The sequence below is a fragment of the Schistocerca piceifrons genome, chromosome 2, assembly GCF_021461385.2.
Source record: "Schistocerca piceifrons isolate TAMUIC-IGC-003096 chromosome 2, iqSchPice1.1, whole genome shotgun sequence".
In the NCBI taxonomy this organism is placed as follows: domain Eukaryota; kingdom Metazoa; phylum Arthropoda; class Insecta; order Orthoptera; family Acrididae; genus Schistocerca; species Schistocerca piceifrons.
The window spans coordinates 76,242,503-76,507,222 of record NC_060139.1 but is presented as its reverse complement, the minus strand read 5'-3'; the positions used below and the strand labels follow the sequence as shown (position 1 = coordinate 76,507,222).

At 42.7% G+C, this 264,720-nt stretch overlaps 1 protein-coding gene and 1 non-coding gene across 7 annotated transcripts; both read right to left on the bottom strand.

Moving 5' to 3' along the window:
- Nucleotides 1-40,078: 40,078 nt before the first annotated feature.
- On the bottom strand, nt 40,079-248,919 carry LOC124776206 (leukocyte elastase inhibitor-like). Of its 6 annotated transcripts, none has more exons than XM_047251050.1 (8): nt 248,846-248,919; nt 224,648-224,734; nt 217,317-217,496; nt 201,263-201,470; nt 199,033-199,247; nt 185,198-185,383; nt 178,207-178,348; nt 40,079-40,365 (listed from the first exon to the last, which is right to left on the bottom strand). In XM_047251050.1, the coding sequence occupies exons 2-8, from the start codon at nt 224,720-224,722 to the stop codon at nt 40,211-40,213; spliced, it is 1,161 nt and encodes a 386-aa protein (XP_047107006.1). In that variant the 5' UTR covers nt 224,723-224,734; nt 248,846-248,919; the 3' UTR covers nt 40,079-40,210. The 6 variants fall into 6 exon arrangements, with proteins under 6 accessions (XP_047107006.1, XP_047107003.1, XP_047107008.1 ...); XM_047251047.1 differs by lacking the exon at nt 40,079-40,365 and adding an exon at nt 78,525-78,825; XM_047251052.1 differs by lacking the exon at nt 40,079-40,365 and adding an exon at nt 110,370-110,539.
- Trnar-ucu lies at nt 83,232-83,306 on the bottom strand. The gene has a single exon. It is a non-coding gene; the product is annotated as a tRNA-Arg (tRNA).
- Nucleotides 248,920-264,720: the final 15,801 nt, after the last annotated feature.

Below are 264,720 nucleotides of genomic sequence, written 5' to 3'. Positions count from 1 at the left end.
GAGGGGCGTGGGGTGAGTACACCGCTCTCCCGGTCGTTATAATGGTGTTCTTGACCGAAGCCGCTACTATTAGGTCGAGTAGCTCCTCAATTAGCATCACGAGGCTGAGTGCACCCCGAAAAATGGCAACTGCGCATGGCGGCCTCGATGGACACCCACCCAAGTGCCGACCACGCCCGACAGAGCTTAACTTCGGTGATCTCACGGGAACCGGTGTATCGGAAAATTTCGGTTTATACGAGAGCCGTTCAGTAAATAATGTACCACAATTTTTTTCAATAGGACCTATTTATTCATAAAAGGTATAGCTTGGTGTAGTCTTTCGCCCCTTTTGTTCAATCTGTACATCGAAGAAGTAATGACGGAAATAAAAGAAAGGTTCAGGAGCGGACTTAAAATTCAAGCTGAAAGAATACCAATGATGTGGTTCGCTGTTGACATTACTATCCTAAGTGAAAGTGAAGAAGAATTACATGATCTGCTAAATGGAATGAACAGTCTAATGAGCAAAGAATATGGATCGAGAGTAAATCTAAGAAAGACGAAACTAATGAGAAGTGGTAAAAATGAGAACAGCGAGGAACTTAACATAAGGATTTATCGTCACAAAGTAGATGAAGTTAAGGAATTCTGCTATCTAGGCAGCAAGATAAGCAATGGCGTACGGAGCGAGGAGGACATCAAAAGCAGACCAGCACTGCAAAACAGGGCGTTCCTGGAAAAGAGAAGTTTACTAGTATCAAACACAGGCCTTAATTTGAAAAAGAAATTTCTGAAAATGTACGTTCCGAGGACAGCACTGTATGGTAGTGAAACATGCACTGTGGGAAAACCAGAACAGATGAGAATCGAAGCATCTGAGACAGGGTGCTGCAGACGAATGTTGAAAACTAGGTGGACTAGTAAGGTAAGGTATGAAGAGGTTCTGCCCACAATCGGAGAGGAAAGGAATATGCGGAGAAAAATAATAAGAAGAATGGACAGGATAACATCTGTTACGACATCAGGGAATGACTTTCATGAAACTAGAGGGAGCTGTAGAGGGAAAATACTGCAGAGGAAGGCATAGATTGGAATACATCCAGCAAATCACTGAGGACGTAGGTTGCAAGTGCTACTCTGAGATGAAGAGGTTGGCACAGGAGAGGAATTCTTGGCGGGCCGTATCAAACCAGTCAGAAGACTGATGACAAAAAAGAAAATATTGGTGGCAGTATTAATCAACATTTCTTTCACATGTGCATTTATTCGCTATCACGTTCTGCGGTCTTACGTCAGCGTCGCGTAAGAGCGTGTATTCGATGCTGATAAAAGCTCTTTGCCATCGCACATAGCGCCGGCCGGAGTGGCCGAGCGGTTCTAGGTGCTACAGTCTGGAACCGCATGACCGCTACGGTCGCAGGTTCGAATCCTGCCTCGGGCATGGATGTGTGTGATGTCCTTAGGTTAGTTAGGTTTAAGTAGTTATAAGTTCTAGGGGACTGATGACCTCAGAAGTTAAGTCCCATAGTGCTCAGAGCCATTTGAACCATTTTGAACCACTGCACATAGCCATGTTTCCACTGGGGGACTTATGTTCTCATTAACTTCAAAGTGTGTCCCATCTACAAAATCCTGAAGTGGCCGAAGCAGAGGACAGTCCACAGGCGCCACGTCTGGGCATCCAACCCAGTTAGGCGGTGCGTTCTGAGACTTACGCGTGGACTTCCTTCGTCCTTTTGGAACCAGATTTCTTTTAGGTCCTGTTCAGATCGAACACACAGAAACGGTTCTCAAGTTTGGCTGGCTCTCAGCGCTATGGGACTTAACTTCTAAGGTCATCAGTCCCCTAGAACTTATAACTACTTAAACCTAACTAACCTAAGGACATCACACACATCCATCCCCGAGGCAGGATTCGAACCTGCGACCGTTGCGGTCGCGCGGTTCCACACTGTAGCGCCTAGAACCGCTCGGCCACCGCGGCCGGCTTCTCAAGTTTGTTCAGAGTCTTTCCATAGGCCTCTGAATTAATAGTTGTCCTTTTTGGCAACAAATCCACGAAAATGACACCAACATTACATTTACATGAATATTTACATCTACATCTACAGCTGCGTGTCTACTCTGCAATACACAATTAAGTATCTACTAAAGAGCTCATCGAACCATCCTCAAACTACTTCACTACCGTTGCACTCTCGAACAGTGCGCGGGGGAAACGAACACTTAAATCTTTCCGTGCGAGCTCTGATTTCTCGTAATTCATTACAATCAACACAATCAACATTTCTCCGTATACAGGCTGGTAACAGTTTAATATTTTCGCATTCGGAGGGGAAGTTGGGGACTGAAATTTCGTGAAAAGGGTCTGCCGCAATGAAAAAGCGCCTTTGTTGCAATTATAGCCATCCCAGCTTACAGATCATATTGGTGACCCCCTCTTTATTCCTACTTGGTATAGATACCATGACGCACAGCAGTACTCTAGCACAGGACGGACAAAGGTAGTGTTGGCAGTCTCTTTAGCAGACCTGCTGCATTGTCTAAGTGTTCAGCCAATAACCTGCAGTCTTTGCTTTGTTTTCCCCACAACATTATCTACGTGATCGTTCCAACTTAATTATCCGTAATTGTAATCCGTAAGCATTTAGTTGAATTTACGGCGTTTAGAGTAGTGTAACCGAAATTTCGTGGATTCGTTTTAGTACTCTTGTGGATGACTTCACACTATCATTACTGAGAGTCAATTTGCACTTTTCGCACCAAAAGATATCTTGTCTAAATCATTTTGCAGTTGATTTTAATCATCTATTGACTTTACGAACAATCTCAGATGGTCCAAAAATGGTTCAAATGGCTCTGAGCACTATGGGACTTGACATCGGAGGTCATTAGTCCCCTAGACTTACAACTACTTAAACCTAACTAACCTAAGGACATCACACACATCCATGCCCGATGCAGGATTCGAACCTGCGAGCTTAGCAGCAGCGCGGTTCCGGACTGAAGTGCCTAGAACCGTTCGGCCACGGCGGCCAGCATCACAGATGGCTGCTCGTATTGCCTCCTAAATCATTTAAGTAGATCAGATGCAGCAGAGGACCCTAATACTTCCTTCGGAAAACCTACATTTGACTCTATTTTACTAGATTGCACTCCGTCCGCTATAACGAACTGTGGCCTTTGTGAGAGGAAATCACGAAACCGATCATATAATTGAGATGATACTCTGTAGGCATGCAATCTGATTAGTAGTTGCCTGTGACGAATGGTGTCAAAAGCCTTCCGGAAGCCTAGAAATACTGAATCAATCTGAGATCTTCTGTCTATAGCTCTTACTACTGTATCTGAATAAAGAGCTAGTTGTTTTTTGCTGGAACGATATTTTCTGAGTCTCTGTGACTGTTTGTCAATAAATCATTTCCCTTGAGGTAATTCATAATACTCGGAGACTGTACAAGTTCAAAATCCTACTGCAAACTGAAGCCAGTGATTGGGGTCTGCCATTCAGCAGATTACCCCTATTTCCTTTCTTTTGCAATTGTGTGATTTATGCAGCTCTCCAGTTCTTAGGAACGGATCTTTCGTCATGAGAGCCGTTGTATATAATCGCTAAGTGTGGAGCTATTACATCACTATAGTCTGAAAGCAACCTAGTTGCTATACAATCTGAACCAGAGGACTTGTCTTTTAAATGATTTAAGCTGCTTCACAACACCTAGGTCATCTACTCCTAAGTTACTCGTGTTGGCAGCAGTTCTTGGTTCAAACTGTGCATTCACTTTGCCTTCTTCGGTGAACAAATTTTGGAAAATTTCGCTTTAGTGGCATTGTCGGCAGTATCACCCGATTGCTGTGGTGGAGCAAAGGTACTGATTATGTCTTGCCGCTGGTGTACTTTTATATAAAGATAATTTTTTTGGATTTGCTACCAGATTTTGAGACAAAGTTTTGTCATGGAAACTGTTAAAAACTTTAATCCCAAAAGACTGTCATCATGGCTTCGTCAGTGGAGTAACTGCAGAGGGTGCCTGTCCAGTGACTGCTTTTTTACTTCCGACTTAGAGTAACGCACTAAGGTGACAGAAACGCCTCTCATTTGGCCTCATACTGTTCCAACATTACATATAAAGTGGCTTTACTTTGAAATTTGTTGCGTGGTAGTGAACACTCATGAAACCCATCTCGAGCACACTTTCGAGTATTCATGAGTCTCAGTCAGTGCACACGCAATCCCAATGCTCACAGATAACTTTAGGAGTCGATCGGCGAGCTATGCGCCGGGCTGTACGAAAAATAGTATCTGCGCGAATCACAATATTGGGAGCAGTGAATGACAGCACATTCGGAACGTGGCAGATCATTGAACTCGGATTCTATAATTCCTGGCGCTTTAATTCTGTGTACCATCGTCCAACAATACTATCAACTGCATAATTACTAAAATCTGCACACAAACGTTTGCGGATTTTAACCACTGTTTCTTTTTACACATTGCTTATAACAAGTTTCTTTTGTAGACGCCAGTTTGATGACTCACTACAACAGATGACCTAAATCGTGACATGTTATACACCTGTATCGCAACCGAATACTGGGAATCCCTGAATTTTAACCCCACTCTTGAACCATTCTTTTATTTCAGTCTTCGATGTATAGATCGAGCAGTAGGAGTGGAAGACTACATCCCTGTCTTACACCGTTTTTAACCCGAGCACTGCGTTCTTTGTCTTCCAGTGTCATTTTTTCCGTCTGGTTGTTTACATATTGTACTTTACCCGCCTTTCCCTATAGCTTACCACTATTTTTCTTTTTGTTGTTGTTCTTGCGGTCTTCAGTCCTGAGACTGGTTTGATGCAGCTCTCCATGCTACTCTATCCTGTGCAAGCTGCTTCATCTCCCAGTACCTACTGCAACCTACATCCTTCTGAATCTGCTTAGTGTATTCATCTCTTGGTCTCCCTCCACAATTTTTACCCTTCACGCTGCCCTCCAATGCTAAATTTGTGATCCCTTGATGCCTCAAAACATGTCCTACCAACCGATCCCTTCTTCTAGTCAAGTTGTGCCACAAACTTCTCTTCTCCCCAATCCTATTCAATACCTCCTCATTAGTTACGTGATCTACCCACCTTATCTTCAGCATTCTTCTGTAGCACCAAATTTCGAAAGATTCTATTCTCTTCTTGTCCAAACTGGTTATCGTCCATGTTTCACTTCCATACATGGCTACACTCCATACAAATACTTTCAGAAACGACTTCCTGACACTTAAATCTATACTCGATGTTAACAAATTTCTCTTCTTCAGAAACGATTTCCTTGCCATTGCCAGTCTACATTTTATATCCTCTCTACTTCGACCATCATCAGTCATTTTGCTCCCTAAATAGCAAAACTCCTTTACTACTTTAAGTGTCTCATTTCCTAATCTAATTCCCTCAGCATCACCCGACTTCATACGACTACATTCCATGATCCTCGTTTTGCTTTTGTTGGTGTTCATCTTATATCCTCCTTTCAAGACACTGTCCATTCCATTCAACTACTCTTCCAAGTCCTTTGCTGTCTCTGACAGAATTACAATGTCATCGGCGAACCTCAAAGTTTTTATTTCTTCTCCATGGATTTTAATACCTACTCCGAATTTTTCTTTTGATCCTTTACTGCTTGCTCAATATACAGATTGAATAACATCGGGGAGAGGCTACAACCCTGTCTTACTCCCTTCCCAACCACTGCTTTCCTTTCATGTCCCTCGACTCTTATAACTGCCATCTGGTTTCTGTACAAATTATAAATAGCCTTTCGCTCCCTGTATTTTACCCCTGCCACCTTTAGAATTTGAAAGAGAGTATTCCAGTCAACATTGTCAAAATCTTTCTCTAAGTCTACAAATGCTAGAAACATACGTTTGCCTTTCCTCAATCTTTCTTCTAAGGTAAGTCGTAAGGTCAGTATTGCCTCACGTGTTCCAGTATTTCTACGGAATCCAAACTGATCTTCCCCGAGGTCGGCTTCTACTAGTTTTTCCATTCGTCTGTAAAGAATTCGTGTTAGTATTACTATTTTTCTTAGAATTTCGAAAATCTAGTACCATTTTGCTCGCCGAAGTTAAGCGCTGTCAGGCTGGACTAGCACTTGTATGGGTGACCATCCGGTCTGTCGACCGCTATTGGCAAGTGGGGTGCACTCAGCCCCTGTGAGGCGAACTGAGGAGCTACTTGATTCAGAAGTAGCGGTTTCGGTCTCGTAAACAACATACGTCAGGGAGAGCGGTGTGCTGACCACATGCCTCTCCATATCCGCATCCAGTGACGCCTGTCGGCTGAGGATGACAGGTTTGCCGGTCGGTACCGTTTGGCCTTACAAGTGAAACATCCCATTAGAAAAATTTTATAAATGACAGTGCTGGAAAACCTCTACGTTATTCGATTTTCAAACAGCTGAGGAAAACTGAACGTACTCAGACTTTCACTAAACTGACACACAATATTTTTAGCGCAACGCAGTCTGACTTTCAGTAATCCCTACAAAAGAATGGCCCTGACTAACAATAGTCTATACCTTTCATGAATCACTTACCTCACAAAAATCTTCTTTACTCAAACTACTGCAATACAGCGAGCGCCAATACTGCCAGATAAATAAAAGATTCTAACTACTGAAGTCACTAACTACTGATGGACACACGTCCAGATCATCCGCTCTCAAAACTGCCCAACACTACAATAGCGAATATTACAACAACGCTAGCCAGCCACAGACTGCACACAGCACAGTCAGTGATTTTCATACAGAGCGCCACGTGGCGTTGCCAACATAAAAACCTAAACAGCCTACTTACACAAGGTCTGTTCGGCCGGAGTTTAGTTTAGTACCATTTTACATTGACGAACCCTTTTTTCCATGTCGACAAATCTACCGTAAGTGTCTCAATATTCCTTCAGTCTTGCTTTCGTCATCAAGCCAACGTCAGAATTGTCTCTGTGGTGCCTTTGCCTTTCCTAAAGCCAAACTGATCGTCACGTAATAGATCTTCAGTTTTTATTTCCTTTCTTCTGTATATTAGTCATGTCAGCAACTTGAATGCAGGACCCGTTAAGCTGATTTTGCGATAATTCTTGCACTTCTCTGTTCTTCCTATCTTCGGAATTGTGTGGATAATTTCTGAAAGTATGATTGTATGTCGCCAGTCTCATACATTCTTCACACCAACATGAATAGATGATTTCTTTTGCCACTTCCCTCAGTGACATTATAAATTCCAATGGGATGTTATCTATCCCTTCTGCCTTATTTGATCTTAAGCCTTCCATAGCTCTGATTCTACTACTTCCCTGTCGACACCTGTTTCTTGTTCTATTACGTCATCAGTCAAATCTTCTCCCTCTCAGAGGACTTCGTAATATTCTTTCCTCCTACTCTGTCTCTCTCTCCTGAACTTAACAATGAAATCCTCTTTACACTTTTAATGTAATTGCGCATGCTTTTAATTTAACCGAAGCTTGTTTTGACTTTTCTATTTGCTGGGTCTGTCCTTCTGATGACCATTTTTTTTTCGATATCTACATATTTTTCATGCAGCGGCTTCCCCTTACCATTCCAACACTTCCCATCTGTTTCATTCCTAAGTGATTTGTATGTCTGTATTCTTGAGTGTCCCTGTCGTCGATCAACTGAAGTATTTCTTCCGTTACCCCTGGTTTCTTCGCAGATACCTCCCTTCCACCTAAGTTTTTCTCTCCAAAGTCTGTAATGCCCTGTTTAGAGATGTCTGATCCTCTTCAACTGGACTCAGAGAACTTCAAGCGTGTCTCTTCATTCAGTAGTACTTCCGTATCCCTCTTCTTTGCGCATTGATTCTTCCTGACTAGTCACTTAAACGCCAGCCTACTCTTCGTCATTACGAAATTGTGATTTGAGTCTGTATCTTCTCCTGGGTACGTCTTACAATCCAGTATCACGTTTCGGAGTCTCTGCCTGACCATGATGTAATCTAACTGAAACCGGCCTTTTCCAAGTATGCCTCTGCCTCTTATGATTCTTCAACAGAGTGTTCGCTATTACTAGCTGAAATGTACTGCAGAACTGCGTTGGCCTGTTACTTCTCTCGTTGCTACTACCAAGACCATATTCTCCCGTAAATCTTTATTCTACTCCCTCCCCTACAACAGCATTCCAATCCCCCCCGAGTAGTAGATTTTCATCTCCCCTTACCTTCTGAAGTATCTGTTAAATATCCTCATATACTTTCTCTATCATTTCGTCCTCTGCTTACGACATTGGCCTCTATACCTGAACTATTGTTGTCAGAATTTGCAGTCGATTCTAATGAGAACAACCCTATCACTGCTTTCACAGTAAATCACTCTCTGCCATAACTTCCTATTCATAACGGATCCTACTCCCGTTACGCTATTTTCTACTGATATTGATATTACCCTAGGCTAGTCTGAGCAGAAATCCTTGTCTTCTTTCCATTTCACTTGACTGACTCTACGTTGAGTTTTAGCATTTTCCTCTTCAGATTTTCTGATTTCCCTATCACTTTCAAGCTTCAGATATCCCAAGCCCCGACTAGTAGAACGTTACTCTTTCGTTGCTTATTAAATCTTTTTCTCATGGTCACTTCTCTCTTGGCAGTCCCCTCCCGGAAATCCGAATTGGGGTTAGTCCGGAATCTCTTGCTACTGGGACGTCATCATGACATTTTTTCAATTATAGACCATATGTCCTACGGATACACACTATGTATTGGTTCCCTGTTCTTCCACCTTTTAGGGGCATTTTCCCAGCCCAAGGGCAAGAAAATGCCCTGAACTTCTGTCCGCTCCTTCGCCCTCTTTGAGAGGGCCGTTGGAAGGACGAGGGTGATTTATTATGCCATAAGTATTCGGTAGCCATTGATAATTATGTTCATTCACAATATCGTTAGTGGATAGTTTGGAACCCGGGACCAAAGACGTTTTGATTACTAACAAAAACACTCCCACCAGACCACAAGTCTCTGAGCACTGTGGGACTTAACTGATGTGGTCATCATTCGCCTAGAACTTAGAACTACTTAAACCCAACTAACCTAAGGACATCGCACATATCCATGCCCGAGGCAGGATTCGAACCTGCGACCGTAGCGGTCACGCGGTTCCAGACTGTAGCGCCTAGAACCGCACGGCCACTCCGGCCGGCTAGACCACAAGTCTAATACGATTTTACTGTCAGCTGAAACACTGGTATCCATTCGAATGCTTCGTTCTACCCGAAGGTGGCGCTCATGGTAGGTGTATGTTTGTTTACCAACAGGTCAGTGACGACCTTTTGAACAGAACAGTATCAGTCACAATAGCAACACATCTGGATGACATATTGGAGTGATGCAGCACCTCCATTATGTCGAATGAGGGTTTTACATCTAAATTATAGTTTCTTAAGAAATGACAGTAATTGTGGGTGATAAATAGTAATAGAACGGTATTAATGGGAACAAAATATAACTGAATTTTACTTAATGATACTTTGTATAACACTACTAAGAACATATATATAACGTTAATACTGATAAAAGTGATAGTGACACAAAATATATTTGTAGGTGTTCGAAAGTTATTTTTAGCAGCATATAGAATTCTGAAAGAGAGGAATTTAGTTGTAGTGCGCCGGCTAAGAGCTTTGGGCTAAAATGGATGATCAGTTGTAATGATACTTAGTAACGGGGTAATGAGTGCAAACAGGAGGAAACGCAAACTTACTGCGGCTTTAGTAGATACGTCATTAACTGTCTTTTGAAGCTCTCAGATACTATGGAGCAGGTCATTCCAGTCGAGTTCCTGTTACTGAGAACCACACTGAGGGGCAATTTAAGGCAATTTTCATCGACCACCGCTTTCCGGAAAACTTTTAACATCTCGCCGCTGTTAAGGAAGGGTAAAGGGCTTTTCTGTTCGGTTGAAGTGCCGGACGGGGATTTTAAACTGTAGCAGATTATAAAGTGAGCTCAGTACAAGACTTTAGATTGTCTAATGTTCCTGATCCTCAGAGGTGGCAATAAGGCATTCTACGTACACTATTGGCCATTAAAATTGCTACACCAAGAAGAAATGCAGATGATAAACGGTTATTCATTGGACAAATATATTATACTAGAACTGACATGTGATTACATTTTCACACAATTTGGGTGCCTAGATCCTGAGAAATCACTACCCAGAACTACCACCTCTGGCCGTAATAACGGCATTAATACGCCTGGGCATTCAGTCAAACAGAGCTTGGATGGCGTGTACAGGTACAGCTGCCCGTGCAGCTTCAACACGATACCACAGTTCATAAAGAGTAGTGACAGCCGTATTGTGACGAGCTAGTTGCTCGGCCACCATTGACCAGACGTTTTCAGTTGGTAAGAGATTTGTAGAATGTGCTGGCCAGGGCAGCAGTCTAACATTTTCTGTATCCAGAAAGTCCCGTACAGGACCTGCAAAATGCGGTTGTGCATTATCCTGCTGAAATATAGGGTTTAGCAGGGATCGAATGAAGGATAGAGCCACGGGTCGTAACATATCTGAAATGTAACGTCCACTGTTCAAAGTGCCGTCAATGCGAACAAGAGATGACCGAGACGTGTAACCAGTGGCACCTCATACCATCATGCCGGATGATACGCCAGTATCGCGATGACGAATACACGCTTCCAATGTGCGTTCACCGCGATGTCGCCAAACACGGATGCGACCATTATGATGCTGGAACCATAACCTGGATTCATCCGAAAAAATGACGTTTTGCCATTCGTGCACCCAGGTTCGTCTTTGAGTACACCATCGAAAGCGCTCCTGTCTATGATGCACCGTCAAGGGTAACCAAGGCCATGGTCTCCGAGCTGATAGTCCATGCTGCTGCAAACGTCGTCTAACTGTTCGTGCAGATTGTTGTCGTCTTGCAAACGGGCCCATCTGTTGACTCAGGGATCGAGACGTGGCTGCACGATCCGTTACAGCCTTGCGGATAAGATGCCCGTCATCTCGACTGCTAGTGATACGAGGCCGTTGGGATCCAGCACGGCGTTCCGTATTACCCTCCTGAACCCACCGATTCCATATTCTGCTAACAGTCATTGGATCTCGACCAACGCGAGCCTCAATGTCGCCATACCATAAACTGCAATCGCGATAGGCTACAGTCCGACCTTTATCAAAGTCGGAAACGTGATGGTACGCATTTCTCCTCCTTACACGAGGCATCACAACAACTTTTCACCAGGCTACGCCGGTCAACTGCTGTTTGTATATGAGAAATCGGTTGGAAACTTTCCTCATGTCAGCACGTTGTAGGTGTCGCCACCGGCGCCAATCTTGTGTGAATGCTTTGAAAAGCTAATCATTTGCATATCACAGCATCTTCTTCCTGTCTGTTAAATTTCGCGTCTGTAGCACGTCATCTTCGTAGTGTAGCAATTTTAATGGCCAGTAGTGTACGTTTTGCGTTTACAGAAAAGTTGAAGTTAACTACCTCGTGCATTTAATGAAAATGGAGGACTATGATTAGGTCAATGTGCTGTTGCAAGTGCAAAGACACCTGGAGCAGGAGAGGAGCGTTCTGCAGGTATTCAGCGGTCATGCTCTGCGTCCCCTTGCAGCAAGCAGCTCGTGACGTATCAACAGCAGGGATTCTCAGGACTCGCCTCAGCGGCACGGATTCCCAGGACTCGCGTCAGTAGCAGGGATTCCCAGTACTCGGTTGCGATACAGACATATAACATGTCACTACTGAGGTCATCTGTTACTTCCAGGAAAATAAATAAAATATCTGGTGCGCACGTAGAGCGTTACATACCTACCCGTCCAGCCAAAATGATGACACCAACGGCTAACGAGTGCCCACCACATCAGTTATGCCTGATGTTCTATTCTTGTAATTAAGACTGGAGGGATACGGCGACATTATTGGCCTTCGCCAAATGCCTGGAAGTTCAACATTTGCAGTTATGTCAATCAGCAGCAGCCTCTAGGAAAACAAGAGGCCCCTTCGCAGGCGTTTAAATACTTCTCAGCACTGCAGTCGAACTGCAGCTGAGCTTGCGTTGCAGCACCGACGAAGCACTACAAGTGCACGTGCCGAGTACATGGTCCACGGACAAGGTGCCGAATGAATAGAGCGTGTCGTAGCACACCGTCGATATGTGCAAATATGTGCAGGAATGTTGTAAGTGGGTTTTTGAAAGCAGCTTATCTACCGCGAGCAAATAACTTGCAACGTAGTTAACTAGAAAGCTCAGCTGAAAACACGCTAGAGGTTTAACTCCTGCGCCTTGTTTGCTAGAGCAATGAGCGTATCCCAACCGAGGTTTCATCAGAATAATAATTATCCTGTAATGTACTCCTTAATATTTCTATTTTGTATCTTTTATTCGCTAATCATAAAAACGGATGGGATATTGTGACTAATAGCATTTTTAGGAAAGCGTTTCTGAAGAAGAGAAATTTGTTAACGTCCAGTATTGATTTAAGTGTCAGGAAGTCATTTCTGAAAGTATTCGTATGGAGTGTAGCCATGTATGGAAGTGAAACATGGACGATAAATAGTTTGGACAAGAAGAGAATAGAAGCTTTCGAAATGTGGTGCTACAGAAGAATGCTGAAGATTAGATGGGTAGATCACATAACTAATGAGGAAGTATTGAATAGGATTGTGGAGAAGAGACATTTGTGGCACAACTTGACCAGAAGAAGGGATCGGTTGGTAGGACATGTTCTGAGGCATCAAGGGATCACCAATTTAGTTCAAATGGTTCAAATGGCTCTGAGCACTATGGGACTTAACATCTATGGTCATCAGTCCCCTAGAACTTAGAACTACTTAAACCTAACTAACCTAAGGACATCACACAACACCCAGCCATCACGAGGCAGAGAAAATCCCTGACCCCGCCGGGAATCGAACCCGGGAACCCGGGCGTGGGAACCGAGAACGCTACCGCACGACCACGAGATGCGGGCACCAATTTAGTATTGGAGGGCAGCGTGGAGGGTAAAAATCGTAGAGGGAGACCAAGAGATGAATACACTAAGCAGATTCAGAAGGATGTAGGTTGCAGTAGGTACTGGGAGATGAAAAAGCTTGCACAGGATAGAGTAGCATGGAGAGCTGCATCAAACCAGTCTCAGGACTGAAGACCACAACAACAACAACAACAACAGCATTTTTAGTTCGCAAGTCATTGTCTATATTTAATAACCTAATGAAATTCAGCTACATTTACAAACTCAAACATTTTCTGTAACGGCGCAAACCATCAATAATATGTACAAATTTTCATATGCACTGATACTCGTGCTCACTATGTGTCGAAAGTTTATTAGAAATACAGCCAGAGGTTGAAAATACCGCTCCAGTTGTAAAGTTCTTTTATTATTACACGACCGGTTTCGGGCTCTCGTAAGCCCATCCTCAGGTGTCGTAATTTGGTGCTGCGGCCCCCGACCGACGTGTACTAGACGCGGTGTGCTACCTGTCAGCGCTCATGGGTAGCCTAGTACACGTCCACCGCCGCGCTCGGGGGCCGCAGCACCAAATTACGACTCATGAAGATGGGCTTATAACAGCCCGAAACCGGTCGTGTGATAATAAAAGAACTTTGCAACTGGAGCGGTATTTTCAACCTCTGGTAGAATGCTCAGTTGCGGATGTGCCACCAACAGGATTGTTTGTGGAACCTGAAAAATAACAGTGCACTCCTATTAAAAGAATTGTTTCTTTACGCTGTGACGTATTTCTGAATGAAAACATTTTGAAAGAATCCGCTCTGGTTTCGAACGATACTTCTGTTTCAGTATCTATTCCGTCATTTATTCAGAGTAGAAGTGTTTATCCAGTTTTTAGTACAGAATGGGACTAGGTGCGAAAAATAGTTACAACCCTGAATTTTTGAACTGGTGATGCTTTGTATAATACCTGTTAGCCCATATCTATCATTATGTATAAAATTTTTGTGTCACAGTGTTAGTTGCAACCATACTACTCCGAAACAGCTAGATCGATTCTGACGAAATTTCACATGTATATTCGGTACGTCTGAGAATCGGTCGTAATCTACTTTTCGTACCCGTAAGTGATAGGGGTGGTCCACCCCAATTTTTTTCTTATTTTTTAGACAGAACTTTTTATATTAATTTTTTTATGATGTGGCATTACAAAATACACGCAACCCTAAATTTTCACCCTCCTACCACCAACCCCTATTTTGTAATAGCGATTTTAGTAATTCAATAATTTGCAACCCCGGTCGATAAATGATCAATTATCACTTGATCAGTTATCCCCGCCAGGTGTCTACCGGTGATAGTCTTCCACCATTAGATAGATAGGTAATTGAAGAGAACGTACCAAAAGCAAAGATTCGAATATCCCTCTCTCAATCGACGTAACTAGACCGAGAAGTTTAACTAGGTAGCACGCGTCATTCGCCAAACCGACATTTAGGCCTAGCGCACACACATCCATTTTTATCGTACGGAAATGTATCGTACGATCAAATTCTTTTAGTGGAACACAGAAGTTCCTACACTCTCCTTTGCTCCTCTAAACCAATTTAATCGTACAATATTTTTACGTACGATAAAAATCGATGCATGTGCGCTTGGCCTTATCCATAATGCTGGCAAAAACGTTTCGACACGAAATTGGCGCTATGTTTGTATGCTCATGGACGAGCCGTGTATCGCCTCCAATTGTTAAATCCGCGCGATCTACCGCAGAAACGCTAGAACTAATAGTGGCCGATATTGCCAGACTTCCCCCTAAGCCTTTTCTCACTCCTTACCCAGTTTTCGGCCATTATTATTGTTTGTACCACGAGCTCCCGCCAACAACGGCTATTGTGTTAAACGTATACATTGTGTTACACGTTTACATTATTCTTATAGACTAGAGATAATTTATATGGCAAAACAACGTTTTCCGGTTCAGCTATAACATATAAAGATTTTCAGATGCGGAACTAAGTTCGCCGGGTATAGCTATTATGCTTATAAAAATCATTGTCTGTATGTATGTTCGTTCCATATCTCTCCTAAACCAGTAGACCGACTTCAACCAAGCTTGGTGCACATATCGCTTAGTGTCTGGGAAGAAACACTGGTATGTAAAGAGACACATTCCTCCTACAATCGGTGAGAGTGTTGGGTGGAAAGGGAGTGACATAGAAGTATAGCTCACGAACGTCTCGGACAGTTTCCACCAAGTTTTTTGTATTATTTATATAATTATTTTCATAAAAATTCCTCTGGGGTAATAATCATCTACTATCTCAAGGCGTCAGGGCTGGGATCTGTTCACCGTTTCAGCTGTGCGTGTGCTGCTGAGAATGTTAAAAACTTTTCAGTTATAAATATATTAGCCTGTGGTTGGAAGTATGTTTTGTACTTTCTTCAATGTGTAATCGATTTCGGGACTGTCGATATAATTTACACATACACCCTGAAATATACCTCTGACCGATGTTACATATTTTTTCCGGTATCACAGATAGCTGTCATCACCGACCGCCTAACGTGCAAGAATCACGTCCACGACTCCACACAAAATAAAACATCAGCAGTCGACAGTGGCATACACACACATTTCTGGAGAAGGGCTGTCAGTCCCGAAATCGAACATGCTTTAAAGAAATTAAAAAACACATTTGCAGCCAGAAAATAATTTATTTATAATTGCAGATCATCATACGGCTGGGTTCGCGGCGTCCACTGCCATGGAATTCACTAAAAGTGGTGCTCAGTATTCTGATGAAAATTTTTACATCGTTCATTGGTGGCTATATCTCTTTTAGCGATATCATTACTGTTGTGCTAGAGAGACGTGTGGTATTGTGCTTGGGAGACTCTGAGCGTTGATTCAACCGCCTAATCAGGAAGAGTTTTCTTCATCGGCGCGAATTGGTCCGCTTACGTGCTGTGTGTGGGTTGTGTCTGAAGTGTATCTGTTAAGTGTGACTGTCACTGATGAGTGCACAGTGTGCTGTGATGTTTGTTTGGTATAGTGATGAGGGTGAATCCCAGCGCTGGTACATATTCCCCATCCGACGATCGGGTCACCACGGACAGTAGCAGATGCCTTCACTCCACGAGAGACTGTGGAGAGGTTTGAAATTCAATTCAGGTCATTGGTGCAACGTCTGGTGGTCAGGAACGTTACGCCATCATATGACCTCACCTTCCTGGTCAGATACTGGTGGTTAAAATTTCCTCAACCACAGACATTCTATACGTCTTTCTGAGAGTTAAGCTATATGGGTGGGTTAAAGGCCTCTGCCGCGGAAGTGGGAACGGTCCTTCATTTCCATGGCTGACATTCCGTTTTCCTCTCTTGGCACAGACGCGACAGTTTCTAGTTTTCCTCACAAAGCATTTCGAATAGATTGCAGTTCTTACAATAACCTTTCCGTATGCAGATAACAGTCAAAATGATGGATGGAGGGGCTAACGTTGTGCTGTAGAAGACATATCAAGCAAACTCTTTGTTTACTTTCAACATCTACTAGGTAATTTTTTGTGAAACCAAAAGATGTTTTACGACATCTACTAAACAATATATTTGTGTAGTCACTGAGGAAATAAATTCATCAAAAGATTCAAGATTTTATTTATTTCTTTTTATTTACACCTCTAATTCCGTAGGACCAAATTGAGGAGCAAATCTCCAAGGTCATGGAACGTGTCATTACATGAAATTACAGCATAAATGAAATAACAGATAATATAAAATGTTTATGTACACAAAAACTCAAGCCGTAAGTTTAAATAAATGTAGTCAACAATATAACATACGGATTAGCTTAATTTTTCAAAGAACTCAACAGAATAGAAGGAGTGACCCATGAGGAAACTCTTCAGTTTCGATTTGAAAGCGCGTGGATTACTGCTAAGATTTTCGAATTCTTGTGCTAGTTTATTGAAAATGGATGCAGCAGTCTACTGTACACCTTTCTGCACAAGCGCTAAGGAAGTGCGATACAAACTGCAGAGTATTAACTGAGTGAAAGCTGCTAATTCTTGGGAATAAGCTGATATTGTTAACAAGAAACGACAGTAAAGAATGAATACGTATATATTGAGAGGGCAATGTCAAAATATCCAGACTAATGAACAGGGTTCGACAACAGTTTCGCGAACTTACACCATTTATTGCCCGAACTGCCCGTTTCTGAGCCAAAAATATCCTTTTAGAATGGGAACAGTTACCCCAAAATATAATACCATATGACATAAGCGAATGAAAATAAGCAATGTAGACGAATTTTCGATTTCAACGATCACTTACTTCAGATACCGTTCGAATAGTAAAAACGGCAGCATTAAGTCTTTGAACAAGATCCTGAACGTGGGCTTTCCACAACAGTTTACTGTCTACCTGAACACCTACAAATTTGAACTGTTCAGTTTCACTAATCATATGCCCATTCTGTGAAATTAAAACGTCGAGTTTTGTTGAATTGTGAGTTAGAAACTGTAAAACCTGAGTCTTACTGTGACTTAGCGTTAGTTTATTTTCTATAAGCCATGAACTTATGTCATGAAGTGCACTATTTGAAACGGAGCCAATGTTGCGCAGTACATCCTTTACTGCCAAGCTAGTGTCATCAGCAAACAGAAATATTTTAATTCTGTCACCAGTCATTGGTCATCCACTGATGGAAAAAGTCTCCTCTAGACTTTTTCATGAACTACGTTCTTTAGCTACATGCATCCAAGTTGCTCCAGCACATTTTCCGTTAGGCAGTACTCTGGTTCTTTTAATGTAGGTTAATTCTTACAAAGAAGAAAACAGCAACCACCCACTATTAACACTGCTATTTATTTAAGTAAATAGCGCCGTCACCGGTTTCGAACTGGCAAGTTCATCATCAGACGGCCGTTTACATGATTTTCAAGATACACTTTACATTATCGTCCGTTTCCGATTTTTATTATTCCACTGTGACGAAGTATTTTTGGTGTGTTGTTGCCCTACGGTAGAAAAACAGTGTTAGAAGCGCCCTATGTGAAAATAACTAATCTCCAAATGATGAAATACAGCGTAAATAAATATGTGAGGTTAAGTGGTTATGGTACTTACGTCGAAAATTCAACGCGATTTTGTTGCGAAGTTGCAGGATTGTATTTTTCGCATATTCCTAAATTAGCTTAACGGTTTAATTTTTGTTGGAGTTCCTTGACAGAATAGAAGGAATGAGCCATGAGGAAAATCTTCATTTTAAACTTCAAAGTACTAAGGTTTTTGGAATCTTGTGACAGCTAACTGAAAATGGGTGTTGCAGAATACTGCACGCCTTTCTGCACAAGAGTCAAGGAGGTTTGTTCCAAATGTAAATTGGATTTCTGGCTAGTACTAACTGAGTGAAAGCAACTAATTCTTGGGAATAACCTGATATTGTTAACAACAAACGACGTTAAAGAAAACGTGTATTGAGAGGCTAATATCAATATTCCCAGGGTAAAGGAAAGGGATCCACACGAGGTTTCTGAACTTACACCACATAGTTAGTTAGTTAGTCAATTAGTTACGTGTTCTATTGATCAATCTCACGGTAACCGCTATGATGTGGAACCTATCAAGTGTATAACAAATGCACGCATGAATTTCACATTTTTATTACCTGCCCCATTCCCTTAAATGGCACAAAATGCATATGTTATACCTATAGATTTATTTATTTCTGTTCAAGAACTCATCTGTGGTATAGAAGGAGTTGTAAGGGAGATATTATTTCATATTTTTGAAAGTATTACTGCTGTCTGTCAGACATTGTATTTCATCTGGTAATTTATCGATAAGATTTACAGCAGCATATTTTACCCCTTTCCTTGCCGGAGACAGGTTAAGTGGAGGATAGTGTAAGTCTTCCTTTCTTCTGGTATTATAATCATGAATGTCAGGGCTGTTTTTGAAATGGTTCGTGTTGCTGAGAACAAATTTCAGTACTGTATAAACGTATTGTGAGGCTGTTGTTAGAATTCCCAACCTCTTAAGAAGATGCCTACAAGATGTGCGACTATGAGCCCACACTTTATTTTAACCACTTTCTTTTGAGCGAATACTAAGTGATGAGTTACCCCAAAGTATTATTCCGTATGACATCAGAGAGTGAAACTATGCAAAGATTGTTTACCTTACCAATTTCTGTATCCTCTTAAATGGCAATTATTCTGATTACAAAAGTTGCTGAACCTAGTCGCTTTAGGAGATCCGAAGTATGAACCTTCCAACTACGGTTCTCGTCAATATGTACACCCAAAAACTAAGTACCCTCTACCCTGGCTACTGATTTCTGTTGATGTGTTATATTTATTGAAGGAACTGTACTCCTTGCAGCAAAAAATTGGATATACTGTGTTTTTCCAAAGTTCAGAAGAAGTCCATGCACAGAAAACCAATTAATAATATTTCCAAAGACATTATTTGTATCTTTTCTATTGGAGTCTCTGTTACTGGATTAGCAAAGATGCTTGTACCATCAGCAAACAGTGTCAATTTAGTTTCCTGTTTCAGATAAAAAGGGAGGTCATTCACATATACAAAGGACAGAAGGGAACCTATGATAGAACCCTGGGGAACACCTAATGTAACTTCACTGCAATTAGAAGAAGTTGCAAACTATCCTAAATCATTTAAACCACATAAAAAACATTTTGCTTCCGTTTCTGTAGATATGACAAAACATTCAAATGCTGTTCCATTTACACCATAGAATAGTAATTTCTGCAACATAATGTCATGGTTCACACAATCAAATGCTTTGGATAATCGCAGAAAATTACTATCGGTGACATTTTACTATTTAAAGACTCTATTATACGGGCAGTGAAATTGTATATTGCTCTCTTAGTGGAACAGCGGTTTTGAAGTCTGAACTGTGATTTACTAAGTATTCCATTACTGTTGATATGGCTAACCACTCTTCAGCAAATTACTTTCTCCACGATTTTTGAAAATTCTGTAAGCAGGGATACTGAACCGTAATTATTGACATCTGGATGTCCCCTTTTTTGTAGAAAGGCTTGATAATTGCCTATTTTAACCTGTCTGGGAAAATACCTTGAGTTGGTGATGCATTACATGTGTGACTAAGAAAATCAGCTGTAAGTGTTCCATATTGTCTCACTATCTTGCTAGAGATGTCGTCTACTCCAACAGAACGCATATTTCTCAAAGATTTAATGATTTCCCTTGTTTCACAAGAGGTTGTTAGGTGAAAATTAATCTAAGATTTCTCAAAACTGACTCTTCCATGTACTTCTTGGCTTTTTCTTTTGAAGTATTCTCATCAGTTTTTTCACTTACATTTAAGGAATGGTTGTTGAATACATTAGCTACCTGTGTGCTGTTGGTTAGGATGGACTCATTCTCTGCAATAGTAATACTACTTACCCCAGTGATTACTTTTCCTGTTTCCCTCCTATCAAGATTCCGTATTGATTTGATTTTATTGCCCAAGTTGTTAATTTCACCTCTAACATACATATTTCTTGATTTTCTGACAACTTTTCTGAGTATGTTACAGTAAATTTTTCAGTGTAAAATTACTTACGGGTTTTTAGTATTTCTTGCTGTCTCACACAGCTTTCTTTTTCTTTCTGAAGACACTTTAATACCTGCAGCAATCCAAGGTCTCTATGAAACCTTTTTGTTGTTATATTTAGTAATTTTTTTGGCAACAATGTTCAAAAATGGATATTAATTTATCATAAAATATGTTGCATCCATCAGTAGCATTTGCCTCATTATATGCATATCCTGAATTAACGATTCTGATACTTTCTCTGAAGTACTCTATCGATACAAAGTTGAGCAACCTTACACTTCTATGTAATGGTTTCTGAACTGTACGCCCTGCAGTGTTTTACAAGTTAACCAGTGGTGCATCATGGTCTGATAATCCATTTATCACAGGGAAAGCATATGTTAGTTTTTCATCCTCTTGCTGGACAAATACATTATCTGTCTTGAGATATACATGTAGGGAAATGGATCACTGATTCTAAATTACATTCTATTAATAACACTTCTAGTTCACTTACCCTATCAAAATTTACTTAGAAAGTGTACATTGAAATCACCACATATTAATAATATCTTCTTTTTGCCTGACAGACAGAACAATCTCATAATAGGGACCTGCACACTACATTATCTGGATGCAGTTCACATGCACAAACTTCAAAGTGCTGATTGACATAAAATTTGTTTATTTCTACAGTTTCTTATTTATACCCTTGTTTTGTGTGAATGGCAACTTCTCCTTTATCCCCACTAGATCTTCAGGATGCTAAATTACACCCATTTACACCAACACTATCCACCCTCACAGTTACATAGTGTTCACTAAGACAAAGGACACCAATCTCATTTTTATTTTTGAGATCATCTAAACACACTAATAGCTAATCTACTTTACTTTTTATTCCCCTCATATTTTGATAAAGTAAGTTGATACTGTTCTTAGCTTTATCACTATTTACTGCACATGAAACTTCTTTATTCTATTTGTCTTGATTGTTGTCTATCTTGACTTTGGCTATAACCTAAAAAGCCTGTCTGTCTAGTCCCTTGTATGACAGTGGTCCCCCTTACAGTATCTTCTAATACAGAAGCTAACTTATCTTTCCCTTTAATATTTAGGTGCAGGCCATATGTAGTGTATCCCCACCTACCAATAGAATCAACTGTAACAACACTTATGTGAGATTTGGGCAGTGCCTGGAGCATCCTATTTAGTTCAGTGTTAACATGCCTTACATCGTTTCGTATTTTTACATTTAGTATGGGAATTTTATTAGTCTGAATACTTCTTTAGATAGTTCATATTTTTTGCATATATGTTTTGTGTTTCTGATTAATTTTACACAAACGCTATGTGAGCCTACTTCATCCACAGTTTTCTCATGTGGTGATTCCAATTTTCTGATTTTGTAACACACACTATTTAAGTTTTCGTTAATAACATCTATAGATGCGTGTAAGTTCATTGCTGTTTGAAACACAAGTCAGCTAGTCTCTAAGAATTAGTTACAGAAGCATGACTTTTTTAACTACATAATGTTGCACACTGTTGATGTTTGGAAACAGTTGTAACTTACATTTAGATGTAGCAATATGTATCGATAAATGTAACATTTACTTAGATATAGTAAGATATTTAGATATTTCATATATTTTTATATGAAAGTATGCATTTATAGTTTTAACTTGATGTCACTGTTTTTTGACAGTTTAATGTCTTGTGGTGTGAATGTTTGTTATTACGTGTATATAGGTATAGTAATGACTCGATAAATGTAACATCTGCTTAAGTGCAGTACGACTCTGGTTTGTTTTTAACTCTCTTCCATCCAAAAAAAATGTATAATTTTGTTTTTCAATAATGACTCTTTGATTTTTGAAAGTACAAAATGTGGTTGTGCACTGTCATGAACATTTATTGAAAACGATTATTTTATAAAAATGGATGCACGGACTGTATGTCGAACAAAGAAAATACATCTATAACATGCAACTAATGCTGTCTGTATTCTTATTTTGCTCACAGTTATCGTGTGTGTGTGTGTGTGTGTGTATGGAAACGCTGAACACTTTTGTACAGGTATGTATGTACACGCAAAAAGAAAGCAGTGCATTATATTCACTTTGCACGTTTTAAAATATGCTGTGTTAAACCACCAAGCTACACTTATTATCCAGCATTACACGTAAATTCCTTCCACTTTTATGTGGGTGCTAAAGAAGCACACATACACTGAAACAGTTTTTCTTTTCCCAGTAAGGTTACTTTGTTGGAGCCTCATATTTTCTGTATATTTATTTTTACAGTGGTTACAATAACACTACGAGATTTTTTTATATACAGTTGCTGCAGTATATGTGTCTTTCTCCTGGTAATAAAGTGATGAAGTAGTCGTATTAGTGAGTAACAAGTTTACAAAGCTCATGTTATAAAATACGTATACATATACACTCAGTGTTTCATAATTTAAGTCAGAACACTTTCATGCAGCTCTCTCAAACCGTAACGATATGGAGTTACAGCTCTTGTAATACATGAAAACATAGTAATAGCCATGTTTGGAAATTAAACACGTATCGTAAGTTTTTAAAAGCAATACTAATTTTATCACATCTTATATACTATGCGTAACTGCAACATTTTGCTATTTTAAACATAGGCAACACGTAGTCCTTTGATATAGTATTTTCAGTGCTGTATGACCAAACAGGTCTAGTGTTTGCGGTGGTAACACGACTGCTGCTGATGCAGGTGACGCTATTGCTACTGGAAGAAAAGCTGATATTGACCACGGGTGGGTTCCATTCTGCGTTGAGTTGATTCTAAATCTCTGAGAGATTTTTGCAGAAGTGTCTCCACTCTATCTTACCAAACTGAATATTTCTGTGTTGCTGTACATCCTCTAGTTCCACTATGGTGGCAAACTCGACATTTGGTGCTATTCCAATGCTGATGCATTTCGAGTTGCAACCAGTCAATATGAAACTTGCTTATGGTAAGGAGCATAATCCTGAAAACTTTCTAGATTCATGAACGAAATGCTGAGATTATATCCATATGTAAAACCATCCTCAGGTTACGATAATCTATATCAGTCTGGAGTGGTAGGGGGAAACTAGTTTTGAATTTTCGACCAGTTTTTGATTTTCCGGGATGTAAGTAATGTACCAGGAATAAATATTTCATGGGCTAAAAATAGAATGCTCCAGAAAAAAATACACCAGATTCCTAGGGAAAAGCAGGTCATGGGCTAAAATAGAATGTCCTTTAACTAACTGGTCATAAGTTAAAAATAGAATGTCTCAGGAAAACGTAGGTCATTTGCTAAAAATAGATTTGAAATTAGGCCGGGTGATACAGTCCCAGGAGCGGCAGTTGTCTACTATTGACTTTTAGCGCCCTCAGCGATTAGCTTTTAATCTTATCCAAGTTTGGGAAACGACAGCCCTTTAAGGTTTTATACACTTTGTGAAGAGAAAAAGTCATACAGGACCAGGTCAGCCTACTATGGAGGATAGGGCATAATTACAATATTGTGTTTGACCAAAACTTACCGATGAAGCAACGAAATACAATTTAGATGCATTGTACTGGTACAGAAGCCAGGAATTATTCCGGTACAAATCCTCACTGTTTTATGAAAATTGCTTTATGCAATGGAGTTAAATTCTTAAGCAGTATTCCTTATTGGCCCTCTATGTCATGAATGTGCTAGCATAGTTACCCTTCCCCTTGCCATCACTTGCAACTCTCAGACATATCTACTTGTCATCCCGTAGTTGCCACTGAAAGCTTTGCACGGTACTTGCTTGACTTGATGCTGATGTGTGTACTCATGTTGAGAGTGATTCCATGACGCTATCTGTACGACAGCTGTATAGCTATACAGGGTGAGTCACTAACTATTGCCACCTGGAATAACTCCAAAAGTATGATAGTAGCTGAAAATTTTGTGGGACAGATGCTGCATGGGATAACGGATGCCATAATAGACGTTGGTTTATTGTTGCTAGGTCGGGTCGCGTGGGAGATATGATCAACTTTATTTTTTTCTTTAATGGGATGCTGTAGTTTGGTACTTATTTTCTGATAGCAGCTATCGAGACGAATCCGACGATGTGTTACAGTAAGGTCTTTGAAGGTCAATGGAGGTCAAAATGGTGGCATCAATGTCCATTTACAGAAAGTGTCGGAAGTGATGACCATTGATACCACTTGTGAGGTAATGGGCGACTTGTGGCGCCCTGGAAACATTCTATGTTCGGAGTTCGGGCAATCGCACAGGACGCTCGTCAAAGCCGCAGCTCGTTAGCAACCGCATGATGCCGCTCAGTAGCCGGACCACGTGGTTGCTAGCCGACTGTGTGGCTGGGAATTCCTTGGTGACGCTGTGTCGATGAAAGAGACTTGTATGCCGAGAGTGCCAAAGGTGGCGGACTTTGTGAAACCTTAATGGCAGACATATCATAGTTTGTACAGAAATTAATAGTAGCCAGATGAATCATGATACCTCAAAAAGAAACATGTGCATTACCATTATTTGCACAATGATTCTGATGGTGTAATCAGATTTTCAGTACCTGTATTAGTTTAAAGTTTAGTATCTGACGATACATTATACAAGTAACACCCAGCAACGAATTTCCACAATCTAAACGGTTCATCCAATTTTGTCGACCGATATGTCTTTAGGAAGCTATTAGTGTAAACCTAACTTGGTATAAATTGCAGGCATGTAACTTGAATAGTACATGAGTTATTGGAGGTCAAAGTGGCCGATTACTATCGATCGCGTCAGGCCATAAGTACCCCACAGTTACACGAAAAAAGGCTGGCAGCATGCTTATAAATATATTTCGTCGTCTATGTCTTTTGTTTATATCCGATATATACTCTTCATGAAGCAATTGGTCAAATATTTACTGTGTTTTAGAAAGCGCAGAGACATTAGGCTACTGGCCTACCTTTTGTTGCTATTCCTTTGACATATGTTTATTTAATTTGTTTATGTATTTCATAATGTGTGTTAGAGCATGTTTGATGTTAACAAATTTCTCTTCTTCAGAAACGCTTTCCTTGCCATTGCCAGTCTACATTTGTTATCCTCTCTACTTCGACCATCATCAGTTATTTTGATTCCCAAATAGCAAAACTCCTTTACTACTTTAAGTGTCTCATTCTAATTGCCTCAGCATCACCCGACTTAATTCGACTACATTCCATTATCCTCGTTTTTTAAGTGTCAGGAAGTCGTTTCTGAAAGTATTTGTATGGAGCGTAGCCATATATGGAAGTGAAACATGGACGATAAATAGTTTGGACAATTTAACTAATGAGGAGGTATTGAATAGGATTGGGTAGAAGAGATGTTTGTGGCACAACTTGACTAGAAGAAGGGATCGGCTGGTAGGACATGTTCTGAGGCATCAAGGGATCACCAATTTAGTATTGGAGGGCAGCATGGAGGGCAAAAATCGTAGAGGGAGACCAAGAGATGAATACACTAAACAGATTCAGAAGGATGTAGGTTGCAGTAGGTACTGGGAGATGAAGAAGCTTGCACAGGATATAGTAGCATGGAGAGCTGCATCAAACCAGTCTCAGGACTGAAGACCACAACAACAACAGAGCATGTTTATGGTCCGGCCATTGGATTATTTACTTAATTTCAAGTTATTTAAATGCAAATCCAGTATTTCGAATGTGTTTGTGAGTGTGTGTTGGCTTGAAGACATAGGGAGAGCGCTCTAGCCAATCACAGCGCTCGTGAATGGGGAGACTGGATGGAAGTGGGGCTTCTGACAGGGCGGTGCGAGGGACAGTCGCACAGGACTCGGAGAGTCCTGGGCAGTACGGCGCGACGGACGCACAGTCGCGGGAAAGACTTGGAGAGTGGAGCAGTTTGCGCGTGGTCGCGAGAGATAGAAATATTTCGTAGTGCCGACTTGTGCACTTGTGAGATTTCAGTGGCTTCTGCAGTGTAGACGTAGAATGCGTTTAGAAGTGAATATCTTGCGAGCTATGTTGTTGTTCATAACTAATTACGTGAAGTACGAATCTATTGTTTCCCTGTTATTCAACTTATATTTTATTTACTTGCTGGACCATCGAAACCGATAAGTGTTTTACGGTAATAAAGGGCATTCCTAAAGGTACTTCTGCTATCACACTCGTCATTTAAAGTCGTTAAAATAGTACCTGCAAATTTTATTTAATTGCAATCTTTCATTTATAAATTTCCTTATAACATTCAAAATTCGTAATTGCCGAGTGATAGGAACCTTCGACCATTCCATTCATGTGTATATTCATATTGTATACTGTAGACACAGCAGTATTTGGCTTGTAATGCGGCAACTATGCATCCCAGACCCTAGGCAAAGAAACGAGCCGAAACTTTTTAATATTTCAACTCTGAGTCGGAGGGTACGTAACTGAGTGCCATTTCATTTTCTATTTGAAAGCTCGCACAGTGCAGTTCTGCAATCTTTTTATCATGGATTGAGTAGTATTCCTTGTCACTTCGGCATTTATCGTAGCACATGCTCTGACAATTCTCTCTCGAATATAGTGTAAATAGTACAAATTCGCCGAATACGGCGTATCCATATAATTTGCCATTGACATGTAAACACCATTCGACGGTTTCGCAATACAACAATAATAGGAACGGTAAGACTAGTATCGTCGAATCAAGCGAATGTGAATGATATATTCCTTCGAAGAACAAGTCGATATGCTTCTCATTTGTGGAGAATGCCAACGAAAACTTATACTCTGGAAGATACCCTCATCGTACTCACCCTACACGTCGTTCATTTAAATATGTGCATGATAAATTGAGAACAACTTGATCTTAAAAGCATTGGAAACATCTCTAGCAAAGGGAAGTTACTAATGAGGAAACGGAAATCGGTACTCTTGCCAGTGTGGTTCGAGATCCTTGTGTTAGTTCGCTTCAAATTGCAAGGGAATCTGGCATGAGCCAGAGTAGTGTTGTTCCGGTTCCGCATCGCCATAAATATCATCCTTACCATATCAGTGTCCACCAGGAATTAACTAGTACGGATTGTATGCGTCGCACTGAATTCTGCTGATGGGCTCAACTTCAGATTCAGAGGGATGACACATTTATTAATTTGATTTTATTTGCTGGCGAGGGCTACATTCACGAATCGTCGAAATAATAATTTGCATAATATGCATTATTGGGCAACTGAAAATCAGTGTTGGCTGCGGCAAGTTTCACACAGAAAACCGTGGTCTTTGAATGTTTGGTGTGGGATTCTGGAGGACAGAATTATGGGCCCCTATTTCATCGCAAGAAATCTTATGGGTAGGAAGGCCGCCACATTCCTGCAAGAAACATTAGGTCTGTTATTGGAAAAAAATACGTTTAGGAACAAGGAACAGAATGTGGTATCAACACGATGGGTGTCCGTCACATTTTTCGCTGATGGCTAGAAATAAGTTGCAGAGACAATTCCCATATCGTTGGATTGGAAGCGGAGGAGATGTGTCGTGGCCGGCTCGTTTGCCAGACTTGACACATTGGATTTTTTCTTGTGGGAATTCGTAAGGGACTTTGTTTATAAAGACGTTCCAACTACATCTGAAGATATGCGACAGAGAATTGTCAGGGCATGTGCTTCGATAAGTGCCGATGTGATAGGGAATACCATTCAATCGATGATAAGAAGATTGCAGCACTGCGCTGATACCAATGGTCATCATTTCGAACACATTCTGTAAATGGACGTTCATGCCACCTTTGTGACCTTCGTGACCCTTAAAAAACCTTACTTTTACACATCACTGGATTCGTCTCGATAACCGCTATCAGAAAATAAGTACAAAATTATAGAATCCCATCAAAAGAAAAACAAAGTTGACCTTCATATTTCTGAAGCGCCCCCACCTAGCAACAAAAAGCCAACGTCATATTATGGCCCCCGTTGTCCCATGCAACTTTTGTTCCACAAACTTTTCAGCTCCTTTCATACTTTCGGAGATATTCTTGGCGGCAACAGTTAGTGTCTCACCCTGTATAATGAGGAAGCATTCTAGCCCGAGAAAAATGAAGACCGTGCACGCATCAGTGATGGTCCAAGATGGTCTAATGCAGCGACACATTGGTGTACAGGAGAGACAGATGTGTCGTGAGATTTTTAGTGTCTTATAATAATCCGTAGATAAAATATCTAGAATATAAAAGAAATTACCGCCAAATAGTTTCCTGGAGGAGACGAAAATGCAAGAAACCGCCCATCTTTATACGCTACTATAGGCATAATAATAAAAATAATGTATTGCATGTAGTCTGGTGTTTGCTTTTTTGCATCTAGGAAGAAAATTACATGTAGAGGTCTTGCGAAAGCTTGAAACTTACTTTGGTGTGCCCCAAAGAGAAAAAAAGAGGTTGAGAAATATGGGCCTAGATAGCAGAACGAGATTATTCTTCTGCAATAGCCTGCTTCTGGACCAGCTATCCACCCAATGAAAAAAGTAAAACATATTGGTGGATAATTAGTCTAATTTGCAAAAAAAAAAAGAAAGATGGAGATTATCTTTGGACTGTAAGGCAACATTACTGAGAGACTGAAAATGCGAGACTTATTACCCACCTTACAGGCTACCTTCCACTTACAGGAAAGTTCATCAGTGAAATCGAAGTTTCAAACTTACCTGCAAATTTCTGCCTGTTTGTCTGCTGCAATATCTTGGTGTGAAGTCAGCAGCATCCAGATACAACAATGAAACTTAATGGTTCAAATGGCTCTGAGTCCTATGGGACTTCACATCTGTGGTCATCAGTCCCCTAGAACTTAGAACTACTTAAACCTAACTAATCTAAGGACATCACACAACACCCAGTCATCACGAGGCAAAGAAAATCCCTGACCCGGCCGGGAATCGAACCCGGGCGTGGGAAGCGAGAACGTTACCGCACGACCACGAGCTGCGGACCTGAAACTTAATAAGGTACTCATTATGGCGGGAAGATTAAAATTAGTACAAAGATCAAAGGGAACATAAATTACAATAGGAGACTCATATGGCTTATAATCACTATAAAACATAAGCCGGCGACTCGTACATAATATGCAGAACCAACTTGTTATTTAAGTAAATATTCAAGAAATCGAATCAAGCAGTTTAAATCACTTAATAAAGGAAGGCCTTTGGTCCAGATTGTAGACCTGTTACTTTCCTTTCAGAGTATGCAGATACAACAGCTCCGTACTTAGTAATACAGCTGGTTGGTTGTCGAAAGACCCATATCGAACGACGGGAAAGTTGCACAGGTCACACCAGTACTCAAGAAAGGGATCCGCTGAATTGCAGACCCTTATCGCTAACGTCAAATTAGAACAAAGGTGTGTTTCGTTGCGGCAGGATCTTAAAACATCTAAGCGGGTCTAATGCGTCCATCTATCCGTCGCTGAACAGTCTGGTGTGGCAGTCAAAGATAGCAAAACGAAAGCCGAGGTTTTAAATTTCAAGTTCAAGAAATCGTTAACACAGGAGAACCGTACAAACATACCGTCATTTGACCGTCGTGCAGAGTCTCGCAGGAACGACATAGTAATAAGCATTTCTGGCGTAGAAAAACAATTAAAAGATTAGAATGCAAATAAATTACCAGGTCTGGATGGAATCCCAGTTCAGTTTTACAAAGGGTACTCTACGACACTACTGACTAATACACTACTGACCATTAAAATTGCTACACCAAGAAGAAGTGCAGATGATAAACGGGTATTCATTGGACAAATATAATATACTACAACTGACATGTGATTACATTTTCACGCAATTTGGATGCATATATCCTGAGAAATCAGTACCCAGAACAACCACCTCTGGCCGTAATAACGCCCTTGATACGCCTGGGCATTGAGTCAAACAGAGCTTTGATGGAGTGTACATGTACAGCTGCCCGTGCAGCTTCAACATGATACCACAGTTCATCAAGAGTAGTGACTGCCGTATTGTGACGAGCCAGTTGCTCGGCCTCCATTGAGCAGACGTTTTCAAATGGTGAGAGATCTGGAGAATGTGCTGGCCAGGCCAGCAGTCGAACATTTTCTGTATCCAGAAAGGCCCGTACAGGACCTGCAACACGCGGTCGTGCATTATCCTGCTGAAATGTAGGGTTTCGCAGGGATCGAATGAAGGGTAGAGCCACGGGTCGTAACACATCTGAAATGTAACGTCCACTGTTCAAATTGCCGTCAATGAGAACAAGAGGTGACCGAGATGTGTAACCAATGGCACCCCATACCATCACGCCGGGTGATACGCCAGTATGGCGATGACGAATACACGCTTCCAATGTGCGTTCACCGCGATGTCGCCAAACACGGATGCGACCATCATGATACTGTAAACAGAACCTGGATTCGTCCAAAAAATGACGTTTTGCCATTCGTGCACGCAGGTTCGTCGTTGAGTACACCATCGCAGGCGCTCCTGTCTGTGATGCAGCGTCAAGGGTAGCCGCAGCCATGATCTCCGAGCTGATAGTCCATGCTACTGCAAACGTCGTCGAAGTGTTCGTGCAGTTGGTTGTTTTCTTGCAAACGTCCCCATCTGTTGACTCAGGGATCGTGACGTGGCTGCACGATCCGTTTCAGCCATGCGGATAAGATGCCTGTCATCTCTAGTGATACGAGGCCGTTGAGATCCAGCATGGCGTTCCGTATTACCCTCCTGAACCCACCGATTCCATATTCTGCTAACAGTCATTGAATCTCGACTAGCGCGAGCAGCAATGTCGCGATGCAATAAACCGCAATCGCGATAGGCTACAATCCACCCTTATCAAAGTCGGAAACGTGATGGTGCGCATTTCTCCTCCTTACACGAGGCATCACAACAAAGCTTCACCAGGCAACGTCGGTCAACTGCTGTTTGTGTATGAGAAATCAGTTGGAAACTTTCCTCATGTCAGCACGTTGTACGTGTCGCCACCGGCGCCAACCTTGTGTGAATGCTCTGAAAAGCTAATCACTTGCGTATCACAGCATCTTCTTCCTGGCGGTTAAATTTCGCGTCTGTAGCACGTCATCTTCGTGGTGTAGCAACTTTAATGGCCAGTAGTGTATATCGCCCAGCACAAAGTCCCAAGTGACTGAAAAAAAGTGCAGATGACTCCAGTATATAAGAAGGGTAAGAGAACGGACCAGCAAAATTACAGACCTATGTCCCTAAATTCGCTTTGCTGCAGAATCTTCGAACATGTTCTAGGTTCGAAAATATTAAACTTCCTTGGGAATGAATTGTTTACGTCCACGAATGAGCATGGTTTTAGAAAGCATAAATAGTGCGAAACTCAGCTTTCCCTTACCTCACATGTTACTCACCCAACTATGAATGAATGGCAACAGGCTGATTTCATTTTCTAGATTTCCAACAAACATTTGACACGGTGTTCCACTGCCGGCTATTGAAGAAAGTACGACTGTATGGAATAAGTTCACAGATATTTGAGTGGCTCGAAGACTTCTTGAGTAATAGAACCAAATATGTTGTACTCGACGGCGAGTGTTCATCAGAGACAAGGATATCGTCAAGGTGTGCCACGAAGTGTGATGGGCGCGCTGTTGTTCTCTATATGCATAAATGCTTTGGCGGATAGGGTGGGCAACAATCCGTGGTTGTTTGCTGATGATGTTGTGGTGTACGGCAAGGTGTCGAAGCTAAATGACTGTAGGAAGATACAAGATGACTTAGACAAGATTTCCAGTTGGTGGCTAGCTCTAAATGAGGAAAAATGTAAGTTGATGCAGATGAATAGGAAGAACAGACCTGTAATGTTAGGATACAGTATTACTAATGTTCTGCTTGACACAGTCAAGTAGCTTAAATACTGGGCGTAACGGTGCAAAGCGATATGTAACGAAACGAGCGTGGGAGAACTGTGCTAGGGAAGGAGAATGATCGACTTCGGTTTATTGCAAGAATTTTAGGAAAGAGTGGTTCACCTGTAAAAGAGACCGCATATAGGATGCTGGTGCGAACTAGTCTTGAGTACTGCTAGAGTTTTTGGGTTCCGTACCAGGCAGGACTGAAGGAAGACATCAAAGCAAGTCAGAGGCAGGCTGCTAGATTTGCTACTGGCAGATTCGAACAAAAAGTGTTATGGATATGCTTTGGTAACTCAAATGTGAATTCCTGGAGAGAAGGCGGTGTTCTTTCCGAGAAACTCATATAGCATATAGACGATCTTTTTTTCTCGCTCTGTTTGCGAGTGGAACAGGAAAGGAAACAACTGGTAGTCATGCACCTTACTGTGGGTTGCGGAGTGTCTATGTAGATGCAGATGAAACTTCAATCATCAACTTTCTTCTCAGAATACAATATTATTTTTGGCTCCCACATACATAGAGCGAAATGATCATTGTAATAAAAATAGAGAAATCAGAGCTCTCACGGAAAGTTTTTCCCGCCTACTGTTCGCAAGTGGAGGTGGTTCGATGAACCCTTAGCCAGGCACTTAACCATGAATTTCAGAGTAGTCATGTAGATGTACGCGTAAGTGTAGACGTAGATGCAGATGCATTTTATACAGTGCTAGCAATTCTGAAAATATTACCACAGCCTTCGTGTAATCAGTTTGGAAACCGCTATGATTGTCTTTAACTTCTAGTCAGAATGTTAAATACACCCAGTTATAATATCTTCTACTCCACAACCACAATAAAGCTGAGAATGAAGGAACTGTATGTGGGCGTAGTTATATAGTGCTCAGTTATTGAACCACAGTGGCCTTTCCCGGCCTTCACTATCATCTAGGCTACACATTCATCTAGCACGAGGCCTACAATTATTTTGAATTTCTACTACAGGTCATTGACCACGTTCTGTAGTGTCTAATTACATGTCTTCGGTTAAGAAAGAGACGCAGGCATTCGTTTAATTTTCTTTGATCTGGTTCAAATGTCTCTGAGCACTATGGGACTTTGATCTGGTTCAAATAGGTCTAAGCACTATGGGACTTAACGTCTGAGGTCATCAGTCCCCTAGAACTTAGAACTACCTAAACCTAACTAACCTAAGGACATCACACACATCCATGTCCGAGACATGATTCGAACCTGTGACCGCAGCAGTCGCGCGATTCCGGACTGAAGCGCCTAGAACCGCTCGGCCACCATGGCCAGCTTTCTTTGATCTGTATTCATTCCTTCATAAAAGGTGTACTGGATACTTTGATAACAATTTTCAACTCTTTTCCAGAACATTGTATATGTTCTGTAACTCAGAACTGAATGCCGACTACGAGTATAACCCAAAAATTAGATTAGATTAGTACTTGTTCCATAGACCATGAATAAGACACTTCGTAATGATGTGGAACGTGTCAGGTTAATAAAAGGTGTCTATACAAGAGATTACATTACACAAAATATTACATGACACTCAATATCTTTTTTTTTAATTTTTTTTTTGTGGGGGTTGGGGAAATTACCCAATTACTATATTCAAAAATTCACCTAATGAATAGAAGGAGTTGCCATTAAGAAATTATTTTAATTTCCTTTTAAATGCTTTATGGCTATCTGTCAAACTTTTGATGCCATTAGGTAAGTGACCAAAGACTTTTGTGGCAGCATAATTTACCCTCTTCTGACCCAAAGTTAGATTTAACCTTGATTAGTGAAGATCATCCTTTCTCCTAGTGTTGTAGCCATGTACACTGCTATTACAATTCGTTCAGCTTTTTAATAACAAATTTAATTTGTTGTTGTTGTGGTCTTCAGTCCTGAGACTGGTTTGAAGCAGCTCTCCATGCTACTCTATCCTGTGCAAGCTTCTTCATCTCCCAGTACCTACTGCAACCTACATCCTTGTGAATCTGCTTAGTGTGTTCATCTCGTGGTCTCCCTCTACGATTTTTACCCTCCACGCTGCCCTCCAATGCTAAATTTGTGATCCCTTGATGCCTCAAAACATGTCCTACCAACCGATCCCTTCTTATAGTCAAGTTGTACCACAAACGTCTCTTCTCCCCAGTCCTATTCAATACCTCCTCATTAGTTACGTGATCTACCCACCTTATTTTCAGCATTCTTCTGTAGCACCACATTTCGAAAGCTTCTATTCTCCTCTTGTCCATACTAGTTATCGTCCATGTTTCACTTCCATACATGGCTACACTCCATACAAATACTTTCAGAAACGACTTCCTGATACTTAAATCTATACTCGATGTTAACAAATTTCTCTTCTTCAGAAACGCTTTCCTTGCCATTGCCAGTCTACATTTTATATCCTCTCTACTTCGACCATCATCAGTTATTTTACTCCCTAAATAGCAAAACAAATTTCATAAGTGAATATATATATCGTGAGGCTACAGTGAAGATCTCTAGCTCTTTAAATAAGTATCTGAAGGATGATCTTGGATGAACTCCAGCAATTATTCTGATTACACGCTTTTGTGCAATGAACACTCTTTTACTCAATGATGAGTTACCCCAGAATATGATGCCATACGAAAGCAGAGAATGAAAATAGGCGTGGTAAGCTCATTTACTGAGACGTATATTGCTGAACTCAAACGTTTCAGCAGATCCTCAGTGTGTTTTTTCCAGTTGAACCCCTCATCAATACATGCAGCTAGAAATTTTGGATATTGTGCCTTAGCTACCGATTTCTGATCGAAGTCTATATTTATTAATGGTTTCATTCCATTTACTGTGTGGAACTGTATATACTGTGTTTTGTCAAAGTTGAATGAGAGCCCATTTGCAGAGAACCACTTAATGATTTTCTGAAAAACATTGTTTACAATTTCACCAGTTAATTCTTGTCTGTTGGGTGTGATAGCTATACTTGTATCATCGGCAAAAAGTACCAGCTTTGCATCTTCTTGAATATAGAATGGCAAGTCATTGGTATATATTAAGAACAGCAGAGGACCCAAGACCGAACCTTGCGGCACCCCATTCTTGATTGTTCCCTAGTTTGAGAAATCAACAGTTTTTTTGCATATTATGTGAACTGCTTATTTCAACTTTCTGCACTCTTCCAGTTTGGAGTGATTTAAACCATATGAGCGCTGTCCCATTCATACCACAGTACTTGAGCTTATCTAGAAGTATTCCATGATTTACACAATCAAAAGCCTTTGATAGATCACAAAAAATCCCAACGGGTGACTTCTGGTTACTCAGAGCATTTAATATTTCATTAGTGAAAGTATATATAGCATTTTCCGTTGAAAAACCCTTCTGGAAACCAAACTGACATTTTGTTAAAACTTTATTTTTTCAAAGGTGTGAAGCTACTCTACAATACATTATTTTTTCAGGAATTTTGGGTAAGGCAGTCAGAAGAGAGACTGGGCGGTAGTTGTTGACATCGGATGTATCCCCTTTTTCATGCAGTGGTATAACAATGGCATACTTCAGTCTATCTGGGAAAATACCCTGCTTCAGAGAGCTATTACATATGTGGCTAAGAATCCCACTTATTTCTTGGCAACAAGCTATTATTAGCCTGCTGGAAATGCCATCAATTCCATGTGAGCTTTTATTCTTGAGAGAGTTTATTATCTTCCTAATTTCAGAAGGAGAGGTGGGTGGAATTTCAATTGTATCAAATGGTGTGGGTAAGGCCTCTTCCATTAACTGCCTTGCTTCTTTTAACGAACGTTTGGATCCTGTTTTCTTTACAACATTTAAAAAATGATTATTCAAAATATTTTCGACTTCCGGCTTGTTGTTGGTCAAGTTTCCATTCTCTTTGATGGTGATGCCGTCATCCTGTACTTTTGGTTGCCCTGTCTCCCTTGTAATAGTATTCCAAATTGTTTTGATTTTGTTATCCGAGGTATTAATCTCAGACATGATGCATATGCTTCTGGACTACATACTGCAGTAGTGTAGCGACTGAGCTATCTCAGAAACTAATTCACTGATCGATTCTAGTTACTGTAACGTCCTTGAGGTTACGGTTGTGCCGAACTCTGAATTGTATCCTTACGTCACACGTGTTTGTCACTTTCGTGAGAGAATTTGTACAATTTAGAGATGTGGAAGCGACAAGACGGAAAATTTGTGGTAAGGACCAAACTGCTGAGGTCGTGAGTCCCCACCCTTACACACTACGTAAGCTAACTTAAACTGTCTTACGTTATGAACCACACACACACCCAGGTCCGAGGGAGGACTCGAACCTCCGACTGGGGAGCCGCGCGAATCGTGGCAAGGCGCCTCAGACCGCGTGGCTACCCCGCTTGGCAACGACAAGAAGAAGAGGTACTTGTTCGGAAGTCGTGCTCATACACACATCAAAAAATGTTTAGCATCACCTCGGTTCCCAGAGTTCCAGAACCTGTACAGAAAATTGGAATAGAAATCAACACGAACATAATTTCCGCCCTCCTTGTTGCTTATGAAAACCACACATTGCATGTTGTACCACCATACAGCGAGACCTTCAAAGGCGGTGGTCCAAATTGCTGTACTCTCCGGTACCTCTAATACCCAGTAGCACGTCCTCTTGCAATGAAGCATGCCTGCATTCGTCGTGGTTTACTATCCAAAAGTTCATCAAGGCACTGTTGGTCCATATTGTCCCACTCCTCAACGGCGATTCGGTGTAGATCCCTCAGAGTGTTTGGTGGGTCACATTGTCCAGAAACAGCCCTTTTAAACCTATCCCAGGCATGTTCGATAGGGTCTACGCCTGGAGAACATGCCAAAACTCTAGTCAAGCGATGTCGTTATCTGAAGGAAGTTACTGATAAGATGTGCACAATGGGGGCACGAATGAAGACGAATGCCTCGCCATTATGCTGCCGATATGGTTGCACTATCGGTCAGAGGATGGCGTTCACGTATCGTGCTGTTGTTACGGCACCTTCCAAGACCACCAGCGGCGTACGTCGGCCCCACATAATGCCACTCCAAAACTGCAGGGAACCTCCAACTCGCTGCACTCGCTGGACGGTGTGTCTAAGGCGTTCAGCCTGACTTGGTTGCCTCCAAACACGTCTCCGACGATTGTCTGGCTGAAGGCTTATGCGACACTCATCGTTGAGAGAACTTGATGCCAATCTTGAGCGATCCATTTGGCATGTTGTTGGACCCATTTGTACCGCGCTGCATGATTGACGTGGTTGCAAAGATGGACCTCGCCATGGACGTCGGGAGTGAAGTTGCGCATCATGCAGCCTACTGCCCACAGTTTGAGTCGTAACACGAGGTCCTGTGGCTGCACGAAAAGCATTATTCGACATAGTGGCAATGCTGTCATGGTTCCTCCTAGCCATAATCTGTAGGTAGTGTTCCTTCGGCGGCCTGAGCGAAGCATGTCATCGACAGTTCCTGTCTCTCTGTATCTCCTCCGTGTCCGAACAACATCGCTTTGGTTCACTCCCAGACACCTAGACACTTCCCTTGTTGAGAGCCCTTCCTGGCACAAAGTAACAGTGGAAACGCGATGGAACCGCGGTACTGACCATCTAGGTACTGTTGAACTACAGACAACACGAGCCGTGCACCTCCTTCCTGGAGGAATGACTGGAACAGATCGACTGTCGCCTGCTCATGCATGGTTGTTCATATCGTTGGGCGGTTTTCGTGACATCTTTGAACAGTCAAAAGGACTGTGTCTGTGATACAATACCCACAGCCAACGTCCATCTTCAGGAGTTCTGGGAACCGGGGTGATGCAAAACTGCTTTTGATGTGCGTATATAGGTGAAATGAGCCATCAGCACGCCTAACTACCATGCATCAGGCATGGGTTCGATTCCCGACGGGGTCGGGGAATTTCCTCCCTTCTCGGAATGGATATTAGGTTTTCCTCATCATCATCTCGTCACAATCGACACGCAAGGTGCTCAGTGTCGCGTGTCAACTGAAAAGGCTTTTAGCGTGGCAGCCACACTTCCCCACGTGGGGGCTCCAGGTAATCTGTTCCATACAATCGTTTCTTTTTATTTCATTTCGCTCTGGGGGCAGTGTGTTGTGAAATTCACTGACCTGGATTACATCTATAGTTCGCGTTTGTTGTTGTCACAAGTAGTTATTTTTAAATATTCATTTAAAAATATATTACTTGCGATCTTTTGTCTCTAATAAACCTCGTAAAAATGAGGAATTATCTGAAACAAAAATGGCTGAACATAACCTCAAAAGAAAAGAATCAAATTTGTTTTGATATCATCAGGTCACAGTTTTAGCAAGTTGTTACTCTTGGATTTTGTCAGTCTTCTTGTGCCGCCTCGCATTTTTGTAATTTTTCGCAGTTAAAAGTTTTATTGCATTTTTTTTAAATTATAGTTTTTAGCATCATTGCTTTTTCTTATTTGTAGTTCGTGCACTTCACGTATGAGTTGCTGTTTTACGCAATATGGTATGCGCTAGATTCGATCCTTTACACTGATGCAATTGTTTCAATGGAATATATGACGACTCAGTTATTAGCGTCCAGATAGGTTATTAGTGATTCTGTCTTAAGTTCTGAGGTTACTGACTCTAATTTGACGCTGCCTAATTTTGATTGAAGTGAATTGAAGTGTGTGAAATGAATTTTAGCCATAATACTTCCTGACCCACTGAGAAATCAGTTCCGTTGGTTCCCTCTTGCCGGTTTTATTCGTTTGCGCTACGCAGTATATTTGATTGTTTAAAATCTATTTACTCTTGTTTACTATTATCCATGTGTATAAATATTTTATCTGCTGTTTTAAGTAAGATCTTTTACGTGACTTTACTGTTTGTCATGTTCCTCTTGGTGATTACTTCTGGAAACCTAATAGCTTCACGACTCATCGCCTACATGCTCCCTCTGCTGTCGGCTGCGTATCCTAGCTGCAACTCCGCCTGCTACGTATTTACAGTGTTATTTATCTATGCTGGCTCAATCCCGTTTTAGTGGATGTGGATGGCGCCGCAAATCGGACAAGGTAATCTGGTGTCTATTTATACACATTCTTGTGAGACTAAGCCGGTTATTTGGTTTTGGATACTTCTTGGCCATTCTCGAGGTGATGTGTTTTATAGGACCTCGCACGAGGCCTAAAAAAAAGTCAAGGGCTGTTACATGTTGGCTCTTTCACATGTTTAGGCTCGGTTTCCCCTTGCATTCAACATCTTCTCTACCAGTACATTGTTTTTATATGTTTTTAATTCTAGTTCGACTGTGTTTTGGGCTTGTAGTGCACTAGACAATTAATTGGCTTCTGAAATTGTATTAAACGGCACTTCAGTGTTTTTTAAATTCTGACCACGGCAGTTTCGTGCTGGGATATTTGTGTGCGCGTCATCCTGTATGCTTGACAGCATATTTTGCCAGTAAGTTCTTTATTTTGCTAGACGAATTTTGCTAAATCGCAATCATGCCATTTGTATGATAGGTTGTATTTTTTTTCCCGTTGCCCAACCTGATCAAGCGAAATGCATTATTGGCGGCTAAGTAAAATAGAAAATCCAGTTTTGCAACCAAGACAGTTTGTTCTTGCATATTTAGGGTAAGGTTGTTATCAATGACAGTTGTGAGGTAATAAAGAATGCACTGTAGTACTATGATATGCTACATCTTTTTTATAACTAACACATTTTTGTAATTTATACATGTGATGAACTGAGACTGGACATTTACTAGATATGCGGAAACATGTTATAGTCTCAACCAGCAAACAGGTTGATTACATCACGATTGAGATGGGAGGTCCGAGAAACGTCCCATAAACAGCACTGTTTTGGTCTGCTGGTCCAGTATGAGGAACACGAAAGGATGATCCGCCTTGAAGATGATGGGACGGGATGGCTTAGAACCATCAAAGGATGTAATGCCGATTATCACCGCTGAAAAAGAACATAACATATAATGTCAACATTATCATTTAAAACATGGAAAGCATTACCTATAGTTCAAATAAAAACAATGTCTAACTTATTTTCTTCAGTAAACGAAAAGACTAATGAAAGTAAATACTTATGATTCATTACGCTGGAAGAAGTGAGTAATGTTCGTGAGTATGTAAGCCTCATATAGAGGCGATGGTACCGATAAGGAGCATCAAGGCACGCATGAGAAAAAATTCGCGTGATGGGAGTCGGAGAAAGCCCAGTATCTATGGCAGTACTGGACGCGTCACTATGTGTAAACTGCTTCCACAGAAGGGAAGATATTGGGGTATCATGTATATTGTTGCTGAACGGTTTATTTTTGTCGGTACGTCATATCTCCCGCACCCTTAAACAAAAATTAATGATCAGAACGTCATTTTCAACATTTCGTTCGCCATTAATGACAATAAATACACAGATACGGTAGTTTAAGTTTACGTTATCATCAAATGACTATTTTTGAAAACAGTTTTATAAAAATAATCTAGAATGTGCCATTTGTGGACAATCTGTTTAACTAACACGTAAGACAGCTGTTGCAGTCGTTTACATTCTTTATGCAACCGCAGTCAATTACGCGATTTCGGTGACACACGTCGATGTAAAAAATTTAGAAGTCGCCATCTATTGACAATCTAGTTTTACTATTATGGGCAACACATGTTGGAACTATCTGCTTCCTTTAAGCAAGCACTATGTACTGCGCGAATGGGCTGAATTACATCAACGTTCATCATACCAGTTAAGTACCGTTTGTTTTTATATCTTAATTTATTTAACTTTTAATTTATAGCGAGTTCAACGTTACGTTATACTTCCACAAATCTCAGTACCATTAACTTGCATTGGCAGCAAAGATAAAAACAAAGAAAAACATGTCCTACCGGAAATATTTATTTCATACTAATTTTTCTTAACAAATGAATAATTACAAAAACCAAAATCTGTTAACTGTCTGCTATCGTCTACTCTGCATTTCTGGTTTCCACATTCCACAGGGAGCAACATGCAGACCAAGAGGGCGTTGCACACCACTGAAAAGTGTCTCACACCGCAGAAGCAGAAATGCTAAACAAAGTGACGAACTTTGTGGAAGAGCTTCAAAACCTCAGAGAACAGAATAATGACAATACTAAGAACTACCAAGAAAATATAAGACAGTTTAATGTTGCCCTGGAATTTGCTTCAGTTCATTTTAAGTAGTTTAACTCGTCTGATATTTCTGGTAGTGGTCGATTTAGTTTGAAATACAGGGACAAGTGTATCAAACGTCACGAAGTTTGCAGCCTCCTGCAGGAGTTGCACTGACATAAGCTGGCCTCTTAATTATAGAGTTTCATAGTGAATTACAACATTGTATAAAGCGAAACATTGAAAAGGCCGTGTGATACGCGAAGATTTGTTAGACTACATAATGGTCAGACAGAGATTCAGAAATCAGATACTGGATTGTAAGGTGTACCCAGGAGTAGATATACACCCAGATCAAAATCTAGCTAGATTAGATTAGTACTTGTTCCATAGATCATGAATATGACACTTCGTAATAATATGGAACGTGTCAGGTTAATAAAAGGTGTCTATCCAAGATATTACATTACACAAAATATTACATGACATTTAACAGAATATGATGCCATACGAAAGCAGGGAATGAAAATTGGCGTGTAAACTAATTTACTGAGATGTATATTGCCAAAATTTACTATGACCCTAATAGCATAAGTAGCTGAACTCAAACGTTTCAGCAGATCTTCAGTGTGTTTTTTCCACTTCAACCCCTCATCAATGCATACAGCTAGAAATTTTGAATATTCTACCTGAGCTACCGATTTCTGAACGAACTCTATATTTATTAATGGTGTCATTCCATTTACTGTGTGGAACTGTATATACTGTGTTTTGTCAAAGTTTAATGAGAGCCCATTTGCAGAGAACCACTTAATGGTTTTCTGAAAAACATCATTTACAATGTCGTCAGTTAATTCTTGTCTGTTGGATGTGATAGCTGTACTTGTATCATCGGCAAAAAGTACCACCTTTGCATCTTCGTGAATATAGAATGAAAAGTCATTAATATATATTAAGAACAGCAGAGGACCCAAGACCGAAACTTGTGGCACCCCATTCTTGATTGTTCCCTAGTTTGAGAAATCACCAGTTTTTTGCATATTATGTGAACTGCTTATTTCAACTTTCTGCACTCTTCCAGTTAAGTATGATTTAAACCATTTGACCGCTGTGCCATTCTTACCACAGTACTTGAGCTTATCGAGAACTATTCCATGATTTACACAATCAAAATCCTTTGAGAGAGCACAAAAAATCCCAACGGGTGACTTCCGGTTACTCAGATCATTTAATATTTCATTTGTAAAAGTACATATAGCATTTTCTGTTGAAAAACCTTTCTGGAAACCAAACTGACGTTTTGTTAAAACTTTATTTTTACAAAGGTGTGAAGCTACTGAGCAATACATTACCTTTTGAAGAATTTTGGATAAAGCAGTAAGAAGAGAGATTGGGTGATAGTTGTTGACATCAGATGTATCCCCTTTTTTATGCAGAGCTTTAACAATGGTATACTTCAGTCTGTCTGGGAAAATTCCCCGCTTCAGAGAGCTATTACATATGTGGCTAAGAATCCCACTTATCTCTTGGGAACAAGCTTTTACTATCCTGCTGGAAATGCCATCAATTCCATGTGAGCTTTTATTCTTGAAAGAATTTATTAGCTTCCTAATTTCAGAAGGAGAGGTGGGTGGAATTTCAATTGTATCAAATTAAATGGGTAAGGCCTCTTCCATTAACTGCCTTGCTTCTTCTAATGAACATTGAGATCCTATTTTCTCTACAACATTTAAAAAATGGTTATTCAAAATGTTTTTCACTTCCGGCTTATTGTTTGTCAAGTTTCCATTCACTTTGATGGCAATGCCGTCATCCTGTACTCTTGGTTGCCCTGTCTCCCTTGGAATAATATTCCAAATTGTTTTGATTTTGTTATCAGAGGTATTAATCTCAGACTTGATGCACATTCTTCTGGACTTTTTAATAACCTTTCTTAATGTAGCACAGTAGTTTTTGTAATATTTGGCTGTTTCTGGGTCATTACTCTTTCTAGTTGTTAGATACAATTCCCTTTTGTGGTTATAAGATATTTTTATTCCTTTAGTAAGGCAAGAGTTTTTGCATGGTTTCTTATAATAAGATTTAACTACTTTCTTGGGGAAACACTTTTCAAATTCTCTTACATGCGTCTCATGAAATAAGTTGTATTTTAAATTAGTGTTGGGTTCCTTGTACACCTCAGCCCCCCCTAACTGCTGTAGATTTTCCCTGAAATTTCTAATTGTTGAGTCATTAATTGAATGCACAACTTTGGAGGGTAGTTTTGGATTACTGAATGGAGCTATGTCATATACTGTAGCTAGCTGAGCACCATGACCAGAAACGCCATTCTGAACAGGACAAGAATTCATACTTTTAAACTCATCTTGGTCTATAAAAGTGTTATAATATCAATGTGCTGCTGTTCTTTACTTCTCGAGTAGGAAAATCAATGGCAGATGTCAAATTGAAAGAACTGAGCAAGACTTCCAGGTCATTCTTCCTATTACACTCTTCCAGTGAATCAACATTGAAGTCCCCACAAGTAATAATTTACTTTCCCCTATCTGACAGATAGTACAACAAGGCATCTAAGTTTTCCAGGAATAAATGAATGTTTCCTGAAGGGGACCTATGTACTGTTACAATTATAAATGAGCCTCCTTCAGTTTATTTTGACAGGCACGTGCCTATATGTGTTGCTCTAGACAAAACTTCATCACTAGTAGCGATGAATGTAGGCTGAAATTGAAGAGGTTAGTTAGGAAGAATCAATACAGAAAGAAGTGAGACACAGAAGTACAGAGGAATAACGAGATATGCTTGAAGTTCTCTAAGGCTAGAGATCAATAAGAAATAGCTCAACAGGTAGTACAATACACCTGAAGAGAGTGTAGGTCTCTGAAAAGAGCAATTACATATGTTCGAAAGAAAAACATAGGTACAAAGAAGGTAACTGCGTAGATACCATAAGTAACAGAATACATACTGCAGCTGATGGCTAAAGAAGGGAGTAGAAAAATGTGCAGGGAAATTCAGAAAAACAGAAATACAAGTCGCTGAGGAATGAAATAAACAAGAAATGCAGGGAAGCTAAGACGAAATGGCTGCATGAAAAATGTGATGAAGTTGAAAAAGAGATGATTGTCGGAAGGACTGACTCAGCATATAGGAAAGTCAAAACCGGTGAAATTAAAAGCGAGGTTGCTAACATTAAGAAAGCAGCGGGAGTTCCACTGTTAAATGCAGAGGAGAGACCGGATAGGTGGAAAGAGTATATTGAAGGCCTCTATAAAGGGGAAGATTTGTCTGATGCGATAGAAGAAGAAACAGGAGTAGAGTAAAAAGAGGTAGGGGATCCTGTATTAGAATAAAAATTTAAGAGAGCTTTGGAGGACTTAAGCTAAATAATATACGAGGGCAGTTCAATAAGTAATGCAACACATTTTTTTTCTCGGCCAATTTTGGTTGAAAAAACCGGAAATTTCTTGTGGAACATTTTCAAACATTCTCGCTTCGTCTCGTATAGTTTCATTGACTTCCGACAGGTGGCAGCGCTGTACGGAGCTGTTAAAATGGCGTCTGTAACGGATGTGCGTTGCAAACAACGGGCAGTGATCGAGTTTCTTTTGGCGGAAAACCAGGGCATGTCGGATATTCATAGGCGCTTGCAGAATGTCTACGGTGATCTGGCAGTGGACAAAAGCACGGTGAGTCGTTGGGCAAAGCGTGTGTCATCATCGCCGCAAGGTCAAGCAAGACAGTCTGATCTCCCGCGTGCGGGCCGGCCGTGCACAGCTGTGACTCCTGCAATGGCGGAGCGTGCGAACACACTCGTTCGAGATGATCGACGGATCACCATCAAACAACTCAGTGCTCAACTTGACATCTCTGTTGGTAGTGCTGTCACAATTGTTCACCAGTTGGGATATTCAAAGGTTTGTTCCCGCTGGGTCCCTCGTTGTCTAACCGAACACCATAAAGAGCAAAGGAGAACCATCTGTGCGGAATTGCTTGCTCGTCATGTGGCTGAGGGTGACAATTTCTTGTCAAAGATTGTTACAGGCGATGAAACATGGGTTCATCACTTCGAACCTGAAACAAAACGGCAATCAATGGAGTGGCGCCACACCCACTCCCCTACCAAGAAAAAGTTTAAAGCCATACCCTCAGCCGGTAAAGTCATGGTTACAGTCTTCTGGGACGCTGAAGGGGTTTTTCTGTTCGATGTCCTTCCCCATGGTCAAACGATCAACTCTGAAGTGTATTGTGCTACTCTTCAGAAATTGAAGAAACGACTTCAGCGTGTTCGTAGGCACAAAAATCTGAACGAACTTCTTCTTCTTCATGACAACGCAAGACCTCACACAAGTCTTCGCACCCGAGAGGAGCTCACAAAACTTCAGTGGACTGTTCTTCCTCATGCACCCTACAGCCCCGATCTCGCACCGTCGGATTTCCATATGTTTGGCCCAATGAAGGACGCAATCCGTGGGAGGCATTACGCGGATAATGAAGAAGTTATTGATGCAGTACGACGTTGGCTCCGACATCGACCAGTGGAATGGTACCGTGCAGGCATACAGGCCCTCATTTCAAGGTGGCGTAAGGCCGTAGCATTGAATGGAGATTACGTTGAAAAATAGTGTTGTGTAGCTAAAAGATTGGGGAATAACCTGGTGTATTTCAATGCTGAATAAAACAACCCCTGTTTCAGAAAAAAAATGTGTTGCATTACTTATTGAACTGCCCTCGTAGATAGGATAGATAACATTCCATCAGAATTTCTAAATTCATTGGGGAAGGTGGCAACAAAAGGATTATTCACGTTGGTGTGTAGACTGTATGAATCTGGTGACTATATCATACGACTTTCGGAAAAAAAACATCGTCCACACAATGTCGTAGACTTCAAGAGCTGACAAGTGCGAGAATTTGCGCAAAATGAGCTTAACAGCTCATGCATCCAAGTTGCTGACAAGAATAATATACTGAAGAATGGAAAAGAAAATTCAGGCTGTGTTAGATGACGATCATTTTGGCTTTAGGAACGGTAAAGGCACCAGAGAGACAATTCTGACGCTGCGGTTGATAATGGAAGCAAGACTAAAGAAAAATCAAGACGCATTCGTAGGATCTGTCGACCTGGAAAGAGCGTTCATTAGTGTAAATTGTTGCAAGATATTCGAAATTCTGAGAAAAATAGGCGTAAGTTATAGGAAGAGACAGGTAATATACAATATGTACAAGAGTGAAGTGGACGTCCAAGAACGAGTTCTCGGATTGAAAATGATGTGAGACAGGTAAGTTGTCTTCCACCCCTACTGTTCAATCTGTACATCGAAGAAGCAATGCTGGAAGTAAAAGAAAATCCAAACTGAAAGCATATCAAAATTCGCTGACGACATGGATATCCTGAGTGAAAGTGAAGAAGAAATACATGATTTGCTAATGGAACGAACAGTCTAATGCGTACAGATATGGATTGAGAGTTAACTGGAGAAAGACGAAAGTAATGAGAAGTCGCAGAAATGAGAACAGCGAGAAACTTAACATCAGGACTGATGCACATGAAGTAAATGAAGTTAAGGAATTCTGCCACTTAGGCAGCAAAAAACCTATGGCGGACACAGGAAGGAGGATACCAAAAGCAGATTAGAACTGGCAAAAAGGGCATTCCTGACCAAGAGAAGTCTGCTAGTATCAAACATAGATCTTAATTTGAAGAAGAAATTTCTGAGGATGTGCGTTTGGAGACAGCATTGTATGATAGTGAAACATGGGCTGATGGAAAATCAGAACAGAATAGATATTAGATTAGATTAGATTCAGCTGTCGTGCCATAGACCCAAAAATGAGATGATTCTCGTGGGTGTTGAACAAGTCAGAGAATATAACATAAAAAAATAAAACATATGAATATAATACTTACTACCCAGATTATTTGTCAGGAGAGTGTCGGAATAGGTGATTACAATGAGGTAAACTGAGACAGGTAATATTCACAGAATTAACACGCTGTCAGAATGAAACATTGTTATACACTATTAATAAATTTATTATAAACAAAATACCTAATCTTGACTGTTGTGACCAAGTGCTGTCAAAACTGAAATCTGATAGACATTTTTACTTACGCTGGCTTAACAATCTGTTAAGATACTCATCTATAGAGGAAGCTGCCTATCAAAAAGTCTTCCACACACTGTTTAAACTGTGCATTACCTGAATGGTTGCTGGCAATTGCATGAAAATGTGTGCTCCTGAATATTGGACCCCTTTTTCGACCAAGGTAAGTGATTTGAGGTCTTTATGTACATTGTGCTTGTACATAGTATTGATACTATGTCTTGAGCTATTGGTTGGAAATAGAGATATATACTTGCAAACAATTTCATTAAGAAATAAATATACTGAGAAGCAGTGGTTAGAATACGAAGCTCTCTGAACAGGTTTCTACATAATGTTCTTGAATTTACACCACAAATGATTCTTATCACACACTTTTTCCCCTAAAAATTTTTTCTCGCTTTGATGACTTACCCCAGAATATGATCCCATATCGCCTACATCAGACATCATTCTCACTGCAAATACAGACTTGTTTAGGCGCTAAAGGAATTCTGTAGTATGCCCTTCCCAACTGAATTTATTATCGAGTTGCAATCCCAGAAATTATAGATTGTCAAGCTCTTCGATCGGCATGTCTTCATTTGTTATACACATGCTGTAAGGAAATCTCTTACAGGTTCTGAACTGCATGTAGTGGGTCTTCTCAAAGCTTAATGATAGTGTATTCACTTTAAATCATTTATTAATGTCAGTGAAAATTTGATTAGCAACTATTTCTAAATCTGTACTTGACTTGCTACTTATTGTAATGTTTGTACATCTGCAAACAAAACAAACTTAGCATCTGACAATGTAAAGATGAGAGGTCATTAATGTACACAAGAAAAAGCAATGGACCCAAGATGGAACCTTCAGTAACACCACATGAAATTGAAACTTCCTGGCAGATTAAAACTGTGTGCCGGACTGAGACTCGAACTCGGGACCTTTGCCTTTCGCTGGTAAGTGCACTTGCCCGCGAAAGGCAAAGGTCCCGAGTTCGAGTCTCGGTCCGGCACACAGCAGGAAGTTTCATATCAGCGCACACTCCGCTGCAGAGTGAAAATCTCATTCGGGAAACATCCCCCAGGCTGTGGCCAAGCCATGTCTCCGCAATATCCTTTCTTTCAGGAGTGCTAGTTCTGCAAGGTTCGCAGGAGAGCTTCTGTAAAGTTTGGAAAGTAGGAGACGAGATACTGGCAGTAGTAAAGCTGTGAGGACGGGGTGTGAGTCGTGCTCGGGTAGCTCAGTTGGCAGAGCACTTGCCGCGAAAGGCAAAGGTCCCGAGTTCGAGTCTCGGTCCGGCACACAGTTTTAATCTGCCAGGAAGTTTCATATCAGCGCACACTCCGCTGAAGAGTGAAAATTTCATTCTGGAAACATCCCCCAGGCTGTGGTCAAGCCATGTCTCCGCAATATCCTTTCTTTCAGGAGTGCTAGTTCTGCAAGGTTCGCAGGAGAGCTTGCGTAAAGTTTGGAAAGTAGGAGACGAGGTACTGGCAGAAGTAAAGCTGTGAGGACGGGGCGTGAGTCGCGCTCGGGTAGCTCAGTTGGTAGAGCACTTGCCCGCGAAAGGCAAAGGTCCCGAGTTCGAGTCTCGGTCCGGCACACAGTTTTAATCTGCCAGGAAGTTTCATATCAGCGCACACTCCGCTGCAGAGTGAAAATCTTATTCTGGACCACGTCTAATTAATTCTCAGTCAGATGAAGACTGACTGCTTACTGCACAGCTACTTTGCAACGACACCCTTTGTCTCCTTTTAGATTTCGCAGCATTGCCAGCGACACCATAATATTTTAATTTACTTAATGGAATGCTGTGGTCCACACAGTCAAAGGCTTTTGACAGGTCACAGAAAATGCCAGTAGCCTTTAATTAATTATCTAATGAATTAAGTACATTCTCACTGTATGTGTAAATAGCTTTCTCTGCGTCACAACCCTTAAGAAATCCAAATGGTGACTAGGACAATATATTATTTTCAGATGCTTAAGGAGACACTTAAACACAACCTTTTCAAATATTTTTGAGAAAGCCGGCAAAAGTGAAACAGGTTGATAGTTTGATGGTACCTCCTTATCCCTCTTCTTGTAAAGAGGCTTAGCTTCAGCATATTTTAGCCAGTCTGGAAATGTTCCACTGGTAAGAGATTGATAACACAAATAGAAGCTTTTGAGATGTAATGCTACAAACGAATGTTGAAAATTAGGTGGATTCATAAAGAAAGGAGTGAAGAGGTTCTACGCAGAATCGGAGAGCAAAGGTGTATGTGATAAACACTGACCAGGAGAAGGGACAGGATGACAGGACATCTGTTAAGACATCAGGGAATGACTTCCATGGTACTAGAGGGAGCGGTGGAGAGCGAAAACTATAGAGGAAGACAGAGATTGGAATACATCCAGCAAATAATTGGGGACGTAGGCTGGAGGTGCTACTGTGAGATGCTGGCACAGGAGCCGAATTCGTGGCTGGCTGCATCAAAACAGTGGCTGGCTGCATCAAAACAATCAGATAACTGAAGACTTAAAACAAAGAAAAAGCGAATGAAGTTAATAACCCCGTTGCAGGGAAATGAATTGCAAGTAATACTTGACACACATAATCCTTAAACACAGTTCTCTAAATGCATAAACGATGTTGCTCACAACATACGTGATACCTATTTTTTATAATGAGACTAATATGCGTTACTACTGTTCAAAATATAACAGCTTTTATTACTAAATCCTTGCTTTTACTTGTTTCTCCATTACTACAAATGTATTACCTATCGGTGACTGATGAGGGCAGAGTGGGAATTATTTGCACGGCCCAGCTAATATTCATATATCAATAATTATGTTACGAGAGAAGCCAGCCGCGTCGTGAAGATTTATGGGTGAGTTTTGACTAAAAGGAGACATTCCGAGCAGTGCTTTTTCTTTTGATTTATCATATGGTTTCACAAGTACACAAAAATACAACAACCAATTCTAAATTAAATTTTCTGTACTTCACGTCACGCAACTGTAAATTCCCAAATGTCACAAGCAGCTCAGAGCACTCAGAAGTGGTGTAGAGTCCTCAGATCACTATCAAATGCTCGAAGGGGCTACAGGTGTTTCTATTAGGCATCTGTCACTGCAGCAACGGACGTCTCCTTGTAGCGTACTGATATCCAGAACACGAAAGCTATTGTAGAGCATGCCATCCCCCCCCCCCCCCTACACTTCCGTCCTGCTCTTCCCCCCCCCCCCCCCCCCCCCACACACACACACACTACTCCCTCTCCCGACAGCTTACAAGCAGAAGATCGTGAGCAGATTATGAAAATAAACGACACTGAAATCAGTTTCAGTCATCCGTAGGTAACGGACAGCTCAACGTTTGAAGACTGGCCAGTTTGTAAGGGAAGGCATCTGGGTGAATTAACGTGGTAGTTGTGGCTTATCCACTCCCATGCACTTACAGGTTTCTTTGTTAGTGGTGGATGGTGCCTAAAGGTGCGCTTCATCTGAGGTCCTGTCACATCATTAAGCTGATCTAACAGATTTTCCACTCCATGGCACGCTGATACAGCAACCGCTATGTAGAATAAGACGAAGAAAACGGTTTTGGTTGTGATGTTGAAATTACTGTTTATTCATTCATGAGTGACGCACCTTTCATTTAATTCAAGTCATCTTCAGACTAACCTACATTAAAATCCAATCGAATTCTACATCTACATCGATACTCTACAAATCATATTTAAGTGCCAAACCACCTTCACAATAATTCTCTATTATTCCAATTTCGTACAGCGCGCGGAAGAGGCAAAAATCTATATTTTTCCGTGCGGGCTCTGATTTCCCTTATTTTATTATGATGATCGTTTCTCCCTATATAGATCGGCCTCAACAAAATATTTTCGCATTCGGAGGAGAAAGTTGGTGATCGAAAGTGCGTGGGAAAATTGCGCTGCAACGAAATACGCCTTTGTTTTAATGATTTCCACCCCTAATCGTGTACCATTTCAGTCATACTTTCTCCCCTATTTAGTTAGAAAACATGCTGCCTTTCTTTGAACGTTTTCGATGCAGTCCGTCAATCCTATCTGGTAAGGATCCCACACCGCGCAGCAGTATTCTAGAAGAGGACGGACAAGCTTAGTGTAGGCAGTCTCTTTAATAGATCTGTTACATTTTCTAAGTGTCCTGCCAATAAAACACAGTCTTTGTTTAGCTTTCCCCACAACGTTTTCTATATGTTCCTTCCAATTTAAGTTGTTCGTGATTGCAATTCCTAGGTATTTAGTTGAATTTACGGCCTTTAGATTTGACTGATTTATCGCGTAATCCAAGTTTAACGGGTTCGTTTTAGCACTCATGTGGATGACCTCAGACTTTTCGTTATTTAGAGTCAACTGCCAATTATTTCACAATACAGATATCTTTTCTAAGTCGTTTTGCAATTTGTTTTGATCTTCTGATGATTTTACTAGTCGATAAAAGATAGTAAACAACCTAAGACAGATGGTCAGATTGTCTCCTAAATCGTTTATATAGACAAGGAACAGCAAAGGGCCTATAACGCTACCTTGGTGAACTCCAGAAATCACTTCTGTCGATGGCTATACGTGAATTACTACGAATTGTGACCTCTCCGACAGGAAATCACGAATCTAATCACATAACTGAGACGATATTCCATAAGCACGCAATTTCGCTACAAGCCGCTTTTGTGGCACAGTGTGAAAAGCCTTCTGGAAATCCAGAAATACGGAATCAATTTGAAATCCCTTGTCAATACCCCTCAACACTTTGTGTGAGTAAAGAGCTAGTTGTGTTTCACAAGAACGATGTTTTCTAAATCCGTGTTGACTGTGTGTCAATAGACAGTCTCTTTGAGTAATTAGTAATGTTCGAACGCAATATATGTTCCAGAAGCCTGCTGTATTTCGACGTTAATGATATTTAGTGAATTACTCCTACTACCGTTCTTGAATATTGGTGTGATCTGTGCAACTTTCCAGTCTTGGATACCGAAGCTTGACGCTGCCTTGGGTTTGGACGAAATTAGCAAATTAAAAAATTGGAATTACCCTGTCGATAGTTATTAGCTCGCCTATCTTTGTTCAGGTCATGGCCGGGGAAGGCGAGTTAAGCGGCTCCGCCTGCGAGGACAGAGAAGTTACCCACTGCAGTGACTATGGACAGCTTTCCTTGTGGCTGCTGGCTGGCCTTAGCACAAGAAATTGGTTTCGTCGGTAATTGTGGGTGACGCCGCGCGGTCGACTCATATCTGCATTGCTGTTTCTTTTCAAGCGGCGCAGGTTGTGTGGAATTGTCTTGTAATGCTACCACCGATCACATTGAACGGCAATCGATGCTAGCGTTATACATCTGCGCGGAATTTTTGAGGTGTGACCGTGAGATAACATAATGGGCACAGAGCAATCAAACTGGGATTCGTTTACGAAACACTCCAGCAGAGTATAAACAATAGTAAACGGTGGCCTGGAACAAGCAAGCTCTAACATTACATATTAAAATAGGTCTCTACCCTAATTAGGCATTGTTGTGTCAAGCAAAATGATTAAGCAGAAGGCTACTAAACTCTTTCCTACATCTGTTCATACCACAACACAGTACCCTAATCGCCGCACGGGATTAGCCGAGCGGTCTATGGACTATGCAGTCATGGACTGTGCGGCTGGTCCCGGCGGAGGTTCGAGTCCTCCCTCAGGCATCGGTGTGTGTGTGTGTTTGTCCTTAGGTTAATTTACGTTAAGTAGTGTGTAAGCTTTGGGACGGATGACCTTAGCAGTTAAGTCCCATAAGATTTCACACATATCTGAGTAACCTAATCTTGCAGGTAAACGTGCTACTAACTAGTAAGTCAGATAAGCAAATGGCCAATGAGCCAGGAAGCAACAACATATGCCTCTCAACAACATGTATCTTAAATTAACTAGGTGCAACAGTTTATATAACCAAATACCGACTCACATGAAAGCAGTAGCAATACTCCGCAGGCACAAGCTTGAAATAATTCTGAATTTAAATCAGGGGCTCTACTAATGATCATAATCCGTAACTTCGTTGCGTAATTCAGGGTCTCCAAGCCTGTGCATTAACCAACTTGCGTTATAATAGATAACACAGTCAACAGTTCTTTCATAAACTCGGTTTGACGCGACTAAACAGACTGCAAATCTAACTACAGTGGCTACGAAAGAGCCTTTGCATTGCTTCATTAAATAACACGGCTTGTACATGAGGAATCTTAAATTTTCATGGGTTGAAGAACCATGCTCAAAATGGTTCAGCCGGCCGGGGTGGCCGAGCGGTTCTAGGCGCTACAGTCAGGAACCACGCGACCGCTACGGTCGCAGATTCGAATCCTGCCTCGGGCATGGATGTGTGTGATGTCCTTAGTTTAGTTAGGTTTAAATAGTTCTAAGTTCTAGAGGACTGATCACCTCAGGTTAAGTCCCACAGTGCTCAGAGTCAAAATGGTTCAAATGGCTCTGAGCACTGAGGTCATCAGTACCCTAGACTTAGAACTACTTAAACCTAACCAACCTAACGACATCACACACATCCATGCCCGAGGCAGGATTCGAACCTGCGACCGTATCAGCAGCGCGGTTCCGGACTGAATCGCTCGTCCAAAGCGGCCGGCAGGACCATGCTCATTAATAAAACTACACCAGCATGTATGAGAAAAGGTAAGTAGTCTTATCACTAATTGTTAGTTAAGTAAAGCACAACGAACTACAGGGCTATTACAAATGATTGAAGCGATTTCATAAATTCACTGTAGCTCCATTCATTGACATATGGTCACGACACACTACAGATACGTAGAAAAACTCATAACGTTTTGTTCGGCTGAAGCCGCACTTCAGGTTTCTGCCGCCAGAGCGCTCGAGAGCGCAGTGAGACAAAATGGCGACAAGTGCCGGGAAAGCGTATGTCATGCTTGAAATGCACTCACATCAGTCAGTCATAACAGTGCAACGACACTTCAGGACGAAGTTCAACAAAGATCCACCAACTGCTAACTCCATTCGGCGATGGTATGCGCAGTTTAAAACTTCTGGATGCCTCTTTACAAAGATCCACCAACTGCTAACTCCATTCGGCGATGGTATGCGCAGTTTAAAGCTTCTGGATGCCTCTGTAAGGGGAAATCAACGGGTCGGCCTGCAGTGAGCGAAGAAACGGTTGAACGCGTGCGTGCAAGTTTCACGCGTAGCCCGCGGACATGCTGGAAAATTGGCTCATGTCACAACTGGAGACCGACAGCGCCGACTTCATCTTTCAACAGGATGGTGCTCCACCGCACCTCCATCATGATGTTCGGCATTTCTTAAACAGGAGATTGGAAAACCGATGGATCGGTCGTGGTGGAGATCATGATCAGCAATTCATGTCATGGCCTCCATGCTCTCCCGACTTAACCTCATGCGATTTCTTTCTGTGGGGTTATGTGAAATATTCAGTGTTTAAACCTCCTCTACCAAGAAACGTGCCAGAACTGCGAGCTCGCATCAACGATGCTTTCGAACTCATTGATGGGGACATGCTGCGCCAAGTGTGGGAGGAACTTGATTATCGGCTTGATGTCTGCCGAATCACTAAAGGGGCACATATCGAACATTTGTGAATGCCTAAAAAAACTTTTTGAGTTTTTGTATGTGTGTGCAAAGCATTGTGAAAATATCTCAAATAATAAAGTCATTGTAGAGCCGTGAAATCGCTTCAATCATTTGTAATAACCTTGTATAACTCTTTAAATAACAAAAAAATGGCTCTGAGCACTATGGGACTTAACTGCTGTGGTCATCAGTCCCCTAGAACTTAGAGCTACTTAAACCTAACTAACCTAAGGACATCACACACATCCATGCACGAGGCAGGATTCGAACCTGCGACCGTAGCGGTCGCGCGGTTCCAGACTGAAGCACCTAGAACCACTCGGCCACTCCAGCCGGCTTTAAATAACATATGTGCTTTCATAAGCAGTCTTTTAACTCACTCAAAATTATAATTGGCTGTGCAAGTGACAACATAACGTTAAATTCCAGTTCAGCCACTTTCTCATAATCAGTTAGGACACTCGGAACTATATTCACTACGATAGGAATTCTGTCCAAGTTTGTGATTTGGGGTCATCATGGGCGTAAGTTTTTAGTAACACCACGAGTATTATTAATATTAAGCAAATTTCACAAATACCTGGTCCATTTACAGAATGCCAAATACAAAACAATTTAGTAGAAGGCTGGTGGCACTGACGGCACAATTTTCAGTGGCTGTTAACCTGCAGTCATGACAGAACTGTTGGCCTCGTCCTATTACTGATCTTCTTGGCATTGAAATAATATTTTTATAGGACCAAAAACCATGCCCTGATAATGATATCACCAAATTCAGCATCCGAGGCTCATAAATACTGCCGTTGGGCTCATCTGACCTCAAAACTCCAGGAATATGAGCCACTATGATCCGCTTCCCATTCCCCCACCCATCCACCCACCCACCCACCCACGAACCATGGACATAGCGGTTTGTGGGGAGGCTTGCGTGCCTCAGCGATACAGACAGCCGTACCGTAGGTGCAACCACAACGGAGGGGTATCTGTTGAGAGGCCAGACAAACGTGTGGTTCCTGAAGAGGGGCAGCAGCCTTTTCAGTAGCTGCAGGGGCAACAGTCTGGATTATTGACTGGTCTGGCCTTGTAACACTAACCAAAACAGCCTCGCTGTGCTGGTACTGCGAACGGCTGAAAGCGAGGGGAAACTGCAGCAGTAATTTCTCCCGAGGGCATGCAGCTTTACTGTATGGTTAAATAATGATGGCGTCCTCCTGGGTGAAATATTCCGGAGGTAAAATAGTCCCCCATTCGGATCTCCGAGCGGGGACTACTTAGGAGGACGTCGTTATCAGGGGAAACCAAATTGGCGTTCTACTGGCGTGGAATGTCAGATCCCGTAATCGGGCAGATAGGGGGAAGGGAAATGGATACGTTAAAGTTATGTACAATGGGAGATAGTGAAGTTCGGTGCCAGGAGGAACAAGACTTTTGGTCAGGTGGATACAGGGATACAAATACACAATCAAATGAGGTAACGCAGAAGTAGCTTTAATAATGAATAAAAAAATAGGAGGGCGGGTAAGCTACTACGAACAGCTTAGTGAACGCATTATCGTAGCCAAGAATGGCACGAAGTCCACGCCTACCACAGAAGTACAAGTTTGTATGCCAACTAGCTCTGCAGATGACGAAGAGATTGAACAAATGTATGATAAGATAAAAGAAATCCAGCGAGGGGAGACAAAAATTTAATAGTCATGGGGGCCTGTAATTCGATAGTAGGAAAAGGAAGAGAAGCAAAAGTAGTAGGAGAATATGAGATGGGGGCAAGGAATGAAAGAGGAAGCCGCCTGGTAGAATTTTGCAAAGAGCGTAACTTAATCACAGCTAACACTTGGCTTAAGAATAATGAAAGAACGTTGTATACGTGGAAGAGGCCTGGAGACACTGGAAGGTTTCAGATTATAATGGTAAGACAGAGACTTAGCAACCAGATTTTAAACTGTAAGACATTTCTAGGGGCAGATGTGGACTCTGACCACAATTTATTGGTTATGAACTATAGAGTAAAACTGAAGTAACTGTAAAAAGGTAGGAACTTAAGGAGATGGGATCTGGATAAACTGAAAGAACCAGATGTTTTAGAGAGTTTCAGGGAGAGTATTAGGGAACGATTGACAAGAACGGGGCAAGAAATACAGCAGAAGAAGAATGGATAGCTTTGAGAGAGGAAATAGTGAAGGCAGCAGAGAATCAAGTAGGTAAAAAGACGAGGACTAATATAAATCCTTGGGTAACAGAAGAGATACTGAATGTAATTGATGAAAGGAGAAAATACAAAAATGCAGTAAATGAAGCAGACAGAAAGGAATACAAACGTCTCAAAAATTAGATCGACAGGAAGTGCAAAATGGCTAAGCAGGGATGGCTAGAGGACAAATGTAAGGATGGAGAGGCATGCATCACTAAGGGCAAGATAGATACTGGCTACAGGATAATTAAAGAGGCCTTTGCAGAAAAGAGAACCACTTACATTAATATCAAAAGCTCAGGTGGAAACCCAGTTCTAAGCAAAGAAGGGAAAGCAGAAAGGTGGAAGGAGTAGATAGAGGGTCTATACAAGGGCGATCTTCTTGAGGACAATATTATGGAAATGGAAGAGGAGGTAGCTGAGGATGAAATGGGAGATAGGATACTGCGTGAAGAGTTTGACAGAGCACTGAAAGACCTAAGTCAAAACAAGGCCCCGGAAGTAGACAACATTCCATTAGAGCTACTGACAGCCTTGGGAGAGCCAGCCCTGACAAAACTCTACCATCTGGTGAGCAAGATGTATGAGACAGGCGAAATACCCTCAGACTTCAAGAAGAATATATAATTCCAATCCCAAAGAAAGCAGGTGTTCAGAGTAATGAAAATTAGCGAACTATCAGTTTAATAATTCACGGCTGCAAAATACTAACACGAATTCTTTACAGACGAATGGAAAAATTGGTAGAAGCCGACCTCGGGGAAGATCAGTTTAGATTCCGTAGAATTGTTGGAACACGTGAGGTAATACTGCCCCTACGACCTATCTTAGAAGATAGATTAAGGAAAGGCAAGCCTACGTCTCTAACTTTTGTAGATTTTGAGAAAACTTTTGAGAAAACTTTCAAATTCTGAAGGTGGTAGGGAAAGGCTACTTACAATTTGTACAGAAACCAGATGGCAGTTATAAGAGTCGAGGGACATGAAAGGGAAGCAGTGACTTAGGAGGCAGTGAGACAGGGTTGTAGGCTATCCCAAGTGTTATTCAATCTGTATATTGAGCAAGCAGTAAAGGAATCGAAAGAAGAATTTGGAGTAGGAAATAAAATCCACGGGGAAGAAATAAAAACTTTGAGGTTTGCCTATGAAGTAATTCTGTCAGAGACAGCAAAGGACCTGGAAGAGCAGTTGAACAGAATGAACAGCGTCTTGAAAGGAGGATATAAGATGAACGACAACAAAAGCAAAACGAGGATAATGGAATGTAGTCGAATTAATTCCGGTGATGCTGAGGGATTAGATTAGGAAATGAGGCACTTAAAGTAGTAATGAGTTTTGCAATTTGGAGGTAGAGAAGTTATAAAATGTAGACTGGAGATGGCAAGAGAAGCGATTCTGAGCAAGAGAAATTTGTTAACATCGAGTATAGATTTAAGTGTCAGGAAGTCTTTTCTGAAAGTATTTTTATGGAGGGTAGCCATGTATGGGGCATGAAAGATGATACTAGAGGCTTTCGAAACGTGGTGTTTCAGAAGAATGCTTAAGATTAGGTGAATAGATCACGTAACTAATGAGGAGGTACTGAACAGAATTGGGGAGAAGAGGAATTTGTGTCACAACTGGACTAGAAGAAAGATTTGATTGGTAGGACATGTTGTGAGGCATGAAGGGATCACCAATTTAGTATTTGAAGGCAGCGTGGAGGGTAAAAATCGTAGATGGAGACCAAATGATGAATATACCAAGCAGTTTCAGAAGCATGCAGGTTTCAGTAGGTACTGGGAGATGAAGAAACTTGCACAGGACAGGGTAGCATGGAGAGCTGCATCAAACCAGTCTCAGGACTGAAGACCGCAACAACAAACAACATGATCCGCTGCTGCTAGCGGTGTGTTAACCACAGCACTCCTTACTCTTCACAAAGGACGAGCTGCCACTCGCGCCAGTCACACCTTTTTCACTCCGCCAGTCTACTTCCAGAGTTGGGGGGCTTCCCCATATATTTTATATTTAACCTTGCGCTCCCTAATTATGGACCAAGTCATTTATAGTAGATTACATAACAATCATTTCAGTAGTTATTTCAATTCACAAGCATAATTTAAACAATATCATTCAAAAATTTACATAACTGAAACATTTCTACATAGTCTAAGAATTTCCATGACAGATACAACATCATACATAAGCAATACTACAGACTGATATAGCAATATAGTTACAGATACTAAATAAGTCAAAAATTGGTGTTACAGTCTCTCAGAAAAAAAGGCAGCCTGGACTAACAAATGCTGGTCAACTTCTGTAACGAATGTGGATAGATTGTCACAGTGAAAATATTGCATGGTAAGCTATGTTGTAAACCTTATCCTCCCTTTCATGTCGAAGGTGGTTAACGAGGTGATTTTTAATGTTCGGCGTGAAAGAGATTTAAAATTGCCCTCACCACAATAGTAAGTAGTTGCATCACCTTCAGTATCGAACAGATAAATTCTTAAGGCAAAAAGTTATACTGCAGTTGGGCTATATTGGTCGCGCAATTTCCTTTTGAGTTAAGTTAATAAGCCTTACTGTACTCGTACTAACTGGATACATGTGCTTCCTCCGTTTTGCCGTGTCAGTTCTACAGAGTTTAATACTAGATATTTTAGGCGTGTATCTAATTGTGAGTTTTATCTGTTGTAGTACTGGTCACTGTCGTGTAGCCTGTAATAGCTGCTTTTTTGAGGGCTTTGCTGGTCGGCCATTCAACTGCAGTTAATCAGATGTTACTAGAGCGGGTAAGTTCTTGAAAGCCTATTGGCTGAATGTCAGGTAGTTCACTATAAACTCTAGATTGCCACAATAAGCGGAAGCAATCTATGATGATTGGATTTTGTACATCCTTGAAGTTGAAATAAAATTAATTTTCTTCAACGACAAAACTGCCATTCTTCATGTAAGGCATTAAAGACCCAGTTCGCTGAAAACTTGGCGTACGCCAGCTTTGGAATTCATGTTTTATTTCTTACATGGTATTTATAATTTCTTAACGCTGTAAGCTGCCTCGAGTGCTCTCGCATTTTGACAAAATCGAATTGCCTCTATATTTCTTTCAAAATAATAATCCTTGTACGACTATAGTCGAATAAAAGAGCCATCTATTTAATAAAGAGCATTCAACTGGTCAGTCCTTGTGTTCCCCTTTAATTTTCTTGCTTGTTTCTTAAATTATTTTGCTGCAATGGCTGTATTTTGACTAAAATTTTTATAAGTGTGTTAGTCTCTAAATATAATAAGTCTCCCTCTGTGCAATCTTGCCAAACAATGATCGTATTGCACTGTCTTCTCGTTCCTGATCGCCTTCCGCAAATTCTTTTATGGTACGAATTTTCTTCAATGATTTTTAAACAGTTATACAGGGATCATTTGATTCAAAGAAATTTTTATAGCTGTGTTTTAAAACGCCTTCTTGGTTACCTGTTATCATTTTGGAATTTTATCCACTAATTTTTAAAGGTTAACTATTGATCTGTCGGTTAAAAATTTTTCCAAACAAATTTTTGCTAAACAGTTATCAATAAGACCTTGTGCGGTATTCCTGACGAACATATTTAACGCTGTCAATTTCTATTCCTCTATTTCTCCCACCCCCCACTCCTTTATCAGATATTGATTGTAAAACTTCCACAAAAATAAACCTCCTTCGTCATGAGAAAGAAAAATAGTAGAGCCAATTATATGCACCGGTTATACGTTAAAACCACACCATCCGATAATCTTGAAATATACGGAATGAATTAAAAAAACAAAAACTACAACTTGTCATTTTCGTGAATGTTATAGATGTGAAATTGTTACATTGCTGGGGCGCTTAACGTGATCCACTGAATACAAGGCAGGATCTGACCTGAAAAATCTGTCAAATGGTAAACATGCTGTAAGCGTCGTTCTACAATCTGCTACCACATACACACTACTGAACGCCGTGGCACATCAGGCCTGTGGCAAGTGTGCATTGACCACGGTAGATGGCATTAGTTCACCGTGAGATATAAAGTTTTATTTTTAAGAATGTTATTTAGAAGGTTTTATAAATAACTAAACACATTTTGTAGAAACAATGAGTCTGGATAACGTACATTATCTACGGCAAGAGTTTTCTTAGCAAAAATGTATCAAAGCTGAAATATAATAAGTTAAAATTGTGTGAAGTTAACTAAGGACGTAAAGTCATAGGGAGTTTGTTATTAAAAAACGAAAAATAAACAAAAACAGAAGACAAGTACCAGGTGCAAATGGTCTCATAAGTCGAAGCAGGTCCTCCGGTGAAATAACAGTGCCGATGCAAGGGCACGTAAATCGAAGTCCTGAGTAAATTTATGTTAAAAATGAACAATTACGTAATAAATTAATGAAATTACGTGTCGTAGCCTAGAGACATGTCTCTCACAGATTCTTTCCCTGTTAAAGTAACAAAAGAATAGACACAGAGTACAGTTACAGTTGTGTACAGGAGTAGACACAAGGCAGAAATTAATCCAGGATAAAACTATTTAACTACTCGATAATTAGCTATACAGACACCGGGGCGTATAGATTTAGTTATACATTCATAGACTGACTTGTAACGCCGATACGGAGTCCCACAAACTAAATTCTGGATAACGCTGAAACAGTATAAGAGGTGCTAGTGGTCCGAGAGTGCAAAACACAGGACTGACAAGACTTTTATAATACAGTATGAGAGTATAAAATAAATAAAATAAAAAATAAAATATTAATTATTAATTATGTATGATAGTGATTGGATGTAATTAATATTTGCTTATCTGGAACGTGGATGTTTAATTATTCGGTATCAGACGCTTGACAATGGCTTTTTCGTAAATGTAATGTTATTCGTAGTTGAACGTGAAATAAGACTCAAATAATCGGACTTCGTATTTAAATTGTTTCCAAAGACTGCTGCGGTAGATGCGGACTCAAAATCTAAATCTCAATATTAGAATAATTTGCCAGCCATGTCAATGCGTCGTACAGAGGTGACTGTCTTCTAAACATAAAAAGTTCACACAGTTAGTTAAATCAGATATATTCAACGAATAAGCCTACAGTTAAATAATTCTACTTACTTTCATAAATATAAATTCTTTACAGAATCGAGTGCCTAGTAAGATTGCAACTCGCAGTGTTCTTATATAACATCAAATATTGGCGGTGTGCCAGTCAATGAAATATACGTGCTTCCCGCACCACTTGTCCAAGACCTCTCCTTCTTAATGAAACATAAGAGTATCGTAATTGTGTTTTTGTTTTATCAGCGACACTGCGCTGCAGTTCTGTGCCATAGGGTTTATTTATTTGTCACAGATTAATTATTTAATTAAGATTTCGCGTTCCCGAGGAAACTCACGCACGGCATGCAAATGTGCCTTTATAAGAGGATGAGAATTAGTCAAAGAAGTAAAGGGGTAATTACTATTGAACTGAAAAGTGATGAACACTGAGTAAGCTAACAATGCTATTTTGGGGCGATTAGCGTTTCTCTGCTAGTAGAAGGCAATGCTATCGGGGAGCCTGGCGTCATCAATTTTGCTACATATTATTAAGCAAGAATCATACTACATCAGATTACACTTGGGTTTTATTAGCCAGCTGATCGTTTAGGAGGCCCTCCTTTCTTTCTCATGTATGCTCTGAAACCTCCATTTCCTCGAGGGTATTTAACTTCTTCCCTTTCTGTGCATAATCCGGTGTTTTCAAATTCTATGGAGCTGGAGAACGGTGAGTAATTGTCTTTAAATGCACCCGATTAGACAGAAAAACAAGGATGTGCTAGCAGACTGCATTTTCCAATGTAAGCGGAAAATCACCGTGAGTACAAATCAACACATTCTTAACGAACAGTTTTTCGATCTAAAAGCAAGTAAAAATGTAAATAACTTAATTACAGAGCACTGATGATGCGTTATATCAATAAAGCGAAACGCCTCTGGTGAAAAAAATTATACATTTTTGTAGTTGCAACGGCAAAGCAAATATGCCCTCAAGAATTGTAAAGCAACTACGGACAATATGGCTACACAAATGAAGAATTTAATGTCACTTTGTCACTGTTTGATCTTGGTGTCCTGTTGGCAAGTTCCCCAGTCCCATAGATACCTTTCAACTCGTGCAACACACTTGTGCCACATGATTGTGGACAGAGCGGGTCACGTGACAGATTCGAGAGATGCTTCAGCAGAGCTCAGGAGAGGCGCAAGTGGGAGCAGACAGCTAGTTACAAAGATCATAACTATAGCGACCGTCACGAAAATAGGTTCAAATGGTTCAAATGGCTCTGAGCGCTATGGGACTTAACTGCTGAGGTCATCAGTCCCCTAGAACTTAGAACTACTTAAACCCAACTAATCTAAGGACGTCACACACATCCATGCCCGACGCAGGATTTGAACCTGCGACCGCAGCGACGAAAAGAGGCACCTCAAGGTCATCTCACTGTCTTACAGCATTGCCAGTTAGTGATAGTTTCAAGTATTAGTAAAAATTCCTAAAAAATGTTAGACATCTCTATTTTTAATCTATTCGGTGGGGTGCTTTTCAAAATAAAGTTCTCCTCAGCTGATACGAACAAAAATTAAAACTAATTTTGCAACAAATCTTGAAGGAAAATGATTTTTTTATTTGAACATGTGGAAAAAGCAGAACCACTTGCATATTTGGATTGAAAAAAAAGGTAGGAACGTTCTCAAAGTTTATAGACGTATGTGACACCTACTTAATCATAAAAACGTAAAACCATCCCGAGATAAAGAAAAAACACCGTAAGAAGTATGAAACTGTTCCACCTGTCTAACGTAAATTGTCATCGCTGATTAATTTGCGTTCAGTTGGACCCTGCAGAAACTTCGAGCGAAAAAGTTCTTAAAAAATCTTTATTATTAATTTTGGCAACATATGAGACATCATTATTTTATCGTACCACTCATGAACGCGTTTGATTTATGCGACGGCACTTGAGTAATTTTATGCCGGGGCCAGGTCTACTTCCAACGGCTCGCACTAATACGACCGAGAATATACTCTGCCTCCCGATTTTTTATTTATTTGCAGGCGTTATATACCCTTTCTTACCCTACCCATCACCCAAATCACCGATAAACGCTGTAGGAAAGTAATAGCAGGTATTTTCAGCCCACTATTTCCTTTGAAGTCGAGCCAAATATATTTATTCGTGCGGTTTTGTGAAACCCAAGTTTTATCAAAGTCCACTACAAAACTATAGTCCTCAGCACGCAATACGTGCATTGTACACAAAAACGTTGCTCTTGTCTCTGCGTTCCATTAAGAATTTTCGTCTGTCATTACACTTTCTGAGCCAAAAGGCAAGTAGGCAGAGAAGATACCCGAGCCAGACTAATTAACTATTTCACGGAGATCCTCCGGTATTTTTCTGGTCGTCCGGTCCCCTCCTCTCCCGTACTAACCAGGTACAGTTTTTGTTAAAAATCAACAAATTCCGTAGATTTCCATTTCGTTGGTATCCCTTCCTTTGAGGATTAAAGCGAGTGCTCACATCTGGTGATTCTGCCGATGTTGTTGCATTGTTCATATGGAATACAGTTGGTTCGGAAATACCACAAACATCTGTTACCATTTTATGAACTTGGCCAAAATTTACATTATTCCTGGTTTCTTCACTGTCGGCCGGATCAGAGAAAAACTTCAGTACGTTTGATATGAGCATCTCAGTTTATCTTCGAATGTCTTGTCGCCCTTTGTGCCCAGCGACCTGGTGTGACCTCTGCTCATCCGTTAGCCTCACTGCAAAACACAAGTCAACGCACCTTTCAGCAGAAGACTGAACACATCATAGCACATGATATCACGTGAACACGTGATAACATTCGCGAACACTCATAATTTTGCTGGCAGCATCGTTGCTGCAGTGTGTATATGGCAACAAGCTGTGAAGCGGACAAATCAGAGCGGTTCGTGCCTGACGACGTCACCAAGCGGGCATGATACTGAGGTACCTATGGTGACGGCCACTCTTGCCACATCTCCCGGAAGGCAGTGCTGTAACCGTGTTCGGCGAGGGGCGGATACGGCTGTGTCAGTGGCCGAGACTTGCGGCTCGGGCTGAGACTGGAGACTGGTAGCGAACGAAGTCTGGGGCTGAAGAGACGCTAACGTGATCAGCTGCTGGAGTGACAGGAAGTGGAGAGCCTTGGATGGTGCCAAGTCTGAGGGACCTCAAGAACTGGTACCGGGCGAGGTGGCGTAGAGGTAAGCACTGGACTCGCATTTGGGTGGACGACGGTTCAGATCAGCGTCGACCATCCAGATGTAGATTTTCCGTGATTTCGCTATATCGCTCAAGCTAAGTGACAGGATGATTCCTTTGATGGTGCACGGACGATTTCCTTCCCCATCCCTGAAACCGAGCTTGTGCTGCGTCTCAAATGACCTCGTTGTCGAAAGGAAATTAAACAAAAATCTTCCTTCGTTCCTACCTCAGCGACTGGTGTGTGTAGGACGGTTGCCGGACGTGTCGACGTGCAGGATGACGGGGCCGCAATGTGGACAATAACGGGGGAGCTGCTTTCTTTACCTGGTCAGGTGAAAGAATGGCTCCCGATGGTCATAAGAAATAGTACCAGAGTGCTATCGCCTGGTGACTTTGTGATTCAAGTGGCGCAGCATGTCGTGTACTAACGTTCTTTGCCTGTAGCGACTTGTAACGTAACTTTCTGGACAGAGATACATTTCCTGAACGAAAGTTTGCGATTGATCTTTAACGACTAGTATGTATGTAAAATATCGTAGAAGACGATAACTTTGGCTTTGGGGAAGGTAAAGGCATCAGAGAGGCAATTTTGACATTGCCGTTCATAATGGGAGCGAGAATGAAGAGAAATAAAGACACGTTCATGGCATTTGTCAACCTGCAAAAAGCATTCCACAATGTTCGAAATTTTGAGAAAAATGGGGCTGTGGGGAAAGACAGGTAATGTATAATATGCGCAAGAATCAATAGGGAAAAATAAGACGAGAAGACCAAGAACTAAGTGTTCAGGTTAAAAGGGATGTAAGACAAAGATGTAGTCTTTCGTCCTTCCTGTTCGATCTATACATCGAAGAAGCAGTGATATAAATAAAAGGGAGGCTCCAGGGCGGGACTAAAATTCAAGATGAAAGGATATCAGTCATAAGATTCGCTGATAAAACTGCTGTCCTCAGTGAAAGTGAAAAAAGAATTACAGGTTCTGTTGAATAGAATGAGTAGTCTAATGAGCTCAGGATATGGATTGAGAGTAAATCGGAAAAAAAAACGAAAGAGAAGCAGCGGAAATGTGAAAAGCGAACAACTTAACATCTGAACTGGTGATCACGAAATAGATGAAGTTAAGGAATTGTGTAACCTAGACATCAACATAAACCACGACGGGCAGAACAAGGAGGACATAAAAAGCAGACTAGCACTGGGAAAAAGAGCATGCCTGGCCAAAAGAAATCTATCAGCATCATACACAGGCCTTAGGTTGAGGAATACATTTCTGAGAATGTACGTTTGAAGCGTGGACTATGGGAAAATCGGAACAGAAGAGAGTCGAAAATTAAGTGGGCTGATAAGGGAAGGCATGAGGAGGGTCATCACGGAGTCGGCGATGAAAGCAATATATGGAAGACACTGACAAGAACAAGGGACAGGATGATAGGTCATATGTTAAGACACCAAGAAATGATTGCCGTGGTGGCAGAGGGAGCTGCAGAGGGAAAAATCTGTAGAGGATTAGAGGATGACAGAGGTAGGAATACATCCAGCAAATAACTGAGGTCGTAGGTTGCAAGTGCTGCTCTGAGGTGAAGAGGTTGGCACAGGAAAGGAATTAGTGGCGGGCCGCATCAAACCAGATAGAAGACTGATGACTCAAAAAAATGTATGTATGGTATTTGGGGTGTGCAGTGGAGTATATTGTGATAACAAAGCAGGTGTAATTGTGTCAGTGCACACCGTGGGAGTGATTAAGCAAACTAAACCGAAGCCGATTGTGTTCACCACGAAGCTGAATCAGTTGCTTATTCCGTTTTTTTAAGATTTGATTCTGTATTGAATTCTTGTGATTCAATCGGTGGTTCACATCCGTGCATTAAGATGTTGTTGATACTGCCTTATGTGAATGAACTGTCATATCTGTAATGATTTGTCAATATGTATTGTAAAGAAAGGTAGCTAGGTAATGTTGTCGGTAGCTTAGTTCTCGATAGACGGTAGTAATAGTAGAGCAAGATGTAGTTAGATTCTGTATTACTGATCGTAAATAAATTATATAGTATTTAGTGTTGTTAGTTTTTTCCTGTCGTTCGTTGTTGTGTCAGAGTACCAAGCATTTTAAGCTGCACATAACTGCCTGGTAACTCGGTATATGATTCGACTGAATTTGTTGTGTATTTGATCTTGTGCCGTTGTTGTCAGAAGGATATTTTACGCTTTATCTCGTATTTTAGAAGTATTTAAGTTCTTTTTGGCTGCAAAGAATTATATTTATTTTATTGTACGTGTTAACAGTTCTGTTAGTTGAAAATTTTCATGGTAAATAAATTAATTCTTAAATTGAACCCCACGTCTTCACAACCCCCAGTCCGAACCCCACTCCATCTAAATCCCAAATGGTTCAAATGGCTCTGAGCACTATGGGACTCAACTGCTGAGGTCATTAGTCCCCTAGAACTTAGAACTAGTTAAACCTAACTAACCTAAGGACATCACAAACATCCATGCCCGAGGCAGGATTCGAACCTGCGACCGTAGCGGTCTTGCGGTTCCAGACTGCAGCGCCTTTAACCGCACGGCCACTTCGGCCGGCTCTAAATCCCAAGCTACATCAACCTTCTCTCACATGATGGCCAGAATGCCACAGATCAACCACTCTCTTAGATTCTATATATCTTACACGTAAAAACTATTTGATTCAGTAGCACTCCAACGTTTATTACTGAAAGTACGGTCACACATTTATGTATATATTATCATCAGTCATCTTAGAGGAGCACTTGCAACCAACGTCCTCAATTACATGCAGTATGCAACCCATTCTCTGACTTCCTCTACAGCTCTTACCTTCTGCAGCTCGCTCTCATATCATGGAAATCATTCCCTGACCTCTTAGTAAATGTCCTACATACGTGTCCTTCTCCCTACTAACGTTTTCCACATGTTCCGCTCGTCGCCTTGTCTGCAGGGACCCTCATAACTTGTGACATTACCAGTCCACCTCATTTTTAACCTCTTTCTGTATCAATATATCTCAAACACTTCGATTATCTTCTTTAGTAGTCTTCACTAAGTCCATGTTTCACTTCCAGAAATTTTCATCCGCAAATTAGGGTCAATATTTTATACTAGGAGATCCCTTTTCATCAAGAAAGCCCTCTTCGCATAGACTAATTTTTTGTCCTGGTTCCTTCGTCCGTTATATGTTATCCAGTTTCAATCCATATCATGTGCTCATTACGTTGGCCATTTCATTCAATAGGACCTGCAGTTTGTAACGCCGGAAATGAATATCCTCCTATTTCCATCTATTGTATTATAAATTTTTTCCTTATTTTGTTACATGAAGATATGACATTTCTGTGTCTTTATATATTGTAATTGTTTTACTATTTGTGTATATGCATTTATGTCGATGTATAACTGGTTTGTTTTGTAAATATTATTTGTATTTTTACGCTGGGTCTGGCCTAGGGAAAACTATGCTATCGAACGATTACATCTACATCTACATCTACATCTACATTGATACTCCGCAAGCCACCCAACGGTGTGTGGCGGAGGGCACTTTACGTGCCACTGTCATTACCTCCCTTTCCTGTTCCAGTCGCGTATGGTTCGCGGGAAGAACGACTGTCTGAAAGCCTCCGTGCGCGCTCTAATCTCTCTGATTTTACATTCGTGATCTCCTCGGGAGGTATAAGTAGGGGGAAGCAATATATTCGTTACCTCATCCAGAAACGCACCCTCTCGAAACCTGGCGAGCAAGCTACACCGCGATGCAGAGCGCCTCTCTTGCAGAGTCTGCCACTTGAGTTTATTAAACATCTCCGTAACGCTATCACGGTTACCAAATAACCCTGTGACGAAACGCGCCGCTCTTCTTTGGATCTTCTCTATCTCCTCCGTCAGACCGATCTGGTACGGATCCCACACTGATGAGCAATACTCAAGTATAGGTCGAACGAGTGTTTTGTAAGCCACCTCCTTTGTTGATGGACTACATTTTCTAAGCACTCTCCCAATGAATCTCAACCTGGTACCCGCCTTACCAACAATTAATTTTATATGATCATTCCACTTCAAATCGTTCCGCACGCATACTCCCAGATATTTTACAGAAGTAACTGCTACCAGTGTTTGTTCCGCTATCATATAGTCATACAATAAAGGATCCTTCTTTCTATGTATTCGCAATACATTACATTTGTCTATGTTAAGGGTCAGTTGCCACTCCCTGCACCAAGTGCCTATCCGCTGCAGATCTTCCTGCATTTCGCTACAATTTTCTAATGCTGCAACTTCTCTGTATACTACAGCATCATCCGCGAAAAGCCGCATAGAACTTCCGACACTATCTACTAGGTCATTTATATATATTGTGAAAAGCAATGGTCCCATAACACTCCCCTGTGGCACGCCAGAGGTTACTTTAACGTCTGTAGACGTCTCTCCATTGATAACAACATGCTGTGTTCTGTTTGCTAAAAACTCTTCAATCCAGCCACACAGTTGGTCTGATATTCCGTAGGCTCTTACTTTGTTTATCAGGCGACAGTGCGGAACTGTATCGAACGCCTTCCGGAAGTCAAGAAAAATAGCATCTACCTGGGAGCCTGTATCTAATATTTTCTGGGTCTCATGAACAAATAAAGCGATAGGTCGGGTTGAAAACCAAAGTGTTTAGGATCTTTGGTAGTGCAAACTCTGCCGCACGGAGCGCGGGCAGAGAGTCTGGCTGGAGTAGGGCGGTGGAGCAGGTGTGTTGTGTGACGCTCCCGCGAGTTGCCGCGTTTTCGGGGTTTGGCAGCATGTAATTGCGCTCGACTTGCTATGATAGTTTCTGACACGGTGTCACGGACGGAAAGCATAAGTTGGTGCACATCAAGAGCCCGTTTCGCCTGGTGACCGTGTCGAGAAGAAGGCTCGCCAACATCCAGCTTCTGCAACAACGACGGCCGACAATGAGTGACTGTCGCCACCTCCTCGACCGACGACTTCAAACCTTCAATCAACCAACAAGGAAGACTGGAAGCACGTAAAGTTTTAGAACTGTATGGCAGGCCTCAGCTTTTAAAATTGTCCCATTTGCCTCTCAAAATTACAGCAACTTAGCATGAACCTTTGTTGCTCATTGTCCCAATTGCATTACCATGCGGTGTCCCTTCCTTTTCCGGAATGAACCTGAGTGTCGTTGAAATTCAAACGCCAGCACTGAAGTGATATCATTCCATTTCAGTGCTTTAATTTCCGAGTTCAGTTGAAGTATTCATAGCTGGCTACAATCTTTAGATTACACAAGCACAAATTAAGAGTGCGACTTATGTTACCATATTTTAGCTTACCTGTGACTGCACCTCAGCTTGGTACGTACTAAATTTTACTATTGTTAATTGTTCATAATCATTTAATTCAAGTTCAAAGTTAAATCTCTTATTTCTAAATCGGGTAGATTCAAGTATCTTTTGAAATGATTGTTGAGGTAGCCCAAGACTAACCTTATTTTATTGAATTTCGTAGCGCTTCAGAAACAAAGTTCGCCATTAATTTCAGTCACTAAATTAACTTTCAATTTTCCGGTTTTATTAATTCTTTTGCTAAATTAAGTCAGAGTGTAGCGAAATTTATTACTTCTGACAAACATTCAGTTTTCACACAACACGTGTCAACCTTCAGTTGCCACGCTTTTAGTGCTAATTATATGTGCATTAATCTTTCATTTTCAGTTATTATAGTAATTGCCCATAGGACTGGCGACCGTAATTTTCCCCAAATCTCAAATATCTAATTACCGCCAATTAACTGTTAACATAACGACCGCACATTTACTTTCTTTATTAATTTTACCCTTTTATAAAAATTAATATCCACCAATTTCATTAGAATTTTTCCTTTCATTTAGATCTAACCCTTTCCTCCCTCTTTACCGACAAATTAACTTCGGCGACGTTTGCTTTTCCCAAATTTCCATTAGGTGCACGCAGTTTAATTTTTCACTGCCATTAAGGTCGATAAGTGAGGGGGAGGTTACAAGTTCTTCTCCACTTGAGGATACCAATGTCGCCAGTGAATATTATCATTGATGTCCTTTCATCCAGAATTTTAAACTCCTGGTCTTTTGTTCCATTTCCATCATTGCTTCTTCGTTGAGCAACACGGGCGAAAGCTTGTCTTACACCGTTTTCAATCCGAGAACTTCGTTCTTGGTCTTCCATTCTTATTGTTCCCTCTTGGCTCTTGCACATATTGTGTACTACACCCTTTTCCCAATACGTTTAATCTACTTTCCTTACAACTTTGAATATTTTCCAGCATTTTACATGGTCGAATACTATTTATAGTTCCACCAATCCTATGAATGTGTCTCGTTTTTCCTCAAGTGTTGCACTTCGTCAGGACTTCCGCCTTGGTGCTTTAACTTTCCTAGAGTCATATCGAATATCATCAGACAAATCTAATGCTTTCTGTTCCTGTCTTCTAGGTATTATTCTTGTCAGAAACCTGGATGTATTAGCAGATAAACTCAATGTGCGACAGCTCATACACTTACTTTTGTCTTAGGGATTCCGCGTGTTTCATTTTTCCGAAAGTCTGGTGATATAGAACCAAACTCATCGATATTACTAACAAAAGTCAACAGTCGTCTGGTTCTCACTTTCCCGAACGATTTCACAAATTACGAAGGAATGTTGGCTATGATTTCCGCCTTGTCTGATCGCTAGTCTTCCAAAGTTCTGCTAAACTATGCCTCTAATACTACATCACTTGCGTCTTTTATATCGATTTCCAATGCATCTTCTATCACTTCGGACATTTCCTTCCCTTCGTTGAAATCTTCATTCTACTCTTTCCATCTATCCGCTCTCTCCTTAACAGTGGGATTCCTGATGCTGTCTGTTGATCTATTCCGCTTTTAATTTCAAGAAAGCTTCCGCTTTTAATTTCAAGAAAGCTTGTCTTGACTTTTCTGCATGCTGAATCAGGTCTTCCGACGACTATTTCCATTTCGATTTCTTCGCATTTTTCAGCAGCCACTTCACTTTCGAATTCCTGCTGTTCCTATTTATTTCATATGGGGTATGAAACGAAATTTTTAACTGCTTTGCGAATTTCTTGATGGAAAGGACACAGCATGGACAGTCATCGACCAATGATGAAGCAGCTTTATGTAAGCCCCAGAGAAAATTATTGGGATCCTTGATTTTCTTATTGGATAGTAATCCAATCTTTTTTGGTTAATCCAGTTTTCTGTAATGATGTACAACCTGATAAGGTTGTACTTATAACCGCCCATCTGGAGCAGCTTGTAAATATGAAAGAAAACATAAAACCGGAAATATTTCGAAGTATAAAATTGTGCTGGTAAGTTTATGGAAGAAACTTTTCAGTTCTGAAGGCTTTGATATCTGCTAAACTGAAAAAATGTTTTTTACCGATTTATAATTCCAGTTAAAGCATATGGCTGTGAGACATAGAGATAAATGAGTTCTTTATTAGAAAACTAATAGTAACTCACAGAGGAATGGAAGGATTGATGTTGGACTACGTGAAGAAAAATCATGTATCAGACGGCTCAAAGAGGAATGGGAGGATTGGTGTTGGACTACGTGAAGAAAAATCGGGTATCAGACGTACAACAGAGGTCAGCGACATAATGGAGGGAGTGAATATCTTGAAATGGGAGTGGTCTTTTCAAGTCACTTGAGGAAAAGATAACAGATGGTCAAAACAAGTACTAGATATGACCCAATTTTGCCAAAATGGTCCAGAAAGAAGACAATCAGTCAGGTGGGAGAGTGACTTAATGAAGACAACTGAATTAAATTGGCAACAGGAATCTCAAGATTGGCAAAAATGGAAGAACCTGCTTGGGATTCTATGTTCCATGCTGACTCAAAAAATGGTTCAAATGGCTCTGAGCTCTATGGGAATTAACTTCTAAGGTCATCAGTCCCCTAGAACTTAGAACTACTTAAACCTAACTAACCTAAGGACATCACACACATCCATGCCCGAGGCAGGATTCGAACCTACGACCGTAGCGGTCGCGCAGCTCCAGACTGTTGCGCCTAGAACCGCTCGGCCACCCCGCCCGGCAGGCCACAACACCAGGTGATGGAACTGTCTGGTGATTATGGTGATTATATTCAGTCTGATCTTGATACTGTTTCAAAGTGATGAAACAGTTGGAAAGCTGCTTTAAATATTCAGAAATTCAAAAACCGTACACTTTGCAACACGTAGACACACAGTATCCTACGACTACAATATCACAACTGGAATCAGACAAGTCGTAAAATTACGTGGGTTCAAAAAAGTCGTACAATTACCTGGGTTCAACAATCTGTGATGGTATGAAATAGTATCATCACGTAAGCTCAGCAGCAGGTAGAGAAGGTGGTAGATTTCTGTTCATTGGTAGGATACAGGAAACGTGCAGTCATCTGCAGTGGATATTGCTTACACAACACTCGTGTGACTGATCGCAGAATACTGATGTTGTGTGTGACACCAGTAGCCAATTGGACTAACAGTGAATATTGATCGAACACGAAGACGGGCATGTAAGGGATAGTTAGTATCGCAGAAGAGCGTCCCGGAGATACTGAAACATCTTAACTTGCAGACACTTGGAAACCGACGGCAACTACGCCGGGGGAGCGTCCTTACAAAGTTTCAAGATCCAATAATAAATAGGTATCTATCTACACTACAGCCCCCAGAAAATCGTTCCCATAGCAAAGCCGAACTCGGGACCTTTGCATTTCGCAGGCAAGTGTTCTATCCAAGCACGACTCACGACCCGTCCTCACAGCTTCAGCTGTGGTAATACCTCGTCTCCTACCTTCCAAACTTCACAGACGCTCCTCTGCGAACATTTCAGAACTAGCACTCCTGGAAGATAGGATATAGCGGAGACATGGCTTACCCACAGCCTGGGGGATGTTTACGGAATGAGATTTTCACTCTGAAAAAGTGTGTGGGCTGATATGAAACCACCAGGCAGATTAAAACTGTGTGATGGACCGAGACTCGAACTCGGGACATTTGCCATTCGCAGGCAATTGCTCTAGCAACTGAACTACCCTATCACGACTCGCGACGCGTACTCACAGCGTCAGGTCTGCCAGTACCTCCTCTCCTACCTTCCAAACTTCGCAGAAGCTCTTCTGCGAACATTGCAAAAGTGGCTAAGCCATGTCTCTGCAGTATTCTTTCTTCCAGGAGTGCTAGTTCTGCAAGGTTTGCAGAAGAGCTTCTGTGAAGTCTGAATGGTAGGAGACGAGATACTGGCAGAAGTAAAGGTGTGAGGACCGGGCGTGAGTCGTGCTTGGGTAGCTCAGATGGTAGAGCACTTGCCCGCGAAAGGCAAAGGTCCCGAGTTTGAGTCTCGATCCGGCACACAGTTTTAATCTGCAAGGAAGGTACGTATCAGCGCACACTCAGCTGCAGAGTAAAAATCTCATTCTAGTTAACTGTTCACTCTTTCATTATTTATACGATGTGGAAATAGTATTAGAGCTATGTACCTCAATCGGTGAAAACGGATCCCTTATAAGATAACTATGTTGTCCGCATGTCAATCCGACTGTTAAAAACGCTTTTTCTCAGGAGCATTTAGACACATCAAGTTGAAATTTATATCACATACTGAGGTCTATGTTCCCTTGGCCTTCTAAAATGTTGAAACTCCTAAGTCAATGCAGTCACAAGATAAGGCCATTTATGCTACATATTTTAATAATCGAAAATTCACTCATCGAAACCTATAGGGTACTTCCCGCTGACAAAGAGTCATGAACTTTTGCAAGAAGCAAGCTTTCACAGTAAAAGCACAGGAAAAAAACCCGAAAGTCGTTTTCTTTTTATTATGTCACATGAAAAAATATGTCTTTTGTTATTTCTTATCCGATGTAAAACTTTCAATTAAAACGATCAGTATTTCCGCATTCACACTCGCTGGGTCGCAATGGTAAATGTCAAACGTCAGGTAACGAATGACGTTAATGCTCATATCACGGGTTTCGGCACTTATCCTCCACGAGATATCCAGGAGCGATCACTACACGTTTACTACGTGTTTCAAGTTGAGTTCAAATGGTTCAAATGGCTCTGAGCACTATCGGACATAACATCTGTGGTCATCAGTCCCCTAGAACGTAGAACTACTTAAACCTAACTAACCTAAGGACATCACACACATCCATGCCCGAGGCAGGATTCGAACCTGCGACCGTAGCAGTCGCGCGGCTCCGGACTGAGCGCCTAGAACCGCTAGACCACCGCGGCCGGCTCAAGTTGAGTGAAACAAATATTAGCAACCGCAGTAAAGTCATTCCTCGCCTGTTGTTTGACTTTTACCACTACAACCCATTCAGCCTGAATGACGAACTACTGGTGATTATAATAATGGTCGCCTGTCTCCTGCCTGACTTTATGTAACGTTTACATTGACGAGCCAAAGGCACTGGTACACCTGCCTAATATCGTGTAGAGACCCGGTGAGCACGCATAAGTGCCGCAACACGACGAGGCATGGACTCAACTAATGATGTATTGCTGGAGGGAACCGACACCATGAATCCTGCACGGCTGTCCATAAACCCGTAAGAGTACGAGGGGGCGGATATCTCTTCTAAACAGCACGTTGCAAGGCATCCCAAATATGCTCAATAATGTTCATGTCAGGGGAATTTGGTGGCAGGCGAAAGAGCTTAAGGTCAGAAGAGTGTTCCTGGAGCCACTTTGTAGCAATTCGGGACGTGTGGGGTGTCGCATTGTGCTGCTGGAATTGCCCACGTCTGTCGAAATGCACCACGGACATGAATGGATGCAGGTGATCAGACAGGATGCTTACGAACGTTGTCAGCTGTCAGAGTCGTATCTCTTACTGCATACGCCCCACGTCTCGCATTCGGGAGGACGACGGTTCAATCCCGTCTCCAGCCATCCTGATTTAGGTTTTCCGTGATTTCCCTAAAGCGTTTCAGGCAAATGCCGGGATGGTTCCTTTGAAAGGGCACAGCCGATTTCCTTCCCAATCCTTTCCTAACCCGAGCTTGCGCTCCGTCTCTAATGACCTCGTTGTCGACGGGACGTTAAACACTAACCACCACCATACGCCCCACGCCATTCCAGAGCCTCCACCAACTTGAGCAGTCCCCTGCTGACATGCAGGGTCCATGGATTCACGAGGCTCTCTCCCCACCCGCACACCTCCATCCGCTCGGTACAATTTGAAACGAGACTCGTCCGACCAGGCAACATGTATCCAGTCATCAACAGTCCAATGTCGGTGTTGATGGGCCCAGGCGACGCATGAAGCTTTGTGTCGTGCAGTCATCAAGGGTACACGAGTGTTCCCTCGGCTCCGAAAGCCCATGTCGATGATGTTTCGTTGAATGGTTCACACGCTGGTACTTATTGATGGCCCAACACTGAAATCTGCAGGAATTTGCGGAAGGGTTGCACTTCTGTCACGTTGAACAGTTTCCTTCAGTCGTAGTTGGTTCCGTTCTTGCAAGATCTTTTTCCCGCCGCAGCGATGTCAGACATTTGATGTATTACCGGATTCCTGATATTCACAGTATGCTCGTGAAATGGTCGTACGCGAAAGTCCCCACTTCATCGCTGCCTCGGAGAAGCAGCGTCCCATCGCTCGTGCGCCGACTATAACACCATGTTCAAACTCACTTAATTCTTGATAACCAGCTACTGTAGCAGCAGTAACAGATCTACCAACTGCCCTGGACACTTGTTATCTTATATGTAGGCGTTGCCGACCGCAGCGCGGTATTATGCCTATTGACATATATCTGTATTTGAATGCGCATGCCTATACCACTTTTTTTGGCGCTTCAGTGTACATTATTGAAGTTAAGATATTCTCGAAAGTAAATTAAGCTATTCTCGATAATCTTGGAATACCTGGTACCGATATCTTGCCAGTATGAATGTCGATACCAGGCGAAAATTGCCGAGATTCTCGATTCCGGGAGTGGATGAACTGTCTACATACGTAATTAAGTTTGCTCGTAGCCCTCAGTGTGCGAGTGCTCTGCGCCCCTGGATAGTTATTTAACGCTGGGCTGAGATCCACAATGCACAGCCCAGGATAGTCGAGGACAATGAATGGTACATGCGGTCACTCGAGGAAAGACAGCTGTGTCCGATACAAACATAGCTGCCGTTATTGTGTAAATGGGAAGAGACAGAATCGAATACGATTCGTAGAAGCTTTTGTGTGAATGATATGTATTTGAAACGATCGCATTTATGTCACATCTTATCGACACAGGAGAATGTATTTCGACTTCGCACGCAAAGACAAAGACTGCTGTACAGGTTTTCTACTGGTCGTTCACAGTTAGCTGGCTTTGCGTACAACGTGACAGTCAACGTATTTTCGTTTGACGAGAATCTATAATCTCACATTCGTAATGTGTAAGCATTCAGAGGAAGAATCATCATCCATTTCTGGCGTTGAACGTTGTCGTGTGGACACATAGAGTCCCTCTTCGTGTTTCAGTGGGAAGCTGCACGGCAAAGGTGACTAAGGAAGAAATATTGAATGAATAGAGCTTCTATTCTTCTCAAATCGTCATATTTCTAATCCCCTGAAAGATACAGTCACTGCCCAGACGTATGCACATTTGAACGTAAATGGCGTAATGAAATAGACTGAAATGTATCTGAACATGACATTAAATGGGAAATGTCCTCTGTAGATGGACGTAATACATTACTGTTAAGTATGTGGCAAAATGATGTTCTTGGCTGCTGTTGGTAAGGTAATAAATAACGAAATGTAATGATTTCATATTAAGTTTCCGTTTATTTTTTGTCCTTCAGAAGAGAGGGCGTGTGATAAATATATGACCGGACAATGTATGTGGTACACATTTTACATCAAATGGGAAAACATGCAGCTGTTGGACCCCAAGGCAAGTGATTCACTTCAAGATTCAGCGGGAGGGTTCGAGTAGCGTCCCACGAAGAGCACAGTTTTCGTCTGCTGGTCCAGTATGAGGAACACGAAAGGGTGATCCGCTTTGAAGATGATGGGGCTTGGTGGCTCGTTATAATCAATGGACTCAATAGCGGCCACCAGTACAGCTGAAAAAAGAAACGCAATACTGAATATTTAAATGAAACTTTATTCCACACAAAAGAGCTTACTATTCACAAAAAGTAAAATCTAAAGTATAGATTTCTAAGAAACCGAATGATGAATGAAGAAGGAAGTTGGCTATAAATAATGGCACCGGAAGAAGTGAACTCTTTTGGATAAATTATGTTAAATTAACAGAGAAAATGGAAAGAAAATGTCCGTGAGCGCAATCCATTACATGTGCTGCAAATACAGGGCTATTACAAATGATTGAAGCGATTTCATAAATTCACTGTAACTCCATTCATTGACATATAGTCACGACACACTACAGATACGTAGAAAAACTCATAAAGTTTTGTTCGGCTGAAGCCGCACTTCAGGTTTCTGCCGCCAGAGCGCTCGAGAGCGCAGTGAGACAAAATGGCGACAGGAGCCGAGAAAGCGTGTGTCGTGCTTGAAATGCACTCACATCAGTCAGTCATAACACTGCAACGACACTTCAGGACGAAGTTCAACAAAGCTCCACCAACTGCTAACTCCATTCGGCGATGGTATGCGCAGTTTAAAGCTTCTGGATGCCTGTGTAAGGGGAAATCAACGGGTCGGTCTGCAGTGAGCGAAGAAACGGTTGAACGCGTGCGGGAAAGTTTCACGCGTAGCCCGCAGAAGTTGACGAATAAAGCAAGCAGGGAGCTAAACGTACCACAGCCGACGGTTTGGAAAATCTTACGGAAAAGGCTAAAGCAGAAGCCTTACCGTTTACAATTGCTACAAGCCCTGACACCCGATGACAAAGTCAAACGCTTTGAATTTTCGGCGCGGTTGCAACAGCTCATGGAAGAGGATGCGTTCAGTGCGAAACTTGTTTTCAGGGATGAAGCAACATTTTTTCTTAATGGTGAAGTGAACAGACACAATGTGAGAATCTGGGCGGTAGAGAATCCTCACGCATTCGTGCAGCAAATTCGCAATTCACCAAAAGTTAACGTGTTTTGTGCAATCTCACGGTTTAAAGTTTACGGCCCTTTTTTCTTCTGCGAAAAAAACGTTACAGGACACGTGTATCTGGACATGCTGGAAAATTGGCTCATGCCACAACTGGAGACCGACAGCGCCGACTTCATCTTTCAACAGGATGGTGCTCCACCGCACTTCCATCATGACGTTCGGCATTTCTTAAACAGGAGATTGGAAAACCGATGGATTGGTCGTGGTGGAGATCACGATCAGCAATTCATGTCATGGCCTCCACGCTCTCCTGACTGAACCCCATGTGATTTCTTTCTGTGGGGTTATGTGAAAGATTCAGTGTTTAAACCTCCTCTACCAAGAAACGTGCCAGAACTGCGAGCTCGCATCAACGATGCTTTCGAACTCATTGATGGGGACATGCTGCGCCGAGTGATTATCGGCTTGATGTCTGCCGAATCACTAAAGGGGCACATATCGAACATTTGTGAATGCCTAAAAACTTTGAGTTTTTGTATGTGTGTGCAAACCATTGTGAAAATATCTCAAATAATAAAGTTATTGTAGAGCCGTGAAATCGCTTCAATCATTTGTAATAACCCTGTATAATTATAAAAACAGTATCAGAGTCAGTGGGCAACCCACTGTTATGTACATTGGCAAGGGACGTACACTAAAGGCTAACTGGGGAGCACTGCAATCGTGGATCATGTTGTCGTGTGCTTGCCACGACTTCACACGCGACGTGAAAGTAGTGTGCTTGGTGAGCGCTCAGAAACACATAGACGTGCCCGCCAACATCGCTCTTTAGTGGCAACACCACTTAGATCTTGTTCCCGAAAATGGAGACACGTGAAATGACAGTGATAACTTTCTTAGTGATTCTCAATGATATTCAGAGCACATTCGGGAAAAAAAAACTGTGGCGGTATAATCCGGCTCAAATGCGCTTACGAGGAGAACACGGAAGTGTCGTAACCTGATTTCTCAGAAACTTCGCTCAGTGAAAGAGGAGCCAAAATAAGCGAAAACGTTTGTCAACTTATCTGTAGGTACTTGACCGTTTCCAAGAAAAAGACCGTCAAAGTCTTCGAGTCACTTTAAATGTCTTTTAGCGGGCGTTAAGCTCAACGGAATTAGTGGTACAAAAGATAGCGTCTCGGAATGTCACTTTTGCGCCCCTTGTTCGAAACCTGGTTACTGTTTTTCTTTTACTTTCTTATTTTCATTTATCTACTCATGTCCGTAGAAGGCTACTACACGAACATTTATCAAGTTAGGGGATAGAAGGGCGTTATATTAATTGTACAATTACGACTGGGTCCCACAATAAGTGATATACATTTATTACTTGTTTGTACAGGATATTTTCAGCGGCACAATCTTTCTAAATTCTCATATGCCTATATTTAATTTTTACATCAGTTCTTAATGCTTGTATTTTATTCTTACGTTCATTGTTGAGGAAGACTTGGTGCATTTTCTTGGGTGACACTGACTGTGGGAACATTCGAGGCGTAGAAATTCCGAACACCACGAGCATCGGCGAAGGCAAATTTGTCAAAGTGACCATTTATTCCTACGAATATCCTTCGGGAAAGAAACGTCGTTAACACTGTCGAATATTTCACGCTTTGGCAATAATTTCGCGGCAAACCACACGCAGCAGATCACTTTTCCGGAAACTGACGCTTGCTACTGATTGTGAATCGAGATTCACCATAGGAATTCCACCAGACACAATTTAAAACAATTTTTCCAATTTTTTAAATTCATTCACCAGACATGCCATTTGCAGACAAATAAGGACAACATTATTTCAGTACACATCGCAAAACGTTTGTCTAGTAATCATCTATGGACATATATAAATGAAAAATTAAAATAGAAATGATAAACGGGTTTCGAACACGGGGCGCAAAAATGAGAGGCAGAGACGCTAGCCACCGTGCAGTCACTTCGACTGACATGATTACACGCTAAAAGCCACAAAACGTTTTTGCAATATTTCAGAAATGCATTTTAACTGTGTTAATATGTTTCACACGGTATGTAACTTTATAAAATGCAGTCGAAATTTTATTAGTAGATGTTGCTTTATATCTCGTAACTACTACGAGAATTTACTTGGCTATTCTTCATTGCTTACCGCCTTTTGTTTTGTCGTAATGCAAGAACACTTTTATGGCTTTTAGTGAATGCGCTTAGTACAATACCTAGGCACAGTTCAAAAAGTGTCTTGACAGATTTGTTACGGAGTGGTAAATTTGTCAGAAAGAAACATGGTAGGAACAATACAGATTCTGTAAGAAAACTATGTTCCTCATACTTCGGACGTAAAATTCGTGATCGGAGTGCTGGGTGGTAAAAAAAAAAAGCCTGTTCCAAGTACCGGGTGGTTATAACTAAACTTTCTCTATTTAAAACGTTATAACACGGAAACTAATTACCATACGACTAACAGACTTGATAGCATTAATGACCAGAGTTTGAGGTGCACGAATTCCATGCCTCACAGCACCACCGTCCAATTGCAACTATGGCCATCTGGTGCCGCGGTCAGCCATCGTGATTCATAGTCTCACACACCTGACCAGTCACAGTGCACTTGGTGACGTATCAACATGAGCTTGGACAAATGGCGCAGGACATTATTGGTGAAGGTCTGTTAACAGAACAATAGTAATGCTGCAGCTGCACTCCCAGAATATCGCCGGCTGAAAGGATTACGGAAGGATAATCTTCCTCTATCTGCTGTGCGGAGCTTGATGAAAAAAATGAAATGACCGTATGGTATTGTTGGCCGGGATGTCCCAGTCGGTTTCGTCCGCCAAGATCAAGTATTACTTCAGCCGGCGCCACAACGGGCGACTTGCGGCCGGTGAATGAGGATGAAATGATGATGAGGACAACACAACACCCAGTCTCCGAGCGGGGAAAATCTCCAACCTGGCCGGGAATCGAGCTCAGACCCAGTGCATGGAAGGCCAGCAGGTTACTACCCAGCTAAGCAGGCGGACGGAGCAGGATGAAGAAGTTCGAATCAACTAGAGAACTGGGAAGAGGCCAACAACCGCTTCCACCACAAATGATTGTTGAAATCGCTATTGCTATGATAGGCAACGCTGTGCGCAGTTCCCGATCGCCAGGCATTGCGCGTGATGTGCCACTACAGTTGAACATCCCGTGATCCACTGTACGGAAGGTGCTTCGAACCATTCTCGAATTGTACCTGTACAAGATCCATATCGTACAGTAGGTTGCACCGCAACACGCACAGTGATGTGTTGACTTCGCTCTCCACGTCCTCGCAAGGACTAGGGCTGGCCCCGGACCATGCTATGGACAGACGAATCTTATTTTTGACATTAGAATTATATTAATACCTTCAGCTCCTGACGGGAGTTGATGTGTATCAACGGGGACAGGTGAAATTGTGTGCCCCGACCGGGACTCGAACCCGGGATCTCCTGCTTAGATGGCAGACGCTCTATCCATCTGAGCCACCGAGGGCACGGAGGATAGTGCGACTGCAGGGACTATCTCGCGCACGCATCCCGCGAGGCCCACATATCCATATAAATCTTATTTTTGTCTCACAGATGAGGTGAACAAACAGAATTGCCTATTGCGGGCATCTTCACCTCCAGCCACTGTGTACGAAGCTCCTCTGAATGGTGAACCTGTCACCGTATGGTGAGGCTGCACGGCTACGTTCATCATTGGCCCATTCCGATCAATGACCAAAGACGTGCAGGGTGACTGGCTAGAGTTACTGCGTAATGCTTCGCCAGCATGTCATTCCCGCCCTACAGGGGAGAGAAGCATTGCACTCAACACTTTTCATGCAATATGTGGCCCGAACTTGCTTCTCAGAAACATATTTGGAAACGATTGAATTATCGGCCAATCGTTTTCATATGCTTGGCCGGCACGATCAGCTGGTCTCACTCCCTGTGATTTCTGGTTGTGGGGCTACTTGAAGGACAGAGTTTACCGGGGGGAACGTTCACACATGTGCTGATCTGTTGCGCAGCATATCAAGAGAGGTAGACTGCATACCTACGGACATGCTACGTTCTGCTGTACAGAATGCAATCCTGCGCTTTCAGGCATTTCTGGACCCTAATACTGAGCCTCTTTTGTAACAGTAATGGTACCGGTATGATATGATGTACCGTAGCAGCACATTAAAATTGTTTCCACGGTATTGAAAAAATGGTTCTGAGCACTATGGGACTTAACTTCTAAGGTCATCAGTCCCCTAGAACTTTGAACTGCTTAAACCTAACTAACCTGAAGACATCACACACATCCATGCCCGAGGCAGGATTCGAACCTGCGACCGTAACGGTCGCACGGTTCCAGACTGTAGCGCTTTGAGCCACTGTATTGATTCTGCATTATTTCTCTTCTCCACGACCTTAACATTAATGCTACCAAGTTAGGTACTCGTGTTATTTTTCGTGTTATAGCGTGTTAAGTAGGGAAGTTCAGTTATAACCACATGGTAAATGGAAAGAGCCATTCTAGTGACTGTTCATTTTGTTGTGTTCATATTACTGGTTACAGTTTTTCTTCTTGTTGTTGTTGTTGTTCTTCTTCTTCTTCCCGCTCAAACACAAAAAAAAATTCGCAAAACAAAAAGTAATAAGATACACGTACCAGCCGTCTATATAAAAGTTCCTGGTAGATTTAAACTGTGTGCCGGACCGAGACACGAACTCGGGACCTTTGGTTTTCGCTAGCAAGTATACTACCAACTTTTTTTACTTACTTACAGGATTAAATCGACATTACTGAAATAACTGAATTACTGTTGGCAAATTTACAGTAGTTACATGTTCACAATCTTGACATTTTTTTCACTGTTGCACAAGGGAGTCTTTACAAAAGAAGCAATATAAGGAAATTCATAGAGGTTCTCTCTAGAAACTTGTGGGACTAGCACTTCTGGAAGAAAGGATATTCCGGAGACATGGTTTAGCCACAGCCAGAGGTTTTTCCAGAGTGAAATTTTCAGTCTGCAGCCTTATGTGTGCTGACATGAAATTTCCTGACGGATCAAAACTGTATGCTGCGAGCACGGTTCATAAATCGTTCTTGGATAGCTCGGTTGGTAGAGTACTTGCGCATAAAATGCGAAGATACCAAGTTCGAGTCTCAGTGTGATGCACAGTTTTAATCTGCCAGGAAGTTTCATATCAGCGCACATTTCGCTGCAAAGTGAAAATTTTACTATGGGAGGTTCGTCTGCATTTTGGCCTTTGGTATGTGACCCATAATGTCCTGGTCCTAAGCCATCAATAGTCTTTGCTGACAGGAATTTAATTGATGAAAGGAGAAGATGTAAAAATGCGGCAAATAAACGAGGCAAAAGGGAATACAGACTACAGACATATGGCTAGAGGATAGATGCAAGGTTGTGATAGCATGCACAACTCGGGAAAAGATAATGCCACCTAGAGGAAACTTAGACCTTCGAGGAAAAGAGAATCAACTGTATATCAAGAGCTCAGGTGGAAAACTTGCAGTTAGATAAGAAAGCTGAAGGGTGGTTGGAAAATATATATAAGAAACAACCTCGAGGACAATACTGTAGAAAGGAAAGCTGAAGTGAAGGAACATAAGATTGGAGATATGACACTATCAGAAAAATTTGACAAAGCACTGGAAGACCCAACTCGAAACAAGGTCCCAGGCATAGACGACGACATTACTCGGACTTGCAGAGGGTCTACGGAGAGCCAGCCATTTCAAAAATACTTAATCTGGTGTGTAAAATATATGAGACAGACGAGATAAGTCCGGAACCACGCGGCTGCTACGCTCGCGGGTTCGATGTGTGTAATGTCCTTAGGTTAGTTAGGTTTAAGTAGTTCTACGTCTAGGGGACTGATGATCTCAGATGTTAAGCCCCACAGTGATTAGAGCAATTTGAACCATCTGAACGGACGAAATACCATCAGACTTAAGGAAGACTGTAATATTCTAATTCCAAAGAAGACAGATCCTGATAGATATGAATATCACTGAATCATCAGTGAAGTCACGGTTCCAAACTTCTGACACGAATCTTTAATAGAGGAATGGAAAAACTGGTAGAAGACAACTTCGGGGAAGATTGGGGTACCTAGAAATGTAGGAACACGCAAGCAATAGTGATACTACAACTGATGTTAGGTTTAAAAAGGCAAACCTACGTTTATAGGAAATGTGGCTTTGAAGAAAGCTTCTGAAGAAGTTAACTGGAATACATTTTCCGGAAATCTGAAGATAGTACCTATAAAACAATGGGAGCGATAGGTTATACACATCTTGTACAGAAACCAAATTGCAGTTTATAGTAGTCAAAGGACATGAAAGGGAAGCTGTGTTTGAGAAGGGAGTGACACCTTTCTAGCCTGTTACCAATGTTATTCAGTTCGTACGTTAAGCTAGTAAGGGAAGACAAGAACAAATTTCGAAAGCGAATCAGACTTCAGGGGGAGGAAACAAAACGTTAAGGTTTCATAACAACATAATCATTCTATCAGTGACTATAAAAGAATTGGATGAGCAGTTGAAGCGTATTGAAAGCGTCTTGAAAATAAGTTATAACGTGAATACCAACAATAGTAAAACTAAAGTAATGCAATGTTGTCAAACTCAGCTCTATCAGGCTTCAGGCTTCTCTGGGTAAGATAGGAAGGGCGGGGGGGGGGAGAGGGGCGGGGGGGGGGGGGCAGGGGGGGGTAACGTAGGAAAGTATGTTTATGCCACTCAGTGGGCTATGATTCATCATGTCATATAGAACTCCTTATGCTACTGTTTCTGTGCAAGCCGGTAGAAAAGACAGGGCACCTTGTCCAAAAGTAACAGATGGTCATGTCATATGGACCGGGACCTATGGGAAAGTGATGCGGTAGGCTAATCTGTCCTTGAGAGACGACAGATAGTAGCAAAGCCCGCATTAATTTTGGCGCCAAGGAGAGTAAGGTACAGTGCTAATATTTAATGCCTAACAGATTAGGAAACCGACGTGGCAATATTGAAAACTTTACACCTATCGATGTCTATTATTATTATTATTGTTATTATTATCATTCGAATTTGACAGCTCGAGACCATCTGAAACAGTTGATTTATAGCATCGTTTTCTTTTCTTTCTTTGGAGGGGTTACCAACACTTTTGCATTCCATTTTTTTAAGTGTTTGTATATTTTCTCTGATTTTCTGCATGTTTTCTATGTCTTCGTCTGATATTAGCAACTTTGGTAGATCTTTATTCTGTAGACCATCAAATTTGGGTTTTTGTCAAAGAAGTTGATTTTTTGACACTTTCTTCTTGTCTTTCCATTTAAGTGACCATAAAATATAATCCTCCACTTTTTCATTGTGTCTTCTATATTCCTTGTTTTTTTTCAGATTCCAAATCCCATTTACGTACTTTAGATCCACAATTTTCCGAAATACTCTACTTTATTTTTCTACAAATTATTTAACTGTTTAGCTGTGTCAATGGCGAGACGATCTGACATATAAAGACACCCGATTTTAATCGCAACGTCGTAATGTCTCAGTTTTTTTATAATAGAAAAGGACTTTTTACTATTTGTCTTTGTTAAGTGTAATGCCATTCATATTATTGTGGCTCTATTTACGTTACCTGCTTCGTTCAAAGCATTTGGCTGTTTTTTTTTTCTCCATGATTTAAATTCTGAAACTTCCTTTATTTTTTCAAGATTCTCTCGCTTTTCTCAAGTTTCGCTTTATTTGCTCCGTCTTCTTGATGTTTATATAATTACTGTTCCAATAGTTAATAATTAAGCCACATCAGTTAACTAAAGAATTAATTTAATGTTACGAACTATGGCGGATATTGCTGACCTATTACGAAAGTGCACAATGCGCAAGTAGTCAGGAATTAGTAGGACACTGTGCCATTGAGACTAGCTATGCCCTTCATGATGTTAACACATATTAATCACAAGTGCATCATTTTAATTAAGAAAGCGATTTATAGTTCAATTTTGACGAATGAAACAGTAGTCTGAAGTGACGAAATATGGAAACAGATCCTCTGCATTATTCTGTGGATACTGTGGCGATTAAAGTGTTTCAATCATCTTCTGTGATCGTTATTGTGATTACTGAAATTAGACTGGCTGTCATATAGTACTGACTGTGATAAATAAGTTTTTTCGTCATTTTTATTTGGGCTAATAAATGAATTGGCATCCAATGTACCAGACATTATTGTAGCACTATAGCATCCACTCCAAACTTCACTGGTTTAAATAGCATGTTAGAAACTATGGACTACAAAGACGAACTTTAATGCAGACATTGAAACAACTTTAAAAGATATGCGATAAACGGGCCTCTTCTTTGTGGCCTAGGTGAAAATCGAGTGCAGTTTGCTATAACTCACTTTAGTAGTGCATTCTAGATAGCTCTCCCCATGCACCTGTCCCCAAACTACATCTTGCACAGTTAGTATATGCAGTGCAGTAATGCGTCATAGCAGGAACTTCTCCTCTTTCTCAATGTAAAATTTTTTTAGGAGAGGAATGGCTACGCTTGGCACCCCTTGGGAGAAATCTGTGTTTAGGCAGTGATTATTTTGTAATTTAAAAAATATTTTGACCAGTGATTAGTTCGTCTTAAAACTATGTGTCTGAAGTGGGAAAACATAATTTGGCTAGCAAAGAGAACTCTTTTGTATAAAGGGTATTACATGTGGCAAAGATTTATGTTGAACAGTGAATATTTGCATAGAAGGTTGATTTTGAAATTGTCAACCACTGTCAAATATTTCCAGAATGAGATTTTCACTCTGCAGCAGAGTGTGCGCTGATATGAAACTTCCTGGCAGATTAAAACAGTGTGCCCGACCGAGACTCTAACTCGGGACTTTTGCCTTTCGCGTGCAAGTGCTCTACCCTCTGAGCTACCAAAGCACGACTCACGCCCAGTACTCACAGCTTTACTTCTGCCAGTATCTCGTCTCCTACCTTCCAGACTTTACAGAAGCTCTCCTGCGAACCTTGCAGATCTAGCACTCCTGAAAGAAAGGATATTGCGGAGACATGGCTTAGCCACAGCCTGGGGGATGTTTCCAGAATGAGATTTTCACTCTGCAGCGGAGTGTGCACTGATATGAAACTTCCTGGCAGATCAAAACTGTGTGCCCGACCGAGACTCGAACTCGGGACCTTTGCCTTTCGCGGGCAACTGCACTGCCATCTGAGCTACCGAAGCACGACTCACGCCCACTACTCACAGCTTTACTTCTGCCAGTATCTCGTCTCCTACCTTCCAAACTTTACAGAAGCTCTCCTGTGACCCTTGCAGAACTAGCACTCCTGAAAGAAAGGATATTGCGGAGACATAGCTTAACCACAGCCTGGGGGATGTTTCCAGAATGAGATTTTCACTCTGCAGCGGGGTGTGCGCTGATATGAAACTTCCTGGCAGATTAAAACTGTGTGCCCGACCGAGACTCGAAATCAGGACCTTTGCCTTTCGCGGGCAAATGCTCTACCATCTTAGCTACCGAAGCACGACTCACGCTCAGTACTCACAGCTTTACTTCTGCCAGTATCTCGTCTCCTACCTTCCAAACTTTACAGAAGCTCTCCTGCGAACCTTGCAGAACTAGCACTCCTGAAAGAAAGGATATTGCGGAGACATGGCTGAGCCACAGCCTGGGGGATGTTTCCAGAATGAGATTTTCACTCTGCAGCGGGGTGTGCGCTGATATGAAACTTCCTGGCAGATTAAAACTGTGTGCCCGACCGAGACTCGAAATCAGGACCTTTGCCTTTCGCGGGCAAGTGCTCTACCATCTTAGCTACCGAAGCACGACTCACGCCCAGTACTCACAGCTTTACTTCTGCCAGTATCTCGTCTCCTATCTTCCAGACTTTACAGAAGCTCTCCTGCGAACCTTGCAGAACTAGCACTCCTGAAAGTAAGGATACTGCGGAGACATGGCTTAGCCACAGCCTAGGGGATGTTTCCATAATGAGATTTTCACTCTGCAGCGGAGTGTGCGCTGATATGAAACTTAGTGACAGATTAAAACTCTGTGCCCGGCAGAGACTCGAACTCGGGAACTTTGCCTTTCGCGGGCAAGTGCTCTACCATCTGAGCTACCAAAGCACGACTCACGCCCAGTACTCACAGCTTTACTTCTGCCAGTATCTCGTCTCCTACTTTCCAGACTTCACAGAAGCTCTCCTGCGAAACTTATAGAACTAGCACTCCTGAGAAAAAGGATATTGCGGAGACATGGCTTAGCCACAGCCTGGGGAATGATTCCAGAATGAGATTTTCACTCTGCAGCGGAGTGGGCGCTGATATGAAACTTCCTGGCAGATTAAAACTGTGTGCCCGACCGAGACTCGAACTCGGGACCTTTGCCTTTCGCGGGCAATTGCTCTACCATCTTTTTTTTTATGATGTGGGGTTCGAACCCGCGCTCCCTTACGGGAACCAGAGCTTAAATCTGGCGCCTTTTTTTTTAACATATGCGCCAGTTTGTAATAAGAATAGAATGAACAAAGTGTATATCATTGCTAGGCTGCCGTAGCGCAATATAAGAAATGAAAAGTCTTCGTGAGGTTTTTTTTTTCTTTTTTTTTCTTTTTCTTCTTTTTTTTTTTTTTTTACCATATGCGCCAATTTGTTATAAGAATAGAATGAACAAAGTGTATATTATGGCGAGGCTGCCGTAACGCAATATAAGAAATGAAATATCTTCTTGAGTTTTTTTTTTTTTTTTTTTTTTTTTATGGTGCACAAAAGACTATCACTTCATAATTGAAGGAAGGTTGCTCCGCTCGCTCTGCGAGAGAAGGGAAATGTGAAAGCGAAAATGGGAAAGAAAAAATGCCTTCTGCATTGGTGAGCATCTGAATAGTATCGTAAAATTCCGACAAGTACTAAAGTCCCAGGAAGCAAATGGGATTCATACATACAGGTCACTGGCAACCTCTGCGATCCGAAAGATTGTATTTGAAGCATTTAACCGTTAATTATGATGTTCAGCATATTTCCAAATATCCTCCTGTAGTCACAGTGTTGTCTCATTTTAAAGTGTTCAATTTCTATGTAAGAATAATAGTCGAGGAAAGTAGCATGCCTATTCTGCATAATAAACGATGCTGTGTGGCCCATGATCCACGTTGCAGCGTTGTTTTTTTGCTCGTGGATATCTCAGTTTTTGTGGCTGAATGATCTCTAAAAGATCTACACCACAGGGCGTCGTACGGTCTATCACCGACAATCGTTGACGAAGAAATGTAGTAATTTCTTCTGCATGTCCGCACGTGAACCTATGAAGAAGCGTATCGACCCTTCCGCATGTGTCACAGTTGGGCGTTGGATGAAGGCCAATTTTATGTAGCTTTTCATTCGTTGCTACTTTATCGTTGACTGTTAGATACCAGTCGGCTATGACGCGTGACGGTAACACGTCGCTGTGCACATTCCGCCATACTATACTCCAATGTGTATGTGGATGTTTTTCTTCGAGACGATTCCTGTGGTTTGTTGTCGTGAGAAGGCCATAAAGCTTCCTGTTCGTCAGGCTTCCGTTATCGACGATGTTGTGTCGAATGTAGCTCATTTCCATGTAGTACAGTCGCACATGTCGGTAAGAAAGTGGAATGCCGGCGATATTAACGGGTGGGTCAAGGCTATGAGGCTTCCGCCGCTGAATGAGGTTTGTGATGATACTGGTCCTCCGGGTACAGAACTCCTTCCTGATGCGATTTAGGAGCAGGGTGACACATTTTTTGTGTACTTTAATGAGGTTAAGGCCACCTTTGAACGAAGGTAAGGTTAAGGTATCGAATTGAACTTTGAAAATGTGCCCCCTAAAAAGAAACCAACATAACGCTTGTTGTATACTCTTGGCTAGATGGTCGGAGAATGGAAGAATTTGCGCCAAATAAGTCATCTTGCTCGTAATGGCGATCTCGATGGTCTTAACTTTCTGTAGTATGTTCAAGTCACGGTCGGAGTGAAGTATCAAAGCAGCACGTAATTTATTAAGCATGTGTGACCAGTTCTTCGTCAGGAATTTGTCTGGTTTGGCCTCAAAAGTAACACCGAGGGTTGTGTGAGAATTCTTGACCTTGCACCAGGTAACATGGGATATGTCTCCGATACCGCCACCGATCTGCAAAGCTGTGGTTTTAGTTCTATTGAGTATTGCTCCTGAAGGAAACGTGAATGTTTGTAAAAGAGTTTCCGCTGACAGAAGTTGTTGCGATGATGACACAGTGACGCATACATCGTCAGCATACGCAATGCATGGGATAGTGACAGACTCGACGCTAAGTCCGATCCCGCTATGCGCCAAGTTGTTCAGTAGCGGCTCCACTGCAATGGCGTACAAAATCATTGACAGAGGACATCCTTGGCGGACGGACTGTTCAATGGAAACTTCTTTTGTAAAATGGCCATTAATGAGAATCCGTGAAGAGGCGTTTGTAGTAAGTTTGGGAATTAATTCTATGAGATGAAGTCCAAAACCTAGTTTCTTCATGCTTTTAAAGAGGAAGTCATGACGTACACGGTCATAAGCCTTCTCAAAATCTAGAAAGATCAGAGCGCCCTGTCCTTTGGTTTCAGCATACGAACAGATGATGTCCCTCAAATCGCAGGCTGCTGAGATTGCACTTCGGCCTTGCACTGCACTGTACTGGTAACTGCCCAAAACCTTGTACATAACAGTTTGCATCCTTAGCTTAATCGATCTGGTGATGATTTTGAAATCGGCATTCAGGAGTGTGATGGGTCGCATATTTTCGACCTTCCTGCTGTTCCCTTTTTTCGGTATGGGCAGGATGATACCTTCCGTAAATGCCTTGGGTATAGCTTCCAGGTGCCAGAGTTCATTCGCTATCTCGAGGAGTGTCGGACCGAGGAGGTTCCAGTAACGCTGGTAAAACTCAGCGCTGAGACCGTCGGGTCCTGGTGACTTCCCTTTCTTTGCACTGTGGACCGCCAGTCGGATTTCGTCCTCTGTGAAAAGAGATTCCAGATTTGCAGTATCCTGTTGCGACAAGCGACAGCTCAAGGTCCTAAGAAAATCGTCGCAGGAGTGTTCATCAACGGCTTGCTTCTTGTAAAGTTGACTATAATAGTCGTAGACGTGCGAGATGATGTCACGTTGCTTCGTGATGGCATTCTCAGCGTCATCAACGACGGCTTCAATCAACATGGCTTTACACCGTTTCGTCGTTCTCAGGATGTGGTACAGAGAGGCCCGTTCTTCGGCGGCAACGTCCTTGGGGTGGGCTCGCACGATGATGCCTTGCATTCGTTGGCGTTGTATCGCCGTGATTTTCGCTTTATATCGTTTGATCTTTATGTCGATATCGCCAGAAGGATTGTTAGCGCGACTGTACAGTTCTCTCAAACAGCGATAATAAAACTCAATAGTCTGTTCCTGCCAAAAGCTTTTTTGTCGGGCGTAACTCATGAGGGTGAGGCGTAATTTAGGCTCAGCACACTGAATACACTACTGGAGAGCGCTATCGTAACGACGTCGTTGCCGCTGGAGCTGTTGCCATGTTATGTTTACCTCCTCTTCAAGTTGGGCATCCTGCAGAAGGCCGACGTTCAATTTCCAGTAGCCTTTCCCGTTATATGTGCTGGCGGCGTAGGTTAAGGTAACACTGATACGCACATTGGTCGGAGATGTTGACAGGAGCTATGTCACAGTTCACAGCGTGTCGCTGGAGGGCCTCGGACACATAGATCCTATCCAGCCGACTGGCAGAATGACTGGTTACGAAGGTGTACGCTACCCGTTCACCGTGCAGTTGTTGCCATGTATCGTGAAGACGCATGCCATGAATTAAATGTTCAAGTTCGATACATCTGTTCGTGTTAGGAGTTTGGTCTCTGTCGTTAAGCACACAATTGAAGTCACCACCGAGGATGAGATGTGCACGATAAGCGCTAAGAAGAATGGGAACCTCGTTTTTATAAAATGTTGAGCGATCTCTCTTATGAGTGCTACCTGAGGGAGCGTACACGTTAACAATCTGCTCACCATTCACTCGAAGAGAAATGCCACGACCACTAGGCAGCCGCTGCACATCCGTAAATGGTATACCGTCGCGCAGAAGTATGGCAGTGCCTACAGCATCCTGGAGGTTGATGTTATCAATGAGAACGTAACTGGGCACTTCTAAGACTGTGAATACCTCCTGTAGGAGGGCAATGTCAACGCTGGTACCATACATGAAATCAGTTTAGCGAACGGAGTTTCACCGCACTTTGAATTCTATTGACGTTAAGTGTGGTAACGTTGTAGGTTTGGCTATCGCACATGATGGTTCAGAGGACAATGAGCTCTGTGTTGGGTCGTTCTTCTCGACGTCTTTGAATCAAACTCGTTGGGAACGTCTGGAGTACTCAGAGAGTGGAAATGTCGCAGCGCGATGATCATGCGCGAGAGCAGCTACTGCTGCATCTCCTCGTCCTGCTGCCACCACGGCTCATTGCTGTCGGGGTGCTTCGCGGTGCGCGCGCCGCCCTGCCCGCCACCGCCGGCTGAGTCTGTCAACGTGGTCGCATCCGCCTGACCACCACGCGGGGCTGCGACTGACGTCATCGAGTTCCTGCGGGAGCGCTGCTGCAGCTGCTCGCTGCTCTGCTCGCTCTTCCTCTTAGCCGTTACGGTGCTCTGTTCCCTCTCAGCGCTCAGTAGTGCCTTCAGGTGTTTGGTCTGTTCACGAATGCGTTCTTGCCTCGCGGTGTCCTCGCAGCGCACGGAGCAAGAAGATTGAGGTTCAGTCTCGCTGCCACTTTCTGACATGTGTACGGGTCTCAAATCATCCGACTTTTCCTCTTTGCTACTATTCCCTTTGCTTCTCCTTCGGCGGTCTTTCTTCGTTTCTGCTGCAGTCTCTACCGATAGGGGCGGTTCAGGCAAACTGATCTGCACCCGCTCCGGTATCTCACACGGCTTAGTTTCAGAGGTGGCTGGCGCATCGTTGTTATCCAGCGGTAACTGCCCCGGTGAGGATGACGGTGCCGGATCGACGTCCGTCCTACCGCAAATGTCTTTGGCACTGCATTCCACCTGAACTGGCATCTCCGCCTCGCTAACACGTTCCGGCTGCCGAGGTGGTGGTACCGTCCCCGCGACTACCTCACTCAATAGCGGAACAAGCTTTTCACTACCGTCTGCAGGACGTTCCCGTGGAAGTTGAAATGGACGTCGACGTGTACAGTTCATCCGCAGATGTTCTGTTGAATGGCAGATCGAACAGGTAAGGGGTTGTCCAATGTAACTTACCTGTGCACGACAGCCGCCAATGGCAACATACGAAGGTATATGCTTTTTTAAGTCCACACGTACACTTCGCACCCCGCTGTTAACTTGGTAGTGATATGCACTCGACCATTTTTCATTGGTAACCGACAAAACAACGCCGTACAGTGAGAGAGAACGCGCTATCAGGTCATTAGGGCACTCAGGTGGCACATTAAATACCCTGACGGTTCTCACTCCGTATCCCGAAGGCACGATTTGGACATTGCTAATACTGCCATCATTATGACGAAATGGTCTCACACCAGCATGCTCCTCAACGAATTTCTCATAAGTGTCACTCGAAATAAATTTGATAAATAACGAGTACTGCACAAAGTCCAACTGGAACGTGTCGACTATATCTTCCGGCAATTTCAGATCCTCAAAAATCCACTCATGGATTTCGAAAGCCGTCGGTCGCAAGGCAGCACGATCGAAAACACACTGAACGCTGTTCGCTCTGTTAATTGTCGACATCTTACTTACAACAGTGGTACAGAAACAAACGTTAACAGCGCCCGCACACGCTGCGCAGCTCTCCACCGCAGCACTGCTCGCGACGTAAACACTGGCCCGCGCTACCGCCCGTCACCGCGCGATGTGCACTGGCCGAGTGCCTGAGCACGACTGTACCATCTGAGCTACCGAAGCACGACTCACGCCCAGTACTCACAGCTTTCCTTCTGTCAGTATCTCGTCTCCTACATTCCAAACTTTACAGAAGCTCTCCTGAGAAACTTGCGGAACTAGCACTCCTCAAAGAAAGGATATTGCGGAGACTTGGGTTAGCCACAGACTGGGGGATGTTTCCAGAATGAGAATTTCACTCTGCAGCGGAGTGTTCGCTGATATGAAACTTCCTGGCAGATTAAAACTGTGTGCCCGACCGAGACTCGAACTCGGGACCTTTGCCTTTCGCGGGCAAGTGCTCCACCATCTGAGCTACCAAAGCACGACTCACGCCCAGTACTCACAATTTACTTCTGCCAGTATCTCGTCTCCTACCTTCCAAACCTTACAGAAGCTCTCCTGCGAACCTTGCAGAACTAGCACTCCTGAAAGAAAGGATATTGCGGAGACATGGCTTAGCCACAGCCTGGGGGATGTTTCCAGAATGAGATTTTCACTCTGCAGCGGAGTGTGCGCTGATATGATACTTCCTGGCAGATTAAAACTGTGTTCCCGAACGAGACTCGAACTCGGGACCTTTGCCTTTCGCGGGCAAGTGCTCTACCCTCTGAGCTACCAAAGCACGACTCACGCCCAGTACTCACAGCTTTACTTCTTCCAGTATCTCGTCTCCTACCTTCCAGACTTTACAGAAGCTCTCCTGCGAACCTTGGAGAACTAGCACTCCTGAGAGAAAGGATATTGCGGAGACATGGCTTAGCCACAGCCTGGGGGATGTTTCCAGAATAAGATTTTCACTCTGCAGCGGGGTGTGCGCTGATATGAAACTTCCTGGTAGATTGAAACTGTGTGCCCGGCCGTGACTCGAACTCGGGGCCTTTGCCTTTCGTGGACAAGTGCTCTACCACCTGAGCTACCGAAGCACGACTCTCGCCCAGTACTCACAGCTTTACTTCTGCCAGTATCTCGTCTCCTAATTTCCAAAACTTTACAGAAGCTCTCCTGCGAACCTTGCAGAACTAGCACTCCTGAAAGAAAGGATATTGCGGAGACATGGCTTAGCCAAAGCCTGGGGAATGTTTCCAGAATGAGATTTTCACTCTGCAGCGGAGTGTGCGCTGATATGAAACTTCCTGGCAGATTAAAAACTGTGTGTCTGACAGAGACTCGAACTCGGGACCTTAGCCTTTTGCGGGAAAGTGCTCTACCATCTGAGCTACCGAAGCACGACTCACGCCCATTACTCACAGCTTTACTTCTGCCAGTATCTCGTCTCCTACCTTCCAAAACTTTACAGAAGCTCTCCTGCGAACCTTGCAGAACTAGCTTAAACGCATGCCTTTCGGCTTCCTCTCATAGTGGCTTGGCTGTCTTGCCAAGTCACAACAACTTCGTAGTAGGAAGTACTTTGCTTACTGATGTGAAGTAAAAGACCATAGCCCTTCGGAACTGTCTCCTTATGGCACACCAAAGGAGGAGACTGTGCATAAAGAAATTAAATGTCTGTTGTAATGGGGTATAAAGGAGAGAAGCTAGTATTGTAGACCACTTGTTGTCGCAATTGAACTGGATGGATCCATGTGAATAACTTAAGATGCAAAAGCCAATAAATAAAATAATAATTCCAGTAATGGATAGACCAGAAAAATTAGACAAACTTATTACATAATCTAAGGTGTACAGGTTATGGCTTGTACTGATTTAACAGCTAGATTTTTGGCAACTGCCGCTAGTAAGAAAGCAGAAGGCACACCACATTCATTTACATGAGCTAGTTTTATCACTTCAGAGTGGCACCATTTGATTTAAATGTCTCTTTCAGCATTTATGTACACTCCTGGAAATGGAAAAAAGAACACATTGACACCGGTGTGTCAGACCCACCATACTTGCTCCGGACACTGCGAGAGGGCTGTACAAGCAATGATCACACGCACGGCACAGCGGACACACCAGGAACCGCGGTGTTGGCCGTCGAATGGCGCTAGCTGCGCAGCATTTGTGCACCGCCGCCGTCAGTGTCAGCCAGTTTGCCGTGGCATACGGAGCTCCATCGCAGTCTTTAACACTGGTAGCATGCCGCGACAGCGTGGACGTGAACCGTATGTGCAGTTGACGGACTTTGAGCGAGGGCGTATAGTGGGCATGCGGGAGGCCGGGTGGACGTACCGCCGAATTGCTCAACACGTGGGGCGTGAGGTCTCCACAGTACATCGATGTTGTCGCCAGTGGTCGGCGGAAGGTGCAGGTGCCCGTCGACCTGGGACCGGACCGCAGCGACGCACGGATGCACGCCAAGACCGTAGGATCCTACGCAGTGCCGTAGGGGACCGCACCGCCACTTCCCAGCAAATTAGGGACACTGTTGCTGCTGGGGTATCGGCGAGGACCATTCGCAACCGTCTCCATGAAGCTGGGCTACGGTCCCACACACCGTTAGGCCGTCTTCCGCTCACGCCCCAACATCGTGCAGCCCGCCTCCAGTGGTGTCGCGACAGGCGTGAATGGAGGGACGAATGGAGACGTGTCGTCTTCAGCGATGAGAGTCGCTTCTGCCTTGGTGCCAATGATGGTCGTATGCGTGTTTGGCGCCGTGCAGGTGAGCGCCACAATCAGGACTGCATACGACCGAGGCACACACGGCCAACACCCGGCATCATGGTGTGGGGAGCGATCTCCTACACTGGCCGTACACCACTGGTGATCGTCGAGGGGACACTGAATAGTGCACCGTACATCCAAACCGTCATCGAACCCATCTTTCTACCATTCCTAGACCGGCAAGGGAACTTGCTGTTCCAACAGGACAATGCACGTCCGCATGTATCCCGTGCCACCCAACGTGCTCTAGAAGGTGTAAGTCAACTACCCTGGCCAGCAAGATCTCCGGATCTGTCCCCCATTGAGCATGTTTGGGACTGGATGAAGCGTCGTCTCACGCGGTCTGCACGTCCAGCACGAACGCTGGTCCAACTGAGGCGCCAGGTGGAAATGGCATGGCAAGCCGTTCCACAGGACTACATCCAGCATCTCTACGATCGTCTCCATGGGAGAATAGCAGCCTGCATTGCTGCGAAAGGTGGATATACACTGTACTAGTGCCGACATTGTGCATGCTCTGTTGCCTGTGTCTATGTGCCTGTGGTTCTGTCAGTGTGATCATGTGATGTATCTGACCCCAGGAATGTGTCAATAAAGTTTCCCCTTCCTGGGACAATGAATTCACGGTGTTCTTATTTCAATTTCCAGGAGTGTATATGTTGAGATGGGTATTAGGAGAGTAAGCGTTGTCAAAAACTACATGTTACATGCGTGATGTATTAACTCCAGCTAATAACTGGAATGTACACAGTGCACTAGCTGATGATTTAATAATATGGAAAAGAAAGTGAGGCAAGTATTGGAGAAAGTGGAGTATTTTAAAAGAGAAAAGCATCGAATCAACAGATGAATGGGCTCACGTACAGCATTACCCCAAGATAGTCTGAGGAATACACTGCTGACAGAAAAGCGCAGCACCAAGAAGGACTTATGCAACATAAACGAAAGTTGTTAGGCGTGTTTCTACATCTGTCGATGCTGTCTGTTCAGATTTCGCCACAGTGGCTTAAGCGTGGCGCTAGTAACGTCACAATGAGGATGTAAATCAGGTTTGCTTAACGCTGTAAAGGTCGTGGTGACCTGGTGTCAGTCAAGAATGCCTTTAAGGAGGCAAAGATGCCACAATCAATACCTCACTGAGTTTGAATAAGGGCTACGAGAAGCCGCATGTACCTGCTGCGATACTGCAGGCAGACGTGGCAGGAATGTAGCCACTGTACATGACTGCTGGCAGAAGCTGTCAGGTCAATGTAAAGTCGCAAAAAGACCAGGTTCCAGATGGCCACGTGGCACTACCGAGAGGGAAGACTATCGTGTTTTGCGTGTGGCTCTGGCGCGTTGCATTGAATCTGCAGCAGTAATCTGAGCAGCAGTTAACACCACAGTGGCACAACGATCTGTTACAGATCGTTTACTTCAAGGAGAGCTCCGGACCAGACGCCCTGTAGCGTGCATTCCAATAACCCAAACCACCGCCATTTGTGAGAGCTCGTTGGAGGGCAGAGTGGAAGTATGTTGTAGTGTTTGATGAACGCTGTTTCTAGCTCGGTGCCAGTGACGGTCATGTGTTAGGAAGAAGCCAGTTGAGGGCCTGCAATCAACCTGCTTATGTGGTAGACACACTGGTCCTATACCTGGAGTGGCGCTATGGAGTGCGATTTCGTATGAGAGCAGGAACGCTCTCGTGGTTAACCCACGCACCCTGACTGCGAATTTGTTCGTCGGTCTGGTGATTTGACCTGCTGCGCTGTCACTCATGAACAGCATTCTAGGAGGTGGTTTCCAACATACCGCATTTGGAACCCAACAGGCTCTACATGTTGACATGTTGTCTTGGCATGCTCAATCACCAGATCTGCCCCCAATTGAGCACATGTGGGGTATCATTAGGCAACTCCAGCATCGTTCAGAAACAGCATTAATCACCCCTGTTTTGATCGACCAAGTGCAACGGGCATAGACTCCACCCCACGAACTGACATTGAACACCTGTACAACACAATGAATTCACATTTGCATGCTGACATTCAACATAACGATGATTACACTGGTTATTAATGTAACAACATTTCACATTTCGCAATTACACTAACCTGTGATCTTCCAACGTTAATCATTTGAATATGTTACCTACACAAATGTATTTCTGAAATTTCATTATTCTAAATTATTTTATGGTGTTGAGATTTCTTTTTCTATTAGTCTAGTTGCAGTATACTTGCATGGGCCACTACCTGCAACCAAATGAGGATTTAACTCGGCAATCCACGCTTCGATTGGCACGACTGTTACACATTTGCTACCACTTTGATGTCAGGTAAAACTATATCCCTTGTCGAAAAATACTAGTAATGTCATAACACATAATACGAAGAAAGATTACGTGAAAATTATTGGTTAGTTGCAAAAAGATCTTATTAATAATGGTTCGCTGTTTATCGGAAAAGTAGGCCACAACTTATTAAGGGAAACATAAGCAGTACCAGTTTATATATCTAAAATACTTTCCATCATACAGTCCTGCAGGCTAAGTGATGAGAGACAGCTAGACTGTGCTAAAACACTCAGTGTGGCAAAAGAACTTCAAGACATTTGAACAAATAATGAATGAGTTACTACACTCAGTGATAGAATTATCATCACATGAAGTAATACTTGGTTGAAGTCTTTAAATATTTATGAGTAAGTTGCTACATTTTCTTTTAAAAGGAAGATTTCGTAAGATGAAAACCCAAAAAAAGAAAATGGTGAAAGTGACAAATGTACACTCATGGGGCAATGGCAGAATTTTTCCTGACAGGAGATTTAGTCTTGGTGAAAGTGAGGACTAGTTTATCAAAAAATAAGTTCCTGTAATTAAGAAATTCCATGAAATCTATGAGGATCTATACTGGATTATACCGGGTGGTTATAATTAAACTTTCCCTATTTAACACATTATAACACAGAAACTAATTACCATACGTGTACCAAACATGGTATCATTAATGTCAAGGACATGGAGAAAAGAAATAATGCAGACTCAGTTCAACTGAAACACTTTCAATGTATTGCTACGATGCATCTTACCATCCGTGTCCAGAAGAGTCTGAAAGAGCAGGATTGTAGTCTACGCAGCGGGACGAAGCATGTTCGTATGTATGCTGGCTACCTCTCTTGATATGCTCCCCTTCAGATCAGCAAATGTGTGAACGATCCCCTGGTAAACCCTGTCCTTCAGGTAACCCCAAAACCAGAAATTACAGGGAGGGAGATCAGACGATCGATACCGGCCAAGCATTTGGTAACGATCGGCTGCCAATTCGATCGCTTCCCAATGTGTTTCGGAGAGGCAGTAAAACTTCACGAGGGATTTGCGGTGGGGCCCCATCTTGCATGAAAACTGTTGAGTTCAATGCGTCTCTCTCCTTTAGGATGAGTATGACATGCTGGCAAAGTATATCGCAGTAGTGCTGGCCAGTTACAATGCGCGTCTTTGGTCCTTGAGCTCCAACCTGTTCAAGAAAGAATGGGCCAATGATGAACGTAGCAGTGGAAGTCACACCAGACTATGACACATTCACTACATAGAGGAACTTCATGTACAGTACTGGAGGTGAAGATCTCCACATTCGGTAGTTCTGTGTGTTCACCTCAAACGTCAGAGAAAAAGGAGCCTCGTCTGTCCATAGGATGGTCGAGGGCCAGCCCTCGTCAACCTCAATCCTTGTGAGAAAGTGGAGAGCGAAGTCAACACGTCGTTTTGCATCCTGTGGTGCAAGCTGCAGCACGATATGTATCTTGTACGGATACCATTTGAGAATGGTTCGAAGCACTTTCCGTACAGTTGACCAGGGGATGTTCAACTGTCGTGATACAGCAAGCGCATTGCCTGACAATCGGGAACTGCGCGCAGCGTTAGTCTGCCATTGCAACAGCCATTTTATCAACCACCTGTGGTGCAACAGGTCGTCGGCATTTTCCCGGAGCGACGCCGAGTTCTCCGGTGGATTCGAACTTCTTCGTCATGCTCTTCACAGCAGAGAAAGAGGACCCTTCCGTGATCCTTTCAGCCAGCGATATTTTTGAAGTGCAGCCGCAGCATTACTGTTGTTTTGATAACAGAGCTTCACCAGTAATGTCCTGCTCCTTTTGTCCAAGCTCATGTTGACACACCAACAAGTGCACTGTGCTAGTCAGATATGTGAGACTATCAATCAAGATGACTGATCACGGCACCTGGTGGCCATCTACATCTACATCTACATTTATACTCCGCAAGCCACCCAACGGTGTGTGGCGGAGGGCACTTTACGTGCCACTGTCATTACCTTCCTTTCCTGTTCCAGTCGCGTATGGTTCGCGGGAAGAACGACTGTCTGAAAGCCTCCGTGCGCGCTCGAATCTCTCTAATTTTACATTCGTGATCTCCTCGGGAGGTATAAGTAGGGGGAAGCAATATATTCGATACCTCATCCAGAAACGCACCCTCTCGAAACCTGGCGAGCAAGCTACACCGCGATGCAGAGCGCCTCTCTTGCAGAGTCTGCCACTTGAGTTTATTAAACATCTCCGTAACGCTATCACGGTTACCAAATAACCCTGTGACGAAACGCGCCGCTCTTCTTTGGATCTTCTCTATCTCCTCCGTCAGACCGATCTGGTACGGATCCCACACTGATGAGCAATACTCAAGTATAGGTCGAACGAGTGTTTTGTAAGCCACCTCCTTTGTTGATGGACTACATTTTCTAAGCACTCTCCCAATGAATCTCAACCTGGTACCCGCCTTACCTGGTTGAGATTCATTGGGAGAGTGCCATAGTTGGGACTGGACGTTGCCGCTGTGATGCATGGAAATCTATGCACCCCATGCTCTGGACATTAATGCCACCAAGTTTTGTACTCGTACGGTAATTAGTTTCCTTGTTATAACGTGTTAAATAGGGAATGTGTAGTTATAACCACCCGTTATGTATAGCAGGTTCTAATGCTGTGGAACTGGCAACAGCTGTAACAAATATGTCGAAACATATCTGTAACAGTGTAGACGTTACACCCTACTGTGTATAAAAATTTAGATGTGTTTTTATTACACTGCAAAACAAGACATTCCTTTCAATGAAAATTAAGATCTAATCATATAAGTAAGTACTATGTTCAGTAATTAATTATATTACGCTATGTCAATTCTAATTTAATTAATGTTTGTTTAATGCTTCTATAATGATCTATGGCACCAGCCACTAACGTTTTACATTTCGTGGATAATATGAAGTACATAAAAGATCAGAGTGCACTGCGTTAGTGCGACGGCTGTAAAAATAGCTGAGTGTATCCAGAACCACCAGAGGACTGATGTGAGTTACAAGGCTTGTGAGTCAAAAGGCAGTGAACTGCGTGGTGATGGCAGTGTAATCAAGGACACATCAGCGTCCAGCTAAAGGAAAACAAGGGTCGCAATGCTGTTTGATGTGTAATAGCTGTCATAAGTTTCCATGCTTCCTTAAAAATACACAAAGCGATTATTTGCTCACTGAATAGATCGTAATTAGTGTGTCACTTGTATTGATGTATGTTTATTTAGATGATTTCGTTACTGCTCTAAGTATTATTAATATATGATGACTTTATTTCAGGTTGATAATATTTTTATATGCACGTAATATATTCCTTTTTGATATTTACTTCATGTAAGACTGTATTCAAGAAAAGCAAAGAGGAGATGCCAAAACTGAATTCAACAACCAGACCATGAATCAATGGCTGATTTTGCACAACCAACAAGAACATGCATATGAGAAATTTACACTATTAACCAGTAGCATGGCTCTATTGTTAGTACTGGGTACAAATGAGCAGAGAGTCGTTACCAAATGAATGACAATCAGAAATATTAAATCATATTATATTGTATTGCTATATTTGTAAAATTAATTTTCACCTATGGTAGTTGAAAACATATAGTACACCCAGATAATTGATAGTGATAGTAACAATGTTTTCGTTGTTTGCAATATCTTTCTGACAGTACATATGAACATCTTAGGATTTCTATGATTAAATGCAATTTCAGAATTTGTTCAACCAAAATAGCAGTGTATTATCATTGTAATGGTGTGAATAAACCCCCAGTCCAAGTAGGTTTGGACCTTGTTTTAACTCTTTTTTTTTTTAATTTCAGTATCTAATAAAAATAGAAAATATTAAGAAAGAATTTGTTCAGGGGTTGTGTGGCACAAGTGCTACTTTGCACGTTATGATTTATCATATTTTACGGAGTAAAATACGCTGTTGTTGCCATGCATGCCACTGGAAAAGGCAGGTCACCTGCTCCACTAGCGACAGAAGTTCATGTAACATTGTTAGCGAATATGTGGAAGTAGATGTGAGTAGACTAAGCTATATTTGAGAGATGACAGATAGTAGGAAATCTTGCATCAAGCTTTGGCGCCAAGATACTTAATGTCCAGTATTAATATTTTATATTTAATTGCTTAGGAAACAAATTTGACAATACTAAATACTTTTCCCATTTAGATGTCGATGTTTATTACTATTATTCGAATTCAGCATTTCACAACCCTGCTGATTTATGACATCACATTATTTTACTTCTTTTGGCTACCCAATACTTCATTCTTGGACTTGTTGTTCTCTCCTCTCTTCTGTCCATGTCCCTCCTTTCTTCTTCTGTGTTTTATTCTGAAAATTCTGACCTGTTTGTATATTTCTCCGATTTCATGTCGTTCTCTGTTATCCACAACTCTTGTACATCATTTCAAACTCTTGCAAACCATGAAATTTGGGTTACTGAACTTTTGTCAAAGAATTTGAATACTTTTTGTCAGCATATTGTTATCCATTCTTTTATGTTGCCACGAAACGTAATCCTCCGTTTCCTCATTGTATCTACTACATTCTCAGCTTTCTCATACACCTGTTTGTCGCTCCTCAAATTCCAAATCCTATTTTCTTTCCTTGGACTTATATTTTTCGAATTATTCTTCCTTAATTTTCTCCAAATTACTTAACTGTTTAGCTGTGTTTATGGCGAAACATCCTGAGACATAAAGGCACCCAGTTATAATCACCAAACTGTCACACCTCAATTTTGTATTAATAAAAAAACTAAACTCTGCCCGAACAGGCCATGAAGACCCATCGGTACGGAGCGGCCGCCGTGTCATCCTCAGTCCACAGGCGTCACTGGATGCGACTTTGGAGGGGCACGTGGTCAACACAACGCTCTCCCGAATGTACGTCACTTTACGAGACTGGAGCCGCTGCTTCTCAGTGAAGTAGCTCCTCATTTTGCCTCACAAAGTTTGAGTGCATCCCGCTTGCCAACAGCGCTCGCCAGACCGGATGGTTATCCATACAAGTGCTAGCCCAGTCCGACAGCGCTTAAATTCGGTGATCTGACGGGAACCGGTGTTACCACTGCGGCAAGGCCGTTGGCAATTTTGCCTGAATAAATAAGGATTTTTTATTGAGTCTGTTCTTTGTTGAGTGGAATGCCATTCACATTTTTGTGACTCTGTTTACATTTTTGTGACTCTGTTTACATTTTTGTGACTCTGTTTATGATTGCAGAGTATTTGGCTGGATTGTTTCTCCGAAGTATTTAAATTTTTATATTTCGAAACATATGATATAATTAAAAATGTGTTACTGAGACTGAAGAATGAATGAGAGTTGTTTTAAATAACATTATAATTGCTGAATCTCTCGTTACTAATATTTTGGCTATAGTGACAATCATAGATTTTTATTTTAATGTCTGCTGAACTGTTTGATTCAGACGCCAGCAAATTCCTCTCCTGTATCAAAATATTCATCTCAGACTTGCGTTTTCGCCTATAATCAATTATTTATTCAGTATTTAAATCTCTGTCTTCCTCTACAGTTCCTACCTACTACCTATCCCTCGAGTACCATGGAAGCAATTCCATGATATCTTTACCCATGTCCTATCATCCTGTCCTTTCTCTTGTTAATGTTTTCCGTATGCTCTGCTCCTCGCCAAATCTGCGGACAACTTCCTCACTTCTCATTTTACCAGTTCATCTAATTTTTTACATCTTTCTGTAACACTATCTCTCAAACGCTTCGATTATCTTATTTTCCAGTTCTCGACTAGTGCATGATTCACTTCCATGTAGTGCTGTGTTTCAAATGTACATTCTCCGAAATTTCTTCCACTAATTAAGGTCGATGTTTGATATTATTACGGTAGCCTTCTTTAAGCCAAGACTACCCTCTTCATGTGTGCTAGTCGGCTATTTTTGCCCTCCTCGCTTTGTCCATCGTGTTTTATCCCATCTGAAACCATAGTGCATGCTCATTACATGATGGTTCCTGCAAATTTTCAACGCAGAGTAGAAAAGTTATCAACTAATAATATATCGATAATATTTCACATGGAATTTTAATCCCACTCTTGAACCATTCTTTTATTTCCTTTATTCCTTCTTCGATATATGGCTTTAACTACACGGCAAAAGCCCGCATCCTCCTCTTAAGCCATTTGTAATACAAGCTCTTTGTTCTCGGTCTTCCATTCTTATTGTTCCATCTCGGCTCCTGTACATATTGTACACTCCTGGAAATGGAAAAAAGAACACATTGACACCGGTGTGTCAGACCCACCATACTTGCTCCGGACACTGCGAGAGGGCTGTACAAGCAATGATCACACGCACGGCACAGCGGACACACCAGGAACCGCGGTGTTGGCCGTCGAATGGCGCTAGCTGCGCAGCATTTGTGCACCGCCGCCGTCAGTGTCAGCCAGTTTGCCGTGGCATACGGAGCTCCATCGCAGTCTTTAACACTGGTAGCATGCCGCGACAGCGTGGACGTGAACCGTATGTGCAGTTGACGGACTTTGAGCGAGGGCGTATAGTGGGCATGCGGGAGGCCGGGTGGACGTACCGCCGAATTGCTCAACACGTGGGGCGTGAGGTCTCCACAGTACATCGATGTTGTCGCCAGTGGTCGGCGGAAGGTGCAGGTGCCCGTCGACCTGGGACCGGACCGCAGCGACGCACGGATGCACGCCAAGACCGTAGGATCCTACGCAGTGCCGTAGGGGACCACACCACCACTTCCCAGCAAATTAGGGACACTGTTGCTCCTGGGGTATCGGCGAGGACCATTCGCAACCGTCTCCATGAAGCTGGGCTACGGTCCTGCACACCGTTAGGCCGTCTTCCGCTCACGCCCCAACATCGTGCAGCCCGCCTCCAGTGGTGTCGCGACAGGCGTGAATGGAGGGACGAATGGAGACGTGTCGTCTTCAGCGATGAGAGTCGCTTCTGCCTTGGTGCCAATGATGGTCGTATGCGTGTTTGGCGCCGTGCAGGTGAGCACCACAATCAGGACTGTATACGACCGAGGCACACAGGGCCACACCCGGCATCATGGCGTGGGGAGCGATCTCCTACACTGGCCGTACACCGCTGGTGATCGTCGAGGGGACACTGAATAGTGCACGGTACATCCAAACCGTCATCGAACCCATCGTTCTACCATTCCTAGACCGGCAAGGGAACTTGCTGTTCCAACAGGACAATGCACGTCCGCATGTATCCCGTGCCACCCAACGTGCTCTAGAAGGTGTAAGTCAACTACCCTGGCCAGCAAGATCTCCGGATCTGTCCCCCATTGAGCATGTTTGGGACTGGATGAAGCGTCGTCTCACGCGGTCTGCACGTCCAGCACGAACGCTGGTCCAACTGAGGCGCCAGGTGGAAATGGCATGGTAAGCCGTTCCACAGGACTACATCCAGCATCTCTACGATCGTCTCCATGGGAGAATAGCAGCCTGCATTGCTGCGAAAGGTGGATATACACTGTACTAGTGCCGACATTGTGCATGCTCTGTTGCCTGTGTCTATGTGCCTGTGGTTCTGTCAGTGTGATCATGTGATGTATCTGACCCCAGGAATGTGTCAATAAAGTTTCCCCTTCCTGGGACAATTAATTCACGGTGTTCTTATTTCAATTTCCAGGAGTGTATATCACCTGTACTGTCTAATACTTTACACCCATTTTACTTAGAATTTCGAACATCTTTCACCATTGTACGAAGTCGATGATTTTTCGAGGTCACAAATTCCATAAACGTGTCTCATTTTTTCTGAAACCTTGCTTCCATTATCAAGCACAACTTCAGAACAGAATCTCTGATGCCGTTGACTTTCCTGAAGCCATACTGAATTTGGTGTTGTCGGAAGAGCGAGGTGTCAAGGTAAGTGAGGTAACCTCGCAACGGAAGCACAAGTAAACATAGTCGATACAAGTACCGACGAATGAGGGACGGTGGCGTAGACACTCGCAGAAGAGTTTCCCTACGCCATTGCATCAGCTCGCTTATTTACATCTGAGCGCAGCATCACTCAGTTTAGTCGTCAATCGTCGCTGAAGACAACAGCATCACGCTGTAAACACTCAAATAACGTCTTAACATCAATAGCAAACGTTATAACACAAACGTTTACATTTACATCGTAAATGAAGGGTAGAATCAAGTGCGTCGGTTTTTCATTGCAAAAACAGGCACACTTGATATTTGTCGATCATCGCGCCATCTACGACGAACGGGGAACACTGGTTTGAGTAAATCGTACGTATTTTTTGGTGTAGAATGCAAGTATTTAATTAAAATGGTGAGTTCCAATTTCAAAATGCAAAGCTGTCCCCACCCATGGACGAGGTACGGTTAGGAAATGGCCAGTTGCAGGGCAGACAGATGTCTTCTTTCTTAAATAACTTTTCATCTACAACTTCTTTTTTCGTATTAAGCGTCGTTTTCGAGATATTTGGTTGTCCTAAATTAAAACAAAGGTACAATATATAAACGTATCTCGACCTTATGAGCCAAATTGAAACAAAAAAAAAAAAAAAAAATGGTTCAAATGGCTCTGACCACTATGGGACTTAACTTCTCAGGTCATCAGTCCGCTAGAACTTAGAACTACTTAAACCTAACTAACCCAAGGACATCACACACACCCATGACCGAGGTAGGACTCGAACCTGCGACCGTAGCGGTCGCGTGGTTCCAGACTGTAGCGCCTAGAACCGCTCAGCCACCCCGGCCGGCCAAATTGAAACAGGTGATAGTGGGCCTGCAGTCGGTTAAATTGAGATAGGGAACGAATGGCCGTAAACGCATACTTATTGTGTTATGGACATACACATCGTACACAGCATAGCTACACCGTAGCTCATCGTAACTGTTCAAAGGTCTTCATCCGTTTCTACGGATGTTTCATACTCCAGCATCTTGACGTAATCCTAGAGGAAAAAATCCAACGGTCTGAGACAGGGCGATTGCGCTGGCCATGAGACAAGACCTCCTCTTCCAAACAACAATTGGGGTACGTATTGTTCAGGTGCTCGCGAACATTAAGTTGGAAGTGAGCTGGTGCACCATCACCTTGAAACCATATGCTTTATCTGACAACAAGGATTCAGCCGACATGAACTGTGGCAGCACATCTCGCATAACAGGTAACGTACACCACTCAAACATGGAATGCATCAGAGAAGGTCCTCTTAGGCGATTTTGGACAACGATCGCCCATACGTTGACAGAGAATCGTTGTTGGTGGCCACCGATGTGGGAGGCGTGGGGATTGTCCTCACTCTCGACAATACACTATCATCACTGTGAACAGTTACTATCAACTACGGTATGCGCTGTTATGTCCGTAACACAGTAAATACGCATTTCCAGCCACTGGCTCCGTAATCTCAATATAATCAGTTGTGGATCCACTGTCACCTACTTAAATTTCACCCAAAAGGTTTCTCACACCCTGTATATGCACATAATTCACAAGAATTCAGGTTTTTTTGGCAGTTGCATTTGGTGGAGTAAATATAGCTCAGTGTAGTGGTTTGATATTCAGTTTCCGATTACTTTTAAGACGTGTTGTTCTTCCGAAGAAAATATACGTGGTAAATTATGACCTCACAACGTAAATAATGCAAAATTTACATCAAATGAGAAAATAGTCAGCAGTCTGAACCTCAGGTAAGTCGTTCACTTCAGTATTCAGCGGGAGGGTCCGAGTAACGTCCCGCGAAGAGCACAATTTTCGTCTGCTGGTCCAGTATGAGGAACACAAATGGGTGATCCGCTCTGAAGACGGTGGGGCTTGGCGGCTCAGGTTCAAAAAGGGAATCAACAGCGACGTCCACTACTGCTGAAAAATAACGAGGTCTTAAAAAATTCCATTTCCACTAGGAGACAAAAACACATTTTTAGTGAAAGTGACCTGTTCTTGTGGTATTTAGTGTGGTAAGACAAACATCGTATGACCCTTTTTGTATTAACACTCAGTATTTCAAAACTACAAATTCTCGGTCCTCTGGAGAAGTACAACGGCCACTAGAGTGCGTTATTATTGTTCGTGTTGAATTTCTTACCAGGCGCCAGCCGCCTTGACCTAGCGGTTCCAGGCCCTTCAGTCCGGAATCGCGCTGCTGCTAGGGTCGCAGAATCGAATCCTGCCTCGGGCACGGATGTGTGTGATGTCCTTAGGTTCGTTAGGTTTAAGTAGTTTTAAATCTATGGGACTTATGACCTCAGATGTTAAGTCGCATAGTGCTTATAGCCATTTGAACCATTCTTACCAGGCCTGGTGGGGCATGTAAGGGAGAGAGCAGCATCAGATGTTGAGTGACAACCATGTAGGACACTGGGATGCCGCATACGTATGCGAGACAGCGTTAACAGCACCTGATGGAGTTTAAAAGGAGCCTAGTTGTGGGTCTCCGTTGGTGTGCTGGAGCGTTCTTGCAATACCCAGATTTGTGGGCCATTCGGACGTTACAGTCGCCCGGTGTTTAGCTGCACACGGAGGCATACCTATCGCCAGAGGTTTCAATCAACCACACCTGATCAGCACAAGGGAGGCTGCCGTATTGTGCACCGAGCACATCCGCGCCTGCCATCCGAGAACAAGTACTGGACTCCCTCCTACTTTCTAATACAAGCAGCACCATTGGTCAGAGACATGCTCAAAAATGGCACTATGGGACTTAACATATGAGGTCATCAGTCCCACAGAACTTACAACTACTTAAACCTAAGTAACCTAAGGACGTCACACACATCCATGACCGAGGCAGGATTCGAACCTGCGACTGTAGCGGCCACAACGGCCGGTGGTCAGAGAGATGCAGCAGGAATATGGAATTACAGTCCCATGCATATGCTGCCGTTAACATCACAATGGCTGAGGTCGGAGTGGTGGCGTGAGCAAAGATCATATACTCCTAATGAATGACGTCGTATTGTGCTCAGCGTTGAACTTCTGTTTTTGCACTGCGTCGGATGACCGTCATCGGCGAGGATGGCGGCGACGTTGGGGAGAGGTCCCATTCTTCCAACGTGTTGGAGAGGCTCAGCCGTGTTAGTACTGACGTCATTGCGTGGGGGGCTTCAGGAACTCTGACAGCACAACGGAACGTCACTGACATCCTGCCAGCTAGTCTGTCATCTCTCACGTCACAGTAACGTGGTGACATTTTTCAACAGGATAATGCTCCTCCACACAAGGCACGTGTGTCTGTGAAGTGGCTGCGTGATGTTGAAGCAGTACCGTGACCAGAAAGATCCACAGATCTCTCCCAGATATAATTTGTGTGGGACCAGCTCGGGTGTCAACTATATCCCAGTGCCACTGTCTACAACGTGAAGCACAAGTTACCACAGTTGTAAGCCAGCTTACTCTGAAGGGGATACAACACCTTGCCAAAGGAATCTGTGCATGCATCCAGACCACAAGAGATGCATCACCATCCTAACAAGTGGGATAATACTGCCAAGTTCTTGGTAAATTTTACTACTTCTTCCGCTAACAGAAATCACATCACTTACAGTACACTCTCTACGAGTGACGTTTTATGTCGTTTCCTCATCCCGTTGAGGGTGCCTCAATGTCTTTTTGTCAAGCAGTGTACATCTCATATTACCTAGAGTTTAAATTTATAATATGATTTGAAGTTTTCGTGGCAGATGTTGCAGTACAAGTCGTAACTACTATGACAACTTCTTTGACTCCTTTTCATTATTTACGGCAGTTCATTCTGTTGCAACGCAGCCACACTTTTCTGTTTTTAGAGCGTTCGGTTCTAAAAACTGTCCTGACAGTTTCTGTTACATTTATGGTAAGTTTGTGGGCAAAAAGCATCAAAGGAACTTTAGAGACATAGTTAGTAAAATGTACGTCTCATACTTCGGACCTAAAATTGGTTACCAGGGTCTCATAAAATTTAAAAAAAAATAAGCCTTTGGATTTTCTATACCAATTACAATGGAGGAACCATTCTAATGATTAGTAGTGTACATGTCACTGCCTACAACTCACACGCTACAAAAATAATTAGGTACCTAACCGTAAGTCTGCAATTTAGCTAGTGGATGATGGTTCAGAATTTCATGCTCCTAAGCCATCAAAAGCTTTTCATTACTTTATCCGAGATACTGACTAAAGGAGCGAATATAAAAATGTAGCAAATGAAGCAGACGAAAGAGAATAAGGACATTTAAAATAGATAAGCAGGAATGCCTGCAGGACAAATGCAAGGCTGTAGAAGCATGCGTAACTAGGGGACATAAAAGCTGAAATGTGGGAGGGCTGTGTAACGGAAATAAACTTGAGGACAGCAAAATAGAAGGAGAAGAGAAAGTAACGGAAGATAAGATGGGAGTTAAAAGACGCAACTCGAACTAATAGCGCTGGAGCAGACGGCATTCCCTTGGAATTAGTGAGAGCCCAGGAAGAGTCAGCCATGCAAAATATGAGACAGACGAATACCCTTAGAACTCAAGAAGAGTGTAATAAATTCAGTTCCAAAGAAGGGAATTTCTGATGGGCGTGAATATTACCGAATAATGAATATCACCGAATAATTAGTTTGATATATCATGTTTGCAAAGTTAGGAAACGAATTAATTACAGAAGAATGGAAAAACGTATAGAAGCCGACCTCAGGGAAGATCAGTCTCGCTTCCGGAAGAATGTAGAACCTGTAAGCCAATACTGACTCTAAGTCTTGTATTAGATGTTAGGTAAAAGAAAGACAAACCGTTTACAACATTTGTGGATTTAGAGAAAGCTTTTGACACTTACTGGAATACACTCCTTGAAGGTACCTGTGATAAAATAGCGGGAGTGGAAGATTATTCATAACTATTACAGAAACGAAACTGTGTTATAGGAGTCGAAGAACATGGAAGAGGTGATTGTGATGAAGGGAGTGAAACAAAGTTGTAGCCTATGCCCAATGTTAATCAAAGTGTATATTGAGCAAACAGTAAAGGAACCCAAGGAAAAACTTGAGGAGCGGGAGTTTCAGGGAGAAGAAATATAAACTTCGAGGTTTGCCGGTGGCAAAAGGAAATAGATGAGCAATCGAACGAAATGGATAGTGCCTTTAAGACGGTTTGTAACATGAATATGAACAAAAGCAAAACATGAGTCAGACGAGGCTGATGAATATGAAATAAAGTAGTCGATGAGTTTCGCTATTTGGCCAGCAAAGAAATAATGGTGGTCTAATTGAGGACAATGCAAAATGCAGACTAACCATCGCAATAGAAGTATTATGAAAAAGGTGAATTTGTTAAGATCTAAGATACATTTAAATGTTATGAAGTCTTTTCTCAAAGTATTTATATGGAGTGTAACCTTTTACGGAAGTGAAACGTGAACGATAAACAGTTCAGGCAAGAAGAGAATAGAAACTTCCGAAATGAGACAGCAAAAAAGGATTCCGAAGATTCGATGTGTAGTCGAGTAACTAATGAGCGGGTACTGAATACAAATGGGGAAAAACGAATTTAGGACACAAGTTGACTAAAAGAAGGCCACAACATGAAGCACCAATAAATAGTTAGTTTGGTAATCGAGCGAAGTGTGGGTGGTGAAAATTGTAGTTGGAGATACAGAGACAAATACAGTCAGCAGATTCAGTTGGATTAAGGTTGTTGCAGTTAGAGATGAAAAGGTTTACTGAAGCTAGGCTAGAGTGCAGAGCTGCATCAAACAAGTCTTGGGAGAGAGACCACAACACCACCCTGGACATTTGTAGTGATGCCCAGTGCAATGCACATGGACAATATCATGATGAGTTTTATTGTGCATTGCACTTCCGACTTTTTAGTACCAATCCCGTTCACATAAACCGCACTAAATGGTGTAATAATTTGGATCACCATTCGTCCAGAAGAAACAGGCCTACAAGAATAGTTTTGAAGACTAAAGAACATTTAGTGTAAGTACTTCATGAATCCGAAAGGATTTCGCACCAAATCTACACATTTCGTTGACCCAAATGGAAAACTTCGTGAAAGCCTTAGCCAAATATATACAATATTTTGTTCTCTGCGATAAGATTTCTCATATACAGAAGCGAAATCGAAAGAAGTCACGTTCGTTGGATTTGGTACTCGGAAAAATTATGTTCGATTCCAACTTTGAACTAAAAATCCCCGTAATTGAGAGAGGAGTTTTGATAGCCAGATTAAATTTGTCTTTGCAGCAGAGTGTAGGAAGCTATGAAACTTCCTGGCGAACTATGTGCCGGTGCAGGACTTGAACGTGAGACATTTGCATTCGTGGACAAGTGCAGTACCGAGTAAGATATCCTATCATCACTCACGACGTGCCCTGACAGGGTTCCACCAGTACATCATTTTCTACCCTGAAAATTTCACAGTTCTTCCACATTTCTTTTGGGACCAGCACTCCTGGAAGAAATGATACAGCTAGAACGGGACTTAGCCACAGACTAGTTTGGAAAGTGGAAGATGTAGTCCTGGTGGAATTAGGGCTGTCGTGGCCGTTTCTGAGTCGTAACTGGTTAGCTCAGTTAGTGGAGCACTTGCCTGCGAAAGACGAATGTCTGCTGTTCGAGTTCTGGTCCGTCACACAGATTAATCTGACAGGAAGTTTCGGTTTGGGTTTCATTCAAGAAGGTTTTTACTGAGTCCTTAGGCAACAAAAGGCTGTGCGTTATGCAGGGTGACAACAAAACATTTCCAAAAATCATGACTCAGAAAAGATTAGATACAGAGCATCGTGGATTGTTGTACAAAATTAGCAACCCTCGAAGTTTCTTTTCCGTTATGCCAGTGTGACCAACGTGTCACCCATAGAACATCAAGGCGATATTCGAATTCTGCCCATGTATGGGTCTGTATTGTAGCATCAATAGTTCTGAATGCTTCATTGATTCATACACGAAGGGTTAACAATGGTATTGACAGGTGGTGCGTACACGAGATTCCTGGAGCATGCAACAAGTGCGATTTCATACTGCAGAGGAAATCGGTTGGCTGCAGTGCATTTGTACTTCGTAGACAAAAAGGCCTAACCACTTTTGTAGCACTTCAGGGACAGCTAACCTTCCTTCCTGCATTTCGCTTGATGACAAGGAACTGACTTCTGTGGGCTGCGCTGAAATGCAACTTGAACACGGTTCAAATGGTTCAAATGGCTCTGAGCACTATGGGACTTAACATCTATGGTCATCAGTCCCCTAGAACTTAGAACTACTTAAACCTAACTAACCTAAGTCATCACGAGGCAGAGAAAATCCCTGACCCCGCCGGGAATCGAACCCGGGAACACTTGAACACGGTCAACAGGTGTTTGAGACTCTGGGGAACGTCCACTTCGATGAAGGTCTCTGACACTCTAAAGATTTTGAACCACCCAATTACGTTTGTTTTCGCCGGTGGTGCCATCCCATTTGCAACAATGTACAAAGCGAAAACAAACTCTAAGAGCTACTGAACATTTTGTAACAAATCACGGTAATAGTTTCCAAGTCATTTTTTGAGATGAAATGGAACTTCATGGGCACCCTGCATTTCTTCTGTAGGCAAAATTTTGGAAAATTCAGAACTTTAGGCTGTTTGATGTACTTCAATAGTCACTTGTTGAGCATTTGCCTTGATTTTTTCGTCGCCTGAATATCCATTGATGGGAGACCACTTTTCGTCAGCTCTACAAGACGTGTAGCACGCACTTCATTGGAGAAAAAAATGTATTAGGTGCTTCAACGGGGAGGAAAGATATAAAAGGCCGTGGACACGCAGTTCCAATGTAATAAAGAGCTTTTTCATGATTATGCTTCAATGACATGTTCACGTTGAAAAACTAAGCTGCTTCACTTATATCTTTTATTCTTGTTTTGTAGTAGTATTGTGAGACAACTGCACATGACACAAAAAACTGACATGAAAAAAAATACTAAGGCCTGATATGGACCCAGTCCCCAAACAACCATGACGTAACAAACACTACTGAACAAAATACATTTTCGTTGGCCTGCGTTATGTTTGAGAACATATTTGAACAATAAAACCAAGTTTGTAACAGACATTAGACTCCTGCACAGATCTTCTGCTTCAGACTTCAATTGAATGAAAAATGTGAGAAGACATGAATGTCATGAAAGTTTGAATTTCCGACATTTTCCTGTCAATACGTAAACACAGCTGTAAAACTAAATACTGATTTCTGTATAATCAGTGGAGATACGCACTGACACTGGTCTAGAAAAGGATATACTACACTACAGCATTAAAATTCGTGACAGTATTTTTCACTATCGACGTGCTATTTACCGATATTTTATTATAGCAAAGTGTTAGAGACATATTGAACTTTTTGTATATATCTTTAATGTGCTGGTGCCTTGAAACAATATTTTATACACTGACGGAGAAGAAAATCGTAACGCCAAGAAACAGGTAATGTTTATCTAAGTTACATGTCAAAAGTGATTATCGTTTCAGGATCACAGCTTGACGTAAGCGCGAGATAAGCCACCGCAAATGTGAAAAATGCTGGTACATTAATAACAGGTGTATCTGCCAAAATTTTGACAGTAAACATGCAAACAAGCATGCATTGTGTGGTAGAGGTGCCGGATGTCAGTTTGTGGGATAGAGATCCATGTCTGTTGGACTCGATTGGTCAATACAGGAATGATTGATGCTGGTTGTGGATAACGCTGAAGTTGTCGTCCAATGATCTCGCTTACACGCTCGGTTGGAGACGTATCTGGTGATACAACAGGCCAAGGCAACATGACGACGATCTGTACAGCATGCTAGGTTACAACAACAGTATGTGGACGAGCGTTATCCTGTTGGAAAACACCCCCTGGAATGCGGTACATGTATGGCAACACAAGATGTCGGATCACCACACTGACGTACAATTTTGCAGTCAAGCTACGTGGGGTAACCACAGGAGTGCTCCTGCTGTCATTCGAAATAGCAGCTGAGGCCATTGAGCCGTAGCGTCGCATAACGATCCTGCCTTGGAGGCGGTTAAGTGGGAGATGGGTCTCAAAGCTGGATAGTGACAGATGGTGACGCGAGACCGGACGCGCACGTAGTTTATGTATCAGCCGATAGAGGACAGTATAGGATAGGGTGACTGTGATTTTAGTTTCGATTGTGCCTACTAGAGTGCACTAAAGTTATAGAATGTTTTTCATAAACTGTTCTAGTATTTTCATAAAGTGTTATTATGTCTTTTTGTGTATGTAAAATGTTATAAATGTGTTTTAGCAGTATGGATGATGCGTGCCTGTGGTTTAAGGTTAATATGAAGATAATTGTTTAACGAGTTATGTAGTAGAATTTAGTGTGGATATGAACAAAGGGGATTTTTGTAGAATAGTTTTGTAAAGTAAGTTTACGGTAAAGGGAAAGTTAATTCAGGTATAAATAACAATAGTAAATAACTTTATGCATAAGCAAAACTTCAACATATTAAATAATTACGTCGGTAAAATGTGCAGTCGTTAGGTTTACTATTTTGCCATTGGTTATTGATGAAAAGCGCGGATTGACGCGGGAGATTGTTGTTTTGCTATTGGCTGTTGAGTAAACTGACCAATAGTAAAGCAGCATTCTTCGCGCGCCTTTCTCTGCTGGGAGAGAAGACGTACAGTATTCTAGAGAAGAGTCGAAGCCTAGCCATGAAAGAGATGGAAATGATAAGTTCCGGATTTAGCAGTGTTTTATACATCAAAAGTGTTGAAAAGTGACAGCATAATTATTCCGATGGGCGTGTAGAAATCTCGGAATTTTTGAGTGAATCTTGTGACGAGGAAAGACACATATTCCGCGTGGCGTATTGAGCAGGTCGGTGGCTAAAAAACTGTGATTGCATTTGGTACTGACAGACTTAATATTTGGCGAGGATTCTCAATCAAAAACAATCAGTATTTTTGTAGCTATTACGTTTTCGGGAAATGCAACACCATTAACTGGCTAACGTGAGTGAAAGGGATTGTGAGTGACTGTGTTAAGACTAGCACGGGCTTGGCAGTGATACTTGTTCACCTAAGTTTCGGAATATCTTAATTGAGGACAAAATTTCCAAACTTTCATTTGTGCGAAAACTTTCTCCCGAAACGTAGATTAGCGATTTAAATTGCAGCCTGGTTCACGTCGAAGTACAGTAGTTTTCACTCGGCTTCCTTACTGATGATATGCTGAGACAATGTTCACAGGTAGGTGCAGGTCCGTCGTAAAGGGACGGAAAGAACCGTGCCGCCGCACCATAACTCCAGGTGTAGGTCCAGCGTGTACAGCACGCAAAAAGGTTGGTTGCAGGCCCTGGACTGGCCTCCTTCTATCCAACACACGGCCAATCCTGACAACAAAGCAGAATCAGCTCTAACCAGAAAAAACCAAAGATCTTCACTCTGGCCTCCATTGAGCTGTCCCTTGGCACCCGTAAAGTCGCAAATGGCGGTGGTTTGGGGTCGGTGGAACGTACCCTACAGGTCGTCTGGCGCGGTGTTGTACTTGAAGTAAGCGACTTTTTAACAGTTCGTTGTGTCACTGTAGTGCCAACTGGTGCTCAAAACGCAGCTACATATACAGTAGGATGTGCCACAGCCACACGCCGAACACGGTGTCTTCCTTCTTCTTAGTGCCACGTGGCAGTCCGAAGCCCGCTCTTCTTGCGACCACACATTCCCCTGACCACCTCTGCCAGCAATTACGTACACTGGCTGCATTCCTGCAATCAGGGGCGCCCGCAGTAGGGGCAGGGGGGGGGGGGGGGAGGGGACAGAGGGGGCAGATGCCCCTAATGAGAATTCATTCAGTTTACGAATATAAAAGATATCTCTAGCTTTAGGGCTCAGTAGTGTATGATTTAAAATACCTGTAAAATTACCACTAAAATAACCGGAAAATATCGATAAAATGACGTAAAAATGATATGTAACATATGTAAACAGAAATACAGAATGAACTAGAGCAATGAAAAACTTTAAAGGAGAATCGAACTAAAATTAAAAAATGATGATAAATTTAAAAATTGTGTGTTTTTCTTTACGAAATCTCGTTCGTTGAAGATGTGCAAAATTGTTGTATATTCGTCTTACAGCTATTGCCTACGAAGTATCTATATTTTTATTTCTACACCCACACGTGGTAGAAATTAACAACAGCATGTGAGGCAACAATGGGAATAATCAGATGAGCCAGCAGTTGATTGTTAACTTTTACAAATGCATTCTTGAGCAACATTTAAGCGTTTTTCCTGAAGGCACGCCCATTGTTCGTTCTTTACATATTAAAAGAATCAGTTGTGTCATAAAGGGACATTAATCACAAACGTAAAAAATGATATCTTCCTTGAAAAATAATCTACGATACTGTATCCATACGACGAAAAATACAAAATTAAAGATAGATATCTATAGCCGGAATATTCGAGATTTTAGTAACTGTAAACAATGCATATCTGATAAGGAAAGACCGTTTACATGTCAACAAACTCTGGGCATTAGTAATAAGCTATAATAAAATAAAGCGAATCTGCCGATCGACAAATTACTACATGTGTACGTGGTCCCATTAAGAATGGTACCCATGGTCAGAGTTCCATCTCGAAAATGTTGACTTATAGGGTACTAAAATGTCACCCTCTCTGTTCCCACCTTGCCGGCCGCGGTGGTGTAGCGGTTCTAGGCGCTCAGTCCGGAACCGCGCGACTGCTACGGTCGCAGGTTCGAATCCTGCCTCGGGCATGGATGTGTGTGATGTCCTTAGGTTAGTTAGGTTTAAGTAGTTCTAAGTTCTAGGGGCCTGATGACCACAGATGTTAAGTCCTATAGTGCTCAGAGCCATTTGAACCATTTGAATCTGTTCCCACCTCACTAGGTACAAACCCCTTCATAAACCTCAACTGGCAACACAATACAGTTGCACAACAAAACAGACTCGGCAAAATTTCAAATAATGGTTAACAATTGTCAGACGCTAATTTAAATTAGCGTATTGTATTATGTTCTTTTCGTTTGATGAAGAAGTGTTCGAGGGTACTGTGTGGCCACAAATATCGCTAGTTGTCTGTAGAAGTAGGCAATATCCGTCATTGGAACTACTGTCAACGAACGTGATCTAGCAGGGTGTGGCGTGAGCTACCTTCATTTTCGGAACGTTCTAGATGAGCCTTGCTATGTTCTATTAGGAACATGTCGCATAAATATTTCCACATCCATCGCAAGAAATAATTATTAGTGGTTAGAAAACAATTTATTGGCAGAATACGGTTCAGAAACATAAAATCTGAGTGTATATATATATATATATATATATATATATATATATATATATATATATATATATATATATATATATATATATAGTCCAGAAGCATGTGCATCATGTCTGAGATTAATACCTCTGATAACAAAATCAAAACAATTTGGAATATTGTTACAAGGGAGACATGGCAACCAAGAGTACAGGATGACGGCATGACCATCAAAGCGAATGGAAACTTGATAAACAACAAGCCGGAAGTCGAAAACATTTCGAATAATCATTTTTTAAATGTTGTAGAGAAAATAGGATCTAAATGTTCATTAGAAGAAGCAAGGCAGTTAATGGAAGAGGCCTTACCCACACCATTTGATACAATTAAAACTCCACACACCTCTCCTTCTGAAATTAGGAAGATAATAAACTCTCTCAAGAATAAAAGCTCACATGGAATTGATGGCATTTCCAGCAGGATAATAAAAGCTTGTTCCCAAGAAATAAGTGTGATTTTTAGCCACATATGTAATAGCTCTCTGGAGCAGGGTATTTTCCCAGATACACTGAAGTATGTCATTGTTAAACAACTGCATAAAAAAGGGGATACGTCTGATGTCAACAACAAAAAATGGTTCAAATGGCTCTGAGCATTATGCGACTTAACTTCTGAGGTCATCAGTCGCCTAGAACTTAGAACTAATTAAACCTAACTAACCTAAGGACATCACACACATCCATTCCCGAGGCAGGATTGGAACCTACGACCATAGCGGTCACGCGGTTTCAGACTGAAGCGCCCAGAACCGCACAGCCACACCGGCTGGCTTGGTGTCAACAACTACCGCCCAATCTCTCTTCTGACTGCCTTATCCAAAATTCCTGAAAAAGTAATGTATTGTAGAGTAGCTTCACACCTTTGTAAAATAAAGTTTTAACAAAATGTCAGTTTGGTTTCCAGAAGGGTTTTTAAATGGAAAATGCTATATATACTTTCACTAATGAAATATTAAATGCTCTGAGTAACCAGAAGTCACCCGTTGGGATTTTTTGTGATCTATCAAAGGCTTTTGATTGTGTAAATCATGGAATACTTCTAGATAAGCTCAAGTTCTGTGGTATGAAGCCGCGCGGGATTAGCCGAGATGTCTACGGCGCTGCAGTCATGGACAGTTCAGCTGGTTCCGGCAGAGGTTTGAGTCCTCCCTCGGGCATGGGTGTGTCCTTAGGATAATTTAGGTTAAGTAGTGTGTCAGCTTAGGGACTGATGACCTTAGCAGTTAAGTCCCATACGATTTCACACATATTTGAACATTTTTTGTGGTATGAATGAGACAGTGCTCAAATGGTTTAAATCATACCTAACTGGAAGAGTGCAGAAAGCTGAAGTAAGCACTTCACATAATATGCAAATAACTGGTGATTTCTCAAACTGGGGAACAATCAAGAATGGGGTGCTGCAAGGTTCGGTCTTGGGTCCTCTGTTGTTCTTAATACATATTAATGACTTGCCATTCTATATTCACGAAGCTGCAAAGCTGGTACTTTTTGCCGATGATACAAGTATAGCTGTCACACCCAACAGACAAGAATTAACTGGTGAAATTGTAAACGATGTTTTTCAGAAAATCAATAAGTGGTTCTCTGCAAATGGGCTCTGATTAAACTTTGACAAAACACAGTATATACAGTTCCACACAGTAAATGGAATGACACCATTAATAAATATAGACTTTGATCAGTAATTGGTAGCTAAGGTAGAATATTCAAAATTTCTAGACGTATGCACTGATGAGGGGTTGAACTGGAAAAACACACTGGGGATCTGCTGAAACGTTTGAGTTCAGCTACTTACGCTATAAGTGTCATTGCAAATTTTGACGATATACATCTGAGTAAGCTTTTGTATGGCATCATATACTGGGGTAACTCATCATTGAGTAAAAGAGTGTTCATTGCACAAAAGCGTGTGATCAGAATAATGGCAGGAGCTCATCCAAGATCATCCTGCAGACACTTATTTAAAGAGCTAGAAATCTTCACTGTAGCCTCACAATATATATATTCACTTGTGAAATTTGTTATTAACAATCTGAACGAATTCAAAAGTAATAGCAGTGTACAGGGCTACAACACTAGGAGAAAGGATGATCTTCACTACTCAAGGTTAAACCTAACTTTGGCTCAGAATGGGGCAAATTATGCTGCCACAAAAGTCTTTGGTCACTTACCTAATAGCATCAAAAGTCTGACAGATAGCCATATAGCATTTAAAAGGAAATTAAAGAATTTCTTAATGGCAACTCCATCAAGTCGGTAATTTCCTGACCCCACAAAAAAATTAAAATATTGTCATATAATATTTTGTGCAATGTAATATCTTGTATAGACACCTTTTATTAACCTGACGCGTTCCACATCATTACGAAGTGTCGTATTCATGATCTATGGAACAAGTACTAATCTAATCTAATCTATTCTAATGTGTAGACTACGGTAGGTTTGCTACCAGCCTTCTTCACTTAAGATCGTAGCTGCACAACTTGTACGTTACGTGTGTTGCATCCCTAGTGGGCGGTACCTCATTGTGATTGCTGTGTTGGTACATGCAAACAGTGTTTTACTAGGATCCCCTAGAAACTAGAAGAGGTGAACCACCTAGAAAGTCAAGGAGAATGTAGAAAGGGCTCTGTAAGCTAATGTGTTTGCTCTACATAGTTATCCTATCAGTTACTTAAAAATAAACAGCATTTATAACAAAACTGAAAATGTCAAAGTTCATTTCGGATTTTATTCAAAAATTGTTGATTTTTAACGTACCTAAAAGGAAAGAATGCTGCAGAAAAAATGTAGAGATGTAAAATGCAGTTTCGTCAGAAAAGGGTAGAATACCAAAAACGCAAAACAAAAACCCATCAAAAATCACTTCAGTTCTGCGTCGATCTTATATAAAACATGTTTCTGCTATTCATAAACAACTTTCATGCTTATCAGTAATAACAGAAAACTCTTTTCTCTGATAGTAATGAAGAACGTTCCAATGATTACAAATTACAACAATAATTACATACAACTTTTTATTTTCGTGCATCAAAACTAATTGCTGGTTACATAAAAGCGCAGAAGATAATGATCAAATAAAATGTAAATGTCGTGTGACTAGGGCCTCCCGTCGCGTAGACAGTTCTCCGGGTGCAAGTCTTTCGATTTGGCCCCACTTCGGCGGCTTGCGCGTCGATGCAATTCATAATTTCAATTACTTGACGGAGACACGCATCCATGGTAACGGTAGGCGACCATTCAGATTTGGCTGAACTTTCAAATATAGAAAGGTACTGATCGCTCAGTTCTTTATTGAGAATGCGTTTGAAAATCTCATCAACGGACTGTATCTGTGGAACGAAGGGTACAAGAAAATTAAAGACCGCAAATACGTACGTAAGTATGCATCTAAGTGTTCCAGTATACAGAAATTTCAATTAGTATCGTTCTTACTTATGGGCAACCATTATATCTGAGTATACGTTGCTATCTTCCACCCTGTTAGATGGTGCCACCATTTTCATGGACCATCTGACGCAGCTGTCTTGGGAACCTTCCTGTATAGATTCAGTCGACTCAAACAGATGGAGCCACTGTTCTCCCAGGCAGCTACCACGTTGTACCTGCCTCGCTGAGAAGCTCCTTTAGTTACAGACGATGCGTAGTGCATCGATACTTCGCATCTTCATGCTTTTCATTTGACTTACTTTACAGTTTTGTCACAACACGCTCATGCTCCCTCCCCATGTGTTCCACATTATGGGAAAAGTAAATTTAACTTCCCGTATCGAATATAGTTATATTACCTGTATATTACATTGTAGTTAACCGTACATAAGATGAATCCCATCCTACCTACTCCTCGAAATGTAAGGTGAAACCTCCTTCTGTCACCCCTGAGCTCACAGTCCCTGTCAATTCCGTCGATGACCCCATCCACTCCAACAACTCGCTCCACCCTCTCCTTACTGCTGAGGACATCATCCACTTCATCACCATTGTCATCACATCCACCCCTTCCAATGCTCCGACACTCTTTCCCAAATCGCCCACTCTGCCCATTCCATCTTCCATCTTACCACCTATGCCACCTACTCCCACAACCAGGCCCCCTTCACCTTCACCCCCATCACCACTCTCGTCTAAATCTCCCCTCCCATTGCACGACACCATTACAGTATTCTGTACCATAATATCCACTCAGTGCCCACCCACAAACTCGTCTTCCTTCACACCCTCCATCAGCACCACGTGGATACCTTCATTCTAAATGAAACCTTCCTTCAACCCCCTATCTCTGTCTCCACAGCTCCCTACACTCTTCACCTGCACCGAAAACCCCTTCCCTCTGGTGCATGGCGGGGTTGCTATCGGCCACCCCAAGCACCTCCCTGTTCGGCCCCAACCTCTCCTCAACAATCCTGCTGAGCATCTCACCCTCAGCCTCTTCTTCCCCACTCTTACCGTAACATGTACCACCATTTATGTCCGCCCTTGTACCCTCGTCTCAAAAGATTTCCTGGCCCACATTGACCGCACCTTCTCCACCTATGTGATTGCCACTGACCTCAATATCCACACACGTGCTCCTGGCGATCTCCACCAGTGGCATCAGTTTATCACCACCCTCCAGGGAGACCTGGTTCCCCTCCCCCAACACACCTGACCCGAATCGAACACCACTCCTGATGTGATCCTAGCCACTCCCAACATCCTTGGGCGTGCCACCACAGATGTCCTTGACCTCATTGGTAGTGGCCATGCTCCAGTCCTCCTCACTCTCTTCTCTGATGGTCGCCGTCCCTGCCCCACTTCACCCCTGAAGTTCCTCCTAAACTTGTCCGTGATTACTCCCGTGACAACTGGGGTGCCTACTGGGACTCCATACACACCCAGGTCGAATGCCACGACCTTACTCTCCAGTCTCCTGATGACATCTACCACACTGCTGCCTTCCTCCACTAGACCTTGTCTGATGCCGTAGCCACCCTACCAAAGCCATCCACTCTCACTGCCCAGCTCTGCCCCCACGGGCCATCCTTCTCCTTCGTGAATCCTGTCGCCTCTACCGATCTTTTTACCACACTCATGACCAGGACACACTCACCTGCAGTCAGCAATTACAACGACACATCTGCAACATGCTTACTGCAAAGAAACGCTGTGCCTGGTGACAGACATGGACACAATTCAATGCCACACTCCCAATAAACTCTTCCAAGTATTCGTCTGCTTTCCACCGCCTTTCTGGGAACTGCCCTACCCCACAGAACCCTCTCCTCCTTGATGACCATCCCTTTCCTGACCACCTCAGTAAGGCCAACCACTTTGCCTCCACCTATCTGATGTCTTTTCCATTCCAGATGATCCCAAATTTGATTATTCCCTCTTCCTCGATGTCATCGAATGTACAGATACCTCTGTTCCTCCCCTTGCTTCTAGCTCCCAATATTTGGGCCACACACCACCATCTGAACTTAACACTTCCATCACTACAAGGACATCAGCCTCACACTCCGCACTAAACACTGCTCCCAGCCACGACTGCATTACCTACCGCTATCTAAAACACTTCCCTCCCTCTTTCCTAACAGTCCTTGCCACCCTCTACAACGTAATCCTTGCCACCAACTTCTACCCTGACCTGTGGAAAACCACCCTCGAAATCCTCAAGTGCACTCCACCTCGCCTTCTGTATATGCCTCCCATCCCCCACGTGGATCCTTTACGACCTGATTCCTTCCCCCCATCTGCTCCTTTTCCTAGAGCATATCTGCATCCTCTACACCTCCCGCCGCCTAGATCCCCCTCATCCCATGGTTGCTCCTCTCCTCTCCCACCCACCACGCCTTCACCATTGGCCAGCCGGAGTGGCCGTGCGGTTCTAGGCACTACAGTCTGGAGCCGCTATGGTCGCAGGTTCGAATCCTGCCTCAGGCATGGATGTGTGTGATGTCCTTAGGATAGTTAGGTTTAATTAGTTCTAAGTCCTAGGCGACTGATGACCTCAGAAGTTAAGTCGCATAGTGCTCACAGCCATTTGAACCATTTGAGCCTTCACCATTGTGTCCCCCCTACCCTCCACCTTTACACCCTTCATCTCATTTCCTGAGGTGGCTTCCACCAACTCCCCCCCGCCGGATGATGCTCTCTCTCCCTCCATCTATCCCTCCTATCAACTCTGCTCCTCACCTCCCCCTCCCTCCCTCTGTCCATTTCCTGGGCTCCCTCTCCCTGTCTTCCATCCTGTTTTTCCCTGCCTATCCTCTCTTTGATTCCCTTCTCTCCCCAAGTCCTTTTGCTTTCCCCTCCACTGCCTTCCCCACTCCTTTGCTCTCCCCCCTTTTTCTATGTCCTCTTCCCCCATCGGCCCTCCGCTTTTTTCTTTTCCACTCCTCCCCGCTTTTTCCCCCCTCATCGGTCAGGGCCCTCCCCCTGCCCCCATCTGCTGCCGTGTCGCCTATAGTGCTGTTTCCAGTGAATGTTCAGTGTTGTGTGTCCCCTGTCAGTGTTGCAAACAGCCACCATACTATCGCTCATTGTGTTTTCTATCTCGCGCGAACAGACGCCAGACTGTCGCCATGTTTTTTGATTGCGCCTGTCTGTTTACTGTGTGTCTTCATCTGTATCGTCAACGCCGTGTTTTCATATTTTAAATGACGCAACTTTCCGCCATTTTAGTGTTTTTAACAAAGTCACCGTTTTATCACCATTTTTATATTGTTTGTTACCTTACCATTGTTTCTTAACTCTTATCTCGGCTGTAGAGCAATGTATTAAGCTGCTGTCCGCCCCGCCCCCCTCATCTGGGAGGGGGGGGGGGGAAGGGGGGAATCGAAAATTAATTAAAGGAAGAAAAACGTAGAACGTTTGGGTTACGATAGCTGTTCAACGATCTTTTTTTTTAATTAATACCTTTACACATTCGAAATGCATTCCATATTTTCTTAAGTCCAAACGAAGTCGATTAATTCCTAAATAATATGACCACTATTTCACATTACGATTGGCTAGGTATCAGTTTTTTGTCAACCAATGATCATAGCTTTGCATCCTCAACCACAGTATGCTAGGACATTTTTGGATGTCCTCACGCATCTGCTTCAATCTGATCTCATATACATTTCTGATATTATACCTTTACGTTTTTAATATAAAATAAAAGAAAAAATTGTCATACATTTTTTCAAATAGTTGCCACTCCTCTAGAGTTACCTAAATGGTTATATTGTATGTCATCTATTGTTTGTTCGACTAGTGTAATGATTACAGTTGGCCATACTCATGTAACATTTTTTTGTGATGGTTGTAAACTGTTAACAGCTGGACTGTTATAATATCTAACACTAACCTAAAAAATTAAAAAAGTCCCCCTTTTACTGTATGATAGTTCTTTTCATTTCAAGTTGTTGCCACTAATCTGGGCTTCATCTAAGTGATTCTGTTATATTATTTATTACATGTTCGTCTCTTATAGTATGGCTGCATTTGGGGAAACTTCTGAAAAATTATATTTGGTGATGGCTGTAAACTTTTTCCCTCCCATCTTATAAGTTATGTATTACCTGTATCGGTTTTATGTTTATATTGTTCCACACAAGTCATTGGTTGCTATTGTCTTCTGTTCTGATTATTAGCTGGAGACTGTCTCTGTAACATTGTTCAGTGTTACCTAACGACGCACATTTCATGCTGTTAGTATATGAGCTTCTCTTCCATAAAAGTAACATAAATGTATTTTTGTCAAGTTGCTCACATGTACTTAGCCCCCCGTCGGAGGTTCGAGTATTCCATCGGGCATGAATGTGTGTGGTGTCCTTAGCGTAAGTTAGATTAAGCAGTGTAGGGACCGACGACTTCAGCAGTTTGGTCCCATAGGAACTTACCACCAAAATCACCACCACCATATACTTAATTGCAATTCATAGAAGTTTGTTAAATACCTCTTTGAAATGCTTTCTATAGTTAATGCTACCGCCACCCACTGGCTTTCGTTTACGTCTTTGACAGCTTAATCGTCACATTCAGTTTGGCACTGGTTCTATTCGAATAGATTTCGACACTGTCATATATGCATACCTAAGATGAGATTTGTATTGTATTCACTCTACGTGCTCATTTTCGTGAGCTTTGTTCTGAGTTTTATTCTAATGCAAGTGTGATACTAACTGAAATTTCTGTATACTGGAATACTTAGATTCATACTTATGTACATATCTGCTATCGTTGATTTTCTTGTACACCCCCACAGCTTCAGTCTGATGATGAGATTTTGAAACGCGTAACGCTTAATAAAGAATCGTGCTATCAAGACTTTTCTGTATTTCAGAATTGTGCCAGTTTATATTTTGCAGAGATATAAAATATACAACGGACTAACACTGAACGTCATGCTTTTCTAATTACGCGCAAAACAAAAAGCAAACATAAAATAAGAAGAGGTCGCCGGCTCCCGGTTTGTCTGTCGCAGATTCATTTGTGTTTCTTTCCCTGCCAACGCTACCGATACTACCGCTAATCCCATCATTTACTACGTCATTTATATATTGTACGTAACTTACCAAACTGTAGTTTTGGTACAGCACAACTCTACACAGAAAACATTTTATCCGCTTCATAGACAGATCGACGCACGACGTGCTCCTAGATTTATATGAATCTTGCAGCTCCCGAAGAATGAAGTTACAATGAAATCCAGACCTGAAACTGCTTACAGGCGTCGATAAATATTAACAGGGACAGTTGAAAATGTGTGCCCCGACCGGGACGCGAACATGGGATCGGCCGGCCGTTGTGGCCGTGCGGTTCTAGGCGCTTCAGTCCGGAACCGCGTGACCGCTACGGTCGCAGGTTCGAATCCTGCCTCGGGCAGGGACGTGTGTGATGTCCTTAGGTTAGTTAGGTTTAATTAGTTCTAAGTTTTAGGGGGCTGATGACCACAGATGTTAAGTCCCATAGTGCTCAGAGCCATTTGAACCATTTGAACATGGGATCTGCTGCTAACAAGGGAACCTCCCCATCGCACCCCCCTCAGAATTAGTTATAAGTTGGTACAGTGGATAGGCCTTGAAAAACTGAACACAGATCAATCGAGAAAACAGGAAGAAGTTGTGTGCAACTATGAAAAAATAAGCAAAATATACAAACTGAGTAGTCCATGTATGAGATAGGCAACAACCAGGTAATGCAAACCCCATGAGTGCCGTGGTCCCGTGGTTAGCGAATGCAGCTGCGGAGCGATAGGTCCTCGGTTAAAGTCTTCGCTCGGGAGAAAATTTTAATTTTTTATTTCCAGACAATTATCAAAGTTCAGGCACTCACATATAATCAACTTCGCTCTCCAAAATTCCAGGACATGTTCAATTTTGCTTGGACATATGCAGAATTTGACGGTCTACACACGGAAAAATTTGAAAACGTTAAAAACATTGTTTTTGACAGAGCACAGACAAAACTGTGCGACTGTGAAACTGTTGCATTCATTTGTTGCAGTTTATGTGACAAACTCTTATGCTTTCACACTTTTTTGGTAGTGATTATCACATTCACAAGAAAACCTAAATTGGGCAAGGTAGAAGAATCTTTTTACCCATTCACCAAGTGTACAAGTTAGGTGGGTTGACAACATATTCCTCTCATGTGACGCACATGCTGTCACCAGTGTCGTATAGAATATATCAGACGTGTTTTCCTGTGGAGGAATCGGTTGACCTATGACCTTGCAATCAAATGTTTTCGGTTTCCATTGGACGGGCACGTCCTTTCGGCTACTAATCGCACGGTTTTGCGGTGCAGTCGAAAAATACAGACACTAAACTTATTACACTGAACAGAGACGTGAATGAACGAACGGACAGATCATAACTTTGCAAAAATAATGGAAGTAAATTTTTCACTCTAGGGAAGATTTGAACCAAGAACCTCTCGTTCGGCAGTTGCTCACGCTAACCACGGGACCACGGCGCTCCTAAATTCGTGCTCTCCTAGATGTTGCCCGTCTTGCACATGGACTATTCAGTTAGTATATTTTGCTTAGTTTTTTCATAGCTCCACACAACTTCATCCTGTTTTCTCGATTGATCTGTGTTCAGTTTTCCAAGGCCTATCCACTGTGCCAACTTATAACTAAATCTGAGGGGGGTGCGATGGGGAGGTTCCCTTGTAAGATGGCAGACACTCTATCCGTTTTTTCCTTTTTTTTCGGCGGTGCGGATGTCCCATGACACCCGTTAAAGTTCAGTGTTGAGCCGTTGACTCAGTTTTTTTTTTTTTTTTTTTTTTTTTTTTTTTTTTTTTTTTTTTTTTTTTTTTTTTTTATTTACAGAAGGCAGTTACCCTCTGACCGAACACGCTGAGCTACCGTGCCGGCGCCCGTTGAGCCACCGAGGACACAGAGCAGAGCGCGCCTGCAGGGACTAATCTCTGCCATGCTCCCCGTAAGACCCATATTCCCAACTTAAACTGTCCACACACTACATTTGTAGTGCCCTTGACCACTATACTCATTACTCGCGGCAGTCAATCTACCGCTTCCCGTAAGAGTTCGGGCATCGTGGGTTCACCCGCACTGAAGAAGATCATTGGCCGGTAAGCCTTATCTACATGAAGAAGGTACCTTCATGATCGAAAAAACAGATAACATCTTCACATGGATAAGGCTTACTGGCGAATGATCTTCTTCAGTGCGGGTGCACCCACATTGCCCGAACTCTTACGGGAATCGGTAGATTTGACTGCCGCGAGTAATGACTGTAGAGGGCAGGGGCACTACAAATGTAGTGTGTGGACAGTAAGTTGGGAATATGGGTCTTATGGGGAGCATGGCAGAGGTAAGTCCCTGCAATCGCACTGTTCTCCCTGTCCTCGCTGGCTCAGACGGATAGCGCGACTGCCATGTAGGCAAGAGATCAAAAATGGCTCTGAGCACTATGGGACTTAACATCTATGGTCATCAGTCCCCTAGAACTTAGAACTACTTAAACCTAACTAACCTAAGGAAATCACACAACACCCAGCCATCACGAGGCAAAGAAAATCCCTGACCCCGCCGGGAATCGAACCCGGGAACCCGGGCGTGGGAAGCGAGAACGCTACCGCACGACCACGAGATGCGGGCGTAGGCAAGAGATCCCGGGCTCTAGTTCACTGGAGGCACACTTTCCAACTGTCCCCGTTGATATTTATCAACGCCTTTAGGCAGCTACAGCTCTGAATTTAATTGTAATTTCACGCTCCTAGAGTAGTTTATCGGATGGCTGTGTTGGCACGAATATCATATGGCCGCAAAGCTACGTTAAATGTCAGATCATGTGACTGTCGACTCCACCATAAGTGGGACTAGTGTTACAAGGACAGAAAGTGTACCATGATTTTGAATTAAAGTAACTTTAATGCAAAAAAATTACACAGAAGTACTCGTAATTTATATTTATTTTGAGGATAGACCTGTCTTTCAAAAAAGATTCATACAGTAAAGAGCGAGAGTTTTGTAAAGCAGTTTTCTTCAAGTGGGTGTGGCACGGTGCATATCTCCCGCGTGCTGCTCGCTTTACGCTAGGCAACGCGTTCATATCAGGATGTAGACGGAGGCTCCGAGTAACGTCCCGCGAACAGCACAGTTTTCGTCTGCTGGTCCAGTATGAGGAACAGGAAGGGGTGATCCGCTTTGAAGATGATGGGTGGTGGCGGCCCAAATCCGACGGAGGTAGGGTAGCCAACAATCACAGCTGCAAAAGAATGCATCACGTGATGTTTTCGTGCATCACACCATAATCTGCATCATATCAGAAGACTGAAAGTTAATGTGTTCTTAGCTGACATTTTTATGCTTTTCTTGTTTTAGCTCTACAACATTCATTTTCCTCACAATGCTGTAAATTTTATTTTATTTTTAGTTATAGTTATTTCATTAAGACAGCAAACTGGGTACACGAATATGCCCCGCCATGTATGAGATTACAGCCGCCTGGCATTGCAAAGCGCTGGAGTGTGAACATTTGACCAGGTCGGAGTCATTTTACGCCTGGGACTAACAACATGTTGCGTGAACGACTTGCACATGTAACACCTACAACGCCTCTCCGTGTTAATAAACCAAAATAGCTCCCAAATTAGCTCCTATGCCCTCGAAATATAAATTCAGAAAATGTCCAAAGCCCCTCCATAAGCAGTACATTACGAAATAGAAATAAGAGACAAATAGTGGGAAATCTATAGTAGAAAAATACACTCCTGGAAATTGAAATAAGAACACCGTGACTTCATTGTCCCAGGAAGGGGAAACTTTATTGACACATTCCTAGGGTCAGATACATCACATGATCACACTGACAGAACCACAGGCACATAGACACAGGCAACAGAGCATGCACAATGTCGGCACTAGTACAGTGTATATCCACCTTTCGCAGCAATGCAGGCTGCTATTCCCCCATGGAGACGATCGTAGAGATGCTGGATGTAGTCCTGTGGAACGGCTTGCCATGACATTTCCACCTGGCGCCTCAGTTGGACCAGCGTTCGTGCTGGACGTGCAGACCGCGTGAGACGACGCTTCATCCAGTCCCAAACATGCTCAATGGGGGACAGATCCCGAGACCTTGCTGGCCAGGGTAGTTGACTTACACCTTCTACAGCACGTTGGGTGGCACGGGATACATGCGGACGTGCATTGTCCTGTTGGAACAGCAAGTTCCCTTGCCGGTCTAGGAATGGTAGAACGATGGGTTCGATGACGGTTTGGATGTACCGTGCACTATTCAGTGTCCCCTCGACGATCACCAGTGGTGTACGGCCAGTGTAGGAGATCGCTCCCCACACCATGATGCCAGGTGTTGGCCCTGTGTGCCTCGGTCGTATGCAGTCCTGATTGTGGCGCTCACCTGCACGGCGCCAAACACGCATACGACCATCATTGGCACCAAGGCAGAAGCGACTCTCATCGCTGAAGACGACACGTCTCCGTTCGTCCCTCCATTCACGCCTGTCGCGACACCACTGGAGGCGGGCTGCACGATGTTGGGACGTGAGCGGAAGACGGCCTAACGGTGTGCGGGACCGTAGCCCAGCTTCATGGAGACGGTTGCGAATGGTCCTCGCCGATACCCCAGGAGCAACAGTGTCCCTAATTTGCTGGGAAGTGGTGGTGCGGTCCCCTACGGCACTGCGTAGGATCCTACGGTCTTGGCGTGCATCCGTGCGTCGCTGCGGTCCGGTCCCAGGTCGACGGGCACGTGCACCTTCCGCCGACCACTGGCGACAACATCGATGTACTGTGGAGACCTCACGCCCCACGTGTTGAGCAATTCGGCGGTACGTCCACCCGGCCTCCCGCATGCCCACTATACGCCCTCGCTCAAAGTCCGTCAACTGCACATACGGTTCACGTCCACGCTGTCGCGGCATGCTACCAGTGTTAAAGACTGCGATGGAGCTCCGTATGCCACGGCAAACTGGCTGACACTGACGGCGGCGGTGCACAAATGCTGCGCAGCTAGCGCCATTCGACGGCCAACACCGCGGTTCCTGGTGTGTCCGCTGTGCCGTGCGTGTGATCATTGCCTGTACAGCCCTCTCGCAGTGTCCGGAGCAAGTATGGTGGGTCTGACACACCGGTGTCAATGTGTTCTTTTTTCCATTTCCAGGAGTGTAATTGAAAAAGAAAAGAATTTTAATCACAAATTTTGGAAGCATGGGAGGGGGGAAAAACGATAGAAATGGTTAAATTATTAGTTATTCTTATCTATGAGAAAATCAATATTACAGTCACAGAACGTAGGTCTTGAACACCAAAGATAGCGTTTACTAAAGTATAAATAGACATACAATGCAACTATGATACTCCAGTCTCTATCCTCTGGTCTGTTCGAAGTCAATTAGGACGTACAGCTTTAGGAAGCAACAATAGGAGCTTTATTAAACCAGGGCGCAAGAATAAATCGCGACGAGATTGTTTTTAGGGAAGCATTAATTTCAGATCAGAATTAGAACTCTTGTCATATTAGAGGAACGGGGAGGTGATCAATAATCTCTCTGACTTTAACGTCACTTCGTGTGAAGATTTAAATATTTTAGGGAATTAACGATTTTTGGACATATTCGGACTTTGTGTTGTGATAGTGGAAAAGCTTTCTTCACGCGACTAGTAATCATAGTTCGTGACAGTTGTTTATGGATATTAAACGGGAACAATATTTTTATCGAAAGTGACAGAACATTGTTTAGTATCTATGATATTTACGGGATTCCTGATTAGATACTTATTCAAAGAACCCCTTTGAATGCGATAGTATGAAAGAATTGATTTATTAATAATTATTGTTAAATAAAATAACGTGTTAATTTGAAACTGACTATTCGTCTTGAAATTTACTTCGATTTAGGTTCATAAATAATTAGGTTACGTGATTTTCACTAAGAATAAACTGCAGACTAGTAACTGAAACAAGTGAACGAGAATCTATTGAAAACACCAGTATTAATTTACTTATGGTTTTTTTTTCCTTCAGAACTGGGAGGACAATACGTGTAGTGATTCACTGGGGTTAATTTAAGAACTAGCCGGGATAAAACAAAACCCCTCAATACCAGTCAATGTATAGATAAATTAACATTCCTACTTTCATGCAAGATACGGAAGCCGGGATAGAAAAAAGGGTCACTACACACACCACACAATATTCTAGCGCGCAAAACTTAAGGACATTCCGCGGAATATTCCGTCGTTCCGATAGCTCTTCTACTTGCGCTGTCCGACGTGGCCGACTGATGTCATCCATAAAGCTCATGTCAGAGCAGAATGTACTTCTGAAAAGGTGTACGTGGGCAAGGTGTACAGCGCCACAATGACGTTGAACAGTGAATGTGAAGTGTACAAAGACTTGGAAGTCAACGAGTCCATGCAACATTATGCCTTCTTACACCGCATATAGAGGGTCTATACAACGGCGATGTACTTGAGGACAATATTATGGAAATGGAAGAGGATGTAGATGTAGATGAAATGGGAGATATGATACTGCGTAAAGAGTTTGACGGAGCACTGAAAGACCTGAGTCGAAACAAGACCCCGGGAGTAGACAACATTCCATTAGAACTGCTGACAGCCTTGGGAGAGCCAGTCCTGACAAATCTCTACCATCTGATGAGCAGAATGTATGAGACAGGTGAAATACCCTCAGACTTCTAGAAGTATATAATAATTCCAATCCCAAAGAAAGAACGTGTTGACAGATGTGAAAATTACCGACCTATCAGTTTAATAAGTCACAGCTGCAAAATACTAAGGCGAATTCTTTACAGACTGGTAGAAGCCGACCTCGGGGAAGATCAGTTTGGATTTAGTAGAAATGTTGGAACACGTGAGGCAATACTGACCCTACGGCTTATCTTAGAAGCTAGATTAAGGAAAGGCAAACCTTCGTTTCTAGCATTTGTAGACATAGAGAAAGCTTTTGACAATGTTGACTGGAATACTCTCTTTCAAATTCTGAAGGTGGTAGGGGTAAAACACAGGGAGCGAAAGGCTATTTACAATTTGTACAGAAACCAGATGGCAGTTATAAGAGTCGAGGGGCATGAAAGGGAAGCAGTGGTTGGGAAAGGAGTGAGACAGGGGTGTAGCCTCTCCCCGATGTTATTCAATCTGTATAATGAGCAAGTAATGAAGGAAACAAAAGAAAAATTCGGAGTAGGTGTCAAAATCCATGGAGAAGAAATAAAAACTTTGAGGTTCGCCGATGACATTGTAGTTCTGTCAGAGACAGCAAAGGACCTGGAAGAGCAGTTGAACAGAATGGACAGTGTCTTGAAAGGAGGATATAAGATGAACATCAACAAAAGCAAAACGAGGATAATGGAATGTGGTCAAATTAAATCGGGTGATGCTGAGGGAGTTAGATTAGGAAATGAGACACTTAAGGTAGTAAATGAGTTTTGCTATTTGGGGAGCAAAATAACTGATGATGGTCGAAGTAGAGAGGATATAAAACGTAGGCTGGCAATGGCAAGGAAAGCGTTTCTGAAGAAGAGAAATTTGTTAACATCGAGTATTGATTTAAGTGTCAGGAAGTCGTTTCTGAAAGTGTTTGTGTGGAGTGTAGCCATGTACGGAAGTGAAACATGGACGACAAATAGTTTGGTTAAGAAGACAATATAAGCTTTTGAAATGTGGTGCTACAGAAGAATGCTGAAGATTAGATGGGCAGATCACATAACTAATGAGGAGGTATTAAATACGATTGGGGAGAAGAGAAATTTGTGGCACAACTTGACTAGAAGGAGGGATCGGTTGGTAGGACATGTTCTAAGGCATCAAGGGTTCACCAATTTAGTATTGGAGGGCAGCATGGAGGGTAAAAATCGTAGAGGGAGACCAAGAGATGAGTACCCCAAGCAAATTCGAAAGGATGTAGGTTGCAGTAGGTACTAGGAGATGAAGAAGCTTGTACAGGATAGAGTAGCATGGAGAGTTGCATCAAACAGTCTCAGGACTAAAGACCACAACAACAACAACAATACAACGCAACGCTTGGGCCATCACAACGACCATGTTCTCCAACACTGGACGTTCCCTCATATGGCGAGACGCACCGTGGAACATTGTCGACCAGGATCGTTTCGGTGCTCCAGGTGCTACGGTGTGGGAAGGCAAAATGTTGCACGGGCGTATTGACCTCCAAAACTTTGATCACGCACAAGGTACACTCACGCGTCAATGTTATTGTGACACCACTCTCTTTCTTCACGTCCGCATTTTAAGAGGTTCATCCGTCTGTGACTTCATTTTCATTGATGCGTGGCCGAATCAAACAGCGCAGGTGAATGGATTGGTCTTCCTGTTCCCCAGACTTAAATCCCATCGAGCTTGAATGGTATGCACTGGAGGGACGTATTACAAATACGCACACATCCCACGCATGCATTAATGTCCGTCCAGCAGTTGTCGGCCATGTTGGTGGAGGACTGCCCTACCAAAGGAACTCCTCTCCAACCTGGTGGCCACGGGAGCACAAAAATGGCTCTGAGCGCTATGGGACTCAACTTCTGAGGTCATCAGTCCCCAAGAGCTTAGAACTACTTAAACCTAACTAACCTAAGGACATCATACACATCCATGCTCGAGGCAGGATTCGAACCTGCGACCGTAGCAGTCTCGCGGTTCCGGACTGTAGCGCCCAGAACAGCTCGGCCACCCCGGCCGGCACGGGAGCACACTGTACAGCGTCCACTGCCGTCTGCTGTGATCACATACACTATTAAGAAACAAGTCACACCTTTTGTAAAGTAAAACACAGGGAGCGAAAGGCTATTTACAATTTGTGCAGAAACCAGATGGCAGTTATAAGAGTCGAGGGGCATGAAAGGGAAGCAGCTGCTGGGAAGGGAGTGAGACAGGGTTGTAGCCTATTCCCAACGTTATTCAGTCTGTATAATGAGCAGGTAATGAAGGAAACAAAAGAAAAATTCGGAGTAGGTGTTAAAATCCATGGAGAAGAAATAAAAACTTTGAGGTTCGCCGTTGACATTGTAGTTCTGTCAGAGACAGCAAAGGACCTGGAAGAGCAGTTGAACAGAATGGACAGTGTCTTGAAAGGAGGATATAAGATGAATAGGGGACCATCACGAATAGCGGGGACTCCAGTGTAATTATTGCCTTTGAATAAAATTGTCATTTTTGTTCGTTTTAGAGCGCCTTTCTTTCAGTTACCTTCTGTTCCCATACTGTAGCCGTTCTTCCTAATCAGGGCCAAGTTTTATTGAGGTATGTCACGTGACTGTGGCCCAAGATGCCAAATTTGTTTTCGTCCTTACGTTTTGCACACCAGTGTACAAGGGCTCCACTGCTACACATCGAACCCAGTGCTATGAATCATTTCTTCATGAGATGGAGTCTGCTTTAAAACATGTCTGTGAAGTATCACTTCGTCAGGAAAACAGCATTAAAAGGTGGAATTTCCATTAGTCTTCAAATTCACAAACTGAGGAGGGACCACGAATTCTATAGTACAAAGAATGTTACAGAAAAAGATGCACTGACTGCCTCGAAATCTCTTGCTAGTGAGTAATAAACATAAAATTTTGAAAAACATTTCGGTAAGCTTCAAGAAGCTAGGTTGTAAGGTGACAAGTACCGTTTCTACACTCACATATTGACTACTTCCATGAATGTTCTGGGACGTTACAGTGAACAGCAAGGTGAACACTTCCATCAGGACATTACCGGGACGGAGAAGATGTATTAGGTGAGATGGACTGAAAGTATGATGTTGGAGACGTAAAGTAAAGCTGAAGGTTCTTTGAGGGAAACAAAAAAGAGAAAGTTCTAAAATTAAATGTAACGGATTTTTACAACGTTGCTAAAACAACACTGCCGGCCGCGGTGGTCTAGCGGTTCTAGGCGCGCAGTCCGGAACCGCGTGACTGATACGGTCGCAGGTTCGAATCCTGCCTCGGGCATGGATGTGTGTGATGTCCTTAGGTTAGTTCGCTTTAAGTAGTTCTAAGTTCTAGGGGACTGATGACCACAGTAGTTAAGTCCCATAGTGCTCAGAGCCATTTGAACCATTTTAAAACAACACTTTGCAGTATTTGTAGTGTACACCTAAAACAGTAATTATAAAAATAATAACCTTGATTTAAATTCTGTTTAAATATTTGTGTTTCATTTACTTATGTATTTAAAATATGAGCTACTGTTTTATGAAAAATCTTGATGTGATAGAGCAATGCGAAAGTAATTTTGAGAATCACTGTCATAAATTGAATCTAGAACAGTTATTATTGACAATTTACCGGGAATGAATGCTCACTGTCGTTATTCATTAAAAAAGGCGAAGGACTGCTTCAATCTCACTCTTTATAGGTTTGGCACCAATGTAGGTGCAGTGAATCAGCAATTTTTGTCATCACGTGCGGCACATAATGCATCGCTGGTAATGATCTATGGGACAGTTTCAAGTACCGCACAATTTTGAGAAATCCCAAGCAGGGCAATGTCTAACGTCGTACATTTGTACGTGAAGCGGGGAGCTATACGGAGCTGCGCAATTTTCTTAGTGAATGAGGTTATCTATTTCTATACTCAAAATATCCACGGGTGTACTGCCGGTCTACAGTGTCCAACGGGCACAATATTTCGGCGATCTTACATGTCGCCATCATCAGGTGAACTGACGGACTGAACTCCTGTGAACATGCCGGCACGGAGATCCGTACGCTATGGCTGCTCAGGAGGATCTAGGTTCGGTCGCGGCGGCGGCCGATTTAAATACCCTCCGCCCGCGGCGTGCTCACTCCGCCGTCCGCGCCCCCCGCCGCGGTCGCGCCGTGGAACAGATTGCGACGGCGTCTGAGGTGACGTCGGTGTGATGGCTCTGTCCGCCGTGGTCGTCACAACCATACGTTTGCTCGATTTACTCTTGATTAACCCAATCGCTGGTTCCCAAGCCTTGCTAAGATTATAGCCACAGTCACGGTTTATGAGGTCGTCATTGGTGCGAATTTCGATGGCCTCTCTAACAACGCTGTCCCAGTATCTCGACGTCTGTACCAGAATCCTCGTGCGTTCATACTCCATAGCGTGATTTTCCGACAAACAATGTTCAGCGACCGCCGACTTGCTCGGATATATCAGTCGAGTGTGCCTCGTGTTCACGGCATCGATCCTCGACGGTACGCATCGTCTGACCAATATACGACTTGCCACATTGACACGGAATCTGGTACACGCCAGCCTTCCTCAAACCGAGGTCATATTTGCCGCTCCCCACCAGTGCACGAGTTTTATTCGGAGGACAAAACACAGTTCCGACCCGGTGTTTCTTCAAAATGAGGGCGATTTTCCCCGAGAGTGCGCATGTATATGGAATAAACGCTGTGCCTACCTCCTCCCTCGTGATTTCATCCGCCTCCACAGGTTGTGCTGTAGTGGTTGGGCGGAGAGCACGTTGAATCTGCCACTCTGAGTACCCATTTTTTCGAAATACAGTTCTCAGATGTTCCAATTCCTGGGGTAGACTCTCTGCGTCAGAGGTAGTGCGCGCCCTATGTACTAGAGTTTTAAGTACCCCATTCCTCTGTGAAGGGTGGTGGCAGCTGTCTGCGTGCAAATACAGATCAGTGCGCGTTGTCTTCCGATACACCCCATGACCTAGGGTGCCGTCAGCCCTTTTCTTGACCAAAACGTCAAGGAAAGGTAATTTACCCTCCGTTTCAGTCTCCATAGTGAATTGGGGTGTATGGAGTTTAGATGTGTAAGGAAGTCAAGGACTTTATCCATACCATGTGGCTCCTTAGTGAATTGGGGTGTATGGAGTTTAGATGTGTAAGGAAGTCAAGGAGTTTATCCATACCATGTGGCTCCTTAGTGAATTGGGGTGTATGGAGTTTAGATGTGTAAGGAAGTCAAGGAGTTTATCCATACCATGTGGCCAGATGACGAACGTGTCGTCCACGTAGCGCAAAAAGCAAGAAGGTTTCCATTCGGATGACGACAGGGCTTCCTCCTCAAAGTTCTCCATGTACAAATTCGCTACCACCGGTGAGAGTGGGCTACCCATGGCGACTCCCTCCGTTTGTTCATAGTATTCTCCATTAAAAAGAAAATACGTGGAAGTCAAGACATGCCTAAAAAGTTCAGTGGTTTTCTCGTCAAACTTCTGACTAATCAATTCTAGTGACTCTCGCAGGGGTACCCTCATGAACAAGAAAATGACGTCAAAACTCACCATGATATCTGACTCATCCAACCTGAAGTTATCAAGGCGTTTAACAAAATCCACGGAATTACATATGTGATGAGGGCATTTACCCACATAAGGACTTAATATTCCCGTCAGGTATTTGGCCAACAAATATGTAGGTGCCCTCATGTTGCTGACAATGGAGCCTGATGGTACCCCCTCTTTGTGAACCTTCCGGAGTCCATATAGTCTAGGCGGTACTGGACCGAACCGGACAAGCGCACTCTCGGGGAAAAGCGCCCGCATTTTGAAGAAACACCGGGTCGGAACTGTGTTTTGTCCTCCGAATAAGACGCGTGCACTGGTGGAGAGCGCCAAAGATGACCTCGGTTTGAGGAAGGCCGGCGTGTACCAGATTCCGTGTCAATGTGGCAAGTCGTATATTGGTCAGACGATGCGTACCGTCGAGGATCGATGCCGTGAACACGAGGCACACTCGACTGATATATCCGAGCAAGTCGGCGGTCGCTGAACATTGTTTGTCGGAAAATCACGCTATGGAGTATGAACGCACGAGGATTCTGGTACAGACGTCGAGATACTGGGACAGCGTTGTTAGAGAGGCCATCGAAATTCGCACCAATGACGACCTCATAAACCGTGACTGTGGCTATAATCTTAGCAAGGCTTGGGAACCAGCGATTGGGTTAATCAAGAGTAAATCGAGCAAACGTATGGTTGTGACGACCACGGCGGACAGAGCCATCACACCGACGTCATCTCAGACGCCTTCGCAATCTTTTCCACCGCGTGACCTTGGCGGCGGGCGCGGACGGCGGAGTGAGCGCGCCGCGGGCGGAGGGTATTTAAATCGGCCGCCGCCGCGACAGAACCCAGTTCCCCCTGAGCAGCCATAGCGTACGGATCTCCGTGCCGGCACGTTCACAGGAGCTCAATCCGTCAGTTCACCTGATGATGGCGACATGTATGATCGCCGAAATATTGTGCCCGTTGGACACTGTAGGCCTGCAGTACACCCGTGGGTATTTTGATTATCAAACACGTCGGAAGAAATTCAAGAATTATTTCTATACTGTTTAATGAAGGTCCTGTAATATATCAAAAGAGTGAAATATGTTTTTCCGGTGGACGTCACATCCCTCAGTTTCATCGTCTGTTATACACTACTGGCCATTAAAATTGCTACACCACGAAGATGACGTGCTACAGACGTGAAATTTAACCAGCAGGAAGAAAACGCTGTGGTATGCAAATGATTAGCTTTTCAGAGCATTCACACAAGGTTGGCGCAGGTGGCGACACCTACAACGTGCTGACATGAGGAAAGTTTCCAACCGATTTCTCATACACAAACAGCAGCTGACCGGCGTTGCCTGCGGAAATGTTGTTGTGATGCCTCGTGTAAGGAGGAGAAATGTGTACCATCACATTTCCGACTTTGATAAAGATCGGATTGTAGCCTATCGCGATTGCGGTTTACCGTATCGCGACATTGCTGCTCGCGTTGGTCGAGATCCAATGACTGTTGGCGGAATATGGAATCAGTGGGTTATGGAGAGTAATACGGAACGCTGTGCTGGATCCCAACGGCCTCGTATCACTAGCAGTCGAGATGACAGGCATCTTATCCGCATGGCTGTAACGGATCATGCAGCCACGTCTCTATCCCTGAATCAACAGATGGGGACGTTCGCAAGACAACAACCAACTGCACGAACAGTTCGACGACGTTTGCAGCAGCATGGACTATCAGCTCGGAGACCATGGCTGCGGTTACCCGTGATGTTGCATCACAAACAGGAGCGCCTGCGATGGTGTACTCAACGACGAACCTGAGTGCAAGAATGGCAAAACGTCATTTTTTGGATGAATCCAGGTTCTGTTTACAGCACCATGATGGTCGCATCCGTGTTTGGCGACATCGCGGTGAACACACATTCGTGTATTCGTCATCGCCATACTGGCGTATCACCCGGCGTGATGGTATGGGGTGTCATTGGCTACACGTTTCGGTCACCTTTTGTTCCCACTGACGGCACTTTGAACAATGGACGTTACATTTCAGATGTGTTACGACCCGTGGCTCTTCCCTTCATTCGATCCCTGCGAAAACCCACATTTCAGCAGGATAACGCACGACTGCATGTTGCAGGTCCTGTACGGGCCTTTCTGGATACAGAAAATGTTCGACTGCTGCCCTGGCCAGCACATTCTCCAGATCTCTCACCAATTGAAAACGTCTTGTCAATGGTAGCCGAGCAACTGGCTCGTCACAATACGCCAGTCACTACTCTTGATGAACTCTGGTATCGTGTTGAAACTGCATGGGCAGCTGTACCTGTACACGCCATCCAAGCTCTGTTTGACTCAATGCCCAGGCGTATCAAGACCGTTATTACGGCCAGAGGTGGTTGTTCTAGGTACTGATTTCTCAGTATATTTGCACCCAAATTGCGTGAAAATGTAATCACATGTCAGTTCTAGTATAATATATTCGTCCAATGAATACCCGTTTATCATCTTCATTTCTTCTTGGTGTAGCAATTTTAATGGCCAGTATTGTATTTCTGTGTTTGTACCGAGCTAAAATTTCCTGTCTGTAATGTGCGACTACCCCCTTTTTCATCGATACAAGCTTTCGCTGTCCTGTCGTGCTCAGTTGAGTGTAATATTATATTAATCATTACCACCTTGTGTCCGTCTAACTACTGTATTCAAAAAGCCATTGGAGGGAACGAACCGGTGATAAACGACCAGGCACAAAGTCTGCTAAACGTAATAAAATAAGTGATAATATAAAAAGTACGTCAGTACCTTGTCTTGCCCGCGTATGTATTTATTCCAGTCTTCTATTAGTCCATCTCCTCCTCCATCCACTCTCTCTGTCCACACCTCCTCTTTCCGTTCTCTGCCCACCTCCTCCCCTGCCTCTGTCTCTATCTCTGTCCATCTCATCCTCCCCCCTTCCCTCTCAACGTTACCATCCATACTTCAACAAGAGGGTTGTGGTTCTTACCCACACAGTATTTTTTCAGATTGTAACTAATAATTGTAACAAATTCGGTTGAAATCGTTGCAGGGGTATAGGATGAGCTATTTACCCGTATCTTTGTCCGCGTACGTAATTTCCAAATATATTTCACACATATTCAACATATTTTGCACGTATTTGTACGCGCGTTTCACCTGATCTCTAGCGAATATCGTCCAACAGTTTCATTTCCACGCAGCAAAGTTTTTATGACGTTGTATCTCCTGATTTATGTGTCGTACAATTATATAATTTTGCACATACGTCCAGTAGTAGAGGGGGCTACTGTCTGTGAAATGTGTTGTGAATAGAATTACTATTAAAGAAGTAACTGATTAAAACATCATGCATGATGCGACAATCTTTCAAGCATCTCAGTGTTTACTACGGTATATCTCGTGAAGTATGTGTCGTACATTGACATATTTTTCTAGGTACATTCAGTGGTATATGTGGATAGTGTCTGAGAGTGTGTTGTGAATGGAATTAGTAGAAAAGAAGCAGTTAATTAAATCGTCATACATGAGGCGACAATTTTTCTCACTTCTCAGAGTTATTACCTCACATCTCCTGAATTACGTATCGCACGCCGGTATATTTTCTAGGTACGTCAATGACACTGTCTACGAAATGTGTTACGAATAGAGTTAGTACTAAAGAAGTAATACATTACAACATCGTGCATGACGATGCAGTTTTTCTCGTTTCTCATTATTTGACGTCACACCTCCTGAGCTAATTGTTGTACAATGATATAATTTTGCTAATACTTTCAGTGGCGCAAAATATGTCGCGAATACAGTTTGTACTGAAGATGTAATAAATTAAAGCCTCATGCCTCATGTGGTAGTTTTAATGCATGAAGAGCGAAAACGTAGTAAGCCATAAACATTTTTTTCTTGCTTCTTTTTATGGGGGTTGTCAGCGAGAAACAGCTTCGTAAAAGTTCGAATTTATGTGTATAGTTTGTTGCAAATTACTTATTGCTCTCGTTCCCAACTACTGAATGAATAAATGATCGGTATTCGTGCGTCGTGATCTGCACTGCCTTTTCACACCCACCCGTTTGACAGGTATGTGGCTTTTACCCCCACAGTGATTCTTTCCAATGTGACAGGTGTACCAAGTTTGGACGGAATCGGGCCAGTGGTTTAGGAAGCCATGTGTAACTTACACACTTATGTAGGTACATACATATATACATTCACTTTTATAATATGTACGGCTACTAAACGAAATGTGAAAGTCACGCATACACAAACACACACACACACACACACACACACACACACACACACACACAGGAATGCAAGAGAGATCACAAACTCACATTCGACAGTTGGCAACAACATTCAACTGTCGGCAACAACATCCAAAACACAAAATGAGAATAATGTTTTGTTATGGGAAGTAATTTAAAAATAAATTGTTAACTAATGCATACCGCAATTTAACCATAACATTGGAGACACTGGTTTAATATGCGCTCTAGATAAAGAGCCCTCTGCTGGCATTAGTCTCTTTTACAAATACCAGACGCAGTCTGAGTATTACCAGCACGCACCATGTACTCACGTGTAACTTGACGATGATTTACATCAGATATTTTAATCGTATGTATGGCAGCTATACGTGCCTATAAACATTTTATAATTTTATATTTTACCTATCACTAAGACTTGTTAGATTTAGCGTTAACTTATTGAACCTGTCGCTTACACAATATTTATCTCTGTAATAAATCTGAGGATGGCAGTTTGCCGGAACCGGTAATAAAGTATAAGAAAACTGTGTGATCAAGTTGGACGTGTGAAAATAAAAGGCAATTTCGTCAAAAAAAGGTAGAATAGAAAAACCCAAAACAAAAACATATCAAAAATCGCTTCAACTCTTCATCTATCTTATATAAAACATTTTTCTGCTATTCATAAACAACTTTCAAGCTTATCAGTACCAACAGAAAACTTTTGTCTTTGATAGTGTTGAAGAACGTGCCATTGATTACAGAATTACAATAATAACATAAAACTTCTTATGTTTGTGCAAGTAAACTACACTTACATCTAAAGTAATAGCTGGTTACATAAAAGCGCAGACGATACGTGATCAAGTAACTTTTCTTACTTATAAATTGAGGAGCGCCGGAACAAAAACCGATAAATCCCCATTTGCTGTTAATACAGAAAGTAACAAATAGTGATCTCTAAATGGCTCCACAAGCTATAAAAAGAAGAAACACACCATAAAACACTTGATGTCGCGTTGTGCTGAAAATTATATTGTGGCAGCATGTATTATTACTCCCATATCTCCCCCTGCAGCTCAAACACGCGAATACAGCAAAAGTGGATATATCGGGTTTTGTTCCGGCGCTCCTCAATTGTAATGTATATTATCCATTACTTGATGGAGAAATACAGACATCAGATAATGTTATACATCACCCCGTTTCCCAGAGCTCCTGAAGATTGACGTTGATTGCGGATATTGACTGTTCGGAGATGTCACTAAACCCACACAACCATGCATAAGCAGCGCCTGTTAGACGAGGGAGTCCGACAGCCGTCAGTTCCAGTCATTCCACCAGGAAGGGGGTACACAGCTCGTGTTGTCCATCCATGCCTAGACTGTCAATACCGCGGTTCGAGCGCGTCCGCATTGTTACTTTGTGCCAGGAAGGGCTCTCAACAAGGAAGTGTCCAGGCATCTCGGAGTGAACCAAAGCGATGTTGTTTGGCCATGGAGGAGAGACAGGAACTGTCGATGACATGCCTCGCTCAGGCCGCCCAAGTTCTACTACTGCAGTGGATGACCGTTACTTCCGATTATGGCTCGGAGGAACCCTGACAGCAACGCCACCATGTTGAATAATCTACATCTACATTTACACTCCGCAAGCCACCCAACGGTATGTGGCGGGGGGCACTTTACGTGCGACTGTCATTATCTCCCTTTCCTATTCCAGTCGCGTATGGTCCGCGGGAAGAATGACTGCCGGAAAGCCTCCGTGCGCGCTCGAATATCTCTAATTTTACATTCGTGATATCCTCGGGAGGTATAAGTAGGGGGAAGCAATATACTCGATACCTCATCCAGAAACGCACCCTCTCGAAACCTGGACAGCAAGCTACACCGTGATGCAGAGCGCCTCTCTTGCAGAGTCTACCACTTGAGTTTGCTAAACATCTCCGTAATGGTATCACGCTTACCAGATAAGCCTGTGGCGAAACGCGCCGCTCTTCTTTGGATCATCTGTATCTCCTCTGTCAACCCAACCTCGTACGGATCCCACACTGATGAGCAATACTCAAGTATAGGTCGAACGTGTGTTTTGTAAGCCACCTCCTTTCTTGATGGACTACATTTTCTAAGGACTCTCCCAATGAATCTCAACCTGGCACCCGCCTTACCAACAATTAATTTTATATGACCATTCCACTTCAAATCTTTCCGTACCCATACTCCCAGATATTTTACAGAAGTAACTGCTACCAGTGTTTGTTCGGCTATCATATAATCATACAATAAAGTATCCTTCTTTCTATGTATTCGCAATACATTACATTTGTCGATGTTAAGGGTCAGTTGCCACTCCCTGCACCAAGTACCTATCCGCTGCAGATCTTCCTGCATTTCACTGCAATTTTCTACTGCTACAACTTCTCTGTATACTACAGCAGCATCCGCGAAAAGCCGGATGGAACTTCCGACACTATCTACTAGGTCATTTAAATATATTGTGAAAAGCAATGGTCCAATAACACTCCCCTGTGGCACGCCAGAGGTTAATTTAACGTCTGTAGACTTCTCTCCATTGAGAACAACATGCTGTGTTCTGTTTGTCAAAAACTCTTCAATCCAGCCACACAGCTGGTCTGATATTCCGTAGGCTCTTACTTTGTTTATCAGGCGACAGTGTGGAAATGTATCAAACGCTTTCCGGAAGTCAAGAAAAATAGCATCTACCTGGGAGCCTGTATCTAATATTTTCTGGGTCTCATGAACAAATAAAGCGAGTTGGGTCTCACACGATCGCTTTTTCCGGTATCCATATTGATTCCTACAGAGTAGGTTCTGGGTTTCCAGAAATAACATGATACGCGAGCAAAAAACATGTTCTAAGATTCTACAACAGATCGATGTCAGAGATATAGGCCTATAGTTTTACGCATCTGCTTGACGACCCTTCTTGAAAACTGGAACTATCTGTGATCTTTTCCAATCATTTGGAACCTTCCGTTCCTATAGAGACTTGCGGTACACGGCTGTTAGAAGGGGGGCAAGTTCTTTCGCGTACTCTGTGTAAAATCGAATTGGTATCCCGTCAGGTCCAGTGGACTTTCCTCTGTTGAGTGATTTCAGTGGCTTTTCTATTCCTTGGACACTTATTTCGATATCAGCCATTTTGTCGTTTGCGCGATGATTTAGAGAAGGAACTGCAGTGCGGTCCTCCTCTGTGAAACAGCTTAGGAAAAAGGTGTTTAGTATTTCAGCTTACGCGTGTCATGCTCTGTTTCAATGCCATCATCATCCCAGAGCGTCTGGATATGCTGTTTCGATCCACTTACTGATTTAACGTACGACCAGAATTTCCTAGGATTTTCTGTCAAGTCGGTACATAGAATTTCACTTTCGAATTCACTGAACGCTTCACGCATAGCCCTCCTTACGCTAACTTTGACATCGTTTAGCTTCTGTTTGTCTGAGAGGTGTTGGCTGCGTTTAAACTTGCTGTGAAGCTCTCTTTGGTTTCGCAGTAGTTTCCTAACTTCGTTGTTGCTGATAAGCTTGAAAGTTGTTTATGAATAGCAGAAACATGTTTTATAGAAGATAGACGAAGAATTGAAGCGATTTAGATATGTTTTTGTTTTGTGTTTTTTTATTCTACCTTTTTTTGACGAAATTGCCTTTTATTTTCACACGTCCGTCTTGATCACACAGTTTTCTTACACTTTATTACCGGTTCCGGCAAACTGCCATCCTCAGATCTGTTACAGAGTGTGGTCCCTGCCGCCGTTGGATTAGAAGCTGCCAGCAGTAAGTCATATACTCTTAGCTCTCTTACTTGTTACATAGTTTAATTCTTAATTTCTTTGAGTGTTTTTGGGTACTTGCATTGTTTAATTCACAAATTTCGGGAGTATTATAGTATTTGAGAGTTGTAGCATCGCGTTTTAGTACCTGAATAGTGTAAAATTGCGTAGTCTCCTTCTGCCGCCGAGCAGTGTGTCAGCAGTGCGCAAGTAGCAGCATTACTGCATTTACTAGGCAATCTTGTATTTTAATAACCGTTTAAATTTTGTCGATTTGTTTGCGCTCTCTGTAGATTAGTTCAGACGTTCTTTGCACAACAGTTTTTAGCATGGATAGGGACTGCGACTGCTGTGTTCGGATGCGGGCTGAGTTGGCATCCCTTCGCTCCCAGCTCCAGGCAGTGTTGGTTTTGGTCACACAGCTTGAAGCTGTTGCCAGTGGGCATCACTGTGGGGGTCCGGATGGGGGTTTGTCGGGGTCGGCCAGCTCGTCCCACGCATCACGCGATCGGACTATGGCTGTTTCTGCCCATGATACTGCCCACATTGAGGCTGACCCCTCACCTGTGGTAAAGTGGGAGGTCGTCTCGAGGTGTGGCAGGGGGCGAAAGACATTCCGGAGGGCTGAAAGGAAGGCCTCTTCAGTTTGTCTGACGAACCGGTTTCAGGCTCTGTCTCCAGCGGATACTGATCTTCGGCCAAACATGGCAGCTTGTCCTGTTCCAGAGGTTGCCCCTCAGTCTGCAAGATCCGGGCGGTCGAAGAGGGTGGGCTTACTGGTAGTTGGGAGCTCCAACGTCAGGCGCGTAATGGGGCCACTTAGGGATATGGCAGCAAGAAAGGGGAAGAAAACCAATGTGCACTCCGTGTGCATACCGGGGGGAGTCATTCCAGATGTGGAAAGGGTCCTTCCGGATGCCATGAAGGGCACAGGGTGCACCCATTTGCAGGTGCTCGCTCATGTCGGCACAATGATGTGTGTCGCTATGGATCGGAGGAAATCCTCTCTGGCTTCCGGCGGCTATCTGATTTGGTGAAGACTGCCAGTCTCGCTAGCGGGATGCGAGCAGAGCTCACCATCTGCAGCATCGTCGACAGGACTGACTGTGGACCTTTGGTACAGAGCCGAGTGGAGGGTCTGAATCAGAGGCTGAGACGGTTCTGCAACCGTGTGGGCTGCAGATTCCTCGACTTGCGCCATAGGGTTGTGGGGTTTCGGGTTCCACTGGATAGTTCAGGAGTCCACTACACACAGCAGGCGGCTACACGGGTAGCAGGGGTTGTGTGGCGTGGACTGGGCGTTTTTTTTAGATTAGATGGCCTTGGGAAAGTACAGAAAGGGCAACAGCCTCAAAGGGGGCGGGGCAAAGTCAGGACATGCGGGGACCAAGCAGCAATCGGTATTGTAATTGTAAACTGTCGAAGGTGCGTTGGTAAAGTACCGGAACTTCAAGCGCTGATAGAAAGCACCGAAGCTGAAATCGTTATAGGTGCGGAAAGCTGGCTGAAGCCAGAGATAAATTCTGCCGAAATTTCTACAAAGGCACAGACGGTGTTTAGAAATGATAAATTGCATGTAGCCGGAGGTGGCGTGTTTGTCGCTTTTAGTAGTAGTTCATCCTGTAGTGAAGTAGAAGTGGATAGTTCTTGTGAATTATTATAGGTGGAGGTTACACTCAACAACCGAGCTAGTTTAATAATTGGCTCCTTTTACCGACCTCCCGACTCAGCAGCATTAGTGGCAGAACAACTGAGAGAAAATCTGGAATACATTTCCCATACATTTCCTCATCATGTTATAGTCTTAGGTGGAGATTTCAATTTACCAGATATAGATTGGGACACTCAGATGTTTAGGACGGGTGGTAGGGACAGAGCATCGTGTGACATTACACTGAGTGCACTATCCGAAAATTACCACGAGAAATTAAACAGAGAACCGACTCGTGGAGATAACATCTTGGACCTACTGATAACAAACAGACCCGAACTTTTCGACTCTGTATGTACAGAACAGGGAATCAGTGATCATAAGGCCGTTGCAGCATCCCTGAATATGGAAGTAAATAGGAATATAAAAAAAGGGAGGAAAGTTTATCTGTTTAGCAAGAGTAATAGGAGGCAGATTCCAGACTACCTAACAGATCAAAACGAAAATTTCTGTTCCGTCACTGACAATGTTGAGTGTTTATGGAAAAAGTTCAAGGCAATCGTAAAATGCGTTTTAGATAGGTACGTGCCGAGTAAAACTGTGAGGGACTGGAAAAACCCACCGTGGTTCAACAACAAAGTTAGGAAACTACTGCGAAAGCAAAGAGAGCTTCACTGCAGGTTTAAACGCAGCCAAAACCTTTTCCTGCTTTTCGTGCAGCTACAGGACGTCGTATTACGTCTCAATCTGTGCGCAATAGGCTCCATGATGCGCAACTTCACTCCCGACGTACATGGCGAGATCCATCTTTGCACCCACGTCACCATACAGCGCGGTACAGATGGGCCCAACAACATGTCGAATGGATCGCTCAGGATTGACATCACGTTCTTTTCACTGATGAGTGTAGCATATGCCGTCAACCAGACAATCGTCGGAGACTTGTTTGGAGGTGACCCGGTCAGGATGAACACCCTAGACACACTGTCCATCGACTGCAGCAAGGTGGAGATTCCCTGCTTTTTTGGGGCGGCGTTATGTGGCGCCGTAGTACACCGCCAGTGGTCACGGAAGGAGTTGTAACGGGTGTCATCCTCCGACAGATGGTGCAACCATATCGGCAGCATATTGGCGAGGCATACGTCTTCATGGACGACAATTCGCGCCCCCATTGTGCACATCTTGTGAATGACTTCCTTCAGGATAACGACATCGCGCGACTAGAGTCGACAGGATGTTCTCCACACATGAACCCTATCGAACATGACCGGATAGATTGAAAAGGACTGTTTATGGCCGACGTCACCCACCAACCACTCTGAGGTATCTACACTGAATCGCCGTTGAGGAGTGGGACAATCTGTACCAACACTGCCTTGACGAACTTGTGTATAGTATACCACGACGAATACAGGCATGCATCAATGCATGAGAACTTGCTACTAGGTGTTAGGGGCACCAGTGTGTACAGCAGAGTGGACCACCACTTCTGAAGGTCTCGCTGTATGATGGTAGAACATGCAGTGTTTGGTTTTCATCAGCAATAAAAAGGGCAGAAGTGATGTTCATGTTGATTTCTATTCCACTTTTTCCGGTTTCGGAACTCTCGGAACCGAGGTGATGCAGAACTTTGTTTGATATGTGTTTATCCATGGCAGAGGTAGGCGAATATTCAGATTTGGCACAACTCTGATACATAGAAAGGTATTGATCGCACAGTTTTTTATTATGAAAGCGTTACAAAATCTCATCATCGGACTGTAGCTGTGGAGTGAAATCCACAAGAAAATTAACAACAGCAAATATGTACATAAGTATGCGTCTATGTATTCCAGCATACAGAAATTTCAGTTACTATCGTACTTACTTACTGGCCATTATAGTTGAATATACGTTACTGTATTCCAACCTGTTAGATAGTGCCACCATTTTCATGGACCGTCTGATAATGCTGTCTTGCCAACCTTCCTCTATAGATTCACTCGCCTTAAAGAGATGGAGCCACTGTTCTCCCAGGCAGCCACCACGTTCTACCTGCCTCGCTGTGCAGCTCCTTCAGTTACAGACGATGCGTGGGGCTTCGATACTTCGCGTTTTGCCAGTAATAATTCTTCATGCTATTCATTTGACTTACTCTACAATTTTATCACAACTCGCTCATGCTGCCTCGCCATGCGTTGCACATTATGGTCAAAGTAAATTTAACCTCTCGTATCGAGTTCAACGAGTGTTTTTTTTCTTTTTTTAAATAAATAGCTCTACTTCTCTAGACTTACCTAAATGGTTATATTGTATGTCATCTATTGTTTGTTCGACGAGTGTAATGTTTGCAATTGGTCATACGCATGTAACATTTTTTGGTGATGGTTGTAAACTTGTAACAGCTGGACACTTACACAATATAACACTAATCTAAACAACCAAAAAAATCCCCCTTTTTATTGCATAATAATTCTTTTCATTTCAAGTTGTTGCCACTAATCTGGGCTCATCTAAATTATTCTGTTATGTCATTTATTACATGTTCGTCTATTGCAGTATGACCACATTTCGTGACACTTCTGAAGAATTTTATTTGGTGATGGCTGTAAACTTTTTCCCTCACACCTTATAACTTATGTATTACCTATATCGATTTTGTGTTTATATTGTACCACACCAGTTATTGGTTGCAATTCTCTTCTGTTCTGATTAGTGCCTGGAGACTGTCTCTGTCACGTTATTGATGGTGTTACCTAACGATGCACATTTCATGCTGTTAGTATATGAGCTTCTCTTCGATAAAAGTAGCATAAATATATTTTCGCCAAGTTGCTCACAATGTTCTGACATATACTTAGTCGCAGTGCATGAGAATTTGTTAAGTACATCTTTGACTTGCTCTCTATGGTTAATGATAACGCCACTCCCTGGCCTTCGTTACGTCTTTGACAGCTTAACCGTCACATTCAGTTTGGCACTGGTTCTATTAGAATAGACAACGGCGCTGTCAAATACAGGGTGAGTCACCTAACGTTACCGCTGGATATATTTCGTAAACCACATCAAATACTGACGAACCGATTCCACAGACCGAACGTGAGGAGAGGGGCTAGTGTAATTGTTTAATACAAACCATAAAAAAATGCACGGAAGTATGTTTTTTAACACAAACCTACGTTTTTTTTAGATGGAACCCCGTTAGTTTTGTTAGCACATCTGAACATATAAACAAATACGTAATCAGAGCCGTTTGTTGCATTGTAAAATGTTAATTACATCCGGAGGTATTGTAACCTAAAGTTGACGCTTGAAACATTGTCCTCACTTCATTGCAGGGACCCAAACAGCTGCAACATACATCGCGTTTCTACAGAATGATCTGCCAACGTTGCTCGAAAATGTCCCACTGGAAACGCGTCGACGTATGTGGTATCAGCATGATGGTGCACCTGCACATTCCGCAATTAACACTCGGCTGACCCTTGACAGGATGTTCGACGGGCGTTTCATAGGACGTAGAGGACGCATAAATTGGCCAGTCCGTTCTCCTGATCTTACACCTCTGGACTTCTTTCTGTCGGGTACGTTAAAGGAGAATGTGTACCGTGATGTGCCTACAACCCCAGAGGATATGGAACAACGTATTGTGGCAGCCTGCGGCGACATTACACCAGATGTACTGCGGCGTGTACGACATTCATTACGCCAGAGATTGCAATTGTGTGCAGCAAATGATGGCCACCACATTAACCATCTATTGGCCTGACATGTCGGGACACACTCTATTCCACTCCGTAATTGAAAAGGGAAACCACGTGTGTACGTGTACCTCACCCCTCATGGTAATGTACATGTGCGTCAGTGAAAAAGACCAATAAAAAGGTGTTAGCATGTGGACGTAATGTGCTGTTCCAATCTCTTCTGAACCTAAGGACCATCACCGTTCCCTTTGGATCCCTACGTAATTCTGTGCTCTCCGATACAGACGATCGAACAGCGGAGGAGTGGTACTCAAGCGTCAACTTTAGGTTACAATATCTCCGGATGTAATTAACATTTTACAATGCAACAAACGGCACTGGTTACGTATTTGTTTATATGTTCAGGTGTGCTAACAAAACTAACGTGGTTCCATTTAAAAAAACGTAGATTTGTGTTAAAAACATACTTCCGTGCATTTTTTTATGGTTTGTAGTAACCAGTTACACTAGCCCCTCTCCTCACTTTCGGTCTGTGGAATCGATTCGTCAGTATTTGATGTGGTTTACGAAATATATCCAGCGGTAATGTTAGGTGACTCACCCTGTATACATACATGAGATCATATTTGTATTGTAGTCATTTTTGCACTGAAGTTTGAGTTTAACGTAAGTATGATACTAAGTGCAACTTCTGTATACTGGAATACTTAGATTCATATTTATGCACGTAGTTACTATCGTTCATTTTCTTCTACATCCCCACAGCTTCGCGCTGATGACGAGATTTTGAAACGCGTAACGCTTGATAAAGCATTGTGCTATCAAGACTGTTCTGTATGTCAGGTCTGTGCCAATTTATACTTTGCAAAGATATAAAATAGACAACTGACTAAGACTGAACGACGTGCTGTTCTGATTATGTGCACACCAAAAAGCAAACACAAAATGAGAAGTCGGCGGCTCCCGGTTTCTTTCTCACACAGTCATTTATGTTTCTTACTCTACCATTTCTACCGCTAATCGCATCATTTACTATGTCATTTATGTATTGGACCAAACTTACCGCACCGTAGTTGTGATACAGCACACTTCTATACAGAAATCATCTTTCACGCTTTACAGACAGATTGACGCTCGACTTGCTCCTGGATTAGTTTATCGGCTGGCTATGGTGGCATGAAGATCGTACGGCCGCAAAGCTACGATATATGTCAGATCATGAAACTGAGGACTCCACCATAAGTGGGACAAGTGTTACAATGAAAACAAATGTACCATGATTTTGAATTAAAGTAACTTTAATGTGGAAAAAATAACACAAAATTCCTCGTAATTTATATTTATTTTGAGGATAGGCCTGTCTTTCAAAACAAATTCATACAGTAAAGAGCGAGCGTTTTATAAAACAGTTTTCTTCAAATGGGTGTGATACGGTGCAAATATCCAACGTGCTGCTCGCTTTACGCTAGGCAATGTGTTCACATCAGCGTGTGGACGGAGGCTCCGAGTAACGTCCCGCGAACAGCACAGTTTTCGTCTGCTGGTCCAGTATGAGGAACAGGAAGGGGTGATCCGCTTTGAAGATGATGGGTGGTGGCGGCCCAAATCCGACGGAGGTTGGGTAGGAAATAATCACAGCTGCAAAAAAATACATCATCTGATGTTTTCTTTCATCACACCGTAATCTGCATTATATCAGAAGACTGAAATTTAATATGTGTTCTTAGCTGAAATTTTTATGCTGTTCTTGTTTTAACTCTACGAAGTACATTTTCTTCACAACGCCGTAAATTTTATTTTATTTTTAGTTATAAGGATTTTATTAAGACGGCAAAGTAGGTACACGAATATGACTCGCTATGTATGAGATTACAGCCACAGGGCGTTGCGAAAACACTGGAGTGCGAATATTTGACCACGTCGGAGACATCCTTTGCCTGGGACCAACAATATGTTGCCTGAACTGTTTGCGTACCACACAATACACTAGCGCGTAAAACGTAACTAGGAGAGTAACCTTCCATTCCGCGGAATATTCTTTCGTTCCAAGAGCTTCTCTACTTGCGCTGCCCGACGTGGCCGCCTTATATCACCCATATAAATGACATCAGAGCAGAATGTACTTCTAAAAAGGCGTACTTGGGCAAGGCGTACAGTGTCACAAAGACGTTGAACCTCCTCAGATAATTGTTATACAATGATATAATTTTGCTGATACTTTCAGTGGCGCAGGCGAGTATTCTCTGCAAAATATGTCCCCAATACAGTTAGTAATGAAGATGTAATAAATTAAAGCGTCATGCTTCATGTGGCAGTTTTAATGCATGAAGAGCGAAAACGTAGTAAGCCATAAACATTTCTTTCTTGCATCATTTTATGGGGGTTGTCAGCGAGAAACAGTTTCGTAAAAGTTCGAATTTATGTGTATAGTTTGTTGCAAATTACTTATTGCTCTCGTTCCCAACTACTGAATGAATAAATTACCGGTATTCATGCGTCGTGACCTGCACTGCCTTTTCACTCCCACCCGTTTGATAGGTATGTGGCTTTTGCCCCCACAGTGATTCTTTACAATGTGAGAGGTGTACCAAGTTTGGATGGCATCGATCCAGTGGTTTAGGAGGCGATGTGTAACTTACATATTTATGTAGATACATACATTTATACTTTCACTTTTATAATATGTATGGTTACTAAAAGAAATATGAAGTCACACATACACACACACATACACACACACACACACACACACACACACACACACACAGGAATGCAAGAGAGATCACAGACTCACATTCGACAGTTGGCAACAACATTCAACTGTCGGCAACAACATCCAAAACACAAAATGAGAATAATGTTTTGCTACGGGAAGTAATTTAAAAATAAATTGTTAACTGATGCATACCGCAATTTAACCATCACATTGGAGATACTGGTTTAGAATGCGCTCTAGATAAAGAGCCCTCTGCTGGCATTAGTCTCTTGTATAAATACCAGACGCAGTCTGAGTATTACCAGCACGTACCATGTACTCACGTGTAACTTGACGATGATTTATATCAGATATTTTAATCGTATGTATGGCAGCTATACGTGGCTATAAACATTTTATAATTTTATATTTTACCTATCACTAAGCTTTGTTAGATTTAGCGTTATCTTATTGAACCTGTCACTTACACAATATTTATCTCTGTAATAGATCTGAGGATGGCAGTTTGCCGGAACCGGTAATAAAGTATAAGAAAACTGTGTGATCAAGTTGGACTTGTGAAAATAAAAGGCAATTTCGTCAAAAAAACGTAGTATAGAAACACCCAAAACAAACACATATCAAAAATCGCTTCAACTCTTCGTCTATCTTACATAAAACATGTTTCTGCTATTCATAAACAGCTTTCAAGTTTATCAGTAACAACAGAAAACTTTTGTCTTTGATAGTGTAGAAGAACGTTCCATTGATTACAGAATTACAATAATTACATAAAACGTCTTATGTTTGTGCAAGTAAACTACACTTGCATCTAAAGTAATTGATGGGTACATAAAAGTGTAGACGATACGTGATCAAGTAATTTTTCTTACTTATAAATTGAGGACCGCCGGAACAAAAACCGATAAATGCCCATTTGCTGTTAATACAGGAAGTAACAAATAGTGATCTCTAAAGGGCTCCACAAGCTATAAAAAGAAGAAACACACCATAAAACACTTGATATCGTGTTGTGCTGAACATTATTTTGTGGCAGCATGTATTATTACTGCCGTATCTCCCCCCTACACCTCAAACACGCGAATACAGCAAAAGTGGATATATCGGGTTTTGTTCCGGCGCTCCTCAATTGTAATGTATATTATCCATTACTTGATGGAGAAATACAGACGTCAGATAATGTTATACATCACCCCGTTTCCCAGAGCTCCTGAAGATTGACGTTGATTGCGGATATTGTATCACAGACACCGTCCATTTGACTGTTCAGAGATGTCACTAAACCCACTCAACCATGCATAAGCAGCGCCTGTAAGACGAGGGAGTCGGACAGCCGATCACTTCCAGTCATTCCACCAGGAAGGGGGTACACAGCTCGTGTTGTCTGTAGTTCATCCATGCCTAGACTGTCAATACCGCGGTTCGTTCGCGTCCACATTGTTACTTTGTGCCAGGAAGGGCTCTCAACAAAGGGAAGTATCCAGGCATCTGGGAGTGAACCAAAGCGATGTTGTTCGGGCATGGAGGAGAGTGACGAACTGTCGATGACATGCCTCGCTCAGGCCGCCCAAGTGCTACTACTGCAGTGGATGACCGTTACCTACGATTATGGCTCGGAGGAACACTGACAGCAACGCCACCATATTGAATAATGCTTTTCGTTCAGCCACAAGACGTCGTATTACATCTCAAACTGTGGGCAATAGGCTGCATGATGCGCAACTTCACTCCCGACGTCCATGGCGAGATCCATCTTTGCATCCACGTCACCATGCAGCGCGGTACAGATGGGCCCAACATGCCGATTGGACCGCTCAGGTTTGGCATCACGTTCTCTTCACCGATGAGTGTCGCACATGCCTTCAACCAGACGTGTTTTGGGGCGACCCGGTCAGGATGAACGCCCTAGACACGCTGTCCAGCGAGTGCAAACAGGTGGAGATTCCCTGCTGTTTTGGGGTGGCATTATGTGGGGTAACGTACGCCGCTGGTGGTCATGGAAGGCACCGTAACGGCTGTACGATACGTGAAAAACATCCTCCAATCGATAGTGAAACCATATCGGCAGCATATTGGCGAGGCATTCGTCTTCATAGACGACAATTCGCGCCCACATCGTGCTCATCTTGTGAAGAACCTCCTTCAGGATAACGTCATCGCTCGACTAGAGGGGCCGGCATGTTCTCCAGACATGAACCTTATCGAACATGCCTGGGATAGATTGAAAAGGTCTGTTTATGGACGACGTGACCCTCCAACCACTCTGAGGGATCTACGCCAAATCGCCGTTGAGGAATAGTATAATCTGGACCAACAGTGCCTTGATGAACTTATGGATAGTATACCATGACGAATACAGGCAATCAATGCAAGAGGACGTGCTATTGGGTATTAGAGGTACCGGTTTGTACAGCAGTCTGGACCACCATCTCTGAAGGTCACGCTGTATGGTGGTACAGCATGAAATTTGTGTTTTTCATTAGCAATAGAAAGGGCGGAGATTTCTATACTGGTTTAGGAACTCTCGGAACCAAGGTGATGAAAAAGTTTTTTTTGATGTGTGTACATCCATGGTAGAGGTAGGCGAACTTTCAGATTTGGAACAACTTTGAAATGTGCGAAGGTATTGATCGCACAGTTCTTTATTCAGAATGCGTTTCAAAATCTCATCATCGTACTGTAGCTGTGGAATGAAGTCAACAAGAAAATTAACTACGGCAGATAAGTACGTAAGTATGCGTCTAAGTATTCCAGCATACAGACATTTCAATCACTATCGTACTTACTTACTGGCAACCATTATAGCTGAATATACCTTAGTGTATTCCAACCTGTTAGATGGTGCCACCATTTTCATGGACCATCTGATGCTGCTGTCTTGCCAACCTTCCTCTACAGATTCACTCGACTCAAGGAGATGGAGCCACTGTTCTCGAAGGCACCCACCCACCTTGTACCTGCCTCGCTGTGCAGCTTCATTAATTTCAAATGACGCGTAGTGCATCGATACTTCGCATTTTGCCAATAATAATTCTTCAAGCCGTTCATTTGACTTACTTTGCAGTTTTATCACAACTCGCTCATGCACTCCACTTTATGGGCAAAGCAAATTTAACTTCTCGTATCGTTTTTTTTTTTTTTTTTTTTTTTTTTTTTTGTGGTAAATAGCTCTAGTCCTCTACACTTACCTAAATGGTTATATTGTATGTCATCTATTGTTTGTCCGACTAGTGTAATGATTACGGTTGGTCATACGCATGTAACATTTTTTTGTGATGGTTGTAATCTGATAACAGCTCGACTTTTACGATCCAACACTAACCTAAAAAACGAAAGAAATTCTCCATTTTTACTGGATCAAATTTGTTTTTATTTTAAGTTGTTGCCACTAATCTCGGCTCATCTAAATGATTGTGTTATGTCATTTATTACATGTTCGTCTATTGTAGTATGACTACATTTGGTGGTACTCCTGAAAAATTTTATTTGGTGATGGCTGAAAACTTATATCGGTTTTATATTTATATCGTACCACACCAGTTATTGGATGCAATTGTCTTCTGTTCTGATTATTGGCTAAAGGCCGTCTCTGTAACGTTGTTCACGATGTTAGCTAACGACGCGCATTTCATGCTGTTAGTATATGAGCTTTTCTTCGATAAACGTAGCAGAAATTTATTTTTGACAAGTTGCTCGCGATGCTGTGACATATACTTAGTCGCTGTGCATGGAAATTTTTTAAGCTACTCTTTGACTTGCTTTCTACGGTTCATACTAGCGCCACCCCCTGGCCTTCGTTACGTCTTTGATAGCTTACTCGTCACACTCAGTTTGGTACTGGTTCTATTCGAATAGTCAACAGCGCTGTCAAATATGCATATATGAAATGAGATTTGTATTGTATTCACTATTGTACTGAAGTTTGAGTTTAACGTAAGTATGATACTAAATGAAATTTCTGTGTACTGGAGTACTTAGATTCGTATTTATGTAAGTATTTGCTATCGATTTTCTTGTACACCCCGCACAGCTTCAATCTGATGATGAGATTTTGAAACGCGTAACGCTTGATAAAGAATTGTGCTATCAAGACTTTTCTGTATATCAGGTCTGTGCCAATTTATATTTTGTAAAGATGTAAAATATACAATGACCTAACACTGAGCGACGTGCGGTTCTAATTATGTGCACACCAAAAAGCAAACAGAAAATGAGAACGACTTCGCATTCATTTGTGTTTGTTACTCTACTATTTCTACCGCTAATCGCATAATTTACTACGTCATTTATGTATTGGACCAAACTTACCGCACCGTAGTTGTGATACAGCACAATACTATATAAAAAACATTTTTCACCCTTTACAGACCAATCGACGCTCTACTTGCTCCTAGATTAGTTTATCGGATGGCTATGGTGGCACGAAGATCATACGGCCGCAAAGCTACGATATATGTCAGATCATGAAATTGAGGACGCCACCATAAATGGGACAAGTGTTACAAGGAAAACGAGTGTACCTTGATTTTGAATTAAAGTAACTTTAATGTGGAAAAAAATAACACAAAAGTACTCGTAATTTATATTTATTTTGATGATAGGCCTGTCTTTCAAAACAAATTCATACAGTAGACAGCGAGCGTTTTATAAAACAGTTTTCTTCAAATGGGTGTGACAGGGTGCAAATATCCAACCGACTGCTCGCTTTACGCTAGGCAATGTGTTCACATCAGGATGTGGACGGGGGCTCCGAGTATCGTCCCGCGAACAGCACAGTTTTCGTCTGCTGGTCCAGTATGAGGAACAGGAATGGGTGATCCGCTTTGAAGATCATGGGTCGTGGCCCCCCAATTTGAAGGGAGGTCGGAGCGGCAACCAACACAGCTGCAAAAGAATGCATCGCGTGATGTTTCGTTCATTGCAGCATAATCTGCATGATAGCAGAACACTGACAAGGGGAAGGCCTCAGACACGGCCAACCGATTCGGCTCAAATTTGGCAGGTCGCTTGTGTGCAACTTAAAACGAAGGACTCTAAGATATTTTGGGTCAACATCCCCGCAATTTTGAGAAAATCGCACCTAAAGGTTATGACGAGCAACAGTGACTGGAAGAGCCATTGCAAAGTGACCTGGAGTAACATTTTAGTTGTTGACTATCCCAGAGGTTTGGGAAATTTATTTGCCTACCTTATTATTATCATTCCTTATTGATTTAATTACCTTATTAACCCTCCTATCCCTATCAATTGAGATATGAAAAAATACAAACGAAAAGAAGAACATCCTCTAGGTTTCTTCGAGATTCGAGCGCGGGTTCTCCGATTACCAGCCATTTACCTTGGCCGTTGCGCTAGCTTTTTTTTAATCTCACTTTGTTCGCTTTCGTTCGTTGCATCTGCTCGGAGCGGACGTCGTAAAACATCCGTTTAAGTTCGTTGTGGATCAAGTAACTCAGTTTTTTTTTCTTTTTTTTTTATTACAGAGGGCAGCTAACCCTCTGACCGAACACGCTGAGCTACCGTGCCGGCGATATCGGTGCTGTCGACGAGAAGCGGTTACCATGTGGGTACAGAACAGCAGTTGTAAAAGTTTCTTTCCTCGATTTCTCGAAAAGTATGCGTTTGCGGACCCACACCTGATGATGAAAAGTGCTCTATTTACAATTATCTATCGATCCCGTCAATTTTGAATCGATTGCTCGTCATAACCTTTAGGGGCGATTTTCTCAAAAACGCGAGGCTGTTGACCCAAAATATCTTAGATTCCTTCGTTTTAAGTTGTACACAAGCGACCTGCCAAATTTGAGCCGAATCGGTTGGCCGTGTCTGAGGCCTTCCCCTTGTGAGATTTAATGTGTTCTTAGCTGATATTTTTACGCTTTTGTTGTTTTAACTCTACGGCGTACATTTTCCTCACAATGCTGTAAATTTTATTTTTAGTTATAGATATTTTATTAAGACAGTAAACCGGGTACGCGAGGATGCCCCGCTCTGTATGAGATTACAGCCGCCGGGCATTGCGAAAGCACTGGCGTGTGAACATTTGACCAGGTTGGAGACATTTTATGCCTGGGCGGAGCTGGACAGGGAATGGAAAGATGAGGTAGTGGACAGAGAGAGAAGAGGGACGAATTGATTAACAGTGGAAGGGGTAGGAGGAGACGGACATGGAGAGAGGTAGAAGGAATTGGACAGAGACAAGGTGGAAGAAGAGATGGATGGATGGATGGAGGGAGGTATATGATGGGCAAAGAAGGGGTATCGAGGTGATGGAATAAGAGGGGGAGGAGGAGATGGACAGAGGGGGAAGGAGTAGATGGACAGAGGTCGAGGAGCAGATGGACAGATAGTGTTAGGAAGAGAAGGACAGAGAAAAGGGCAGGCAGAGATGGTCAGAGGTAGAGGGTGGAAGTGGTGGCCAGAGAGAGGGGTTGGAAGAGTGGGACACAGAGAGGGCGAAAGAGGAGATTGTCAGAGAGATTGGGGGGGGGGGGGGAGGGGAAGGATGAGATGGACTAACGCAAGACTGGAATAAATACATACACGGGCAACGGCAGGTACTCAGATACTTATTTACTATCATTTCTTTTATTGTATATAAAGGGTGTTAAAAAAGGTACGGCCAAACTTTCAGGAAACATTCCTCACACACAAAGAAAGAAGATATGTTATGTGGACATGTGTCCGGAAACGCTTACTTTCCATGTTAGAGCTCATTTTATAACTTCTCTTCAAATCACATTAATAATGGAATGGAAACACACAGCAACAGAACGTACCAGCGTGGCTTCAAACACTTTGTTACAGGAAATGTTCAAAATGTCCTCCGTTAGCGAGGATACATGCATTCACCCTCCGTCGCATGGAATCCCTGATGCGCTGATGCAGCACTGGAGAATGGCGTATTGTATCACAGCCGTCCACAATACGAGCACGAACAGTCTCTACATTTGGTACCGGGGTTGCGTAGACAAGAGCTTTCAAATGCCCCCATAAATGAAAGTCAAGAGGGTTGAGGTCAGGAGAGCGTGGAGAACATGGAATTGGTCCGCCTCTACCAATCCATCGGTCACCGAATCTGTTGTTGAGAAGCGTACGAACACTTCGACTGAAATGTGCAGGAGCTCCATCGTGCATGAACCACATGTTGTGTCGTACTTGTAAAGGCACATGTTCTAGCAGCACAGGTAGAGTATCCCGTATGAAATCATGATAACGTGCTCCATTGAGCGTAGGTGGAAGAACATGGGGCCCAATCAAGACATCACCAACAATGCCTGCCCAAACGTTCACAGAAAATCTATGTTGACGTGATTGCACAATTGCGTGCAGATTCTCGTCCGCCCACACATGTTGATTGTGAAAATTTACAATTTCATCACGTTGGAATGAAGCCTCATCCGTAAAGAGAACATTTGCACTGAAATGAGGATTTACATATTGTTAGATGAACCATTCGCAGAAGTGTACCCGTGGAGGCCAATCAGCTGCTGATAGTGCCTGCACACGCTGTACATGGTACGGAAACAACTGGTTCTCCCGTAGCACTCTCCATACAGTGACGTGGTCAACGTTACCTTGAACAGCAGCAACTTCTCTGACGCTGACATTAGGGTTATCGTCAACTGCACGAAGAATTGCCTCGTCCATTGCAGGTGTCCTCGTCGTTCTAGGTCTTCCCCAGTCGCAAGTCATAGGCTGGAATGTTCCGTGCTCCCTAAGACGCCGATCAATTGCTTCGAACGTTTTCCTGTCGGGACACCCTCGTTCTGGAAATCTGTCTCGATACAAACGTACCGCGCCACGGCTATTGCCCCGTGCTAATCCATGCATCAAATGGGCATCTGCCAACTCCGCTTTTGTAAATATTGCACTGACTGGAAAACCACGTTCGTGATGAACACTAAACTGTTGATGCTACGTACTGATGTGCTTGATGCTAATGCTGTAGAGCAATGAGCCGCATGTCAACACAAGCACCGAAGTCAACATTACCTTCCTTCAATTGGGCCAACTGGCGGTGAATAGAAGAAGTACAGTACATACTGACGAAACTAAAATGAGCTCTAACAAGGATATTAAGCGTTTCCGGACACATGTCTACATAACATCTTTTCTTTATTTGTGTGTGAGGAATGTTTCCTGAAAGTTTGGTCGTACCTTTTTGTAACACCCTGTGTACTAAGATGGTATCTGTTCTTTCGGACATGTCCGATAACAGATACCATCTTAGTATATATACAGTTAAGGCTCACCGGCCACTTGACCATCTTCTTCTTCTGTACGGACGCACAACAAGTGCCCGAACTCTTACGGGAATCGTCAACGCGCCGCGAGAAATCAGTATAATGGGCGGGGGCACTACGAATGTAGTGCGGGACAATACGTTGAGAATGTGGGTGTCACGGGAGGCGTGCCAGAGATAAATCCCTGTAGTCGCACTATCCTTTGTGTCCTCGGTGGCTCCGATGGATAGGGCGTTTGCCATGTAAGCAGGAGATCCCGGGTTCGAGTCCCGGTCGGGGCACACATTTTCATCTGTCCCCGTTGACGTATGTCAATGCCTGTAAGCAGCTAAGAGTTGTCATTTCATTGTAATTTCTTTTATTAGTAGACAGTTTGTGTCTGGTCGTTTATTATCTATTAGTTCCCCACAATGGCTTTCTGAATACGGTAGTTAGACAGACACAACATAATAATTATTAAAATAAAATGACTCGCGACTGAGGACGACAGGACAACAAAAGTTGAAGATGACTCGATCAATAATGTAAATTTTACTCTATCAATAATGCGTATTTACGGATAATGGATTTGGAAAATTATCTGAAATACCGCTAAATTGTATCAAAATCTTGTATCGATGAATATGAGGTTAGTCGCACACGACAGATAGTATGTTGTAACTCGGTACAACCACAGAAATACAACTGGCGATGAAGCTGACGGATTTGACGTACACTACAAAAACAGATTTTACTTTCTTGATATGTTCTGTCTCTAAGCTGGTCGTAGGTTGTGTTCCAAAAAATGAACAGCATAGAGACAGAAGTGATGACACTTTCTGCAGGACCTGGCCATCAGTTTGTAGGTCAATGTTCAAGCACGTACAGTGCAAGCTGTTACTGATTTGTTTGACTGATGGGGCTGCGAAGTGCTATACCACCTACTGCACCCCCTGACTCAAGCCCTCGTGAGTTCTACTCGACTTCTAAACTGAAGGAAACACTTCACGGCATTCGCTTCAGAACTACTACAAATTCGTCGGGAAATAGACCGCGCCTCTCGAACTGTCAACACAACTGGCACTGCTAAGAGTATCCTTCGACTTCCACATAGCTGGCAACGGGTTATACACAATGCTGGTGACTACTTTTAAGGTCAGTAAAACTTTGAAACACCTATCTATTTTGTACTAGCAGCAAATAAATAAATAGTTTCCACTATTAAAGTTCCAACCCCAGTATAATACTATACGACATAAGCGGACATCCAGTGGTATATGTGGCTACTGGCCGCTAGGTGTGCTGTGAATAGTGTTGAGGAGTAAAGAAGCAATTAATTAAAACGTCGCTTATGGGTGCTTATTACGTCATATCTCCTGAAGTACATATCGTACAATGATATATTCTCTAGGTACATCCAGTGGTACTGTCTGCGAAACGTGTTGCGAGTAGAGGTAGTACTAAAGAGGTAATAGATTACAACGTCATGCATGATGCGGCAGTTTTTCACTCATCTCAATATTTGATGTCATGTCTCCTGAAATACGAGTCGTACAATAATATAATTTTGCTGATACATTCAATATTGTATGCGAATACTGTCTGTAACATGTGATGCGAATAGAGTTAGTAATAAAGAAGTAATAAATCAAAACGTTATGTATGAGGCTGCAGTTTTTCTCGCGTCCCATAACTTGACGTCATATCTCCTGAGCTATTTGTCGTACAATGATATAATTTTGCTGATACATTCAGTGGTACAGGTGAATACTCTCTACAAACTGTGTCGCGAATACATTTAGTACTGAGCAAGTAATAAATTGCAGTAGGATCTTGGAGCACATACTGTACTCGAACATTATGAATCACCTTGAAGAAAATGACTTATTGAGACATAACCAACACGGATTCAGAAAATATCGTTCTTGTCCAACACAGCCAGCTCTTTATTCCCTTGAAGTAATGAGTGCTGTCGACAAGGGATCTCAGATCAGTTCCACATTCCTAGATTTCCAGAAGGCTTTTGATACCGTTCCTCACAAGCGACTATTAATCAAATTGCGTGCATATAGACTATCGTCTCAGTTGTGTGACTGGATTCGTGGTTTCCTCTCAGAGAGGTCATAGTTTGTAGTGATAGACGATAAATCATCGAGTAGAACAGAAATGATATCTGGCGTTCCGCAAGGAAGTGTCATAGGCCCACTGCTGTTCATGATGTACATAAATGATCTAGGTGATCTTCTGAGCAGCCCCTTTAGATTGTTTGCAGATGACGCTGTAATTTGCCGTCTAGTAAAATCATCAGACGATCAATTCCAATTACAAAATGATCTCGAGAAAGATTCTGTATGGTGCGCAAAGTGGCAATTGGCAGTAAACAAGGAAAAGTGCTAGGTCATCCACATGGGTACTAAAAGAAATCCGATAAATTTTGGGTATACGATAAATCGCACAAATCTAGGGGCTGTCAATTCGACTAAATATCTAGGAATTACAATTAAGAACAGCTTAAATTGGAAAGACCGCATACATAATATTGTGAGGAAGGTGAAACAAAGACTGTGCTTTGTTGGCAGAACATTTAGAAGATGCGACAAACCCACTAAAGAGGCAGCCTAAATTACACTTGTCCGTCCTCTGCTGGAATATTGCTGCATGGTGTGGGATCCTTACCAGGTAGGATTGACGGAGGACATGCAAAAAGTGCAAAAAAGGGCAGCTCGTTTCGTGTTATCGCGCAATAGGGGTGAGAGTGTCACTGATATGATACGCGAGTTGGGGTGGCAGTAACTGAAACAACGGCGATTTTCTTTGCGGCGAGATCTGTTTACGAAATTACAATCACCAACTTTCTCTTCTGAATACGAAAATATTTTGTTGACACCCACCTACGCAGGGAGAAATGATCACCATAATGAAATAAGAGAATGATAATGGTTCTATGAACTCTCTGCCAGGCACTTAAGTGTGATTTGCAGAGTAGCCATGTAGATGTAGATTTAGAAATTAAAGCGTCATGCTTCACGCGGCAGTTTTAATGCGTGAAGAGCGAAAATGTAGTAAGCGATAAACTTTTTTCCGTTCATTATTTTATGGGGTTGTCAGCGAGAGAAAGTTTCGTAAAGGTTCGAAATTATGTGTATAGTTTGTTGCAAGTCTGCAAGTGCTCTGATTATGAAATACTAGGTGAATAAATTACGGGTATTCGTGTGTCGTGACCTACACTGCCTTTTCACCCCTACCGACTTGAAAGGTATGTCGTTTTTACCCCCACAGTGATTCTTTCTAGTGGCCGAGTGATTCTAGGCGCTACGCTCTGGAACCGCGCAACCGCTACGGTCGCAGATTCGAATCCTGCCTCGGGCATGGATGTGTGTGATGTCCTTAGGTTAGTTAGGTTTAAGTAGTTCTAAGTTCTCGGGGACTGATGACCTCAGAAGTTAAGTCCGATAGTGCTCAGCCATTTGAACCATTTTTTGATTCTTTCCAGTGTGACAGGTGTACAAAGTTTGGGTGGAATCAGTACAATGGCTTAGGAGGAATGAGTAACATACATACATGTATAAATACATATGCACGTATATTTTTATAATATGCATAAATAGTAAAAGTAATATGAAGTCAAGCACACAAACACACACATACAACATAATTGAAAAAATGTAAGCACGGACACACTTAACAATGTAAAAACAAATATCAATTCACACCCACACCCACACACACACACACACACACACACACAAGAGCGCTCGCGCGCACGAAAGAAAGAGAGACCACAATCACACATTCAACAGTTGGCAACAACATTCAACAGTTGGCAACAACATTCAACAGTTGGCAACAACATCGCAAGCATAAAATGAGAAAAAACGAGTGTTCATTTGTTAGCGATGGGCAGATCGAATTTCGTATGGAAATAAACAGACGAACAACTATAAAGCCGGAAGAAGGACACACGTTCAGCAGTATCTGTGAAATTTGTAAGTAAATATTTAAGCTGTTATTACGGCAGGAAAATCAGGAAGTTCCCGAATTGCGTACAGTCTCAAAGTACAAAGTCCAATATATGAAATGAAATAGAGTAAATACAAATACCTATGTACTCTGGCCAGCGAAGATGCATTTCTTATAACAAAGGTGAAACGCATATGGCACGAAACATTTGTTTCATTCAATCATAATTAGGCAGACCCAAAATGGTAATTATAACGAATTATAAACACTAAATTATTTGAACTCAAACTGTAATTGACGTGATGTCAATGTACATCATGTCCTATAGACCCCATAGTGGACGGGAATTTACAGTACTGACGAAAACTTCGAGGCATTAACAGTGAGAACTAGCCATCATACTCTACACGCTATACTTTATGTTAACCGTTAACTATACTGCGAATAGAGGCAATCATCAACTGTATTATGAAATGACAACAATCAAAATGGCGGCGAGTCGTGCTCTGTTAGCCAAATGACATGCCGACAGCTCGCGATACGCGGGAAATGTAGGTTCGAGTCCCGGTTCAGCCCACATTTTCATTGCCGTCATTTCATTATACAGCTGATGGTTGTCCCCATTCGCAACTGCGAATGTATTTCATGTATTTCATAAAGGCTGTCGACGCCCCACTGCTTGTTCTTTCGGACATGTGCATCGTAACTCTGAGCAATACAGGCACTGTAACATCTCACTGGCACTGCTGTATTTCGTTTGTGGCTCTCATCACCTAAAATAAAAATAATACGTGCTGAAAAGTAATGCCTTAGAATTTTTATGTGGAAACTTTTCATGCTTATCAAATAAAACAAACATTTTTTTACAATCTACACTACTGGCCATTAAAATTGCTACACCAAGGAGAAATGCAGATGATAAACCGCTATTCATTGGACAAATATATTATACTAGAACTGACGTGTGATTACATTTTTCAAGAAATTTAGATGCATAGATCCTGAGAAATCAGTACCCAGAACAACCACCTCTGGCCGTAATAACGGCCTTGATACTCCTGGGCATTGAGTCAAACAGAGCTTGGATGGCGCGTACGGGTACCGCTGCCCACGTAGCTTCAACACGGTACCAGAGTTCATCGAGAGTAGTGGCTGGCGTATTGTGACGAGTGAGTTTCTCGGCCACGATTGACCAGCCGTTTTCAATTGGTGAGACATCTGAAGAATGCGCTGGCCAGGGCAGCAGTCGAACATTTTCTCTATCCAGAAAGTTCTGTACAGGACCTGCAACATGCGGTCGTGCATTATCCTGATGAAATGTAGGGTTTCGCAGGGATCGAATGAAGGGTAGAGCCACTGGTCGTAACAAATCTAAAATGTAACGTCCACTGTTCAAAGTGCCGTCAATGCGAACAAGAGGTTACCGAGACGTGTAACCAATGGCACCCCATACCATCAAACCGGGTGATACGCCAGTATAGCGATGACGAATGCACGCTTCCAATGTGCGTTCACCGCGATGTCGCCAAACACGGATGCGACCATCATGATGCTGGAAACAACCTGGATTCTTCAGAAAAAATGACGTTTTGCCATTCGTGCACCCAGGTTCGTCGTTGAGTACACCATCGCAGGCGCTCCTGTCTGTGATGCAGCGTCAAGGGTAACCGCAGCCATGGTCTCCGAGTTGATAGTCCATGCTGTTGCAAACGACGTCGAACTGTTCGTGCAGATGGTTGTGGTCTTGCAAACGTCCCCATCTGTTGACTCACGGATCGAGAGGTGGCTGCACGATCCGTTACAACCATTGGGATAATGTGCCTGTCATCTCGACGAGGCCGTTGGGATCCAGCACGGCGTTCCGTATTACCCTCCTGAACCCACCGATTCCATATTCTGCTAACAGTCATTGGATCTCGACCAACGCGAGCAGCAATGTCGCGATACGATAAACCGCAATCGCGACAGGCTACAGTCCGCCCATTATCAAAGTAGGAAACGTAATGGAAAACATTTCTCCTCCTTACACGAGGCATCACAACAACGTTTCACCAGGCAACGCCGGTCAACTGCTGTTTGTGTATGAGAAATCGGTTGGAAACTTTCCTAATGTCAGCACGTTGTAGGTGTCGCGAACCTTGTGTGAATGCTCTGAAAAGCTAATCATTTGCATATCACAGCATCTTCTTGCTGCCCGTTAAATTTCGCGTCTGTAGCACGTCCTCTTCGTGGTGTAGCAATTTTAATGTCCAGTAGTGTACATCTTTATTCCTCAGGTCTACGTTTTATTTCTTAACATTAGTCGCCCTGTCGACGAAGACTTTTTCCCAACGAGAGACGAGTTGGTTGATACTGACGCCATAGAATGTGACTTGATCGACCGAGCACAACCTGACCTCAGTTTGCACCGCTTCATCACTATCAAAGTGAAGTCCTCGAAGAAACAGATGACAATCGGGTGGAGCCAAAACGGGACTTTATGGAAGATGATCTATGGCAGTGAAGCCAAGGCGTCGGACTGTTGCAGACGTAACAGCGGTCTTATGTGGTCTGGCATTGTCATGCTGAATGAGAGGGTGCTGCATGTGTGGACGAACCTCGATAACAGCACGCTGCATCTCACACACAGACAGAATTAACGTTAGACACCAACCCAGTCACGTTCCACACCGCCATGTAACATGACACAATTCGGAGGCTTCTAGCAGCAGAGGGCTGCATATTTGTAGACAGGAAGAATAAACATGTAGAGTGGTAATAAAGTTTGTTTTACTTAAAAATCATTAAGAGCTTTCGCTTTAAAAAATTCAGAGGCATTACTTTTCAGCACATCCTCATATATTTAGCAGGAAACAAATAAAACTACTGCTTTTTCAGTTGACTCCACTGATCCTCTTCACCTGTCGCTGATTTCATATTTACATGACTACACCTATAATAAAGGAAACAAAAGAAAAATTTGGAGTAGGTATTAAAATCCATCGAGAAGAAATAAAAAATTTGAGGTTCGCCGATGACACTGTAATTCTGCCAGAGACAGCAAAGGACTTGGAAGAGCAGTTAAACGGAATGGATAGTGTCTTGAAAGGAGGATATAAGATGAACATCAACAAAAGCAAAACGAGGATAATGGAATGTAGTCGATTTAAGTCGGGTGATAGTGAGGGAATTAGATTAGGAAATGACACACTTAAAGTAGTAAAGGAGTTCTGCTATTTGGGGAGCAAAATAACTGATGATGGTAGAAGCAGAGAGGATATGAAATGTAGACTGGCAATGGCAAGGAAAGCCTTTCTGAAGAAGAGAAATTTGTTAACATCGAGTATAGATTTAAGTGTCAGGAAGTCGTTTCTGAAAGTATTTGTATGGAGTGTAGGCATGTATGGAAGTTAAACATGGACGATAAATAGTTTGGACAAGAAGAGAATAGAACCTTTCGAAATGTGGTGCTACAGAAGAATGCTGAAGATTAGATGGGTAGATCACATAACTAATGAGGAGGTATTGAATAGAATTGGAGCGAAGAGGAGTTTGTGGCACAACTTGACAAGAAGAAGGGACTGGTTGGTAGCACATGTTCTGAGGCATGAAGGGATCACAAATTTAGCATTGGCGGGCAGCGTGGAGGGTAAAAATCGTAGAGGGAGACCAAGAGATGAATACACTAAGCAGATTCAGAAGGATGTAGGTTCCAGAAGTACTGGGAGATAAAGAAGCTTGCACAGGGTATAGTAGCATGGAGAGCTGCATCAAACCAGAACCAGGACTGAGGACCACAACAACAGCAAACCTATAATTGCCAAATAATTGCATAGTGTGAGAAGAGAGAACTGTGTACAATGGAGGTTGTTGATTGCCATGCGATAACAGATGTTTGCTTCATTGGATAATCTACGGAAAGAGTGAATCTCCACTTGACACTACTCCCTACTGTAAACACTGGGACGTGTTCTGCAAAGGGAGCAATCTGTTTTGGTGGGAAACAGAAACTGTAATTTCTGTATGTCTAATCAATCGTGAGAAGACACAATATGTGGTCGTAAGACTGCGGAAATACACACTGAGAAGGAATTACCCGAAGGGGACTGAAATCTTTAGATGTGACACACATGTACAGACAAACAAAAGTGAGCCGTGCTGCGGCTCGCGTTGGTGCCATGTGTAGGTTTCTGCCAGACCGTATCGTTTAGTCGGCGTGGTTGCGTTGTTTGTCATCTTCTCGTGTTCACTGGCGCCACTCGGTTTTCCTAAGCGTTGCCTGTCCGCTAGTGGCAGCAGCGGTGCTCATCGATATGTAGTTCTGCTGCCCTATCTTTGAGGCGACCGCGTGCTGAATCCGTGTGGTGTGAGTGGAGAGTTCGGTTGCGGACGCAGGAGCAGCGAGGTCCGTACAGAGCGACAACACGCCGGAACCGCTGGCGGCGTGTATGGACTGCCGGATCGAAGGGCAGTGGTCACGAAGGTGTACGACCTCGTCGAAACCGGATCCTGCATGTTTAAGTTGAGTGCATTGCAATTCGTGCCGCTGCTTAGTGTCGTTGAAGCGAAAGCAGCGAGTGGAGTACCTGGGGAAGGTGGATCTGATTAGCCTTCCTGAGCTGCTAATTACTATTTACTATTTTCAGCTTCTTACATTGTTGAGCTCAACCAGCGGTATTTTTCTGTCTTGTGGTCGCTAACACCCCAGTTACCTGCCCTGGGGGGTAGTGTATACAACGGCAGTGTACATTTCCTCGCCTTGCCGCCGTAGTCCAGTGAGGCGTGTAAGTTTGACAGCTTCTTGATTGTAGGTTGTTGCGACCTGATTGCCTTGTTTTCAAAAATTATTTATTAAAAATAAATGAGTGAAATTGCAAAACAAACCAATAGTAATTTATTTGGGCCCCATCCACAACCGTAACCCAATCCTGCCTTCTTTAACTACCAGGTTTCAAAAAGATTACAGTTTCAGAAAAATTGGATGATTTATTCAAGAGAAAGTCAATAACGTGCTGGTCCACCTCTGGCCTTACGTAAGCAGTTATTCGGCTTGGCAGTGATTGATAGAGGTGTTGGATGTCCTCCTGAGGGACGTCGTGCCGAATCCTGACCAACTGGTCAAAAAAACAAACCGAATGGAACACCCATCCCATAATGCTCGAAACGTTCTCAGCTGCGGAGAGATCTGGATACTTTGCTGGCCAAGCTGGGATTTGTCAAGGACGAAGACAGGTAATATAAACTCTCACTGGGTGCAGACGGGCACAATCTTGCTGGAATGTCTGCTGAGGATGGCTTGCTATGAAGGGCACCAAGACGGGACGTAGAATATCGTTGGTTGGTTGGTTGGTTTCGGGAAGGAGACCAGACAGCGAGGTCATCGGTCTCATCGGATTAGGGAAGGACGGGGAAGGAAGTCGGCCGTGCCCTTCGAAAGGAACCATCCCGGCACTTCCCTGGAGCGATTTAAGGAAATCACGGAAAACCTTAATCAGGATGGCCGGACGCGGGATTGAACCGTCGTCCTCCCGAATGCGAGTCCAGTGTCTAACCACTGCGCCACCTCGCTCGGTGTAGAATATCGTCGACGTACCGCTATGCTGTGATGGTGCATTGACAACGACCAAGGTGGTACTGCTATGAAAAGAAATGGCACCCCAGATAATCACTGCTGATTGTCGGGCAGTATGGCACCCCACCACTCTCTGGACCCTACGCTGTTCATCGGGCTCAATTCGATGACAACACTACTCCAATCCAAGTCGACGACGTGTCTGGAGACGCTCCGGAGAGCGATGGCATACCAGACTGATGGTCAACTCGCCATACTGCCAGACAACCAGGATCCCAGCCACAGGCTCAAGTCCCGTAAGCCATCATGGAGATTAGGGCAACAGCTGATAGAGGACAATTATGATAACGACGAAGCCTGGCGCCGGGAATGCGATACGTCTAACCCTGATCACCTTAACTTAGTCTCGGATCCAACCGTACGGCCCGAGGGCTTCGGTCTTCCCAGAAAATCTTGGACAACTTTAAATCGTATCCGAACAGGCTATGGTAGATGTAATTACTGGAAGCACAAATGGGGACAGACTGATTCACCCAACTGCGACTGTGGGGATCCACAAACTCTACATCATATCGCAATGGACTGCCCTACGAGGAGATTCCCTGGCACAATGCAGGAGCTGCACCTCCTGGAGGGAGATGCTTCTGGCTGGCTGAGGAACTTGGACATACAACCATGAGTCTGGTCTACTCTTTTCCTTCTGAAAAACCTATTACTAGATACTATTACTATAATTTCTATGTATTTTTGTGTATTTTGTGTTTTACTTCCTTTTTTAGATCTAATAATTGTTTGTTGCCTGTAACATATTGACCATTCATTGTTTTTACACGTTGTTTGTGTTATTACTTACTTACTGCTGTATTCTATTAGCCAAACGAAATATATATATACCAGGAGTGATGGTCTGCGGTGACGCTTCTTTTCACAGCAGGACGCCTTTGTTTGTCATCCGCGGCACCCTTACAGCAAATCGTTACGTCGACGATATTCCATTTCGTTGCCCTTCAAGGCAAGCCATCCTGGTCTTATGTTTCAGCGAGATAATTACCGCCCACACACGGTGATAGTTTCTATGCTTGGCGTTTTGCTTGACAGTACCATGGCTAGCAAGATCGCCGAGTCTCTTCCCTAGTTGAGAAAGTTAGGAGCATTACGAGCAGGGCCCTCCAACCATCTCAAGATTTAGACGACCTAAACCGTCGAATTGGCAGAGTTTGACACGATATCCATCAGAAGGACATCCAACAACTCTGTCAATGTAGACCAAGCTGAAAACTGCTTATTAAAGGCCAGAGATGGACCAACGTGCTTCTGACTTGCTCGATTTGTGAAGTTCTTTCTCTTGAATAAACCATCCAACTTTTCCAAAACTGTAAACATTTGTTTTTCTGTATATGTACATCACATCTACTGATTTATGTACCATTCGTATAATTGCTTCGTGGTACGTTGGTTTTTTCCTTTTCGTTTTTTTTCTTAGACTGTATTATTTACGGCTGACTTGTTGAGCATTTGTTGTAGAGAACATCGTCTTTGCTAAAAATCAATTGTGATGCTAATTACTGCTTTTGTATCATATCAAGCGTCATTTGTTGGCCATTTTGTGCACTTTTCTTTTAGTTTTAATAAAACCCAATGCCATTTCAAGCACGTGTGTCAATTTTTACCTCTGCCTACATTATTCCGTGAAGTGTTGAATTTTCGAATGTTAACGGATTTTTGGGTCACCCTGTTCTATACGCATGAACAAAGCTATGACTTTTATGACAATAACTGGCAATCTCGTAGGTTATTCAGCTGTGGCCAAAGCCGTTAATTCATTCAGTAAAATATTGAGAAATGTTGCTTAAATAACCAAAGATGGATATGTAAATTCACAGCACGCGTTGACCTATGTTACTGTCTGACGTTTTAAAACGCATCAGTCTAGTGTGAACTCATATGTCTCATCGATAATTGCCATTGATTCATTTTATCGTAATCAGTATTGTGTTTCTACCAATTTCATGAATATCTAGTGCAGATTTAATCAGTGACATTTACTATGTTTACACTAGCCATATCATGTCAGTCTGTCAGAGTATTTCAGTTATTTTAAAAATGCCTTTACTTGCAGTCACAGTTTCAAAGAACATAACCTGCTATGGCACCGGTTTCGATAGTAACTTCATGATCACAAATAAAAGCAATGACTGCAGCTTAAATGAGCTTTTATTTGTTTCCCCATGGACGTCTGAAACCATAGCCGGGACATCATTACTAATCACAACAGCCGACATAATTTTCATCGAAGCTGGTGGCTCAGCAGAGTCGAGTGATGGTACGTAATGACCTTCGATTGGCAAGTAGGAATTCATTTCTCACAACTCATATTCAGAAGTGCAAACTGTCTTGACTATATTGTTCATCTATACAGATGTGCGATACGTCAAATATCCTGACTCTATTGACCATATTTTATTTATTCATCCTACCAGACACTTCGCTCAAGCATTTTTGCAGCTCACTAACATCTCAGTTCTCTCACGGTAACAAGGAACAAGAAAAATCGCTGATGAACGACGTTTTGATGAAGTGCAGAATACTAAATTCAAGTATTTGAATCTTGTGATGCTTTTGTAAAGAAGAGAGTAGACAATTTACAGTTAAACGAGCCTACGAGCATAATACGTAACTTCTTACCAGTAGCAGCGGCGGCTTCTGTTCCCTTCTCGTTGACTTCGACGAAAGCCTTGTGTAAGACCGCGTCCACCTTAAGTCGCTCTTCGTCAGTAATTCCAGAGAAATTAGAGGCGAAGTCATCAAACATGTCGATCATTCCGAGCTGAAAATAGGATGTAGATTAAAGGATTAAAGTTATGAGTATAACTGAGTGACATTATAAATTCACTAGTGTGTAATTAAAATAGTTGACGAATCTAAAGGCGTGACATACGGAAGTCAGATTTCTATGCAGAAGTCAAAAGCGGCAGTTTTCTTCGAAGGAGTCAAAGGTGGTAGTAAAGGCAATGAGTGCAAATATTGTAGAGTTGAAGGGGTAGAAACCACGAAATCACACTTAACCCATAACAATTCTTTGCCACACTGGAACAGAAGTTTGTTACTTCGAGCATCGTATTTTAGTCTGTCTCGACTGCACAGAATTAGCAAAGGATTGAATTTCATATCATTTGAGCAAAACTGCCTTTCCGGCTATGTCTTTCAACGTGCTGGTTTCTTTTGGTGATTAAGGAAGTTTTCCATTGCGTCATGGCGCTTTCTGTAAACTACCGATTAAATAATACGAAAACTATCCTGAAAGGCATCTCCGTTTTCATGTACCAAGGAAAGGGCCTGATTTGCACACTTTCGTCAGCGAATCTAGAAATTTTGTGTCGAGAAAGCCACGCTGATACTCATTCGCCTACATTAGCCGTTCGAAATGACTTTATGATGGTGGGATAATTGGCCGTTGTCTGTAGTCAGCAACGAACTGGTACCTAAAATTCCCCCAAGTGTCTGAATCCTTCTGAGATACACAAAGCAAACTGAGAACCGCTATTCTAAACAAGGAACACGGTCTCTTGGCCCATCAGTGTCGTGTCGTTCTTATACCATATGCTGGTCACACACTTCCCAGGAATCATAAGTTCAGACAGGACGTTTTTGAACAAACGCGCAACCTCCCTGACTTAATTCCGCGTGGTTTCTCTATTTCTACATAACTGAACAAACGGCTTATCTCTCAACCCCTTTACTCCGACTAAAAACTTCAGGATTCTCTCATGGGCTAATTGCAATCTCAAACGGTAGATCAATTGCGCGCGTACTGCTATTCAGGATAAACAGTAGACGCCTTTCTCTCACACTACGTTTTATTAATCTTTCTAACCGAATAACGCACAGGATGACCCGAAAGTCTGTTAACATGCAGTGATTCGCGGAATAATGTAAGTAGAGAGGTAAAAACTGACACACAGGGCTGCCTAAAGTTGCAAGTATACCGCGATCGTCCGGCCTCAATATGGATGCTAAAAGACAACATCCGACAGCAGTTTCTCACCACACATACTGATATGTTCACAACATTGCCGGCCGCGGTGGTCTCGCGGTTCTAAGCGCGCAGTCCGGAACCGCGCGACTGTTCGAATCCTGCCTCGGGCATGGATGTGTGTGATGTCCTTAGGTTAGTTAGGTTTAAGTAGTTCTAAGTTCTAGGGGACTGATGACCACAGCAGTTGAGTCCCATAGTGCTCAGAGCCATTTGAACCATTTTTTTGTTCACAACATTGTCGCTCGACTGCAGGTATAGCTGACGAATGACGATGAATATGTTGAGCAACTGTTATAGAGAACGTCGTCTTTGCCACAAATCAATTGTGATGCTAATTACTGCTTTTGTATCATATGAAGCGTCATTTGTTGGTCATTTTTCGCAGTTTTCTTTTGGTTTCAGTAAAACACAAAGTCATCTCAAGCACGTGTGTCAATTTTTTCCTCTATCTACATTATTCCGTCAAGCATTGAATTTTCAAATGTTAACGGATTTTTGCGGTCACCCTGTTCTATACCCATGGACAACGGGATGACTTTTATGACAATAACTGCCAATCTGGTAGGTTATCAGCTGTGGCCAAAGCCGTTAATTAATTCAGTAAAGTATTGAGAAATGTTGCTTACGTTCTCAGAGATCGATATGTAAATTCACAACATGTTAAAGTCTGACGTTTTTAAACGCATCAATCAAGTGTGGACTGATATGTCTCATCGATAATTGCCATTTATTCATTTTATCGTAATCTGTATCATGTTTCTACCAATTTCATGAATATCTGGCGCTGATTATATCACTGACATCAGTGACTGAAAAGACTGAGCAGCTGACACGTATCTTAATTTATCTCCATTTTTGTATAGTTAGTTGCACGTCCCATTTTTGTTGTGATGTACGAATCTGACGGAATCGTTGTTGGACGACACGATAGGAGGGGCCGAGGGGCCGCCTGAAGTTTAGGTCACTTGAGAAGGAAGCAATGACCAGCGCCAGATAGGCATTCAAGGGTCTTGTATTTTACGACAAGGCTTCGGCGAGCCGCGCACGTTCAAGATACCACATATTGTGCCCACAAGCTGTGCGGCCCAGAACACTGGTTAAAAAAAAATAGGAAAATTGTGAATTGTATGAATGTGTAGTGTTTGTTTTTTCCGACATTCCCGAAAGAACAGATACAATGGATTCATATAATTGGTTTCTGGTCGTGTGTAAAGTACACAAGCGGCAAGACGCAGTCAATACCTTCGCTGCGCAGTGCCGATGGTACTGTTACCGACGACTGTGCCGCTAAAGCGGAGTTATTGAACGCAGTTTTCCGAAATTCCTTCACCAGGGAAGATGAATGGAATATTCCAGAATTTGAAACATGAACATTTGCTAGCATGAGTTTCTTATAAGTAGATACCTTAGGGGTTGCGAAGCAACTCAAATCGCTTGATACGGGCAAGTCTTCAGGTCCACATTGTATACCGATTAGGTTCCCTTCAGATTACGCTGATACAATAGCTCCCTACTTAGCACTCATATACAACCGCTCGCTCACCGATAGATCTGTACCCACAAATCGGAAAATTGCGCAGGTCGCACCAGTGTTTAAGAAGGGTAGTAGGAGTAATCCATCTAACTACAGACCTATATCATTGACGTAGGTTTGCAGTAGGGTTTTGGAGCATATACTGTATTCAAACATTATGAATCACCTCGAAGGGAACGATCTATTCATACGTAATCAGCATGGTTGCAGAAAACATCGTTCTTGTGCAACGCAGCTAGCCCTTTATTCGCACGAAGTAATGGCCGCTATCGACAGGGGATCTCAAGTTGATTCCGTATTTCTAGATTTCCGGAAAGCTTTTGACACCGTTCCTCACAAGCGACTTCTAATCAAGCTGCGGGCCTATGGGGTATCGTCTCAGTTGTTCGACTGGATTCGTGATTTCCTGTCAGGAAGGTCGCAGTTCGTAGTAATAGACGGCAAATCATCGAGTAAAACTGAAGTGATATCAGGTGTTCCCCAGGGAAGCGTCCTGGGACCTCTGCTGTTCCCGATCTATATAAATGTCCTGGGTGACAATCTGAGCAGTTCTCTTAGGTTGTTCACAGATGATGCTGTAATTTACCGTCTAGTAAGGTCATCCGAAGAAGTTGCAAAGCGATTTAGAAAAGATTGCTGTATGGTGTGACAAGTGGCAGCTGACGCTAAATCACGAAAAGTGTGAGGTGATCCACATAAGTTCCAAAAGAAATCCGTTGGAATTCGATTACTCGGTAAATAGTTCAGTTCTCAAGTACCTGGGTGTTAAAATTATGAACAACTTCAGTTGGAAAGACCACATAGATAATATTGTGGGGAAGGCGAGCCAAAGGCTGCGTTTCATTGGCAGGACACTTAGAAGATGCAACGGCTTACACTACACTCGTTCGTCCTCTGTTAGAATATTGCTGCGCGGTGTGGGATCCTTACCAGGTGGGATTGACGGAGGACATCGAAAGGGTGCAATAAAAGGCAGCTCGTTTTGTATTATCACGTAGTAGGGGGGAGAGTGTGGCAGATATGATACGCGAATTGGGATGGAAGTCATTACAGCAAAGACGTTTTTCGTCGCGGCGAGATCTATTTACGAAATTTCAGTCACCAACTTTCTCTTCCGAATGCGAAAATATTTTGTTGAGCCCAATCTACATAGGTAGGAATGATCATCAAAATAAAATAAGAGAAATCAGAGCTCGAACAGAAAGGTTTAGGTGTTCGTTTTTCCCGCGCGCTGTTCGGGAATGGAATGGTAGATAGTATGATTGTGGTTCGATGAACCCTCTGCCAAGCACTTAAATGTGAATTGCAGAGTAGTCATGTAGATGTAGATGTAGATATTATAATGGCTAATGGTGATTATGTTGGGAGGAAATACATCGATGTTGTTTTACAATATTTAAAATGAATATGTTTTAAACTGTTCCAGTATTTTACTCATAAACTAAAGGAGGTTACGTAGCCGTTTGCCTTGGTTGCAGGTAGCGTCATCAAAGAGCGAAGTGTGGAGGGCGTACAATTAGTGTGTTAAAAGCTATTCAATCTGTACGACAATTATGATCGTCTCATTTGTTGAAACGACGATACAAAGGATGTGGCAAGTGATAAACGAATGTTAAACACCAACACTTCATGTGATTCATATTTTTCTACTGTTTATCTTCAGTGCTTTTCCCGTACTTTGTGTATGCCTTGCTACTATTCTTCTTCTTCTTTTCCTTCGGCGTTTGTCTCGCGTGCCTGCGGGGTCCTCTACATGGGTCCGTTGTCTCCATTTCGATCACGGGGTGCATCTGTGTGAATGTTCACTCATTTACGGTCTTTATGAATTGTATCAGCCCTACGTGGGGATCGTCCTTCGGGTCCACTGCCGACGACTTCAAGTGTGTAACCCGCCTTGGCAACAGACTCATCACCAGCCCGTGAAACACGCCCAAACCAAAGAAGACGACTCTCACGCATCTTGTCGTGGATCGGTGCGACACCAAACTGTTTCCTAATGCTGTCTTTGTACCGGATCCAGAAGGCAACATTTGCATAAACATGTGACAGAATTTTTACGGTCGGCTCGTCACATAGCCTGTCAGCATGCTTTTTAGAGCTACTGCTAGCAGCAGGAAAGGTCGCTCCCAACATGGAGTACAGACGCTGCTGAAGTTGGTTTTTCCACCTTCATCGCCGTTGGGTCCGCAGACCTAGTCCGTCGTTGAAACTGTTGACTAACTTCAAGAGAAATGGAAAGAGGTATGCCTTGCTACTATTGGTGTCCATTTATTAATTTGTTCTGAATATGGCCAGTTTCCATATTTGTATGTGATTCGTAAAATATTATGTTATTTATTGGTCATATTATAGGGTCGATAATTTGAATTCTAGCTAGAGGACAGGAGAAGCTTGAAGGAAGATCCTCTGTGTGAAAGACGCAAAGACGTGCCATGCAAAACGTAGACGATGCGAAGAAAGTGAAAAGTACCAATCTGTCGATAGCTATCAAACTGTGCATGCCCCAACGTGAAAACGAGGCTAAAACATCTACGGTTCTATGTAATTCGAGCCTCAGATGTATGCTTGTTACACGTGTAACAGTGTGGAACACTTTTGTTGTGCTCCATTGCAGATGGCAATGGGAAAAAGAGCCATGTGTAAACTACGTACTGTGCGGCTGTTCCCGGCGGAGGTTCGAGTTCTCCCTCGGGCATGGGTGTGTGTGTTTGTCCTTAGGATAATTTAGGTTGAGTAGCATGTAAGCTTAGGGACTGATGACCTTAGCAGTTAAGTCCCATAAGATTTAACACACACACACAGTAAACTACGTAAATACTGAGGCTATGTGTATGCAATACTTGCAGACGTCAACACAGCCCTAAGCACCGTTGCCTTCAGACAAAGTCCTTTTTTAGCATTGTAAAACCATAAGGGCCAGTATTTATTGTGTCTTCATTTGCGAATATATGAGCCAAATTCAACTTATATTTGTAGCCAAACGTTTATATTACGGCAATAGTACATGTGACAGGGTCCTGATCTGTTTCCTAATGCATATGATACGTCATAATTACAATGTCCAGCCATATTTTGTTAACAAAGAATTTCAGAGATTAAAATTTGCCTGAAAAACAATTTAGTGACTGAGTCAAGCAAAAATGTTTCATATTAGGCTATTGAGCAATACAGGAATATAACATGAATAACATAAAAAGTTAAACATTAGTTTCAAAATTATTTATTTCGACCGTGCTATTCAACAGTCATTTAAAATAAATGTTTAAATTATTTTTCATTGTTTCGTAAGTGTGATAAGCGTATGTGCCCGTGTACTGATGGAAACCTCATGTAATGGACCTTAGTCGCCAGGTTAACTTCCACTATAAGTTTTGATGCTGCTTTTTTAAGATTCATCGTGAGTGTATGTGTAATCGCTAATATGAGGGAGTTGTTTTCTCATTAACTAGTATCCCACAGTGAAGTGCCAAATCAACACTTTGTTCGTACGGTGAATCCTTGAAATGTTTTCTCATGAATCAGATAGCGAAGAAATTACACACTTATTGAAATTCTGGGTTCAAATATTATAATTTTCTTGATTTCTCGATGTATGCTCGATTTGGATTGGAGATTGTAATTTTACCTTGCTACAACTTGTGGGAAGATCTTTGTGTAACCCATCAGAAACGTTCCACAATCAACTCTTTTTTTACGTATTGATGACGGTGTGTTTCGGAGACGAAAATACAACTGAGTCCGATTTATTAAACTAACCATTAGTAACACGACCACTGACAAAATTTTGAAAAATATCTGCACATGGCTTGGAGAATTGTGAGATGCTGTTATAAGATCTGTCGTGTGGTAATGAGTATCCACACAAAACATAGTAATGCAAACGGGTTTCAAGCATAAGTAACCTACAATAAACAGTTCGCCTGTCTCCCGAAACATTTTAGTAGCGTGTTCCTCGCTTAAATGACAGATACATTAAGATCCCGTACTACTGAGTTTGTTGTGACGCATGCTTTTTTGTCTTTTTTTTTTAATCCAGTATTGCGATACTTTTAATTAACCGTAAACACATAGAAAGCAGTTGACGTACACCACTTGGCTAAACTTACCCTAGCTAGTGGACCGTTAAGTTCTTTTGAGTATTCCATTTTGAATTTGGGTAAATAGACATATACTTTTGTCCCATACATGTTGTTCACAGTGTCTTGGAGACTGAAGTCGGCAAGTTTCGCCTCAAGGCTTGCCAAACCGTTAACTTCTCGGGGTAGAAGGATCATCATGTTAAGACGTTCTCCCTGTAGAAAGAAAAAATGAAAGCAATATGAGTCACAATTTTTTATTTAATTATATATATATATATATATATATATATATATATATATATATATATATATATATATATAATTAGATTATTATCCTTTCTTACGTTCTCATAAATATTACTCAGATTACTAGCAATCAAGACATTTACGTAGTATTAATTGCGTTATGACTCAAACGCTCATCAATCGAAATGTGTAGAGATCCAAACAAATACACCGAAGGGAAAAACTCGCGAACACCAATAAGGAGTTTTGCGGCATAAACGAAAGTTGGTAGGCGTGTTTCTACATTTGAAAGGTGAACACTATTCTAATTTGGCGCCAGTCGCACAAGACTGGCGCCAGTAGCGCCACTATGAGGAGGCACATAAGGTTTCATTTAAATACACTCTCTAAAAATCGGGGATGTACGTTATCTATGAGATTGGGTGTGATGAGTTGATGTTCGTCAGGAATGGCTTTAAGACGACATAGAGCCCATTATCAATACCTCACTGAGTTTAAACGGGCTCGTGTAATAGGGTTACTAGAAGCTAGCGTTTTAGAACATATACTGTAATCGAACATTATGAAGTACCTCGAAGAAAACGATTTATTGACATATAGTCAGCCCGGATTCAGAAAATATCGTTCTTGTGAAACACAACTAGCTCTTTACACTTATGAAGTATAAGTGCTATCGACAGGGGATGTCAAATTGATTTCATATTTTTAAATTTCCAGAAGGCTTTCGACACCGTTCCTCACAAGCGTCTTCTAATCAAACTGCGTGCCTACGGAGTATCGCCTCAGTTGTGCGACTAGACTCGTGATTTCCTGTCAGAAAGGTCACAGTTCGTAGTAATAGACGGAAAACAGAACTAATATCCGGCATTTACCAAGGAAGTGTTATAGGCCCTCTATTGTTCCTGATCTATATTAACGACATAGGAGACAATATAAGTATCCGTCTTAGATTGCTTGCGTATGATGCTGTCATTTACCGTCTTGTGAAGTCATCAGATGATCAAAACGACTTGCAAAATGATATAGATAAGATCTCTGAATGGTGCGAAAAGTGGTAATTGACCCCGGATAAAGAAAAGTGCGAAGTTATTCACATGAGTACTAAAAGAAATCAGCTAAATTTCGATTACGCGATGTTGTTGTTGTTGTTGTTGTTGTGGTCTTCAGTCCTGAGACTGGTTTGATGCAGCTCTCCATGTTACTATATCCTGTGCAAGCTTCTTCATCTCCCAGTACCTACTGCAACCTACATCCTTCTGAATCTGTTTAGTGTATTCATCTTTTGGTCTCCCTCTACGATTTTTACCCTCCACGCTTCCCTCCAATACTAAATTGGTGATCCCTTGATACCTCAGTACATGTCCTACCAACCGATCCCATCTTCTAGTCAAGTTGTGCCACAAACTTCTCTTTTCCCCAATCCCATTCAGTACCTCATTAGTTATATGATCTACCCATCTAATCTTCAGCATTCTTCTGTAGCACTACATTTCGAAAGCTTATATTCTCTTCTTGTCCAAACTAGTTATCGTCCATGTTTCACTTCGATACATGGCTACGCCCCATACAAATACTTTCAGAAACGACTTCCTGATACTTAAATCTATACCCGATGTTAACAAATTTCTCTTCTTCAGAAACGTATTCCTTCCCATTGCCAGTCTACATTTTATATCCCGTCTATTTCGACCATCATCAGTTATTTTGCTCCCCAAATAGCAAAACTCCTTTACTACTTTAAGTGTGTCATTTCCTAATCTAATTCCCTCAGCATCACCCGACTTAATTTGATTACATTCCATTATCCTCGTTTTGCTTTTGATGATGTTCATCTTATACCCTCCTTTCAAGACACTATCCATTCCGTTCAACTGCTCTTCCAAGTCCTTTGCTGTCTCTGACAGAATTACAATGTCATCGGCGAACTTAAAGTTTTTGTTTCTTCTCCATGGATTTTAATACCTACTTCGAATTTTTCTTTTGTTTCCTTCACTGCTTGCTCAATATACAGATTGAATAACATCGGGGAGAGGCTACCACCCTGTCTCACTCCCTTTCCAACCACTGCTTCCCTGTCATGCCCCTCGACTCTGGTTTCTGTACAAATTGTAAATAACCTTTCGCTCCCTGTATTTTATACCTGCCACCTTTAGAATTTGAAAGAGAGTATTCCAGTCAGCATTGTCAAAAGCTTCCTCTAAGTCCACAAATGCTAGAAACGTAGGTTTGCCTTTCCTTAATCTTTCTTCTAAGATAAGTCGTAAGGTCAGTATTGCCTCACGTGTTCCGATATTTCTACGGAATCCAGACTGAATTTCCCCGGGGTCGGCTTGTATTAGTTTTCCCATTCGTCTGTAAAGAATTCGCATTAGTATTTTGCAGCCGTGACTTATTAAACTGATAGTTCGGTAATTTTCACATCTGTCAGCACCTGCTTTCTTTGGGATTGGAATTACTATATTCTTCTTGAAGTCTGAGGGTATTTCGCCTGTCTCATACATCTTGCTCACCAGATGGTAGAGCTTGATCAGGACTGGCTCTCCCAAAGCCGTCAGTAGTTCTAATGGAATGTTGTCTACTCCCGGGGTCTTGTTTTCGACTCAGGTCTTTCAGTGCTCTGTCAAACTCTTCACACAGTATCGTATCTCCCATTTCATCTTCATCTACATTTTCTTCCATTTCCATAATATAGTCCTGTATTACATCGCCCTTGTATAGACCCTCTATATACTCCTTCCACCTTTCTGCTTTCCCTTCTTTGCTTAGAACTGGGTTTCCATCTGAGCTCTTGATATTCATGCAACTGGTTCTCTTTTCTCCAAAGGTGTCTTTAACTTTCCTGTAGGCAGTATCTATCTTACCCCTAGTGAGATAAGCGTCTACATCTTTGCATTTGTCCTCCAGTCATCCCTTCTTAGCCATTTTGCACATCCTGTCGATGTCATTTTTGAGACGTTTTTACTCCTTTATGCCAGCTTCATTTACTGCATTTTTATATTTTCTCCTTTCATCAATTAAATTCAATATTTCCTCTGTTACCCAAGGATTTCTACTAGCCCTCGTCTTTTTACCTACTTGATCCTCTGCTGCCTTCACTACTTCATCTCTCAAAGCTACCCATTCTCCTTCTACTGTATTTCTTTCCCCCCATTCCTGTCAATTGTTCAATTATGCTCTCCCAGAAACTCTGTACAACCGCTGGTTTAGTCAGTTTATCCAGGTCCCATCTCCTTAAATTCCCACGTTTTTGCAGTTTCTTCAGTTTTAATCTACAGTTCATAACCAACAGATTGTGGTCAGAGTCCACATTTGCCCCAGGAAATGTCTTACTATTTAAAACCTGGTTCCCAAATCTCTGTCTTACCATTAGCCATGATTAAGTTGTACTCTGTGCAAAATTCTACCAGGCGGCTTCCTCTTTCATTTCTTACCCCCAATCCATATTCACCTACTACGTTTCCTTCTCACCCTTTTCCTACTACCGAATTCCAGTCACCCATGACTATTAAATTCTCGTCTCTCTGCACTATCTCAATAATTTATTTCATCATACATTTCTTCAATTTCTTCGTCATCTGCAGATCTAGTTGGCATATAAAGTTGTACTACTGTAGTGGGCGTGGGCTTCGTGTCTATCTTGGCCACAATAATGCGTTCGCTATGCTGTTTGTAGTAGCTTACCCGCACTCCTGTTTTGTTATTCATTATTAAACCGACTCCTGCATTACCCCTATACGATTTTGTATTTATAACCCTGTATCCGCCTGACCAAAAGTCTTGTTCCTCCTGCCACCTGCCTCGTGATGACTGGGTGTTGTGTGATGTCCTTAGGTTAGTTACGTTTAAGTAGTTCTAAGTTCTAGGGGACTGATGACCATAGCTGTTAAGTCCCATAGTCCTCAGAGCCATTTTTGAACCTCCTGCCACCGAACTTCACTAATTCCTACTATATCTAACTTTAACCTATCCATTTCCCTTTTTAAATTTTTTAACCTACCTGCTCGATTAAGGGATCTGACATTCCACGCTCCGATCCGTAGAACGCCAGTATTCTTTCTCCTGATAACGACGTCCTCCTGAGTAGTCCCCGTCCGGAGATCCGAATGGGGGATTATTTTACCTCCGGAATATTTTACTCAAGAGGACGCCATCATTTAACCATACAGTAAAGCTGCATTCCCTCGGGAAAAATTACGGCTGTAGTTTCCCCTTGTTTTCAGCCGTTCGCAGTACCAGCACAGCAAGGGCGTTTTGGTTAGTGTTACAAGGCCAGATCAGTCAATCATCCAGACTGTTGCCCCTGCAACTACTGAAAAGGCTGCTGCCCCTCTTCAGGAATCACACGTTTGTCTGGACTCTCAACAGATACCCCTCCGTTGTGGTTTGCACCCACGGTACGGCTATCTGTATCGCTGAGGCACGCAAGCGTCCCCACCAACGGCAAGGTCCTTGGTTCTTGGGGGGGGGGGGGGGGGGGGGGGGGGGAGGGGGGGGGGTGATAAGTCACGCAAATCTGAGGGCTGTAAATTCAACTAAATACTTAGGGTTTACAATTACAAATAACCTAAATTGGAACGATCACATAGGTGATATTGTGGGTAAAGCAAAACAAAGACTGCGATTCATTGGCAGAACACTTAGAAGGTGCTACAGGTCTACCAAAGAGACTGCTTACTCTTCGCTTGTCCGCCCTATTCTGGAGTACTGCTGTGCAGTGTGGGATCCGCATCAGGTGGGACTGACGGATGACATCGAAAAAGTACAAAGAAGGGCAGCTCGTTTTGTATTATCGCGAAATAGGGGAGATAGTGTCACAGACATGATACGTGAGTCAGAGTGGCAATCATTAAAACAAAGGCGTTTTTCGTTGCGACGGGATCTTCTCATGAAATTTCAATCACCAATTTTCTCCTCCGATTGCGAAAACATTCTGTTGGCACTCACCTACATAGGCAGAAATGATCATCACGATAAAATAAGAGAAATCAGGGCTCGCAAAGGAAAAATTTAAGTGCTCGTTTTCCCCGCGTGCCGTTCGAGAGAGAAACGGTTGACAGCATGAAGGTGGTTCATTGAACCCTCTTCCAGGCACTTTATTGTGAATAGTCGAGTAATCACGTAAATGTGTAGATGTAAAACTTCCTGGCAGATTAAAACTGTGTGCCCGACCGACACTCGAACTCGGGACCTTTGCCTTTCGCGGGCAAGTGCTCTATCATCTGAACTACCGAAGCACGACTCACGCCCGGTCCTCACAGCTTTACTTTTGCCAGTATCTCGTCTCCTACCTTCCAAACTTTACAGAAGCTCTCCTGCGAACCTTGTAGAACTAGCACTCCTGAAAGAAAGGATACTGCGGAGACATGGCTTAGCCACAGCCTGGGGGATGTTTCCAGAATAAGATTTTCACTCTGCAGCGGAGTGTGCGCTGATATGAAACTTGCTGGCAGATTAAAACTGTGTGCCCGACCGAGACTCGAACTCGGGACCTTTGCCTTTCGCGGGCAAGTTCTCTACCATCCGAGCTACCGAAGCACGACTCACGCCCGGTCCTCGTAGCTTTACTTTTGCCAGTAAAAGTAAAGCTGTGAGGACCGGGCGTGAGTAGTGCTTCGGTAGCTCAGATGGTAGGAGACGAGATACTGGCAAAAGTAAAGCTGTGAGGACCGGGCGTGAGTCGTGCTTGCGTAGCTCAGATGGTAGAGCACTTGCCCGCGAAAGGCAAAGGTCCCGAGTTCGAGTCTCAGTCGGGCACACAGTTTTAATCTGCCAGGAAGTTTCGTATCAGCGCGCACTCCGCTGCAGAGTGAAAATCTCATTCTGTGTAGATGTAGATGTTCCTTCTGTGATAATGTAGAAAACCTTGGGAGGAATGTAGCCATTGTACATGATTGCTGGCAGCAGTTGTCATGGAAATGTACGGTCGCAAGAATCCGGGGCTCCAGACGGCCACGTGGCACTAACAAGAGGGAAGACTGTCATGTTCGGTATATGAGTCTGGCCATCAAACTGCATCAATTTGAGCACCAGTTGGTATCACAGTAACACAACGAACCGTTACAAATCGGTTTCTACAAGGACAGCTTGCCCTGTTACGTGCATTCTGCTGATCCCAAACCACCGCCATTTGCGACTTCAAACGGTCTCAAGCGAGAGGTCATTGGAGAGCACGGTAGAGGTCAGCTGTGTTTTCTGATGAAAGCTAGTTCTGCGTCGTTCCAATTATGATCGTGTGTTGTTTACAAGGAGGCCGGATGAGAGCTTGCAACCGGCGTATCTGCATGCTAGACACAATGGACCTACAGCTTGAGTTATGGTCTGGAGTGCGATTTCGTATGACAGCATGAGCGCTCTCCTGTTTATCCCACGAACCCTGACTGCAAATTTACACTTCAGTCTGATTATTGGATCTGTTGTGCTACCATTCATGTACAGCATTCCATGGGGTGTTTTTCAACAGATTAACGATCGCCCACATACCGCTGTTCTAAACCAACTTGCTCTAAGGCGTGCGGATGTGTTACCAGGCCCGCTCGATCACCAGATCTATTCCAAATCGAGCGCATATGGGGCGTCATCGGAGGACAACTCCAACGTCACCCACAACCAGCTTTAACCGTCCCTGTACTGACGGACTAAGTCCGATAGCCATGGAACTTCATTCCACAAACTGACATCCGACACCTATACAACACAATACATGCACGTTTGCATACTTGTATTCTACATTCTCACGGTTAGACCGGTTACTAACGTGCCACATTTGCAGTGGATTATCTCGTGTTTACATTAGGCAGTAATCTTGTAATGTTAATCAGTTTAATATGCTACCTAGATAAATGTATACCACAAATTTCATTTCTCTACCTTAATTATTTTTTGGTGTTGCGATTTCTTTCCGTAAGTTTAGAACTACGAACACAGAAAAGTAGCAACCAAATTTTAAATACGCTAAAATTATTTTAATCAACCAGTTTGTTTCAAATATCTATAATCAGAATTAGTATTGCTACATCAACGCCGACCGGTGTGGCCAAACGGTTCTAGGCTCTTCAGTCTGGAACCGCGCGACCCCTACGGTCGCAGGTTCTAATCCTGCCTCTGGCATGGATGTGTGTGATGTCCTTAGGTTAGTTAGGTTTAAGTAGTTCTAAGTTCTAGGAGACTGATGACCTCAGATGTTAAGTCCCACAGTGCTCAGAGCCATTTGATTTTGAACCTACATGGACAACACTCGCGAAACGTTCGATTCTCTCGCCCTAAATTACCAATTTCCTTACGCAAGTGTCTGAGCCAAGTTCTTAAATGCAGCAAGTACTAGAACATAGAATAATATGTGTCATGAAGTGACCTATTTTCGGTTTTAAAAATAAACTACTAGCTTATCTACTGAAACAGTGGAAAATTTCTCTTTACTTCTCACTGAGACCATGCACAGCGCAACCTCGAGGCAGATTAAATACTATTACGAAAATCGTCATTGCTGCCTCCTTCATTTTTGTCTACACTCTCTCTTCCTTGTTACCGCACATTCGATTCAGTAATATAATTCTTATAATATTAGATATTGTACTAGAAAATCATTACCAGTGCGTATTCTTATGTATTGCCCTTAAGTGCTAAGTAAATTTACGTCTGCAGTATAAAACGGAAATTGTCTAGTCTGACAGAAGTCAGACCCATTCTGGTTCAAATGGCTCTGAGCACTATGGGACTTAACATCTATGGTCATCAGTCCCCTAGAACTTAGAACTACTTAAACCTAACTAACCTAAGGACAGCACACAAGACCCAGCCATCACGAGGCAGAGAAAATCCCTGACCCCGCCGGGAATGGAACCCGGGAACCCGGGCGTGGGAAGCGAGAACGCTACCGCACGACCACGAGATGCGAGACCCTTTCTGATGACGATAAACAGCCGTCAATTAAACCTTTCAATCGAAAATAAGAAGAAAGCAGCGTTGTAAATCAGTAACATTGTAAACTTTGGTGTAAATGTGCCTGAACACTTGTAAACATAAAACCAAAAATGGTTAAAATGGCTCTGGGCACTACGGGACTTAACATCTGAGGTCATCAATCCCCTAGACTTAGAATTACTTAAACCTAACTAACCTAAGGACATGACACACATCCATGCCCGAGGCACGATTCGAACCTGCGACCGTTGCAGCAGCGCGGTTCCGGACTGGAGCGCCTAGAACCGCTCTGCCACAGCGGCCGGCTAACAGAAAACCGCGCTCATACTCATTAAGTGTTCCTCGGAAGTACTTTGTAGCAGGAAATGCATTATCATGCGCGAATCTAAGCAGGTGAGTTTCGGGGTTCAACCATAGGATTGTTTTAATCTAGGGCAAAGATTTTCATAATTGAAAAATTCCTCCTTATTTGGCTGTTCGAAGAGCACGTCAAACATTAGCTCCCGCGACAGTCTGATGGGACGAATTAGTACAAATAGGAACAAGACCATGGCCTACCGGCTGCAATATGATCACGCCTAGTAAAACAATTTCATCTTCGTAGCGACTAACTACATGAAACAGCTGTCACAGTGGAGCATGAAGTTTGCTGTCACACAAGTGAATGACATTGTTGGACAGGTAATATGACACTAATGTCAAATTTCCGAATAGATGGCTCAATGAAAGCTGGTTATAGGACGGAAAATCAGAATATCTGAGCGAGTTAGGTCAATGTTAATTTCGCGGGGCGGACGCATTGAGTAACCTATTGTTAGTGTTATCAGTTATCAGCCCGCACGACTTTTCGATTTGAATAAAACAACGGTCCCAGAACTGACGACTGATGGTATTACCGTACACATGACAGAATTACCCACATCTACACCTATACACTACAAGCCACCTAATACTTAATGGGATGGTTGCTTGGGGTAATATTATGGCGGGTGAGAAGAACCGCTGGTGGAACGCACCCTTCTTTTTAGATCATCGGTCTTTCAAATTGTTTGATACTGCCCCTCTCTTGTGCTGATCTACTTTGTTAATAAAAGGCATATTGCGGATTCCATGGCTGTGTGTTATATAACAACCACCGTTCACTAAGATGTGTATTTTTAAACATTTCGTTATTTCATACCAGTATTGATTTCAAACCCCTGGATGATTCAACCCTTCTCTAAGGACACCATCGAGCTGCCACCTCAATGACAGTGACTGTACTGCTTTGTAGTGTGGCGCAAACTTATCAAGATACGACTGAATATAAGTAAGGCTGTATTATAGATAACTGCAGCACATACAAGTAGTTTAAGTGTGATATGAATATTGTGTGCAAGGCCATACAACATGAACAGAATGTGCCCAACATACTGCCCTGGGGCACTTCTACAAACGTCTACGACACTCTAAGGCAACGTACTTTGTCCTCCTTACTAAGATGTCATTTGGTTGCGGCTTTCGCTGGATACACCATACGCCCGATCTTTCGATAGTAAGCGTCTGTGTTGTTCTTAATCAAGTACTTTTCGGAAGTTAATAAAACAGGGAAATACTTGACTGTCTTGACCAATGGCTTTCAGCGCACATTGTGACTAAAGCGTGACGTAGATTTCACATTGTCAGAGTTTTTGGAGCCCATGCTGGTTTATATGGAGAAGGTCATTCTCGTCGAAATATGTTCCTAATACTTTCTAAGATTCCGCGGAAAATGCATGTCAACTACACTACTGGCCATTAAAATTGCTACACCACGAAGATGACGTGTTACAGACGCGAAATTTAACCGACAGGAAGAAGATGCTATGATATGCAAATGATCAGCTTTCAAGAGCATTCACATAAGATTGGCGCCGGTGGCGACGCCTACAACGTGCTGACATGAGGAAAGTTTCCAACCGATTTCTCATACACAAACAGCAGTTGACCGGCATTGCCTGGTGAAACGTTGTGATGCCTCGTGTAAGGAGGAGAAATGTGTACCATCACGTTTTCGACTTTGATAAAGGTCGGATTGTAGCCTATCGCGATTGCGGTTTATCGTATCGCGACATTGCTGCTCGTGTTGGTCGAAATCCAATGACTGTTTGCAGAATATTTAAAAGGTGGGTTCAGGAGGGTAATACGGAACGCCATGCTGGATCCCAACGGCTTCGTATCACTAGCAGTCGAGATGACAGGCATCTTATCCACATGGCTGTAACGGATCGTGCAACCACGTCTGGATCCCTGAGTCAACGGATGGGGACGTTTGCAAGACAACAACCAACTGCACGAACAGTTCGACGACGTTTGCAGTAGCATGGACTAACAGCTCGGAGACCGTCGCTGTGGTTACCCTTGACGCTGCATCACAGACAGCAGCGCCTGCGATGGTGTAATCGACGGCGAACCTGGGTGCACGAATGGCAAAACGTCATTTTTTCGGATGAATCCAGGATCTGTTTACAGCATCATGATGGTCGCATCGCCGGCCTGAGTGGCCGAGCGGTTCTAGGCGATACAGTCTGGAGCCGCACGACCGTTACGGTCGCAGGTTCGAATCCTGCCTCGGGCATGGATGTGTGTGATGTCCTTAGGATAGTTAGGTTTAAGTAGTTTTAAGTTCTAGGGGACTGATGACCTCAGAAGTTAAGTTCCATAGTGCTCAGAGCCATTTGAACCATTTTTTGATGGTCGCAACCGTGTTTGGCGACATCGCGGTGAGCGCACATTGGAAATATTGCCGTACCGGCGTATCACCCGGCGTGATGGTATGGAGTGCCATTGGTTACACCTCTCGATGACCTCTTGTTCGCATTTGCGGCATTTTGAACAGTGGACGTTACATTTCAAATGTGTTCCGACCCGTGGCTCTACCCTTCATTCGATCCCTGCGAAACCCTACATTTCAGCACGATAATGCACGACCGCCGACTGCTACCCTGGCCAGCACATTCTCCTGATCTCTCACCAACTGAAAACGTCTGGTCAATGGTGGCCGAGCAACTGGCTTGTCACAATACGCCAGTCACTACTCTTGATGAACTGTGGTATCGTGTTGAAGCTGCTTGGGCAGCTGCACCTGTACACGCCATCCAAGCGCTGTTGGCCTCAATGGCCAGGCGTATCAAGGCCGTTATTACGGCCAGAGGTGGTTGTTCTGGGTACTGATTTCTCACGATCTATGCACCCAAATTGCGTGAAAATGTAATCACATGTCAGTTCTAGTATAGTGTATTTGTCCAAAGAATACCCGTTTATCATCTGCATTTCTTCTTGGTGTAGCAATTTTAATGGCCAGTAGTGTCGATTGGTCGGTAGTTTTGTGGGTCACGTCCACTGCCCTTCTTGTTGGCTGCCGTGACATCTTCCTTCTTCCAACTGCTGCGCACGGATTTATGTTCGAGAGATTTACGACGTATTACAGTTAACGGTGAAGTTAACTCAGACACAGATTCAGTATAGAATCTGAAAGGATTCCATCGAGCCCTGGAACCTTTTCCTTCGTAAAGGTACATTTGAAAACAGAGTTCGGCATTACTGCTACCCTCAGTTTCAGTTTCTTGCGACCAATGGAAATTTCTGGTCTCAGGTCTTTTCTAAATACAGCAGCGTCAAGGGGTTTCCGACCTACTGACCTGATAATTCCTAAATGTTGGGAACAGAAGTGGTAAAGGATTTGAGGGTACTGAAGTGGTAACGAAGTATCTAAAGGAAGGTGAAAATTGAAATAAGAGAGTTTGTAACGATAAAGTAAGGGAAAGAATTACGGCTTTGTAGTGGGAATGAGGGAGGAGAAATATTCCTTGAATTTTACAAAATATTCAAGCTCGCAATTGTAAATCGTTGTTAAAGAATCACAACAGAAGGAAGCATACCTGAAAAAGACCTGGAGACTCGGGAAGATACCAACTGGACTACATAATTGTGGGAGAGAGATTGCAAAATAAGATGCTGAACACATATTATACTCAGGAGCAGATAGACTCAGATCACAATTTAGTGATGAGAAAAGTGTACTGAATTAGAATCGTGTAAAGAAGTGGAATGTAGATATACTGAGGATTGATGATGTGCCTGAGAATGGAAATACTGTGATACGAAATTCTCAACAATAACAAAAAAAATTTTAGCTTTAGCGAAAGCTGACAATGATGCTACATGTACAGTATCCAAGAAGCAACCGTAAGAATGGCACAGTAAGAGAGAAGTGCTCATATTAAAAATGTATAAGGCAGGAATTCTCAGGGATTAAAATTTAGAGTGGAAGGACATCACTAATAATATTTTATTATGACATTGCTAACCTCATGGAAAAGAGGAATAAATGAATGTTACCATGGAGGCTGATTAAGGGAGTAATTATGTTCTTTCAATTTTTATTTTGTTACGTAGCAATCACATATGAGGTTGACAATGCCGGCAACTGGCTCATGCTATAACTGCTTGCAGCATGTACCTATAGCCCTAAAGTGACCACTGGCTGGTCGAAATGAGTTCCACGCTTTGTGAAATCCTAATGTGACTGTGTTGTAAGAACAAAAAAAAGTTCAATAAAATAAAAGAATACAAAATGAGGGATAATTGCAGGAGCTGTTGATGGGAATGAACATTGAAATGAGCGCTCAATATGGAATTATAGTAAACTAAAGTAAGGCGAAAATAATGACTAGCAGAAGAAAAGTTAGCGATAAAATTAACATCAAAATTGGGGATCAAATAGTAACGTAAAAGCAATTTGTTACCGGCGAAACAACGCATGACGTGCATTATAAACAAGGTTTTAGAAGCAGTCTAGAACAGGCAAAAAAACGTTTCTCGATAAAAGAAATTTATTAGTATCAAACATAGGCCTTAATTTAGGTGAGAAATTTCTGAGAATACACATCTGGAGCGTAGCATTGTTTGGAAGTATATCATGGACTGTGCGAAACCCGGAAAACCGAACTATTTTACATGTTTTGTTACGGAGGAAGGTTGAAAATGAAATGACTAATGTAAGAAATGAAGCTGTCTTCCGCAAAATCCGAGAGGAAATACACACGGGGTAAACATTGACTAGAAGACGGGACAAGGTGATACTACATGTGTTAAGACATCAGGGTATAGCTTCCATGGTACTACAAGAATCACTAGAGTGAAAATCTCTTGGTAAATACAGAGATTGGAACGTATCCAAGAATCAAGTTCTTTGAACGTAAATTCTACTCTGAGGTGAAGCGATTGGCATAGAAGATGAAAGTCATGGCGGGCTATACAAAATATTTCTGGAGATTGATGCAAGAGAAAATTTATAATGTTACGGGCTCCAGAAGACCACCAGACAGAATGACAACACGCCACATCGTTCTAGCACGCTATCTCTCTTTCCGGTCTCCATTAGTATGGCACGTTTCCATACCTTGTATAAGAAAACAAGTTTCAAAAAATATCTTCTTCTTTTGATGCCACGCACAACCAGGCAAAGCAATAGCTGCAGCATGAGCACATAGAAAATATTATCTTTATTGGTGTTAATCAGGGTGTATACATTTCACTCTATACACTTTTCTTCCTCCCCAAAATTGTCCCTTATTTAATATACGACTATTTGCTCCTGAATTAGTTTCATCTCTTTTCGTGTTCATGTTAGCTTTACAATCAGTCATCAACAGTCACTATCGTCGCAACAGTACCTTATAAGGAAGCAGAAGAGCTTGACAGTTTAAATCATTTATCTCCGTGTACTTGAATTCTTCCTCGAGGAACATCATGTCCACATTCTTTGATTGTCCAACAGCTGAGTGAAAAGGTAAAGGTGAGGTTCTATCCTCTTCAAACTTTTTGAGCCAGTCCCCTTTGAAGTATATGGCATTGACCAGTACCATCCGAGTTAAGTCGGTCAAGATACCTGAAAAGAAAGAACTGTTAGCAGTAAGCAATCTTTTTTACACATCCACGCAGCAAACGTAAATAGTCAAATCTTCTGTGAGATTTTTCTATGATTATGAGTGAATTTTAACAATGACTCCAGACTTGGTTGATATCAATACAAGGATCACCAATTATAACAGTATTTAGTCAGAGCAAGTAGTTTAGCAAGTAGCTCTTGTAATCTTATATCAGCGCGTCCCATACTCATCAGATGATACAGAATTATGACCATCAAGTGAACATGTAAACTCCGTTTATCAACCACGTGGCTCACTAAACTTATCAATATATAAATTCACAATTAACTATAACGGCATGGGGCGGTGTGCGAGTTGGGGGGAGGAGGGAGGCAGAGCTGCTGTTCCTTCCGCACAATTCAAACGACAACACTGATGTGGTATGTGGGTCGTCGAAGTTAAAATGTAACAAGGCTGGTGGAAATACGCGAGAAATCAGCGGCGCAACTGCTGGGTACACACGAAAACTGATAGTCTAGATGTGCAATAGGTTTGGCGATTGAAGAAAAAAGAACGTCAAGGAAGCCTATCTTTTAAAGGACCATCGGTGCTAGGTCATCAACAGACGGAAGACAATATTTGTTGGACAAATATGAAGAAGGAACTAGGTGTGTGAGTTGTTAAATGAATTGTCTCAGCATGAATTGTCTCAGCATGTTCCTGAAATGATTTGTTCGATGACTCCTGCTGATCGACCCACGGAGCAGTTTGAGGCAGCCGAGCGCCCAGTTCGACAGTGGCTACCACAAAGTCGCCAATCTCTGCAGAACTTTGATATCTGGTAAATATCTGACTGAATATTTGTTCCGATTTTTCCACGCAACGCCTCGTCTGAGATAACTGCATCATCTGCGAAAAGTCTGAAGTTACTGTTAACATTGTCTGCAATGTCATTAATATATAACATGTAGAATACCAGCACACCTACCAAGGGACGCCTGAAGCTACTTGTAGAATTGTCGATGGAAATGCGTCCTTCCTATACAGAAGTGTGCAGTCACAATTTTTACTTGGTATCTCTTACGATTATACGTCCAATAATAAATGTAAATGTGGTGCCGAGTAAAATGCTTTTCGTATCGCAGGAAATACTAAATTCACTTGATGGCCTTCATCCCTGGTTTTCAGAATGCAATGTGAGAAAAGCGCGAGTTGGGTCTCACACGACCAATTCTTTCATTCTGTTTGAAATATCTCATTCTGTTTGAGCTCAGAATATGTTGTAATACTCTACAACAGATATATGTCAAAAGTATTGGACGGTAATTTTTGAGACCGATGACCTCGCAGTTTGGTCTCCTCCCCGAATCAACTCACGGTAATTTTGTAGATCACTTCCACTATGCTGCTTGTAGACGGGTTTGACCAGCTCGTCCTACCAACTATAAGGTCAAAATTTTTTGTTCGATGGATATAATGTACATTTTACTTAAAACAGGGACTAATGCAGCCGCAAGTTCACTATAGATTCGGACAGGGATGCTGTCGGGTCCTTAGATAGATTTCAGATTTTTCTCGGCGCCCGTGGCACTAATGCCTCTGTCAATCTTTGAAGTGGTGCGAGAATTAAGGTGAGACAATACTGCAGGATTTTCCTTTGCAAAGGTAGTTTCGTAAACTAAGTTAATAACAACAGAGGTGAATTACCTTCCGCCAAGTCACTCAATTACGACGTTGATGACTCATTTACAGCGCCACTGCGTTACTGTCGTCAGTCTATACAAATCAGTGGTTGTGCTGACAAACGCAACAAATGAAAAATAAGGGAAGAATCATGATTATCCCATAGCATAGGCAATGTATGAAATGGGCTAAGAATTTATGACGTTGAACAACTGTCAAAGTTCTTGTCTGAGACGAATTTTAAGGCAGCCTGTATAATTTATCTAAAAGGTTAGCGGAAATATTTTCTTCATCTGGTACTAATTACGAGTGATGTCTTTATTATATTATAATGACCATAATTTGTGCTCACCAGGTGGAATTATGTCTTTTATTTTATTATTTGTCTTCTTCTCCACCCAGTCATTTATTGTTTTCCTTGCTTGTGGTTCTTGCAGGAAATCAACTTCTTCTATTCCAGCCTTGAATCTAGTTGCTGACTGATTAAACCCTTCTTTAATGCCATAACCAGCTTTCAGAAATATTCTGTTCGCTATGTCAAGCAGCACATCGTTGTTGTCCTGAAACATTGTTCAAACGATATTAAAACAACAGCACAAAGAATTTCTTTCTCACCATACACATAATAAAGTACACGTCGCACTATCTTACATTAAAGACAGAAGAACTAAATCATAGAGCTATTGCATCAAACCTACAGTGGAATGTGTACATGCTGCCCAATTCTAGAACTCATTGCGAGTTCTAAAATATTGACTTTCTTCATAAAAAAAACCTATAAAGTTACGGCGAGTGAGTGAAAAATAACTACGGTTAAAGCTCCGTTTGTTGTATGAACTGTATTTGGTACTTTGGATTCAGTGAGCTCATTTTATTGAGTAATTTTAACTTTTATTTATTTACTAGTTTTTAACATCATGTTATTGACCTTCAGTGAACTAACCTAGGGGAAAGTACACGATTGTGATCACAGAATGCTGGAGAAAATGAGTGGCAAATGAGCACAATGATACGAAAATTTGCCAGTAAATTTCGAAGTAACATTTCGTGAGTTTATATTGCCGAATGCAGTTCACGATAACACTTCACAACGATCGAGGAGATCATGTTTAAATACAGACCAATGCGGCTCAAAGAAATGCTGCAATAAGAGTTAAGTCAAACAGAAGTTTCTTATTGAATTCTAACATATCCTCGTGTTACAGATTTCGTTGTTCGAACAGGGCCTTAGAATTACTGAAATAGGTTTTACAAGCTAAATCTCCCAATAACTTCTTCGAAATTAGAGTAACCCTCCATTTTGGATCAATCACCCAGTGAGTCTTTTGCAGGATTGCTTGACACTCTTTGTAGTCATATGTACAAATATTTTCGTTCAGCGTTGTATAGATGTGTTTCCCAGTTGGTGCAGTGAGTAGAATTTCGCATTAGAATACTCTAGTTCAGAGTTCGATTCTGGATCTAGGCGTATTTCCTTTTATTTTCTTGTTTTGATACATATCCTACAACTGCAGCTTCTGTAAAGAACAGAACTATCACTAATACTCGTTTTGTATATAAAACTGCCATTTCCTGCTGGCAGTTACTTTATTTATGCCATACGCATTTCGCCTTCTCCTGTTCTGAGAAATCATCAGTGGGATCTATAACGATACAGTTTCGTTAGTTATAGATTATCAAACAGTTCACTTCGCGATTTTTTGTAAATAAAAAAATAATTACAGAGGATGATAGAGTTGACCTTTTTTTGGGGGGGCGGGGGGGGGGGGGGGGAGTGGCAGGTGTACTAGCTGTTAGCGAGAGGCTGAAAACTTTGGTGACAGCTGTTTTGACTTTTCGTTTCAGCATTCTGTGGAGGGGTTCATGGATGAGTGAGTGTAAAGATGTTGGGTTCTATTATTATTATTACACTGCACAATATTATTATATTAATACTTTTTGTGAACGTTACACTATTATTTTATCTATTAGTGTAAATAATGAATTGCTTGGCATGTGTACTTGGTCATTCAACAGGATTTTCCCTTCTGCTTTGGTTTTATGTATGTGGTAAATTTCTTGCATGGTCAGGAGGTGTTTTTTATTGTTGATTCTAATTATTTTCGTGTCATATTCTCAGGTGGTTGGTTTGTGGTCACTTTCTCTTAGGTGTTCTGCAAATGTAGAGTGGTTTGTCCCATATTTCCAGGCTCCCTCTCTCTCTCTCTCACTCATTCACACACACGGTATAAACATCATAAATAGTAGAAGTTAGTAATGAACACATACTTCGTTAGGTTGGCAACAAATAGGTAAACATACCAAAGAAGATGAAACACGTAATGGAGTCGCAATATTTACGCTGTGAAAAGCGGTGTACGACGAAATAGTTGTATCGAGTGACAAAAGAACAATAGTCCACCACAAAAAAGAGTGAGAAACATGGTGATCAGTGTGTGGAACGCGAGAACACAAAGATGTGATTATATGGCAGTGATAAAAGTGGTAGTGCGACCTCCGGACCAGATGTAAGGAAACGCAGATCAGAAAATCGTAAGTAATTACTTTTTTTTTTACAAAAAATCGCGAAGTGAAATGTTTGATAACCTGTAACTAACAAAACTGTATCGTTGTAGATTCCACTGATGATGCCTTGGAACAGGAGAAGGCGAAACGCGTATGGGATAAATAAAGTAACTAGCAGCGGGAAAAGGCAGTTTTATTTGGAAAACAAGTATTTATATGCTTGCTGCTGAGGTCGACCACACAAACAAACTTGAGAACTATTACTGCCCCGATATTTCAGAAAAATTCATGGGGAGTAATGATTTGTTAAAAATAATTTACCTGTCTTTGGACAGAAATGGCTACAAAACTCATCAATGTTGAGATTTAAACATTCACACTGAATTTATTATCAGTGAAAGCATACCTTTCATGAAACGTGTATGCTCTTCAAAGCAAATGCTCAATGCGACCTCCCTGCACCTCCAAAAACTTAGCGACTGGCTTCATTACGCTTCTTTGAACTCTTTGCAGCATAGCTGCGTCCATATTTACAAGAGTTCTTGCAAATTCATCAGCAGAGCAGAATAGACGTGCTTCTTCAAGAATCCCCACAGGATGAAATCCAGCGATCGATATCAGGAACAAGCGGAGGCCTTAAAATTTCCAGCACTGATCTGTTTCTCAAAAAAATCTCGCATTTCTTCCATTGTGCACCATCACACTGGAACCGCAACCCCGGCTGAACGTGAAGTGCAATATCGTCTAGTGATTCAAGCAAACTGTTAGAAATACTTGATTGTCCTGATCTATACATTGATGCTAAAGTGGGCCCGACGTCTAAAGTTACAGCTGACATGTGGGTTAACTAGACACCAATGGTGGGCGTTGTAGATACTGAAGAGACCATCACACAGCTTCATCAGGTCGTATTATAATTTTTAGGAAGCTGTCGTTAGCTTCCTGTTGTTGTTGGAATCATTTACAAAACTGCATACGTAGGACGCAGTCTTCAGGATGCTGAATCACTTTAATGAATATGATTTGGGTGCAGTCCTTCTTCTTGCACACGTCAGTGCTCATGTGTTGTTGCGTGACCTATACTTCGTTGGCGTTCTTTGGGCATAGCTTCTAGAATGACTTCCTCGTTAGCTAGAGTGCGATGAAATACATTTTTCTCTGGATGACGTCGAACTGGATACCTAGCAGCACGTTCATGTGCGACGACTCCATCCCTTTTGTCAGATGCATTAGGGATCAAAAGCATTCAGAGTTTGTGATTGATATGCTGTAAGTAGGCTGTTTAGGTTTTTATATTGGTAACGCCACGTAGCGCTCTGTATGAAAATCACTGGCTGTGCTGTGTGCAGTCTGGCTGGTATGCATTGTTGTTGGCTATTGTAGTGTTGGGCAGTTGGCTGTTAACAGCGCGTGGCGTTGCGCAGTGGTGGATGTGGGGAGTTAGATGGCGAAGTTTTGAGAGCGGATGATCTGGACAGAGACAGTAAATTTGTAAGACTGGGTATCATGAACTGATATATATATATATATATATATATATATATATATATATATATATATATATATTATGACTTTTGAACACTATTAAGGTAAATACATTGTTTGTTCTCTATCAAAATCTTTCATTTGCTAACTATGCCTATCAGTAGTTAGTGCCTTCAGTAGTTTGAATCTTTTATGCAGCTTGCAGTAGTGGCGCTCGCTGTATTGCAGTAGCTTGAGTAACGAAGATTTTTGTGGGGTAAGTGATTTGTGAAAGGTAATGTTAGTCAGGGCCATTCTTTTGTAGGGATTATTGAAAGTCAGATTGTGTTGCGCTAAAAATATTGTGTGTCAGTTTAAGCACAGTCATGTACAATTTTTCTAAGGGGACGTTTCATAGTGTTATCTCGTCAATATCCTTACTGTAATCAGTCAGCGGAAATTAGTGTGCTCCTTTCCTTGTGCTTGTTATTATGGTTACTTTGTATGTTTCAGAAACGTTAAAACATTAGATGAAAGATTTTGATAGAGAACAAACAATGTATTTACCTTAATAGTGTTCAAAAGTCATAATATATATATCAGTTCAGTTCAGTTCATGATATCCAGTCTTACAAATTTTCTGTCTCTGTCCAGATCATCCGCTCTCAAAACTCCGCCATCTCACTCCCCACATCCACCACTGCTGGCGGTTCACCTCCAACTGCGCAACGCTACGCGTTGTCAACAGCCAACTGCCCAACACTACAATAGCCAACAACAATGCAAACCAGCCACAGACTGCACATAGCACAGTCAGTGATTTTCATACAGAGCGCTACGTGGCGTTACCAATGGTTCAAAAATGGTTCAAATGTCTCTGAGCACTATGGGACTCAACTGCTGAGGTCATTAGTCCCCTAGAACTTAGAACTAGTTAAACCTAACTAACCTAAGGACATCACAAACATCCATGCCCCAGGCAGGATTCGAACCTGCGACCGTAGCGGTCTTGCGGTTCCAGACTGCAGCGCCTTTAACCGCACGGCCACTTCGGCCGGCGCGTTACCAATATAAAAACCTAAACAGCCTACTTACAATACTACTGTTCACGCTGTTTGACGAGAAATTCAAGAGGGAAGTACGATACAACCGTACAGCGGAGTACTTTAACTGTGCGTTACTTTGTTCCCAGCTGTTGACTATTTGTAGAAAAGCCTGTAAACCCTTCACTCGTCGAAATGAGCTGTTGATCCAAACACACACCTGTTCTCTAAAGCCGTCGGCGTATGGGACAAGGCAGCTAACGTTAAAACCATACAGTTCGTTCACGAAAACGGACGCACATAGAATTCATATGCCAGCTCTATTAAAACACACATTTTCTTTCTTGACATATGCTAGTCATGTTGATCTGTCTGCGGTATACACAAATAAAAACTTCAGTAACTGTGAACATGTAATAATACAAAAATGAAAGATATATCCACTCAGGAAGGTCATCAGCTTACAAAAATTCACCAAATCGAAAAACTCACTCCTTGCAGAGCGTGCACTTATATTCGCATGACGTCAGATATTACAGAAATTCTTTTATTAACTTCATACAAACTTCCCGCAACGTTTTAGAAAACGATAAGGGGGTAAAAAAAGTTTGGCACAAGTGGGACACGAACCCTCAGTTCTGTATCGTGGCACCTTAATCAATTATGCTACACTGTGTGATGAAAAGTATGTGGACACTCCCAAAAACATACATTTTTCACATTAGGTGCATTGTGCTGCCACCTACTACCAGGTACTCCATATCAGCCACCTCAGTAGACATTAGGCATCGTGAGAGAGCAGAATGGGGCGCTCCACGGAACTCACGGACTTCGAACGTGCTCAGGTGATTGCGTGTCACATGTGTCATACGTCTCTACGCGAGATTTCCACACTCGTAATTGTCCCTAGGTCCACGGTTTCCGATGTGATAGTGAAGTGGAAACGTGAAAGGACATGTACAGCACAAAAGCGTTCAGGGCGACCTCGTCTGTTTACTGACAGAGACCGCCGACAGTTGAAGATGGTCGTAATGTGCCATAGGCAGACATATATCTAGACCATCACAGAGGAATTCCAAACTGCATCAGGATCCACTGCAAGTACTGCGACAGTTGGGCGGTAGATGAGAAAACTTGGATTTCATGATCGAGCGGCTGCTCATAAGCCACACATCACGCCGGTAAATGCCAAGCGACGCCTCGCTTGGTGTACGGAGCGTAAACATTGGACGATTGAACAGTAGAAAAACGTTGTTTGGAGTGACGAGTCACGGTACAATGTGACGATCTGATGGCAGGGTGTTGGTATGGCGATTGCCCGGTGAACGTCATCTGCCAGCGTGTGTAGTGCCAACAGTAAAAGTCAGAGGCGGTGGTGTTATGGTGTAGTCGTGTTTTTCATGGAGAGGGCGCACGCCCCTTGTTGCTTTGCATGGCACCATCACACCACAGGCCTACATAGTTGTTTTAAGCACCTTTTCGCTTCCCACCGTTGAAGAGCAAATCGGGGACGGCGACTGCATCGTTCAACACGATCGAGCATCTATTCATAATGCACGGCCTGTGGCAGAGTGGTTATACGATAATAACATCCCTGTAATGGACTGGCCTGCACAGAGGTCTGGCCTGAATCCTATAGGACACCTTTGGGGTGTTTTGGGAACACCGACTTCGTGCCAGGCCTCACCGACCGACATCGATACCTCTCCTCAGTGCAGCACTTCGTGAAGAATGGGCTACCATTCCCCAAGAAACCTTGCAGCACGTGATTGAACGTATGCCTGCGAGAGTGGAAGCTGTCATCAAGGCTAATAAGGGTGGGCCAACACCATATTGAATTCCAGCATTACTGATGGAGGGCGCCACGAACCTGTAAGTCATTTTCAGCCATATGCCCGGATACTTTTGATCACGTAGTATGTGTTAGAACTCAACTGCTTTTGATTTCGTACTTATATTACAAGTTTCAATCGCCGAAATGTTATTGATATTTAATAATAACAAATTCTAACAAGAACGAAATGTTTTCATGACTTTTCAATGGGGCGTTGCTATAAAATGGTTTACCCTCATACTCTCGCTAGTTATGACACGAAAGAAACTAATTACAAAACTTCTTTAACAGCCAATATGAAATTCCTCGTTGTTTTAATGCAACAAAGCGTACCAATAACGATTCGTTCTCGAGACATTCGTTTTCATTTGACAGCCCTTTAAAATCAGTAGTCATATGATAACAGTAAAAATGGTAATAGAGTTTTGAAATTATCTGTGAAGTGGGTTGCTAGTTGTACTGATGACACCCTAAGCAAGTGTAATAGTACTGAAAGTGGTACATATGGTAGTTGATACTAATCGATAGTACCAATGGGCGGAAAGTAGGCTGGAATGTAGGCTCGGATGTAGTGCAGATCCCTGCACTCAAATGATGCGAGTATGCGATGCACATTACTGCAGGGGAACTACCAAGGATAAAATAATCACGAGTAGAACAAAAATGAGAGGAGAGGAGTCTTTTCTTTTTACGGTGAAGGAAGGGATGTAACTGAAGAAAAGCGAAGCAATGGTGGCAATGGACAGGAAAGCGTGGAGGCGTTTAGTGTGTGGAAAAGAACGGAGTTAAAGTTTAAAGCCTGAATATGTGTTTGAAATTGACATAATACAAATGATTGTACTCTTATTTCTGTGTTAACATCAAATTGTTCCATTGGGCAAGGACTGCTGTACTTGCTGTGAAACAATTAAGGAGCCAGATACTATATCACACAGTATAAAATTAGAATAATCGAACCCTAATAGAGCATTCGAACTCGAGTGCTCTGACGCAAAACGCTGCTGAGTGCTCAAGATGTGCCGCATTTTGAATGAGAATAATTTTCTTTCTCGCGATTGGAATGTTTCCCATATGCCTTTCTTTGACGCTGATTTTCCACCGAAAGCGTGCAAGGGACGAAATTTTGTTACATACATTATCTTATGTACTGTTAAAATTCGAGGAATAGCCCTGTGGAAATCTGAGTATGCTAATGTTGATTCTGCGCTCTGGAACCATCGTGCGCATGATTACTGGTCGTAAGTCAGTAAGTCAGTTCTGAAGCTTCCACCGATAACTCTCTGGGAGTAAATGTGGCGTACATCAACGATGCAACATAGCTGTCTACTAGGAAAGTAGACAGGTGATGGTCTTACTGTGCAAGAATCAATGAACTCTTAAGGTCATTTCAAGAGGCGCTTACGATAATTTTACTTTATGAAGTGTGGCGGCCAAAGATGGGGCAAAAAATATTGTGCAGCTAGAAAAATTTGAAATGAATTAAGCGAGTCGGCGTTTATGAAATTAAATGATGACGTATAGCGCAGTAAAGCGTGGTAAAGAGAAAGGAAACTGACGAAAGTCTACAATATTAAGAAGCCCTAAAGCCACATGCAAAGAGAAGTCTGGGGATGCTAGGATAGACTGAGATCAGTTCTTTTATGTATGTAAATAATATTTCGAGTTAGCGCCTCGCGGTTCTAGGCGCTCAGTCCGGAACCGCGCGACTGCAACGGTCGTAGGTTCGAATCCTGCCTTGGGCATGGATGTGTGTGATGTCCTTAGGTTAGTTCGGTTTAAGTAGTTCTAAGTTCGAGGGGACTGATGACCGCAGATGTTAAGTCCCATAGTGCTCAGAGCCATTTTTAGTTAGCGCCTACATGTTTTTCAGGGGTATGAGCAAAGGTGAATTACTAGACAGAGAAATTACACGAGAGACAATCTGTTTCACCAGTATTGCTTAATACACCGCTTAAGGAAATCCACCGTTGAATGAAGAGAAATGGGAATGTGCAAAGCTGAGTTGGAGATCCCATGTGTAATACTGTGTAGATGACATTGCAGTTCTGGCAGAAAATGAAGCTGCGATGACAGAGGCAGCAACATACCTAGCCCAAAATAAAAATAGCACTAAAAACAACATATTAATGATTGGTACTTTACGGAGGAATCGTGCAGCGAGGCTCCTGCAAGTTGGGGATTTGATAAGGGTTAGTGAGGAGAAACACCTGGTCAACAACATCAACTTATAACTAGAAATTTAAAAAATGCTGTTATTAGTACATACAAATGTAACCTGTTTGAAATAAACTGTGTCAACTCACAACAACCCCCCGCCCAGCAAAATTCAGAGATTCAGAGAAAAAGACATACCGTCAAATGGCACTCCTACGCTGCCGTATGGAGCTGACAGATTGAGTACCAGAAAGTTAGCCGACAAAAGATTTAATTTTCGAAAGCAAATTCTCCGTTATGACCTTTTCCCCACTACATACACCTCATGGATGAGGTCTCTCTTCTGCTCCAAAAATTCATGACAGTGGAAACCGATGAGATATCGTCATCAAATTTGTACTGTACACTCATTGGTTTGCTAAGTTTTTAATCATAATGCATTTGTGTATATTTTAGATGTCCTGTTGATGGATGAGATACAGTGAAACGAACTCTTCAGGGGAAGTCACACTATATATTCTGATGTACTGAAACAGATATGGGAGATGTAGGCTCAGCAAGAACACACAACTACGTACTGATGACATCCACCGTCACTTCCTTACGTGGCGCAATAAATATGAGGAGACTGGAATAGTATTGGAGAAAGGAAGAGTGGGCTATCAAGAAAATATGAGGAAAACATCGTTCGTGTAAGATCTTCCAGAAGTCTATCCGTGTCGCTCTCCAACGTTTACACTTGCCACGTAAATTAATTTGCCGTTCTACGCTTACGAAGTGCAATTGCTGTAGGAGTCACAAGGTAAACCAAAATTACAAGATTTTCCAGATAACATGCTGTAACGACTGTCTGCGGCTGAAACAACTGTCACCAGAATTAGTTTCAGTGGTGAGTCAACCTTTCATCTTTCAGGGAAGCTGAATATATACAACGCGAGAACATGGGGGTCATAAAACCCACGTGTGTCAACGGAACTTCTGAGAGATAGTCCAAAGGCGAATGTGTGGCGTGGCATCGTGTGTAATCGCGTCATTAGTCCATTTTTCTTCGGAGAGACATCAATAAAAAATATGTTTGCCTGGACCTGTAAACTGAATATGTACGCTGAAGCGCCAAAGAAACTAGTACAGGCGTGCGTATTCACATACAGAGATACGTAAACAGGTAGAAAACGGCGCTGCGGCCGGCAACAAGTGTATGGCGCAGTTGTTCGATCCGTTTCTGCTGCTACAATGGCAGGTTATCTAGATTTAAGTGAGTTTAAACGTGGTACTACAGTCGGCGCACGAGCGATGGGACGCAGTATATCCGACCGAGCGAGGTGGCGCAGTGGTTAGCACACTGGACTCGCATTCGGGAGGACGACGGTTCAATCCCGTCTCGAGCCATCCTGATTTAGGTGTTCCGTGATTTCCCTAAATCGTTTCAGGCAAATGTCGGGATGGTTCCTTTGAAAGGGCACGGCCGATTTCCTTCCCAATCCTTCCCTAACCCGAGCTTGCGCTCCGTCTCTAATGACCTCGTTGTCGACGGGACGTTAAACACTAACCACCGCCGTCACCAGTATATCCGAGGTAGCGATGAAGTGGGGATTTTCCGGTACGACCATTTAACGAGTGTACCGTGAATATCAGGAATTCGGTAGAACATCAAATCTCCGGCGTCGCTGCGGCCGGAAAAAGATCCTACAAGAAAGGGACCAAAGACGACCGAAGAGAATCATTCGAAGTGACAAAAGTGCAACCCTTTAGCAAACTGTTGCAAATTTCAGTACTGGTGCATCAATAAGAGTCAGCGTGCGAACCATTCAACGAAACATCATCGATATGGCTTTCGGAGCCAAAGGCTCACTCGTGTACGCTTGTTGACTGCACGACACAAACCTTACGCTTCGCCTGGGCCTGTCAACGCGGACATTGGATTGTTGATGACTGGGAACATATTGCCCGGTCGGACGAGTCTCGTTTCAAATTGTGTCGAACGGATGGACGTGTACGGCGGGTATGGAGACGACCTCATGAATTCATGGACCCTGCATGTCAGCAGGGAACTGTTCAAGCTGGTGGAGGCTCTGTAATGGTGTGGGGCGTGTGTATTGGAGTGATATGGGACCTCTGAAACGTCTATATACGACTCTGACAGGTGGCAAGTGCGTAAGCATCCTACCGGATCACCTGGATCAATTCATGTCCGTTTTGCTTTCTGACACACGTGGGCAATTCCAGTAGGACAATGCGACAACCCATACGAGCACAATTGCTACTGAGTGGTTCCAGGAATACTCTTCTGAATTTAAACACTTCCGCTGGCCACCATTTTTCCAGACGTGAGCATTATTGAGCATATCTCTGGTACCTCACAACGTGCTTTTCAGAAACGGTCTCAACCCCCTCGTATTCTTAAGGATATTCGGACAGCCCTGCAGGATTCATTGTGTCAGTTCCCTTCAGCACTACTTCAGATATTAGTCGAGTCCATGCCACGTCATGTTGCTCGCGGGACCCCTACACAATACTACACAGGTGTACCAGCTTCTTTGGCTCTTCAGCGTAGCACTACAGGACCATGACTTTCCGGTAAGGTGCTTCACCATCACATTGTGGATTACATGTGAGTGAATTCCCAATTAAAACTTTCCAGTGTCATGGGTTGGAAAGGTGGCTTACAGCCAAGGCCACCACCTTCATCATATATCACTGGCTTTGACAAATATATGGGACATCACTCATCTCAAGCAGAGGATTACTTATGTCTTTGCCAACAACGATGTGGGGCTGTTACAGCTGAAGTAGTAAGAAAACGGCTACCGTCTTGATGTACTTTGTGCAGCTAATTCTACCAACATAAATACATATTAATTGGAGCAAAAAAAAAAGACTTAAATACAGGGCTATTACAAATGATTGAAGCGATTTCATAAATTCACTGTAGCTCCATTCATTGACATATGGTCACGACACACTACAGATACGTAGAAAAACTCATAAAGTTTTGTTCGGCTGAAGCCGCACTTCAGGTTTCTGCCGCCAGAGCGCTCGAGAGCGCAGTGAGACAAAATGGCAACAGGAGCCGAGAAAGCGTATGTCATGCTTGAAATGCACTCACATCAGTCACTCATAACAGCGCAACGACACTTCAGGACGAAGTTCTACAAAGATCCACCAACTGCTAACTCCATTCGGCGTTGGTATGCGCAGTTTAAAGCTTCTGGATGCCTCTGTAAGGGGAAATCAACGGGTCGGCCTGCAGTCTCTGCAAATGAGAGCGTATGTAGACAGTGAATCATCGCTAGCAAAGTCGGCTGTACAACTGGGGCGAGTGCTAGGGAGTCTCCCTAGACTAGACCTGCCGTGTGGCGGCGCTCGGTCTGCAATCACTGATAGTGGCGACACGCGAGTCCGACGTATACTAACGGACCGCGGCTGATTTAAAGGCTACCACCTAGCAAGTGTGGTGTCTGGCGGTGACACCACATTAATTTTTATAGTTCCAGAGAATGTAACTGCTCTGTAAGCACCTATCCGCTACTTTCACACGCTGCAGTCACGCCTTACGGTCATGACGCACGTCCGCAGAACACAGCTCGCCCGTTGCAGATCGTATAAGATTCTGACTACTTACACTGGAGCCCACATACATTCATACAAGAAAGCTTTAATAGACAAATTGGCGATCGCGCGCTAGCTGCGACGCATCAAGAGACCTACTGTTTGCCTCTGGTGCGTCCTTATACAGGGTGAGTCACCTAACGTTACCGCTGGATATATTTCGTAAACCACATCAAATACTGACGAATCGATTCCACGGACCGAACGTGAGGAGAGGGGCTAGTGTAATAGGTTACTACAAACTATAAAAAATGCACGGAAGTATGTTTTTAACACAAACCTACGTTTTTTTAAATGGAACCCCGTTAGTTTTCTTAGCACATCTGAACATATAAACAAATACGTAATCATTGCCGTTTGTTGCATTGTAAAATGTTAATTACATCCGGAGATATTGTAACCTAAAGTTGACGCTTGAGTACCTACTCCTCCGCTGTTCGATCGTGTGTATCGGAGAGCACCGAATTACGTAGGGATCGAAAGGGAACGGTGATGGTCCTTAGGTACAGAAGAGACTGGAAGAGCACATTACGTGCACATGCTAACACCTTTTTATTGGTATTTTTCACTGACGCACATGTACATTATCATGAGGGGTGAGGTACACGTACACACGTGGTTTCCGTTTTCAATTACGGAGTGGAATAGAGTGTGTCCCGAAATATCAGGCCAATAGATGTTCAATGTGGTGGCCATCATTTGCTGCACACAATTGCAATCTCTGGCGTAATGAATGTCGTACACGCCGCAGTACATTTGGTGTACTGTCGCCGCAGGCTGCCACACTACGTTGTTTCATATCCTCTGGGGTTGTAGGCATATCACGGTACACATTCTCCTTTAACGTACCCCACAGAAAGAAGTCGAGAGGTGTAAGATCAGGAGGGCTCGCCGACCGTGGCCCGTGTTTGTTACAACACGCAACTGAACGTCGGAGGTTTCAAGCGTCAACTTTAGGTTACAATATCTCCGGATGTAATTAACATTTTACAATGCAACAAATGGTACTGATTACGTATTTGTTTACATGTTCAGATGTGCTAACAAAACTAACGGGGTTCCATTTAAAAAAACGTAGGTTTGTGTTAAAAAACATACTTCCGTGCATTTTTGTATGGTTTGTATTAAACAATTACACTAGCCCCTCTCCTCACGTTCGGTCTGTGGAATCGGTTCGTCAGTATTTGATGTGATTTACGAAATATATCCAGCGGTAACGTTAGGTGACTCGTCAATATCCCACCTGGACAGTCGAATAGTGGGCCAATGTTCTTTTCACAGATGAGTCCCGATTTGGTCTGGAGAGTGATTCTCGACGGATTCGCACCTGAAGGCAATGTGGTACACGATTTCGAGATCCGAACATTGTGGAAAGAGACCGATATCGAGGAGGATCGCTAACGGTTTGGGCAGGGATTATGTTGATCACTCGAACATCTCTTCATAAAATCGTACGGGTGAATTGGAAAGAATTAAGTGGCGCCTGGTATTGTGACGAGGTCTTGTGACCTCACGTACGGTTGTTGTGAAGTGCTGTGCGTCCAGATGTCGTGATGATGGACGATAATGCCCAACCTCATAAAGCACGAGTGGTTGACGTTTTCTTGGAAACGGAAGATGCTGGACGCATAGCGTGGGCTGTTCGCTCTGCGATTCGAATCCCATAGCGCTTGTCTGAGATGCACTAGGGAGACGGGTTGCATCGCGTCAGCATCCACCAAGACTTACGAGGAGCTCCGCAGGAAGAATGGACATTATTGCCTCAACATGAAATTGATGACGTTGTTCACTCACTGTATGATTTGCCGTTGTCAGGCCTGTGCCGCGCGGAGTGGCCGCGTGGTTTGAGGCGCCATGTCACGGACTGCGCGGCCCCTCCCGCCGGAGGTTCGAGTCCTCCCTCGGGCATGGGTGTGTGTGTTGTTCTTAGCATAGGTTATTTTAAGTAGTGTATAAGTCTAGGGACCGATTACTCCATCAGTTTGGCTCCTTAGGAATTCACACACATATTGTAAGAGGTCCGAGCAGATGTAATTTCGATGTATTGCTCATGCGCTGCCTGCGATATGCAAGGTGTAAGAGAATCTCTGGCCAGAGAGCAGTGTTGACTGCAGTAGCAACTGTGTAGCTGTAGCAGTAAGTTGTTGCTAGTCTGCAGTCTGCTCTGGTCTGGTCTGGTGTATCGTGTTGGCTGGGCCGGTCGCGGTGCAGCGATGCCGGAGCCTGAGTATTATTGTATAAGGTAAAAAGCAGCCTCGCGCATATGCAGTACTGTTATTTCAAGTACCATGTAAATGTTTTAAAAATGTCCTAATAATAATCTTTCTCATAAAAAGTAACATTTAACAACCACTCATTTCAATTTAAAGAATTTACTAATTTCTCCAATCCATGATCATCCCGATTATTACAAAAGACAAATCAGTTGTTTCCTTTCATAAATGACAAATCTATTGGCCAGCATTGCACAGGGCTGTGCCAGAAAATTTTATTGTAAGAGCAGATGTATATGCGTTATCCGGCGACTTCATTGAGGTAAGAATTTTTCTCTTTTTTTATTCAGAATGATCTTTCAGGGCCATGACGCAGCACTGCTGACGTCCAAAATTAACCAGTTTAAATTCACAATCAGTTATTGAAAAGTTATAAGTGAGTGACAATTTAATTGAGAGGTTAGTTACATTGTATTATTACCAGCTTACGGAAATTATTTTGTTGGGACGTTACACTGAATGTGAACAACATAATTATAATTTTTACTGTTGAGAGGTTTAGTAATTTTTCTGTTTTGAGGTTACACTAAATGATACACGTGAATTATTTTGTGGGGAGGTTACAATATGTCAAGGCCTGTATTGTTACCAGAGGTGGTCACACCTCAGTTGTCGAAATGTGTGTGTAAATCTGTTAAGATGGAAAACACGAAGAACATTTCCGTCTACTGTTATGCATGTTGCAGTTGTTTACGTTCTGTATTCTTTACACTGTTTCTACTTTGTTATCACCTGTTTAAACTGTTTTGTGGCCAAAAAAGGCAAAATTGCAAATTTACTGTTTGTTGCTTTAATTTTGGACACCAGTGTGTGTGGGTCCCTTGCCTGAACAGACACTGGCTAAGGCAGTGATGCCGGTAACATGTCTACTCGCCAGATCCTGGAAGCCGGAGTTGCATACCTGTATACACGAAGGCCTACGAAAGCTGTGATTCGACGACAGTTAATGAAAAATGCTCAATAAAACAGACTCTAAGGCAGATTCTAAGGTCAGTATGTGATATTCAAAAAAGCCGTTGAACACCGGAAAGAAAATGCAAGCACGCACTTGTTGTCGCCCTAGGTACGAAAATTTATAAGTTTTGCCTCTACCATACTAAGCAAGTTGTCTCACTGGCTATCACTGAAATCAAATTTACAGAGATAATATCGTTAAACGTGTATCAAGAATCCGACTACAAACTACTTTGTTGAAGTTTCGAGAACATACTTTCACCGAGGAGTCAAGCAGTATATTGCTCCCTCCTACTTATATCTCGCGAAGAGACCATGAGGATAAAGCCAGAGAGATTAGAGCCCACACAGAGGCATACACACAATCTTTCTTTATACGAACAATACGAGACTGGAATAGAAGGGAGAACCGATAGAGGTACTCAAAGTACCCTCCGCCACACACCGTCAGGTAGCTTGCGCAGTAGATGTAGATGTAGATGTAGAAACGAAATGATTTCTGTTCTTTTGATATTAACGAATGAGGAATCCCTTCTACGTGCCTTGGTCCCTTACACAACCTTTACTCACCTGTAATCTGTTCATTATAGCCCCAACACCATCTTCAACGACAGTTGTGTCCTCAGGTAGACGCAGTCCTCTGGCAATCTGTTTGGCCGTATTGGCTTTGGCTCCAAGGAATGTGAGCGCGAGTATTACCTGTATACTGATAGGAGAGAAGAACAAGTTTCCAGGCTCCGCCGCCAAAATCTGAAAATGAATACTTGTGTCACAATTTATTCTTCTTCAGACAGTTTTTAGATACAGTAGTATATTTCGTTTGTAGTTCATGCTCTGCACTAATATAATAACATTTATCTGCTAAGAGAAATTAAGGCTGTGAAACCTAAATATCTTCGTAGAGATCGTTAGAATTAGAATGGAATGAATGAATTATGCCATCACCATCGATAGCGAGCAACAACAAAGCATTCTGATGGTCTAATTGTAATGAGGACAGAAAATTATGTAACTTTTCTACATAATTAATATACAGTAATGGTAAGTAAGAGCATCTGAAACGCTGAATCAGAAAACTATTTGCAATCAAAGTAATTGTTTCTAAGTGCTTCGTAAATAAGAAGTTTATGTAATTAATATATCTGATTGACACGTTCTTATAATATCATCGAAATTATTATGTACCAGATAATACATTCAACGTGATAGACTGTGACAACCTTGGTCGTTAATGTTCGCCATCTGTTTGTTTTCATAAAGTTCCGAATTTTTATTTCACGAATGGAATTACATATTCTAAAACAAAAATCCATTACTTTTCAAGTTACACATGCTACCACCCGTTATTTAGTTGAGAGTGCATAGAAAAATTCTTTTTAAAATGGCTTAAAGCTGTTAATTGAAGATGAAAGGAGGCTGAGACATTCCTAGAACCAAACCGCTGTTGCACCCGAATCGTTAACTTCAGTCCAAGGAATATTTTGTACTTGTATTCCTTAGATTGAGATGTGAAAGCTATTTTTAAGTTCAAGCAAGTTCTGTATACAACAGACGTTTCGTATAGGTTTCGCTGTAACACACTATTTTAATAGATAATCGAGCTGATTGCACTGAATTCAATGTAATCAAGGATCGTTCAGTTTTCCATGGAAGTTGAAGGAGGCCATCTGACTTACAAACATTACTACTTAATAGTTTTCTACAATTCTGCCTGCCTTTTAGAATTAATTTTCACCTGAACTGATATAAGTAATCCCTGCAAGAGAAAGTAAGCAACTGCACGTGCTGCTACAGATAGACGACAAGGCTACCAGGTATGGTAGAAAGACCAACACTTGTCCCATTACTGCATAGAGAGGCCTCGCAGACACACAAAGCGCTGCAAGCTTGGATGCCTCCAAAGTATCCGAAACGTTTCATTACGTGGTTGGTTTCACAATCAAAGAACTCCAGTCTGTGTGCAGGCGCTAGAAAACTTCAGAAAATGCAGCAAGACAGCTGATGGACCATAAACTTCCCCATGTTGATCGGATGTAGTTTCCACGGAGGGTATGATATCATTGGCGTAGTCCCAAAATGGTGGCCATGAGTGGGAACGATTCCTATCACGCCACACTTGTTTCTACTAACCCGTAGTAACCAATATCTACGCTGTTGACATAAAAATGCATATTCCGTCTCTCGCAACAATCAACTTCCCTAATTTAGCACCTCAACAAGCATTCCACCCAGACACTCTAACCATTCTCATCTCTCTCTTCCACGACTTGTATTCTTTGTAGAAGAACACACAAGTTGTTCTTCGGATCCTATGTCCACCTGTGCCGCGGGTACATTCACTCATTCTCTCGTAATGTCAGGATTATTATGTTTCGTAACTACCGAATATCGTGAGCACCTCAGCACTTAAATACGTCTCTCACAGAACTGTTTCTATGCTCCCCTGGCTTCTCAGTCGTTGCTCAATGCGAAGAAACTTGACACTGTACAGCTAACTGGATATTTCTGAACAGAGCGTTCTGCACTGATTTCATAACGTTAGAATCGTGGCATAGTATGCTGCTGAAGCATACCTCACAACCGAGCGAGGTGGCGCAGTGGTTAGACACTGGACTCGCATTCGGGAGGACGACGGTTCAATCCCGCGTCCGGCCATCCTGATTTAGGTTTTCCGTGATTTCCCTAAATCACTCCAGGCAAATGCCGGGATGGTTCCTCTGAAAGGGCACGGCCGACTTCCTTTCACATCCTTCCCTAAACCGATGAGACCGATGACCACGCAGTCTGGTCTCCTTGCCCAAACAACCAACCAACCATACCTCACAAACTGCTGTCTGTTCCACGCTACACGGACGATCGTTGATGTTCACTTGGGGGCTGGCGTGGGTTCGGCATTGGCACATATAGCGACCATATGCAGAGAACCCCACAGCCTTTCACGTAGCAATGACGAAATCACGAAGTAAAGGCAACAACAGGCCACAGAAGAAGTTTCTCGTCCATAAGATCCACGAAGACGTGAAAACCATTCAGAAAACTTTAGGTGAACGTATTCACAAGAAACAGGTGTCTCTAGGCATGAATTTTTTCCAACAACTTCCGCAGACATCGCTCGGGTAATGGTAGGACCATATTTTTCAGTCCCTGCCACAGAAGCGCAGGATCTAGTTTGGCGCTGCGGCTTTAGAGGAAAAGGACAGGTGGGATAACCAGCAACACGGAGAAGTACAATTTCGCTCTCTCCCTGTAGGAGCTTCGTTTGTACTCACTCTTGCAAAGCTGCCGCCAGGTGGCATCGAATCCACACCAATATTATGGGAAACAAAGTACATGAGTGGTAAGAAGCCCGTATGGAAAGCTCCCAGTTCGTTGACGGAGGATAACCCTGAAATAAGGGATTCTATCCAGCAGGGCACAAACACATCCGCTGTCTCACTTGTGTCTCAGAAGCAATTACATGTCATTTACGGGTCACAGGAATGTTTAGATGAACTGCAATAGAGCACTAGCTCTAAAGTGTTCCTAAAGGAGCCAGTGTGTATATAAGTACATTTCAGTCGTTGGCAGAGCCATATTGACGTATGCACACATGCAGTGGGGATACAGTTATCTGTTTCGAAAAAACAGCGACGTTCAGTGACCTCACCTTTTACGAGAAACTGTCACGGTACTTTTAAATGGTTTAAAGGCCAAAGGACTAGAGACTATTAACATCTCTAACTGCGTTTGTCGTAGGTCTTGCAGAATCGGTAGGGCGCTACGCCTGAAGTCGCACAAAACTTCCGAGAAATGAGATATGGATGCCGAACGTTCTATAATGTTACTTAAAATCCGTCTTGATAGCAAATTTTTTTATTTTTTTATTTTAATTTTTTTATTCATATGACCGGTTTCGGTTCATTCAGAACCATCTTCAGATCTGATATTACAGTTACAGAAGTAACCAGTCCAAATCCAGCAACTTTCACATGCTACGCCACATAAAAATTTTTATGTGACGTAGCATGTGAAAGTTGCTGGATTTGGACTGGTTACTTCTGTAACTGTAATATCAGATCTGAAGATGGTTCTGAATGAACCGAATACGATCATATGAATAATAAAAAAAAAATTACAATCAAGATGGATTTTAAGTAACATTATAAAATCACTGATTGCTGTTATCCCATAATACATTATGTCTGTTTTTGCCGAACGTTCTGTTTGACTGACTGTACTGTAAAGGTCAGCTAAACGCGTCACACGGTCCGGATGCTATGATGAAACGTTCAGCTAATAGCAGTGCGATTCAGATGGTTGGTATGTTTCAGATTTCGGTACACGTGAAGTGGCTTCTACTATGGAACGAGATGGTACAGCGCTAAAATATTGCATTTTCCTTCGCGGACTCAGACGCAGAACGCTATTTGATGACTTACCAAACTCACATCACGTGAATGGTTAGACCATCAATCATTCGTTTCCCATTTCGTAGCCCAGCCAGCGAAATTTAACTTTCGGGCGAGCGACTCTGATCTTCGCATGTAATACGACTCGGGCTTTCTTGCAGTTAATGACAGTTAATAGCAGGTCTCCGCGGCTGTAGCTGGTCCAAGAGGAAGCAGACCCATATTATTTATGGGCGTTCACCACTTTTCGCAGATAATGATGTATTATAGTTCCTTCTGAAAACTGCGCGGCCTTAATAGCTTACACGCGCCCACAACGTAATTTTGCAGCACCGTAAATGTCTTCCACGCAGTTTCGCAGAATAGATTACGTGGGCGCCGCTTTATAATTTTCTACCAGCACTACGTAGGTACTTATTATAGATGTTACGCCTTTGCTTAAGTGGTGGAGAAGAACTGGCTTTGAAAGAATGACATTAAATCTTTTGTTGTTGTTGTTGTTGTGGTCTTCAGTCCTGAGACTGGTTTGATGCAGCTCTCCATGCTAATCTATCCTGTACAAGCTCCTTCATTTCCCAGTACCTACTGCAACCTACATCCTTCTCAATCTGCTTAGTGTATTCATCTCTTGGTCTCCCTCTACGATTTTTACCCTCCACGCTGCCCTCCAATGCTAAATTGGTGATCCCGTGATGCCTCATAACATGCCCTACCGACCGGTCCATTCTTCTTGTCAAGTTGTGCCACAAACTCCTCTTCTCCCCAATCCTATTCAATATCTCCTCATTAGTTACGTGATCTACTCACCTACTCTTCAACATTCTTCTGTAGCACCACATTTCGAAAGCTTCTATTCTCTTTTTGACTAAATTATTTATCGTTCAAGTTTCACTTCCATACATGGCTACACTTTCAGAAACGACTTCCTGACACTTAAATCTATACTCGATATTAACAAATTTCGCTTCTTCAGAAACGCTTTCCATGCCATTGACAGTCTACATTTTATATCCTCTCTACTTCGACCATCATCAGTTATCTTGCTCCCCAAATAGCAAAACTCCTTTACTACTTTAATTGTCTCATTTCCTAATCTAATTCCCTCAGCATCACCCGACTTAATTCGACTACATTCCATTATCCTCGTTTTGCTTTTGTTGATGTTCATCTTATATCCTCCTTTCAAGACACTATCCATTCCGTTCAACTGCTCTTCCAAGTCCTTTGCTGTCTCTGACAGAATTACAATGTCATCGGCAAACCTCAACGTTTTTATTTCTTCTCCATGGATTTAAATACCTACTCAGAATTTTTCTTTTGTTTCCTTTACTACTTGCTCAATATACAAATTGAATAACATCGGGGATAGGCTACAACCCTGTCTCACTCCCTTCCCAACCGCTGCTTCCCTTTCATGCCCCTCGACTATTATAACTGCCATCTGGTTTCTGTACAAATTGTAAATAGCCTTTCGCTCCCTGTATTTTACGCCTACCACCTTCAGAATTTGAAAGAGACTATTCCAGTCAACATTGTCAAAAGCTTTCTCTAAGTCTACAAATGCTAGAAACGTAGGTTTGCCTTTTCCTAATCTTTCTTCTAAGATAAGTCGTATGGTCAGTATTGCCTCACGTGTTCCAACATTTCTACGGAATCCAAACTGATCTTCCCCGAGGTCTGCTTCAACCAGTTTTTCCAATCGTCTGTAAAGAATTCGTGTTAGTATTTTGCAGCTGTGACTTATTAAACTGATAGTTCTGTAATTTTCACATCTGTCAACACCTGCTTTCTTTGGGATTGTAATTATTATATTCTTCTTGAAGTCTGAGGGTATTTCGCCTGTCTCATACATTTTGCTCACCAGATGGTAGAGTTTTGTCAGGACTGGCTCTCCCAAGGCTATCAGTAGTTCTAATGGAATGTTGTCTACTCCCGTGCCTTGTTTCGACTCTGGTCTTTCAGTGCTCTGTCAAACTCTTCACGCAGAATCGTATCTCCCATTTCCTCTTCATCTACATCCTTTTCCATTTCCGTAATATTGTCCTCCTCAAATACATCGCCATTGTATAGACCCTCTATATACTCCTTCCACCTTTCTGCTTTTCCCTCTTTGCTTAGAACTGGGTTTCCATCTGAGCTCTTGATATTCATACAAGTGGCTCTCTTTTCTCCAAAGGCCTCTTTAATTTTCCTGTAGGCTGTATCTATCCTACCCCTAGTGAGATAAGCCTCTACATCCTTACATTTGTCCTCTAGCCATGCCTGCTTAGCCGTTTTGCACCTCATGTCGATCTCATTTTTTAGACGTTTGTATTCCTTCTTGCCTGCTTCATTTACTGCATTTTTATATTTTCTCCTTTCATCAATTAAACTCAATATTTCTTCTGTTACCCAAGGATTTCTACTAGCCCTCGTCTTTTTACCTACTTGATCCTCTGCTGCCTTCACTACTTCATCCCTTAGAGCTACCCATTCGTCTTCTACGTATTTCTTTCCCCTCATTCCTGTCAATTGTTCCCTTATGCTCTCCCTGAAACTCTGTGCAACCTCTGGTTTACTCAGTTTATCCAGGTCCCATCTCCTTAAATTCCCAACTTTTTGCAATTTCTTCAGTTTTAATCTACAGTTCATAACCAATAGATTGTGGTCAGAGTCCACATCTGCCCCTGGAAATGTCCTACAATTTAAAACCTGGTTCCTAAATCTCTGTCTTACCATTATATATCATTATCTATCTGATACCTTTTAGTATCTCCAGGATTCTTCCATGTATACAACCTTCTTTTATGATTCTTGAACCAAGTGTTAGCTATGATTAAGTTATGCTCTGTGCAAAATTCTACCAGACGGCTTCCTCTTTCATTTCTTAGCCCCAGTCCATATTCACCTACTATGTTTCCTTCTCCCCCTTTTCCTACTGTCGAATTCCAGTCACCCATGACTATTAAATTTTCGTCTCCCCTCACTACCTGAATAATTTCTTTTATCTCATCATACATTTCTTCAATTTCTTCGTCACCTTTTTTTATGAAACTCATAAACAGTAATCTGCTAATATTTGTTTTAGTGTACGTCAGGTGACATTATAACGTGAAAGAATATCCAGTTAACTGGTAACTATGGCAGCGTTTGGTGAAACAAATATAATGAAATAATTTTTGAAAACTGTCAAGGATCACACTTAATACGACTTACCTGTTGAATAAACGAAAAAATTTCGCCTGTCTTTCAAACAGCACTAGTTACATTCTAATATGCTGAAAAGCACGAAAATTTGAAATTCCCCTATAAAAAGCCCTATGGTTTCTTATGCTTGATGGTTTGGATAGGGAACTGCACTTTTATCAGTTCTTCACGTCTTTTTGTTATGTACGTGATAAGATATTTTCATTTGGCTATTGCTGGTACAAAAATGGTAACGCACACAGTAGATCTTATACCTAAATCAGCTTTTCCAAAAGAGTAAAATGCACGACTCCATACTGTCGTGTAGTGGACTGCCTGGATACCAACCTTGTACATGTCGAAAGTAAAGACATTATTTGCCTGAGATATGTTATGCAGGGCGACGTTCACTTCCTCTGCCATGTTTTCGTCGGTCTGCAAAAATAAAGGAACACAAATTATAAGAATGCACTGAGGAAGTTGATAAACAGTACGAATACATTTCTATCTAAACATGCTTTCCATACTGAGAATTAGGTTAAGTTACACGGAAAACTAGAAGAATAATATTCGGCAAATACAATCCACATATATTAACTTACCGATGATGTATGTATTCGTTTTACTAAGTTCAGTATACGAATGGAGAATGGAAAATGTATACCTTTACAAATACTGGGGACAAACACTGTGGCTTATAGGGTGGTGATAGAGGAAAAATGAAGGCAATGAAGTGACGCACTGTGAGGCAATTGAAACGACGTATTGAGTGCGACTGTGTTGACCGTGTGTCAAGGTATTTTACTTGCTGGATGAGTAGTCTATTGTCTTGACCACTGTATTTGATTAATAAACATTGTACTCAGGGCAGAATGTCGTAAATGCAAAAATTTGGTGACGTTAAATGAATTTCAACAAGGTATTTTTGTGAATGTGGAATTGGGAAACTACAAATTTGTAGCGACACACAAATTCATGTCCAGTACCCTTGTAAAAATGATCTACCGATTAATAAAACTGCTACTACTACTATTACTATTACTACTCCTATTATTACATTATATGTCCAGATGATCTGAGAAACATTGACTGTTATTTAACCAGCTAGAAAAGGCTATACAAGGTTATTGTATCGTTGTTCAACACGATCTATCCATAGGTGTATTAGTGACCCTATGTTGATAATCCTATACACTGGATAGCTTCTCCTGAGTGTTTTCGATCCATTTCTCGTATGTGCATTTCTGTAATAAACACTGAATTCAGACAACTCTCATTCAGCTGAAAGTAACGAAAATGATGCGATAGAACCGAAAGATATTTCGCAGTGCTTGAGACACTGTTATCATATTCGGCTGAAATTTCATTCGAATGTGCTTCTGGGCATCCTGGTTTACATAAATTGTACTTTCCATAAACAATGTGAATACTTGAACTATTCTTTAAGGAGACCATTCCTTCAGATTGTTAAGAGAAGCATGAGTTTCAATGGGACTTTACATCTCGAAGAGTCAATGACAAATTAATTTACTGAAATACAAGCAGAAATAAACTAAAACTATGAAGATAGATCAGAATTTGTTCATCAGTTAGTACGAAAAGCACTGTAGAGTATTATTTACCTTTGGTTTCATTATTATGCTAGCTTCGCTATGAATTTCGGCGAAGGAGATATGTTGCATCAACATATTATTGTGGCAAAGATCGTTAGGCAAGATTCACGATACACAAGTGAGGCTACTTGGCTGTTTTCAAGGATTTAGTGGATGAAAATGCAAACGAAGCCGCGCAAGGTTGCTACAGCACTCATCATTTTCAGCAAGAGCACAGAAAACATTCAGACTTGTAATACAATCCTATTACCTCTTTATGTGAGTGTTCAGCCAGTTTGACAATACTAGGGCAAAGTCCACTATCCCAAATGAGAAAAACTGAAGATCGACTTGTAGGAGAAACAGAGCATAAAGTTTCGAAGACCGATGTTATGTACTGGAGGACACTAGGACTATGTGGCGCCTTAAGCCCCTATTACACAAGTGACATTTTTGTTTGAATTGACTACTCGTGACAGGTGAGTTTGGTGCACCGCCTCTAGGGTTTTATCCTTGTATAAGTCTCGCCAATGACGATTTGTCGTTTTGGTTGTAAGTAGGCTGTTTAGGTTTTTATGTTGGTAATGCCACGTAGCGCTCTATATGAAAATCACTGACTGTGCTGTGTGAAGTCTGTGGCTGGTTGGCATTGAAGGAATAGTCGCTATTGTAGTGTTGGGCAGTTGCATTTGAACAGCGTTGCGTTGGGCAGTTGGAGGTGAGCCGGCAGCAGTGGTGGATGTGGGGAGAGAGATGGTATAATTTTGAGAGCGGACGAACTGGACGTGTGTCCATCTGAAAGAGTAAATTTGTAATACTGGATATCATGAACTGATATATATGATGACTTTTGAACATTATTAAGGTAAATACATTGTTGTTCTCTATCACAATCTTTCATTTGCTAACTATGCCTATCAGTAGTTAGTGCCTTCAGTAGTTAGAATCTTTTATTTACCTGGCAGTAGTGGTGGTCGCTGTAGAGCAGTAGTTCGAGTAACGAAGATTTTTGTGAGGTAAGTGATTCATGAAAGGTATAGGTTACTGTTAGTCAGAGCCATTCTTTTGTAGGGATTTTTGAAAGTCAGGTTGCGTTGCGCTAAAAATATTGTGTCAGTTTAGTGTTGATCAGAATAAGTAAAGAGAGAAATGTCTGAGTACGTTTAGTTCTGCTCAGCTGTTTGAAAATCAAATAACGTAAGAGGTTTATCAGCACAGTAATTCATAAATTTTCCTAAGGGGACGTTTCATATGGTTTACACATCAGCGCCAAACTTGTTGTGAGAGCTGTCTGCTGAGCAGTTTACCACGTGAAGTGAGGTTGTGAGGGACTACACTTTCCACGAAAAATTGAAATGTAGCGACACATTGTAGGCACAGACAATGGTTATTAGGGAAACATCCCCCAGGCTGTGGCTAAGCCATGTCTCCGCGATATCCTTTCTTTCAGGAGTGCTAGTTTTGCAAGGTTCGCAGGAGAGCTTCTATAAAGTTTGGAAGGTAGGAGACGAGGTACTGGCAGAAGTAAAGCTGTGAGGAAGGGGCGTGAGTCGTGCTTTGGTAGCTCAGATGGTAGAGCACTTGCCCGCGAAAGGCAAAGGTCTCGAGTTCGAGTCTCGGTCCGGCACACAGTTTTAATTTGCCAGGAAGTTTCAGTGGTAATTGGGTTTATCTCTGCGGAAAACAAAATCCGTAGATACATGAAATGTATTCGGAGTTGCGAATACGGGCAACCATCAGCTGTATAATAGAATGACAACAATGGAAATTTGTGCACGACCGAGACTCGAACCCGGTTTTGCCGCTTTTGCGAGCAGCCGCCTTACCATTTTCTTTTTCTTTCGTTGAGCTCATTTTCTTCGTTATTGTTCGTGGCATTTGTTCGGGGCGGACGTCCCATGACATGCGTTCAAGTTCATCGTTGATTGATTCACTCATTTTTTTATTACAGAGGACAGCTAACGCCCCATGATCGAACACGCTGAGCTACAGTGCCAGCAGCATTAGGCTATGCGAGTGCAACACACGGCTAGACCCAAACTTCCATATTACGTGAGCTTCATGTCTACAGCCTGTGCTCCTACAGCCATCTTGTACATACAAAATCCAATGTCCTGACTGTTGACTTACTGACTCAACATCGCTCAGCCCAAACCGCCAGGGATAGATACTTGAAATTTTGAGAACCTGTGTATCTTACAATGTAGGCGTCGTTTAAGAAGGGATTTTTTTGAAATTTCATCCCTAAGGAGGTGAAATAGACGATATAGGTTTTTTTTAAAAAAATGTCACTATTAAGGCAATTTTGAAACTAGATCAATGAAAATTTGTATTTGGTTTCTCAGACAGAAATAAAGAAATACATGTTTCAGCATTTTTGGAAATTCAAATTTATGGGGGGTGAAATAGTGTGTGAAAGCTTTTTTTGAAAATATATTATTAAAGAACTACTAAATTGTTTTTACAGTTACACCTATGAACATTAGTTTCTGACTCCTCGGTTACAAATTACAAAATTTATGTTTCACTGAATTCGGAAATTGAGCCCATAAGGACGTGAAATAGGGAACTAGATCTTTTTTATGAAAATATTTTATTGTGAAAGCATTTTTAAGCTAAATACATGAAAATTGAAATTTGGCTTCTCTGTTGGAAATAAAACACACGCATGTCACTGTTTTTGGAAATTCAATCCCTAAGGATGTGAAATAGGGTCATACTGATTCACGGACTCATCACCGCCCAGCCCAAACCACTAAGGATACAAACTTGAGGTTTGGAGAGGATGTGGGTCTTAAATTGCAGGCATCGTTTAAGAAGGTTCAAAATGGTTCAAATGGCTCTGAGCACTATGGGACTTAACATCTGAGGTCACCAGTCGCCTAGAACTTAGAACTACTTAAACCTAACTAACCTAAGGACGACACACACATCCATGCCCGAGGCACGATTCGACCTGCGACCGTAGCTGTAGCGCGGTTCCAGACTGAAGCGCCTAGAACCGCTCGGCCACTACGGCCGGCGTTTAAGAAAGGACTGTGTGAAATTCCACTACTAAGGGGGTGAGATAGGGGATGAAAGGCTCTTTGAAAGTATGTCGCTATTAAGGGAATTTTGAAGCTAGATCTACGAAAACTGGTATTTGGTTTCTCAGTCACAAAATAAAAAATGCGTATTTCAGTATTATTGGAAATTCAGTCATTAAGGGAGTAAAATAATGGGTGAAAGATTTTTGAAAATAAACAATTACTAAAGAACTAAAGGATTTTAGGGCTGCATATATGACAATTGGTATTCGACTTCTCCGTTAGAAATTAAAATATATCAGTGTTCCTGGAAATTCAATGCCTAAGGGAATGCAATAGGGGACGAAACTTTTTTAAGAAAGTATTTCGTTACAGTAAAAAACTTTTAAAGCTAAACTTATGAAAATTGGTAGGTCACTTGTCGGTTAGATGTAAAGAAATATTTGTTAGGAGATGAAAGTTGCTATGGAAGTACCTCCTCAAGAAAGCAAAAGGCATGATTAAGAGCAGGCCGGGGTGGCCGAGCGGGTCTAGGCGCTACAGCCTGTAACCGCGCTATCGCTACGGTCGCAGGTTCGAATCCTGCCTCGGGCTTGGATGTGTGTGATGTCCTTAGGTGAGTTAGGTTTAAGTAGTTCCAAGTTCTAGGGGACTGATGACCTCAGAAGTTAAGTCCCATAGAGCTCAGAGCCATTTGAACCATTTCAACCATGATTAAGAAAAACCTTAGACTCCTGCTAACGGAAGTACATTCGGAAAAGACCATGCTTACACGGCCTTAATTAGTGTGAAAAACTTAGAAGGTTTTGTAATTCGTGAACAACATAAAAATTCGATTAAATAAAAGCAAAACAAAAAGTCTCTACAGGTCATACAGTCTACGCGAGGGAAGCAGCGAGCGCTAAGCTAGTTGTGTACAAGGGTCAATCAATAATTAAAGAGACGAAGTGGTCTGGGGAAAAAACTGTTAGTAGGGCAAGTTTGGTACTTTTATGGCTTTAAGTTGGCATCACTGTGATGAGCCCTGATCAGATGATGTATCAACATTGTTTTGTTTATAACATCAAAAATACATTTCAAGATGGCGAGTCTGCTTGAAACGTCCACATTAGGTGAATGACGTTCTGTTATTCGTTTTTTGCTTGCTGAAGGCGTGAAACCAGTGAATATATAGTGTAAAAGCTCTAAAGTTTATGGTAAGGTTGTATGAATTGTGCAAATTTTTACAAGCAGATAGAGCAGTTCAAAAATGGTCGTGACTCAGTGACTGACGAACACCGTTCTGGCCGACCAGTTGCAGTTTCAACTCCTTCAGTTGAAAGTCGAACTGATGACATTATTCGTGCCGACCGCCGTGTGACTGTGGAAATGATAGTTGATAAGGTTCAAGTTAGTACTGGTACAGTTAAAAACATTATCTGTAACAAGTTGAAGTACCACAAAACATGTGCAAGATGGGTCCCAAAGGAGTTGACGCGGCTACCCGAGAAAACAACATTGAGAGTGTGCACAGAGCTAAAGGAACGTTATGAAAGAGAAGGTGAGCACTTCCTGAACAAATTTTTAACTTGTGATGGAACTTGGGTTCACTCTTACGAGCCAGAATCAAAAAGACAAAGCATGGAGTGGAATCTCACCAACTCACCTGTCAAGAAAAAATTCAAAACCCAAGCATCAGCAGGAAAAGTCATGTTGACCGTGTTTTGGGATGCTGAAGGTCCAGTTTTTTGTGATTATCTCGAAGAGCAGCATACAGTGAACAGCCAATACTACTCGTATTTGCTCTTAAAGGAGGTGAAGCCAGACATGAGAGAAAGGCGTCTTGGATCTCAGAGGAGAGGTGTGATTCTCCAGCAAGACAACGCACGTCCTCATATTTCTCAACTAACCCGTGAAACCATCGATAAAATGAGCTCGGAAGTACTGCATCATCCTCCTTACAGTCCTGATTTAGCACCTAGTGATTTCCATTCGACTGGCGCACTGAAAGGGGCATTACGAGGGAAGAGGTTCCAGGGCAACGAGGACGTGAAAAAGTTTGTAGGAAATTGGTTCAGACATCAAGATAGAGTAAAAAAGTTTGTAGCCCGTTGGAACAAATTCATAAATGTTCAAGGGGATTATGCTGAAAAGTAGAAAAAGTATTGTTTGGTACAAATAAACGTTTTTTTATCCAGACCAATTTGTCTCTTTACTTACTGAATGACCCTCGTATATTCCCGTAAACGGGAGGCATTTTACTTGGAACTCGCTTGCGCGGTGGCGGAGAATAAGTACGATATATTGCAGTGACTGTGTTACTCCGAACTTCGATGCAATGGTCCTTCGAACACGTATGCAACATTCAGAAATAACTACATTCACCTGCTAAAGGAAATACATACAAACACATCAAACAATATTTAGAAGGCATTAAACAGCACCCTTTCGCTTTATCCTTTGTATCTTGTTTCCTTTCTGTGTGCCAAATAACACAGAAAATTATTTATTTCGTTAAACAGTTCTAACATTTTCACTGTTGGAAATTAATTTCTACATCTACATCCATACTCCGCAAGCCACCTGACGGTGTGTGGCGGAGGGTAACTTGAGTACCTCTATCGGTTCTCCCTTCTATTCCAGTCTCGTATTGTTCGTGGAAAGAAGGGTTGTCGGTATGCCTCTGTGTGGGCTCTAATCTCTCTGATTTTATCCTCATGGTCTCTTCGCTAGATATACGTAGGAGGGAGCAATATACTGCTTGACTCCTCAGTGAAGGTATGTTCTCGCAACTTCAACAAAAGCCCGTACCGAGCTACTGAGCGTCTCTCCTGCAAAGTCTTCCGCTGGAGTTTATCTATCGTCTCCGTATCGCTTTCGCGATTACTAAATGATCCTGTAACGAAGCGCGCTGCTCTCCGTTGGATCTTCTGTATCTCTTCTATCAACCCTATCTGGTACGGATCCCACACTCCTGAGCAGTATTCAAGCAGTGGGCGAACAAGCGTACTGTAACCTACTTCCTTTGTTTTCGGATTGTATTTCCTTAGGATTCTTCCAATGAATCTCAGTCTGGCATCTGCTTTACCGACGATCAACTTTATATGATCATTCCATTTTAAATCACTCCTAATGCGTACTCCCAGATAATTTATGGAATTAACTGCTTCCAGTTGCTGACCTGCTATTTTGTAGCTAAATGATAAGGGATCTATCTTTCTATGGATTCGCAGCACGTTACACTTGTCTACATTGAGATTCAATTGCCATTCCCTGCACCATGCGTCAATTCGCTGCAGATCCTCCTGCATTTCAGTACAATTTTCCATTGTTACAACCTCTCGATATACCACAGCATCACCCGCAAAAAGCCTCAGTGAACTTCCGATGTCATCCACAACGTCATTTATGTATATTGTGAATAGCAACGTTCCTACGACACTCCCCTGCGGCACACTTGAAATCACTCTTACTTCGGAAGACTTCTCTCCATTGAGAATGACTTGCTGCGTTACGTTATCTACGAACTCTTCAATCCAATCACACAATTGCTCTGATAGTCCATGTGCTCTTACTCTGTTCATTAAACGACTGTGGGGAACTGTATCGAACGCCTTGAGGAAGTCAAGAAACACGGCATCTACCTGGGAACCCGTGTCTGTGGCCCTCAGAGTCTCGTGGACGAATAGCGCGAGCTGGGTTTCACACGATCGTCTTTTCCGAAACCCATGCTGATTCCTACAGAGTAGATTTCTAGTCTCCAGGGAAGTCATTATACTCAAACATAATACGTGTTCCAAAATTCTACAACTGATCGACGTTAGAGATATAGGACTATAATTCTGCACATATGTTCGGCGTCCCTTCTTGAAAACTGGGATGACCTGTGCCCTGTTCCAATCCTTTGGAACCCTACGCTCTTCTAGAGACCTACGGTACACCGCTACAAGAAGGGGGGCAAGATCCTTCGCGTACTCTATGTAAAATCGAACTGGTATCCCATCAGGTCCAGCGGCATTTCCTCTTTTGAGCGATTTTAATTGTTTCTCTATCCCTCTGTCGTCTATTTCGATAGCTGCCATTTGGTCATCTGTGCGACAATCTAGAGAAGGAACTACAGTGCAGTCTTCCTCTGTGAAACAGCTTTGGAAAAAGACATTTAGTATTTCGGCCTTTAGTCTCTCATCCTCTGTTTCAGTACCATTTTGGTCACAGGGTGTCTGGACATTTTGTTTTGATCCACCTACCGCTTTGACATAGACCAAAGTTTCTTAGGGTTTTCCGCCAAGGCAGTGCATAGAACTTTACTTTCGAATTCACTGAACGCCTCTCGCATAGCCCTCATCACACTATATTTCGCTTCGCGTAATTTTTGTTTGTCTGCGAGGCTTTGGCTATGTTTATGTTTGCTGTGAAGTTCCCTTTGCTTCATTAAAAGCGATTTCGTCTCGGCCAGATAAATGTTCTGTAAAACGTAAATATCGGTGCCTTTTGCTTTCCGATACTTCGTCTCTCTTGTTGGAAACACTAGTAGCAATATTACCAGGCCCTGGTGCAACCTTTGTAGTGTGCCGCAAAACAAAGCGGACAACAAACTGTATGTTAAGAAGGGACAAAAGCACGAAATCTGCTACTGCAATAGACTTGAGCCTGCCGAGAGTAGATTAACTTCGGATGTTAGCAGACGAGACCACACTCCTGTGATTCTGTGCATACGCAACCTGCAGCATATTTAGAATTTCACACTCGGCACAGTCACTTATCCATCCGCGGCGTGGTTGTCTGCTGACTAATACGCGAGCACGTGACGGAGGCAGCGGTTGATCGAAATGAAGTTATGTAGGGTGTCTACACCGAAATTCTCTATTTTTTGAGGAGATTTAAAAACAGTAATTTTTGTGATTTGTCCGTTGAATGTAGAAGTACCTACAGTTGATGCCTAATTTTTGTCAACTTTTGGCGTCTTTGCAAATGTTTCCTTCTTGTCCATACAAGCAAAAATGGTGTGAGTTTTGGAGAAAGCGAAAACTGTGCTTCGGTATGTAAAGTTTATATTCATTGTTAAAGTGCAAAGGCAGCTTCGTCCTGTTCATACACTACTGGCCATTAAAATTGCTACACCACGAATATGACTTGCTACAGACGCGAAATTTAAATGACAGGAAGAAGATGCTGGATATGCAAATGATTAGCTTTTCAGAGCATTCACACAAGGTTGGCTCCGGTGGCGACACCTACAACGTGCTGACATGAGGAAAGTTTCCAACCGATTTCTCATACACAAACAGCTGTTGACCGACGTTGCCTGGTGAAACGTTGTTGTGGTGCCTCGTGTAAGGGGAGAAATGCGTAACATTACGTTTCCGACTTTGATAAAGGTCGGATTGTAGCCTATCACGACTGAGGTTTATCGCATAGCGACATTGCTGCTCACGTTGGTCGGGATCCAATGACTATTAGCAGAATATGGAATCGGTGGGTTCTGAAGGGTAATACGAAACGCCGTGCTGGATCCCAACGGCCTCGTATCACTAGCAGTCGAGATGACAGGCATCTTATCCGCATGGCTGTAACGGATCGTGCAGTCACGTCTCGATCCCTGAGTCAACAGATGGGGACGGTTGCAAGACAACAACCATCTGCACGAACAGTTCGACGACGTTTGCAGCAGCATGGGCTATCATCTCCAAGAGCATGGCTGCGGTTACCCTGGACGTTACATTTCAGATGTGACACGACCCGTGGCTCTACCCTTCATTCGATCCCTGCAAAACCCTACATTTCAGCAGGATAATGCACGACCGTATGTTGCAGGTCCTGTACGGGCCTTTCTGGATACAGAAAATGTTCGACTGCGGCCCTGGGCAGCACATTCTCCAGATCTCTCACCAATTGAAAACGTCTGGTCAATGGTGTCCGAGCAACTGGCTCGTCACAATACGCCAGTCACTACTCTTGATGAACTGTGGTATCGTGTTGAAGCTGCGTGGGCAGCTGTACCTGTATACGCCATCCAAGCTCTGTCTGAATCAATGCCCAGGCGTATCAAGGCCGTTATTATGGCCAGAGGTGCTTGTTCTGGGTACTGATTTCTCAGGTTCTATGCACCCAAATTTCGTGAAAATGTAATCACATGTCGTTCCAGTATAATACATTTGTCCAATGAATACCCGTTTATCTTTATTTATTCTTGGTGTAGCAATTTTAATGGCCAGTAGTGTAATAAGGCAGCAGTAGGCGCTAGGAGGATAAAAGGCTACTCGGAATAGCCGCGTGGTTTGAGGCGCTATGTCACAGATTGTTCGGTCCCTCCCGCCGGAGGTTCGAGTTCTCCCTCGGGCATGGGTGTGTGTTTTCTTCTTATCATAAGTTAGTTTAAGCTAGTTTAAGTAGTGTGTCAGTCTAGGGTCCGATGGCCTCTCTGAAGAACAAGACGAGAAAGTCTGCCAAATGTTCCAATGAAGTCCACGCAAATCAATTAGTCAGGCTTCACGGAAACTTCAAATGCCACTTGCGACAATTCATAAGGTCCTCAAACATCAGTTGAATATGTAATCATACAACGTGCTGATTCTGCAGGCCATAAAAGCCGATGCCAAACATCGGTGGCGTGGATTTGCATTTGAAATGCTTAACCGAATCTATCAGAATTCTGCTCTCTTGACAAGAGTAGTGATCTCTGATCAGGCCACATTCCAAGTCTCTGGATCTGTAAACAAGCAAAACGTTCGCATTTCGGAGTAACAGAATCCTCACAGTAGCAGGCTAAAAGTGGGCGTACTCAGAAAGTGACCGTTTGCTGTGTCCTGATATGCGATAAGATACACAATGTGAACAAAAGTATCCGGACACCCCTAAAATCGTGAGAGAGCAGAATGGTGCGCTCCGCGGAGCTCACGGACTTCCAACGTGGTCAGGTGATTGGGTGTCACTTGTGTCATACGTCTGTACGCGAGATTTCCACACTCCTAAATATTCCTAGGTCCACTGTTTCCGATGTGGTAGTGAAGTGGAAACGTGAAGGATCACGTACAGCACTAAAGCGTACAGGCCGATCTCGTCTGCCGGCCTTGTGGCCGAGCGGTTCTAGGCGCTTCAGTCCGGAACCGCACGGCCACTACGGTCGCAGGTTCGAATCCTGGCTAGAGCATGGATGTGTGTGATGTCCTTAGGTTATTTAGGTTTAAGTAGTTCTAAGTTCTAGGGGACCGATGACCTCAGATGTGAAGTCCCATAGTGCTCAGAGCCGATCTCGTCTGTTGACTGACAGAGACCTCTGAAGAGACCGGCGACAGGTGACATCTGGATCCACTGTAAGTACTATGACAGTTGGGCGGGAGGTGAGAAAACTTGGATTTCATGGTCGAGCGGCTGCTCATAAGCCACACATCAGGCTGGTAAATGCCAAACGACGCCTCGCTTGGTGTAAGGAGCGTAAATATTGGACGATTGAACAGTGGGAAAACGTTGTGTGGAGTGACGAATCACGGTACACAGTGTGGCGATCCGATGGCAGGGTGTGGGTATGGCGAATGTCCGGTGAACTCCGCGTGCCACCGTGTGTAGCGCAAATAGTAAAATTGGAAGGCGGTGGTATTATGGTGTGGTCGTGTTTTTCATGGAGGGGGGCTTGACCCTTTGTTGTTTTGCGTACCACATCACAGCACAGCCCTACATTGATGTTTTAAGCACCTTCTTGATTCCCACTGTTGAAGAGCGATTCGGTGATGGCGATTGCACCTTTCAACACGATCGAGCACCTGTTTATAATATACGGCCTGTGCGGAGTGGTTACACGATAATAACATCTATGTAATGCACTGCCCTGAATCCTACATAACACCTTTGGGATATTTTGGAACGCCGACTTCGTGCCAGGCCTCACCGACAGACATCGATACCTCTCCTCAGTGCAGCACTCCGTCAAGAATGGGCTGCCATTCCCTAAGAAACCCGGCACCTGATTGAACGTATGCCTGCGAGAGCGTAATCTGTCATCAAGGCTAATGGTGGGCCAACGCCATATTGAATTCCAGCATTACCGATGGAAGGGCGCCACGAACTTGTAAGTCATTTTCAGCCAGTGTCCAGATACTTTTGATCACATAGTGTAGTTGGACAGTTACTCTTTGCTGAGAAAACTGTCACATAACATCGTCCCTAGAACTGTTATAGACGTTCGCTTTTCCCAAGGCTGAAGAAACACAACCGAACCAGTGGTTTCAAGAAGATGTTGCTTCACCTCAGGTCGATGAATGTTCGGAAAACTCTGAATCGAATATTTCCAGGACTCTCGATTGGACGACGTGTACCAATGAACAAACATTCTCGTTCTCCTGGCATCACACCAGTGGACTTTTCTCTCTGGGACTGCGTGAAGGACAGTGCGTTCGCCGGAGTAGTCTGGACCTCCAAGACCGTACTCGGACTGTGTCGGACCATCGCTTCGTACATGTTGCAGCGGACTTGGCTGGAACTTCAGTACAGACAAGTCATTTTTCGAATCACCGCAGGTGCTCACGTGGAAGTGTTTTGATTTGAAGTTGCAATTTTTTTAAACTCAACTTGACGTACAACTTATTTCTGACAAGGATATATATATATATATATATATATATATATATATATATATATATATATATATATATATATATATATTTCATTTACTTTTGTGTTGGGAGCAAATAGAAAATAGGACATTTCGGTGTAGACACCCCGTATTTCGAAGAAAATAACTTTACGGATTAGAGTTTTTCGTATCTATAGCTACTTAAATTCTCCAAAAGTCATTGGAGAGTTTGTGGTGGAAGACAATTCATACCAATGTTACAGGATCTGTCCTGTTCCATTCACATACTGAGAAAGAAAGAAAAAGTCTCTCTGTACGCAATTTCATGCGGCCTAGTCTCTCTCACCTTATTCTCATAGTCACCGCTCAAGGTATACGATGGCGTCAGCAGAACTGTCACGCTGCATTCGTCGAATACTGGTTCTCTAACTTTCCCCAACAGGATTAAACTAGAATAACGCTCCTCTTCTGCTTTTCCTTCAAATATTCACATTCACGAGAATCTCTGTTCACAGGCTACACTAACCTTTTACGGTCCTGGCAGCGTGTCTCTGAATTCCTTCAAGTGCTTCCTGCTACCAAGACATCTTGCTAACAACTCCAAATGGTGTAGCAGTACTCCATAATAACTGTGACTAGCGTCTTGTATGCGATTTCAGTTACAGATGCATCGAGCTTCTTAGAACCCTTACAATAATTCTAATTTTTCCATTTGCAATCCATATTAATGATTATACACTCCTGGAAATTGAAATAAGAACACCGTGAATTCATTGTCCCAGGAAGGGGAAACTTTATTGACACATTCCTGGGGTCAGATACATCACATGATCACACTGACAGAACCACAGGCACATAGACACAGGCAACACAGCATGCACAATGTCGGCACTAGTACAGTGTATATCCACCTTTCGCAGCAATGCAGGCTGCTATTCTCCCATGGAGACGATCGTAGAGATGCTGGATGTAGTCCTGTGGAACGGCTTGCCATGCCATTTCCACCTGGCGCCTCAGTTGGACCAGCTTTCGTGCTGGACGTGCAGACCGCGTGAGACGACGCTTCATCCAGTCCCAAACATGCTCAATGGGGGACAGATCCGGAGATCTTGCTGGCCAGGGTAGCTGACTTACACCTTCTAGAGCACGTTGGGTGGCACGGGATACATGCGGACGTGCATTGTCCTGTTGGAACAGCAAGTTCCCTTGCCGGTCTAGGAATGGTAGACCGATGGGTTCGATGACGGTTTGGATGTACCGTGCACTATTCAGTGTCCCCTCGACGATCACCAGTGGTGTACGTCCAGTGTAGGAGATCGCTCCCCACACCATGATGCCGGGTGTTGGCCCTGTGTGCCTCGGTCGTATGCAGTCCTGATTGTGGCGCTCACCTGCACGGCGCCAAACACGCATACGACCATCATTGGCACCAAGGCAGAAGCGACTCTCATCGCTGAAGACGACACGTCTCCATTCGTCCCTCCATTCACGCCTGTCGCGACACCACTGGAGACGGGCTGCACGATGTTGGGGCGTGAGCGAAAGACGGCCTAACGGTGTGCGGGACCGTAGCCCAGCTTCATGGAGACGGTTGCGAATGGTCCTCGCCGATACCCCAGGAGCAACAGTGTCCCTAATTTGCTGGGAAGTGGCGGTGCGGTCCCCTACGGCACTGCGTAGGATCCTACGGTCTTGGCCTGCATCCGTGCGTCGCTGCGGTCCGGTCCCAGGTCGACGGGCACGTTCACCTTCCTCCGACCACTGGCGACAACATCGATGTACTGGGGAGACCTCACGCCCCACGTGTTGAGCAATTCGGCGGTACGTCCACCCGGCCTCCCGCATGCCCACTATACGCCCTCGCTCAAAGTCCGTCAACTGCACATACGGTTCACGTCCACGCCGTCGCGGCATGCTACCAATGTTAAAGACTGCGATGGAGCTCCGTATGCCACGGCAAACTGGCTGACACTGACGGCGGCGGTGCACAAATGCTGCGCAGCTGGCGCCATTCGACGGCCAACACCGCGGTTCCTGGTGTGTCCGCTGTGCCGTGCGTGTGATCATTGCTTGTACAGCCCTCTCGCAGTGTCCGGAGCAAGTATGGTGGGTCTGACACACCGGTGTCAATGTTTTCTTTTTTCCATTTCCAGGAGTGTACTTTTTCGTCCTATTTGCTTTCGCTTTTTAATATTGCCCTTAACTGTGTATCTACGCGACCAATATTGTAAATTTTCAGCTCACTTTGTAATCGGGTGATACTGAGTTCCGTCTCTCTGTTATAGGCATTATCTTGCATTTATCCACATTTTAGTAAAGCTGCCGTTACGTGCCTCAAGTGAAAGTTTTGTTCAAGTCTTTCTACATTTCGTTACGATTGCCCTACGACGATACTTTCGTGTAGAATAGTACAATAGCTCTGCTGTTCTCATCTGATAAACTCTGATAGTTTGTGTATTACATTAGCGGTTCTATACCGTTTTTCATCGACACAGGTAAAGTCACTTTCGTTTAGGATGAACATAGCCGATTAGCCGTCCTGTATAACACACTGGGGACTGTTAATCAGACATTCATGAACCCAACAATATATCTGTGAAGATATCTCGAATGATAGTGTCTTAGTTTTCTTTTCCGACGATATATTACCGTGTCGAAGGGCTGTCAGAAATCTAGGAAAATAGATTTAAAAAATGGCTCTGAGCACTATGCGACTCAACTGCTGAGGTCATCAGTCGCCTAGAACTTAGAACTAATTAAACCTAACTAACCTAAGGACAGCACACAACACCCAGCCATCACGAGGCAAATAGATTTAACAGGTTCCCCTGTTCTACCCTATGCAACACATGGTGTGTGAATAAAGCAAGTTGTGTCTCATCCGATCGATTCTTTGTAAATCGGTTCTATTGGAGATAAACTTCTTTTCCTAAGGAACATCGTAATATTTGTGCATAGAAAGTGCTCTGTGATATTGCAACATATTGACATTAGTGATATTGGTGTGTAAATCCGTGCATTCGTTCTGTTACTTCTTTTGTAAACAACACCTGCGCCCTTTCTCATTCACGGTGAACTTGGCTGAGCGAGAGTTTCTCTTTAAATGTATTAAAATGAGCCTCGTTCCACAGCATATTCAAGGAAAAACCTAACAAGAGTAGGTGTATGTAGCACCGCTGATTACACTGTGCAACTAATTTTCATTTAAAATTTGGAAGTTACTTGTATTCAGGTTTTCTACATCTATTTATACGTAATGCGAGGAAAAATAACCATTAAAAATACCTAACTACAGCTGCATAAATACCTGGCCTGTTTTATGCCACCAATATGCCAATACATGTTGATTTCAGTAGCAATATACACTTGAAAATTTCCATAAAGAAAACTTGTTAATAATTGTGAATCCCTAAGGTGAAGTTTCACCCAAATAATATGGAACAATTGCACTTATAAACTTCAATACACATCAACTCACAAAATTACTGCATTAATACAAAAGAAACTGAAGAATTTTCCGTGTTTTTACAGTTTCTTCTAGAAATTATCTATTATCCATTAATCCATAAAGAAAATAACGGTAGGTACCGCTAGACAGCGTAATAGTCACTACAAGAAACACTTTCATCATCATCAATGATCTGAACTGACTTTTCCAGAATTTGGTTTATCGGTCATAAGTTATATCTGGACCATCCCCGGAATAGTCCCACAGTCGTATATCGAAATATCAAGAGGCCAGTTCCCTACATAGCTCTTCGACATGACTGAAATCTTTTTGTGAAGCCGCTGACCGCGTTCGTTAGGAACTGCTCCGCAATTTTCAGGGAACAAACAGAGTTGTGCACTTGTGCACGAAGGAAGTATATTTCTGAGACATGTTGCAGTCAAGCTTTTAATAACAAGACAACAGTTCATCCACAGGGCCCTTATAATTTTTGGCTCTCTTATTTCGTAAGAAACTGAATTCCACGCCGAATTTGATTTCTGCAAGTTACAAAAGAAGAGGCTTTTGGTCGGATTTTTTAAGATTCTTACAGTTCATCGTTCAATACTAATTTTTTGCACCAGTTCCAAATCTCTTTTTGGAGTTAGCATTTTTATTAACAGTTTGTCTTTTGGTAACGTCGTCTGATAGGACTTTTCCAAAATTCAAACTAATTAAGAATTACCTTAGGCGCACTATGAGACAAGCACGACTCAGAAACTTGTGTAGCTAAAAGTATCGATTCTGATGATGTAAATTCATAATTTGCCGAAAAAGAGATGAAAGGAAGAAAGCTGCATGTTATACACACATATCACTAACGAAATTTTTGGTTATTTGACCTGCTTCACTATTAATAAGCTATACTTTGTTATTAATAAAAATCCGTTTAACTTATATGTTGCCATTCATAAAAACTATTTTCAAAGTAGTTAACAGTACACGTTGATTACATAACCACTAGTACCAAAACGTTGCCTGTTCAGAAAGATTATTTGATGTTTTTGTGGGATTAGTAGAAGGAGGGGGCGGGGGGGGGGGGGGGGGAGGCTGTCAGAGTAGGGCTTGTCAAAATTGCGCGCTGGATGCCAAACTACCTAGCTATGTCACTGCACAGAGTACAGGTAGAGGCATAATGAAAATCCAACCAACAGGAGTCTGTATATTTCTGGACTCGCATTCGGGAGGACGACGGTTCAATCCCGCGGACGGCCATCCTGATTTAGGTTATCCGTGATTTCCCTAAATCGCTCCAGCCAAATGCCGGGATGGTTCCTTTCAAACGGCACGGCCGACTTCCTTCCCCGTCCTTCCCTAATCCGATGAGACCGATGACCTCGCTGTCTGGTCTCCCTCACCAAAACAACCCAACCCCAACCCTCCTACATATTTACTTTCCTTCGAGCAATCATACATTCATACAAATTTCTGAAACGTCAACAACTCCTCCATCGAATAAGTAATTCCGAAATGTTATCATCAACAACAATGTAGAGATTAAAAAAACATACATACTACAGAAAGTAAGTTGCACATATCCTCCCACGATAGGAGCATTGTACAATAAGAGAAACGCATTGTTAGAAGAAAGCAAAAGTGCTGCTCTTCTTGTAGACATACTTCTGTAGCAGTACGGATAACAGTTACATCACAGTGTGGGAGCGAAATGGTTTGCAACTGCAAACGTACTCCATGGATGCGAGACAGTACGATTCTTGTGGTAAAAACTTCTAAATTGTATACAGATTAACGTGATCTTCTGGCGGTGTATAGACCAAATGCAGTGCAGCGTCCAGCCGAGTGAATTGGCGCCAACAATTTGATTGACCTAGTAGATAGTGCCGGAAGTTCCATGCAGCTTTTCGCGGATGATGCTGTAGTATACAGAGAAGTTGCAGCAGTAGAAAATTGCAGCGAAATGCAGGAAGATCTGCAGCGGATAGGCCCTTGGTGCAGCGAGTGGCAACTGACCCTTAACATAGACAAATGTAATGTATTGCGAATACATAGAAAGAAGGATCCTTTATTGTATGATTATATGATAGCAGAACAAACACTGGTAGTAGTTACTTCTGTAAAATATCTGGGAGTATGCGTACGGAACGATTTGCAGTGGAATGATCATATAAAATTAATTGTTGGTAAGTCGGATGCCAGGTTGAGATTCATTGGGAGAGTCCTTCGAAAATGTAGTCCATCAACAAAGGAGGTGACTTACAAAACACTAGTTCGACCTATACTTGAGTATTGCTCATCAATGTGGGATGCGTACCAGGTCGGGTTGACAGAGGAAATAGAGAAGATCCAAAGAAGAGCGGCGCGTTTCGTCACAGGGTTATTTGGTAAGCGTGATAGCGTTACGGAGATGTTTAGCAAACTCAAGTGGCAGACTCTGCAAGAGAGGCGCTCTGCATCGCGGTGTAGCTTGCTGTCCAGGTTTCGAGAGGGTGCTTTTCTGGATGAGGTATCGAATATATTGCTTCCCCCTACTTATACCTTCGGAGGAGATCACGAATGTAAAATTAGAGAGATTCGAGCGCGCACGGAGGCTTTCCAGCAGTCTTTCTTCCCGCGAACCATACGTGAATGAAACAGGAAAGGGAGGTAATGACAGTGGCACGTAAAGTGCCCTCCGCCACACACCGTTGGGTGGCTTGCGGAGTATAAATGTAGATGTAGATGAAGGCTGCACCGCCGTGGATGGTGCCGATCGCGAAGGAAGACCATCGACATCGATCACAGACCACCATGTCCAGACAGTCGGCAAGCTGAAAGAACGTCGGGGACGGGGAGAGAGATTTTCCAATGGCAAAGATGTTCACACAGTGGTTCTTGAACGTTTCCGTGACCAAGGAGCGAATTTCTGTTGGAATACACATTCCGTCATCAGATATATCTCATAAACCAAACACATCTGTATACACTCATTTTCAGAAAAAGGCAGAACACCTTGAACTACTAGCTACAGGACGTTCATGTACACATAAAATGTACATTAGTATGTTCTGCAGAAATGAGTAGCTTTTGAGGCATGTCGGCCCGCGAGTTCAAGGTCAACATCGATACCGCGGCACAACACCACCTACCGGTAAAATGTGCCTGCGGCTCCCGTTGTTGCTATAAACCGAAGGTAATGCATAAGTGTTACTTGAGCAGACGTGCAGGCTCCGTCGCAGACGTATGCGCGAACTGTTCCGTCAAATCAGAGAGTTCGAAAGAGGGCGCATTATTGGCATGAGAGAATGTGATGCATCCATGCGGTAACTTGGTGCTCGTATGGGACGGAGTGTTTCGGCTGCGCAACGGGTGTGTGGAGAATGGTTCACGGGAGGCAGTAGAACACGACGATACTGGTCAGGTCGCACCACCCAGACGCCCCCCTCCCCCCGGAGAAGGTAGACACCTTATCCGAATAGCACTGCGCGGCAGATTTATGTCTTCCTCAGCTCTGGCGTAACAGTGGAACAGTGTAACGCATCGTACACTATCAGGAATGAGAGACCGTGGCCGTTTATTACGGCGTGGCTTACGTGCGTGTCGCCCATTTCTCCGTCTACCTTTAACGATTGTGCAGAAACATGTTAGACAGCTTGTAACACCATAGCTCTACCGCTCTACTGATTTATTTTGCCTTTTTGTTTTATTTAATATTACATCATTGAATTTCTGTAAATGTTGTTGGATTGAATCCATACCATTGAAGTGTTTATTATTTTCTCTGTTATAAACTTGATGTCTTTTGGAATGTGAGAAGTTTGATCTATGTAATATATACGATATGAGCAAATGATATGTTTTTCTTTCTCACTTAATGTCTATGGTTACCTTTGAGATTGAATGATTTTGTTTAAATAATTTTTTGTCGAAATACCAATATGTGCAAATGTTCTGATTTAATTAATATGTTTGGCTGTTGTTACGTAATTGCTGATCCTCACTTAGGGTTCTTTTGTATGTAAAAGGTGTTGTGGTTCCCCTGGGGAACGGAAGCATGCAGCGCTCACAAATTGTGGTTGGCCTAGGTAGAAAAGGTGGAATTAAGAGTCAGTCGGAAACGAGCTACCAAACTGTGAACTGCCCATGTAAACCAAACTGTGAACTGCCCATGGAAAAGTTGTATATTGTGCTGGTTCCGAGAGAGGCTTTTGCTGACGCTTTCCAATGCCTCGGATGGATGGATCAAGAGCTGGAACTATTCTGAAACTGGTATCTATCATCGCCACCAAGAAATGACAGGGTCCAGGAATTCTACCTGCAAATCCACCTACCAACATGCAATCGCCACCACACTGCGCAGTCACTGTAATGGAACACCATAGTAATGTACAGTGAAGGATCAGCTTATTGGATGTGTTAGTGTGCTCAAATATAAGGTAATTTATAACTACCTACCTCGATTTTCTTTTCTCTCAGGTTCCTCTCCGTTTGAACTAAAGTGATTAAATGGTTCAAATGGCTCTGAGCACTATCGGACTTAACATCTGAGGGCATCAGTCCCCTAGAACTTAGAACTACTTAAACCTAACTAACCTAAGGACATCACACACATCCATGCCCGAGGCAGAATTCGAACCTTCGACCGTAGCGGTCGCGCGGTTCCACACTGTAGCGCCTAGAACCGCTCGGCCACCCCGGCCGGCTAAAGTGATTACCGAGTGTCCTTATTGAAAGAACATTAAAGCCTAGTGTTTTAACTAATTAATGCCTCATAAACACATTAAAAAGAAAGTTAAAGTTAATGTGGCAAGAGAGTGAGTTAAAGTAAATGATGCTTGCTGAAAATAATTTTCCTATTAAAACTGCTAATTAATATGTTGTTGCCAACTTCAAAATTAAAAGTTCTTAAAACTGAGGCTTATAAAGTTTTGCTAGTAAATGATCACATTCCTGCCTGTTGTAAATCGCAAAAGGTGAGTCAGTATGTTAAAAATATGTCAGTCTTGTGTCTCACTGTAGTAAAAGTTTAAAACTGCAATTGTGGAAGGTTAAATACCATACTTGCTAAGCACTTGTTTCTTTTGTGTATTGAAAGTGCATATTAATAGTGTGATATGATCCACAGTTTATCCTATATGCTCATGATAAATAACAGTTAATAGAAAGACCACTATTTATGAAAACAATAATTTCTTCATTCAAAAGACAGTGAGAAGTAACCTGTTAGTGAATTCCATTTAACTTTCATTCTAAATAGAAAAGTAATTAGCTGAGAGAGACTTAACCTGTGACCACTTCATAATTTTGCAGTGAACTACGTTTACAATTTTATGTCAGCTAGGAAAATGTTTTAAACGTAATACGGAACCTATGTCCAATTTATGATTCTACAGTGAATATTAATAGTAATATTATAAAGACCATTGAGTTTGAATAAGCACTGAAAGTGATATTGTGTAGTTTTATAAGGTTATAATTCTGCAAATAGTTTGTTCTGATTTGTTAGCTCCAATCTTAATCTGAACACACTGTATTCAGGTGCCAGAGTTCATTGCACTCGCGTGTGGCAAAGTATAGGTTGTGTTTGTCCGTTAAAGTTACTCATACTTATTTACTTGAACAAGAATGTCAATCATTCTCTTGCCTAATTATGCTGGCGACCGTTTTCCTTATTCTTTGAACAGTGTAGATAGGTAAAATATTGTTTGTTACTGTTTAAATATTTACGTAATTCTGACTTTCACTTCCGATAAGCCACCTCCGTTAGGTACAACACGGTCAATATAACAAAATTCCTCTCAGAGGGTAACACTGCTCTGCTTCTTTATACTATAATTGCTTGAATAAAAATAATTTCATTATACGAACTGCCGCCAGCTTTGAGGTTAGAGTATAACAGTAGCAGACGGTAGTGTCATAAGGTATAGTGTAAAACGACGTCGCTGGGGACAGGAATGGCATCAGATAGTGTTTTCGGACGAATCAGGGTTGTATTTGTTCGAAAACAATGGCCGCATTTTGGTTCGCCGCAGACGGGCGGCATCACAGTGACTGCGTTCGCACAAGATATAGAGCGCCAACTCAAGACCTTACGGTGTGGGGTGCTGTTGGGTACAACCACAAATCACTGCTGATGCGTGAACAGGGTACTGTGACCAGTATGATTTACGTGAATGACCCCCTGCGATCCGTAGCCATACCCTTTTCTGCACAGCATCCAAGACGACATTTTTCAGCAAGACAATGCACGACCACATGTTGCTGCACGAACACGTGACTTCTTGGTGTCTCATGATGTCACCCTTTCGGCCTGGCCCGCCAGATCACCAGACTTGTCGCCAATCGAAAATGTGTGTGATATGGTGAACTGACGGCTGCAGTTGGGCTGGGGTTGGGTTGATTTCGGGGGATGAGACCAAACTGCGAGGTCATCGGTCTCAGCAGATTAGGCAAGGATGGGGAAGGAAGTCGGCCGTGCCCTTTGAAAGGAACCATGCCACATTTGCCTGATACGATTTAGGGAAATCACGGAAAACCTAAACCGGGATGGCCAGACGCGGGATTGAACCGTCGTCCGCCCGAATGCGAGTCCAGTGTGCTAACCTCACGGCTGCAGTGCTGTGACCCAATGCCCACCGCCATAGATGAACTTTGGAACAAGGTCAATGCAGCATGAATGGCTATATCACAGGTCGCCATTCGCGCCTTATACGCATCGATGCCTTCACGCGTGGAAGAAGTTATCAGGGGTCATGGTTGACCCTGTGCCCACTAGGCAACAGGACACAAGCCGACCGCGGTGGCCACGCGGTTCTAGGCGCTGCAGTCCAGAACCGCGCAACTGGTACGGTCGCAGGCTCGAATCCTGCCTTGGGCATGGATGTGTGTGAAGTCCTTAGGTTAGTTAGGTTTAAGTAGTTCTAAGTTCTAGGGGACTGATGACCTCAGATGTTAAGTCCCATAGTGCTCAGAGCCATTTGAAAACAGGACACATGCTGAGCCGAGGTTATTGAAATGCTGAACATGCTAATGTACGCATCGTGTGAATATGAACGCGTTTTTCTTTTTCGAACTTGAGTGTAAATTCAATGACTTACAGGGAGCACATCTTGCAGGTTTCTTACAGGAACAGTTTTTCTGCGATACGGATAACAACTGATAACAAGTGCACCCCAGTGAGTAGAACGTTCCGGTCGTTCGTTTACAGAGACTTGGAAACTATGTTGACAAATAGTGTCATGTATGTGCTTCACTTTGATGTTTCGTGCAGTTTTCAATACAAGTAAATTGACTTGTCATAATGATGCGTAACTCACTTTTTGAAGACCCTCGTCATTGTTGTTGTGGTCTTCAGTCCTGAGACTGGTTTGATGCAGCTCTCCATGCTACTCTATCCTGTGCAAGCTTCTTCATCTCCCAGTACCTACTGCAGCCTACATCCTTCTGAATCTGCTTAGTGTATTCTTCTCTTGGTCTCCCTCTACGATTTTTACCCTCCACGCTGCCCTCCAATACTAAATTGGTGATCCCTTGATGCCTCAGAACATGTCCTACCAACCGATCCCTTCTTCTACTCAAGTTGTGCCACAAACTCCTCTTCTCCCAAACCCTATTCAATACCTCATCATTAGTTATGTGATCCACCCATCTAATCTTCAGCATTCTTCTGTAGCACCACATTTCGAAAGCTTCTATTCTCTTCTTGTCCGAACTATTTATCGTCCATGTTTCACTTCCATACATGGCTACACTCGTCATAAAAAAAAAATCGCCAGGAAGCATCAAATAACGGAATTCAGTAAGCGACATGTTTGAAATCATTCTGTATACCAAATGTAATGAATACAGACAAAACCCGCTGCATAGTGACTCGTTTTTAGTGAATGCCGATCACTGTCGTGGAGCGCGGACTGTGACAGTAGGTAACAAGGCTGTGTTGTTCAGAGCCGGGCTTACCTTTCCTGCTGCGGATGTTCACCAGCTCGCTTGTGCTGCGGCAGTGGACTGGGGCTCCCCGAAGCTGCGCTGCCAGTGTACCCAATCGCAAACTCGTTCTTTTTCCGTCCGAAGGCACGGATGACGTCATCTGTAATCACGCGCTCTCTGGTCTCTGAAGGTCAGCGGCGGTGTAAAACGGCCGACGTCCCCAGCCGGGAAAGCCCTGGACAGGCAGCCAATAAGCACATCCTCTCTGCGCCGGCATTTCACAGAAAGCTAATGACGCACTCTTCCAGCACCTTCGGTTTTCTATCTCCTATTTCCAGGATAGGGTCGTTCGCAACGCAGTTTCCACAAAATACAAGAGACTCTTTAAGTGCCTGGCAGAGGGTTCATCGAACCATTTTCGTACTACTTCTCTACCATTCCACTCTCGAATGGCGAGTGGGAAAAAGGAACACCTAAATCTTTCCATTCGAGCTCTGATTTGTTATTATGATGATCATTTCTCCCTACGTAGGTGGGTGTCAACAAAATATTTCCGCACTCGGAAGAGAAAGTTGGTGATTGAAATTTCGTAAATAGATCTCGCTGCAAATTAAACCACCTTCGTTTCAGTGGCGTATCATATCAGTGACACTCTCACCCCTATTGTGCGATAACACGAAACGAGCTGCCTTTCTTTGCACAGAACAGAATGAAATGAAATGAGAAATGCTGCGCCGGCCGGAGTGGCTGAGCGGTTCTAGGCGCTACAGTCTGGAACCGTGCGACCGCTGCAGCCGCAGGTTCGAATCCTGGCTCGGGCATGGATGTGTGTGATGTCCTTATGTTAGTTAGGTTTAAGTAGTTCTAAGTTCTAGGGGACTTATGACCTAAGATGTTGGGTCCCATAGTGCTCAGAGCCATTTGAAAAAAAATAGGAGTGCGGGTAAGCGACCACAAACAGAATAGTGAACGCCTTATTGTGGCCAAGACAGACACGCAGCCCACGCCTATTACAGTAGTACAAGTTTATATGCCAACTAGCTCTGCACATGACGATGAAATTGAAGAAATGTATGATGAGATAAAAGAAATTATTCAGATAGTGAAGGGGGACGGTAATTTAGTAGTCATGTGTGACTGGAATTCGATAGTAGGAAAAGGAAGAGAAGGAAACGCACTAGGTGAACATGGAATGGGAGTAAGGAATGAAAGAGGAAGCCACCTGGTAGAATTTTGCACAGAGCATAACTTAATCATAGCTAACACTTGGTTCAAGAATCATGAAAGAAAGTTTTATACATGGAAGACGCCTGGAGATGCTATATGGTATCAGATAGATTATACAACGATGAGACTGAGACTTAGGAACCAGGTTTTAAATTGTAAGACATTTCCAGGGGCAGATGTGGACTATGACCACACTCTGTTGGTTATGAACTGTAGATTAAAACTGAAGAAACTGCAAAAAGGTGGGTGTGGTGTCACCGCCAGACACCACACTTGCTAGGTGGTAGCCTTTAAATCGGCCGCGGTCCGGTAGTATACGTCGGACCCGCGTGTCGCCACTGTCAGTGATAGCAGACCGAGCGCCACCACACGGCAGGTCTAGAGAGACTTCCTAGCACTCGGCCCAGTTGTACAGCCGACTTTGCTAGCGATGCTACACTGACGAAGGCTCTCTCATTTGCCGAGAAGATAGTTAGCATAGCCTTCAGCTAAGTCAATTGCTACGACCTAGCAAGGCGCAGTATTAAATATCAATTGATACGAAGCATGTATCATCAAGAGCGATGTTCTACAATTGTGGATTAAAGTTAAGTATTCCAGAAGCTACGTACTTTTCTTTATAGCATTCATTACGTATCCTGTTCCAGACCTCACGCCAGCCTGCGTGAGTTTAAGCGCGTGCCTTTCGGGTTCCTCACATTGTGTCTAGGCTGCCTTGTCTAGACACAACTTTTTTGGTGACGAGTACAAAAAGGGTCTTGTTCTTTATACTTGCTTCGCTTTCATTGTGCCATGGCTTCGCCACAATCTCCAGATGTACTGTCCGAATTTTATCGCTTGCAGAATCAGCAGACGCAGGCGTTATTGGATGCCCTTGGACAGCTCGTCCAGGGTCAACGTGCGATGCAAAACGATGCGGCAGCCGCCGCTTCACCGCTCACGCAGCCACAACACGCAGTTGCACCACCTTTTCGGCATTTTGATGCGGCCATGGAAAGCTGGACGGAGTGGTCACGCCAATTTGGATTCCATCTCGCCGCCTACAGAATTCAAGGTAATGAGCGGCAGCCTCATTTATTGTCTTGTGTTGGCGTCCAGACGTACCGTGTGATAGTGAAATTATTTCCCCGACGCGACGTAGCAACTCTGTCCTACGACGAAATTTTGTCTGCATTAGATGCATATTTCAAAGAATCAGTCAATGTAGTTGCAAAAAGGTATACGTTCTTTCGTACAAAACGTACGGCCGGTCAAACTAATCGGGAGTGGGTTGCAACCTTGCAAGGCCTTACTAGGGATTGTGCCTTTGAGTGTGAATGTGGACTCCCTTATTCAGATACTATGGTACGTGATGCAATTGCACAGAACGTTTCTGATGTTCGTATCAGGGAACAGATTTTGAAACTAGCCAATCCCTCCCTTCGACAAGTGATGGACATATTGGATAGGCAAGACACACTTGCCTTTGCTCAGGAATCATTTGCAACTTCGCCAGCCGTGTGTCACGTTAACCGGCCCGCTGGGCGAGCTGCACAAAACGGTAAACAGCCCTTGCGCACGTCCGCGCAGCCACGTGTCCCGCGCAAGCACGCAAATGCAGTGAAGTCATGCCCGCGGTGTGCTACTAGACATTCGCGTGAGAATTGCCCGTCACGCCAAGCTATTTGCTTTTTCTGTAATAAAAAAGGACATGTTCAGAGTGTTTGCCGGAAAAAGCTCAGGTCGGACACTAACAACCATTCCAGGCCCTTTGCTTCGCGCCGGAATCGAATCAAGAATACTCAGGCTCGTGAACCTTCGCCCATGGAAATTCATGTCGTTAATTCCACTCCGCCCAGTGGCACTCTCTCTAAACGTGACTGTGTGCGTCCCACAAAAAGTGTGCGTCGACATCGACGGAAATGACGTCAAGTCGCAAGTGATTCTGTACCAGTGTCTGTTCACGTTGCACAAAACAGTCGCTCTTGTCGTCGGCAGGACAATAAACGTTTTGTAGACTTGGACATTAATGGCAACGTGATCCCATTCCAGCTCGATACCGGAGCTGCAGTTTCATTGATCAATAAAGACACGTACAAACAACTGGGCAACCCTCCGTTGCGTGCCACAAATGTTAAGTTACATAGTTATTCCGGATAGCTTATCCCTGTGTTAGGACAGTGTAGCCTTCTGGCAACATACAAGGGACAAACAAAACTTGTGTCATTTTACGTACTTCGTTCTTCTTCTGCAGTGAACTTGATTGGTTTAGATTTATTTCAGTTGTTTAACTTGTCTATAGTAAATCAGGTCCTATCAGTGAACCAGACTGTGCCTTCAGCCAGTGTTTCTAGTCTATGTGCAGAATTTCCAGACACTTTTGCACCGGGCCTTGGTTGCGCTAAGAACTATAAAGCACATTTGGAACTGAAAGTCAACGCGCAACCGAAATTTTTCAGAGCGCGCAATGTTCCCCACGCATTGCGTGATGAGGTCGCACGAACGTTACACGATTTGGAATCACAAGGTGTGATTGAGCGTGTGCAAGCTTCTCTCTGGGCATCACCCTTAGTCATTTTGCCAAAATTGAGACTTTGTGTGGACTTCAAGGCAACGGTGAATCCACAACTAGTGATTGCAACTTTTCCTTTACCCCGCCCGGAAGATCTTTTTGACAAACTGTGCCCGGGTAAATATTTCTCGAAGTTGGACCTAGCAGATGCGTACTTGCAAATACCAGTGGACGACGAATCCCAGCGCGTCTTGGTGGTTAACACGCATCTTGGTTTGTACCGATTCAAAAGACTGCCATTCGGGAGTGCATCCGCCCCTGCATTGTTTCAGCAATATCTGCAAACTGTTTGTGCGTCGGTCCCTACTGCAGAAAACTATCTGGACGATATTGTGATCTCCGGAAAGACGGAAGAAGAACATTTAGCCAATCTCCGGACATTATTTTAGGTCTTGCGACAAAATGGTCTTCGCTTGCGGAAGGACAAATGTGTGTTTTTTGCTCGTGACTTACCATATTTGGGACATGTAATCAATGCACAAGGCATACATCCGAGTCCAGAGCACCTCCGTGCCATACAGGACTTGCCTTCGCCGCAGAATTTGAAGCAGCTACAGAGTGTGTTGGGAAAAATTAATTACTATCATCGTTATGTTCCCCATGCCTCTTCCATTTCAGCTGCGCTTCATCGCTTACGCCGTAAGGGTGTTCCGTTCGTCTGGACGACGGAATGCGAACGCGCCTTTCGCCAGTTGAAATCGGCGTTGCTTTCAAATACTTGCCTTACGCCATTCGATCCCCAGAAACCCCTTTTGTTGATGGTAGATGCATCGGATTTCGGGATCGGTGCTGTGCTTGCGCACAAAAATGGATCGCATGATCGCCCTATTGCCTTTGCGTCCAAATTGCTCTCGTCTGCGCAAAGAAATTATTCACAAATCGAGAAAGAAGCTTTGGCTCTCGTCTTTGGTGTTACTACACTCCTGGAAATGGAAAAAAGAACACATTGACACCGGTGTGTCGGACCCACCATACTTGCTCCGGACACTGCGAGAGGGCTGTACAAGCAATGATCACACGCACGGCACAGCGGACACACCAGGAACCGCGGTGTTGGCCGTCGAAAGGCGCTAGCTGCGCAGCATTTGAGCACCGCCGCCGTCAGTGTCAGCCAGTTTGCCGTGGCATACGGAGCTCCATCGCAGTCTTTAACACTGGTAGCATGCCGCGACAGCGTGGACGTGAACCGTATGTGCAGTTGACGGACTTTGAGCGAGGGCGTATAGTGGGCATGAGCGATGTTCTACAATTGTGGATTAAAGTTAAGTATTCCAGAAGCTACGCACTTTTCTTTATAGCATTCATTACGTATCCTGTTTCAGACTTCACGCCAGCCTGCGTGAGTTTAAGCGCGTGCCTTTCGGCTTCCTCACATTGTGTCTAGGCTGTCTTGTCTAGACACAACAGTGGGAATTTAAGGAGATGGGACCTGGATATACTGACTAAACTAGAGGTTGTACGCAGTTTCAGGGAGAGCATAAGGGAACAATTGACAAGAATGAGGAAAAGAAATACAGTAGAAGAAGAATGGGTAGCTTTGAGAGATGAAGTAGTGTAGGCAGCAAAGGATCAAGTAGGTAAAAAGACGAGGGCTAGTAGAAATCCTTGGGTAACAGAAGAAATATTGAATTTAATTGATGAAAGGAGAAAATATAAAAATGCAGTAAATGAAGCATGCAAAAAGGAATACAAACGTCTCAAAAATGAGATCGACAGGAAGTGCAAAATGGCTAAGCAGGGATGCCTAGAGGACAAATGTAAGAATGTAGAGGCATATTTTACTAGGGGTAAGATAGATACTGCCTACAGGAAAATTAGAGAGACCTTTGGAGAAAAGAGAACCACTTGTGTGAATATCAAGAGTGAGATGGAAACCCAGTTCTAAGCATAGAAGGGAAAGCAGAAAGGTGGAAGGAGTATATAGAGGGTCTATCCAAGAGCCATGTACTTTAGGACAATATTATGGAAATGGAACAGGATGTAGATCAAGATACGATGGGAGATACGATACTGCGTGAAGAGATTGACAGAGCACTGAAATACCTAAGTCGAAACAAGGCTCCGGGAGTAGACAACATTCCATTAGAACTAATGACAGCCTTGCGAGAGCCAGTGCTGACAAAACTCTACCATCTGGTGAGCAAGATGTATGAGACAGGCGAAATTTTCTCAGACTTCAAGAAGAATATAATAATTCCAATCCCAAAGAAAGCAGGTGTTGACAGATGTGAAAATTACCGAACTATCAGTTTAATAAGTCACGGTTGCAAAATACTAACGCGAATTCTTTACAGACGAATGAAAAAACTGGTAGAAACCGACCTCGGGGAAGATCAGTTTGGATTCCGCAGAAATACTGGAACACGTGAGGCAATACTGACTCTACGACTTATCTTAGAAGATAGATTAAAAAAAGGCAAACCTACGTTTCTAGCGTTTGTAGACTTAGAGAACGCTTTTGAAAATGTTCCCTGGATTACTCTCTTTCAAATTCTAAAGGTGTCAGGGGTAAAATACAGGGAGCGAAAGGCTATTTACAATTTGTACAGAAACTAGAGTCGAGGGACATGAAAGGGAAGCAGTGGTTGGGAAGGGAGTGAGACAGGGTTGCAGCCTCTCCCAGATGTTATTCAATCTGAAATTGAGCAAGCAGTAAAGGAAACAAAAGAAAAATTCGGAGTAGGTATTAAAATCCATGGAGAAGAAATAAAAACTTTGAGGTTTGCCGATGACATTGTAATTCTGTCAGAGACAGCAATGGACTTGGAAGAGCAGTTGAACGGAATGGACAGTGTCTTGAAAGGAGGATATAAGATGAACATCAACAAAAGCAAAACGAGGATAATGGAATGTAGTCAAATTAAATCGGGTGATGCTGAGGGAATTAGATTAGGAAATGAAACGCTTAAAGTAGTAAAGGAGTTTTGCTATTTGGGGAGCAAAATAACTGATGATGGTCGAAGTAGAGAGGATATGAAGTGTAGACTGGCAATGGCAAGGAACGCGTTTCTGAAGAAGAGAAATTTGTTAACATCGAGTATAGTTTTAAGTGTCAGGAAGTCGTTTCTGAAAGTATTTGTATGGAGTGTAAACATGTATGGAAGTGAAACATGGACGATAAATAGTTTGGATAAGAAGAGAATAGAAGCTTTCGAAATGTGGTGCTACAAAGGAATGCTGAAGATTAGATGGGTAGATTACTTAACTAATGAGGAGGTATTGAATAGGGTTGGGGATAAGAGGAGTTTGTGGCACAAATTGACTAGAAGAAGGGATCGGTTGGTAGGACATGTTCTGAGGCATCAAGGGATCACCAATTTAGCATTGGAGGGCACCGCGGAGGGTAAAAATCGTAGAGGGAGACCAAGAGATGAATACACTAAGCAGATCAGAAGGATGTAGGTTGCAGTACGTACTGTGAGACGAAGAAGCTTGCACAGGATAGAGTAGCATGTAAAGCTTCATCAAACCAGTCTCAGGACTGAAGACCGCAACAACAACAAAAACATGTACGAAGTTAGTCAATTTAAGCCCGCCATCAAAAAGAGCACATAGTAGCGACAGTATTAATGCCTGAAGATGGTGACGATGTGTCTTTTTTTTTTTCAGACTAACAGTGGAACTTATAAATTGACAGTTTTCATGTCAAATTAAAAAAATTAAACTTCTCACTGCCACAATTTCAGGCTTTGTTCATGGAAAAATGTTCAAATGTGTGTGGATTCCTAAGGGACCAAACTGCTGTGGCCATCGGTCGCTAGACTTACACACTACATAAAGTAACTTACGCTCCGGCGGGAGACGCCGCGCAATCCAGGACATGGCGCCTCAACCCTAGCGGCCATTACGTGTGGCCTTGTTCATGCACTGCGGTGGGTGGAATGGATTGCAAACACATATTGGGGCACGTACCACAGCAAACGACAAGAAGTCACACCATTCCAGGCAGGGCTCCCAGGTTTAAATATTTAAAAAAATGTTGTAATGGCATATTTACACCCACGGAAAGGAGCTGTTCCACATTAACGAATGTTGGTAGGCGTGTTTCCACAGCTGAAATATGATGTCCGTTCGAATTTCTCGCCAGTCAAATAAGAGTGGCACTTGTAGCGCCACAATGAGGAAGTAAATAACATACGCTTTAAATACGCTCTGTAACGGTAGTGACCGTTATTTTCCTTTGAGATCGGACGTGGTGAGTACATGTTAGTCAACAACGCCTTTAAGGCGACAAAGACGCCATTATCGACACATCACTGAATTTGAATAAGGTCCTGTAATAGGGTTACGAGAAGCTGGATGTTCTTTCTGCGATACTGGAGAACGATTTGGGAGGAATATAACCACTGCACATGGTTGCTGACAGCAGTGGTCACGGGAATGTACGGTAGCAAGAAGACTGGGTTCCAGACGGTCACGTGACAAGATCATCGTGTTCGACAAGTGGCCCCGGCGCATCGTACTGCATCAGGAGCAGTTTGCAGTTGGACCCCAAAAGCACAACGAACTGTTTCTAATCGCTTACTTTATGGACAGCTCCGAGCCATCAGCCCTGTAGCGCGACACTCTGCTGGCCCCAAACCACCACCGTTTGCGATTTCATTGGTGTCGAGCGAGGGCTCTTTGCAGGGCAGGGAGGTGGTCTGTGGTGTTTTTTGATGAAAGCTGGTCTTGTCTGGTGTCAGTGACGGCTGTGTGTTAGTTATAAGGAGGTCAGCTGAGGGCCTGCAACCAGACTGTCTGCGTGTTAGACCAACACCGACTCAAAGGAAGGCCTCGGCGCTTCTTGGTGACGTTACGTCAGCTAGGCACGGCGAACGGCAGGTCTGTTGCAGGCAGAAGCGCCTGGGCGTGCTTATCACTATAAATCTCTTATTTTTGGACAAAATGTTTGGTATTGCTTTGGATTCTGCAGTTTTATTTAGATGAATGATTTTCTTACTATCGTAAAGCTACAAATGAAGATCATAGTTCTGTATTACTGAATCCTGTCGAAACAAACGTAGATCAATATGAGAAGATGCTTTGCCCCATTGCAAGCTTCGGAAATTTTACATTCAAGTAACTATATTTACTTGACCCATTTTGTTATCGAAACTTACCCCAACCCCCTTACAATCAACTCGTTTCTTTTATTTATTCATTTATTTTCGTTTGACATCGTCACTGGAAATGTGAGCTAATTTACATGTGTAAATGTCCAACTGTTGCCAGTCATTAGATAACAGTCGTTTTCAACGAAAGGAATTCTAAACAGGAAACAAAGTAGCTTCATACATCGAAAATACTGCTGAGCTTAAACTTTTTTAAACATGCACATTAGAAAAGATAAATATTCCCCTCTTGCAACTGAAAGAAGAAACTTTATAAGATAAAAAAATTTTATTTGATAAAACAAGTATCTCTCTTTTGACTCTTCTTCTGTTCCCCACCCCCTCCCCCAACGTGTACAATCGCAAGATATTTCGTCAACATTCAGTGCTCCTCACCCCATAGTCAACCAAGATACCTAAAGAAGAGCACCAATATGTTCACAGTTTCTTGTAAAAGCAACCCAGTACAAACGTAACTTCCTCAGATTTACAAATAAGGTAAAGAAGCACGAATTCTGTTGCTACTGGACCATGAAATTGTTTTTGTATGTCAATCCTTAAAACAGGTGGAAATTTAAGTTCAGGAGTACACTATTTGTTAAGAAGTGTTATGAATTGCACAATTAATTGATTGCAAAAATCTCTCAGAACAATGTGTGTTGGTCAACTACCGCCAGTAGTTTCACATTTTCCTGTGTCAGAGAGGGAGACACCACCATTACGAGTATGCCTGCAGCAGACGTTCGCCGTGCCTAGCTGACGTGACGTCACGAACAAGCGCCGAGGCCTTCCTTTGAGTCGGTGTTGGTTAGACACACTGCACATAGGCCTGGAGTTATCGTCTGGGTTGCGATTTCGTATGACAGCAGGAACACTCACGTCGTCATCCCATGCACTCTGACTGAAAATCTGTACGCCGGTCTGGAGATTCCACCTCCTGTGCTGCCATTCATCAACAACATTCCGGGGGTGTCTTACAACAGGGTAACGCTCGCCCACAAACCGCTCTCGTAACCCAACGTGCATTACAGAGTGTCAACATGTTGCCATGGCTTGCTCGATTACTAGATCTGTCTCCAGTCCAGCAAAAATGGGTCGTCATCGGAAGACAACTCCAGCGTCACGCACCATCAGCATTAAGGCCTTTGTCTGACCAACCGGGAGCAACGGGCATGGAACTCCATCCCAAAAACTGACATCCGGAACCTGTATAACACAACGAGCAAACGTTTGCATGCGTGCAGTCAACATTCCGGTTTTTACAATTCTTATTAGCGTATCAGCATTTCACATTTGTAGTGGCTTATCTTGCGCTTACATTAACCTATGGTCTTGCAATGCTAATCACTTAAATGTGTTACCTAGACAAATTTACTCCTGAAATTTCATTACCCTACATTAATAAATTTTTGGTATTGCGATCTTTTCTCCGTCAGTGCACTATAAAAGGTTACGTTGTTTTTAGATAAAACTGAAACAAATACTCATAATTAATTAATTTAAATAAAGTGAGCATCCTCACACTAGAAGAGTTCACAGCAACCGAAGTTACGGTAGTTCTGCAGACGCCTGGGAATGTAGCGAATGTCAAATTAGAGGTATTTGCAAGTGCGCTCCTAGAACAGATACTTGGTGAAGACTGAATTTAGAGTAGCCAGTATTCAGAAAAGCATAAATTACAAGACGAAAGTTACGTGAGTTTGAATGTAAAGATAAATAATTCTCGTTGTTGTTGTAGTTGTGGTCTTCAATCCTGAGACTCGTTTGATGCAGCTCTCCATACTACTCTATCCTGTGCAAGCTGCTTCATCTCCCACTATATATTGCCGCCTACATCCTTCAGAATCAGCTTAGTGTATTCATCTCTTGGTCTCCCTCTACTATCTTTACCCTCCACGCTGCCCTCCAATACTAAATCGGTGATCGCTCGATGCCTCAGAACATGTCCTACCAACCGATCCCTTCTTCTGGTCAAGGTGTGCCACAAACTCCTCTTCTCCTCAGTTCTATTCAATAACTCCTCATTAGTTATGTGATCTACCCATCTAATCTTCAGCATTCCTCTGTAGCACCACATTTCGAAAGCTTCTATTCTCTTCTTGTCTAAACTATTTATCGTCCATGTTTCTCTTCCACACATGGCTACACTCCATACAAATACTTTCAGAAACGACTTCCTGACACTTAAATCTATACTCGATGTTAACAAATTTCTCTTCTTCAGAAACGCTTTCCTTGCCATTGCCTGTCTACATTTTATATCCTCTCTACTTCGACCATCATCAGTTATTTTACTCCCCAAATTGCAAAATTCCTTTACTACTTTAAGTGTCTCATTTCCTAATCTAATTCCCTCAGCATCACCCTTCTTAATTCGACTACATTCCACTATTCTCGTTTTGCTTTTGTTGATGTTCATCTTATACCCTCCTTTCAAGACACTGTCCATTCCGTTCAACTGCTCTTCCAAGTCCTTTGCTGTCTCTGACAGAATTACAATTTCATCGGCGAACCTCAAAGTTTTTATTTTTTCTCCATGGATTTTAATACCTACTCCGAATTTTGTTTCCTTTACTGCTTGCTCAATATACAGATTTAATAACATCGGGGAGAGGCTACAACCCTGTCTCACTCGTTTCCCAACCACTGCTTCCCTTTCATGTCCCTCGACTCTTATAACTGCCATCTGGTTTCTGTACAAATTGTAAATAGCCTTTTGCTCCCTGTATTTTACCCCTGCCACCTTCAGAATTTGAAAGAGACTATTCCAGTCAACATTGTCAAAAGCTTTCTCTAAGTCTACAAATGATAGAAACGTAGGTTTGCCTTTCCCTAATCTATCTTCTAAGATAAGTCGTAGGGTCAGTATTGCCTCACATTTCTACGGAATCCAAACTGACCCGAGGTCGGCTTCTACCAGTTTTTCCATTCGTCTGTAAAGAATTCGAGTTAGTATTTTGCAGCTGTGACTTATTAAACTGATAGTTCGGTAATTTTCACATCTGTCAACACCTGTGTTTTTGGAAATGGAATTATTATATTCTTCTTGAAGTCTGAGGGAATTTCGCCTGTCTCATACACCTTGCTCACCAGATTGTAGAGTGTTGCCAGGACTGGCTCTCCCAAGGCTGTTAGTAATTCTAGTGGAATGTTGTCCACTCCTGGGGCCTTGTTTCGACTCAGGTCTTTCAGTCCTCTGTCAAACTGTTCACGCAGTATCCTATCTTCCATTTCATCTTCATCTACATTCTCTTCCTTTTCCATAATATTGTCCTCAATTACATCGCCCTTGTATAGACTTTCTATATACTCCTTCCACCTTTCTGCTTTCCCTTCTTTGCTTGGATCTGGGTTTCCATCTGAGCTCTTGATATTCAAACAAGTGGTTCTCTTTTCTCCAAAGATTTCTTTAATTTTCCTGTAGGCAGTATCTATCTTACCCTAAGTGAGATAAGCCTCTAGATCCTTACATTTGTCCTCTAGCCACCCCTGCTTAGCCATTTTGCACTTCCTGCCGATCTCATTTTTTAGACGTTTGTATTCCTTTTTTCCTGCTTCATTTAATGCATTTTTATATTTTCTCCTTTCATCAATTAAATTCAATATTTCTCCTGTTACCCAAGGATTTCTACTAGCCCTAACTTCATACATAGCTGTGGAATATTACTCACGAACGCTTGACTACATCTGAAGTAAGCTTAAATGACTATTTGCTACTACTAACATTGACAAACACTCGTGATTTTACCACCAAACCTGTATTGTTTCTCCAAAATACTTCAACGCCAAACAAATGTTTCCATGTCCTCTATGTGTTTCTTACATCACTGCTACCCTTGTCTAGGACGGATGACTTAATTTTACACATATAAACACTCATTCACCATACATCTATTTAGGTCAATATGCTAGCACTCGGATTTTGCTGAATGATTGCGCATCAGTGTAACTAAACCGGATTTCCTTGTGTAGAGCTACATATGTGTATATGGATATGAATTATCAAATCTATGGAGCAGTCTGTATCTAAAAAGAGAGAATCGGTTGCAAAAGGTTGCCAGTTTTAAGTAGTGTGATAATAAATTAGACTTCGAGAAAATTCTTTGACTGATTTTTACGATTTCTGGATTTATCACTATTATTATACTGAATAACTGTCACTATCTGTAATATCTTCTGCTGTTGTCCATTTCCAGTACATATCCGTATATAATGTTTGATTTCAATGTAAACAGTAACTGATACGTCGAGAATAATGGCTGCCATTACGAAAATCCACTTCCTTGCTCAGCTGGCAAGTATCTCCTGCTGTGGCTGACAATCGCTAGATTTACATAGCGTCAGATGATCTGTTGTCCATGGTAAGACGATAAGATGGTAGTGAACGATCATGTTCTGGCTAAATTAATTTAGGAAATATTACTAATTAACACTGCTGCTCTAGTACACCGTTTTGTTGTCTACATTTCACTGTCAAACTTTTTTAAGTCCTTCTCAATGGATATGGTACTGCGATGCAAAGGGTGGTGTGCGAACAGAGTTTTCACATTGACTACAGCAGATGCCAGCATAACGATGTGTTTGTTTTATCGCGGCGTCAATTTTATTTAAACTGACGGTTTTACTTTTAACAAATGCTTTGGTCCTCACATTAAATGCCTTTTTAATATTACTCGATAGTTTTAGGGACCGCCTTCTGAAACACAAGAGAATGAGAACATTCCCCTCTATAACACAGTCTATATCAACGTTATAGTTCAGAATTCACTCTTTCTCTTTGATGAAATTAAGCCCTTAGTTCTTTCATTTGTAGTCCCTATAGTTGCAGGAACCAACAAGGGCTCCTCCACATGCGCGTAAGCTAGTCCAGTTCTCCCATTCCTGAGTTAATGTACGTTAACCAATGGTAGCTTCTCTTAGGGTGTTTTAGCAAAAATCAACAACTTTAGTTAGTTTGGCGCCAGCCTGACGAATGTGGTGCTGTGCCCCCAAGCACAAAAGGTGCAAGCTGGCATCTTCTACCTCCACCTCTGAGGTCTTTTCTCTAAACCGTCCGTTGCCCAGCGTTTCCCAGAATACAGGAGTCCTGAAGGACTCAGATCACAAATTTCTGCACGCACCGTCGCTGTTAGAGCTTATAGGGAAGAGTTGCGAAGTCCCCGTGGCGTCGTCGGACACACCGCGTGTAACACTATCATCGATCTTACTTACAATTGTCTGATATAACGTCTTTGTCTGTCTTACTTAATGTGACTTCTGTATAACCATGCTTTTGATGTTTTATTCATTATTTATGACGATTTATGTAATTGTAATTAATATATGGATGTAATTTCAAAAGTAATATACTGTGGAAGAATGGAAATGTTAAAACTTTACTTGTAATACTAGTTCATGCATAGAACATATAGGTTTGTAATCATGTATCACGTGGAAGAAAGCCCCTCTGCAAAGAACATGGCGTGGCACGAATAGAAAAAATGAAAATTGGTGGTCGAACCGCAAGGCTCCTTTTCGGTGGCTAGGGGGCCAGGTGTTCGCACCTTTTGAAATGAACGAGGCAAGAAGAACTGCAACACTATACATACATCAATAAAATTTATACACCACCCTGGTTCCCAGAACTCCTCAAGATAGATGTTGACTGTGGATATCGTATCACAGACACAGTCCCTTTGATTGTTCAGAGATGTCACTAAACCCCCCCAAAGATGTAAACAACCATTCATGAGCAGCGCCTACTTAGACAGAGGGGGTCCGACAGCCGATCGGTTCCAGTCACTCCACCAGGAAGGTGGTACACGGCTCCTGTTGTCTGTAGTTCAACCGTGACCACACGGTCAATACCGCGGTTCGATCGCGTCCGCATTGTTACTTTGTGCCAGGAAGAGCTCTCAGCAAGGGAATTGACCAGACGTCTCGGAGTGAAACAAATGTGATGTTGTTCGGACGTGGAGGAGATACAGAGAGACAGGAACTGTCCATGACATGCCTCGTTCAGGCCGCCCAAGGGCTACTACTGCAGTGAATGACCGCTACCTACGGATTATGGGTCGGAGGAACCCTGACAGCAAAACCACCATGTTGAATAATGTTTTTCGTGCAGCCACAGGACATCGTTTTAAGACTCTAACTGTGCGCAATAGGCTGCATGATGCGCAACTTCACTCCCGAAATCCATAGCGAGGTCCATCTTTGCAACTACGACACCATGCAGCGCTGTACAGATGGGCCCAACAACATGCCGAATGGACTGCTCAGGATTGGCATAACATTCTCTTCACCGATGAGTGTCGCATATGCCTTCAACCAGACAATCGTCGGAGACGTATTTGGAGGCAATCTCGTCAGGCTTAACACTTTAGACACACTGTCCAGCGAGTGCAGCAAGGTGGAGGTTCCCTGCTGTCTTGGGGTGGCATTATAGGAGGCCAACGTACGCCGCTGGTGGTCATGGAAGGCGCCGTAACGGCAGTACGATGCGTGAATGCCATCATCCGACCAATAGTGCAACCATATTGGCTGCAGATTGGCGAGGAATCCGTCTTAATGGACGACAATTCGCGCCCCCATCGTGTACATCTAGTCAATGATTTCCTTCATGATAACGACATCGTTCGACTAGGGTGGCCAGCATGTTCTCCAGACATGAACGCTATCGAATGTGCATGAGATAGATTGAACAGGGCAGTTTATGGACGACGTTACCTATCAACCACTCTAAGGGTTCTATGCAGAATCCCCGTTGAGGAATGGGACAATCTGGACCAACAACGCCTTGCTGATCTTGTGGATATTATGCCACGACGAATACAGGCATGCATCAATACAATAGGACGTGCTACTGTGCATTAGAGGTATCGGCTTGTACAGCAGTCTCGACCACCACCTCTGAAGGTCTCGTTGTACGGTGGTACGACGTGAAATGTGTGGTTTTCATTAGCAATAAAAAGGGCGGAAATGATGTTTATGTTGATCTCTATTCCAATTTTCTCTACATGTTCCGGAACTCTCGGAACCGAGGTGATGCGAAA

Coding starts and splice junctions, on each gene's coding strand:
- LOC124776206 (XM_047251047.1), bottom strand. CDS start 224,722: ATGGCAGAGGAAGTGAACGTCGCCCTGCATAACATATCTCAGGCAAAT. Junction 185,384..199,032: donor CTCTTCTGCTTCCTTATAAG/GTACTGTTGCGA, acceptor TTCTTTCTACAG/GGAGAACGTCTTAACATGAT. Junction 178,349..185,197: donor TTAACGGTCCACTAGCTAGG/GTAAGTTTAGCC, acceptor TCCTATTTTCAG/CTCGGAATGATCGACATGTT.